The following is a 246,997-nucleotide window of genomic DNA, read 5'->3' on the forward strand; positions in this document are numbered from 1 at the left end:
CAGTGCTTTGGATTCGGGGCTCAGGGTTGATCCAAGTTCTCCCAGGACACCTGGTGGGGCCACGGATCTCGTTTAGCTCTAGGATGGGCTTTAAGTCTATCCAAAAGGGCTTACCCATCTGACCTGCGGGTGGAAAAATACAGGATTCCCAGTTACTTCCTGTAGAGTTTTATAAACACAAAGGCGCAGGTGGGGAGTGTTTTTACTTCTCAGGGTGCCAGGGAGGTGGATGCAGTGATCATCATATTTAGTTCATGGGAAGTGAGCACTGACTCATAGATGTGACCATGATTCCAGAACACTGAACTTCACAGTTAAGTCATACTGATATAATCGGGCCAGTTTGCTGGGACACATTTAGCTATGTATGTCACATGATATAAGGAGCACTTTCAAATACCCAAAACATGGCACTGGCTTGGGATGTCAGGTAAATAAATGGTTCTGCTTCATATCTTCTGAACTTTTGAATACACTTTTCAAACACATATATGATAGAATTATGGTACAATACTGTCTTTTTTCTGTTATCCAAATTTAGATATTTTATTGCATCTATGTAAGATTCAGAATGTTGCATTGCAACAGCATGCAGTATAGCAAAGATAAACCTTATGTTAATGTATTGATTAATGGACCCATAACAAGGTAAATGTCAGAAATTACATTTTTTAAAGTTACAAAGAGAATTACATTCTTATACAAATAATTTATTTTTATAAAAGAAATACCATATTGTGTTGATTCTAAGGTCAATGTGCAATAACTCCTGTGCAATCAGACCACAGATACTGAATGCATGAACAAGGACATGCCCACAACCCAAATTCAGGCCAACGTTACAGGATTTTCTCACTGTGTACTAGCTAGAAATCTGAATAAATAACTGGAGTGAGGTCATGTGTAATTAAGTAAATAGTTGCTCTCAAAGGCCTGAAACACAAATACTTTTTACCCCTTTGCATCTGCTCAATGCTGATTCCTGTCATAATTTTGGTTTTCCCCTAAATCATGCCAAAATGATCTTCTCTTCGAAGGAGACTCCTATCTGAGAGCCCCCAAAAGCAATTCTCGTGTCACACCTCTGAACATCTGTCAACCTTAGCTGTTGCCATGACAAAACTCCTGGGAGCAAGCTGTCCTTTTTGGCACAGTTTTAGCATGGTGAAAACCTGTTAGAGTGACAGCTCTGCATAGACATTCTCTGTGCATATTGTCCCCCCCATCCTACCCAACCCCAAACATATGCACCCCAGATGTTATTTTGAGATCTGATATGATTTGACTTGTGCGCTTGTGAAACCCTCACCATGGCAGTCCAAGGACTCCAAAACAGCAAGAGGTCGCCATGCATGATACAGTGTTGACCCAAAGCCAATGAAGAATGTTTACTGGCTCAGTTTGTGAAATTATGCCAAAATCGCTATAGTGTATCATCAGAACAGACTGGGCCAGCACAAATGAACATAATTGCTAAGGGGTGCCATGTTCTTATGAACTCTTTACTTTAAAAAAATGTAATTTTGATAATGAGTCTTAATTATAAATCATGCAGACATGCTAGTAGTAACTGGCCAGGCAGGTGGTCCCCTTATAAGTGTTCATCATAAAATTAAGCTGTCAATGTTCTACTTAAGATTATTTCAAAGGCTGGAGAATTCCACAGCATCATTTGAAAGTGCAGCAGCCCGCATTGAAGATTGCTGAGGAAGTTGCCACACCCCTTGGGTGATATTATATATCAGCACAGAATTATTCTAAATGTGCAGTGAGGTGAAAAAGAGCCCATGCGTGCTGTCCTGAAGCCATACGTCCTATGCCAAGATCATCCACTGCTTTGCCAAAATCACATGTTTCTTCCTCAGCCACACAAGCAGACAGGAAGCAAGGGAAGACACTGTTGTTCAGAGGAGCCATAGAGTCTGTAAGGAGCTGTAGTGCCTGCGGTCACTACAGCCATCAGAGTTAATGGATCTGAAGGGTTCGTGGTGGTGAGGAGTGGCAGCTGTGTATCAGCACTACCAGTCCAGCTGAGGGCTTGAGAACACATGTCCCAGAATAGGATAAATACGGGTTGCTACATGGGCCTTTACATAGGCCAGCCTGAGGGAGGGCTGTTCGTTCCTCTGCATCAGATTTGTGTTGGCAGCTAGTGTGCTAGTATGCATAGCTGTCTAGGCTATGATTCTTGGAGAAAGACAATTGCTCTTCCACCTGCTGGTGTTTAGATAACACCCAATTTAATTTTCCCACAATTCCAAATTCACAATACCATTGATGATAATAGTTCACAAACAGTGGCACTGGCCTCACTAATTAGCATTCCCCAATATTATTTACTAGAATTGTCTGCTGCAAAACTTAACCAATGCTCTGTTGCTTTACAGACTTCCTGGACAGAGCCTGCAGTTTCTGTCACTGAAAATCTCTCCAGGAGGTATGTTGCTTAATCTGTGATTATAGTGTGTTGTATATCATGTTTATTTTGCACATGAAAAATAAAAAATATGAATTGCAAAAAATGTGAACAAACTGAACACCACAGCCTAGGGTGTGAAGCATGTTCTAACAAGGCCCCTCTGGTCTTTATACAGAGAGAAGCAGGAATGCTGTGGAAGTCTGTCTAATATTTATCTACTGGAACAGCAATTTAGTAAGGGTACATATTTGTGTATGCCAGCATGCACATCATGTGTGCCTGTGTGCAAGGGTTGGTGTGCCATAAAACTACCCAGCATCCGAAGATTGAATATTAATTTTCTCCTCCCATTGGTGCCAACTGAATCCCTGTGCTCTACCTGTTTGAGACTCTATATAAACTGGGTGGACAGTTTATAACATGGAGTGTGGCGTGCCATGCCCTTGAGATTCAAGGGTGATTCCTTCCATTGTCAAAGAGTTAAATCATTTTCTGCTCTGTTGAGTCTGGAAAGGGGGAGCTGAATGTGAATAGGATCAACTGAGTTTCACAGGGTTCCGCTGGCTCACAGCCTTCCCAAGCCAGGCCTGGCTTCTCAATTCAGTGTCTGAATGAGCTCTAGCCCCTAGTCAGCCATTGTCATTGGTGAATCAAGAGACTGTACAGTCCCAGCGTGAGGTATGAAGCTCTTCGGTACTTTACCAGTCCCTTCACTTCATAAACTGCAGAATAATTCAACTCATAACTGGCTTCCCCTCTCTTGGGGGAGATATGATTCTCGGTTTCATCAGTCTGTAAATGCAGCTGACAGTAATGGGAAAGTTAATGTATGCTTGAGAGGGGGGATACCAGCCTGGTGCTTCATTAAAAGCTCAATATGCCTCCATGCTTTCTGCAGGTTTGGTGGTGTTGCTATCTGCCCACAGACAGGTAGCATTTTTCTTCCAAGTCAACTTCACATCCAACTTTGCCATTTGAGTACATGATGGCACAATAGTAATGTAACAGTTAGATTCCATGAACTCCATAATGGATTTAGCTACAATGAGCAATCACTTGTTTAAGTAATAAAATGTATTTTGTCTCATGAGTTCATCACTGTCTCTTATAAAGCTGACCCAGTATCCATTCAAATAAATATAATTATAATTACAGGGACTATTTGTGACTTTTGCAGTTTGAGAAAAGTAGGGTTTGTAACTATAAGCTGTCACTGAACACATTAGCACACCTGCATCAAGAATCTGGCTGCTCTACTCATCCCTACTCTCTGCAGTGGAGAACAGCTCTTGTCAAACAGGCACAGATCATGGATAAAGGTCTCCCAGTCTGTTGTGCATTACAGCACAGGGGGTGGAATCACTGGAACTTTTAAGGAATGCCAGGCAACTATGAGACACAGCTGATGGGTGTCTTTGATCTTCGAGTTACAGTGGACACTCTCCTCTCCCTCCACTCTCACTCTCTATATTTTCTATTTCTCTCATTCTTGGGCCAACCAGAAGAGAGACAAAGAAAGCAAACAATGAATTCTTGTTCAAAGATTGCTTATACTAGAGTCTGATTTTAGAATCTATCTTGATCATTTTAAGGACAGGTGAATGACAGTTTTAGGACAGATTAATGATTCTCTTTAGAGTATACTGTACACGTATTAGTGTGTGTTGCATTAAAATGCAATCAAGTACGCGTAAAACAGAACATTACTTGAGTCCGCGATCTAACAGAAGAAGGAACCAAGTCAAACAGCTAAAGTTTGACAAAGCCCTCGCTGGCCTGCAGTCCCTCCCCGGGCGGTAATCGCGCAGCAGGTCACATCTGGGACTCATCTGGACCCTGTCAGGGCACCCGCCTGCTGGGAGGAGGAGGCGTGAAAGAGCCGTGACATGGGAAAAGGGCGCGCGGAGGAGGAAATTAAGGAGGCGAAGGTGTGATGACATCAAGGTGGGTCAGGCCTCCTGAACCTCCTTCCTACGCCCCTTTTAACTTTAACCAGACAAGCCCTCCGTCTGCAGACGTGGTAGATATATTTAACCCTGGCACACTCTTCTGAAATAGGTGCCATGGCCCAGGACTGGTGCACATTGACAATTTCTTCTGAGTCTAAACAAATAATCATTTAACTAGTTGAGGAAATGGATGCCAGTAATAGAACCTTCCATTAGTAAAGGAGAGGACTGTCTGTCATCCATCAAATTAAACTTGTTTCAACATTTAATTTGATACGTGGGACTGTAAAGCCCCTTGATTCAAACCAGGCACCACTACTATGAAAAACATGCACTTCAGCACGGACAAATTACAACTTTTTTCACTTAATAATGGACATCCCATACTCAAGGTCAAAGATTGAACAGTATTCAATTATCTGGAAGACCAGATAATTAGAATTAATAACATATTCACACTCGCATAAACTTTTTTCACTTAACTGGACACCCAAATTGCAGGCTTTTATACTTCAGAATTTTGCACTTTAAACACTGTGTTGCTAATCTGCAACAGCCAAGTCTGGCAGTGTGATATACCTCTTGTCGACATTTGAGTTCCACATTGTTATGCCTACAAATACAGCACTGACAGCATTAGGTGATTCACAGAATGATCAATAGTCCTGAAACTAAATTGCTCCCTCTCTCAATGTAAACATTCCCTCAGAAGGCAACCATCCTGGACCCCACGTTTACATGAGTTACAAGCCCAGTACTACCTAGTTGGAGCTTTAATAACTGTCCCTTTCCATTTTATTTAATTACATTTATCTTTCATCCAGGCTCTAGATAAGATGAATGCTTTGCGGGTCAAATCCAATTAAGTATGTTAAAATGTCACGGTAAAGTATGTCAGTATATAGATGGCCCATGGATGTGCATTGTAATGCCATATCACTTGTAAAAAAAACCTTGGCTTGATCTCTTTATTAAGCATCACTTTACAGAAGGTGTATAGTTTGATTTGGCAAGCTCACAGAGGTTACCAATACCCCCAATGGCCATTAGTAATCATGTTGATAGGTTACAAGCCATTCATTCAATACACTGTTTAAAACCAATTCTGCCGCAGTTCTTGGCTCAGCACCAAGTTTACTAATTGAACTAAGACTATGTGAACTCAGTAGCTGTAGTTATGAATGTTACCTGAGTGTTTTTGTTCAGATTTCCACTCCCTCCCATGGGCTCATTGGCTCAGTCTGAGTGTTTGGGATTGGCTACTGCCAGTAGGTACAATGCCCTTTATAACGATGAACAGTGACGTGCCATCAAGTTGTTGTCACAAATGTAGACTTTTCGTTTGTGTCTTTTTTTGTTGTGTCTGTCAATTATTTTAAAATTTCAGATGACAGAAGCTGTGCATTCTGACCTTTCAGAATTTTTTTTAATTCAGCTTTCTATTGTGATGACATAGATTTTTTTTTTATCTCTATGGACTTTGAACAAAGAGTCAGAATATGATTGCAAAAAATGTTTTCAAAAGTTCACCCTCCCATATGAATATTACCAGTCAAGCTGCTATCTGATTCTCTGGAAGCTGTTCCTGGTTAGTGCTCTCTGGACAAGTCTGACACGAGACAAGTTCTAAAGGCCCTTCAGCCATAATAGACCCCAGACGGATTAAACATGCTAATGAAGCCGGCCAGGTGCAAAAGATTTCCTGAACCCAGGAAACCAGGGCCTTGCACACGTAGCTATGCTGGAAGCCTTACAGCCAGCCAGCGAGAGGAGCTCAGGGCCCCTGGCGTGTGAGCTTGTTACCGAACCCCTGCAGGCAGTGCCCGGGACGGCCCTGGAGCAGGACCCCTTTTAATGAGGTCCTCTCCAGCTTCCTCAGCTCCAGCCTCGGGGCCAGCGCTAGACCCGCGGAGCCTCCGCACAGCAGGAGAAACGGCCCGCGTGAGTTCAGAGGCCACAGGCCTTTTCATTTAATTGAACTGGTCAAAACAAATCGCGCCCTGCATGCTTATAGATTTGTCACAGGAGGTAAAGGGAAGACCGTTTGAACAGGATGAGGATGTTTATTCTAGGCTGCACAAGCCTGTGAAATCATTCCCTCTTTCCCTCATTGTTTTGTAAATCTCAGGTATTTGCCAAATACAGACAAAATTGTGAACGGTATCAAATCTTGAGAGGGAAATAGCTTGTTCTCTTCATATAAGTGCTTAGTTCTGTTCAGAATAAATCCTTGTGGAACGTAACTGTGGCAAATGTTCCAATTTAAATTCTGCAATTTGCTTGGAGTTCACAGGAGCCAAAGTCCTACATCTTCAAATATGTCTCTCTCATCTCACTGTCCACGAGGACTCAAGTGTGCGTGGTCAGATTGTATGTCCTTTTCTATTAGGTAGCATCTGTATATTTACATTTTGAAAGCATAGTTGGAGGATTTTTTTTAAAATAATGTAGCAGCTAGCATATAGAAGTGTGGCTATGAAATCTTATTCAGAACCAACCATTTCCATATATATTTGCAGCCATGTTGTTCTCCATTTGCATCAACAAATCAAGCCTTCGTGGTTAATTACCTTTGTGGCAAGAATGAAGTTACACACATGAAAGTAAAATAAACATTTCAGGAGTTACAGTTGCTTGTTTGGTAACCATGGAAACAAATGGAACCTAATGAGGAGAGTAACACATAGCTCGTTCAACCAGGGAAGCATTTTCTTTTTATTTTGATAAGATGAAAGATTTCGATAAGATGAAATAAATATGAATGTTTACAGAGTGAAGCACACTTGAATGCTTCAGTTGCTTTTTTGTCACTGTAGGATTATTGGTTTTTACTGCAGTAATTACTGTGTCAGGAACTGCTAATTGATTCCACAGATAATGTGGTGTACACTCTTTCCAGCCCCATAAAATCTGGGGCCACCTTCAGCTGCCCTTCCACCTTTGACAGGAGACAAAGAGAATGCAATTGAGTTTAATTAAAATGAAATTATTGAAACATCTCACAGCTGGTTGAAATTGTGGACACAATGATAACAAAACACTTGAAATTACTTGTCTATGATGCAGTTCTGTGTTCCCATTTTTGTTTTCTAACAACACAATTTTAGTAAAACATATTAATAGTTTCTCAACAGCTGTGCCCACATATTGTGCTGAGAAGCACTTGAAAGCTAACCATATGGGTATCAAAATAGTTCAACAGTTTCATAAAAGCTGTCAGGGTGTAAATCCTCTTTAACCTTCTTTTCCTCTTTAATAATTTGTTCTGTTTTTTTCTGCCTTGACAATTCTTAGAGAATCTAAGATTTAGATTTAGAATCTAAAACTGAGTAAATTCTTCAATTTCTCTCTTCTTTTTTTTTGTTTTCAATCCTATTCTTAACCTTAATGCCATCAAATGGCTCTGAATGAAGGCTTTCATTCAAGTAATACATTTTATTGTATTTAAATTATTTTTGAAAAAAAAAATGAATGAATGAAAACACAGCTATATTCCCACCACCCTTTCATTCAAGTCTGATTTTTGCGATTGAAGTGCTTGTGCAGTCCAGCGGCCATACAGTTTATATTCGTCTGGCCATTCGTCAGTTTAACTGCACGGTAACTTAACACTTTACTGCCAGCCCATAAAGGAGAAGTGTTCCTACCCTTACCTGGCCCATAACACTGAGACAGACAGGGGAGGGAGGGAGGGAGGGAGAGAGAGAGAGAGAGACAGAATGGTCATTACGGAACACAATGTCACAGCACAACTCATAAACCTGGCCCCCGCAGCAGCTGCGGGGGGCACGGTGCTAATTCTCAGTCAGATTATTTATGCTCGGGGGTACAGCGAGGTGCCCCGTCCCGCTGGCGCTGGGGTCCCGCGCAAGCCTGTTTTTTATACGCTTGCGGGGCAGGGGCCAGGTTCTCCTCCGTGGGAAAGAAACGCGGCCGTCAGGTTGCGGCCAGGTTTTATGGCGCGCTGTCCGGAAACGTCGGCAGGAGAACTGCGAAACGAGAGGGAACCTCCGCAGTTTGTAACCTTATATAAATGAATCACTGGGCTGGTCATGCCGTGGGCAGCCGGGTATGCCTGTTGCTCATCCCGTTCTCCTACGTTACGCTAACTGGCAGGATATTGCACCGAGAGGCCTGCACATCAGTCACCTCGATGAATCCTGGACTGAGGGAAAAGTACACATGCCCGCTTGACCGCAGGATACTAATTCTCTCTGAATTCTTTGTATTGTTGAAGCTGTAGCATGACAAAGCAGAAAGTTGTCTGTGCTGTGTGCTGTAATGTCTCAGATTTGACCTGTACGATATTTATGCGTCATGCTTACAGTATAACAGTTATTTGCACATTGCTATGACTCACTGAGGTAACTATTTAAGTCCTTCTGATGGTGCATGGTTTCCGTTTCGGAGAGTGTAAATCAATGGACAGGTCTGCATTGTCAAATAAATGTATAAATTCACAACTTGATTTTCAGAGACTTTAGGAAATATAAAAGAAATTACAGAAAAATTAAGACAATATTGGCACAAAATACACCAGTCCAATTTTTGTTTGTTTGCAATCAATTCAATTTAAATTATCTCAGCTTTTCCTGAAAACATTAGTGGTACTCAAGAAAGCTTGAGTCCATGAGGGAATATTAGAGCGGCACTCCCATTTTACCAATAAATCCATATTTCAAAGTCATCATAATTTTTTTAAAGTTCTTTAGAATTTAAAAGTTCTTTTTCATTTTGCAAAAAAAGAAAAAAAAACTTTTCATGGGAGAAGAATCTGGGTTTATTTTCATTATTCTTCTCTCGAGAGCTCATTCCATCACGCATTCTGTGGTATCTCACAGGTAGGTCTCCTCTTCACCTCCTGCCCTTCAGATACACGCCTGACTCCAGGAAGAGAAGGCCTGGCCCTCTGTTGGCATTATCTCTGAGGGGTTTGGGGGCTTGTGAAATATTTGCATGACCTCGCGTCCCTACGGCAAGCCTGCCAGACTCCAGTGGGGCCTCCCCGATTGTGTCAACTACTGACAGCGTTTCTGCTGTGGCAAAAGATCCACTTCATCGTAATGCACATTTTCATTGGACATGTGCGCAGCACTTGGTGAGGGGAATGCATTAGAACTGGGTCATGCTTGGTGAAATTCTTGCGGTGGTGATAGATTAATATTTCAACGAGGGATCTTGCCTTAGCATGCTGTGTTGCCTGTTCCTCTGACTCCTGAAACATCTGTCAAGTGCTATTAGCTTGTTAAAACTGATGTATTCATACAAAATATCAATCCCCCCTCCTCCCAACCCCCATGAATGGGAGTTCCTGATGTGCTGTAGAGGCATGACCGCCTCTCCTTGCTACTCTTAAGGTTTGCTGCCAAGGGTACACCAGTTTGTACTGGTAACATATTCTTCTACAGCACCTTACATACTAGGTTTTCACCAGGTAAATATGTGATAAGTAGCACATAATTGGGAAATCATAAACATTATTTAGCACTGATACAGGCATTATGAAAACTCACAAATAAAGTGAGTTTTAATATTTTGTCTTTCCTACAATGTAGTGATGATGTAATTGCTCTCACAAAGTATATTTGTATATAGTGGAATTCACAGGACCTTGGTTAAATTGGTGATAGCCCATAGGCATTCCTACCATGTTGCATAAAAAGGATCCTTAACCCGACTTCCCATGGACTTAGCCAAAATAAGGAGAGCTGGAGCACTCAAAGCTCGGAAACATAACGCGTTTAATAAAACAGAGTGACTGACATTTTGACATCTGGGACGTCTTCCTCAGAGTCCACAGAAAAGTATTTCTGGTTTCATACCATGTGTTTGCTATCAGACCACCACTCGGAAACATGTGTATGTCGAATAAAGTTCCACACCGTTTGCTGCACACCTGGACGTGTCTCCAGACACTCTGTTTGAGAAACACTGGTCCATTCAGCCAGATCTGCACAGACTTGGAAACACTCCTGAGATTCCAACACACTGCCAGTCAGCTCCCCGCTGGGCTGTTCTCTCTCTGAACATGGAGGCTGGAGCTGGGCAGGAAGGGTGACAGGCTGAGGACAGACACTGGTGTTTTGGATTGGGGCGGGACGTGGTGTGGTGGATGTCAGCTCTATTTTAAAAGATATGTTCATAAATATTGGGGAATTAAAAGAAACAAAAAAGTTTACAAATAAAAATAAGACAAATGAATGCTTTCTAATTTGTGCTGGTTGAATATTTCTAAAGCACAACATTTTCTGCATAGCACATCAGTGTTTCTGTTAATTAGGGGATCCATGTAAGCAGAAAGATTTTTTCCCCCTATTCTATCTGTTCTAAGAAAAAAATAACATATCATTAATGGGTTTTTATAACAGTAATGCTTCAAAATGCTGAGTGTCTCTCCGTCTCTCTCAGTCTCTCGTCGCTTCTCTCCTTCTCTACTTTGAACAGAAATGCAAAATATGAAAAAAATCACCAGTGATCAGTAACCTGAAGAGACCTGTCATAATTAATCATAGCATAGCAATTCAACTAAATCCACAAAATATATAAAATAGGGAATTGTGGGTAAGGGTTAATGGGATATGGTTGTGAGTTAGATAAGTGTTGTGTTTGCTGTTGTTTAAAATAATAATAATTCCAACAATCAAACTAAAGTGATTGCACTTACATGGTGAAGTTCATCAAAAGACTTACAATGTGCCAAATAAAAGCATGTCAGATGAAGTCAGATGTGCGGATTTCTGTATCCAACATGAGGACCCTTATTTTCCGGCATGCATGTCAGACTTGTGGAACTGAATCAGAGACCTGTAACGAGGTGTCAGAATTATTCAGCAGTGAAGCCCAACTCCTCAGATCTCACAGCTCTCTTCACCCCTCTCTAGATACCACCTGGCCAAGGTGACAGAGTGCTCTGCGACAAGTCTGCACTCCTCAGACTGCAGCTCAGCCAGCCTGTCAGCCAATCACCAATGGCGATGTTATGGGGACAGGCTGCTTTGGAAACGATGAGGTACGTACAGTAGCTGGACTGCAGTCTGTGGCTGGGGCACATCTAAGCCGAACTCTTTATAAGCAAAGGAGGGTAGCTCAGTAAACACAGCTACGCATTTTCTTCCACAGTACCATATGATTTGGGGAGTGGGAGGTCATTGGCATGTGTCCCAAAAGTTGTGAAGGGTATCTTGGCTCAATGTACAGAGTCAGCCAGGAAATGAGGCGTATTTACTTCCTGAAGATGCTGATGCTCAGAGACATGTGGTGGCAGACATTAATTTTGCATCACCTGCCAAAACTCGGCATATCTTCCGCAGCACGCCTCATATCAGCAAAGCACCATTAATGAGAGTTTCACTAGAGCTATATGCATTATTAATGCCACATTAATGCAAATGCAATATTTAGAATAAAAGTCCAGGACTGTATATATGCAGGTTCACTTTGTTCAGAATCTAGCTGTAGATTCAAAATATGACATTTTAAAGCTGAATTGTTGAAGATCACTGATGATTTCTGCAGTGTGACTGAAAACCCCCGGTACACTTTCGTGCAGGACGGATGTTTTTCAGGGTATTGTGCATGTGACTTAGTTTCCTATCCCTGGAGACTTAAACAAATTGTTTAGAATGCTTTAGAAACTAAAGAGGCAGTTTCAGCAGAATTGTGTTTTTTCATAATAGTATGAAACATTGTACAAACACACAGGTCCACAAAACCCAGAATCTTCATAGCAGAGTGAGTTCTCTCCAGGAATATTATGTAGCAAGTAACCTATATTTGGCAATTGTTTGGTAATAAAGATTAATGAATTAAGAACTGCCATACGTTCATGCATTCCTAATGTGCCTGAAAAGAAGAAGCAACACAATTTGAAGCAATTTTCAGCCTTATAGCTGAGGATCAATTCAGACTGCAAAGAGTACACTCTCTCTTCCCTATGTGTTTTTGTTCATTACGTGGTGAGAATGTGATACTGCCTCCCTCTTCCCATTCCTTCTGAAAAGAAAAAAAGATCCATGTCTGCAGACAACAAAGCCAGCCTGAATTCCAGTTAGAAGTAACCTTGTTGTGTGACTTCTGAAAGTTGTAAGGTCCGAAAAGCAGCTAGCAGTCACCCTAGAAGTGCTGTGCAACTCAACAAGCGATCATTATTTAAGTACAAAATGGCATTTTTTCCCTTCTCTGTTTTTTTTTGACCCGCTTTTTATTCTCAGCCCAGTCACTTCAAAGAAGGTGCTTGGAAATGACTTTGCCAGGATCCTTTCTTCTTTCCTGCTAAATATTTATGCATGTGCGACAAAAGGAGATGGATGAGGGACGCAGAAAGAGGGGAAGACAGCGAAAGAATCAATCAGAAACAACAGGAGACAGGCCACTTTCAAGTGCAGTAGGCAGCTTTATGATATTTTATTTTTTTTAAGTCGTGCTTTCGTTTAAGGATGGAGAATCATACATATTCTTTTTTTGGATGAATATCATTTTGCATTTTCAAGATTAAACAAAAAATAAATGAAAGAAAGTAAGTAAGAAAGAAAAAAAAACTATGTAGACCATACTGGAAGATTTGTTTTATTCAGTTTCATTTTTGCATTTAATACTTACATGACATGCTTTCAGGATTTTAGCTATTTGTTTAAAAATACTTTGGATATTTCCTGCTTTTCATCCACTAATCTCAACAAATATCCTTATTGTCCAGGCTCTATGTAAACGTGTTGCACTCCTGGCGGTCCATGCTGTGATGTCATCATCAAGTCCACTTATAAGCCTTTAAGCTGAAAAATAATTCCTCTGTAAGTCTGAGAAATGGCGGGTGACTTACAAGGAACATGTATATATGCCTAATACATACATGTTCCTTCTAATGACAAAGTATGCCTAATTATGAAATTCTTTATTATGGAGAATTGCTTTTGGTGTTTGTCTTCTCCTAAGTTGTTGATGATGATGATGATGATGATGATGATGGTGGTGGTGATGCATTATCATTTTTTCAAAAGGTATAGATTTCTGATATGTTTTTGTTACGTAGTTATGCATGCATTTTAAACCTTTAAACCCAAACAGATGTTGTAAGGAGCACACTCATTAATATTTTCCTTCCAAAGCTGATGAAATCCAGGATCCCACAGTAAGGTAAGGTGTAAGGAGAGAGGATACTGTGTAACAGCTGCTGCTGGGTCTGCATCAGGTCAACAGTGGCAGCTGCTGGGAAAGCATTTTGCAGTTGGAGAACACCTGCCGATTGCCATGGTATATTTGTCCTGGTTGAGGGATCCCCCATGTTAAGAAAATGATGGGAAGTGATAAACGTGTCCTGGAGGTACGCTGCAATGTTCTCTGTCCATTTCATTGCACTTCAGGAACTATGTGTCTTGGGCGTTGGTGTGCTGTGTGGTCAAAGGTCACCCTCTCTGAGCTTAAATACACCCTCTTCCTCCTCACCCCCATCTTCCAATCAGACACAAGCTTTTCCCAGAACTCTTCATGTGCTTCTGGAAAATAAACGCAGTTGCTGACAGTGATGCATGGTGGGTAAGGCTGTTGAAAAAGAGCCTGGGAGCATATGCAACATAGCTCAGGAGGTAAGACCGATTGTCTGGCAGTCGGAGGGTTGCCGGTTCAAACCCCGCCCTGGGCATGTCGAAGTGTCCTTGAGCAAGACACCTAACCCCTAACCCCTAACTGCTCTGGCGAATGAGAGGCATCAATTGTAAAGCGCTTTGGATAAAAGCACTATATAAATGCAGTCCATTTACCATTTACCATATGCACTTCTTAGGGACAGTAAGCTAATGGAGCAGATGAAGAGACATCCCTCCACTATGGGTTGAATGAGGCAAGTTTGCAGAATCATTGCACTCATGATGTTCCATTCAGTGTCTTCCTGTAAACTGCCTTATACTGGTTTCACACACATTTTATTAATGTGGATGAGGGCAGGTAGGTCTGAGCTATAGGCAAAGGGTCATTGTGGAAACTGCAGCCAAAGATAAGCACTCCTGCTTAACTGAGTGCCACTCAATGATGTGTCAGACTGTCAAACCGTCAAACTGAAGTCAGGAGGGGTGTAGAGGGGAAGGAGGGGCACGGGTGTAAAGACAGGTCATCCATCTCCCACCTGGGTCTTCTCCAGCTCTGCTCCTCCCTGCTGAGCCATGGACGAGGTGGTCTGAAAGCTTGTGTGCGAGCGCACTGATATTTTGGGCGAGTGACTGCATTAGTCTCGCTTTGTTCCCGCCCACCTCCTCTGCCAGGATAGAAGAGAACTCACACAGAGTCCCTTCCTCTGGTTCTGAAAATAAGCACTTCGTCAACAATACTGCTAAATGCCTGTTCCCATGGCGCGGTACCAATCAACACGAAAATGTCCTTGTTGACTGTCCTCGGTGTGAGTGAGGGGACTGTGCAGGATGGTCCCTTTCCTGGCCAAGCACAGCGGGAGCTCTGGAGGGCAGAAATTGATTCCAGGCTAGAGAGACACGCATTCACACAGCTGGGTCCCCAGAGAAGACTCTGCACTCCCTCATTTCTCCCCTTGAGAAATGACTGGTAAACACTAGTCACGTTTCCATCCAAGTGATTTTGTATAAAAAAAGTTATTTATAAGAGGCAATAGAAATGGCAAATATTGATTATTCCATTAATAAAGTCAGTTTCACCCAACTTTCCATGTCTCTGATCCTTAATACTGTATGTTTTTCAACGATGAGACTATACAGTTCCATTGTTATGTGTCTTTAGCTATGATCATCTCTCTCTTTCTCTCTCTCTCTCTCTCTCTCCCTTGCTTGCTCTCTGGAAGAAACGGAACAGTAATCATGTGACATGATTCCTAATTCTACAATGTAGAAGTAACTGTCTGTGAATTATCAGGTCTGTTACCTTTACAACATTTATTCAGGATTATGTCCTACCAATGGCTTATTATGCTTTATAATATCTGTAGATACCCTTTCCTGAAAATGTAATTCATAAACCATATTGAGACATTTAAAAGTAGATAAATGATCCCTAATTTTAAATACAACATCAATCGGCTCTTTATCTCAAAACATCTATAGGCGATTATAACATGTTTGCAGCATTTGATTCTAGATTATTTATTGAGCCTACATCTGCCATAGATTGGAAAAATTTTCATGTCAGAGTTTTGTTTGATAACACTTACTGTAAATTAATAGAAACCTTGTATTTTTATTAAATTACTAAAATATGTAACAAGCTAAGGTGGCTATAAATACTCATAATTATTGTGTCCTGCAGTGTTGTTGGTTTAATAGCGATTAAAGAATTACCAGGCTTAAAGCCAAAATGCAGGAGGGATGGACAAATGATCACTGCACCATTTCTTGAGTATGGTCTTCTGCTGACCAATGTCTCAAGGAGAGGTCAAAGTGCACAGAGGGAGTTGCCCAGTGTTTCTTAATTGGAAGAGATTGACTTGCCACTGACACAGACGGCATGAATAAGGGTAATTACTGAAGCTAATCAGTCTGTGTGGATTGCCAGTGGCAAAGAAGAAATCCAGAGGGAACTATTTAAGGGGACGCCCCTCTGTAATCCCTCGGCGCTGTGCTCTGTGTAAAAAAAATAAAAAGAAAGAAAGAAAAAGAAAAAAAATGACTGTGATTATATCAGATTTAAAACTCAATTACCTCATGGTAGCTGAGATGAAAATGTGAAGGGTCGGAGGGGGTCCACCCACAAACTGTTTTACCAAATGATGAAAAGAACGTTTTTAATCAGGTTTTGTATTTAATGTGGGTTTCGTTGTTTGCTCACTAATTTGCATTCATAATACTATTGCTGTTTGCCGTTCACATATTTGTAAAGCAATTAGATTTCCCACCGAGTGCTCTTGCTTGAATTTTTGCATGCCTTTGGTTTCCATTTTAAATGAGAACTCAGAAGGTACTAAATGAACCATTGGGATAGCACTTTTTGAAGACCCATGCAGGATGATTACAATACGAATAATTTGACTGTCAGCAGGTTAAACTGGTTTTAATGGTGTCATCAAATTCATATGTTAGTCATTTCCTAGTGAGGTTAACCACAGAAACCACTGGCTTCCAGTGATTGTGGTGTGCGTTTAAATTGAGTGTAAGATATCACAATTGCATTGAACTGCATATGTGCTGTTGTTCAAGAAATCATTCTTTGTATCTGAGAATCGCATCTGAATTACCAGCCCCATGCAATTCTACATGGATGTTCTCTGTGTGAGGTGGTGGCACCTCTCTCTGATTTCTGCGGGTTAATTGACCCTGACGAGGGGCAGGTGTGTGAGTACTATGGTGAGATGATAGCACCTCACAGGTATTTGTCTGAGCTAATTGTCCCTGATGAGGGTCAGGTGTAGGAGGCCTATATGTAGCCCCTGATTTCTGGGGTTCAGCGCAGACTCATTGTTTGTCAGACTCTTAGTGTGTAGGGGTGTGAGAATCGGCAGAAGTTACCGTGTTGATCCTATCTGCCTGATTTGATCACCGTTTAGTTTCTTCTCGAGTTGGTTATCTCTCTGCGCTGTGGAGGACATTTTGCCCTCGTCTCTTTAGTTTTCTTTTTGTTTTCTACCCGCCAGGCTGCGAATATCCTTTTTCTTTTGTAAGTGACCCCACTCTGTTTTTCTAGTGGGGGTTTTCTTTTTGGGCAGCTACGCTGCGGCGGTGTTTTATTTTAGTTTTCTGAGCCCGCTGACAGAAGTTTCAGTGAGTGGAGAGAGCGATTACTTCGCTCTTTATTTGGTTTTTCCCCTTCCCTTTCTATCGCTCAGCGATTTGGTGGTTATCCCTCAGGGTTAACTTTTAGATCCCCTCGGTCCGCAATTGCGTCCCACCCTCCTCAACCGTGACACTCTGGGATTCAAAAATACATAAAATGTCAATAAGTCTGTGACAATAAATATGAGCATGCTTGAGATGAGCTTGAAATCCCACTTTAGTCATAGCATCATAGAAATATAGATGCTATAAGGCTTTTGTCATGCTCACATACTGATTGTTTTTGTGGCATATTGTAAGCCAAGGAAGAGACCTTTGCCAAAATCGGTAGGTACTTCCTGCCAGTCAGATATTACATTGCTCTACATTGTCTTTTCATACGGAGAAGTCTTGATGACTGGTCAGTCAGGTTATTTAGACCAGACCAGAAAGGCCCCCGTTTCATGTTTGTTTTGACTGTGGGGAGGGTTTGCTACAAGCCCTTCCCATCAGCAATTTGCCCTGGTCAAATTCTCACAGGTGGTCCTGTCCCTGAGTAAGATTGATCAATAACTTGCCCTGCTGACCTTTTCTATTTTTTTTGGTGATAAAAACATTTATTCAGTTGCAAATCTAATTCAGAATATTTGATGTGACCAATACATTTCTTTTTTTTCCCCGGCAGACTCCAAATAATTGTTCTAACTGCTTTGCATTCAAATCAATCTCACCTTATCCAGCAATTAAATATTACGTTTCATGGGAGTTGAAAATGGAACATTTATTTCCTCCTAAATAGTATTTAGGGGGAAAAAAATAGGTTACTATTTTAGTAGGGGATTATCTATGATCAAAACTAGGAGTCAGACACACGTTTCGTATCTTATAAACTAAAGTTGTTGTCCTGCTCAAATGCTATCTATAAAGCTATCTTCGCATATTAAATAATTTACATGAAGAGGTTAAACAGAGTTACTGTCCAAAGTGGGGAGCGTATAAACACTTTCTGAGGACACAGAATAAATCATCTGGGTGATTAGCTCAAGTTCCATCAGAGGGGTCTCCCATGTTGCAGTCATAGGGCCCAGGGCCAAGAGACACAGCCGGGAACTACATTCATGTCTCAGTACCTGGCTCAGTGTGACTGTACACAGTGCATTAAAATGAGCTCAGCCTTTCTCCAAAGTGGCTCACTTTGTAAAATCGCTCACCACAAGTGCAGGCTAAACTCCATAGTTGTAAGATTGACCCACGATTGTATGTTGACTGTGGCTGGGAATAACGGAGGGCACAAAATTCTGATTTTTGGAGGAGGTCAGAAGAGTAATGAAAAATAGAAGCTAAATGGGTACAAATATTACATTTTCTAGAAAAGCTTGTTCTCACCCTTGGTATTTCATCTGATGTATTATCCTGTGCATGGAGATCATGGCCTCCATGTGCACCTATATTCTCTTTATTTAATTGCTTACCAATGTATACCCTTTTTGTAGCGATGTTTGTATCGGAAGCTATGTGGGGGATTGTTCCTTCTTTGTAAATACTGTCACTTTGTATTATATGCTTCTCTATGAGTTATTCGGTTTAAGAAAGACAAACCCAGACTGGTTGACATGCATATCTTCAGCTACATTTGAGCACTATCTACTGAATTAGAGCAAAGTAGAATCTTTTGAACCATCTGATCATTCAGCACAAAATGGTTGCTTTTTGCAATCGAGAGACTGCTGTATTTGTAATAAGAATTTGCTTGCGTTAACAGTATTTTTTTTCCCATGATTGTTGTGATTTGGACTGTTGGGTAGAAAATAGTCGCTGGCTCACACTTGAGTGCATTGAAAGGATCAGTCTCCCTAACGTGCACCCAAACAAGGTATTTCATTTTGAAAGGAAGTCATTTCGAAAGCACTGCACAATTGGGACTATTCAGTTTTATCACCTGTTAGTCATCTTTTTGTGTGTGCATAGATTTGGCAGGCAAGTCATTTTGTTGGACTTCCTGCCATGATTTCTTTTTTTATTGCACATACTGCATTAGTATGTTCAGAAAAGAAACTGCTGATGCTATAATTTATTTGAATATGCTGTCTCGTCCAAAGACACATTTGACATTTTCTTGGAAGGACATTTTTCCCGCTGCCTGAAGGGTGAATTATTGCCATGATCTCATGGAGCACTGAACTCAGTCCATCCTAGTGACACCCAGTTATCTATACTGCGTTTACATTGGCGGTAATACTTTACTACTACATGACTACAAATAAACATTAACATGTTGGTCACCTTGTCGGTTCTCTCCATTAGGAACAAGCCTGCAACTTCTTTGTGGTACTGACATCTTAAATCTTTTGGAGTTATATATTAAATATTAAACCAAGCAACCTATTTTTCACTGCCTCCGTGGTCCAGCTGCATGTTCAAGCTTGGATATTATCCTATTTAGACTATAATGGCTCCCATCAGAATGCCCTCTTAACCAGTCCCATTCAATCTCATTAAGTCTCTAGAACGGCCTTCCTGGTCTTGCTCCTCCACCATCTACTTATAATCTTAAAGATGTTAAGGATATAAAATAAAGTGTTTGCTAATCAGTATCCTGAATGTTGATTATGGTACCGGCACAATATAAATCTAAATTGCATTTTGTGCTGTGAAATCACAGCATTCCCACTTCGTCTAATGCCCAGAAACGTGACCTAGCTAAAAGCATCTGCCAAAAGAAAATGAATAGCATAAATAAATAAAATAACTTACCTTTTTGCGGACCCATACAGTTTATCGTTAAAGCCATTCACATCATTATTGCTGTTATATTGCTGTGTCTGGATGTGAGCCAGTGTGATTATTGATTTTCACCCACTGGCATGGCGCTTGCCCTCTTTGTGTCTGTCCATCCGTCTTCGCTAACGGACCTAAACCAGAGCGGTACATTAGCTTGATTTTCATAGAGGGATTTGCTATTGATTGTTCCAAGACTCTGTGATGATAAATTTATAGAGCGCTGCAGGGAGTCTCTGAAGTTTTCTGCACAGCGTCTGCCTTCTTGTAGCATCGGCTTTGTTAAGAGCAGAATGAATGCATGCCGCTCGATAAACTTTGAATGATTAATGTAAGGGCATATAGCAGAACCCTGAAGATGCTTCTGAGGTAAAGCGTGGTGTTATAGCTTTCTTCTGAAGCTAATTCTTCTCAGCAGAAAGGGTGGGTGCCTATCTGACAAGGCTGAGCTTAATGTCTGATGGACTGGACCAAGTAATAGAGAGTGAGAGAGCTTTGTTTATCCATGCAGTAACACAATGACTTATTTTGGAAGCCTGTTAATTGCACCAATTATTTTCACTTAAACAGTGTTTGAATAAGCAGAGGCAAAGTGACAGATTTAAGGGAATGGGACCATCCAGCAACAGGGAGTGGAAATGAGGCAGAAACATGGAGGGGAAATCTCGGTTTCCCATCATCCCCAGGGAGGGCAGGAGACCCACGTGCACCCTCATTAGAACAGCGGTGACGAGTCCCCTCTGTCCTCCTCCCGCACATAGGGCAGCATGGGGGGTTGGGGAGGTGGAAGAGGCCAGCGAAGACTGAGGGAAGTGGGTGCCGGGAACAACCCCAGGGTGAGCGACCCTTTCAACCCGCGGATTGGGTATCGCCAACGCATGCCAGAATTTATTTAGCATCAGACAACGAGCTGCGGGGGAAACCCGATGCTGTTACAGACGGCAGGCCGCCCTGTATCTCACACCGCCTGAGAGCCGCGGCCTACCGCTACCCTGGCGAGGGGCAAGGAGGCAGAGCCCTGAGACGGGACCGCTCTCTCAGCCAAAGGCCGGCCGTCTCCAGTTTCCCCGGTCTGCCAGGGCCCGCCCAGCCGCGGCCCGACGGCAGATGTGGGAGCCGTCTGCGAATCTGTGGGGGGGGGGGGGGGGGGTCGTCGGTCGCTCCCTCTGATTGGAGTGCCAAAAATGCTCCGGGAGAAGAAAGGGGGTACCGACACGTTCCTCAGCAGTGTTTCCTGTCATCCGCCCGGGTCATCGGAGCATAGTGGGGGGCTTGTGTTGGATACTGCCGGGGTATGCCTCTTTCCCAGTCCCATGGCTACGTGCTCCCCAGTATTCCAGGTCATTAATTAGGGTTGAAAAGAAGGTTTTGCCCAGGCTGCTACCTCTGTCTGTGATTGGATAAGCGCAGAGTGAATGGTTTTACTTTCAATTTTTCAGGCGATTGCATATGATTTTGAACTGAAATGGTTCTGCGCGCTGCTCTAACCTGCAGAAAGGAAGGCAGCATTGCATCATTTGGCGAGCGAGCGAATGAGAGGGCGTATCTGAACAGGAGCTATTTTTCCTGGGCTCTCCAAAGAGAGCGGTCTGGTACTCGTTCGGTGTTTACACAGCAGTAAAAAATGAGAAATGGATGAGAAATTAAGTGCTTCTGGCGGCAGAGCTCTGCCCAGCTCTTATTAATCTCTGTCTTCATTGGGTACCAGGGGAATACAGACACTAAGTGGTGGAAACGCTGGGAACGCAGTGCTAAACTAAGAAAAAAGAGCACACACACACCTGGGACTTACCGGTTATATTAATATTGCTTTGTAAACAGCAATGTGTTCTTCACAAAGGTCATAGTTTATAGCTTTAGCAGAGAAATGTATGGTGCGCACCACGCATATGGTTTGCTTAGGGCTGTCTGTTTCTGTTTAGCCACGCTTGAACAGTTCACGGTGTCTGCATTCAGGTTTATGTCCCCTTGCCTGTCAGGGTTTTCAGACAGTGATTTGGGGTGCACTGAAGACTTACGTTCTCTCCGCGCAAGGTATTTTAAGATAAAGTGCTGTGACCCCAGCAAAGGCACTCCGAGAGGTATACTTTACACGCAGCTCATCGGCGTGTCTAGATATGGAATGATAGATGAGAACGTCCTCCAATGTGGAATACGTTTCCCCTCTGTTAAACATCACAGCGCGGACAAATGTGTCAAGATTCATTCCTTTTGAATCTCCCTACAAAGCTCTGAATACACATAGTGGGGGATATTTCACAGACCTATAGCTTAGATTAAGGCCCAAATCACACAATTAACCAAACACCCTGCCCAAAAGCAAGATAAAATCCTCAGCTTATCGGAATATGTGGAAAAGTAAAAACAAAATGGCCCGAGGATGGCTTCAACATACTGCAACTTCTATTTGTGCTTCATACACACATGTAGGAGATTTCTCATATAGCAATGAGAGGGACATTATGAACAAACATGCTTTCTTAGTACATAGCACTAACAATGACAAATAACAGCTAGGTCAGCACACTGAGCGTTTAGGTTGTTTATCCAGAATTTATGGTCAAAATTATTCAACATTATGGGAACTGAAAGTAATGGGCAGAATGCCTGTAAATATTGTTCTAATTGAGTTTATGTGAGAGGTGCAGCTGTACATGTGTATATTTTGTGAATAGTGTTTCTGGGAAATGGCCCAAGGCACGTGGGAGGTTAGTCTCCGTTGCCTTATAACACAGAACTGCTGGCCTTGTTAGGGAGCCATAAATGTGATTTCAGGGCTGTCATATTGTTCTATATACAGAGGTACTAATGACGTTCTTGATCTTCATTAAACTTTCTTGCATATTTGCCTATAAAGTATTTATTACAAACAATCAGTGAACTTCAAGTCCAGTTTTTAATAGTGATTATGAACCATTTTTAAAAGCTAGACTTTATGGACCAAAGGTCACTGAGACAGAAAAAAACAGAAAAAAAAACAACTTACATTGTTAGACAAAAAACCACACACACGCATGCACACACACACACACCATTCTATCTATATATATATATATATCTATAATAATGCAATAATGTCTAAAAATAAGCTTTTTTTTAGGAACAAATACTGCATGTCAAACATAACCAGAGACAGACATACCATCATACAACTAGTCCTTCTCCACCAAAACTGCTGTATGTGTTAATGTGAAGTTTACCTTAGACTTCCTGTCCCATATCGACCCCTCATACCCCGTCTCATACTAAAGCGGTCCCATGCAGAGTCCTCTCAACCATGTCTGATCCAGACACGCGTGCCATGCCCGGTTCCAGTTGACTGAGAAGAGCAGATAGCCCGTGCGTGCCTTCCCCAGACCCCGGCGAGGGCTCCGCCCAGCTCACACGCAAAAATAATCAAAACAAAGGGCAGATCAGATCTCAGCCGCTGCCTGTCAGCTCTTCAGAGCACTGATGAGTCTAGCCATCAGAGTCTGTCTCTGTCTACTGGACTGAAATTCTCTGGTGCTTAACCCAACACTCGGACAACGCTATTAAAACTCTTTCGGGTAATCATCCAGTAAGCAGACAGTCATCCATTTTAAAAGTAACACGTGCATTCAAATCATACCAAAGTGATTCTTGGTGCAGAGTTTTGCGGTGGTGACATCCGGATTCCAGTTTCCAGTGTGTAAAATGCAGTGACAGAATTCCCGTCATCCTTGCATAAACACCTTTTGGATGAAAGACCCCAGGTTGGAATGGCATGAGATATGCATGTGCACTCCAAAAGCAATCGACTTGATCTAACTCAAATACCCCCATTCCCTCAGAGGGACAACAAAGGGTTCCAGGGCAGATAATCTGCATGCCGTGCAGAGAGAGTGCAAGGCGGGGCTGACAGCCGAACCATGGCCATAGGCAGCTCCTTCACTTAACGTTGCTCTAGACGAGCATCTGCCTTTTGTCTCCAGATAAAAATGGAGGGATGTGGACGAGGCTCTAAAGGAGGGGACGTCGAGAAATTAGCTTCAGACTGAGATAAGCTTGTTTTTGCTATCGCTCCCTGGACACGCTTCATTATGAGCTATAAGACCTCTGGGAGGCAAATTTGGACCAGACAGTAATTAGAAGAAGTCCCAGAGGTGAGGCTGGGTTCACTGGTCAACAGTTTGCTCTATCTGCAGAGTATCTGGAAAGGGAATTTTCAGTGAAATTTTCTTTTTTGAACCTGATTGGTTCTTCCAGTTTTAGCCTTTAGCCAGCATTGTCATAGGTCAATGGTTGAGACAACTTGATTAGATGTTTCCAGTTGGAGTACATCCTACAGAATCTGAAGCTGTCAGCTCTGTTGGTGGCAATTCTTCAGCAAATCAGATGTAACCGTACATGATTCATGCTGCAGCTCTCAGATATGCCATCACGACATGACAGGAGAGATGGAGCTGTAGACAGAAAAACTACAGGAGATCATTACGAAACCTTCAAGACCACAGAGCTAGATTCCATTTTAAGATTCAAATTTAATTTTATTTCTGTTCTTTGGATATAATAAATGCAAAGGTTTTAACAGGATGAAATAATAAGAAGACTCAAAAGTTCTATATAGTTCCATTAATATTCGTTTTTGCAAGGGTTCTTTTGAATAACAGCAACGTACATATGTGAATTTGTTTGACTGAAACCATCTGAGACATCTGCAAAGGCTTTATAATTTTATTTTTTTTAGTGGGGGAAGAAGTGTAGTCAATATGATATATGGAAAGCATCTTCTCAAAGTAATCATTGTACAGCTATTTGCTGTAGCTGCAAAGTTTAAGCTACTACTCGATGGCTCAAATTAAACTTGACATTATTATAAAGTGAACCTAGGTCTCTCGTCATTCCCACAATGTTGCCTGGTTCACATGTAACCTAAACCCCATATCCTGAAGGGTCTCAGTGTTGAAGGTTTGTCATAAATATAAACCTCAGGACGTTGCAGCCATGGGTCCAATTAGACTCTGGCCTTGATTGAGGGAATGCCATCTTTGAGGTGTACGATGGTGACAGGATTTGGCCAGTGGTGACAATTACAATTGACCGTTGTAGTGTGAAACATTTTAATTTATATACATTTTCCAAAAATATTACGTTTTCAGACTAAACACAAGGTTGTGTAAATACAGAAAGGTTAAGTCTGATTCTCTGGGTGACCATGGCTGTAGACCGCCAGCTCCAGTCAGATCTTGAATAGAGAATCGCTAAAACTCACACAGGAGTTGAGTGGAAAGCAAGCCGGGTTGACGTTAGGGCTGACTGCAATCAAGTCATTTTATTCATTGGCATACGATGAATTATGTTACCCTATTCTTCTGTGTCTTGCTTAACACTGGTACTGTAGATAACATTTCCCTAGTGTATGGTGAAAGGATTAAATACAAATGAGACTTGGTTGTAGTATTTCTTCTGAAAAAAAAAAGTATCCATTTGTGTTCTTTTTGATGACAAAAAAGATGTTTCTAAGATTGGCTTATAGAAAAAAGCTTATAAAAAAACTTTAGATTTATAGCCATCTGTTGTTTTTCGACATTAAAACATTTATGAAGGTCAACATTCAGGATAGTTAAATGCATCTGCTTTCCCAAAGTGTTTTCCAGAAGTGAATTACCATCTATGGTAAATGTATGCTGGTCATCAGTACAGGAAAATAGAGTTTGCATATCTGGAATGGTTCCACACCCAAATTGCCACCATTTATTGGTCACTATTGGTCATTAGACCCTGAGGGCAGGTGACTTTGTCCAGACATAGTGGAAGTGGACATGACTGACAGACTTTGCCTTATCAATCCCTTTGATTCTAAATTATCCATGTTCCTGCACAGCTACATTGTCAATGACATGCCAAGGAGATGTCAGACTCTCCATAATTTTGAAGTTCACAGAGTCAACCCCTAAACTAAAATAGATGAGCCTTCGAGATGACTGAGTGTTTTGTTCAATCTCATGCTCTGTGTGGCTTCATGAGCGGTCTCCTACCCCCATAAAAGCCAAGACATGAGGCCAGAGACAGGCCCAGCATGATACACTGTTAAAATATTAAGAAATCACAGAGAGCCATTGGAAGTCAGAATTTTGTGCTATGACGCGTACATTACGTTGAACAGATATAAGTTTTATTTTGAACAGAGCCCCAAGGGCTGTCACATGGATGCAGCAATGCAACTCCTTGATATGAATATTAAAGTCATGGAATTTCTCAGTTGATTGACCTGTTGTTTGATTGGTTGACTGATCAACAAGCAAACACTGGTAAGCTGTTGACAGTGTGTGCTAACAAACAAAAAACACATTTGATTTCATAAGTATTGAAAAAACAAGTTTATTGCTGTCAACAATAAGTTAAAGGCACATTGCAAAAGTGTGGCGAGACACTGCAAAGGCATCATCAAGAAACCTAACCGGAATTTCTCCAGGAATCGTCCAGTAAACATCCAGGATTGAAAAATCCTATAACCAACAATCAATGCACTGGCTGTAATAACAAAAACTCTGATAGCAACAACTGTGTGAGAAAAGATGAAGACAGAGATAGAGTTGGTCTCATTTACTTAGCCCTTTTTATTTGACCTATCTGTCCATGCATTGACCATTTTATTGATTGATTGATTTGCTCGCTTACCTCAGAGTCTGGGGGCGCAGAGTGTCCTGTGGGTGAAAGAGTCAGTACAGAGAAACATGCGAGTGCGGTCCCGATCGCGCGGCGCGCTCTCCGTCTCCTGCTCTGTGTGCCAGAGAGCTGTGGTCCTGGGTGATTTATTGCCCACTCATTGTCGGGTTATTATTGGATGTGAAATTAAATTAAAGCCAGGCCGCTCGCTCCTGAGTAATTATCACAGTATTTCCCACGTGGCGGCCGAGCGGCATCAACGCTGATTTTTGAGTAATGGTGGCACTACGTGAGTGGAGAAAGTAAATAGAAGACACAGCGAGACCGAGGGCCACATTGCTATAAAGACAATGGAGACAATGATCTTATCTGACAATGCTGATAACAAAATACGTGAAACAAGAATGTAGACCGGTTGAAAACCCATTCATAATAATGAATATAATTGGCACCAATGCAATAATGCTTTATAATGCATTAATTCTTTATAATGCACAAGCATCCTGGTTCTTCCTCATTCCATAGTACTTGTTTAGCTCCTGCTTCATAAATTTTAATGGCATGCTGGCAGGCTAACTTTATTTATTTATTTTTACCAGAATATACTGTTGTTTAATATTTGAAATATATGGGCAAAAATCATTACAACAAAATGTCTTTTTTTTTTGTTTTTTTTTATTGGCACACTCTGTTGCAATTGGCATGTTAGTGCTTTTGCATAACTTATTTGACTATAATACATGTGTCAGACAATGAAATATGTACCTTCCGATTTTTCGGTCACTCAGAATATTTAAATATTTTAGAATAATTAACAATATAGTTCCCTTATAACACTTGATTAATATGCAGTATGCAAGAAGAAGAAGAATACATTCTTAGCACATTAATTAACTTTATGTTCTCTGGGGGAAAAAATCATAATAAAATTAAATTTTTGTTTTGGTTTTGGTAATGCACATTACCAATTGCGCATTATGTGTTCTGTGATTACTCTGTGATTAGGTGTTCCGTCTGCCTGTGGAATTTTATTACCAATAATGCAATATGGCGTGCTGATTTCTTTGCTCATTTCGGATGCTCTGGGGTTACTGGCTTGTATGCCAGAGCAATCAGCGCAATTTCAACTCATTTCTGCGCCATGAAGAGATTTAGACCAAATGTGACTCGTTCAGCTTTCCTGGCTTCAGTATGTGGCCACACAGGCTGACATAATTCCAAACATTCAATCATAAAAGATCCCTACCAATAAAAGTGTTCTGAATCAAATTGAAAAATATCGGCCAACTAATTTTAATGCACATAAAAATAACTGGGAACATCGCTAGAAATTCAGGCTAGCCAGTGTTGTTTATGTGATTGTAAAATGAATTAATTATTTTGAAATTTTGCAGTTTATTTTTGTGTGAGGTTACAACCCCCCACTCCCCACCCCCCTCACCCACTCCAATCCCTCACATTACACAAAGGTTGGTGGTTTCTATTGGTGGTTAAGTTATTTAATGCATAACATTAATCTTATTTGTCAGCTAGAGCACAAAGGACCCCAATGAAATGTGGGGTTGAAATAGAGCCAGGTCAATGGGGAGATGTCTACTTCACTTACCCATCACTCGCACACCATTTCAAGGGTATATGGGTCTGTAACTGGAGCTGCATCCCAGGCAGATTCTAGCGATTTATTCCAGGGTTCTGTGTGTTGCACGCATGGCGCTCAAAATATTTTTGCCTGCCTTGGCGACAGCTGTTGCTGTTGTTTTGCCTCAGGCACAGGCCTGGGAGATAAGGACACAGAGCTCAGAGCCGATAACATGCGACGGCGAGTCCCCCACCTTTTGAAGCTGGGTAATGATAGCGCCCTTCCTAACCCAAATCTGGAGTGTCCTAGTCCCAGACCAAGCTGATCTCATTTATTCATCATTTACCAATTACTGCAAACATGGACTGAGCTCTTGAGAGTGCCAGTGGGCATGAGGAGGCATTGGGTCTGGCCTAAGGTACCCATGTCCCCATAGAATAAAGGGCCAGTTCTGTACAGACAGGTGATACAAAGTTTGAATAGGTGACAATTATAAAATGGGCAGACTCATTTTCATTTATAGTTAAGTTCCTAACAAAGGAAACAATATATTTTACACTAACATTTCATTTTAGCAACAATAATATCTTTATAGTACTACACATCACATCATTTTTATTGGAGAAGGTTATATCTATTTATTGTTTTGTTTTTCAGAATATAATAAAATAGACCAAAATAGTGTTTTTTGACTAACTTTGACTGAAGTTGATGAGATTGGCAGGAGATCGAGTGGGAATATTTTTCCTGTTTATACGCCATCATTGCATAAATACATAGTTTATAGTTTAACTTCTCTGATTCAAAGCACATTCTTCTGCTTTTATGCGTTTCCCATATGTCTGTATTACAGTGGCACAGTAGCACTGTTTTAAGGATCACATTTTTGTATACTCTTTTTTTTTTTTTCCCACAGGGCCATTTTGCATTATCAGTCACATAAGCTTTTGTTTCCTTTTCTTCCCTCATGAATACATATTATTTAAGACCCTCAGCTGGACCATAGCAAATTGTATGTAAATGTTTTCATATCTTATAGAAATAAATGAGGATTTGTCTGGCCAGGGCATAATTCCAGCTAAGTTCGGTTCTGGAGAGGAACAGAGGCCTTCAGGGACAGAGGACTGTTGGGCCATTTTACAGTACAGAATTTGCATGTTGGGAACTGGGAGGTTCAAAGGTCAGATTTTTCTTCTGGCTCACAGCAGGCTAATAAGCTGTTAAATATGGCAGATGTGAACCCTTTTTCACAGTGTTGTCTCCGGTAGTCACTTTGAAAAGGGTGTCTCGTTTGTTTGGGCTGCTCCCAGAACGGCACAGCAGGTCGCTTGCGGGTGAGTTCACAAGATCTCAACACTGAGCCCAGGGTGCCTTACACTCTCTGTTTGCCTGGGAACCATATGTCAAGTCAGCAACACAACATGGCTTTGTTTCCCTCCTTCAAGACCTCATCCTGACCTGGAAGTTTTTCAGGACAACGAGAGGGTCCACTGAGTTCCTGTTTGCATTGAGGGATTAAGGACTGACCACATGCTTTTCTGTCTTATATACACTTCTCCTGACAAACGAGCAATGTTATTTCCCATTTGCAATGCAAGCATCCACAGTCTTCAAGCATTACAAATGTCAGTGCCCTAAACCAATTTATGTGTGTCATTTGTAAGAGAGCATTCATGAGGATCATTTCAGACATATGTTTTTGCCTCTTTAGTAAGGCTCTGGACATAAATGTATCACTAGCAGGTTGTTTGGAGTAACTTTCATACTGTTTTGTTTAAAAATAGCATAAAATGACCCCAGTAAAACAATATGTTATAACACTTGTAAAGCAATACTTCCCATAATGCAATGGTGTCTACAACCTGCCTGTGCAATGCTAACAATCCACAAACGAAAAAAGATGGGTTTGTTGTGGGAGTCTCTACCATTCATCACTCGGTTTATTGGTTATTAATTTCCCAAATCTGTGTGTTTCAGTTAATCTCACACCATTATCTTGTCTGCTGATCATTCTTTGAAACATAATTCAATTACCACGTCCTCCTCATCAAGAACTCATGGATTCCAAGATTCGCTGTTAGAGAATGGATATTTAGAAGATAAACAGCAAAGTTAGCATGAGCTAGTACAATCAGGCCATAAAAATTAATTGTTGACATTACTTAGTTGATCGAAAGTTATTTTAGCTATGAGCATTGTGTGCATTTGTTGTACCACAAAAAGTGTGGTGCTTCAATCCCAAGATCCTTTCTGTTCTTAAAAAATCAGTTTTTACATTCAGCGTACTCTGAATGGGCAGCCAGCGCACACATTGCACAGATCTCATCCTGCGAGAGCTATTCATAATTGGGACAGTCTGTACTGAAGTTTGATAGTTTCTAGAAAATTGGATCACCCTGACATGATTGTAATGATGGCAGTAGGGTAACAGAAGAACAGTTCTTACACACAATAAAAATATTTTAAAAATATGACATTGGTACTCTACATAATATTAAAGAACAAAACAACACTAGGAATCCAAACCGATAGATTTCTTCTTCTATTCTAAGTTCTGAGGGGAAAATTTTTTTTCTCTAAACTCTGGACTGTGAGTTCCCCAGAGGGGAGAACTATACATTAATGACATAGACAGAAAATCTTTGGGAAAACAAGCCATGTTTTTCAGTGTATTACTGTTCTCAGTCATGTACATACTGTACTTCTGAATGCTGCAACCACTCATTGTGAGTGAGTTTTGAGGTCATTTTTATGTATGGTTTTCCCTTTTCCTGCTGCCAATGTTCACAGAAATTGAACTTAAAAAAATAGATTAAAATATTTGGAATGACTTTTCTTTCTCTTCCCATTTGTGCCAAAAGGTTGATCTAATTTCCCAACTCTCCCCTCTCTAAATTTACAAGTGTAATTAAAGGAACTCTCAGGCTCCAACTTGTCTCTTACATAACAAAGCCACGGTGGCTGTCAGCTGTTTCAAAAAGCAACATCCTGCTCTTGCGTATGCTTTAAAGCAGACAAGCACTTACTGTAGTTTATAGTTTATGGGGTTCTTTCCTGAGCCCAAGGAGCGCACCCCTGCTTGTATTCATGTTTGCAGTGCAGGGCAGGGATTGCCCAATGGCCACATTTTCTCTTTAGAAAAATTTGAAAATCATTTTTTTTTTTCTGAAATTTTTCAACATGAGAGGTAACCAGGGGCATAACCATTATCGCCCCTTCACTGCTATATGGCTATCCTGTGCTTTGCAGCAACCAAGACACTTCATTGATACAGACAGTGATGACAGGAAAACAAATACTGACTTGTCAGCTAAAGTAATTGGTAAGGGTCTCCATATATTGACGGGTGAGAGAGGCAAATTACAGAGGCTACACTTCCAGATGTAAACCTCTCATCAGCACCAAGAACAGAAAGGCTAGATTATAAAATGCAAAAATTTTTTACAAAGTACAAAGAAGAGCCTGATGGGTTTTGGAAACAAGTCCTTTTGAAAGATGAGACAAAGATAAACCTTTACCAGATTGACAGAAATGTGAAAGTGCAGAGAAAGAGAGGGACTGCTCTGGACCCTTGGCATACTACATTTTGATTTGAAAATACAAATTTGATTAGTACAGAGATTAAACAAAATGTCCCAATACTTTTGCATTTAACTATATATAACTTCTGTCTGGGACACTGGGAGTAAAGCTCTGCTGGGAGTGCACACCGCTGTTAAAGACAATAGTTATGCAAGTTCAATAAATGGGGATTTATGGGCACCACATAAACCATCATTTAAAGGGAACTCTGGGGCCTGATGCATCATGTTTTCGTACAGTCTAGATGGAGCGATGTGCCATCGCTTAGCAGAGAACATCTGTCTTCGGTTAAGGCCGTTCCATTCAGGCAGCACTTGGGGTTCACAGCACCTCACGCCCAACAGTCTCTGGGATTTTGGGCTTGAGGTTTGGAGCTTGGGGCATGACCCCAGTCCCCCTTTGCGTAACTCACAGTTACTCCTAAGGGATTTATGCGGTTTGCGCAAATGCCGGCAGACTACAAAACATAACGAAAGAAAGAACAGGCCTCTGAGCACTGAAGCTGTTGTCACACATGAAACCATGATTGTGGATTTAACAATTTTATAATTTAATACACATTTCAATCTGTCCCTTCTTGAGAGAAACAAGCAGTGCAGCCCGGAAGAAGTAGAGAATGGGTAAAGAGTACAATCCGGTAGGCCACACAACTCACAGAACGGGACCGCCATGGGCAATCCCAAGCGTGGGTTAGAGTGCTGTAAAGCACACCACCATTGGACTCTGGAGCAGTGGAAACGCGATCTCTGGACTGATGAATCATGCTTCACTATCTGGCAGTCTGATAAACAAATCTGGGTTCGGCGGAATGCATAGTGCCAACTGTCTTGGCCCGAATAGTGCCTACTGTAAAGTTTTGTGAAGGAGGAATAACGATCTGGGGCTGTTTTTTAGGGTTTGGAAAATCTCCGCAGCCACATTCCAAAACCTACTGGAAAGCCTTCCGAGAAGAGTGTAGGCTGTGACAGCAGCAACGGTCCAGCTCCATATTCAAGCCCATGGTTTTGGAATGAGATGTTCAACAAGTACATATGGGTGTGATGTTCAGGTGTCCACATACTTTAGGAAATGCAGTGTATTTGAAATTAGTTAACAAGCACAACTTTCGTTAGGAATGCGGAGAAGAGGTAATAAGGGCGCTGGAAAAATCGAACACAACAGGTCTGATAATATCTGTTGCACTGTAACCATGGTCCAGATCATTCTTTTTGTAGTTGCTTATAAAATGAGAACTGCATGATATTCAAAAATGTCAGCTGCATTGTTCAAAAAGCAATGCAAGAGCATAGGCTGATAGCATTAAATTCTCTGTTAGATGTCATTTTATTCTTTGTCAAAAGTAATACATTCAACTGCATGAAATAAACATGATTTATAGATAAATTTCCTCCTATGATTATACTGATGCGTACACTTCAGATGACATCGCGACAGCTGTAGTCTTTTTTTTACCCTCTGATATTGTGTGAATGAAGATTCTCCTTTGAAGTCTGTGGAGCAAGAATTATCAGTATTTGAGGGTCTCTGTAATGAGAGACTCATGATGTGAGAGAAACCGGGAAACGCTGGGGGTAGGGTGGGGTGGGGGGTGGCACAGGGAAAGGAGGAGAAGTCCAAAGACTTCCGAGGGAAATGACTCCTGAGTCGCATTCCAGGGTGCAAGGAGCGCAGCAACCAATGAGGTTGACCTTCCTGTGAGGAATGCTTGTGTCAGTCTGTTGCTGGAAGGGGTTTCATTTCCAAAACCGGAAAACCCTGACCCAAACTCAGGGTCATGCATCAGGAATGTGCCTGAAATACTCTGAAATACGGTTGTGCATTACTCACCTCATCGCTGTATTGTTTACTACTTGGCAGATTTTGAAATTTTTTGAAATAACTGGATTTACAAGCAACCTATGTCTTGAGAGAGAAACTAACTTCAGAGAGTGTATGATGTCCTCATCCAGGTGTGTGTGTGAGAGAGGTATCATGTGCGTGTGTGTGTGTGTGTGTGAGTGTGTGTTCGCGTGCCTACGTGTATGCGTACGTGAGTGTGTGTGTGCGTGCGTGTGTGCATGCATGCTGTGGGTTGATGGGTCCTAAGAATGGATGCCAGGTTCTTTCCGAAGTGATGAATTTTGCCTTGCATGGGCAAAGAACTGAAAATCGCTTAAGCATGAGATCACCTTCCTCCTCTGATAGTCAACTAAAGTTTAGCACGTGTGGGGGCATTCTGTTCCTCCTAATTACCTTCCATGTCAGCCATTCTCAAATGGAATTTAGCTCATTCCTGCTTTCATTACTCTGTTTGATTTAAAGTTAAAGTCCATTGGGTTCATTTCCTCCTTGTCACATTTGATCTTAAACAAATTTATTTATTAATTGCATCATTTTTGTAAAATTCCAGTTGTCACGGCTGTTTGGTCAAAAATAACCTCCCAGGACCACGGGAAAGTGAAAACATACAGCAGTCATATCGATTGACAGCTCAATGCGTTTGTTAAGACTGGTTCATTAATTAAAAGTATTCGACACACAAGCAAAGGTTAAAGGTCACATCCTCTCTGGTAATTTGATGCCACTGACAAGTCTTCGCCCACTAAACCTACTCTGCTAATATTTGCTGCCCAGTTTGTTTGGTCTGAAAGGCCTTTAGATTGGAAACAGACCAGAAGATATGAGCCAACAATAACCTCTCAAAAGACAACAAAAAAAGAATACAAAAATGTGAAGTGGCTTGCTTCCAAAATGCAGAAATGTTATCACATATACAGTCATTATCTGACTGCTCATGATCATCATTAGTAGTGTATATTTTAATTACGCACCCTCTTGTTTTCATTCACCAATACAGCATATGAATTGTTTTTTGAAGCACTAACAAATGGCATATGTGTAAACAGTTCACTGTGAATAAACTCATTAATTTGGTCTACCTGAATTTCAGAAATGGATTCAGGGTTAATTGACAGGCAGAGATACATTTCATTTCTGGTGGCCCCTTTTCTTAAAATGATACGATTAGAAAATCAGTCTAAAGGTGCCAATTTGTCACGTTTTAGGAGTCATTAATCCTGTCTCATGGCTTTAGTGGCTGTAACAAGCACCGTGTGGCACCCTCCTCATGCATGGGGGGGCGGGGCTTGAGCATGTGAGCATGGTGACTGCACCACTGCACCATACAAAAGCATTCCACATATCCTTGAGAATTTGATGTTAATTGTCCCTGAACCTCTGCCCCCTTCCCACCGCAGTAATCAGTGATCCAGTGGTCTAGAGATTGGTCAACAGACTGACTGACTTGGTTAAACCAGGACATGTGTCCATTTTGAAATTAGACACACAAGCAGAACATATGACTGTCATTTATCAACCCAGGAATTGTACTGGCAGCCACTGATTTATATTTCCAGGTCTGCACTGGAGACTCTGGAAGTCACGGATTGCTCTGGTGGTGGATGCATGTTTCTGAAGTGACCAGAAAAATAGGTAGCCTCCAATCTCAGCTATCCTAAGCACTCTGAACCCCAGGAGAACAGAGAGATAGTGGGAAAGAGAAGGTGGGAGAGAGACCAAAGTTTGAGAGATCCAGTGTAGCAACATCGTACAACTATCAGACAGGTCCCCTGTATGGTTATTGTGGATTTTTTAAAGTCCAACCTGCCTTCACCAACAGGATAAACTGCTTCTCCAATCTCAACCCCTTCCAGTAAAGAGAATAAGATAATCATTAATATACATAGTAGTAGATTTACTATGAGCAGGTTACATATTAAGGTGATTTAATGAGAAGCAGCTAGCCACTAAGGCACATCACTTAATTTAAAGACAAAATGTTGGATTACCATTATATATATATTTTTTTTTTTTGGGGGGGGGGGGGTGGGGAGCACTGGTTGCCGTAGTGCAGAAATGTTTTATGAACTGGGATGACTGGGGGTGAGTGGGCGGCACCATGAAAGAGAAACCAGGGGGCTGGACACAGATGAAAGTCACTGACCATCCCTCCCAGCCCCGGACCTGTTGTGCACCTGCTTCTTCAATTGTAGCTGTCAGAGAAAACTGGAGAAGACAGGAACTGCTTAGTGATGCAGACACGCCACTTCTTATCAAGGATGTCCTGCAGGGCCTGTCACCGATATATCTCATAGGGAAGTGCTGGCGGAACATCAATGCCAGACATTGGATCGTTCAGCCGTCTCGTGTTTCCACTGGCAAATGCCACAGTAGAGTAGCTAAGAGTGTCCATCTTAACCAATCATATATTTTGACATTTGAGGGGAGTGTGAAGGACAAGAGATATTTGTAATAACCTTCAACACCCATTCTGGCAGACTATAGCTTATTTATTTGAAACCGTTTTGTATATATGTGTTTGGTATTACAATATTTGCTTTTCCCTTTTCAGGCAATCCTCAAGCTCTCAAAGCAGACAGAGCATATGCAGAAATTTGAAAAGTAAACAAAATGGCCCATTAAACATTAAGATCAAGTGTGATTGCAGAACCTATTTTCTGAGCCGCTGATTTTTTTCAAGAAGAAAATGCCTAAATTGTTTTGGAAGGGTTGTGTGACATGGGGAAAAGATTACCTTGTTTTCGTATTAAAGCGCACCTGGTTTTCAAGCGTAAAAAGGGACAGACTGGAAAAAAGAAGTTCAGACAGGTGTAAATGGGGTTATTCATTTGTCACTTTTTATTTTTTTTTTTTTTAGTTTCAGATTTTATGGCATTCACCTGTAGCCCTCTGCTGAAAAACACTGCAATTACTGAACGGTTATTATTAAGTCCAAGCGGGCAGGTGTGAGGGGATAAACGCTTTTGCTCATGTGCAGGAGAAACGTCTAGAATGGAGCTGGCAGAAACCCGGGGCTGGCTAATGGGACTGAGGCATTGCCCGTGTCTGGCGCCCGAGCAGATGTGCTTCCTGTTCGGCTCCAAGGGCGACAGGGGCCTCAGTCCTGCCACTGAACCCTCTGCTCAAGTCTGCAAGAAACATCTCTGCCTTTATGATGCCTTTATGCCATCTCTGTGATACTACTTATTTTTTAAAATGGTTTCTTCATTTGCAAACGCTGGAATGAATTTGAACTATGAATTTCTCAGCAAATAAGCTGCAAAGGCAGCTGGCGATGAACACTTCCAAACCTTCTTACCATTGTGAGATGACTGGCAGCAGGACTCAGATGAGTTGGCCAGATATTTCTATAAAAAGGATTTTTGTAGGATTTTTAAAAATGCAATTTGCATTAGTTAATATCAGCTACATGTTCTGCCTATATTTTACCATTATCGTAAGCCTTTGTGATTAAATAAATAAATACCTGTTTTTTTCTGGGATGCAGTCAGCAGTATGTGAGGGACACAATTCTGCTGTCGAGGGGGTGTGTTCTTTCTTGGTGTGGGAGGGGCATTCAATGCAACAGCTCCTCAGTGTGACACCAGCATGAATGATGATCATTTTTGGCAGAAGCATCACCTCTTTAACCAGACAGGCTGTAAATTATGACCCGTTAAGCTGCCTTTGATGTGAAGGGATCAGTCAGCGTTAAAACTGCCCCAGACCTAAACATGCTGCCACTACGCAGTCCAGCAGATAGAGCTCTGTGCGGCTGCTTGTGTTGTTTGGCTGCTTTCAAAGCAAATCTGAGTTGGGCTGGAAGCCACCAGCCAGAAATAAAGGAATGTTTTCTTCCCCAAGAAAAAATTATCATCGTACAAGCAATGACCTTCTATTTGGCTGGATACAGAAACCTTGTTCAATCTACCATTTATGGATTGATGAATTCAAATATTTACTTTTATGAATGTCACATGACTTAACCTCTCTTTTAGAATATTCATGATATCCACGCAACGTTTGTGCCCTTAGTCTATGTATCCTACATGTATTATTGTAAAAGCATGATCAAATTACCTAAATATACTTTTAATTCAGTTATTACCAAATGCTGTTTTCTATATTATACACATTCTAATGTATAATCTTTTAACCCATTATACATAAATACATAAAAGTATTACTGTTGCAGTTGGGGACTACCATAAGGAAAGGTTTGATAAAAAAAATTAATTAGTAGTAATAGTAGTAGAAGCAGTAGTAGTACTACTAGTAGTAGTATAATTTATTAATAAGATCAAATAAATACACTTTATTCCTATATAGGGATACAATATAAATGTATCCCTATGTGTATTCATTCCTATAGATAGCGAAATGGCTTCAGGAGAATACATCTTACAGGCTTCTCTTAAGATTTATGTGTAACCCTTTCTCCTTCACACCATTCAGTTAGCCAGGCTTGTGTGTATATTCCCAGTTCGCAGTCCCAGGGCTTGACAGTTCTAAAGCCCTTAAACCAGACTGGCATTCCTCCATTAGGCATGACAAGGACAATTAATGTGAGGAGCAGTTTGGTGTGAGGTCATGACTGTGTGTCTGAACGCAGGAATCAGTGCTCAGGGCGGGCCTTTAGAACAGCACAGATCCTATTTTAGGGGCCAAGAGCAATTCAAACCGCCTGCTATATGTCAAACCTCAGTTGGCTGCATTGCTCTGAATGTCTATCGCATTTGTTCTATCTAATAGCAATGAATAAAGCACCTTATCGCCAAAGTTCATCTTTGGATGCATAAGTAATAAATTTCCCTATGTTACCTGCTGTTATGAGTAGTCTCAGTGTATTATGCCTGATTCAGAGTTATACCAACCAGCACTAAGCTTGTGAGCATTAATGCTCTTAAAAGAAATGTCATCAGGGCTGTACTCCAGCATGCAAGACAGAGAGGCTTTGGTAATGTTTATCTTCATGTCCCAGGAAGAGCTTTTTACTGAATACCTAACTAGAGGTGATGGCAATGTTGGAGTTGATGAGGTGATGTTGCTTCCACAGTGCACCCTGGTAGTAGGGATGATGGTGGTTCTGGGGTTGATGTTAGCGTTGGAGGTGATGGTGGTGCTTAAGGTGATGCGGGTATTAGGGATGATGTAGGTGCTGCACCTGAAGTTTCCTGGCCTTTCTCTATGCTGTATTCTTCCCTATCCCTGACCCTCTGTTTTACCTGAGAACTCAACCACCTCCTGACACCTGCCCTTCACTACTGGCAGCCAGAGTGGCCAGCAACCCCTCATTAAAGCTCTCACCAGCCTGTCTCCATGGAAACATCCATCCTCCAGGGCCCAATAAACATCACCTCTCGGATCGGATTTGGGGGAGCTGTCAAGTAGTCTTCATTTTCCCCCCAATTGTTTTAATAGAACTTTGCTTTTCCCCTTTCTTCTGCTTTAGCTTCCTAAAAGAATTTCTTGACAGGTGGAGAGCTAGTGCAGTAAAGGAGCGTTCCATTCGCCTCATGGTATGTCGGTGCACGGCGGCTGTTTTCTTCTCTATGGGAGCTCTCCCTCATGTACCTGAGGTACAGCAGGGGGCTGGAGGTGGGTGCTCAAGACTCACAACACAAGGCTCATATCAAGGCTTTCTGTGAATAATTCACATCCTGGTGCACAGCACAGACAAAGACTGCTACTTTTTTTTATTCTTATCAACTATTCCTTTTTTCCCTCCTTCTCCAGAGATGTGGGAAGAGAGAGCAAGAGAAAGAGAGCTGAGAATCTCATTCAGTTTTATTTATTCTGCCCAAAGCCCCTGATGGTTTGGATCAGACGATGACTTTCTTCTTACCATGTGCTCTCAGGACCTGAAAATGTCTAGAATTTTTCTAAAATGAAGGACTGACAAGGGAGAAGATTGACAAGGGAAAGGATTTTGGCCTACTTGATACACACACACACACACACACACGCATATATGCGCATATGGGGACACATATGGGGATTATGATATAAAAAGGGCTGTACATTCTACACAGATCACCCGATATGGACGTAAGTACCTTAAAATTAAAGCTGACAGGCTGCAGTTTAAACTTATTTGTTCATTATCCATTACTTATTCATTGTTTTATTTCAACATCCAATGTGCTGGAGAACGGAGCCAAAACAACAAAATTGTCTCACTGTCCCAATACTCTTGCATACAACTGTATATATGATTTTTTTTTAAAGAAGGGTCCTACATAAGAATTTCTTTATCACTACATAATTAAATATTAAGGAATGATAAAGCAATGATAACCAGGTATGCCATTAAACAGTGTTCTATATCACCATAAATGTAATCAGTGGCACAACTATGACAATGAAATTCCATTTCACACTTTTTTTCACTGTTTAAAACATTTCAAATATACCTGTTGTTTTTAGCCAACAATTATTGTTATTCATTTTTTTATAGCCAATGCATCACAGATCAAATTAAAATTTGCTTTCCAGTCAAATCATATTAGACATGATATTACAGACAATAATAATGGATTAACTTAGTATTATTATTATTATTATTATTATTACTATTACTGGATAGTTAGATAGATAGAGTGTGTGAGCGCGTGTATTAAGACATTAAAATAGTGTGTCTTGGGAAGAGAGTGCAGAGACAAATGTGTTTTCGCAATACTGTGCCACAATCGGTGTTTGGAATGTGTGCTTTCTGTTAAAAGAGGGTCTGGGATCAATCCGCCGTCAGATCTGCACCAGGATCATTCATCTGGAAGTTCACCTTGGAGCTCCCAAAGGGAGGAGGTTCCACATCTATCACTGCTGTATACTTGGGGCTGTAACCATGGCAACGGATCTCAGTTGGGACCCAGCAGGTGGAGGATTGTGTAGCGCAAGAGATGAAGCCGCAGATCCTCACAGGTGAATTTGGATCAGCCCACTCGTTTTCTATGTGCCCCAACACATGGCTACTAATAGCACCTGCAGACACTGTCATCTCAATGGGAGCTCACCAGGAGCCTGTCTGTAGCCCCGGTGGATGTACGCTATCTGACTGTAGTCATCCTGCTTGCTCATGCTCATACATGCTATCTGCAAAATCAGGATTGAGCAGTTATATATTTTTGTTATTCTATTTTAAAGGGAGTACCTGTTTTACAAGTACAGGAATGGTCACAGGAGCGAGGGTAACTGTATGCATTTTGTGTATGGTGAGAGGGGGAAGGCAGGTGCAGCATTATTGAGAACAGTGTTGTTTTAATAATGAAATGTGTGTGTATGTATGTATGTATGTATGAATGCATTATATGACTGTACAAACTGTATATAGCGTATAATGAATGTATACGTACAGTATGTAATACGTAGTTACTGTTATTGTTGTTGTTATTATTGTGATTTACATCACATGCAAATGATTGCTTTGGCAATATTATACCTATGTGTGACCATGCCAATAATACAATAGCTGGGGGATCACCACAGACCTAAAGTGTGAGGTGTGTTCCTCATCCATGCAGACTACTACACCTGACAGAGGCAGTAATAGGAACCGACAGTGAGAATCAGTCTGATTTCCTCTGTGGCAATAGCAGTCAGCTTGCATTAGCTAGAATGACAGCAGATGAAACGTGCTCCACATTTGTGCAATGCTCTCTGTGACAGAGAAGCATGAACAGGGCGGCAACTCCTAAAAACATGGTGTTTAACTGCTTAGTCTGTTGTGCATATGACTAGCAAAGCAGTTGCACAGTGACATAATGACACATTTTTTTTAATGACTGAATGATGAGCAAGTGTCTGCTGTTAAAGTAAATTCTACTTTCTTTGGATCCACAGAAAGGAATGTTTAATATTTTTGCCAATACCCATGATTTCCTAAGATAACAAGACCAGGTTAAAACGTAGTATATGGCTGGACCTAACACACGTGATCCGGCCGACCAATGGTGTGACTTCATAACTCGGCCAACCAATGGTGTAACTTCATCACTCAGTCACAGACATTCGCGTTTGTAGGGCTGGCCCGCTGTTGCGGTCCAGCCAAAAAAGGATCATATTATCTGTTAGGCAAAATAAATAACCAGTTTCAAAGTGAAAGGATTGAATTCTCATTCCAAAATATTAATCTGAATAATCACTGCCCTCAAACAAATGCTAACTATGAATAGACACCAAAAAGGTTTGAATGATTCAAATATGTGCTAAATGCTTCCCTGTTATATATTTCAAATACAGAGAAATAAACAACAGGCTTACAATTTAAAGAGATGTGGTCTCCATCGTTAGGATAAAGCCAGCTAGGAGATATAGTAACATAAAATGTGTTAAGCTTATTCAAACTAGAAATCTAGTTTGCAACCATTAACAATGTCACAAAGAATCTGTATCATTACTGTACTTCATCCCTTCCTCTCAGATTTCCTAGATTGTGTTGGGCCAGTTATAATTACCTAACACTGAAATTTGCATTCTACCTTTCCATACAACTGCATATAACCCCACCCCACATTTTAAAATAATTTAGCTAACAGTAATATCATTATATTAACATCACCTCTGATGACATCGCTGCTCAACAGACATCACACAGACAATGAGGGCTCCAAAATAAATGCTGCGACAATTGTCTAAAGTCATAGTTTCTATCCAGTTATTATAATTGACAAAGATTGTATTCAATCTCTCTATGAATAGTATTGCCTGCAATGTGTCCCCAATGCACACAGCAAATTTGAAAATCCTGTTTAACAAATACTCGTGTGAGCTATATTTGCAGCTCTCATTACTTTGTCTCTTCCCCAGCCGCCGACAGTGCTTCTAACCTTCTCATTATATTATTTTTCGAAAATGCTTTGACAGCACTGGGTATCTCATGTCACGCTAATGACGCCTGTTTGAATATGCTGAATCCGGAACCGTCGAATCCACCCAATCTCTAGACGGACTGATGAAATCCGGTGGGACAGAACTCATAGCTGTTGAGCAGGCAGGGCAATGGGTTTCTCCAGAGATGCTAAACAAAGAACAGTAATGTACACAGGAGGGACGGCTAAACCTTATTTTCACACGGGGGGAATACCCTGGAACAGGCTCTCCAGGCCCAGGGGGTCTTAGTCCCACATCTTTCTGCCTAACGATGCATTTCTTGCTCTCACTCGTACAAAGATCAGTAAGAGAAAGAACACTTGTGAGCCTTTCTCTTCAGTCCATCCTGTACAAAGCACACTCCGCCTGTTCTCTGTCATGAGGATTCTGAGCAACGTTTTGTACCAATCCAGCCATCTTCTCTCTGGTGTCTGCTCTCTTACTCTGCCCTCAATCAGCCTCATGCCTTAGCAGCCTTTGAGCAGACACCTGGCTGGGCCTCAGTGTTTGAGACGCAGATCAGGATTGTGGGATTGAAAAAGCTGCAGACTCCTTGACAATTATCAGATACTGTGTAAGAAGTCTAAATCTGGGTCACAAGGACTGGACTCCACTTCTTTCAGTGGTTTCTCCCCCCCCCCCCCCCCCCCTCTCTCTCCCCCTCCCCCTCTCTCTCTCAATTTCAATTTGCTTTATTGGCAGGACTACAGTCATATTGCCAAAGCAATAAACATGTAACTGTAATAATAGTAATAATAATAATAATAATAATAATAATAATAATAATAATAATAATAATAATATTCACATAGTGTAAAAAAAGAAACAAATAACATTAAGGTGTGAATGACATTTTTCTCTCTCTCAAGCCGCGTTTCCACCAAAAGTACTTTTAGTCCCAGGAACTACTTTTCAAGGAACTAAAAGGTTCCTTCAGCCCATGGTTGTCTGCGTTTCCACCGCGGTCTAAAGTCCCGCGAAGATTAGGCAAATTAGCCCACTGACGTATGAAAAAGCGACGTTGTCGTCGGTCCATCTGTTCTATGATTTCTTCTGTAACCCCATACTACCACCGAAGTAGCCTACATTATTTTCTAATAACCGGGACAGCCCGGAGGGGTTTATTCCACTTATATACAACGGGCTACCAACAATGACTGTATATGGTTACTTTTGTATTTATTGATTTTTATCGATTTAATCACCTGGAATTGAAATATTCTTCTGCAGCCGTTTGGGCATATTTTACCGTTGTCAAGCAAAACTGTCGTTGGTAGTTGAACTTGGACCGTTGTTATGCAACAAATAGGATATAACAGGCCAATAGTCAGATTGTAACTGTTTTATATATCCTCTCAAACACATTCATTGTGTTTTTATGCGAACATTCACTTTCATGTCTTGACATCCGAGGCGACAGAATGCATTCACATTTCCAATATAACTGGCAACAACAGCAGAAAACATGCACACGTTGTAAACAATTTGCTGCTTGATTACTTTCTCATCGTCAATTCCATATAGGCTAATCGCAAAATGACAAGAATAGAACGAAAACTCGGACTGGCATGAAATTTTAAATTAGCAGTGGTACAGCCACCGTTTGCTTTCCTTCGAAGTTACTGCTAGCCGAGCAGCGAAGTGTGCCCTCCAGATGCGAACCATGCACCATAAATTAGTCTATCACCAATGTGAATTACGCAGAACTACCGCATACCTCACATAACTGTATCAAACGTTTTGAGTCATTTACAACGGGCTAACAAAGAAAATCCGGAAGAAAATATTCAGCAACCGAATTAATCCGTTTGAATGTTTTGGTACGTAATATGCTGTCCCAGCACGAATGCTTAGCATTTTATAAAACGAATACTAAAGCAAGAAAAGAACAGAAGAGCACACGTTATAATTCCAAGACGTTGGCAGGCTATAACCAAAACTAGGCTACTGCGCCGCATAACATACAAGTTTGATTTGAAGTTATTATGAAAATAAATTGGTTTGCGGCTGCATAATTTTAAACATGGCGGCTGAAAATTAATACAAAAAAATGCTGCGAGTACTCGACCAATCAGAAATGTTCAGCGCTGCAAGCTCCACCCAAAAGGTTCCTGTACTTTCTGAAATTACTACCCCCCGAGCAGGAACTTTCTGGGGGGTAAAATAAAGCCCCAGGAACTAAATTTAGACCCTAGTTCCTGCGGTGGAAACGCACTGAGTTCCTCAAAAGGTTCCTAGTTCCGGGGTAAAGTTCCTGCGGTGGAAACACGGCTTCAGTCAGCCTCTCAGTATTTGCACATTTCTCACTGTTTTTCTGAAGCAAGCTCAGGATGGAGTTCAGTTGCCTGCACATCTAAAGCTATTGTCAGGGAAATTAAGGAATTAAGGCCTGGATCCCCTTCCATGACCTGATGGAGAGATAATGGCTGCTGGGGGGGCTTTGTGACTGGGGAGCCAGAGGTGGAGCAGCAGAGGGGTGGTGGTGACCCCTGCTGTTTTGAGAAGGATGGCCACTGCTAGAGTGATTACAGCTGCTTTGTCGGCCCACCACATAAATTAGCAGGTTCCACTTTTATCCTTTCAAAGTACAGGAGGAAACAACCCTCCTCCAAAATATTTACCAGTCTATAGCCATGGTGGGGCATTTACATTTGTATTGCCTTGACAAAAAACACAGGTGAATCTTGTCAATAGGTTTTAAGAGGTCAATTGATGTGCCATGACGTGGGTGTTGGGTATTGTTGCAGGTCACCCAATGATTTGTGTTCCCTGACTTTCACCGCTGAGTTCAACCATACCTTCGGTTAAGCTATGATAGGCTCCTTTCTCGAGAATTGTTTTTATTCCTTTCAAAAACCTGAGAAAACATGATGCAAGCGCAGAAACAGTCAGTATTGCTTGTAGTTGTCATTGTTGCTTTCTCAAAGCTGAGAACAAAGTCTGTTTGTCTGTGATTGAATCTGGGCCTGTTCGCCAGAAATATGGAAAGCACTGTTACAATTCGGGATTTGCTAAAAATATACACTTTTCAGAAACTGTTTCATGATTTCACAAAGCTACAAAATGGGACTATTTGAGCTCCTCCATCTCAAAAACATCAAATGCTGGTTTAATCTAGATCCTGTTCTTCTGGCAAATATTATGGCTACATGCAGAGAGGGAATCAAGCCAACCCTTCATTGGTACCAGGACTCTGAGTGAGAAACAGCACGGACCATACGCGTCTCATTCACAACACGTGTTGGAAGACAAGCTAAGTCCCTCACAAAAAAGGTGCCTGCCCTCCACAACACCTCATGCAGGCAGCGCGTCATAGATAATGATTCATGAGCGGACAGGGATTACCAAACCCCCCAGCCACCATAGTGCGAGGCCAGCTGACCCCATTCCAGAACATTTCCGCCATAAACACACAATGTACCGCCACTGGAAGAGAGTGGATTCAAGTCCTAAAAGTGTCACAGGTCCTCAGAAGGGGAACACTAGCATTCACTCACGGCTGTGTCCTTTGACCCCAAAGCCCATTTTTCAGGAGGCTACAAGTCAAAGATTCTGTTTTTTTTAAGTTGCAAATCCCTCCTGTTCTTTATCTGTCTGCTCTTGCAAGACTGTTTCAAAGTGCCACAGAAGTGCATTAAAATCTCTTCTCTCTCTTATACTCTGCCCTCCGCTCTGGGTCCTGTTTTAATGCCCGAGACCATGGCAAAGCACCCACAGTGGCTTGGTGTGAATGAGAAACACTCTCCTCTGGTATAATGTGCACAGATTTGGTGCATACTAGGTGTGAAGGGGGGGGGAAAGCAATCCTCAAAACAGGACAGGACATTTGCATCCCAGGTATCCCATAGCAAAGCTGCGGAAATACGCCCGGTTGGAGGAATATGTAAATCAAGTTACTGGGACAAGGTTAGGAGAGGCCGGAGTTGTGCAACACAGCGTGACGAGTGGCCTGTTTGCCAGTGGGACCCCTGGGGAGGCCCTCCTGATCTATTGCAGGCAATAAGTTCCGGGGGCCATTTGGGCTTTTTCGTAATGACAAGATTTCATGTCCTTGTCCTCGGATAGAGGCCAGTACAAATGTACACCACTTCAACAAGTTTGTTACCATTCGCTCTTACTTCCGGCCCACACAGGAACTCACTACAGTGAGGGTAGGTGGCTGTCAAAATAGTTTTTTCTTCTTCCTATCTCATGGAAGCCATAACACTCTGAAATAAGAAAACATTTGCAAACTAGTTTATTGGAACAGAAAGCAGAAGTCTGAGATATCATTCCAAATTTAAAACAAAATCATATACATTCATGTTGGTGTTTTTGATTTGAGTGCAATAGGACTTGGCAAATCCTTTCATTCTTATGAGAATGACATGGCTTTGTCAATTATTGGCTTTTGTTGTTGTTTGTTTGTTAGACCCACAGAGTTCATTTTTGAACACTCATACACGGGTTATAACCCCACATAGAATGCTAACACCAGTAATGCACGTGGAAGCAGACCTGTGGGTTCAGAGAGACTGCAGAAACTCAGCCATGCTATGTCTCAGTCTCAGTTGTCACCCCACCTTCACCCCACACAGCATGAGGTACGTCAAGAAGTATGCAGTGGAGGATGATTGACAGGAGACACATTGAAGGACTTGGCTGCCCAGCTTATGCTGTGTATCTGCTGAGGGGAGTAAGTCTTTGCACAGAGCTGTCTCTACAGCTGCACCACTCAGAGGATGACTGACACTTCTCTGTCCATCAAAGTGTGACCCAGGGGCCTGTTTTAATGAGATCCATTCCACACAACGGCTGCTGCTTCTCACACCTCAGTCTGATCACTCTATATTAATCAGATTCTGTGTGTGTGTGTGTGTTTTGGCTGTGATCGGTCAATGGGTCTAGGTGGGTATGTGTACGTATATGTGTATGGAGGAAAGAGTATGCGTGTGTGCTTCTGAATGTTTGTGTGTGTGTGTGTGTGGGGGGGGGGGGGGGTATACGTGTGGAATAATGGGAAATATAGTATAGAGGGGCTTCAGGCATTACTGAGTAAAGTGTCAATCACTAGAATCACAGGATGCCAGAAGTAACATTTAGGCATTACTTTTCATTAGGTATTCACTTCAATGATTAAAAATAAAAATGTGTGTCACCTGAAGCCATGGATTTAATGTTTTAATTTTCATACACACACTAAATTACAGGGAAGGAGATCTTGTTTCAGATTGTGGCATGAATTGGTTTCACAAACAGAGTCAGAGAATTAAGGGAATACCCACCAGATGCTAGGTGGTTATGTAATGAGTTATCCTTTCCTCTGGCATCACAACAGGACTCTAATATCTTAAGGGAAGTGAAACAGGCACAGCTGAGCTTTGTGTCATCGAGGCCTGATTTCTATATTTGCAAGGACAGAGTGTCCAAATCATGGCACTGATCAGTCACTGCCATACTACAAACACTCTCTCAGCATTAACTGAATTAAAATCACTTCTGTTCCCTCAGCATCTTGATTTGCTGTTGCATTGTGCCTTGTCTTGACTGTCCAGAGGGGATCTGCTTAACACAATCTACAGCTATTGCCTTTCCTCTGCAGTGGGAAATACCTCGTTCTCCCCTGCAGTTTCATCAACTGCCCTTAATTGTATTTCTAACGGAGCCATGCATTTTTAATTTCCTGGCAATCACAGTATTTTAATTTACTCTGAATGGAGATGCTTGTGAAAGAATAACCACCTCTCTCTTTTTATCATCTCTCTCTCTCTCTTTCCCCTTCTTATGTTGTGACTTCACCCACATTCTTCACGTTCCTTGGACTAACTGAAAGAATCCCGCCATTTTTTACGAATGCTGCAGCTCTTTTAATGCCTGAAGCTACACTCAGGATGTGGTGCGCCCCGGTCACCTGGTGGTCTAGTAATCCCCAGCTGGAATTCAGAACATGGTAAATTGAAATGAGCCAAGCACTGCGACTACATCCAGAAGAAAATCCTTTGAGAGAGAGAGAAAAAAAATGGAGCAGAACTGATCTCCGTGTTTTGTTTTTTTTGTTTGTTTGTTTTTTGGGCTTTGCCATGTTGTGCAGACTTCAAGATCTCGGAACCATGAAGCACAAAAAAAAATTGGGGTGAAGGTACAGTTTATGGGAACGGTTGTTTTCAGACAATCCTACAAGGCATCTGAAAGCTCTTCTGATGATCACACACAGCTACAAACACACAACAGATTCAACTTCACTGGACCAAAGACATTGAGTCCATTGACTGTAATATTTTGTGAACTGCAAGAATCAGCTCTCATTTTTGACACCATTATATTCTTATTATGACCCAATGGCACCCATTAGTTGCAGTACTTTAACAAGTGCAAAAAGAAGTGAAAGGTGTTTTTCTGAAACCACGATTAAGGACTTACCCAGCTAACTTCTATAAATATTTTGAAGTAACTTGGGCTTTCAGACCATCAGATTTCATCCAATTGAAAATATTTCCAAAGGTTAGCCAGCTCTGCCTTCTGAAAGAGATGCATTCTGGAGGCTTACTCCAACAGCTGATCACCTTTTCCTTCCACTGCATTGGAATGAGGCTGAGTGATGGAGGTAGAGGGACACACCAGAAGATCAGTCATCTGCAATTGAATATTTAATTGCATTGCATTGCAGTTGAAAGGGTCAAGTTTTTATTATACTTCCTGTGTAGTGAGGTTTGGAACAATGTGTTTTACTTCCAGGATGGTTTAGCACAATGGTCTTACCTCCTTTGTAATGTGATTCAGAAGACTATTGGATATCAGGAGGAAACGGAATTACGGAATTACTGAGAAACTACACATGGGACAAACAGACATTGAGCCAAATGTTATTCTGCTACTGTCACCGTTACTTATCTTTTTTTTTTTTAAACTAATTAAAATCTTACAAATAAAGATACTAATATCACTAATAAATGCTATTTTGATGGAGGTTATGATGATATGGCATATTTTGTTGTAGAAGTCCTATTTTTCTACCTGGTCTCTGAAATATTTGGGGTTTATGGGAGTCATTTTGGATTTCTCTCAAACAAATACTCCTAGCTCCCTGTCTATAAATCCACATATTCCTTCCAAACATTGCATATTCACCAGCCAGATTCTCAGCACACTTCATTTGGAGCGAGAATGATGTCAGCTGATATTTTTTTACCGTGGTGTGGAAGGACATGGAGCAGGGTTTAGCACCACACACACATTCCTCCAGCTAAGAGACTGCTTACAGGAAGGCCTCTAAGGGTCAGTTTATGTTGGCTGACAAAAATACTGGCAGAGGTACTTGGGACTAAAGCATTGTGATCTAATAGTAATTACAAATGTCATTAATTAACTGCATATTAGCTTATCCATTTTTATACAGAAATACAAAACGTACTATTCTAAAATTCTATTAAATAGCTAAACCGATTTCTTGCTTCACTGTTTGTTGAAATACATCATGACATGAGGAGATGGTAAATGGCAGTTCTAGTTCTAGCAATTGACTTCTCTTTGGCAGTTCATTTAGTGAGATTAAAAAAGAAACTACATTCAATATCCAATGTAACCACCCCTGACAACTTGTGACTACTTTCAGCACCACAGGTCACACGGTACTACTGGAGAGCTAGCAGAAATCAGAGAACAGGCAAGTGCCTTACTGAGAACTGCTGGTGTCCCATGAGTAATTGTGATGTGCCATTAGCAGAACTAATGCAATTTAGGGTCCCTGGCCAGCTTAAACCCTCTCTAATCATGGTGGGACAAAGGCAATTACATCACAGCAGTGCAGGCCCCTGGTAAGGGTTAACACAGCATAGACTCTCATAAGCTAACGATGCTGTCAAACAGCTTCACTGATTGAACAACATGGAAGCCTTCTCTTATAGATATTTATGAACATGTTTAAGATGTTACAGCATATTAACTGTTGCATATGAAATTCCAGTAAAACATGTCTGCACACAATTACAATGCCTGTCAGCCATTAATCTGTTACAGATATAAAAAATGGAAGAACACAAAGGCTATAATTGTGTATGCTTATCAACATTCATCTTAGCTATGTACGCTCCATTATGAGATTTCAATAAGCATGTTGTTTTCCAGAACTATCAAAGGCACTGATTTTTGTTCAGAAGAACAAAAACTGCTTTGTATTGTGTACAAGACTGGCATGAATGTTTTTAATTCAAGTGTTAAAGTTATCATGCAAAGTTATGCTGAAGCCATCTGTTTTTCTTTAAAAAATGTAGTCTGTTTTTCTATGGTAGGACCTACCCAGTCCTGATATGATCTGCTTTTCACCACAGCAATTACCAACAACTTCATTCATAAATGAGACTTTGGGGATGCAGGATGCCATGCAGCCTTTGTAGTTTAGTACTGCTTTTAACTTACTGGCACTATGTGTCAGTAAATCACCTTCACATTTAAAGTACAAGAAATACTCTCAACAGGCCGTCTCACAAAGAGATTTAAAAACCTAGATAAGTGAAAATAAGTGGTGTCAGGAATACTTGGAGGGGACTGTCAGTCTTCCAGAGCACACTTGTATTGATTAATTCAACTCTGGACAAAATTGACTCTTCAAGGTTTCAAGGTTATTAGCCTTGGCAGTACATACAGAAATGTGACTCATGCCAGGAAAGCAATTTGAAGTGAAGTCAACTGTGTCAATTGTAATGGAGTTCACAGAAGACGGCTTCACTTGACAGAAGTTGGAATGAAGCAAACTGCCAAACTGCCTTATAGGTAAGGTACAGCAAGTGTGATGGGATGGGGGATGTTGGGCAGGACATGACTTGAGAGTGGTGTGAGTAAGGCAGCATGGGAGCAAGTGATGTGGGAAAAGTGTTTTTGTGTTTTCTGTGTGTTTAAAATAGAGTATGTATTTTGACTGTTGCAGGAGAAGTCATCTATTTGGTTTTGGCTGAGCTTAACAGAGGAGTACATGTTTATCTGCTGCAGTATTCCTGGTATCCATGTGCTGGTGGTATAGAAGTCACAATTCAAGAGGCACAAAATACAATTTGAATTTTGGGAGAAAAATTAAACCTGCATTTTAAAACGCAGATTAAAAATGGTAATTAAAAAATGCTAATTAAAAGAAATTACATGAAAAAATTTGAATGTTAGGGCCTATCGAAGACAGATGTGTTTGTAAGGCCCTGAGCTAATTAGTGTACTCCAGGCTCTTCCTTTCTTTGATATAACAGGAGCCCTTTGAGGAGGCCCCCCTCAGCACCTGTTTGCACCTCCTCTGAGGAGCAGGTGGAGGCGGCAAGATGACGGCCCGCTGCCCTCCCACTCTCCCCGGCCCTCTCTCTCTCCAGCTCTCCCTCCTGGGCATGCCAAGTGCCCCGTGGCACAGAAAATAGCCCTGGCACTTCTCCCACGGAGAGACGCCGGGCTCATGCACAGACAGGCTGGCATGGCAGTGGCACGGCAGGGCGGGGCGGGGCGGGGGGAGGGGGGTTCTGGGGGCGGTTCAGGTGAGGCCGAGAGCCAGGCAGCTGTTTTTAAATCGGAATGATTCTCACTGCCCTTTTACTGCCTCACTGTCTGTCAGCCCAGTGGACCACACAGTAACACAGCCAAGAAAAGGGCGAATATCAACCGGCATGTTTACCCAAACACAGTAAGATTTTCAATGTTAAACTGAACTCTGTACTCTGATAGAGCACATTTGATCCCTCTTGGATTCATATAAACTCATGCAGACTTCAATGAACATTGAATATTTTACTGGGTATGTTCATTCTCAATACACAACAATTACTTGTCATGAATATTTTGAAAGGCAACTCACTGTTCACAAAAAGCAGCAAATATTTAGCCAATGTTAAAATTCATTAAAAATATGTACAAACCAGTACAAATGTTCATCTATACTGATACACCGCTCTTAAAGTATTGTACATTGAAAAAATGATGGTCCCATTTTCAAAGCTTTACCTTCAATAATTTAATCAATATTTAAAAGTTTAGCCACTCTGCTGATAAAGAAACTTTGAAATAGTGTAAACTTTTAGAGAGAGAGAGAAAAGAATGGAAAATGCAAAGTACAGAGGCAAACACACATTGGATCAGACAGGACTCAGTGCGATCACAAGGCCTTTTCAATCTCACGGCCGTTTGTCACACTGATAATATTACATCCATGAAAATGAAACAAGCACTCTCGGGTGAGCCAGAGGTCATTTTTGTGTTTATACTGAGCTTTTTTTTAAATATGGAGGGTAACAAACTCTTTATTGTCATTATAATGCAACAGCAACTAGCCTGACTTGTCAAAGGGTAATACTGGCTTAGACTTATAACATTATTGAAGTCTGAAACCTTTGGCTATCCCAAATGCAATGTCTACGGTTTGTTAACTGGGTACTAACATACTTCTCATTCTGGCCTACACCCCTGTGATTTCACCATTACAACTTTCTTAGAGGATGTAAAAGATCACACAATATCAAAGCCTACAAAATGCAAAGAAATTGTAGCATGATTCTTAAAAAATATATATTTTAAAACAAAATCCCCCTCAATTTTCCAGTGTTCTCCACAATACACAATCTGAAATAGAGATTGTGGTTATAAAGGCTATAGTAAAATTGGCATGTAATTCATTTTCGTGTTTTTTTTTTTTTTTTTTTTTTTAAGAAAATCATATGACCATGCATATATCATGTACTACTGGGACCCGGACTGTTTATGCAGCTTGGAGGAGAGTGGCTTGCTCGCCTCTTTTAACTTGATGTGTGAAACATGGAAGAAAATCCAAGTTGTTTCCTCAATGTTCTCACATTGTGGTCTGGGTCAGCTGTGGGTTTGTGAGGGAAGACGGGGAGAGGGGAAAGAGCCACTGTGGGCTGGAAAGTTCAGGAGGTACATCAGGCTGCCAGCAACAACAGGACGACTGTTGCACAATCTTGAGAACCACAGGTAATGGGAACAAGCCTCAATCCATTTTCAAAGAAAACATTTGTTATTGCCGACAGTGCACTTTACAACTTTGTTATTATACTGTGTCGGATTGTAAAAATGGATGGATGTGCAATACTAGGAAAAAAATGTATAATATCGTTTCCCGGAAAAAGACAGGATTCATTTGTAACTTACCAGTTTCATCATATAGCAAGATTAAATTCAATTTAAATACCAATTAAATACAGCTTTAACATTAATTGCACACTAATTAATTGACCGCTCAGCCTAAAGCCATGTTACTTCAGAACTGTCAGCTTCAACCAAACATTGGCGGCTAATAGAGAATAACAGGTGATGTGAAGAGTTCTTTTTACATACAAAAACTGATCTCCAGAACCATCGGTATCCACAAACACACACGTAAATGTGTAAATACACACGCGCAAGTGCACGCATACGCGCGCACACATACAGTACATAAAGTCATATGCCCATAGACACACACACGCGTACGCACGCGCACATGCACATGCACACACACAGATCCATGTCCACATGCCTTGTAATACTCTAGATCTCAACATGTGGCAGTGTTTATAGCCAGGGCCGTTGTGGGTCAGCTGACTGTTCATCTCCCAGCGTAGTACATTAACACCCTTGTGACACATCACTCTCTCCACATGGGACTTTCTCACTCCCTCCAGTCCCCTTCTTCCCTCCATTTCTGCAGTCGACCTCTCACAGACCTCCCCATTCATGAAGTCAATGCATATCTTTCTCAATTCAATACATTTTTCCTCACCAAAACAAGCTTTATCAGCATGACCATAGATTAATCTTTGCCAGTATTTGTCCAAGCATTTCACAGTGCATAGAAAAAATACTTGAATACATTAGTATTTATGAAGTATTAAATATAACACAATTTTATATAAATGTTATAATTATACCTTTTTACAGGCCTGCCATATTCAGATTCTCTTTCTCAAATAGTCACACATACATTGATCATTTTGTCCCACAGTTTTTCATCATTCCCATCAACTACCTTCAGAATGAAAAAAGGAATGTGAAAAAGACGGGATCCTAGGCACTTTCATAGATCATTTAAGCCTGAGTCAAGCAGAAGCAGCTGTACATTATTCCAGCTGTAGAGTTCTGCTGTCTTAAACCACTTTAAACTTTTAAAATCCACCTTCAAGTTTCCCTTTAAGATCTTGTATTTTTAATGAAGCTGAGAATCACCTCTGTGTTCAAAGTACAATTCTGCCAGCTACTGTGTTATCTTTCCCCATTTAAATGCTAATGAATCTGCTGGCAGAGCAGTCAAAACCCAGCAGTGAAGTGAATTTTTAATGTCTTATCACACCGTAAGGTAACAGCTTTCTTGTTGAGGCTGAGGGACGACTTCATGTTCTTCCATTAAATTCAACAGGGTAATTCGGCCAAAGGGACAGGAGAGAGGTATTGTGTGTGTGCTAGCGTCTGGACCTTATCAATAATGAACATTCTTAATTACATCTCATGTGAATCTCAAGCTTGTGGTAATAGTCACTGGCTTTAGCTTGAAGGCAGAAGGCCAGAAAAAAAGTAATCAAATTTAAAAATGGAGCGTTAATAACATCAAATATGAGGCCAAACTTTAAACAACCTTTCCTAATGTTGCTTCTACCCTTTTTTATGCTGTTGTAAAACAGTCATTTTTACATGTAAAGGCATGGTATTTTAAATCTTGCACTTTACATGACTGCCTTACTAGTGGTAAACCCCAACAATGGAAATCTTATTACATGCTTGACAGCAGCAATCCATGCATTTGGTTTTTAAATAAATAAACAAATAGGTCACACTAGTCTTACTGAATCAGTAGTAATGTAGTTATGAACTGTTATGAGGCTATGAGAGTAGTTGTGAGGCTATGAGAAAATGTATCTGATACTAATTAAAGGTAAAACCCTCTCTTAATAATATATATTTTTGAATTAAATAAAAAAATGTTACTTTCACAGAGGGTATTTTGTATAAACAATTTTTACAATACAATAATAAAGCCGCGTCAATACTGATAAAAGCTGGTGTTTTACATGCTACTAGATTATTAGTGCTTTACATTATTGGTGAGTCCTGTTTCTCCTGACGACCACAATGCAGAGCCAAGGGCACTGGACAGGGTTTCAATACACTTCCAGGGCCAAGACTGGTGGAACTGCTGTTTGTTATCACATAGTTAAGGCCCCAGTGTGAACACACAAATTTTGTTCATTAGCAGTGTGTGTATTTACCAGTGACATCTCCTGGGTAATGAGCTCTTCCTCCAGACCAAGATATCTTCAGTATCAGTTTTCAGCAGGGGATCTAGTTAGACTGGCATCTGGTCTTCATGCAGGTCCTCTCTGGAACGGTACAGCACAGAAACAAAGTTTTCATTATGACATCTGTGCACGCAGGCGAAACCTCCATGGTACATTACGAGCGTGGGGGGCTTCTCTGAACCATGCGAAGGGAGAAATCTTTTGGAGAACCCAGATTCCCATTGGGAAGGGCTGCATGCTGCTCTACAGTGCTAGCTCCAGTCAAGCTCAACTCCTCCCATGGAGAGGGTACCCAGGAGACTTTCACTCCGAGCTGCCGGAGAAAGACTTCTGAAGGCATCTGAAACTAATGATGCCTTCCCCTTATGGAAATCGAGTATACTGCAATCTATTGCCTATATGTGAAAAGGGCGTTCATAATCAGTCCATAGCACGGCCAGCTCTCAACCCATAGACAAATTGACCCCTGCCCCTAGCCCTGTGTGGGCATGGCACTTTCTGTACTGTGATCCCGTTGCCATCTGTAGCCCTCTCAGCTTTCCCCATCCGATTAAGGGGAAAATTTTCTAAAGAAAGGCAGAATGTGCCCTCCCCGTTAAAAATAAATAACAGAACAAAATGTAAAAAAACAACATATTGAAATATTTTATCATGAAAGTAACTTGCTTACTTGCTTATATATTATGAGACATAATTCCTCGATAATGCATTTTAATATATTATCAGTGTATTCCATTTCTGTAAGAGAACAGCCATATACTGCACACACATCCCTTGTGTTCCTGTCTCACTGCAGGACTGATTAACCAGCTTACTCTGCCACAAAGTCTCTCTGTTGTGTATGGAATGTCATGCTTTTCGCATAACATTAAAAACACTTCATAAGGTGTTAACAACACCATCAAATGAAGTGCTATTGATGATGCCTTTTCCCTAAAAATTCATTGTTAAAAATTGCCCTAGGTAACAGTGACTGATAAACAAAATATCAAGAAAAAAAAGAATCTGTGACATAAGACATTGACTGCAAGTATGCATAGAACATCATCTAATAAGAAATAGTTTGAGTGTAATAAAAATAAAGAAGTGCAGATTTTATTCCAGGCTGAACAGACTGGAAGGAGAAGGTAAAGCAGATAGCTTTGCAGAAGAGTTGAGCATTTGTTCCTATTCTGCAGAGAGCGATTTCATTCTCCCCACACTGAAAAGATAACTTTTCAGACCCAGCCTGCAAAGGAAGCTGCCAGCTTACTTTCATTAAAAACATCTCTCCAATTTGACCTTTGCCAAGTGTCTCCAAGAGAGAAATTCTATAGAGGGATGGAATTGATTGAGGCTGCAAGACAAGGCATTTTTAAGAGACTCAACCTTAAAGGAAAAGGTTACTTTTGTCATGTTGATATGAGTATTTCATTCAGTGGCAGATGACATTGTCACGACCAGAAGATTTAATTTTACATTTAGAAGTTAAATAAAACCAGACTATATGCGGGGTATAGTAATTAAAATGAGACCGTGCCGGTCAGAGACATTTGACATTCATTTTGCCTATTTTAAATAAGGGTCATTGTTGTATATATATATATGTGAGTGCTTGCATTTTAAAACAAACTAGTTGCAATGCTTAAAAGTTAAAACATATCACAAAAACTGGCTCTCAATTTTGTTTCAGTTTTCAATCTACAGTAAGCTGTTGCTGTTCTATTCACTTGCAAGATGCTGTATTGACCAATATCTTTCTTTGGTCTAGTTTCTGTATAGAACGCTTTGAGGTCTAGAGGTAACTTTAGAAAGGTTTAAAAGCTTACATGTTTGTATAGTGTATTTCACAGCGAATGCTACTGGAACTCTGAAATCAGTCATATCAGCCATGGCTGATTCCTTCATTCCTGCAGCTGTTATCCCACCCAGTACACTTCTGTTTGTTGTGCATTTGCACTTTTCATATCACAAAAAAATTCAGAGTAAAGAAAACAACTTGTAATAGTTGTATGAAGCTTCTTCTATTAAAGCTTAAAGGATGCATTGCCGGCATTATCAAAATGAGTATGTTTTTAACTGATTTGAATTCTTATCATCTCCCTACCTCCTGGCCCAATTGTTGTTTTGTATATGAGAATATATATTTGTATTAACTATGCCTTTTGGCCAGGTCATTGTTTTAAGAGATTACTGACTAATAGCCCCAGTGCTGTTGAACCAAACATCCCATGGCCATGGACCCTTAAGTGAAACATCAAGTAATAGGTATGTTTTCATAAGTGATAAGAAATCTTTCATGACAAGTTATAGCACAAGGATTTGAATAAGTTGGGGGAACAAAGGCTGTTCATGAGTTTTGGAGAATGGGAGAGAAGTCATAAATAATAGAAAGGGAGGGAGAGAAATTGAGAGTTTAAACTGCAATCACAACTGTTCTTGAGCTACAAGGATTCAGCCAACAAGGACTGCGGAATTCTGTCAGGCTGTATCCACTATCCGAAACTCAACACCCCATCCTCCAGCGTCGTTCCACAATGGCTGTTGGTGCCTTGGTTACGACTAGGCTCGATCCCAGCCTCCCGAAGGGCTTGTCCCCCTGTGACCTCTAACCTCCATGCCCCCCCCCCCCCCTTACCCCCGACCCTAGCAGGCTCTTGGGTCAGCCTGGTTTGGTTTGTCTACATATCCCTTGATAGTTTGTTCAGTCTGAGCCCTTAGGGAGGCACAGAGAGACACTCAGGTAGTGCTTAGACAGCATGCACCAGCAGGAGGTAGGCATGCTCTCATCTCAACGATTATTTCTCCTCCTTCTTCTTATGCAAGTGGCAGATGGCTGTGCGCTGTGGGACAGATGATGGAAATGATAAAGCCAGTTGATTAAAAGCAAGCAAACAAAGAATAAGAGTCTAGTGATGCAGCTATTGAAGGGGGGGGGGGGTCCACAGTCTAACCCTGTTCTCCCCTGCAGCCACCATGGGGCAAATGTGAGGTGAGGGCCAACGTCCAGGAAGTCGTGGTTTTCAGATCATTCATATGAATCGGACCCTGCGCAATGCACAAGTCCAGATGTCTGGAGTTCCTGGCCTCGCTGTCCACCGTCCGCTGTCCAGATGGATTGTATCGAATTGAGATTCAATACAATTTAGAGATGTTATATATAATAACTCCAACTACTGTGGTTTTGGACTATAATTTCCAGCCCTCTGGCACGTAGATTAATATCTGAGGTCATTCCGAAAAGCTCATTTTTCACAGAATCATGTGACAAGTATTTTCCTGGACAGCACAGAATTTCAACTCCCAGAGACTTGTCCACTCACTGTTTTCTCCTTTAGTCTGACTGGTCAGATAAGAACTACATGTGTAGGTGTCCGTAAATGGACAGGAAGTGGCTTTGAATCCTTGCCCAGGAAATTTGTAAAAGCTGCAGGTCTTATTTCAGAATGCCGCAACAAAAGATGATACCATCCATTGGCAAAAGGCCAGGTAATAGTTTTGATTTCCATTTATATTGGCAGGGGTGAGGACAACTTATGCGCAGTTATGTTACCCACAGAAAACCTAAGCAGGAAGAGGCCTCCTAGATCACTGCTATTCAATCTGAATCCATTTATAAACATGTAGTTGTGGTGCAGATAGCATAATCTGAAGAAAAGCTGAGCACTTTATGCTCCATGCAATGCGGACATTTAATTTAACTTTTATTTACCCAGGTACAAACCCACTGAGAATGAAATTTATTTTTTCAAGAGATAGTCATTGAAGTTGAAAGAGCTTCCACGGTGCTGATGTTAGTTGTGAGCTCTTCAGAATTTCCTAGCCATCTTCAATCTATATTATACTCTAGTTTCAGAACACCAGTTTCCATGGCTTGATTGACACCAAATGTGTAGGAGTTCCAATACCGCAGCCAATTTTATACACTGCAAACACTTTGCAAGGTGGTTCTGCTTTATCAGGTGTGTTGGGGGCCTGACAAGAGCAGGTGAAATTTGGACTATTTAGCCCATTGAGAATGTTGATGGCTATATGGTTTTCAAATGATCAAAAGGCAGGTCCTGTGCTGTCAGAAAGGTTTTGGAAGATATTCCTCTTATCTTTACTATCCCTTTTCTTCAACAGTTATCTCTGAATCCATGTACCTGTATTCCTGCTTCAAAGAGAATACAGCAGCTGTCAAAGACAAATAAATATTCACTGCAAATTCAAATCATTGCCTGGTTAGACTCTTACTTTTTTGTTTTCTTTTTTGTGTTCGTGGCATATCCCATTAATTGATTTATTCCTGAATGATATGAAATGTGTTCATCCAACCTGGAATGATTAGACATGTCCATATAATTACAGGTTCCAGCCAGCCAGGTTCTTAGTGATGGATTATCTCCATCTGGTATGCTGAATTTCAACATCCTCATAGGTCTTCACAAGGGCAGTGAATCTAATTTATAAAGTGAACTACACAATACAAGCTAAAATATTCCCTGTACTGAAGAAATTCATATTACATGCAGTTTCTTTCGCAGAGATACTCAATTGGTTTACAGGATCAAACATTGCTTCAAAAATGTCTGTCTGCAAAGGGGTCTCTGAAGCTCTCTGCTATGACTGTGACCCGTCCTATATTGATTCTCTCCAAAGAAAGTCCCAGACAGAATAGACAGACAGGTCTGGATGACAAGAACAATAAACAGCACAATCAAACCCTTAATCTTCAAGTGTATTGACAAACCTCAGTCAGTGACATACCTCTTAGTATGGGAATGATATTCACCTGAATCAAAATCAGCAGTGCAAGAAGTGTGGTGCAGTCTGTAAGGCAATGTAATTTCAACCTACATACCAGTCCCCCTGAGAGGCTGGGCTTCAGTTCCCCACCACCGCACTTTTTGTGCTGTGATTCCCATCTCTCAGTTTCCCATCTGAATAAAGTTTTTAAAAAGGCAGTCTCTCTGCTGCTTTAAAAACAGAATTAGACTGATATATTATGTCATGTCATCTAAACAGTGGCATATTACCTTCACCTGGTTCTCTCAGGTTGCACAGATATCCAAGGGGTTTATATCAATGTGACTGAACCCTTGAATCAGAACATTCCCCCCAGTTTCTTAAACATCAGGGTTGTAGATAGACTTCTGCTCTGTTAATGCATGGGGGAGAGAAAGCTTAAATACCTTACAATTAATTTTAAAACTGTGTAAGTCATTGTTTCGGTTAGGCTTTTGGTAGGTTTTTGCATAAATCCCCTGCAAAGCGCTGATAATCCCTGCGTGCAGAGTATTAACTGCTAACCTCTCCTCCGTAATGCAAAATGTGGAGCTGCTGCATGAGAAAAATAATGCTGGTGTCATATTTTTTATTTTATTTTTTCGTAGTAATGTTTTTTTCCACAGTAGCAACTGACATCAGTGAGTTTTTAAAATGCTATCTTGTCGTAGTTTGTCACAATACTTAGCTTTTTACTGACACATAAACCCTATGAGTGGTAGCATTTTTTAAACAATAGGTTATTTAACATTTTGCTTCTCATGGACACTTGAAAAGTGACGATGAAAGCAGATTGCAACTTCAAGCGAAGTTAAGCAATTGTTAACGTGGGCTAGATAAAGATTAAGGTTAGTCATAAATTTAGCTGACTATGGAATGCTGCTGTCGAAATGACTGAATAAAAATTATATTCAATTATAATAAATGTATATATATTTTTTAACCCAACTATAGTTCAATTGGCAGAAGTGTTTTATTCTCTCGATTACCGTGCCAGCATGTACACAGCTAATGTTAGCTAGTAAACATTAGCAAATTTGGTGAAGGTACAGTTATAACGTAGGAAACTTTGTCGTTAAATCCCTTAATAACTGCACAATTTACATAAAGAAAAACTACCTTTGTAATAAATGCCTTTCGATTGCATGAGGTATAACCTTAAGTGCTGCTATGGTTCTACCTTCAGACTAAAACGGCTTCATATTATTGATTTAAAACGATGCAGCCTGTGCTCCACAATTACCTACATGTCAGTAGAATCGACTTCTCCAGAGCTAGTTAGCCAATTTCAGTTGTTTTCAACGTGACGGCAGCAGGGAATCCCATGCATGGAACAGCTGGAGAGCGGCTTTGAAAAAGGATCCAGGCTACGCACAACTTCCAGAAAGTGCCGAAGTCCTAAAGAGGCGCACAATCTAATGTTTAAATCTAATGTTTAAAAACAAACAAATGCATTCCTAAAACAAACAGCAGGAAACCAAGCAGGCAAAGTTGTGCTAATTCCACATGGCCTGAGGCAGGAACAGGTATGCGGTCATTCCGACTTGGATACGGTAGATTGAATAGTATTGGATGGGACAGCTTTGTGCTTTTTGGGAATATGAAGTAATATTTTTGCACAGCTTAGATACAAACACTTACGGGCGGTAAATTATGTATTTAGACATTTTCAACTCTCGTTCGCCACAATTGCAGCAGGCACACTTGTGCATTATTTGGTGGGCGGGACTGGGGGCGGTGGCACTAAAGGTAAATCTCCGCCCCATGGGTGTGTCTTACACGAAAGCGAGCATTGCATCCACCTGCCAGCGCGTTTCTCCAGCAGTCAGGAGCTCCTTAGTCAAAGAACAGCGCCTGATATCGTCAAAACCGGACAAACCGATCAGATCGCAAGGAATAATACTTCATGTGAACAAGTGGGATTGTTTGTGTCAACTGAAAGAACAACAACAACAGCGCAACTGATAATTGGAGCAGAAATTCCACGAGCTTGGCTGAATACCAAGCTTGAGCATTATAACAGAGGAATTATACTTGCAACTTTGGAAAGAAATCAAGACGATTGAATTGGATTGTTTGTTGCTTTCTAAATGACTTTTATGAGTGGAACTGAAGTACTTTGTGGTGGAAAGTAACAAACAGGTAACTACTTCGATTTCAGTGCGCCGTGTCAATTTTCATGAAAATGCAATATTTCGGAAAACTGTTTGAGACATCTATTTGTCTTCTATTAGACAGGTACCCAGACATTTGCCTTCATATTTTAGCGCTTTTAATTCAGTAGAAAACTTTTTAAAAATTATATACAAATAATATTGTTTGGCATCATGTTAATAGTAATACATTGGGGTGTAAATATGCATTGATGAAGTTTACCTGTTTTAAAGCGGTTTAAAATGTTTGGTGTTGTGTATATTTGATGCCCATTCTAAATAGATTGGCTACTTTTAAATAAGTTGATATGTTTGTTTTGAACATTTGCTTACAGTTAATATCCAGGGGAAGTGTTATTCTGAAATGTAATTTGACTGTACATTGTATATTTATGGAACGTGCAATGTACATGTTCTTTTCCTGCTTCACATAAGCCAGTATTGATTTTGAGCGTTATCGTTACGCTTTTATTTTTTTGGCATATAAAGTCCATGTGTGGACTGCACACGCGTTCATCACAATCGCTGGGGGCCATACATAAGTGGTTCTGCGGGCGTTTCGATAAGCTCACACGCGTAGGGCTCTCTTGGAAAGCAAACCAATTCGGTCGCCCGGCGTGATCAAATCCGAGCCGTGCACACCCGGTGGAGAAGCCTATATGGCAAACTAGTGAATTGTGATAAGCCGCTAAGACTGATCTTATTTTTGAAAATAATTTCGGTGTTTTGTTTCTATTTTGTCCAGTAGTAACATTTTCAAAGTTTCTTTCCATGAACGTGTCCATGACAAAATGACAACATTTTTACACTATTTCAGTCATAATTTGGCATGAACTTGCTTGAGCATATTCATTTACCTTAAATTACATTTGCTTGTTTTTATATGAGTACAAAGGAATGTGCTGTGTAAGGCTGAGCTATTCCCTTGCCCATCCCTGCAATCATGCTACAGTAGAGCACTTAACAATTGCTGGATAGGCCTATAGAATTGACTCCGTAGCCGAGATTGGTTGCTCTTATGGCCCGTTCCTGTGAATAGCATGTAGGCCTAGAGAATAGTGCCACAAAGGTGAAACGTTACTGCATTAATAACTAGCCTATGTAACACGTCTTGCTATTGTTCATTAGTGTGAAAACGTTTAAGGGTATTTTTGTTTTACAATATAAAGTTAACCACGTATACTTTTACGCATCGAAATATTATGGTAGTTCACGTTCATAGCGTTACCTGGAGGTTCGGGACTCTTAAATTTGGAAACCGATCTTCTGCCCTCTGTGGTAGTTTGACCTGACAGCCCGTTGACCTGCGTTTACAAGCGGAACAGGACCGTGCCAGGAGGATTCAGTAGCCAAAAACATGTCTTAAAGCAGATTTTATAGCCATTCATCGCTCAAATCATGTGTAATGACATTCACAGCAATGCTGTGTGAAAAGTTGGTTAAGTTAGTAAAGCGTGAGATTGAAAAGTCATGTGCCAAGAACATAAAATTGATTCCCCGATTAGTTTGTGAAGGTATTTGAATTTGTCATCGATTATGCACATTCTCTTCAAAAACGTTTGTTATCATTATTAGCCTATTATTTTGACATAGAATGTCTGTTGTGCCTGACACCTGTAAGATTTGTAATGTAAGTTTTTATCTGCTTATATCAGATAATATGCTTTAAATGTATTGTCCCTCTGTATAGTATGTACTACATTCTGTACATTTTCATTGCATGTATTTGTGTAACGAGAACAATGCTTTTGCGTCATGCGTAAAATCAGTTTGACCAATTGTAGGCTAAAGGCGGTCATATTTTTATCTTAGTTTCATGATTAGCTACATATGTTGGCTTTTTAATTATCGCCATTATGCAGCTGTCAATATTGGCGTTGATTTACTAGTGATCTGTTTTGTATTTTCTTCTTTATTTTTAACAGAAGACACACCGAAAAGTAAAAATGAATATATTGTGTTGTTCGACAGATGCGTACATTGCTTTTGGGTTCTTTGTCTGTTGGCAGAATTTTTAATCGCATACTAGTATGTTTGTGTTTGCTATTAAGATTGTTTTCACACATTAGTTTTGAATCCATTGCGTACAATCCGTCGGATACATCAATTTCTTTTATTTGCCTATGTCTCTTTCGGTTTTAATGATTGAATATTTACCGACGCGAACAGTAGTCTGAAGAGCAGTTCTGTTAGTGTTTAAATGGAAAGGGACCATTTAATCCTGATTGTTTTACGAAGCAGTGTAATAAACGCTGCGCAGAATAGTAAGGCACGTTCGACGGTTTTTTTTTTTGGCTATGTAGATTTTTATAGGTGGGATGGAATTGGTGTTATTATTATTATTATGAATATCACATCATCATCATCATCATTATTATTATTTTAACGAGGCCAGCTTTTTTAAGTTGCCTGCTGTTGTATTTTGTTATTTCGAGTGTGGAAATGCATACTTTTAGTGTATTTATTTTAGATTGAGGGTCAAAGAAGGATATATGTAATTATAAAGTTTAATTTTCTCAATTGCTCGTTTTGTTGTCTATTGTACACTTTAACTGTGGTATGTGGGGAAATCAAGCTCTGACATTGAATAAACAGTTGGATAGTTAACAAATGGCTTGCAAATAGTCATGGTTTGAACAGCTGGTTTCAATTTCATAGCTTCTTTCTGAGCAAGGAACACGATCCTTTCTCTTTCACTGTGAAGTTGTGTAATTCTTCCTCATTCACCTCATCCTCTTCCTCTGTATTATGATGACCAGTCGGGGGCCCAGCTCTTACTCTGTTCATGTTCCTGCCCTTAAGAAGTTTTACAGCATTATCAGATTCTGACTGAAAAATCTTGTGCTGTCATCACAGGATGATTGTCACCTGTCACATGATGTAAAAATAAAGGCATCAATAAAGAAAACAGAGATGCGGGCTAAATAATAATGTCACATGGTGTGGTTCCGGTTGGGTGTGATAGTGTTTTGTTATAGAAGTGTGGAGTAATTTCCTGCAGAGGGGTGGCAGTAAGAGAGCTCTATTGTTTACATGGTGCATTTTTGTGGCTGTGATGCTTGTACTGACCACGGGTGGTTGCTGGATCCACTGCTGGGGTCTGGGAGTGAGAACTCAGCAGTGCTGGCCGTATCCAGCTCTGTGAGAGAGGAGAGGGGAGGAGGGACCAGAAGGTCCTTGGAAGTCCCCAGAACTGCCTGTTTTTGGGCCCAAAGACCAATTTCCCCTCTTCTGAGCCTGACTGACTCAGGTTTACCCTCCAACTACTCTTAGTCTTGGGGAATTCACTTGACCGTTGCTCTCACCACTACTGAGAGAGTGCAAGCGGTAGGGGAAATTTAATACAACTTGACATTAGAGACCTGGGAGATATTTGGGGGGAAAGGGGGCTGGGATGTAATGAAGGGTAGGGATAGGAAAGACCCAGTCTGCCGTTGGAGCAGAGTGGGCTGAAGTTGCAGGTTCAATTCCCATATGGGATACTGCCCTTGGACCCTAGTGCAAAAGACTCAGTTTGAACTGATCTAGTATGTATTATATACATTTCTATTGCTGAATAATATTTCAAAGGTAAGATGTTTAAATTCTTGTTAAGAACATGTGCATACATAAAATAATAAATAAATATTATTTAATATGGTAATCAATTAAAGAATGGGCTGTATGAAGCCAATTCTTAGAAGTCGCTGCACTGAGCCACATTTTTGAAGAATCCCAGCTTTATTGCAGAGCTTGTTGCTCTGAGTTGTCAGTCTTTACCTGGACAGCTTAATGACATGACGGTAATGACCATAGACGGCTCTTCGCTGCCCATTGTCTTTGAAGTCGCATGCTCTGTTTCCCCTCAGATGAAGGGTCAAAGGGAAATAACAGACCTTAAGGGGGAAGACATGGGCTCTGCTATCATAAATCTGCTCTGAAAGAGGTGCTGAAATCATGTATTTAGGTGAGGAGGAAGCCGTAAAGTGCAGGAATGGACCTGGGGTTAAAAGGGAGGCATAATGTCAGACAGAAATACAGGGGGAGAGACGGGGAAAGATGTGGAGGCCATGTTTCACTTTCGGTCTGATGCTTATGAAACTTGTACCTTGGTATAATCAAATCCTTATCAGCTTGTATTTATTCATACCACACTGCAGATTTGGAAAATGTCGAAAATGTTATTTGGTCATAGATGGAACTTTTTCCATGCCTGAAAAATAACATCATTTCTTTTTTCGGAGAGATATCATTTCAGTATCAGTATGCCTATCTGTTGCTATTGTAATACAGAAAGGTATCATTTTGGTTATGATGTAACAGTCCATTGAAATGCTTTAAAGTCACATCTCAGGTAACAGTGCTGCAGTTGATCTGGGTTTGTTGGTGGATGTGACTGCAGTGAATGTAATGTAAACTTGAATATGGACTTGACTAAATCTTCCTCCTGTCCTCCAGAGACTTACGAACCTCCTCTCTGTGTCTGGACGCAGACGGACAATGCTGGCAGACGGACTGTCATGGGTGTGGACCCTCCTTCTCCTGGAGTTCTGGGCCCTGGGGTCACAGGGGGAACCCCTTTCCGCACCACGGGTCTTCCTATCCTTCAAAGGTAGGGGCCGTGCCTCCAAAAATGTCTCGGTCTTACCTCGCCAGGGGTGTTTTAGTAGAAGTGGCTGCTTTCTAGTACATACAAATATTTCTGTGGTTGTGGAGGATCTTTAATTGGATTACTTGAATTCTCTGTTACAAGGCGTTCTGCTATTGGGCGATTAATGAAGCAGCATGATGGTTTAAGATATTCGATCTGCTTTTTCAGTTAATGGGGAATGGAGGGGAGAGTCTCTGCAGCCATCTCCTGAAGCAGAAAGAAATCATGTACTTCTAATTTCCCCCCTTTAAATTCCTTGGCAAATATATGTCCAACAGCCTGTCTTCTCCAGGATGTGGCATGTTAGTGTGGTTAGAAGAAAAAAACAATGATAATCTTGGCTCAGCTGACTGTCCACAGCTTCACATGGCAAATCTCATTGTGTGCAGAGAACACAGTCTATAGTAAACAGAATCCTTTCCTTGGTCTAATGCTCTCTTTTGTAAACTTGAACGATTATTTTCTTTCTTTTACATTCGAGGTCAAAGTTCCCTACAACTGGGAATAACCATCACAGATGCATTGATTATACTTACTATTTTGTGAGGGAATTAAGATATTGTTGGCTTGGTGATGCATAATAAATAGGGATTGCTGTTATCGAAGTGCATGGAATGAGATACCAGAGGGAGAGTCATGCCTGCAGCTAGGACTGTATGACCAGCCCTCCATTGGGGGGTTTGGATTAACAGGGTTGTAGGGCAAGGTTTTTTTGGGGGGATTACACGGAGTGATTACCTGGATCAGCAGTGTGATGCCCCCCCCATCTCGCTCTGTCCTAGTCTCATATCAGAGCTCGATTACCATAGCACACATAGCCAAAAGGAGAGAATAAAGTGAATATGGGGGTGGGGGCAAACCTGATTTCATTAAGGCACTGTAGCTCTCTATTAAAGGCTTTCTCCTCTCTTTTTTTCTGCCATCAAGTTGGATTTAACACTTCACTGGGCACACAACCAGAGCTCTAAATATCTTTTTTCAGTCAGAATGATATTCTGATTTGAGAGAGAAAGAGAGAGAGATACAAAGATACACTTAGATATTTATCAGTAATATAAAATGCATATATTGATGTATGTATAGAGACTCAGTACATACCACAAATTGGTCCTAGCACATGTTAAAACATACATACTAAGATAGGACAAAACCTTAGGTACACTGCATAAAGAAGTGGTCTATCACGTTTCAGCTAGATTTTTTTTTTGGGTCTAACCCTGTTTTATAAGCTAATCATAGAGAAAATCCATGTACATAGAGCCTGTGCAAAACCTTAATCCAGGTTGACTTCCTGTTTCTTGTGAGATGAATGAACCGGAATGAGATCATATTTACCCCTGGGGGGTTTTTTCTATCCACAATATCGGGTGAATTCTCATGAAATAAAAACTAGAATTATGCATCTACTTGAATTGTGCTTAACTTGCATCGTATTTGGGTGGGCCTAATTCTCTGCTATGAAGTCATGTTTTATTTACCAAAGCTGTATAAGGAGGCATGGAATTAGTTTAGGGTGGAATTGCTCCTGTGAAATGTTAGTTCTCCTCCCTACCTTTTTTCCCCAGTCTTAATCAAGTAGGATTTCACAGTCTGCTGCTTCTAAATTGGCAAAGCTCCAGAGTTGTCATTTTCTTTTTAATTTCTTTTAATTGAGAGTTTTTGTTTTTTAATTGGTTTTTGAGGGAATCTTCGCTTGACAGAGCAGCTGGCCTTTTCGGCAACTGAAAAGCTAAGATTTGCCACTTATTTGTTAATGTTCTCATTTTCTGGGTGAGGGTGAAGTAATAGCTTTTTTTAGTTCCCGTATTGAATTTTTATTGACCGGTGTATCTAGGTTGTAGTAATTCATTTTAAGCAGAAAGCTCTCGTTCACGGTTTGAGGATTTGGTATACCTGGAGTTTGGACACAGGGTTAACAAACTATGTCAAACAGACTGAAATCATCTATCATTGCTCTCTCATTGGGTTCCACTTCTCTGTTAATACAGCAAAACTATGATACATACACACTTCTGTATGTATTGCTTGCTATGCATTCTTTGGTTCCAAATGCACGTCCACATAATTATGGGTTCATAAGTTCATTATGAAATGTGCAGCATTATCCACCTCCTGATTTTGTGGTCTGACAGCACAGTTCCCTGGTAAATCTAGTTAGAATGTCGCTCAACACAAAGGTTAAAACCTTGACCCTTTAAACCAGAAGCACTTTTGCCTGCCATTAAACATTCTTGGCCTTCATAATAAGCCAGCACTTCCCTGCATAGACTAAATGGAGACCATCTTAATTGTTCTTTGTGGTCTTCAACTTCCTTCTCTGAGCTTTAGGAAGACCAGGACCCTGGAGATGATGATTTGAAAGACTATTTATTTATTTAAGTTTACTTATTTGAAATGTTCTGTGGATGTTGGAGCACCTGAAAGCATCTGATGGTACCCCCTTTCTGCCCTGAGTGATACTAAAGGATATAAATCAGAAGACCCATGTTTCTCTTTACCGGGTTAATCCATTTCAGTTGAGTATATTTCTCCTCCTGAAATGCAATGACATTAATTTCTTGTACTTCTCAGGTAATGCGACTTTGAGTTTGCGTTTTGACAGAGCCTTGCATTTTCATTGTTTTCTCTGAATGCATTATTTATAGCAAAAGTGTATGGTTCAGTACTGATAAAAGAGTTGACCTTTAGGGACCTGCTTTTGTGTTTGAGATGAAGCAGTGTGTGAGGAACAGACTGTTCCGACTTTTTCTCAGAGACTACCCTGAAGAGTAGAGAAGCTTGTGGCTTTGGTAGGGAGGAGACAGTCCTTTGAGCGATTCCATGTAGTCAATAGTTTTCTGCCTCATATGAGCAAGCAGGCCCCAGCCATGACGGAGTGAAATGAAAGCTATCGCAGAGAATCGCTCTGACGTCTGAGGTAGGGTCCAGCTGACCTGAGAGAGGATGGTCTGGATACACCACAATCAGTCATGGAAATGGCGCTTCAGATTGGTGGAGCAGTGGAATTAGAGGGAGGAGCTGTATGAAAGTAGCGAGGATCAAAGATCAAAGCGTAGCAGGTCTATTTTATATTCCGCTTTTATTAAATTCACCTTTCACCCCTGGATTTGTGCATGCGTGTGCATGTGTGCGTGCGTGTGTGCATGTATGGTGTGAAGACAGGCTGAACTGAGATCATTCATTCTCCTGGACGCATATTAAAATTCCATTTTTATAATATTTCAGAATTGTCCTGGCATGTAAATTGACAACACAACTGCTCCATTTGAAAAGCCATCTTCTACATCAGTAAAGGCTTAAAGAATTACATGCCTGCAAGATTGCCACATGGAAGGTGAACTGGTTCATGCATGTGACCAGCTAAGTAAATTTCTACATGCAGGCTTTCATATAAACCCATTTACAGATGACAAGGGATTTACGGGTGCAAGGCGACAGATTACAGCTGTAGTACAATGGGGTTTTTTTTTTAAACTGCTTTCGACAAATTAATGTATTCTGGAAGACTAGTACCTGGAATAATGCACACAGTGATAAGATATTTTTGCAAGGAAATTGCAATGCATTGTTTTATTTTTTTTTTACATTGCTAATATCTGAAAGTTGTGGCTAAAGGCTCACTGGAGCCTGTTCAATATTTTTGTGAGAGTATTATTTATAATCAATATGAATGCTCATATCTCCAAAGTTTTGTAACCATAGAAATATTATTTTCTTTATATATAACATCCTAGAAGGCTATTCTATTTCTTTAATTTATTTCTCTGGTCTAACTTGATCCCATTTCCTATTTTATTATGTGCAAGAAAGTGTACATTTCAGCTCACAATGAAAACGAGAAACATTACTCAGGGATGTTTGTGGAAGCCCATAAGAAGTTGGAAACAGTTGGTGTTCAGAGCTGAATGTTATCACCTCTGAGCAGAGGCAGAGTAAATATCAGGGAAAAGTAAAGGAATGCTCGCTCAGGCATGAGCTTTGTAGGCTGTGATCAGATCCCAGAGGTCCAAGTGAAGGAAGAGGGTTGGACAGCCTGTTGAAGTCACAGAAACAAGGAGGTTATCTAGGCTTGTGCAGAGGCCAGTGCTGTACCTAATCCCTCCTTTCCCTCCCTTTCTCTCTCCCTTTTGCTTTTTCTCTTTATCTCTTATTCTCATGCCAATATGAAAGCCTCCCTCGTCTGCAAAAATATATTTTTAATACTTATGCTAGTGCCTGAACTCATACACCAGTTAATAGGTTAGCGTGCATGTATGGAGGTTATGAAAACAGAGAGGCCTTGCAGACTGTGCAGAATCCATTCTCCTCCATCAGAATCATCAAAGCTATTTGCTGCACTGTTCCACAAGGTTTCTTTATTGATTCATGGATTTTTGTACCAGGTGCAGCTTCTGCTGTCTCGATGGGATTGCAAGTATACTGGACAGGCAGGGGCATTGAAAGAAGGGGGAAAATACTGAATAATTCTGGAAGCGATGCTTTATATATGCTTGTGATATAAGGAGGAGAGACTGACACAGTTGTTTCGTCACATCTATTTATTCCATTTGAAATTCATAACTGGGCCTGTTGTTTTTTAAATGTTTGTGAGCTTGAAGGATCTTTTTAGTTCACCCATGGAGCTTGACCCAATGTGCGATATGTTCAGATGGCCCAAATTTAATACTGCACATGAAGGGGATTATGCGTAATTTGTTGATATGGGAGCCATACATTTTGTGGCAATAGAAGCCATGCAGACTTTTGGATACTAACTTGATATGATTTCAGCCTCTTTGTGAAGTCAATCTAAGTGTCAGCCAAATGTCATTTATATTGAAAGTATGTTGGCTCTAAGTCTATTTAGCTTTGGCAAATTAAATGTAAAATTATCCCTCCCAACCCAGAAGGTTGGATTAAAAACCTGGATTTGTTAAAAAGCTCAAGGATACCATTTTAAAGTGTTGTGGAATCACAATGGATTATCTCTCTCTCTCGTACGAGAAATAGAAAGGCCTGATCCATGGTGAGGGAACTGAGAATGTGGGTCATCATCACGGCAATGTGCTGCAGTGGCGTGTAGTGTTGCATCCCAGCACCGAGGCTCCGCCTCCACACTCTGCCAGGGCAGACCAAGCCCCTCCCCCAAGCACGGTGGAGCTCACATCTGTCCTTCCCACGCTGCGGGGGGACCTGGTGCACCTATTTTTATCCACAGGCCGTAATCGCAGCCTATTTCAAGTTTCGAGGTCATGACCCTCCAAACAGGAGCGAGTCATAGAAGGGTTAACTTCGCGCACACCAGAGCATGGGAGCCCATTATGTGGTAATGGCTTTCGGCGTTTCTCTCGGTCACATTCGAAAGTGTTTAGCTTTGTTTTTTCTTTAGCTGTGGTTCAGCACACACCTGGGGTGCCACAGGGAGCTGGTTTTGTAAAGACAAAAAGATACAACATCGCGTGTCCAGTTGCTCGCTGTTGGGCCGACTCTTATGTAAGGCTGAGTGCATCTCTTCTTTTTCTCCCCGTGCCGTTCTCTCGCAGTTTCAACTCAATGTTTAAGTGATTATCTTGAGCACACAAAGCGCCCAGTGTTCGCTTCCATCTCCTGTCAGTAGTCATGAAGCAGAATACATTAGCGGAGAAATCAGCTCACCCACAGAGCACTTTATTTCTGGTTACCTATTATCCACGTTAGGGTATTGCTCAAAGTGAGCGTCTGTCTGACCTGTTCCTATCTGTCAGAGCTTCCCGCTGCTCCAGTTACAACAGCCTACATTTTCTGAGATCAAAACCCCCAGGGGGAAGGTGCAGATACTTTTGTGTGCTTGTTTTTTTTCCATCAATAACTAAATGTGCTCATGGCTAAATGACTGGCTTGCGGTGTGGTCTTTGGGGTTTAAATTCAGACCTATTTGTTCCACATGGGGTTCTTTAAAGAGCCAGTTTTGGGAGAGACTTCCATTAGTGCTCTGAACTGCATCCTGTCTGAGCTTGATGTGAAGGTGAAGCAGCCAAGTTGGGAGGGAAAGTGGGGGGAGAGTGAAAGAGGGAGTTGGTGTCATTGTAATGGATCGCAGAGGTGAATTCCTCCCTGGGTAGACGTGAGAGGAGTGCTTTGTTTGGGGGGCTGCCTTCAGCCCCAAAACGGATCCTAATAATAAAGGCAGATTTGAGACAGGGTGGTAAAGTTTATCGCTATCTCATCTCCCAGAAGGTTCCTAATTGGGTTGGTTTATCAGCAGTTCTGACACCGGAGCCTGAGGTAAGTGCATTGGTCTGACCCAGCTAGAGCACAGCGCCACTCCACAATCAATGCAAGCCTGAAATGTAATACAGGGGAACCTGGCAAGCAACGCCGTCCCTCCAAAAAGGATTTTGGTTACCCCCGCCAGCCTTCCCAAATGGGACAAACCCGCGAAGATCCATTGAGTCCTAAACAGTGTTTGGTAGTGTAATGTGTCATAAAAACAAGAAACGACAACAGGTAAACTATAAAGTCTGCCACTGCTCAGCAATCAGTTACTGATCTGTTAACTTTTTTTCCCCTGTCCTCTTCAGTACACCAAATTAATTTTTCCAAAATACCAAGGCTCTGCATTTATTCAAGCTTCGGTGACCCTTTGTTCTTTTACTGTACTGAGCTTTCACACTCTTCTCTGTTCTGTGAAAAAAACTATTATTCCATGTCTAGGATGAGTCCTTCTACATTCTTAATTATCTTAGACTGAATGTGTGCAGACATAATGGCTGCATACATACTTGGCGTGAGAATTGTGTATTTGTCTGTCTCACTGCCTTTGTCACGCATCCAGATTCACTACAAGGCCTCATACCCAATCACATCGGGTGTTCATTTAAACTCCACCCCCAGCTCCTGGCTTCTGTGATCAGCGCTAGAATTCTCATCCCAGCCAACTTTCCCACCTGGTACAGAGGAACTGGCTTTACTGTAACCACTCATTGGAGCTCATTGGAGCCCTATTTCATGTAAGAATGAAAAGGAAGGAAATGATAATTGCCTATTCGTAAAGTAATAGTACTGTTTTGACCAAGATATGTGAATTATGCACATGTAAGAGCTTCTGCTAATAGGAGAAATTCTCACTAGCTTTTACGTATGGTGTTTCACTGAAGAACAGAAACATGCGTGACAGAAGTTTGGACGGCCTGACAGCTGGGCCTTCATTTGTTCCCAGGAAGAAGCCGGGAACAGGAGGCAGATAACGCTACAGATAAGAATAGAGTGTACCCGTCCCTAACACACACACAGAGCAGAGAACAGCCTGACAGAGATAGGCAGGTTTCTGGGCATGGCGACTGGGGTTTGTAGCTCCAGACTCAGCTGTGTGGTTGAGCTGTGGCTCCTGTTCTTCACAAACCCTGCAAATCCTTCACCGTTAGCTGTTTGGTCTGGAGGACCATGGGAAGGGGCTCGGTGAGAACAGCCAAAAGTTAGGAATTGCTGGTTGGCAGATAGAGGCAATATGTCAGAAAAGAGAATCTCCCATATCAGGACACGGTTGCAGATTTAGAAATGGGTCAACCCACACATTAACGTAACCTTATGTCCATACTTCATGCTTCACCTGCCCCCCCCCCCCCCCCATCCTCACCCCAAACCATAAATGGCCACCACAAAGTCGTTTAGTATTCGACTCCCGCTTCCCGCCTCTCCTCTCCCAGGCCTTGCTCCAAGCGTGCTTTGCTTTTGAACCCACGCTGCTGTGGGCACACTGGTTTTTATGCACACCTATGAATCGCTATCATTGTGCAGAGACAACCCTCCAGCCCCACACACCACCCGTCATTAATGCGGTCTCTAATGCAGCTAGCTTTGAACCGCAGAGAAAAAAACCCTTCGTGGTTCTGGACTCACTTGGGTGGTCCAACGCTTTATTTTGCCCACGCAGCACCGTGGGGTTGGGTCTCGTATGGTAAGTCCTAACAGAGCGCACTTTCTTCACATCCGCCAGGACCTTCTGTGTGCAGCTGGCTAAGAGGCACAGAGACACCGTAAAGGAAAAAAGAGTCATTTTAGAATGAATGCAGATTGATGCCAATAACAGACATCTTGCTTGTCCACAGCTTATACATTAAGACTTACCTGGGACAGTGTTCCTGGTTTGTTGTCTCCCTGTCTCTCTCTCTCTCTCTCTTTCACTCACTCAATCTCACTCTTTCCTTAACTCACTCTCACTCTCTCATTCTTTCCTCTTTTCCTGTTGGGTAAAATGCTGCTCAAATGCACACTAGCCTGCAAGCGAAGATCTCTTCCCAGCTGCCCCAGAGGCCTGGAGCATCCAGCACCCCATGCTCTGCAGGAGTGGTTCTGTCAGGCCAGGATTATTCAGGGAGGAGAAACTGAAGGTGACAACGCAGAGGCTAAATATAGCAGCCTCATTGTCTCAGATGTTCAGGTTCCTGGTGCAGTACTGCACAGAGCAGTTCCCTCTCTTTCTCTCTTGCTCTCAGAAGTGTATATTCACATATGCTTTATAGGAATTGCCTCCAAATTACAGTGGTGTCGGAATAAGACTGCAAATGGAAATTCCGTTCCACTATAATAAATAAATAAATAAATAAATAATGCATTGTTAGTGATAATAGACACACAAATTCAGCTTTGGCTTTTTTTGACTTAACAAATGCACAGTATCTCTCATCTTTAGACTCACGGAGAACATTATGTTTTCCAGATCTGCTGATGCACTGTTTAAGCACAGAATAAGGGGATGTGTGGTCCTCTACTGCCAACATTCACTTGTAGATCCACACTTGGGGCTCAGTTCTAAACTGTGATAAGTCATCAGATTTATGCAGAGATCAGACCCACAGAGAACAGAATGCAGGGACTCCATGCAGTCATTTGGTCTTTTGCTACAAGATTCAAGGCAGATATTGTGGATCACTTTTTCCCTCATTTAGGCTGTCATCCATCTTTTCTTACTTGATATATTTACACACTTCTTTGAATTCCACATGAATAACTGGAAACAGACTAAGGGCCACACACTAATCTGTGCCTTGAAAGTTATAAGTTGATTATGTCAAAAAGCATATCATGGTGTAATTAATCAAGCTAAATCCCTCCCCACAGGCGCACGTTCAAAATGAAATCATGAGATTTTTTATGTAATTGTCAGCCTTTTCTAGTTGTGACTTGGGAACAGACAGGGGACCAGGACTTTTGAGTGTGACGCATTGCTTTCAATTTGGCTATGTCAGCAGACATTTTAATCAAACTCAGAGCCCTTTCCTGTGATGGAAATATTCTCCCCATCTTGGATAATGTTCTTCCTTTCCCAGTCTGCTTTATGAGAAGCATACCTTCCTAGCCTCTCCGTAGAGATCCTGTCCCCCCGTCTCCCTAGAGATGGAGAGGTGTGACTAATGCATGCCTGAATGGGGTTTTCAATTTTTGTGATTGTGGTAGTGTGAGGAGTAGCAGCTGTGTCCATATGGTAGACGAGATGTTTAAAAACTTACCTGGCAACTTACCTGGAAATGGAAGTTGGGGTCTGTCACCACGTTTTCAGGCTTCGGCGCACAATTGGATGACAGATTTGACTCCCCATTCCCACTCGTCATCACACACACTCTATCGAGGCTTTCATTGCAGATGCTGATTGTGAACAATTGTCCAAACCAACATCTGACTTCTGTTTGCCATAAACAGGCACAAAGAACTGTGGAAATATCCAGTGCTTTCATGAATCTCCTTTGTCCTTATTCCAGAGGTCTAGTTGGGGCCCTTCCCCTTCTAAATGTGCATATCTCACCCCTATACCCTGCAAAATCTCTTTTTTGAACTGTTTCTTCAGTACTGAAGGTTGATCCATCTGAACTGGCTCCAGTCACACGCTGTTGTTAAGGTGCTATTATGTTTCATTACAGACCAATAATGGTAGGGGCTGTAATTGATTACATCCATCTGTTGAATTATATTATTTTAAGGAGAATTCTGGTGAACTGTAAACCATGCAGTATTATAAGAGAGCAGGTTTCCACACCAAAACAGAAAACGTGCACATTTTTGTGGACTCATTCTGGATCATGAAAATGTATGTACGTCAAAGACGTTACACTTCTTCCTTAGAAAACACTGCCATCTTCTTTATAGTCACATTTCACTGTCTCTGTTATGAAGTGGCACAGCGGGTTTGAGGAAGAAGCAGTAATTTATTGCTGGTGGAATTTGTTGAGTGAAGTGGCAATTCAATAAATGGTTCATTTCCCCAGTCATGCTCTTACATAGTTCTCAAGGGGATAACAGCACTGTGTGTGTCTGCTTGTGTACATGCACACACGTGTCTTTGTGTTTGTATTTGTGTAGGATTGCAGTTAGCCCTAGCGATAGGCCACTGCAGTCCTGTTGCTTGCAGTCTCATCTATGCTTTCGGGCCAGCGCAGGCACATCTGTGACAAGCAAGATAAGAAAAGAATGCAAGTTCCGGGGACTCAGGGTGACTTCATCTATTCTTTCCAAACTGGGCGGTCATTCTCAGTGTATTCGCCATGATGTAGGCTACAACTTCAGTGGAAGTTGATGCACATATTTGTTGCATGTTAAATTCACGTTGAAGCATGTCCTTTGATTATAAACATTCGATTTTTACATATATTCAGAATGCATGCATTTTGGTATTTCAGCTCATATTGTTCTATCATAAGAGTAGAGGAGTACCTCTCTAATGCATGGCAGGTGAGTCGTGCTGTGTTTCAAGGAGCCTCTTTCATAAGGACTGAGGGAGGGGCAAGAGAATAAGGCTCAGCTGAAGACAAGATGTTTCAGGTGGCTGTCTGGATTTGATTAGACACTGCATCCCACACAGTGCTACTGGGGCCCAGATTCAATTTAACTGCCGTGTGCCTTGCTCTGCACAGCTATATATATTCTGTATTTGCTGAAATTATAGAAAAACTTTCTGTGAGTAATGCCAAACATTAGCATATTAGCACTGAAGTCTGTGAGTTTTGGTCAATGACGCATTGAGTGAGTCTCTGTTCTCTTTTGTAATGGTGTTAGGATTTCAGATTGTAGAAAGCAGCAGAAATGCAGAGAACACTGGGAGTCATATCATTTGCTTGTTTCTCCGGTCTAAGGGGCTCCGAGGAGCAGAGAAAGCCTGGTTTAGCTGTCAGAATCTGGAGCCTCTCTTTGTTTTGACATCTGAGCATATCTCACTGTTCATTATGCATGTGCCATGTGACTGCAGCGGGGAGTGGCATTGGGGGGGAGATGTGGGGCGGGGGGTTCACAGTTGCATCTGAAAGACGGTGAGACGATAATGGATTTTCAGAGAGTGTTTCCATCGAAATGAGGAATGACGGCTAGGCATTTAAGCATGCTGCTCTTTAGACACGTATGTCTTGGCCCACAGTATTTTCCCCCCTGCACATTAGTACAATTGAAAATAATGTATTTCAGAACAATGGAAACAGATTTATTTATTCATTTTTTTTTGGGGGGGGGGGTCTTGTGTATTGTTATTAGACATGGTTTCCATGACAGCACTTCCATGCCATTACATGTGAATCATGTTGTATGTCCAAAACTGGGTTTGGTTCAAATGATTTTTCTCTTTAAAGTAGATTAAATCAAGCTCTCCAGAGGCTCGTGCTTGTTATTTGTTTCCAGGGAGATGCAATGATTTCTTTTGTCTTTTGTCAAAGCTGCTCAGTGCCACAGCTCACCGATGGAGAACTGCTAACAATAACGCTTTTAACTTATGCCTTTTGGTCTTATGTGTATGTGCCCTACACGCACACACACACACACACACACACACAAACGCCTCCCCTTTCAGACACCCTCCAGATGTGACGGCAGTGTGGGGGTTCCCTGAAAAGATCACCAGGCGGGTCGTGCCCTCCGGACTAAAATCAGATGAACTGGGGTCAAGGGCACCCCTCCTCCTGTTTATCCAGGCTGCCACTATTTATTACCATGCGTCCGTCAGCCCCGGATTCTGTTACCACGGCGACTCTGTGCTGGGGGCGGCGGAGACACGACAAATGACCCGCGGTGCAAGACGAAAAACATTTGGACAGGAGACAGATAGAGGCCGGCCTTGTTCTCCTTCTAGGGGATGAGATGAGGCTCGGGTTAGCCTGCTGTTCTGGCGGGGCTGGACGTGTGGGCCGGGGCAGGAGGCCAACAGCGGGGGTGGGGGTGTCAATCGGAGGGGCTGTCTGCATCTGTTGGTGGAAGCCGAAGAAGACCGTCGGGGGTGGAGGGGGGATTCCCTTTCCAACCCAGCACCATTAGAGTCCATTGCGCTACTGCTTGTATCGGTGATGACTGATAAAGCACCATCAGGCTGGCAAAGTGCCCAATGAGGAGGGCTAGCTCCTGCTGGGTAGAGTAAGATCAGGATCTCAATGAGCTGGGATGTAAATAGGATGGGGGGCTGTTGTGTTGGGAGGGTAGGCACACCAAACCCTGCCTGCGTTTCATTATCTGTACTGAGTGCTCGCTGAATCAGCAAGGCTCAGCTGGAGTAAACCATGTCCTACAGGTCTGTTTGTTATGCTACGATGATAACGCTTCTCAGAATGGGGTCTCTGTAACAGCCAAGAAAAACTAGGGGCAAACAAACCCTACATTTCACATACACTCTCCGCTTATCATACAAATAGTCTTTATGTGAATTCCTTAGATCGTTGTTGGCTCATGAAAAATTTGGACAGGAGTTTAGAATGCAACTGAACCATACATTAGTTAGTGTCTGCAGTTCAAAACCATAGTGGAAATGTCTCCAAATATTTCCATTGCTGTACAAAATGGAAGTGACATTGTTCTTTGTGCAGTGACCCCTGACAAATTTCACCAAAGAGCTTTAAAATTGAGGCATTGTATGATAACCTTGACAGAAAAACAGTGAAAGAAACATTTGTGCCTCTAGACTCCTACACTGTATACTTTGTGAGTCTGTGTACTAGTGTGCTTGCACGTATGCATGCACATGTGTGTTTGCTTATGTGTGCATGCAGGTGTGCATATGTTCTGAGCCAGGTGCATTTTTCCAGACAGAATGCTGTATGCAGCTGCAGTTCACAGGGTTCCTAAGAGGGGAATTATTGAATGCAGTAGTAGAGTAGAGTGAAATGATCCCACTGCATGTAGAACATAAACCAAGCAGCTGTCTGAAAAAGAGAAAAGGGAATTGCAGGAATCTGACACACAAGACACTTGTGCGCTGAACCCAGTACTATCAGGCCTGCCTTGGTTGTAAATCATGTGTATGTTCTCCAAATTGTCACCAGTGTGCTACTGAATAAGGTGTTCCTTCTCAGAGGATAGCAGATCCAATCAAATCAACTGTTCAACTTGATGCCTCTGATAGGCTTGGAATACTGGAGCCCAGTTTATAGCTTCTGAAGTTTTAAGCATGTCCGAATCTAGATATCTCAAAATCCTAATAAAAACGCTTTAAACTCAAGTCATTCTATCAGTGGTGCCAGAGCTCTTCGATAGTGCCCCAGATTGACAAGGGAATACCTTTCTTTGCTGGACATTCTTCAGACCTAGCTGTGAAGATGGAGCATTCTCAGCACTTATTGTAATGGAGAAAGAGGGCCTTTGCAGATCTTTTCACAGTATGCAGGCATGCACATGCGCGCCCGGGGTGCCAAAGAGATGCGTCTCTCCCGCTGTGATCAGAGTCACTGTCGCCGCGGGGGTCCTCCTCTCTCCCACAGGGTGCACTGCGGGTTTGAGTCCATTAACAAGGGCCATCTTCTCAGAGCCTTTACACGACTTTTGTTTTGTAAAAACGAAAGCAAGGAAGGGTGTAGGCGTTGTCAAAGGGCAAATTTATATTTCATCATAATTTACAGCTACCTCATTTTCTCTGTTAGGCGGATGAATGTTTCAGTGCGGCACCGCGCAGGCTCCCCAGGGGAGCATCCTACCCCAGCTCCCAGTGTGAGTGCAGCCTCCCTGCATTTGTTTTTCCTCCTTCCACTCACCTGCATGGAGAGAGGGAGGAAGGGTGTTTTCACTCACACTCCTCTGTCCTCCACCCAGAGGTCATCTGCAGATCCACAGCAGGGGGGAGCAGCACTGATCCCATTTCAGCCAGAGATGGATTCAGACACAACGCTGGGTGGGAGAGGGAGAGGGAGAGGGAGAGGATGGCAGAGAGTCTGGAAGAAAGGAGAGAGGAAGGGAGCAAGAAAGAGAAAGGGCAATGGGAAGAATGAGGGTGTTAGAGAGAGAGAGAGAAGAGAGGCCTCACTTGAGCACAAGCCCTGCCTGTGCCAGTGGGTGAAAGTGGAAGCTTTTCCAGTGCTCGGCTTTAGAATGGCATAATAATTATGTCACTTGTGAAGTGAATTTGTACAGCATGGCTGTGTTTACAATTTGATATTTTGAGCTGGCAAGGGTGGATGAAATAATCTTTCGTCACTGGAAATGAGGTGATGCATCTTTGGTAAGATGTATCTATATCTTCAGATTGTTGGAGAATCTTGAGAAGAGAAATGGTTTTCTAATGGTGCATAGAAACATCTACGGCAAGAAAAACAAACCACTGGTTATGTTTTTATGCTTTGTTATATTAGTATCTGTGTGTATGTGTGTATCATTTCTTTTTTGAGGGGGCCAGGCACACAAAAATGTTCTTTGAAAATTATAAATAATCTCTCTCCCTGTTGTGAATTTGAAGCCAGCTTAGAATAAATGGCCTTGATCTAAACTATTTTGCCATAAAGAGCTAATTGATAGTGTGTGGATTTTTGTTTGGTTAATGGCACACATGGGAATAATATGCCTAACAGATTTAAATGCATTCACAGCCATTGGCGTACTTTTACAATTTTAGTGATGACGACAAAATATCTAATTCACTTTAGTAATTTACTGTATATCTAGAGATTAGAAATTTAACTGATATTTATCTCACATCTGGCATGTCAGCCATGGTAAAGAGAGTAAATTCAGTACCGCAACTAGCCTACTTCTTTATTGTGCGTTATAACTTGAAAATGAAACCTCCAGTTGATCATTCCTGGTTCGAATCAAGTCTGTGAATATTGTTGGTTACTGTGGTAGAATCAGATTTGAATTTCATCTGTTACATCTGTTAAAATAAAAGCGTGATCAATTCTGTTCACAGTATCCCTGGGCCACAAGCCTTACTGTTGCTCTTTTCAGTGGTATTTCTTTTCTTTTCAAGTAGTGAGCACAAAGGTATGCGCACACACACACACACACACACGCACACATGCACGCACGCACGCACACACACACATGCATGCACGCATGCGCCCACACACACACACACACACACACACGCACACATGCACGCACGCACGCACGCACGCACACACACACATGCATGCACGCATGCGCCCACACACACACACACACACATACACACACGCACACATGCACGCACGCACGCACGCACACACACACATGCATGCACGCACGCACGCACACACACACATGCATGCACGCATGCGCCCACACACACACACACACACACACACACACACACATACACACACGCACATGCAGTTTAAAGCTTGCTTGATCAGCTCCTGGTGTCTGGATTAATCGGTTCCACACTTGGGCTGTGTTGTCACGGGGAGGAGGCAGTGGGGGTTGGGGGTGGGAGTGAGGTTGTGCGAGGGGTGCGGTGCACAGTTAGCGTTACTCTTATGCTGTTCCCTCTTTTAGTAGCAACACCCTCCCCACACTTGGTGTTAACTGGCACCACCGATGAAGAAGCCATATGTTTTTTGGGGGTTTTTACAAAAAAATATATTATTTTTTTTTTTTACATATTGTTTTTAATTTATTAAAATGGGTATTCTATTTAAAAAATGCCCACAATGGCTTGTTCTGATATGATCTGATATTTTCCATTAAGGGAACAGTATGTGGTACAGTCCTGATTTATTTAGAAAGGTGCTGGGTGGTTTACATTGAGTAGCTTCATGCCATAATTTACATAGCATAACATTGGAATTATTGTACGTTATAATTATTTTTTTATAGCAAATTATAACTGATAGTGAACTGCATATCTCTTGCACTTCACAGGGTTACAGACAACATACTTTAGCATGTGCTATATCTTCCGCTTTAGAATTCTCCAAAGGACTTTATGAGCCCACAGTGTCTGAGATCTGACCATGAGAGTCTGGTTTAGATTATTACCACAAAATCACTGCAATTAAATTAGACCAAACACAGCCACCATTAATGTGCTTCCCCATGACCATTCAGAACTCCCCGCTCATTCAATTTCATACCGATTTACTCTGCATGTTTAATGAATAAAACTGCAAATGATCAGTGAAGCTGGTCTTTTTCAGTACCTTCAAAGCAAACCTGCTAAAAGGTGGCATCCCATAGACACATAAGCCGCGTTTCCACCGCAGGAACTATACCCCGGAACTAGGAACCTTTTGAGGAACTCCGTGCGTTTCCACCGCAGGAACTAGGGTCTAAATTTAGTTCTGGGGGCTTTGTTTTACCCCCCAAAACGTTCCTGCTCGGGGGGTAGTACTTTCCGAAAGTACAGGAACCTTTTGGGTGGAGCTTGCAGCGCTGAACATTTCTGATTGGTCGAGTACTCGTAGCGTTTGTGTTGTATTTATTTTCCGCCATTACCCGCCATGTTTGAAAATATGCAGCGGAAAACCAATTTATTTTCATAATAACTTCAAATCAAACTTGTATGTTATGCGGCGCAGTAGCCTACTTTTGGTTATAGCCTATCAACGTCTTGGAATTATAACGTGTGCTCTTCTGTTCTTTTCTTGCATTAGTATTCGTTTTATAAAATGCTAAGCATTCGTGCTGGGACAGCATATTACGTAGGCTACCAAAACATTCAAACGGATTAATTCGGTTGCTGAATATTTTCTTCCGGATTTTCTTAGTTAGCCCGTTGTAATTGACTCGAAACGTTTGATACAGTTATGTGAGGTATGCGGTAGTTCTGCATAATTAACATTGGTGATACAATACAAGCAAACTGGAAATCACCTTCCGCACTTTTTATCCGGGTAAAATAACAGGTTAATTCTAGTAATCTTCCCTTTAGCTTTTTCAGACTGCCGTAATTTTACTGCCATTTTTCAATTCCACGAAAAGACCAGGAAGACTATGGACTCATTTATGGTGCATGGTTCGCATCTGGAGGGCACACTTCGCTGCTCGGCTAGCAGTAACTTCGAAGGAAAGCAAACGGTGGCTGTACCACTACTAATTTACATTTTCACGCAAGTCCGAGTTTTCGTTCTATTCTTGTCATTTTGCGATTAGCCTATATGGAATTGACGACGAGAAAGTAATAAAACAGCTAATTGTTTACAACGTGTGCATGTTTTCTGCTGTTAATAAATGTGTTTGAGACGATATATGAAAATCAATAAATACAAAAGTAACCATATATAGTCATTGTTGGTAACCCGTTGTATATAAGTGGAATAAACCCCTCCGGGCTGTCCCGGTTATTAGAAAATAATGTAGGCTACTTCGGTGGTAGTATGGGGTTACAGAAGAAATCATATGACAGATGGACCGACGACAACGTCAGTGGGCTAATTTCCCTAATCTTCGCGGTACTTTAGACCCCGGTGGAAACGCAGACAACCATTGGCTGAAGGAACCTTTTAGTTCCTGGTAAAGTAGTTCCTGGGACTGAAAGTTCCGGGTAATTTTGGTGGAAACGCGGCTTTATTCTCCAAATGCTAATGAGAGGATAGTATTAGGAAAATAAATAGAATTTATTCTGTGAAAAATGTAAATTTTACAATACCATTTTCCTTCTTTAATTAGTGTCACTTCTGTGGTGCTTTTGTAAGGTTAATTACTCAGACTGCTCAGTGTGTGCAGATGAATGGCAGACCTGAACCTCCATTTGCACGGTGAGCCGTGGGGCCAGTCATATGGGATTGATGGCTCTGCATTCCTGCCACCTTTGAAAACATAACCAAGGTAATTTTTTTTTTTAATTTGCAGTACGGTTGATAGGAATCAGTGAAAGCTGTACATGTCTAAAATCCCAGGGCCTGCCCTATAGTTTCACAGCCCTGTCTTTTGGGTATTACTTGGTGCTGAGTACTAGGAGAAAAAAAATCAATGATCTGCTGCCAACAGATGTTGTTACAGCAGGTAGTCCCTGCATATCAAGATGAGACAAGACTGCTGACTGTCGTAATGTACAGTCTGCCATTAGAGACAAGCTGTAATTGAGATCAGGTGACCTTAAAAAAATAAAATTAATTGGGGAACCTCACCACTGTTGAGTAGAAGGACTGCAAATCTCATTTGCAGAGGTGCTTTGGTCTAAGTTCTAGCTTCTTTGAAAGACCTCCACAGAGACGAAGAGTAAAATCAGCCCGAGGAAGAAAACTCTTCCCCGAAAAAAGTCCTGGCACAAGCTTGGTTGTGACATGTCTGATTTAATTAGCCCTGCAATTAAAATATTTCCTGAGATAGAATAGTGAAAGAATCCTAAATGGCCGGATTTGGAGGAGCAGAATCTGCTTGCTTGCACATCCTGTTTGGAGTGATGTCAGGCAAACCACCAGGGATTGCTACAGGAGGAAATCTGGCATGCACAAACAAACAAGGCATAAATGAGTGTGTGTGTGTGTGTGCGTGCGTGCATTTGCGCGTTTGTGAGTGTGCGTGTGTGCATGTGCCCGTGTGTGTGTGTGAATCAGATTGACAGAAATTGATTGCACAGATTGTTGCGAGTGGCTGAGTAGCCTCTCTTTAATCTAGATATGAAGGTGTAAGTGGCCTAGTCTGTTTTGCTTTATTTGATGTGAGATCTCTGAATGGTTGGAGGCATTTTGCAATAAGATTTTTGGCACGTGCCTGTCCATGCCTTCTGCCTTTCTATACTGCTTTGGTGAGGAGAGCAGTGAGGGTTCCTCTCTCACGCACGGTGCAGAAAAGCTTGCTGTCTGTCTTTCCCTCTCTCTCTCACTCAAACAATCTCTTCATTACTCTCTCTTTCATTCAATCTCTCTTTTTCTCTCTCTTGATCAATCTCTCTCTTTCTCTCTCTCTCTTGATCAATTTTTCTGTAGAACTCCTTTGAAAGAGGCAGCAGAATTGCATAGCTTTTTCACTATTTTTTCTTCTTAAAACTTGTCTTAACGTATCCTGTATGGGTGTGTTGATATCCTAAAGCCAAGGCTGTAATATCATGGAATTTTATTAATACAAAAGAGAATGACAGACTTTTTGGTGAGGCACAGGCAAGTGGGGGTTTGAGGGGTGGGGGTTGGGTGGTAGAGCAGCTTGGTCTTCCAAGCACCATGCACATCCTATATATATCGCATATTCATCTGTAACTTAAAAACAACAAACTAGATTTGCCTTCTGATTTGATCTTCTCAAACCTGCCAAGTATTTAAAATGTAATTTCTCTGAACATTCATCAAGTGGGAAGGTCAACTGAAAACAATTTTTCCATTTACCATTGTGACATGAAAGGGATTTTGAAGTATAGCCAATGAATTGTTGGTTTTAATAAGATAGATGGTAGATACAAGAGTTTTTTCACTGCAAAAGATAAAGTACACTGGAGAAAAGGTGGAAGGAAGAGTCTGCATGGTCTGTTTATAAGTGGAGGTGATGAAGACTTAAAGAAGTTGAGAAGAGGAATAGGCTGTGGGCCAGCTCTGGAAAGTGAAAGAGAGCAGGGCAGCCATAGATTTGCTTTAACAAGAGGAGCATACTGTGGAAGTCACACAGACTGTCTACCTGCATAATAGGGTATGATTCGTTGACATCTGTTACTGGTATTTTGAGCTATGACTTGACGACAGTGGCTATATTTGTCTTTCATTGATGTGCATTTAGTGTGTGCGTGTATGCAGGAAGACATATAGTTATTGTGCACCTATACTTTATACGGGATAATGCATGGTAGGCGTGTACGCGCTTATTGGAGTCTGCATGTATTTAATATGTCAGTGTTTACAGAGAAGTGTATTTACTGAGTCTCTGCATGTTTACAGTATTAATGCATGTATGATTACCCCACCTGCCAGTCATCACTGCCAAACCTTTCAGCACCTATTCCACATGAGACGGAAATCTGAGAGGAAAAGAGTCCTGGAAAATGAGATTAGCATTATGGGGTAAAATTGACGATGATGGTTTTTCCATGTTCCCCTTTGCCATTCCTGACTGAGAACCCATTGAGTTAAGGAACCCCCAGTCTATCATGGGGATAAGGGCAACATCTGCATTCCCAGACTAAGAGGAGAACGTGTGCATGTGCGTGTTTGTGCTTTACCTATGTGTGTTTCACTTTTTATATATGCCTGTGCGCATGTGTGTGTGTGTGTGCGTGTCTGATTTTTGACATTGACCGTAAGCTCTGTGGCGTCAGCAATAAAAGATTCTCTGGGTGGTTCTGAAGACAGGATGAGAGTTACTCACCTTCCTCATTCTGTTTCTCTCCCTTTCTTTAACAGTAGCAGTGTGCTCCCTAACCGAATACCGATGGCTAAATCTCCCTGTCTTTTGGCTCTAATTTCTGTCAGATGATGTCTAATGTGCCACTTCAGATTTCTTAAAATTAGATTCATATCTTTGAGTACCCATAATCACGACACACTTATCTACATCAGTCAGTTTCTGGCCAGTTATAAACACACTTCCAAGTTAGTTCTTTTATAATTTCTCATTTATAGAGGCCATTCACACTACAGGTTCTATAACTTGGATCAACTACAACCCAGAAATTTTCAGAATTGTACCCTAAGTGTGAATTTTATTTGTAGCATATTTGCTTAAGTCTCAAGTGGTTTTAAAAATACATTGAAAATAAAAATACATTCATCGGAATATGCAGTTTCGTACATTTGCATGGTTCCATTGTAGAAGCAACCATCAACACTCTTGTTCTGGGTTATTTAATGTCAAAGTTATGTTGAGAAAGTGCATTACGTTCTGGATCAATGGCAGTTAGCCACCGCCCTGAGCTGTAAAAGCTCAGAAGAAAGCATGAAATCAGTTTTCTTCTGATCGGTTTCGGTAGGGTTGCGTGCAACCGGTTTCATCCAGTTTCAAGTGCCTCATCAGGCCCACAGTTGCGTGCACTTTCATGCAATTCCACTGTACAAACATAAGGGCTCTGGACAGTAAGCTAGGAGGTTGTTGGGTTCTTTTGTGCTTCCTGGTAAAGCTGTGTTCCACAGTAAGATCTGGCCAAAACTAACATGGCATATTAATCGCTGGCACTTGTGATTTGTTTATTCAGTTAAGCATCACAGAGTTTTGTTCTGTTTGGCATAAAGCCACAAAATATCCATTGGTTTTCTCATATGAACAAGAGTGTTTTATTAGCTTTCATGCCTAGTTTATGCCTAATTGCTGAATTTTGGAGGACTGTAAGATTGCAAAAATAGTGAAGTTTTTCCTGTATATATGATTGAGTCTGGCCATATTGGCGCTGCAGTATAGGTTGTGATCTGAGCTCCAGGGGGTAGACCACAGAGAGCACACCCCAAAGGAAGAAAAGGATCTATTTTGCCTGGCAAGTGTGTCTACCAGAAGCAAATGAAATTGTACTCCCAGCCTCCGATCCACAACCCCCCGCCTCCCCAAAACACGGCCTGCTGACCCAAGTCGTCACAGGGAAGAGGGGTGCCAGGAGGTCACAGGGTAGGATGTCCCACCTGTCCATCAAACATGAAAGAGATCAGCCGAAAGGAGCTTTAGCTGATGCGGGAGATAATGTCTTTCATGGGGCAGGGCCAGTCTGTCAGTCAGAGCAGGGAGAGAAAGGGACCGGGTTTCACTGACAGACAGTAATCTACGGGGCCGTCAGCACGTCTGTCAGGCTGTCCGTCAGCGCAGTGTGAACCTCCCCTGGGGAACCGCTCATTAATCGTTGGGGAGGAGGTGAGACCAGAGCCCGCCCACATACCCAGAGACCAGTCGCTTCACTTACACAGTGGCAGGCACTACTGGATCATTTATATCAAGTGTCTAAGCATATCCAGTGCATTTGGATGCTGTCTGGCAGCATCATGCTAAAGCTGTCATTCTCAGTGCAGTGATGAGCCCTGTGATCTGGAACTGATCTGCTGCTCAGGGAGGGAGGGCTTCAGGTCTTCTGTGTGCTTCTGATTAGGAGGGGTCCTGCTATCTGTATCAGCCAACAGTGTAAGTAATGCAGTCCTACAATACACTTACTGTGCCACTTAGCTAGACTGTAGAGAGATAACAGTGCACGCACTATAGGCTGCAATCTCCCAAGCTAATTGAGGTTAGTCCTATTGATTAGTGCTCCTTCCCAAATTAGGGAGATGAAATTTATTTTATATGATAAGGTTTTTCTGGTTGCACCCTAAATGAAATTCAAACGAGTCTCTTTCATGTGATATATATATATATTGCCTGCTTGGTCTAGCCTACTGTGGGTAATAATGTTACAGAACTTCGGAGTGCTAAGCTCAGTGCTATAAGGGAGCAGTTTTGCACACCAAGTGACTGATGCATGCCTGCTGATTCTGTGAAACATGTCTGGAGCACCAATCTGGTTTCCTGAATAGCACCCTCTGCTTTTTGTCAGCTTTACCGAGGCACTCTGGCTCCTTTGCTCCTTTAAGACTTTCCTCACATCACACGTCTGTCACGTTTAACAAGGCTTGGCGCTGCTTTGCTGCAATTTCTTCACCTGTAAGGCTCATTGTACCACACGCTGTGCCTGTGAGGGGCCGTTCCACTAGCCCGTGAGCGGGTGTGGGTACGGATGTATCCTGTCGAGAGGATGCTGAGGAGGGAAAAGGGGCTTGGAGCGGAAAGTGGGAGAGGTTTTGGGTGTGCGGCAACAGTTATGGGTTTACATTACATTACATTACAGGCATTTAGCAGACTCTCTTATCCAGAGCAACTTACACAAGTAATTTACACAGTATCCAACCATACAGCTGGATATATACTGAAGCAATGCAGGTTAAGTATCTTGCTCAAGGGTACAACGGCAGTGTCCTAGCGGGGAATCGAACCTGCTTCAAGACTAACTCCTTACCCATTATACTACACTGGCCTGGCTTTTAGCCAGAAAACTGGTCTCTCTCTGGGTTTGCTTATAAAGTGGACTGACAGTCAAGATGTGAGCAAGGGAGGCTATGGCTCTCTGTGAAAGTAGAGATAATAGGGATGGCGGTGGGTTAGGGCTATTAGCGGAGGCGCTCCCTCCATGCCGGCCCAGTGATGATCCCTGTGGCTGAGTCGGTATTATGCCGGGGTCACCGGGGCGACCCCGAGTCTGCCGGCATCGTTATAGTGTCCAGAGTGAGTGACCAGTGGAATTGGCCAGGTCAGCTCAGAACTGACAGGCCAGCCTGAGGAGAAACAGATGACTGCACACTTGAAATATGCTTCTGTTTCGAGCGCTGACTCCCTCTGCCCCCAATTTCAGCTTCTCTCATGTCAGTTCCAGCATGAAACAGGCCTCTGCGGCTTACCTGGAAACCTTATTAATGCATGGACATGCAGGAGAAAGGAGCTGCTGCAGGAAGTGAAGATGGAATGACACGTACTCTTCTGGGCTCCGAATTCCGAATACTCGGTTTTGACACGGTAATATTGGCTTCGTAGGCACCCCACAGTGTATTCCCCATTGCCTCCAAACCCCTTTGTAGATTAATAAATAATGCACAAGCAGGAGTATGGAAATGGAATAGAGGAATAGGCATTCATCTTTTTCACACCTCAGATGGAAGATTTTCTCACTTTGTCAAATGTCCCTCCGTACGGGCCTGTTGACATCAAGCAGGCGGTCCCGTGTGTGCCATCGTTGGTGACATCACTGTCTGCATGCGGTGGTGCAAGCATGGGTGGGACTATGACATGTGAGTCCCTCCCACACCTACATCCAGAATTACGGCAGTGACGGTTCAATGAAGAACCCTAAAAGATGACTGACAGTTCACCTGCCCTCTCTCTATTTGTAACTGACAGAGCAAGCCGGAAGCTTCATCACACCTTCTGTGAATGTCTATCATTCCAAATTTCCTCTCCCATCTCCTGCTAATGTCCAACTCAAAGTTGTAAATTAGGGTCAGGTGGGTGTGAATGTCTAAATCCTGAGTCTGGGGTGTCAAAGTGAGGTTGCTGCTCTCATGGGCGTTAGTGACTGAGCATCAGAGTAGGCTGTTGCAGGTTTGCGATAGCCACAGTCAAAGTGGAGAGCCTGAGACATCGCCGACTGGACCAGGAAAGCAAGCACAGGGTGCCCCTAGGGCCACAGTGGTAGTGAGGAGATGGATGGCGTTCTTCCACGTCTCCCCTTAGAGCCCCCCATGGCAGCAGAGCTGAACCTAAAGTGCACTTTATCAGGAGGAAACTGTGGCTGCTGAGGTATTTCAGGGCGCTCCCATTAGTGCAGATAAGCCGTGAAGGATCGGGCCTCTTAGATCCACGGCTCGTTAATGAGAGCTTTCCACTGAGGCCCTGAGAGACTGCACTGGTGTAGTTCAGCTGGATGACACCATAGCTTCAGCATTTTACCAAACCCCTGCCCAGCCATCAGAAAGCCAGCTGCTGTCAGAGATTTAAAACCAAGGCAAATTTTTCTGGTTTGGATAACACATTTCTGACTTCTGACCATTCCCAAGAAACAACTGGAGAAAACTAGGGAACTTGGCTCTTATGAAGCAATATTGCACGCATCTTTTGAGCGGTCCTGTAATGTGCTTGTGTGATCGGCAAAAAGAAAAATTTAACTATTAACTGGGAGCTATAAAAGAATTTAATGCTTCAGAATTTAAGCCGTCATCAGTACCATCATGCTGAAAATGAAAGAATGCACCCTCAGTCCGGACCAACTGTTACACACAGCTCATTGTGGAATACCTGTTAGTCCAAGCATCACCCTTGTTTCTAGTGAGGAGGTTACTATGAACATTTTATTCTGTCCTTAGCCTCTGTGCCAGAGAAAGTCATCTTCAGTGAAGGCTTTTACCCTTTTTTAAAAAGTAAATACCCATAAGAGGAAGTTTGTCTATGTATGGTAAAACACTATTTGTTGTCTTCCCGGTGTATATTCTGCTTGTCAGATGATATAAATGATGGAAATCTGGCCATGATGTCTCTGTGTTGACATACCTAGCCTGGGGGGAGGTGGCCTCCCTTTTATCTGCTGGAGACAGAGGGGTCAAGTGGGAGTGAGTAGTGAAGGGGCTGGATGGCCGACTGGTCTCTGACCCCGACCTGCTTCCCTTGGGCCTTTGGATAATCACTGTGTGTAATGACTTGTAGTGTGATAACCTCAAGACCACCTGTGACCCTGCCGCTGCTGACTACTTGTGAGGGAGTGGGCGGAGGTGGCGGAGTACAAGGGGGAGGATGGCGGAAGGGGTCTTTGGGTCCAGCCAGACATAAACTAAACTTACAGAGTCTATCAATCCTTCTCTTTTCTCACATTTCCTTCACTCCAAAAGAAACAAGACCCGAAAGCCATAAAATCAGTTGTATAAGTTTTTGAAGTTTTGACAGAAGTCATACAGTTCTTTATCCATGTGAAGGCACAGGAGTGTTGGGAGAACATATGCCCTGTAATCAAAGAGACTGCGTTTTGCCCACATCACTCAGCTCTCCCACATGAGGACAGTGAGTAAGAGCACAAAGTGCAGCCTCGTACCCGTGCCTGCTCGATGCGATGGCGTACCAGCTGGGGCCCCATCTCAGTGCTGGGAAGCTGGTGGGAACGACGAGGCAGAAAGGGGAAGTCAGGATAGGGTGCTCACCACATTGAGAGAAGATGGTGAGGCTGTCCCAATATGCACCCTTAATCACACTTGCGTGTTTGGGCACTTGGGGTCCATTTTTCGAATACAGTGCTTTTGATATGCACTTTATCCAGAATTACACTAAGCTGTATTTGGCCTGTTACACAGACCCACAATGCACTAAGTTGGTGACATTTATTTTTCACGATGTTTCTAGCTTCTGTGTATAATGGAGGACAATGTCACCAAAGAAATATTCATGTAAGAAAGATATTTGCAAGTTGTAAATGTTGTAACCTTATATTTTGTTCATATGGTAGCATCATGATGGTATTATTAATGTGAAAGAAACTTCAGCAAGCACGGTTAATTTGTCTGAATTAGCGAGCCCACGTCACCCTTTGCACAGCTATTACTAGCTATTAAGTGGTGTGACTACAATAAATAATTTGAAATTGGAACCAAGGAACAAAAAAGTGTGTCCCAATTGTTTTAAAAATCTTAGCACACTTGGACACTTAATACATAGTTGCACACTATGTGCACATTTACATTCCACATCCTCAGCGCACTTAGCTAAGTGTGGAGAAGTGAGCCAGCCCATGTGATCATGCTGCATGTGTCGTGACCCGACCTTCAAAGTGCTGTCCCTGGCCCGTGAAAGGAGGAGGGAGACGAAGGAAAATGTCTGGAAGAGGAAGTTGACTTGTTTGCCAAAAACAACACAGAGAACACAAAAAAACATGACGTATATTGTTGTGATGACACGCTGTACGTGTTTGACTGAAAGATGTCCCTGATTAGGTGAAAGAGGAAGCCGGGTGTCTGTTATCTCTTAAATCAGACATAGATGATTGATTAAAATCATCATGGTGAAAACGCCTTTTGCAGAAACATGGGTGAGTTTAATGCAGGGCAGTTTTAACACTGTGGCTATGTACCAGACAGGACTGGGCATGTTCTCAGCCTTGTGGAAAGAGCAGTGAAAAAGAAGATGGTTTGAGTGCATGAGCTTGTGAAAAACGGCACACTGCTCAATGGGATGGTCTGTCCCCACTTGTGCTGACCATAGGTGGGTGGAGCCAGGGGTCGTGATTGGGCAGGAATTGCCTCTGTCCAAGTCAGACCTCACGGAGCCAAGAGATTATCTCTGCTGTCTGTGTGAAATTTGGGAATGCAGGCAACTAATGTACCCTATCTATCTCTCACACTCTCTTTTTCTTCCTCTCTATCTCCTTCCTTCTCCGTGTCTCTTTCAACCACTGCATACTCCTGCTGAATCCTTTCATCAGTGGGTTGGAGGTGTCAGGACTTGATGGACAGCATGTATAGCATTTCACTCAGCTTGGATGAAACCCTTGTAGCCAACACTTTGGAACAGGGTAACACACAATCAGCAAAGCACAAATGGAAATAGGAACCCACAAGCAAACTGTGTTAAACACATTAACTATGTTTTCTTGTTTTAGTTGCTGTATAATTTACTTTTTTCACTAGGCAGCATTTTGATCCTTTGTGGTGAAGATGTTTTTATCCCATGTTCTTATATCACATTACTTCTTTAGCATGTATTCTTCTTTTGCATATTGTTGTAATGTTTATAATGCCCCAGATAAAGGGTGGGGGAGTGTTCATTATCAGTCTGAACCCTTCCGCTTACTACATCCCATCCCATGACCTGGTTTTACTGGTTCTGTTAAAGCACTTTTAAGATCTTTAAGACTGACAGCTGTCTCGCACCTAGATGTGTAGGTCAAAACTGACAGTTGCTGCAGATCTATAATTATTAGAGACAGTTGTCTGTTCCATCCATTTTCTATGTGCAGTGGAGGACAAAACCCTCCAATGACAGACCAGCCCTGCTGAATGGGAGTCATGTGGCTAGCAGCAAGGTCATGGGGAGGTCATAGCCCAGAGTACTTACTCCAACTATGACCCTGAAGAGGGCTATGTGAGGGGGGGAGGGTAAGTTTAACTGGGTTCAACAGTGTATACCTACTGAATCTACCAGTAGCTACAAACACTGTAAGTCTGTACATATACACATGAACCCGCACCCAAGATATTTCAAGGCGCTCCCATTAGTGCAGATAAGCCATGAAGGATCAGACCTCTTAGAGCCACAGCTCATTAATGAGAGCTCTCTACTGAGGCCCTGAGAGTCTGTACTGAATTAGTCTAAATGCACTGCAAACCTACACACATACAAGGAAACCCACGCTAGGCAAAACAACTTATATTAAACATTAACTCGAAAAACATGACTTGGACGGCCTTTTGCTATTGTAAGCCGTTTTGCTCAATTTCATGCAGTATTATAGCCAGGACTGCGGCAGGAAAAATGGATGGGAAATTATTCAGCGAGCTGTCCACTTTTTAAATTAATTGGAGTTGATGTAGATAAAAGCAGAGAATGATCAGTCCCATTCCTCTGAGCTGGTGCTGGCTGCTCATTGCAGTAACTTGCTGTCCTCCAGATTTTTAGGGTGGCAGATAGAAAAACAGCAGCTTTATTGTGGTAATGTCCTTTTAACCAAGTATCATGGGTTTCTGCATGTCAAAACTGCTTTCTGTAAATCTTGACTTAATTATACTCAGTACACAACTGATTGTATGCTTGGCTCATTCACACCCATACCGTAAATCATGCTCGCCTAGCTATTAGCTGCATTTGGCAATAGGAGCTATTCTGCAATTTTGCTGTCTTTCTCCACATGTTGAGCAATGTTGAGTGAACATCACTATAATTGTGCTGTCAGAAATGTAAGGAATAGAGCTGCTCGTTTTTCTGTCGTATATTTGACTTTGCTTTATCACTCAAGCATATTTTAATTGCCACGATGATCACCTTTTATGTGCAGAATGAGAGTGAAATGAGGCTGCTGTTCAGACGTGTCTGGTTTGGTGGACAGAACGCAGGCAGCTGTGGCTCAGTTAGGTGATCTGTAAGATGGACTCACACTCCTCTGGGGCCAGCTCCACTTATCTGGGTTCACGGTTGCCATCAGAGATTGCTAACAATGAAACGAGCACAACAAATCGTTTTGCTCGTGCCTCAAGATTTGGTATCCTCTATCGAGAGACTCAGAGTTGTCGAGTCAAAAGACCTGGACCTTGAGAGAAAGAAAGGATAAACAAAGAAAGGAGAATAAGCTAATAAGAATAATTGAGCTAAAACATTTGATTGATGGGGGAGAAAGGGAAAAGAGAGAGAGAAGGAGAGAAGCAGAGTTGACATATTGGTGGTGAATGTAAAGAAGATTGCCCAGGGCTTTCAGGTTGAGAGGCTAGCTGCTGTTCAAACAGAAGTTGCACAAATGCATTTATATCTGAACCTTAGCTTAGGAGAAGACTCTTATCTCCTGTTTTTTGTTGGTTTACATGCTCCTATTTAAGCTTATTCTTGCGGGCGAGTTGGCTGTAACATCCATGTAAGACCTGAAGAGATGGATTCCAGAATAATTCACACAGCAGTAAGGGTGCATCTCCTTTCAGTGATTTCCCTTGTTAGAATCCAAATTCATTCCCCTGATGCTGGGATGTTACACCAGCAGTTTCTGCTTGCGCTGCCCTTTTTGCACAAAAATGACATTGTGCCTGGGAAACATGAGTAAGGCTGTGACTTTGACACAATGATGAATGACGTTAGTTATTCTTATTATGATGCTCTGAAGTTCACCTCACATTAGACAAAGTCCTACCTGTACCACTGTCACCTGAAACCATTGCTTCTGACCCCTCCCACCTCCATCATTCTTTCAAATTTGTTTTCTCTTTCCAAAATGACACTTCTTAAAACACACTGTTATCTTGTACAATGGAAAACCAGCGCTGTAAGCATTAACCCAGGCGCACTGTCATTGTTGAACTTGGCTTTGTTAGCTCAGCAAGGACTACTCTTGAACTACTGCTTGATTGAGCAGTCCGGACAACCTATCAGCTGCCAAAAAAAATCCATGCTCTTCATCAGCAGCTGAACGCTTCCATTTCAGATGTCAAAAGAGGGGAAAATGATGAGGCGGAAATGTATGACCCTGTTTACATATGGGTGTAGAAATGGGATTTACCTCTTAATCCCATTTCCTGCTCGGCCAGTGAGGGAATGGGGGCACTAAGAGTCCACCGTGGGCCTCAGCCCATCTGCACACAGAAGCACTGCATTCTATTTTCACTTCCTGTTGAAAATCTCACCCTTTTTGTTTTGTGGTTCCCCCACAAGTAGATAAAGAGATGTATTGACCTCATCAGCGGTAAAGGAGAATACTGAAGTCAGTGAAGTGAGGATGATAGACTTTTTTTCCCAGCATATGCACACAATAAAAACATACTGACACAAAGAATCTATCCTGTGTGCTCTCATCCGGTCTCCCGCCTGGTCTAGGTGGAAAACTGAAACAGCGCTGAAGAAGCGCTATGTGAAGCCAGTAGAGAAGAATGGGGGCAGGAATAGCACATTGATAATGACTGCTGTCACATTCAGCCTTCCCTTTCTGTCACTTTCAGGAAGGAATGACTGTCAGTCTAACCAGCAAGATTCAGTAAAAGGCAATGTAGATGAACACACTGCATTGTGGAGCGCACACATATACACACTCCGTCTATCATTTCTCTCTCTCTCTCTCTAACACACTGTAAGTGAATGTATTCTCTGCTGAACGAATCTAAGCTTTTTAAGGCTCCCGAATAGAGCCATCTGAGCCAATATTTCTAAAGTCAGGACATGGACAGGGGAAACCTGATCAGAATTCCTGCTCCGAGTCCAAATGAATAGAGACCCTGAGGTGGTTTAGCCCAGCACTGTTTCCACAGATGGTTTCATCCAACACAACAACTCACAATCCTGGTAAAGTGACAACAGTGAATATACATTAAAACCAGGTCTGGAAAATAGCGCATGAAGGGAAAACCAAAAGATCCTGCTGTTGCCTTGGGTAGAGTGGTCCCAGCTTGCATTGCTGTTAATTTATTTTTTACCTCAGCTAACCTTATGTTGACTTGGTGAATCTAACTGCTGAATTAAAGCATGCTATCAGTAGGCAGTGTGTGTTTGTGTGTGGTACACTTTGGTGTTAGGGATTAAGCATTGTTTGGGTTCCCATAAATGATACATCCCATATATTATTCTCCAGAAAAAAACCTGCATGACAAAGACTGAGGATGGATGCATTACTCAGATACTCTTTGCTAAAACGCAAACTCTAACCATCTGGCAACTGCCCCTCTATCCACTCTCTGCACCAGTAATCTGAGATGCAACTGCAGCTCAGTGTCCTTCTTGTGCAGTCAAATCATCTTCAAGAGTCAAGTTTGGATGGAATTTATATTTTGAAAGACAGTTTTGATTGATATTTACCCTTCTGTACATAATATTATAAATAATAATTTTTATAAAATCATTAGGCAAATAGATTCAGATTTAAACAGTAGGTCCCATCTCCCTAAATCTGTCCAGGCTCGTACTTCCGTAGTGAACTGAATGTTCTTCCCCATATAAATTGCATTAGGGCTATGACACCATTACCCACTCCAATTTGGTATTGGAAAAAAATTTGACCCTTTCCAAACTTTAAATTCTATGCTTTCTCCTTCACTCTGCAGCTATTACTCTGTTTGGTTCAACTGTAATATATTGGTATCCTGGCATAACTAAGGATTCTTGAAAAATCCTAGTTATGCCATATAGGTTACAAGACTTAATGTATTCTTGTATCTAAATTAAACAATGTAGACTTTGTTTTGGCCCAGTAATTGCAATGTGGCGTGGGGTGTAAAAACTTACTAAATCGCAAGTGAAGTGGCATTCTCACTCTCCCCTGTCCTATAACCATAACCTTTTATCTTGAAATGTACCCTTTTATTTCCCTCAATGGCGAAATAACGGTATGTGTACCTTTCAAGACCTTGTACAATCAGTAACAGTACAAAACAGTACAATCTTTTTCCTTTGCTTTTTTCTGGATTTGCACCTCCGATCAACATTGCTCGCCTGTGGCATCCCTTGGGGCACGCCACTGCCAAAACACCCTCACCGTGACCTGCTGGAACCAGGGGGTACATTTAAATCCTCAGTTTAACCATCTACAGCCTCCTTATGAGAGCCTCTTATGAACCTATAGGTATTCCATCAGTCTGGACTAGATAATTGAATTTGAACAGTCTTATTTTGTATACGTACAAATAAAAACATTAGATAATAAAAAAGAAAAAAAGTTTTGAAATACTGAAAAAATGCATCTTTGCACTTTGATTAGGTTATTTTTATTTTTCTATTTTGTATGGCCAACATTGTCAGTTTCCACAATTTCAATTGACTGAAAATATGTGTTGAAAACTTGCTATTGAAATAGAGAATACTGTTGGCAGCAAAATGTGAAATTTCAGTTCTGGTTTCTGTAGTCTGAATATTGGCTCTGAATTCTAAGAAGGAGTTTTTGCCTCATTCGTTTTGCTTGTACTAAATTGAGTTGTGTGCTGTAGTCTACCTTGTCTTTCCGTCTCTCCATCTGGCACTGCTCTGCAGAACTGTGGATCTGGCCGAGGAGGCTTCAGGGAAGCTTTACGCATTTGTGTTCCAGACGGGCCATTTTATGTTGGCTGGCCATGTGAATTGTTCTTTTTAACATGATTACAGAATGGCATACACTAAAAAAAAGCAGTTATATTTGAATTTGGTTTACCCAGTTCTCTTCCTGCATGCTTCTATGCTAGTCACCCTGCTGCACCACGAAGGTTTAAGGCAAGCCACATGTGTGGCTATTTTTCTGAGAGTCGTACTGTGCAACTCCAGCTAACCAACTGCAAGACTCCCCCCGAAATATGTTTAATGTATGGGTTTCAACTATACTAAATTATGTCCAGCATAAACAGTTTTGCAATTGTATCTCTGGAATATATTGCAATTCTAGTCATATATTTCATGTTCGTATACTCTATATACAATTGTGAAAATATAAAAGTACTTATTTAGAAATTTAGATGAGGATGTGATGAGGATGATTTGATGTGTGGCAATGACAAATCAGGGAAAAATTCTAAAGCTTGATGTCTCAAAGCTATACAATCTACAACTCTCTTGACTGAGCATGGAGAATACTTTCCAGAAGTGATGCGATGTGTTCAGTATGTAGCGGGCATGTACAGTTGCTGGATTCTACATTATTCATGGTGGTGTTCCATTATTCACATTTACTTGATCTCTTTGACCTCAATTGTCGGTGTCAGCCAAGTTTGCCACAATAGCTACAAGGTCTACGACACATAATAAACTGAGCTTTATCATCATAAAGCTCAGTGGGGCCTGACCAGAGCCCTGGCACTTCCCCTTTCCCCCCTGCTCTTAGCCAGAGTACAGACAGGTCCGGGCAGATGTAAACAGTGGGAGAGCGTTTCTCCTCCACCAGAATGGAGGGATTAGCAATATGACATGAGGCAGAAACAAGCCCAGCTGAGATCTTAAAAAAGCTGTGTCCTTTCTAAATTACTTCATTTTTCCCCTTGTTCCCCATATTTGTTTATTATACATTCTTGGTCTTGTGTAAGTTATACTGTCTCTCAGTTTGTTCTTGCTCAGATGTCTCTTCATCATGAGCAGCTGTTCTTTGGCTCGCTCAGGGTGATGGGTAACTGAGGCTGGATACGTCCTGTGAAGTGATTCACTTGGTCTGTGAAATGGATTTCCCATACGGTGCTGTCCCATAGCTGCTTCTGAATGGGCACAATGACCGAAGGGTTCCGGGATGCTGCTACATGGGGTTCTGCTGCTCACTCAAGTGTGAGTCTACCATTTAAGCCTGAAGGCATAGGACTGTTTCTCTCTCTATGTTCACCCTCTGCTCTTTGTTCCACAGAAACAATGTTAGACGTTCTTTCTGTCTCTCCCTTCCATCAAGCTCCTGTCTTTCCATCTCTGCGATTCTGCTCCCTCACAATGATTTACATTCTTGTGACTTTGATCAAGACAGCAGCAATGCCACACACTCGGTCCGAAACCCCTCCCAGGCGTGTGAGGTAACCCTGTTTTAGGGCTTATACAAAGCTAAACCGGTGGATAGGGTTTTCCAGGAGAGTCTTCTGAGCTGCCTTATGACCTTTCACCTTTGTCCTTGCTGCAGCTAATGCTCCCATCGTGTCAATAGCATCTGCCCATAGGCAGATTCCACAGAGCTCCGCACATCTGGGTTGGGAGGCACGCAGATCTGTTTGCTTTATATGAGTGAGTCCCCTCCCTTTGAGGAGTGTAATTGAAGTCAGACCTCCTCCTTCCACCTCCACTCCATATTATTGCATTTATTAGACACAGTTTTAGATCTATTTCATACTGCAAATCAATTACTTTGCTTTGTTTTTCCCCAATGGCAGTAAAACTCCCATAATTCATTTGTTGTTTAAAGCAATTTCCCTCTGATTCAGTTCTGCAAATTGTTTCATTATTATCAAATGGCGCACACATCATTTTTTTCTGGCCATCTTGCAAGTTTTGATTCACGGCGCCGGTCCTACCCTCACTGAATCAGTCTCAGAATATGAGCTTGGAATGGAGCTACAGACTCGCCCTGGAACTGTTTTCAAAAATTAAATGAGAAAAAAGACAAAAATATACAATTGTAAATGTCTGAGACATGAACTATGTTATTCTCCCACTTGCGTACTGTGGTTGGGTATTGAATATGTACGTTTAGGCCAGGGGGTCAATGTGGTCAGCGGTTGTCATGTCATTGTAGTCGATTCATGCAGGAGGCAGAAAAAAAATAAACAAGTTCCTGGACCCAGATCAGGAACCACAAGGAGGGTTTCTCATTAATGGCTGTAAAGCAATACACTCTAGTTTAGAGCGATAATAATGGTAGAGGATAGGATAGGCAGTTAAGCAGTGCAATCTCTGCAGGATGGACAGTGAAGCAATGCACTCTCTACATGACAGAGAGTGAAGAAAAATCTCTATAAGATTGAGAGTGACGCTTTGCATAGCATTGTGCTCTTTGCAGGACTGAAAGTGGAGCTTTGTGCATGCTGCAGTGTAGAGAATGAAGCAAAATATACTGGGCTGAGTGAAAAATTTTATATTTCACAAAACAAAGAAGCTATTATATTTTTACTCCATAAAGAGTGAAACAACATAGTCTTAACATGCTTCTTGCCGCCCAATGGAGGGCGTATTGCTTGCACAGTGAAACAGATGTGACACATTGCTAATTGAAATATACTGAATCTCACATGATCATTACACGCAGCATAGTTTACAGAAAGTGCATTGCAAATCTGAGTTGATGAGACTCCTACTTTACCTGATAACTGTTAAAAAAAAAACAGCACTGCCAGAGATGTGGCTACGAAGTGCTTCCCATGGCTCCTGCGCTAGGTCTCCTTAGATCCAGCCCTCTGGTGCAGTTCCAGGCCCCATCATCTCCACCACAAGCCCAGTCCTGATTTACAGCTAGGGCCCAGGCCAGATGGCCTGAGGATGTGCTGATGTGCTCGGTAAGCTTCAGGCAGAGATTTGTCACTGTTATGATAGTGATTGTAAATAAGTCATCTCTCTCACTCACTCTCTCACTCACTCTTGTTGTCTGTCTGTCTGTCTATTTGCATATACTGTACTTTCAGTGACTATGAATAAGTTTTTCTAGGTTTTCTGATGGAAAAGGAAGGTATTCTGCATTGACCAGAGGATGAAACAGATTTATTCTCTTGTCAGTTTACAAGAGAATAAATCAACACATTGCCCCTTCCATTTTAATGAAGAAACCCTGCCATGTGAAAACCAGTAAATTGAAAGGGGAAGTGATAGTGGTCTTTCTTATCCTTTGAGGAGCTTGCAGTCCAAATCAATCTGCCTGTTTCCTCCAGCTAGCTCATCCAAGCTCATCCAGGAGATCCAAAGTCCACATTTTCCCACAGGATCTAATGTACAATGTGGTAAAGCTTTTGTCAGTTTAAATCACTGTACTCTTGAGGGTCTATCGCATAGCACAGACTACAGTAGTCCCAAATGCTGAGGTTCTTGAAATTTGACCATTTAGCATAATATGTTAATAAAGGTCATCTTGAAAGGTTCTACAAGTAACATCCTAATTGTTTGAAATCCCAGGACCAACGAGAGAAGCGAGGGTCACATGACATACCAATGACGTGTATATTGGGGGAAGGGTGAACTATTCACACTGGAGAGCAAATGGAAGCAAAATACATTGCAGCACTGTAGTGTATGTGCTTCTCTGAGTGGTTTCCAGTCCTGAGATCAGCTGTGGGGGAAAAGGACCAATATTTAGACAGCTGATATGACAGATGACGAATGGGCTGGAGGATGTGATGAGTTACGCAGCGTAAAACGAAAACTAATTTTAACTGAATTTAAAAGTTTAGCAATAGCAAGATGGAAGAAATCGGAAGAATTGTTGCTATTTGTATATTTCAAAAATCAAAGAAAGAATATTAAAACTGCCTCCTACAGAACTGATATTTCAGATTTTTGTTCCCAGCCAGAAAAAGTGGGAAGGCCTGTTGTGACTGTATGTATGGATGTAGTCTGTTCTTCCTCATTTTTCCCCATTAGCATTGTAATGTCATTCAGCTTTCTGGTAGCCTATTCGAAGTGGCAAAACCCTTCGGGACACTTACTCCTCATATCCTGTCCTTCAAAACTACAGAATAGCCAGAAAGCATTACAAAGTATCACAATAGACAAAGCCTGGAGATCTTGATTGTGATTACTGATTACTGTGTCCGCCCTGAGAGATGACAGTAAATTCAAATTGGTGTAAGAGGGCAGCAGTCAATGGAGGCTAATGATAGTGAATGTGTGTGCAGTCAATAGCCCTCGTCTGGATGCGATGGGGGGGATAATGGGGTGCTGATGGGGGTAAACGAAGCATCACAGCCAGGAGCGATAAAGCCTTTCCTACGGAACCCTCACTGTTTCCTGGATACTCTCGTCCTCTCTGGCCTCTGTGTCACTTTGTGTGCGAGGCTGCACAGAATGTTGCTTCTCGAACCCGTGGCTCTGTAGTACTAGAGACATGAGCTAAGCTGAATGATGGAAGACAGAAGGGACTGGTCATTATTAAGAAGATACTGGACCCTTTTAACAAAGTACTCAAGTCTCTCCTGGGTGAAGGCTCATAATTTTATAGCTTATTATTATTTTCCTTCATGTACCCCAGCCCGCCCTGGAAGAGGGTCTTTGAAATTGAACTGGAGAGATGGGTCATTATTCCACAGATACTTGATCCTGCTTTGGAAGAAAAGACAGCGATGAACAGTTGACACAGGGCTTTATTAAGCAATTACTGGAGTCTGTTCTGGGAGACAGAGGCTTTGTTCGGTATGAGGAATGTGGCCTTGCTGTGCAGGTACAGGCGGGGCCCGGTCTGGAGTCACACCTCTTTGCTTATTGAGGTGAGCGCAGAGATGGGAATTTCAATCGAGGTGCAGGGGGAATGTCCAGGCAGGTATGTGATGAGGCAGGCAGATAGCGGCCGCCTCATACAGGTACCTGGTGACAGGGCCTCAGCTGCTCCACTCCAGTGATCGGCTCTGCACCTTTCATTACCCCGGAGCTCATCAAAGAGAGGGGTCACAATGGGGGGGCTTTCTGCCCTGACACAGATACCCCTGATCAGCTGCACATACCGGCTCTAGTAGATGAGTGAGCAGTGCACAGATGAATAGCTCTGCCGGATTGCCACCAGGTAGGATGGGCCAGACAGGAGAGCTACTTAACTACTTGTTTTTGATTTGTATACTATGCTGCTGCCAATTACAGTCACAAGTTTACAGTTAATTTGGGTCAGGTAAACAAAGAGATGTGGAGGTGTTGCTTTCACTTGTTGAAGCATTGAGACTTCTGTCTTCTGGGTATGCTTGATATTCCTAAGAATTTTGCCTGATTGAGGCTCAGTGTATGTTAAGCCAGTCTGGCTGCAAGCCTATTGCTTTTTATTTTGTTTTTATTCTTTCTTTTTTTCCTGTTTTTCTATTCTTAAAAATACCGCTAGACAGCGGTGGCTGATCTTTCTCCATTTTAAGCTAATTTATTGATCACAGTTCATACATATGTGTGAAATCCTTTCTGTTGCTATAAGTCACAAGGCATTCCCATTTTGTCCACAAAATGCAGTCACACAAACCAGTGACTTTTGGGGACATTCTTTCATTCATCTCCCATTTAGCGCACTAACCAGGGTTTGTCTCTGGATTCCTTCACTCTTGGCAGAGCCCTTGGTCCCATGGTTTGTGTCTTAGCCACACCAAGCTAAGCCAAACCCCTTGTATAATCACAAAACATTTTTTTTCCCCTTGGATCAACCACAAAACATTTACTGCTCATGTGGACTACATGACCCTGTTTGCAAAATTCTTTCATTGCATTAGGCCACAAGCCCCACAACCTTTGTTTCTGTTGGTTAAACATGTTTTTTATTCAAGTTAATGCATATTGACAGCAATCCCGCATTGACCATGGCTTGGGTTGTAGATGTGCACTAACTGCTGGACAGGATAAATTGCTCACCACACCCAGCCAGGCATAATATGATAAGTAGTACTCTAGTCTCTAAATGTGTTATATAATTTCCTACAAGAATTCTCACCATGGTTTAACAGTAGCATTTACTCCTGCAGCTATTGTTTGCCACACTTACTCATGCACTGTCCATAGACCTGTGCTTGACAAAACATGGAGGCTAAAGTCACTTGCCCACCGCTGGGTTGAAAGCCTTGTGTTAGCCTACAGCTCTTGGTTCTCTGTTTGTTCTCTTGGGGTCTGAGGCCCTGAACTCTGACAGGAGCATATACAGAGGGAAGAGACCTGCAACCCTAATGGGGATTACAAAAATGTATGTTTTTCCCTTGATCCCAAGGATTTCATTAAACTGTGGTCTGATTAAAGTGGAAACATCGCCATTGTTTCAGTGTTATTCAACAGGTTTTGATCACTTAGCGGTTTCTTTTCCAGATATAAATCTACTGCCGGAGCTGTAGCTGGCCTAATTGTTAGCAGTCTGTTTTTGTCAGGACAGCCTCGAGTTCTAAGACTTCATCTGCAGTAAAAATGGCACATCAAGGGACTGCTGTTTTCATGGGGTAATCTGTCCTTCTCAGCCACTAATGCCGCTTACATGGCGGCAGAGACCCCAAGCAATTGGAGACGCATTCCTTGCTTTTTCAGCTTTTGCTGTGGTCTGGATATGTTGAGCCGGCACAGACCAGAACAATCCCAACTAACGCATAACATCATTTCATTGCTCTTTTAATACAAAGGAACCCAAGCGACGTTTCGGGGTTTGCCACTGATTAGAAGATGTCCCCTTGTTTTGCAGTCATGCTTGTTTCTGAGGAGATCCTGTGATCACAGTCTTTGTGAGTGTGTGTACCCGTGTGTGTGTCTGCCTCTTTGTGAAGTAAAACTGTAGTCCTAATTCCAGAGCACTCCAGGCATCCTGGTTTGCCGGTCTTCGCAGTACAGCGCTGACAAGCCTGACTATTGAGTCTTATGTGGTCTTTCTCATGGTAAAATTCAAGTAAGTTTATTAGAAATGGGACTCTGGCCTCTGAAGTGCAGCTGATACAGCATACCTGCCAGTATGGTGAGGTATTCAAAAAGGCTGAAAAAAGTTACTCCATGAACAGAGCTTTTAACCAGATGCCATAGCTGATTAAATAAATCTTGCATTGTTCCACCTCATAAAAAGTGCCAAACATACCAACATCACTGCTAATTCTGTTTCTATTAGTGTTATTATCCTTCTATGCCCTCCGAGCTAAAACAGTGTAATTTTTCTAGATCAGAATGTGCTCTAATGGATGGGTGTGCAGTGTTCAAATTTTTCTGAACACCCTTTTTGCCAAAAGGCATGGAGTGTAAAATGCAAGGCCTGGATTTTTGGCATGTTTGTTTTCAAGTCCGAGATTGCACTTTCTTGTTTCTCTTAAACACCGCAATTATCTGTCCTGTCAGATTGCCTGTGCATGACTGAAACTGTTTCTCCTGTCAGCTAGGATCTAGGGTAGCACTATCCTCTGTGCTCTGAATCCACTGTGCTGTCAAACACAAGTAAGACCCACTGCAGAGTTAAGCGACTGAAGGGCACAGGAGTCCCAAAGGCAATTTCGCACCATGATGCCAGCAAACTCATCTTGCAGCAAGTCAGGCATGACACAGCTGCCCTTAACCTTGTACCTGCCCGGCATGCTGAAGTGTTTAGTAATCTTATTAATCTTATCTGGCTGCAAGAAGGGAGCACTGTCTGGTAGCGCTCAAAGAACAGGTCTTTGTAGTTTCAGTATGGTGTCGGCAATTTGATTTAATTATCAGAAACCTCACGACTCTTAACTGTGCCAATCCTGAAGAACACTCCGCAGAGTGGCCTGAGCAGGACTGAAGGAAGTCCTTACCTTCTTCTTCTCGTGAAGAACTCACCTCTCATACCCCACTCCCCCCCATTTCCTACGGGGCTACAGTCACATTTCATGCTGAAACATGCTCTGCTGTATGGGGCTGCTTCTCATTTAGCAAATTTGTAACCAGAGAAAAATGCAAAAGTGAACAGTGGGAGTTTGTGCCAAGTGGGGTTTTTTTTCTTGTGTGCTTTTTTCTTGTTTTATGTTAAACATAGCTGGAGAAAGTTTTCCATGAGCCAATAATGCTCTTGACTTACTATGGGAATTTGACTTACTATGGGAAAATGTGGGGTAGTGTGTGTATTCAGGATGATTGTTTGATGCGGTAATCTCTGCAAAACACGATAACTAGGACCGTCCATTTTGCTGAGCAAACCACAGAGCATAAATATGCTCTTAAGCACTTAATGTAGCCTTACATAGTACGTGTATATATTTTTTATACTTATAATTTATATTTTTTACAATCATATATTACAAGCATATATAAAGTATACCTAATATACTGCATGTCATCTCAGATTAATTCTATTCCGTAAAATGAATAAAGTATATGTTTTATGTCTCAGTTTAGCCTTTTGTGTTTATTTTGTTTACTTATGAAGGCGCTTCATGCAGCTATAGGCAAGAATTCTCTGCATCTTTTCTCCGAAAGAGACCTCTGACCCTTTCTGCAAAACTTGGCTTAGCACGGTGGCTATCATTCTTTTATTCCTGTTCCTCTTGCATTATGACACACTGCACACGGCCTGCTCTAGGCCAATACATTTTAGTTAAAGCTGTCTCGGCTTTCACAAAAGAGACTGTCTATTATAGTTGAACATTTTAGTAAGCCTGCTCAGTGCATTATATGTAACCCCTGAGCTTTTTAGAGAGTATGTATGTCTTTACTATGGGCTAAAGTGCTGAAGGCTGGATTGGACAAGATTGCCCAGCACAGTGAAACCAGCTGCAGCGTGCTCTCATTTGACTGCATGTCTACATAAAAGGGGTTGGTTGGGGGGCGGGTCGGTTTTGAAAATGCTACACAACTTCTGATTCTCACAGCAAAGGCATGATGTCGGAGCCAGCGGGCAAATCAATCATTGTTCAATTTCCTGTCCCAGCAGGCCTTGCGGTCTCAGCGCGAGAGGAACGTCGGGGTTAGCAGCTCGATCTGAAGAGGCGCATGCAGGGGGGACGTGTAGGGACGAGCAAGGCAGGGAAACTGTGCGGTATGGCACGGCTAGACCCAGAGCCGCTATGCAGGATGAAATGAGCGTTGGTGCCAGGAGAGAGGATGTTTAAAAACAGTTTGTGGGTTGACAGGAGACTGTTGGGGCTGCCAACAGGAGAAGTGAGCAGGAAACAACTTGCAAAACACTCAGGGCTCAGAACGTCACACAATTTCAATATCAAATAAACAACAGAATGGCTTTAAGTTGCTGTGTTCCACTTTTTCAATAGATTGTGGCCATACTTATATTACTGTCTAATTTCTGAGAGGTCTGCGCACCTGTTTCTTGGGCTTATGGCTAAGCAAAAAGGGTTGTTTGTGAATTCAGAAATCATCTTTGGACAGCTTAAGAAATTCCGGCTGTTAGCCAATTCAGCCGGTTGCCTTGGACGTCCCTTGCATGGTAATTCTGGAGCAGATTCTGTGTATGAGACACCTACCTCTCCCCCCACGCACCCGACTCCATATCCAGGCAGGAGAACAGATCCTCGGTGTACGGGCCATATGCGATACATCAGTACTCCCTGATACATGTGGATGAGGGCGTGTACACGCTCCATGGATAAGGACTTGGCTGCGTTCCCTTTCATGAAAATGCTGACTTATAAGGCAGCGTTTTAAGGCAGGAAGTAGAACACGCGATTACAAGCGCTGCCCGATTTGTGGGCATCACCGAATGCTGCCTACTAAGACAATTATTTCAGCCAATTTTGAGCCGCCATTGGATGCATCCTTATTTTTGAAAGCAATGCCACAAATCCTTGAGATAATAAAAAATATCAAATTTCCATTAAAATGAACAAAGACTCCAAAATGGAACTCAGCCCGAGTCTGCACCTCTGTTGACACGGCCTGCACCTGCATCCTCAGGCAGATCTGCATGGTGCCGAGGGAAAGTTGATACAAAATCTGGTCATATGATATGATGAATATGATATGCCAAGTCAGCCTGCACTGAGGAGGCAGGTACGGGTTGATAAAGAAAGAATTCTCTGCCATTCTCTGGAGGTATTGCACACACCCCAATCTCTCACTGCTTGGCAGAACCACTCCTACTCTTGGTGTTAGCTGGGTGTAACCCTTAACCTGCTGTACCCCCTGCACCATGACACCTGTTTGCCTTCTGTGCACCTCCTTATGAGTTTAAAACATTGTGATAAAAAGAGAGACAAACCATACTTTTGTGCATGAATGTACCTGATGAAAACAGGAAGAGCATTTGCCAATCTCTTCCTTATGGACTTATTGTGTTGTCGTTGCTAAATTCAGGACAGTGAAATATGGATTACGGTGATTCATTATCAAAAAGCACAGAGCCTGGTCATCTAGCAGTGGTGACAGACGCCGGATGGCTTTGTCGCGGTGACATGGCTGATTGAGAAAAGGTTTCCAGCTTGCAGTGGGCAGAGTGTGAGCCGGACCCACACAGCGGGCTTGATTGTCCAGGTCCATTAGACAGGAAAAACGAACTGGACCGCCATCGGAGTGCCTCTTGGGAATTCCCAAATTCATCCAGAATTACCTTTCCCATCCTGCTGCCCACCATCAGAGCCAGTCTGGATCAGGTTCCCCGTGCCCAGACCAGTAACATTTGAGTTTCACTTTCCACATTAATAGGGCTATTTCCACACCATGGGGTTTAGGGAACAAAGCATCACTCTGTCTGCATACTGCCTCGGTCTGAGACGGGCTCTATCCAAACTCACAGTAACAGTAGAAGCCCTAAATAGGGGATACTTGTATGTTTGTTTTTAGCCTATATTTGAAATCCCCCAGGGTGAGTCGATGGGTATAAAACAGTGCCGTATTTGAATATGATATGGGTGGGAGGAGGGAGGCAGTACTGTGACATGGTCCATGACCAGTCTATAAAGATCCCTCTTTCACCTAGCTTTACCTTAGAAATGCTCAAATGGAGTCCTGAATTAATTTTTGTCTGGGTGATGGGAGTGTGCTAACTCCTTCTTTTGCAGGAGTTATAATGGTAATACAGCCATATGGCAGTATGTAATTTTGCTATTATCAGTTGGATACAAATAATATTCATTGTTTTCAACATATGTACTGTGTATGTGGCCTCTGCCTGCTCCACCACCATCACTCAAGTTCACACCCCCTAAGGTTTTTGAAACAAACTGATTTTAAGAGCGCTTGAGAATAGAGGACATTACAAGAGATTTTGGTTAAGGTGTAAAGTTGGTGTGAGAGGTCAAATGGTAAACAAGACAGATGGATACCGAGATGTCTTAGATGGTAACTGTATAAAGCACTGATTGGTGAACTCATGGATACCCTTTCTGACACGGCCCATATGGCGTGGGCACTGGAGCAGGAATAATAGAGACCTCTGGGGAATAAGAGCTATGCCATCCCACTTGAAACTGAAGCGAGAGAGAATAAGACACCGCCATGCTGTCCAATCCAGGTGCCTCTGGGGCTGTAAAAACAGAAGCTGCGACATGAGCTGGAAAACCCGCCGCTGCCATCATTGTATGGTCTGTGCGTCCCTCTCTGCCTGTGCGTATCCCGGCTAAATGGGTTATGGAATACGTACGCTTCAGTTCCAGTCCCGTTGAGAGGCTGGGGTTGTTTCTACAGGTGGAATAACACGGAGACAGGATGTCATATTGAGACGCTTCCATTGCGAGCGTTGAATATGAACTGGAGCTGGTGCCACATCTGAGATAATATATAGTAGCTGCCGAGGGTTAAGCCCACTCTCTTTGTCTGGAAATTCTATTAGTCTGATACAAGCCCTTCTGCCGCTTTGTGTGAATCACACTGCCGGCCTCTATAACACCAGAGGGTTCTTCACAAAAGCTGGTAAAGAAATGTTAATTTCCCTTATTTTACCTTGCAGCTGTAGCAATGGTTATTTTTCCTCTCTGGTTTCCGCTTAGATATTTAGCCCTAGAACAGAAACCGAGCTCCAAAATTCACTAAGGTGACAGTGATCTTTAACCAGCTGAATGAACTGCCAAAGGATTGTTTATGACTGATTATGGAGTCTTGCACATTTTTGTCCTGCTCAAGCTGTTGCCCAGGACAGTGATAAGGCTTTCTGTAAGTTGGAAAAGAAAAAATTTAATGAGGTCAATGTTTAGGGGTAAAAAAATATATAAATAAATGCATTTTTATTTAGCATTCATTGCACTGCATTCATCAATGGGGTGATATTGAAGTGCTGTTGGGGGAAGGGCAAAAGTAATCCCAGGTTGTAGAACATTTGATATGTTGGCCCTGTGTTCCAATCCGCTGGCCCAGGTCAGACATCAACCCTGTTCAGCAGATGGCCACCATGACTGCTGAAGAAGGCCAGGCAGTGACTTCTGAGGGCCCACTGCCCTCTCTTTTTTGTGCCAGGCAGCTAGAATTGTGTGTGCGTGCATGTGTCCGTGTGCCCATGCATCCGTGCGTGATAGAGAGATTGAGGTTGTGACCTCTCAAAGGAAAGCCACACTGACGGGAGCCCATCTTCCGTCTGTCCTATTGGACGCAGCGGGGGGGGGGGCCTGGAGGAGTGGTGCATGCGAGTCTGCGTCCCTCGTGCAGTCCATCACGGAAAGACAAACAGTCCCAGGTCACAGGCACATACAGTGAAGTGGCTCGGAGGGATAGAGCCGGGACAAATGTCAATCAAAAATGTGACCTGTAAATAGAACCCAAGCAGATGCTCTTATTAAATCAGACTGCATAAACATAGAAGCACTAATTCCATTAATCTCTCAATATTGACATAACCCAGAATTTATATTTAGCTTGACTAATAAGATCTATAACATATGGTTTGAGAAGTCGCTGAAAGGCAGTTCTCTCTCATGTTTCTGAAAAATTAGTATCTTAATCATAATTGTTCAGTTTGTAGTTCATAGGTGGCACCTATATATAATTAAAGTTGGTTATAAGCCACTACATAAAGAAATATGGGGTATATTGCAAAATATTTTGATTGTTGTTTCCTACTTCTTGTTATTGTTTGCCTTGAATGCTATGCTCACTCAATGTGGTTTTCAATATTCTGTAATAATCAGCAAGATATGTGTGTTTCTGTTTAGCAACCATTCCAGGGATACTATAGGTCTGCTGAAGTTAATGGGGAGTGGTGGTCCTTTTAAAAACACACCCCCACCTGTGCCTCACCATAGTCAGGATTCATTTGCTAACAACATCCCAAGAAGCTTGGGAGTTTGACTTACCTCACATCAAAGTATCAGTCTCATCAGGTTCATATTACCTTAGAGTTAAGGACATGATTAGTGAGATCTACCACTGAAATGATGGGAAGATCTCAACAAAATTGTACTTTGGAACATCTGTCTGACAGTGACTCTTGAAAGAGAGGAAAGGAAAAGCCAATCCCACAGATGCTAGTCCTAAATACAGTGGGTTTCTATGTCTCTACTGTTCAATTTTTGTCAAGATGAGATTCATGGTGTGTGCCTCACACAGATATTGGTACTGTATAATGTGTACACGGCATGTGATATTATAAAATGGATGTGGAGCACAGTTTGTTATTCGAAAGCGTAACTAACCACGCTATAGCCTAAATGATCTTAACTGCTTCGCAGGAGGAAAACCAAAAGCATCCAGATATATCCTTTAATAGCAGGGTGCACGGATACAGATGCCACTAAAAATAAGGGATCTGCCAGTAGCTTGGAACAGATTTTATTATTTATATTGTCAGCCAGCCAAATATGAGGACATTTCACACTGAATCAGAGAACAATATCTAAAGATCTAAAGAACTTGCAAGCTGGAGAGCATGGAATTGATTTTTTAAATTATTATTATTATTTTTTTGCATATGCTCCAAATTATTTAATGATCTACGTTGGCTTACATTAAAAGAAATTACAGCTTTAAAGGCATTAGAAATGCGGGAATTTTGGTTATCAGCTGGAATATCCTGAAATTACTCTAGAGGATGAAAGGATGTGAGCATGTGTGTGTATGCGTTCAAATTCTTGCTGCTAAAAAATTCTCATAGATATGTGGGTAGATGCTTCTTGAAAAAAAATTCAGAAATCTGCTGGTATTTTACTGGTTATAGGGGTTAAAGTATTTTGAATAAAGTGTGTGTGTGTGTGTGTGCACGTGCATGTGTATGCATTTATAAGTGGGTACATGCATATGTGTGTATTTATACATGGTACCTGCATGCCTAAGCATGCTTTGCTAAAGTTGTGCTTCCTGTTTGTTCTCCAGAAATGAGGTCCACGGGCACTGCTCACCATTTCTCCTTCCTGCTCAACTCCACGGATTACCGTATTCTGCGCATGGATGAGGACCACGACCGCATGTACGTCGGCAGCAAGGACTACATCCTCTCTCTGGACCTCCACGACATCAACAAGGAACCTCTTATTGTAAGAAACACTCTCTATCTCTACCAACCCCCCTCCCCCATCCCCCATTTCTAATCCCTTCTACCAACAGTATGTTTAAGCTACTGCATCCCTGTGCTACACCTACTATCTTATTTGAAAGAGCTTCCCATTTGTTTTGGAGATTGTGCGCAGTGTTCGTTCCAGGTAGCAAAACACTGTAAAAGCTGCTTGGAAGCAACAGGCCAGGGGATTTTGGGTGGGCATTGCTGTTGGTCAGTCCAAGGCATATAAAATAACTCAATGGAGTAAATGTTTTGTTACAGAATGCTTTTCTTTTCCTCAGATCCACTGGCCCGTTTCCCCGCAGAGGAAAACTGAATGCGTTTTATCTGGGAAGGACACCAACGTAAGTATTCTATCTCATGGAGTGCATACATTCATTTGTCGGGCTTGAAAGCACAGTGCTAGTTTGTGTTAGCTCTTTGATATTCTGCCCTGCTGTGAATTTGCTGAATAATGAGAGGGTTTTTTTAAACCCTCTTTTTATTGATTTGGATGTGATGCAAACTCAAGTGGACTGAAGAGCCATGGAGCCGCATGGGCTCTCGCCTTTGGCCGAAAAAAGGCAGAGACCTTTGGGGTCTCCCGCGTGTGGCAAGCAGAGACGATGCGTCCAACATGGTGTAATCTATTCATCGCCACGGGGAAGAGCGAGGCACATCGTACGTTTGAAAAATAAACACAGAAGGAGGGCCGAGGGGGAGAACCCATATCAGTCGCGGACTTCTTACAGGAACAGTGGGATGGGAGCCTCCTGGTGCTCCCTCTGCCTGGCGCTCTGCTAGGACCCCTGTCCCTCCCCTGATAGGACACTCCCTGCCTGCCCGCTGCTCTCTTTGTTCTGAGCACGGCCAGATAGATTCCTAAGGGTTACCCAGGGTTGAAAGTAGCTTTAAGTGCAGCTCAGTGATGTTCCCAGCATTGATGGATCTCTGGGGTTTGATTGGCAGATTGAATTTGAGGCTGTATCATCAAGGTCAGCTGTGGTTCAGAAGTTGAAAACACAGGACTGTTCTGTACTAAAGGAGCCCCCTGGGGTTGTTGATGTTCTGTAACACAACCCCTTGTGGGCACCCCGTGCCTTCCCTGTGCCTCAGTGCTCGAACATAATAAGGAGAATGATGATGGTGCTTTTGGGGGAAAAAGGAAAACAAATATGTGACCTTAAGGCCTCTGAAGATCAACAAGGGAAATAAACAAGCATTGGGAGTATCAAACTTTACCCACCATAGGGGTAGAAAAGCAGCAAAATCAAACCGCAGCTCATTGTGGAACATTTTTAAAATGCTAATAACAGTGCTGCAACATTGGCTCCTGTATTGATTTCCTCTGATTCCACTCACTGATCTGCTTGCGGGCGAGCTTAAAAGAGGTTGCAATACACTGTGTTTTTGAATTAACTCTACAGGAGCAAGAGGGAGGCCCATGTGGATAATAACCATGCTCCCCTGCTGATACAGGGAGAGTGGGGCTAGTGTTTACCCAACTGGAATGTTCATTTACATGCGTGTGGCACCCTCCCACATCTCGCTTTCCATTAATGTGGACTGCCCTGCTTGTACTTTCATTCAGAGAAAGCTGGCATATTGGCCACCAAGAACAGCTGTTTTTATTTAAAACAATGATGTCAACACAGAAATATATATAAGGTATAAAATTGTATAACAAGCAAAATATAGTTTTTTGCATTAAAAAAAAATGCACTTGATTTTTTTAGATTTACAAACCTAAATGTAAATTTGGCTATTCCCAGAATGCTTGATGTGTAAATTGGGTCAATCCCACCATTCCCAATTTACATGCCAGGCACACCAGGAGTGGTGTATTTTGGGAAATACATAGTGACTGGTTGGTGATTGTGGTAATCTGTGTGTATGACAGGAGAGACTCAAAGAGCTTCAATCACTCGGGCGGTCTGGAACACCTGGGGGGTTAAGCCGACAGGAGTTGCGGTAACCATGGGAAACATGGAGCTCTTCAGGGAGTGACATATAATGATACAGAAATTAGCAATTCTTAGAGGGTAGAATCCCCCTGCAAGGATCAGGCATGGGTGAAGGGTTGCACGTACTCATGCGCATGCAAGCAGTTGCTTCTCCACAGGGGGGAATCAAATTAACTGCACAGATTCTGAGACGTGCATCTGTGCAATCTGTAGCTTTCACGCACTGCTTTCTTTCTTCCTGTTGAAGGACTTAAGCATTTAAATAACAAAATGGCATTCAAATCACGTGTTCACCTTCAGCAAGAGCATGGGTGAGCACACCCTTTTTTTTGCTCAAATGAATTGTATCCATTTTTCTCCCAAGCCAGTGGTTGGTATGGGAACTAATTTTGTAATAAGCCTATCAATAGCAATCTGATAGCCAGGTGTCCCTTTGAAATCCAGTAACATCCTGCCTGCCAATGACACAGATATCTTCAGCCTTCAATTCTTTCTGACCTCAGAATGGGTGGCATCTAATGAGACCTCATTTGTGAAGAAGGAATTCTGAGACAGATGACAGTCTCGTTTGCACAGAGGGCAAGTGGGAGAGGGTCAAAATGGGTTATAGGGCCTAGTAGGAGATCTTTTTACCTTTTCACCTTCAGCAACTGAGGAACTGCTAGACTATTCAAAACCAACTGCAGGTACCAGCAAGGCTTCCAGTCAAAAGAAAATTCTGAGAACTCAATTACTGGAATTTCCTTTTTTGCCTTCTGACTACAGATTGAACAATTCTCACGATTCAAATTGGTTCAAAAATGTTTGTAGTTAATGGGTATTGATGACTTTGTGATGTTTGGAGATTCTATTAAAGTTTCAAACAGTGAGCAGTGCTTTGTAGATTCAGTCCACAGTGAGTCTGCCAATGGTACTCCTTTTGTTCATTTAGTGAAAAGATATTTTAAGTGAGTTTTTCTTTTTCTTACTTTTAATATACCTCTCTTGTGTTCTATATCGCCTTTTCCAGGGAGAATGTGGAAACTTTATTCGTCTGATCGAGCCGTGGAACCGAACACACCTGTACATCTGTGGAACAGGGGCATACAATCCCGTCTGCACCTATGTGAACCGAGGACACAGGGCCCAGGTAACCATAACCACGTGTGGTGGATGTGGAGCAATAGCAGAGCAGCAGTTTCCATTGAGAACACAGAAGCTTTTGGGTTTTCTTTTTTTTCTCTTGTTGTTTTTTGCTGACTCTTCTTGCACTTCACCACTCCGGACATTCACCCTCCACTGGAGTACCTATTGCCCTGAACACCCTCATAATGTTGCACAGAGACGGACTGACGAGGAGTCCTACTGTAACCAAACTCAGGTTCTGAAACTGTGGCAGTTGTCACTTTGACTGGGAGTGAAGCAGATTTGCCTGCCAGTGTCAGGACACTGACACTTTCTAAACTAAGGAAAACACTGAATAGACTCTCTTTTCCTCCTTTTAGTATTTTCTACCCTGGCTGCCTCACCTGGATACAGGACTTTGGTGCCAGTCTATGAAGGACGTCATTAATGAATGAGTCTCTCCTCCATCAAGCATGAACCTTAAGCCCAAATCTGTCATAGCTGGAGTCCCAAGAGCACATTTACTGCACAGTGGTACCATTTAACTGGAGGGCTTGAATTAACCTGTCCAAGCCAACCATATTCCAATTTGAGTGAATTTCCTTATTTAGAATTTTTTGCTCCTACCCTCAAACCTTGGGTCTCTATCCAAGTTATTTACTTGTTCTAAAATGACAGTCAGGGGACCTTTAAAAAGAGGAATAATTTTCATTGATTTGCCAGGGGCCCGATGTAAGGATTCTCAAGATTCTTAGTTTGCTCCTGCCCAACTGCTCCATATAGTGTCATTACCAACATGACATCCTGGCAACTGCATGGACAACAGGCCGCCCTAGCCAATATAGCACCACTGCACCATACCAGGGCATTACCAGCTCCAGCCACCTCTCGACCAAAGCCTTTTTAGAATAGTGTCTACAGCATTCCCTATACCTCCCACCTCCATTAGTCTGGACTGTTGGTAATTCACTATGGCCGTTATAGTGGCCATGGAATGTCCTTGTTATGCATTAACAAGCTGTTATTTTTTTGTCTTCACATTAAATTAACTGAGCAGACAGTCTCGTAGTTCGTCTCCCCTTTCAGGGAGAAGACTGCGACAGTGACGTGAAACCATACACCGTCAAATGCTCTCTGACTCTAGACAGGAAGCTGGGTCAGTCATCGCAGGAGTTAGCTTCTATCGCTTCTCCTTGCCAAAAGTTTCCGAAGCTCACTGTCATACACTCTTTCAGAGATGTATTTTATCGGGACTGTATTTTTCCACACAGAAGCCTTTAATGTGTGTGTTTTCTTTGTTCTGCCATTTTAAACCCCATATAAGCAGCCGTGTGTGCAGTTTGTAATGGTTTTATGCATGTAAGAAATTATAGCTTACATTATACTATGGGCCATTTCACACCACTAATTGACTCATTTTTGGCAATGGCTGATACTCTGATACTGTGTGGTGGTTACATTTGTATGTCAAATGTACTAATAATATGCCTGCAGTTTACGCCATCTGGCTTGACAGACAGAGACCTACATTATGGGTCATCTTTATTCTCACTGCTGTTTTTCTTTTTCTTTCTTTCTTTCTTTCTTTTTCTTTCTTTCTCTCTCTCTCTCTCTCTCTTTATTTATTTCCTTCCTTCCTTCCTTCCTTCCTTCCTTCCTTCCTTCTCCTCCTTCTTCAGATAGGAATCACACATCACACATTCCAGTGCCTCTCTCTTCCTGTATTATGGTCGTCATATCTGGTGAAAGCTTTCTATAATATTCCCCATTGCCAACTGGATGTTAACATTATTGCGCTTCTGTTAGTTGGTCTTGCAGAACCAACCTGTGCCAGAACCAGGGGTTTTATGTGGTCTTTGGTGAGGCCACACCTGCCCAGCTCCAGTGTTGTCAGTAGAAGGTGGTAACGCCCACCCTCCGCACATGTCATATCTTCTGTTTTAGGCTGCCCTACACCTGCAGATGCCCCAGTCCGGAGGGAGGGCCAGTCGAGCTGCAGATTACAGCACCACCCCTGAGCCAATGGGACATCAGGTGGGGCATAGTTTTGGGGTCAGGTGCCCTGGGTGGGCATACCTGGTTCCTGAGCTCCACACCAAATCAGGGCAGGGATTTCAGTGCCAACTCGTTGCAGGCCTGAGTCAACAAACTCTGTCTTTCCAGGGGAAAGGGGGTTGCATGTCTCACTACCTAACCTCTTGCTTTTGCTTACCCTTTCTGATTTTTACACTTCTATTGTCCATCTGTGGATAAGACTCCTCTGAAGTCATTAATTTCTTCTCTACTAAGCATGTCTATTCTTTTTAATTCCTTACTTTTATTTTGTCTTTTTTTTTTCCTTTATATATGTCCTTTTGACCTGGTTCAGCATTAATTTTCTCTCTTTCTCCTTCCAAGTTTAGTTATTTTAAAATGAGCTTTACTGGCTGTCACTGTCTAAACATCTGATATGTTTGTGCTAGAAGAGGGGCCTGGAGTTTTGGTCTAAAGGGTCAAAGTATAGTGCATTGTGGTCAGTGTCACAGTTGTCTACAACAAGGTCTGGGTCAGTGAGATTTACCTAGTATGGGCATGGAGAGTATGGTCTCTGTGACCATTGCTATCACCTCCCTATCTGCTGTCAAAGATCATTGCCTTAGGCTCTCAACATCAATCATAGAAATTAATACATTAGTTTGGTAGAGAATATATTGTTCCAGTTGCATAGCAACAGAAATTGCATGAATGCTGAGAGCTTATTGAGGCTAAATCCACCTTCTGAGTAACATGCTACATTTATCCAAATGAGCACTGTGCATGAAACTGTCACATAGATTGGCTTAAATCCGTATCGAATGTGCACTGGACCCTCCCTCACTCAGTCAAATCCAGAATTCTTTAATTTCTTTCACCATTACTGAGGTCCAGTACATTACATTTAGGCACCTTGCAGATGGTACTCTTATCCTGTCAAGTATCTCGCACGCTTCCAATTTCTTTTTACTTACAATCCATTTATTCAGCTGATTGTTTCACTGAAGCAATTCAAGATGACATACCTTGTCATGGGAATAATGACAGTGCCCAATCAATGTTTCAAACCTGCAGCCTCTGGACCAAATTCTTATTCATGCCCATAATTTTGGATGTGATATTGGATATGTGCCCTCATACTTTTGGTCATGTAGTGTATTTGAGTTAGTTGTGTGTCTGGTGTATTTAGCGAAATACCTTCCTGGAAGCAATGAACTAAATTACAAATGTTTTAGAAGAGAACAGTCTTAAATTCATATTAATGTTACAACTGGAGCATTACCGCAGATTTGTACAAACCAGTGCTGTTTAAAGTGTTTAATTACTGTTTACTTCTGAAACACGACATTGATCCAAACTGGGTGTACACACCTCAAAAATAATAACAGGGCAAGTTAAAGACAAAACTGACCTCATTTGTCCTTGCAAACTCACAAATTGCCGTTAATCTGGATTAAGGATTTTACATGCAAGATACCAGCTGCAAATCAACTGTCTGCAGAAAAGTTGCACAGTGAGACAAGTCACACAGAATTATGAAAGAAAAACGTAATACTGAGTTTCAGTGGAGGAGTCGTGTCTTATCCCTGGCTTTAATTAAGCCTCAAGTTGAAGTGAAATGACGCCCATAATAAAGATGTGTGAAAGGTCTTTATGTCCACGACCGACCCTCCCTGTTAGAAGTGTGGGTGGACAGTGATGTCTCTCTTGTTTGCCCCACCCTCCGTTTAAGTAATCCCAACTCTCTCCTCCATGGTGCAAGTCATCACATGTTGGAGTCCACCCACCGTGTCTAAATTTCTGCCAATCACCCGAGTGCGAAGCTCTAGACACCAAGAATGGCAAGCAACCCTCAGTCATCTGACTTGTGTCTGGGAGTTGTGATTTGTTTCCTCTTTCCTCTTTCTGGTGGATCACAAATGGCCACAGCACAAAGGAAGGGCTGTGAGAGGTAGCCAAGGAGACAAAATAATCATTTTTGTCCCTCGCAGATGTGTTGCTAAGTCCTGAGTTTTGTATTGCTTTTATTGTAAGGAGTTAGTGTCCTTGTCTTTGCTTGTTGTTTAAATATGTCCTATACTGCCTGACAGACCCACAGGCCATTTTTCAGTCATAATGAACCAGGGTTCCCACAGGAAAGCCTGGAAAACCTGGTTCCCCCTCTATGTATTACAGGTATTCCCATAAAATGTCCTGGAACATAATGTCTTTAAAACAGTGGGAACCCTCATAAGATGATAATGCATGCACAGTTAGCACTGTGTTGTTTACTTTATTTGGACTATTGAATTATTAATGGGACCATTTTGTGTGCTGTCTTCCTCAGGAATACATTTTCCGCCTGGAACCGGGAAGAGTTGATTCTGGAAAAGGGAAGTGTCCCTACGACCCCAAACTCAACAGTGTCTCGGCTTTGATCAGTGAGTACTTTCTGGCTGGTATGGCAAGCATCAGTTGGAATTAGCTGTGTTCAAAAGAGGGCTGTTTTAGTCAGGTTCTCCAGTTCTCAGGCCCCCTGGGAATGTTTAAAGAATCCTCTGGCTAGAACAGTCCCATCCCCATACTCTCATTTGTTCATGAAACTGTCAGCTCTTCTGAAAAGAAGCAGCCCTTCCCAGGACCTTTCTGATAGCCAAATTGTTTTAGCATACTCTCAAAGCGTGTATTACATTTCAGTCAGTTCAGCCAATTGATTCGTGCCCTTCCCAGAGGGAAATTTTTAACGCATGGCATTCGTAATTCTCTTCTCATGAAACAGTGGAATCTAAGGCATGTTGTCGGGTGTAGGTCATTTTTAGGTCTCAAAAGAATCTGTACCCTGGCACAGAAAATGCTTGATAAAAGCATTTTGTTTGTTAACTGTATCAGCCAGAGAAATAGGTTAAATAAAAATATTTCAAGTATCTGGAAGCATGTTGAATTTCCCAGTTGTTCTGGGCCTTTCTTCCAAATGGTTAACTTTGTAATGAGGATTGTGAATAGGTCTGTCCTGTCCATGTGTTCCCTTCCAAAGGAGTTTCAGACTGTTTGTAGTCAGACCTTGAATGACTCTTTATCCCAGAATTTCAAGCGCATTCGGACTTTATTTTAGCCCAGCTGGCTTTAGTGGAACAAACAAGTGCGAAACAAACACATTATATTCCCCTCTGCTTTTACTCGTATCTATGGCTCACATCTGGGAATCCTATTCAGCTGAAGACTAATTTGCTTATATCTTGTCCTATATCCACACACTGTACCCACACCTAGAATGGCTCCTTTAAACCCACATTCCACCTCTTGTAGGAAAGATTGCGGAACAAAATAGTGCTTAATTTTTTTAGTTCTGTTTTCTTACTCTGGTGCTTTGCCTCAGCTCCAGGTCCGTTGAGCACCTGCCCATGTGCCAATGGTGTGGCATGGCACCTGTTCTGACCTCTGGTCTCAGGCAGGTTGTCGTGTAACCCTCTCAGGATCCCACTGCTTAGCAAGGTCCTGCATCACATCCTGCCACTGTCACATGTGTGCGTCACATTTCCCCCTCTCAGCCTCTCTCTGACCTCCCAGTGTTATCCTCCTCAGCACCTGCCATGTGCTGTCAGTCTAGGCTCTTCCCTCGCTTTCGTCTGGCTTAGTCTATCCTGCGTCTATTTCTCTATACTCCGCCTCGTGTGACTGTTCTTGCATTCCGTCTGTTCCGCCTCCTTGTTCCTGAGTGTCCTGAATAATGACCGAATTAAATTAAATTAAAAGACAGACACGATGAGGGCAATGTGAAACTATGCAGGACGAATGGGACACCTGTGCTTCTCTACTGTGTCTGGGGGGTAAGGAGATCTCCTGCTGTTTGCGCCAAGGGTTCTGTGGGTGGCTGAATATCAAGGATTCAGCATTCCAGATCATGAAAACATCTCTCTCTTTCTCGCTCTCACTCTCTTTCTCACTCTCTCTCTCACTCTCTCTGTCTCTCTCTTGCTCTCGCTCTCTCTGTCTCTGTCTCTCTCTCTCTCTCTCTCTCTCTCTGTCTCTCGCTCTCTCTCTCATACAGATGGTGAGCTCTACGCTGGGGTCTACATTGACTTCATGGGAACAGACTCCGCCATTTTCCGTACTCTGGGGAAACAGACTGCCATGCGGACAGACCAGTATAATTCCAGATGGTTAAATGGTAACAGTTAATTTTTTTTTTAAATGTTCCATTTTATTATAATTTCTGTCAGCTGTGAGTTTATCAGGATGGATTATCCTGTTATGTTATTTCTTCGTATCTCAGAATCATTGTGTATTATTTATGTAAATTATACTTTGTCTTTAGGTTTTTCTTTTTGGCAAGTCTTTACTGTTTCGCAGAAGCTTGATAAATCAGTACAGTCACTATTGCATGATCGGGTGTGAACATTTTCTCCCATTGTGTTTGGCCCCATGAGGCTCCCAGCCCTAGTCAGCGCTGGCACAGTAAGGGCTCAGTGCAGTCTTTGGGGTATATCATTACAAGCTCATGCTTTAGCTGGGTTCACCAACCAAGAGCCCTGTGCATTATCTTCTTCTCATTGAATGTATTTTATTTTAAAATGAATCATCATGAATGCATGCTCTGAAGGGGCACTCATTTCCATACCAGGCAGGCATGAGTGTGATTGTCAGTGAGACTTTAGTACCTGCAAGCATCAGACCAGAAAATGAACATAGCATTTCTTACACCTTCGATCTGTGACTGTTTTTCTTTTATAGACCTGCAGTGGTGTCAAGAGTGCCATCACACTGTCGTCACACATTTCCAGCCTGTACCAGCTCGTAAATGGGCAGATAAACCTGAGCTATAGATAGACAGGACGGAGAGAGCCGCAGTCTCCCTTGAAGCCAACCCACTTACATAATGCTATTGAATCGTTTTTGCGGACAGGTGGCGAGGCATAAGAAATTGTCTCCGTGTCAGAGAAACCCCCCCCCCCCCCCCCCCCCCCCCCGGCCTTGAATTGTTTCCTAGCAAGACCAGACATCCCCCTCCGCAATTCACACTGCACACTCACATATGAGACTCCCTTTCATCCACCCATTATTCAGTCATTGGTCTGGACCCCCTTCAGAGGTCACTCAAGGACTTTCTGTTCTGTTTCTGTCCCTCCTCTATTTCCAGAGAGACCGGCAGCTCACACTGATGGTGTGAAAGTCCCTTTCCGTGCCCATTCTATAGTTAATGTGTGAGCTTGCTGCAAAGAAATATAGGTCATATGCTTTGTGCAGCAGCTATGGGGAAAATGGCAGAATTGCAGTCACAAGTTGCAGAAACAAGTGCTTACCCCAGGAGGGGTACACAAGTGCTTCCAGACTGGACTCATCCAGTGTAATTAAGCAGCAGCACCCAACATAAAGAGAATATTGTAAAGCTACCAATGAGTTATGATGTTGTTTTGATATTAATGATGTCTTCCTCACTCTGAGGAAGACACCATTCACATATAAAAGTCTGTTGTACCTGTAACTGGTGCCTGATGTGAACACCACTCTGTTTGTAGCTTGCTGGAGACATTATTAATTCCTTTTATTCGGAGTGCTCATGCTTGCTCACACTGGATCCTCTCCTTTAGTCTTCTGCTGTCAGTGACACATTTTTGATTCCTGAGTTTGTTGAAGCACTGAGGCATACCCTTAATGTTAAACGAGAGATTCCTGCTGCTTTTAAGTGCATTGCTTACTTTTCTTATCATGTTAATGGTATGTGTCCACCCAACATGGTCTCCATAGGAATAGCACTCTTGCTCATCTTCTTGGCCTGTCCTCCCCTCATGCTCTCCCTCCTATCTCCTTCTCTCCCCAGACCCCACATTCATCCATGCACACCTAATTCCTGACAGCGCTGAGAGGAACGATGACAAGCTGTACTTTTTCTTCCGGGAGAAAGCCTCAGAGATGGGCCAGAATCCCGTGGCTCAGTCTCGGATCGGCAGGATCTGCCTGGTGAGTTTCGGAGCGGACGCACGGCTGGCCAGACGCCAATCACGCATTCAGCGCAGGCGGTGTGACACGAACGTCCTCTCATTTAAACACATTAAACTGAATAACCTCCGCCCACCCTCAGCAGTGGACCCCTTGTTTGTGTTAGGAGGACGCTCTGGAATGCACAAGGACGGAACCTTCCGGTAAACAACGTGTACTTTCTGTTTGAAAGGGGGGCGCCCCTTACCCAGCCCCATATGGCATGTTCTCCTGGCTGACAGTGTGATCACCCAGGGCCCCAAAGCAGGGAGATTCTCTTTAAAAGGCACACAGTCCTTCAAATATGGCTGGCTGACCTGCAGAAGGATTTCGTGATTGGCCACTGAAAACACTGGCCTGCCCTCAATGAGAAATGAGCAGCCCAAGAGAAAAAGAAAACAAACAAAGGGGAAGTGTGTTTGTGAGCTCCGCTGGGCCCTAGTTCACACACACGCAGAGCAGAGTTTACACAGGCAAGTATATCCCAGTTCTCCAGCCCCTCATGTGGGTCAGCCTATGACCCTGTGTGAACACTCATCCTCTCCATCTCAGTAGAGATGACTCATGTCTCTCACGTATGAGAATCTACTGATCTTTACTTATATTGTCTCCATGCACATCCACTCTACATGCAAGAATGTACTGTATACAGTACTAAATTAATATTCAAAATCTACATCATACTCAATTTTTCTGAATATTTGTGACCTATTACAAAATATGACAAATATTTGAAAATATTAATAATATGTCATAAGGTTAAGAGTCTTTGAATAATATTAGAAATATGGTTAGTTTCAGGAGAAATATTAGCATGATTAACATCAACACTTGCTTCAAAGAAACTGAATTCCTGCTATATTTTATAAATATATCTCTGCTGTGTTATTTTATTTCATCCCAGTCCTTGAAATAGCAGTTTCCAAGTTCAATATGTTAAAATGGGAATGTGATAAGTGTGAGTCACACAGTAAATCACACTCATTGGGTTCTGGAATTTTGGCTGGTGTCTGCAACAGATGGGACTCAGAAAAAGGAGAGACACTGTTCACTATCTTATCTTGTTCAAAGACAATGTTCCCTGCGTGCTTTGCTATTGTTTGAAACTGCAGTGTATTTGGATACATGTGGATTGGGTGGGTGCTTCCACCTTTGCCTGCGGAGGTGATAAAGGCATGTCTCTTTTAACCCCCTGCAGAACGATGATGGTGGTCACTGCTGCCTTGTAAACAAGTGGAGCACCTTCCTGAAGGCCCGACTCATCTGCTCTGTGCCGGGGGTCGACGGGATCGAGACACACTTTGACGAACTTCGTGAGTCCTCCTCTCTCTGTTCCTCCATGCTATTTTATCCCAGCCTCTGTGGCTTTCTGTAATTTTTCCTGACCTCCAAGTTTCTCTGAAGGCATTCCATCCTCTGAGTTGTTTCATCAACCATTTCATTCTCAGACAGGCAAGCTCTGAAACACCTTGTTGCAACTAAATGCCTAGCCTATGCTTCAGGTGTACAGTAACTGCCTTCCAGTGCCTCTGTTTCATCATAGCTTAGAAACTATCATCAATCTATGTTGTGGTCCATTTGTCTAGCATTTTTTAAAAGGCTGTAATATGCACCTTTCAGCTGTTTTGTTGTAAAAGTACATTACGGTCATAGGCCCCAACAAGAAGGGAAAAAACAACAATGATAAGTGTCTTGCTTTACTATTAGCAGAAATAAAATGTCTCTTCCATATTTCCTAACACTTATCAGCTGCCTCCCTCTCTCTCTGTCTCAGGAGAGGCTTACAAGTAAATTGATATGGCAGAGGGCCTCGAAATTCCTGCCGCCGTGTCTAAAACATGATGGTTTATCTGGGCGTGCAGCCAAATGAAGATCAGCTGAGGGATGAGGAGACACGGCTGATCCCAGATCAGCTTGTGGGTCAGGTTTCCTCTCTGCCTGTCCCAAAACCTGACCTGCAAGTACTGTACCTTCTCTCCACCTGTCCAGACACCTCTCTTAAAAGATTTATTACTCACATACATAGTTTCTTTCAAACCAATGTATGTGCGTATGTGTGGAAAGCAGGAAGCGCATCAGAAATATGTCTGTTTAACACACTGAAAATGAAATGGACCCAGATTGATGGGGATGAAGATTTTTGTTCCTTTTATTTTCTCTCACTACATTATTTTCATCATTATCCACTTGAAAAAATAATTCATCGTAATTCATCTAAAGTATTAATCTCAAAGTTAGAATTCTCTATATGCAGTCTGACCTCAATATATTTCAAATGTAAGTACATATTCTGGGTGAAACACTCAAGTTCATTTATCTTCTCTGTGCGCCTGTTTCTTTTCTCTTGGGGTCTGTTCCACCCATTTTCACAAAGCCTAACAACGGGTTGTCAGTTATCAGCACTGACTCAGCACAGTTATTCATAGAAGGCCCCAAAAGCCCTGCCCTGCTGTCATGCTAAACGAGTTTCACGCATCATCCTTCATGCCACAATCAATTAACACCTTCACATTTCCAGTAAACAAGATGCAGATATAAACAGTGAACAGATTAGTTCAGAATAAATGTTGAAAGTTAATATATATAGGAAAATGGGCTGCCAGTAGTATGTTTGCCAGCTAGTTAGGTGACCAGATCCAAAATCAAAAAACCCATGTATTCCTATTAATTTCATGTGGAAATGATGTGCACAGTTACCTAGCTTGTGACATGACGTTCACATTTAATCTAGTTTCAATGTATGTAGGGCTAACTGAATGCAAAAAAATCAGCTATTCACCATTGGCTTCACCATTTGATGAGTGGTGGTTTGATATGTGGTGTGAGATATCTAAAATGCTCACAAAGCCCATGTTTTTTTTTGTCTGACCTATTGATGACTACACATGGATGGCTTGAATAGTTCTCTCTTGTTCATAGTCTATATTTCAGCATCGGTTTCTTTCTGAGTGTCACTGGGCTCCCACTGGTCTGAGTGTTAACCTATTGACAGTGCCAGTGCCAGTCTTGGCCACTCACTGTGGGCCTGCAGACAGACCTTGCCCTTGATCTTGTTGTCCACGTAGCAAGCAGCAGCTGATTGGATATTGCATGAGAGCTCTGTCATTAGAAAAGAGTCCAAGGCCAGGACAGACTGAGTTCATAGATGGAAGGGGAGGAGATTTTATCAGAAGGCTAGGCTTCCCGGACAGATGCAGATTGAACAGTATGGAGCTCATTGCGGATCCGTTCTGAACCAGCCATCAGGGATGTCTGAAGTCTGAAGGGAGAGGGTATGGGCTTTGTTCCAGTAGAGGAAACTTGAAATTTTTAAAATGTGGAAGCAAAGTTTTATTATCTGTAAAGCTAGAGGGGAATGCCAGTTCAGATTATGGTTCTTTTCATAGCTCTTATTATCATGCAAACATGAAATCCCAGAAGTCAACTCCGACAGAAAGAGTTATAACTGTTAGCAGAGATTTAACAGTGATTATCCTTATTGTCAGCACTCCTGAGTAATGGAGTATATTATTACAGGTGTTTAGCGAAAGCTTCCATAATTTTACATACAATCCATTTGTACAGATGGAGATTAATTTTCCTTCTTAGGGGTTCAACAGCAGTGCCCTACCTGGGATTCAAACCTGCTACCTTTGGGCTAGAAGTTCAATTTCCATTTGGCTTGGATTATCATCTGAATGTGATTCTTTCTCTCTGTATCACCTAGGGACTCCTATGTCTTTTTTTTTTTTTGCAATGCTGGTGCAGACAAATTGCCCTTCAAAACAGCCCACAACCCTGGCGTACCCCCAATCTCTGCTTATTGTAACTGTGAATATTTCTGATATGATCGTCTCAAAGCTGTCTCTCTGAATCTTGCTCGGCCTCCATATCACTCTCAAAACCCAGGAGGCTCCTGCCAGCTGCATGGGTTGCTGAGGGTGGCTGAGGGCGAGTGAGATGGATTTTGCAAAGCATGAGAATCACGTGTATCGGGCCTCTTTGCTTCCCGATAATCTGCGGTCCACGAGTGAGATCATGACCAGGGATGGTTCACCAGACAAGTGCTTAAATGGCCTCTGGCTCTTCCAGGCATGCAGCCTAAAAGGATTGACTTCCATCACAAATCAATTCTCTAAACAACACACAAGGGACAAGCTATTTTCCACTGTGGAGAACAAGCTTTGTAATAGGGTAGTTCTTAAAAAGTCAGTCTTATTGCAATTATTCCCCATCATCCCTTGCCCAGGTTTCCTAAACTGCATCGCTTAATACTTACAATAGCCCTACACATGCCTGCTGTGGATGTAAGAATCCAATAATGCTGTCCTAACATTACTTTAGCATTGTAGCAGTGGTACAAACGTGGCTACAGCATTAATGCTGCTTTCTGATAATGTTCTGTGTTAACTGGTAAGACGCATAAGGTGTCTGTCTTTTTGGATACACCATAAAAGGTCTTAAAAGGAATAAATGTGGCTGCATGTTCCAAGTTTAGATTTACTTATTATTTTTTCTCCCTAACTTTCGCTGTCCATAGCCAAGAGGACTGTCAGGCAGGAGTCAAATGTGTTACGGATTTTTCACTTGTTTGCCAAATTTTAATTCCGGTTCTTGTGTGCACTCAGCGCCTGTCATTGCTGGGCCACAAATGTAGAATAGAGGATTTTTTTTTTTTTTTACACTTTTATGAATGTCAAATAAAATCCACCAGCTCCCCACTGGAGAGAGAAGAGATTTTACTTCACAAGATCAAAGAAAACAACAAACATGAAAGTTGTCAAAATGTCTTAATGTTAATGGTTAGTGCACAAGCTAGGAGTTAATATTCTTCTGTAGCACCATTTAAGTGGTGTTATGTTTGTTATTTATGTCTGCTAAGTTCTGGTATTCTGTGTCCAAGTTACACCTTGATTTACATTTTTGGACAAGGAACAATTGCTGAAAGTTTTTTACAAGGATGTTTATTTTCCAAAAATTACGAAGTTGTGACTAAAAGTTGGAAGACTAAAAAGCTTGATTTGACACTTAGCTATAATGTATGCTACTTCAAATATTTTTGTGGTTTGCACTTGTAAAGACTTGCGGTTGTCAGGTTTTTTTTTTTCCCTGCATCTCTTCCCTCGTATTTGGTGCTTAGTTTCTTGGGTACACTCCCTTCTCTCTCTGCAGTGTATTCGTTTCCCTCTGGAGAGCATATCGCTCCAGGTGAAGCCAAGACGGAAGAATTCCATCAGCTGTCCACAGATGTGGCCTTTTCTCGCTGATTTATCGCTGACTTTTGTGTTTGTGGCCGGGGGATAATCCGCACGCAATTTTTGTGTCTGCGGGAATCGAGAAGCATGTGGCTCCCATTATCTTCTCATCATGCTGGGCTATCCTCATCCCAATTCCCTCTCTTACACTCCCGTAATTTTGTCTGTTTTAGACAGTATGATTAAAGGCTCTTCTGAGGCTGCAACTTTCCTCTGCCTGGCTCCTGTGAAAATCCATGAGGAGTAAACCTTTTTGCCAATCATACATTAAATCAGGGGTAACTGCATAAAACTCCTAGGTGGAACAAGAATAATGTTATCGCAGCCATTGAAGTGCTTCACCGCAATGTTGGCACTTACTGATACTGTTCAGCCAGCATCATCTTACTGTGTTTTTCTCTCTGGGTTTTTGGTTGCCTAATACCTTTTTCAGTTTATGTTTCTCCTGTTTTTGTAAGTTGTATCTGGGGTGGAAAACACTTGCAGTGTTTCAATGGAAATGGTGTAATGTTGTCCTGGTGTTGGAGCTTTATATCTTGTCTGCATGACTTTGGTCTCATCATCATAAACTGGCATTTGCAGTCCATCACAGATTTGTCCTTGGATGGGACTATGGTTGTGGTTGATCTGAATCTGCTCCTGTCCTGGAGTGGTGTTACTTTCCCCTGGTTTGTTCTTTTCCACACTTTGGATATCTTTCTCTCTGTCACTGTTTCTCAAACCGTGCTGCAACCTCCCTCATAGTGTGTTCTGGAGATTAGCCAGATGTAAATAACAGGTTGAATGCTCCCACCCTGTACACGGAGCACACTATGAAGTATTAACTACCTGCCAAAGACTTGAGATCTACAGTATCAGTGTGTGTGTGAGTGTTTGAGGGACATTCCTGACTAATGTTAATTTTTGTGTTTCAGGGGATGTGTACATCCAGCAGACACAGGACACTAAGAATCCAGTCATCTATGGCGTCTTCTCTGTCTCTGGGTGAGTACCTGACCCAGGTTGGCTATCTGCCTCAATCAGAGGTGAAAACAATGTCATATGGGATTGTCCCGAAAAATACAGGGAACAAAAATAAACTTTTTATTCCCTGTTTTTCTCCACAATTTCCAAAGCATAATTGAAGAGATGTCGCTTCACTGGTTCATCAGAATGGGAGGGTTCACACAAGCATATGTGTCCACCAAAACTCTTCTGTTCACTTTGCTCTTTGCAGTCTGCCAGCTGAGCTGTGCGATTACTGGTGGCATAGCTACAGTCAAGCACAGGCACTTGACTTAACCAGAGACAAGGGGCTATAACCAGGCAGTAGAGTACCTCCTGACTGAAACCCTCAACCCCTGAGCCACTATTCATGGCCCGGCTGGGCTAATGGCTGCAGTCAATACTGGTGCAGTCCAGGTGTGAGTCTGGACCATGAGGTACCATACTTAGAAAGATGCCTCCGCTGGATATGGCACCTAACATCCCTTGCAGACTTAATGTTAATCTAAATGTTAATGAAACATTAAAAGAGAAGAATGTTACCATGTCAGGGCTTTAGAGTACTGACACGGTCTGCACAGCAGAAAGCATAAATGCACTTCCTGTCAATCTGTGGAAAACCTTTTCCCTCCTCGAACCCTTCGTAGCACTGAGTCCATCAGCCGCATTAATAACCCTCCAAACCAATTATAATTCACGGAAAACTCACAGCTGCCACCACAGCATGGACAGTAATGAAACCTGAAAAGAATGCACATGGAAAGCCAGTCCTGCAGCTGTGATACATGGCAGACCATGTCCCCAGATGTAGTCCCGCCAACAGTGACCCCTCCCCCTAAATCCAAATAACAAGACCAATGGAGTGCTGGTCCATTCCTGTGTGTGAAGGGATAGCTGCCAGACAGTTGTAATACCCTCCTCCATCGTATGAGCCTGTCTGGGATTGGTATTAACTTGGATGTGGAAATGGTGGGTGGTTTTTAACATTGTAAATTGGAAAACAGATGTCTGGTTTTTCTATTCCCTTTATATTTTAGTTTTTTTTTTGGAGAATTCAACAAAGAGGTTGCATAAGGCCAGCTGTGCCACTTAGAAGAGTTGGCTAGGCGCTGCACAATTTGTTTCTGACTTTAATACTAAACTGTAATAAACTTTGTAGTCCATGTTAACACTGTTTCTTGTACTCCTTCACTAATGAGTGTAACTTTATGGGAAATACTCAAACATGAATCCACTATGAAAACATTAGCAGAGATACCACTCAATAAATTTGTTCACAACATGGATTTATTTGACACCCCCTCTCCCTGTAGACTCCCTCTGTAATTAGTGTCTGTTCTCCATTGCATTACATCACACTGATGCAGTCCATGCCTTGCTGACAGCACTTTCTTCCTCTCCAGGTCGGTGTTCAAAGGCTCTGCAGTGTGCGTCTATTCCATGGCAGACATCCGCATGGTGTTCAATGGGCCCTTCGCTCACAAGGAGGGGCCCAACTACCAGTGGGTGGCCTACACTGGGAAGATCCCATACCCCCGGCCTGGGACAGTAAGTCCCTGCACACCCCTGTTTCCACTCCACATATAGAAAGTTTAGAACTGCATGGTTTTATCAGTCATTTCTTGTACTAAATTAGTGGAAATGCTCTTTGTTGTGTCTAGTTTCTAGAGAGCAGATTAAATATATTAAATTACTTTAAAACACATTAAAATTTATATAGTTGCAATGAAAAAATGTTATGATATGGAACGTCAAAATCCTAAAGTTTGATATTTCCAGACTTATCATACTATCCTGCAGCAAAACTAGTCGGCTGTATGTCACTTTGACATTTAAAAGAAAAAATAACGAATACAAAAGTATAGTGGTTTGCTTATAGAAATAAGCAACTAAATACTGAAAAATCTTTTGGGGGGGGGGGAAATATATTTGGGTGGGCTGTCCAAACAAACTAATTGTATGGGAAACACTGCTATCCTAGTTTCCTCAGCTGCACATGACAGCACCACCTCCATCAATATCTCCTGAGTGAGGTGATTCACATCTCGACTCAAGAAATGCTTTCACCTGCAGTAGATTGAATTATGGCACTTAACACTATTTATATCTGGTCTGATTAAAGATTAGGTATGAGTAAACATTGCTAAGTTATTAACTGAACATTCTCAGAATTTCTCAGTGTGATTCAGTGAGGCTTTTTTAGATGTGGGCAGTCACCTCTTGGGGATTGCTGTGTATTGTACTTTAGTTTGATCAAATTACATCATGTTGTCTCATCTTTGTAGCTGATTATTTCAGAAATAATCACAGAGTGTAAACAAATGTTGTGATGAGACACTATTGCAACAGAAATACTAGTTTTGGGGTCAGAAAAATGGTGTCCATATTGCAATGAGATCTGGTTGTTCTGGTGATGGTAAATGACCACTTTGCTTGTGTACTCTTTCTTGCAGTGCCCAGGAGGGACATTCACACCAAACATGAAGTCCACCAAGGATTACCCTGACGAAGTCATCAACTTCATGCGGAACCACCCGACCATGTACAATGCTGTGTACCCGGTGCACAAGCGCCCCCTGGTGGTGAGGACAAACGTAGACTATGAGTTCACCACCATCACGGTGGACCAGGTGACAGCTGCAGATGGGAGCTATGAGGTGCTTTTCCTGGGGACAGGTCAGTTATCACTCTCTCCAGCTGCAATTTGTAGTGTTTGCTACACTTTTTTATTTCTGCTCTCTTTAAGACATAAAAACTAGAAATTGCTGTTTTCTCTGGAAAGGATTCATTCAATCTTCTTTGCCTTTATTTGTTTTACATGAATCACACTTTTTATTATATTGAAGGCTTCAGGTAAAGTAATATTTACTTACACCATTAGAGCCAAACTAAATGATAATGGGCAGATTACCTCATCTAGTCATATTGGACCACCTCTCTCAACGTTGTATTATTCTGATTGGCAGCTTTTCATCAACTGAGACAATAACCAGATTAAACTAAAAAATAGCTCAAATGTGATTGAACCACTCCAGAAGCAACATACAGTATTGAAGTGACAGCTGTCAGTCACAGCAGCCCTCCAGCACAAACACACACACACACACTTAAACTTTAAATCTCTTCTTGATCTTTTAAGTAAATTAAATTAGTAAATGAAAACTGAAATTTTATTGTGCAAATTAAAATGTGTCCTGTATTAGTATCATGCTAACAGGGATAAGGAACATGAAAATGTCACAGTGAACTATGGGGATTGAAGAGAGTTGCTAAAGCAGGCAGGAAAGTGTGAAAGTTCCCTTTGTTTAACGCACCACTTTAAGAAATGCCATGCTTTTGGGGTTAATTTGGAGATCAGAAAAAAATATTATTGCAAGGTTCTGCGTTTAGATCACAGCATGAAAATATTGTGAAAGTAACTGGTTATTTTTGAGACTGGTTCTTTCCTTGTACCTCAAGGAACAACATATACATTTTACCATCAAACTTACCCTCAAAGTGAATAACAGTTTGCTTATTATTCCTGTTTTTTTTACATACTGGAAAAAAGATACGAAACCACAAACCCAAAGATGCAGTGTAGCCAATTTCCAAGGGCCTGATCGCTTTCTTGCAGTGGCAAAACATCCTGAATATAAACAAATAGGTTTCTGCCAACTGTAGTTCTTTGTGAAAAGTCAATCACAGGAAGCTTGAATTCTGAGGGACAAAAAAAACTTGAATATCTGTCAAAGCAGCCAGATGCAGTAGCCCATTATGGAGTTATCTTAACAAATCTGAAAATTCAGCCTTAGTTATTAAATGTGATTTCACAATGGAACCCGGTATCTCTTTGCAGCTTGATTCCGTCAGATAATCGGTCTCCTTTGAAACATGAATGTAGAGCCCAATCTCAGGACGTAGCGTGACTGTGGAAAAGTAACTGGGAGGTTTAAGGTGGCCCCCATTGCCGTCACGGCCTGAGAATTTTGATTCCACAAAGTCAAAACAAGAGGCTTTTTCAGTGGGAAGAACATGTTTCCCCTTAAAAAGTGTATGGTTGGCTTACAAATTTTTAAAAGCCCTTTCACTCACGTCATTTGTTAAGAAAGAAAGCAGTAAGATGTTATGAGCAAATCTGAGTGTCTTTCGTCTTCCTATTTCTGCTGCTAAATAATTCCTTTTGTTCCTTCTGTTTGAACCTGTTACGGGCGATATGACATCACTTCTACTGAACACATGTCCTTCTGAATTGTCTCTTTTTTTGTGTCTTGTCTATCATGTTGAACCAGGACTATGTTTAATCAAAGACTAATGGATTCTGTGTGATGGGCCGGAATGTATCTTAAAGTAATGGAATGTTTTGTTCTATCATGGGCTGTCATTAAAGGACAGGCCAACTTTAGTTTGATGTCTTCTTAAGGCCACCCTGCATCACAGATATTGTATGTTCAAGTGCATGCCAAAGGAAACGTGTCAGACTTTAAGGGCTAAAATGGCTCACTGTGCTCTGCTGGTGTACACTGCACAGATCGAGGAACGGTTCAGAAGGTGATCGTTCTGCCCAGAGATGACTTGCAGACTGAGGAGCTGGTCCTGGAGGAGGTAGAGGTGTTCAAGGTGAGTCTTGCTCGCTCCCTCTCAGTTTAATTCAGTTCAGTTCTACTTGCATTCCTCTATTTCTGTTGTTACAAAATGTATAAATAACAACAATTACAATGTGGTTCTTCCATTATTCCAAGTCATGAAAAGCAGATCACTTATCTTAAATTTTTTTCCTTTTTCTTTCTGTGACTCTCTCTTTTTTCTTTGCCTCAGTCTTTACAGTAGAAGTGATTTACAATTATCCTACTTTAGCTTTACTTTTCTCATAGATCTCATTATAGATTTTTGGCTCTGGAAGGTTAATAACCCAGGATACAGTAATGATAGAATATGTTGATAAAGCTGTCAAAACATCAGTGTTGATTGATTGTCTTCTATTCCATACTAGGTTCCAACTCCAATTACGACAATGAAAATTTCATCCAAAAGGGTATGTTGATGCTTGAATCACTGAGCAGTTAATGAATGAATGACAGATCTAATAAATCATCAGAACCATCTCTAATAACCCAGTTAATAACCCAAAAAGTAAATGGCAGAAATGTTAGGGGCAAAGGACAACTTTCTTTCACTGAAATTTACGTTAGTTCTACGCTGGATCAATACTCCTAGAACTGACCTTACGCCTCCATTCAGAGGGACAATGAACAAAGAATGGAAAAGTCATAAAAACATTATTCCAGTATTGTCTGTGTAGGTGATTAAGCTGTTGTCTTGTGATTTATGCATGACATTCAAGACAAACAGAGTTGCACAGGAGTTCTGTACAATCCCAAAGGTATAGATTTACAACGACCAGTCGTAAAACTGCCAAAGGTGTCCACCTGTGCATACACCTGGGGAGATTCCTTTATCTCAGATCCTGAGAGTGCTCAGGTAGACTGTGACTGAAGCATGCTGGGATATTAACACAGCTGTTTATGGAATCCTATTTGAGTTTACTCATTTGTTTCCCAAGTACACTGTCCATCAATTAGCTTGCATTGTAACTCTAGTTAAAAAGGAGTTAGCAAGCCTTTCTTTTCTTGTGGGAATCCACAAAGCTGTATCTATTAATGTGAACGTGATAAACATTATAATTATAAATATATTATCTATACACTATAATATCAACATTATAATATTGTTTTTTACTGGTAAACAGAAATTCTATATTCAGCTCCATACAGCATGACCCTGTGTAATGAAAACAAAAAAATTCTTTATTTTTGCCCTCATCCAGAATAATATGAACTTCGCACCCATAGGCAAAGCTCTGATATCCCACTGCTCGGTTCTCTCGCTCCACAGCAACAGCTGTATGTGGGGTCGGCGGTGGGCGTGTCTCACCTGGCCCTGCATCGCTGTGACGTGTACGGCGAGGCCTGCGCCGACTGCTGCCTGGCCCGCGACCCCTACTGCGCCTGGGACGGCAAGTCCTGCTCACGCTACTCTGCTTCTCAGAAGAGGTGAGGATCATACACGTGACCGTGCGTGCATGCATGCGCATGTGTGTGTACGTGCATGTCTGCATGCATTCATCACTGTGTTCATACAGTGTCTAGTCATTCTCTATTAAGGTAACTCTCACTGATAGAAGCAATATGTTTTTTGAAGGGGTCTGTAACAGGGGACTGATGACGTACTACAATAGATTGTCATATGAAACTGTGTAGAATTCCTGTGGTTAATTGTATGGGTCACTGTAGCATCTATGTTTAACAATGTATGTGGAGAGTTTGGATATCCAAAGATCATATTTGTAGTTAATATTTCTATTTGGAAATACTGATCTGACCCCTTTAGGCGCAGCCGTCGGCAGGATGTAAAGTATGGGAATCCCATTCGGCAGTGCAGAGGATACAACTCCAATGGTAAGTCTGGTCCGCTTACTGTGATTCCAGTCAGCTATGGCAGAGGTAGTTCATTTAATCCATTTATTATGAAGTGTATGTGTATATATAGAGATGGGTCTCCTGGTGCATGAGAGCAATTTCCTGACAGTTGCCATGGTGTTGTGTTTGCCTCAGCCAATAAGAACACCCTGGAGATGGTGCAGTATGGGGTTGAGGGCAGCAGCACCTTCCTGGAGTGTCAGGCCAGGTCTCCACACGTGTCAATCAAGTGGCACCTGCAGAAAGATAACAGCGACAGGAAGAAAGAGGTGGGGACCTCTCCGTCCATCACATGGTCCTCCTCCCATGAGGGCAGCCCTGCCCTTCAGGCACCTCCCACAGGGCACCACCCATTCATTCAGTTCCCGCCCAAAAGGGGCAATAACACTAGCCGTTCCAGGCTAACTACCCCAATTTACAGCAGAGACAGTTACTTACCACTATCCTTTGTGCACTTCAGTATGCTGAAGATAGAGTAAGACCACACATATAAGCTACAGTATAACATTCTCAAACAAATAATAACTCTTTGAATGAGGTGACTTTTCCCATTACCTGCAGTTTAGCTTTACACACAAATAGCATAAATACAGTGTATTGACTATGTTGAATACATGTTTAACTGTACGTGTGATGATTCTAAGGTGAAGTGTGGGGAAACGTTACCATGCCCATCCTGTTTCACAGGATGTAAACTTAGTGCCAGTCCTGTTTTCACTGTAGAAACACAACTCCAGTCAGGACACAGAAGACTGTTACTGGCTGTTAGAACACATGCTATGGTAAATGGGTATGAGAAAGCATTAGAGTAATACTCCTCGCTGCTTTATACTTACACTGTAGAAAATCTGCATTACCATATTCAGTGACAGTTAAGATTTTTATGTTTACGGAATTTGGTGGATGCTGTTGTCCAGAGCAATTTACAGTGCTTTGAATGTAATAGACCACTTAAAAGGTCAGACACCATAAATGGCATTAAAGCCCACACCTTAGCTAGACATAGTGGTTAGAGAGCCATATTTGTATTGAATAGGCCAGGGGCTTGATTAGTCATAAGTGTTTCACTGCTCTACACACCCCAAGTGTTGTGTATTGGAAACATGGTGGGCCTGTGCGTGAAATTTAGGAACAGAACCATGGAAAAGGCGTGAGTGAGAGGGCGGGGTGGGAGGCAGGCCGGTTCTGCTGAGACCTGGGTGAGGCGGGCTTCTTCTGCCCGTGAGAGCAGGAAACTGGCCTCTGCGATAATTGGCCACTGGCAGCAGCGGAAGATGGGAAGGTCTGGTTTAGTCATTGCTCGCACGAGCAAACATTATTTTCCTCCAGTTGAACAAAGGGCGCCCTAGCCACACCCCTGGCAATAATCTGAGAAAAGAACATGGACAGTAGGAGCAGGGGCCAGGGGTGTGGACTCGTTCTAAACCGATGGTCCAGCCTGGCTTCCTGGACTGTGTCCCTGGGACCGGCTCCGTCATCCTCTCTCATTCCTCCGGCTCCATCTCATTCCTCTACCCAGGCAGCAGGGGGCATTGTGGGGCAGGGATCACAAAGGCTTGGGTTGCGGCTCTGGCATGGCTCTTCCAGGGAATAAAGCAGGACTGTAAAACTGCACCTCTGGAAGAGGGTCTCCTTCACAATCCCACCATAAACACAGTGGAAGCTTTGTGGAGACCAGAGCAGGGACTCACGGAAAGGGCTTAAGCCCCCCTGTCTATTCTCAGATGCTCACAGTGCAGGCTTCCATGCTGACTCATGCGCTGTATTGTCCAGGGAGAGATCTGGGAGGAAAGTGGGAAGCGTTAGCTTAAGCAACCACAAAAACAATGGCTTAAATCTTTGATGAAGGGCCAGAAGAGAGTGCTGCCCTGCCCTGCCCTGTATCCATGGATGACTGTGTGTCAAAACACATTAAACACAGGAAGGAAGGTTGGCTCGCAGTGTAAAGCAGAGTTAAGGGTACAGTCAATAGATCCACATCCAGGCTTGGCACTGTGGTCCTTCATGTCCTTCTGGCAGATGAGAGTTGAGAGATGAAATCAGAATAGTTATCTTTCACACACATGCCCTATTGCTCCAGTTACATTAGGCATGATGTTGATTTACTAGTAATAAATCCAATGAACAAATAGAGATATTGTGCGTGAAACCTCTTTTCTTGTTCACAGTTTTCTTGTTTTCTTGTTATGCACAGTTAGTCTACACCTCATTAAGTTTAAGATGTGTGGGTGTACATTTCAGTAAGGACTCATTAAAATTTGTGGTAGTGCTGGTGCATGAATCTCTCTCCTCTCTCTCTCTCTCTCTCTCTCTCACTCCCTCTCTTCCTCCCTCAGATGCGGTCTGACGGGCGGGTTCTGAAGACGGAGCAGGGTCTCCTCCTGCGTTCGCTGCAGCTGTCAGATGGCGGGGTGTACTACTGCACCTCCACGGAGAAGAACTTCAAGCACACGCTGGTCCGGGTGCAGCTGCTGGTGCTGTCCGCCCGCGCCATCAACAACGTGCTGGCGGAGACCGGTGGCCCGGCTGCCTCCACGGCCTCGCTCCAGTCCAGCGCCTGGACGCCCAGCGCCGGGCAGTACAAGGACCTCCTCACCATCCTCAGCCAGCCCGAGATGAGCCTCATCAACCAGTACTGCCAGGACTACTGGCACCTGGGCAGTGCCAGTCCCAAGGACCCCATGCTGGGCTCCATCCGGGGGAAAGACCTGAAGGAGCTGAAGGAGCAGAAGAAACCGCGCAACCGTCGGAATCACGACGATCAGATCGAGGGGCAGGAGACATGAGGAGTTTGTCTCCCCGCCCTCCCCCTTCCACGCTCCGCACACACATATGCACCCACGCATGCAAGCGCATACACACAGATACATGCATACATGCATACACCCATCCCCAAAAATGGGAGAGACTCATTCAGCAAAAAAGAGTTCAATACTACACTCAAGAGACACCAAGCTAAATAAGCAACAGGAAACAAGCAGGCAGAAGGTTCCTCTTAACAGTTTAACTAAAGATAAGATACACAGTATTTATTGTAGGTTGTACATAGTATGATTCTGTGGATTTCTTTGTTCTTAAATAGAAAAAAAGGCTCTTTGTGTATAGATAACTTCTGGGCAAATATTGTTATTATTGTTATTGTGATAATTAATTTTAATATTGTTGTTATTATTACAGAAATCTTAATTTCTCATCAGCGACAATTCTATATTGAAAGTGTATACTGCAGTAACTGAGGGGAAAAAGGGGTTTTATAACTGGGGAACAGGACTGACAGATGGGTTATAGGTAGAACTTTCCAGTTTTGACTGGGAGGTGTATCACTGGTGACATGGTACTTTTACTCAAAATTTGAAAGATGTGATGGAGACTTGGTTCCTGCAGCCACCCAATAATACACATGCACACATGCACGCACACACACACAAACATACAAACACACACAATCTCTTGTGGAAAGCACTGCTGTATAATTTCATTGCCTCCATAAGTGTCCATGTTTCTAAAAGAAACAATCTTAATAGATACCTTTCAACTGAACCAAAAATCCTCCCACGCTTTCAGTAGCTTCTTCCATAAATGGGCGAGGTACGTCCATTTGATGTTCTCTCCTCAGAACACGTTTTATCTACCTTTGTCGTGTCAACAGTTTTTTTCACTGTATTTGTTACTCTTTTGTGAGTCTGGTCTCTTCCAAAACAATCTTCAACACGTGTTGTTTTTTTCCATGTGTATATATTACTACTAAATACTGTACCTGTGATATTATACAAGTTGAAAAAAATTGGTTTTCTTTGGGGTAAAATCATTTGCCTGTGAAGGGAATAATAGGGTTGCATTGCATGACATTTCTAAAGCACCATAGAATTAAAAAGTAGACCTTTAAAATGTAAACCGTTACATATTTATAGATCAGCATAATGTCATCAGTCATGGTAATGTACAAGAAGAGGAAAAAGTCCCTTCTGATCAGCTGGGTATGTAGAAGCCTAGTACCTTGATGGGTGATTTAGAATCTGGATAGAACAGAGAAGACATTTTGGGGCATGTTTCTGACATGGAATCTGAAAGAAAGTCACACCATTTCGGCCTTTGGCCAAACTTGAACAGGGTAAACGCTATGCTCCATTGCTTCTTCCAGTCAGTTCTCACTTAAGCAACACTGGTGTTTGAGCTGCCAAGCTCAGGCTATCATACCGCTCCAGACCTAGGAGAATGGTGTTTACAGCAACCTGGCCTATACTAAGGACACTGCAGCCCTACTATGCATCAGCTCTTCTGTTTCTGACTCATACACGTAACAGATTTCAGAGACATGAGTTGGCATGTGAACATCCGTTACGGAATGTGATGTCACCTCTTGAGAAGCAATAAGAGTATGATTAGTTCCCTTGGCTGGTGACCTTGGTCTTTAGCTCAGTGGTCTAACCATATCTTTTGTGGTGTAGAGAAGTGGCAAGGGTGTTGGTTTGAAACCCAGACTAAATCTACTCTCATGACACGTGCTTAGAGTAGGGCCAGGGCTGACATGCATTTTATGGATATCCGGGTTGAGTTTGGCTAAAGGGAGACACTAGCACATAACATAATGTGGCAGAGATTGTCAATTTCTTGCTGCTTACCCAATTGCACAGAAAAGTAAACCAAGCACAGGTTAAACAATAAAGGAAGCCTCCACCTCTTTGACCAAGCAATACCACTTTGGCTCCAAGTACAGAGATATATACACTGTATGTATATACACCGGGAACTTTTAAACAGAGCGTGACTCATACCAAAATCTTGGGAAGCTGGCTTTTCATTGTGTGCATGAAATTTATGTGTACTGTATATAAATATGGAACAAAAAGCTATGTTGCTGTCTTTATTAAATAACAAGAAACAAGTGAATGTGTATCTTTGTGAATTAATGTCCGTAAAATGCCTGAGGAACTGACTCAAGGTAGTAAAAAAATTAAGTCTAAACGATGGAGAAATGTAAAGCATCTTGAGATTGAGCCACTTTCTCCATTTTACTTTCTCTACATTTGTTCAGAGCAGGAGTGTCCAGCCTTAGCTGAAAAGGGCTGGTGTGGGTGCAGGTTTTTGTTTTAGCCCAGTACTAAAACACCTGATTCTACTTAAACGTCTTTATGGAAGATCATGATTAGTTGATTAGTTGAATCGGGTCTCCTAGTGCTGAGCTAAAAGGAAAAGCAGCATTAACACTGGCCTTTTTCGGCTAAGGACACCCTGGTTTAGAACATGCTGTTTCACCAGACTGCTCCTGTTTGACCACCTGTGATTTCACAGGGTTACAGCAGAAGGTTGTACAATTTGTTAGTATTTTTTAAATGCGTGTCTTTAGTTTCTTTTTTTGTGTTTTTAAAGAAAGAATATTCAGTTGTTGAATAAAACTAAATGCACAGGTGATGTTATTGTAATGACTCGTGTTAAATTACTCTTCCCCTTCCATTGTTGATGTTGCTGACTAATAAATTAAAGCTCTATATTTTATAATTATGGAATGCACTGCTCTCATTTTTACAACAATCAAATTCCTACATTCTATTCGCCTACATGTCATTTCAGTTGCATTTAATAATGGAACCATACTCATGAAAGCCATACTGATTCTTCTGTTTTACTCACCTGCTCCTTCTTCTCTCAGCATTTCCCCTTTTACTGTAGTCACATCTGAGGATTTCTGGAAATTAGTTGAAAATTCCCATAATATTCATTATGCAATTTACAGTATATTAACTGAATTTCAATCAATTTAATGAATGTACTAAATTGACCTCCTCCCTTTTACCCCCACCCACAATTTGTATTCACAAATGCATCAGCAACTCAAAGTTTCAAGTTGCAGTCTCCGGTGATGAGCAGCAGGGAGCTCTGGGAACAGAACAATGTGAGCACCACTGAGTAATGAGAGTGAATTGAAATCATCTCATTAATCCCGTGACTGCACTGAAGCAGTGTGGCTTGTGGGATATTCATCAGAGCGGCACTGGTGGATAGATGACTCCAATGTGGTTCTCTGAATAGGTTATTCCTCCACAGACATGAATGCAGAGGTAGCTTTCTTTCCAATCCACTGACACTCAAGGCCACCAGGTATCAGTAATTATCAGCTATTGTGTTTGTAATCCACTACATGTACTTTCTGATTCAGAATTAGCTTAGCCAGTTTTCATCCGGACCCCAAAATATGTGAAATTGGTACTCTGTCAACTGGGAAGCCATTATTATGAACAAATTCGTAATTTAATGGGGTATCTCTCACAGACTTTCTCTTGAAAGAAGATACTTTCTTTAAATAATTTCCTTAGTTGAAAAGGGCCTGAAATGTATGTCCTTCATGATCTCTCCCTTTTTAATATACAGTGAGCTCCATAATGTTTAAAAAAAAAAAAAAAAAGAAAGAAAACTTTTCTTACTCTAGCTCTGTACACCACAATTTTAGATTTGTAATCAAAGAATTCACATATGGTTAGAGTGCACATTCTCAATGTTTATTTACAGGTATTTTATATACTTTGGTTTCATGTAGAAATTACAGAACTTTTTATACACAGCACCCCCCCCCCCCTCCATTTAAAGGCACTATAATGTTTGGGATATATTAATATTGTATAATTGAAAGTAGTTGTGTTTAGTACTTTGTCACATATCCTTCACATGCAATGGCTGCTTGAAGTCTGTGGCTCATAGACATCACCAGGTGCTGAGTATTTCCTCTTGTGATGCTCTGCCAGGCCTGTACTGCAGCCACCTCCAGCTCCTGCTTATTTTTGGGAGCCTTACATTTTTTCTTCAGTATAAGAAATGCTTCTTCAGTGGGATTGAGATCAGGTGAATGACTTGGCCAGTCAAGAATTTTCTTGTTCTTGGCTCTGAAAAACTTGTTTGTTGCTCTAGCAGTATGTTTGGGACCGTTGCCTTGCTGTAGGATGAATTGCTATCCAATAAGTTTGGAGGCATTTGCATGAAGTTGAGCAGATAAGATGCTTCTGTACACTTCAGAATTTGTTTTGCTGCTGCTAGCAGCAGTTACATTATTAATGAAGACAAGTGAGCCAGTACCTGTGGCATGTTGGGCAGTTCCTTTTGGCCTCCACACTTTGCTATTGCCGTCACCCTGATTCCAAATAATCTTGGTCCTATTTGTCCAGAATACCTTTTTCCAAAAATTTGCTTGGTCTTCTAGATGTGTAACCTGGCCATCCTGTTTTTGGGGCTAACTAGTGTTTTGCATCTTGCACTGTAGCCTCTGTAGTTCTGTTTGTAAAGTCTTCTGTGAACAGCAGCCACTGAAACATCTACCCCTAGTTCCTGAAGAATTTTTCTGATCTGTCAGACAGGTGTTAGGGTTTTTTTTTTTGTTTGTTTGGTTTTTATTTTATTTTTTTTATTTTTTTGGGGGGGGGGGGGGTCGTTTCTACATGGTGAAACCAAAGGGTATATAAAAAATACCCTTTAATGATAATAGCTGAGAATCTGCACTTCAAACACATGTGATTTGCATGATTACAGATCTATAATTGTGTAGTACAGAGCCACATCAGGAAAAAAAGTCTTTTTCCCAAACATTAAGGAGCTCACTGATTCTGGTGTGTAGAATTATCTTGCCTCCACCACAACAAAAATCATATATTTTAGAATTGCCCATCAATATGTTTGTCTTATGACTATGCCTCTTTCAGAGGACACCTGCTGAATTAAGATCCCTTTCCATCTTCAGATTGAGGTCAATAGGATCTGAGAGGTGAAACCATAAAGCTGTTTATGTGTCTCGGATACTTTGGTTGTAAGCTGTATCACAAGGAAAAAGATTCTTCAATGTGCAAAGGTGAGGCAAGGAGAGACAGTGAGGCAACAATACTGAGAGAAACACCAAGAAAAGAAAACTCAAAAAGAAGGAAACTCTCCAAATGTAGAAAGTGAAGGCACAGCAGTGATGTTATGATATAAACTGTAAGCTCTGAGTATATTCTCACAGGGATGTTTGCTCAGGAAATAAAAGATTGCAGTCCTTGTTCTGTTTATGCAGTGCAACTAAAGACTGCACTTCGCAGTTTTGTCTTTAAACAAAAGACTCTGTATGGAGAAATGATCAAAGATCCCCCTCAATATGTTTACCAGTCTTATAAACTGCTATAGAAGATGATTAAGTAGTGTTATCCTTGCCAAGGAAGAGTGCACAAAGTACTGAAAACATAGATGTGATATTTATTTATTCATTGGAAACAATTTAATAATTTATCTTGGTTGATTTCATTGAAACTAAGTAGAATCTTTTCCATGTTTGTAAATCATTTATTTTATAATCTTTGTTGTTCATCTTTATCAAGGGTGTGAATGACTTCGGAGCTTATAATCATTTTATAATAATTAAAGGATATAAAAACATTCTTTGTATGAGCATTTTTATTATTTGCTTTGCTACGTCTAAATAGTATGCAATGCTGTAAAATTTTATTTTATAGATGGCTGCTACACAGAAAAAGATGCAGTGTTATGGTGCTGGGTGATCAGTGTTCTAGTGGTGCATGTGAACAAGGGGAGGGCTAAGCACTTGAGCTGAATTATCATCTCACTGTCAGGCATCTTCCGCTGAGCACAGCAAAGTCTCACTAAATCTAGGGTTAAATCACCTCTGCCATTCCCCATCCTCTACCTCACACTCTCTCTCCTGCCTCCCTCTGTCCTCTGTCCTTGTACCCCATTGGTTGCCTGCAGTCAAGTGACCACGGGGGTGCCCAAAATCCTGTGGAGGGGTGTATGACCCAGTCATTTGCCAGCGTGAAGCGGTTGATGTCCGTACTGCGTCACTGACGCCACAAGGGCCTCTTTGGACACATCGAGTAGCCACTAAGGATCCAAGGTTGCCATTTGCAAGTTAGAGGCCAATCTTGGGGAGCCAGGATGGGAGCAGGAGCCAGTGCAGAGGAGAAACACTCCAGGGAACTTGAGAAGAAGCTGAAGGAGGATGCCGACAAGGACGCCAGGACCGTCAAGTTGCTGCTACTGGGTAAAATCCAACTTTTACAGTAGGGAGTAAGTGGAGAGGAGGGGACAGCTGAGGGGTAGAGGTTCAAAGGGCTCCATCTCTCCTCCTGCCACCCCCAGTACTGTTGGCTTTTGTGTTTATCACCACAATATCAAAGCTTGGATTCTGTACTCTGCTAAATGTCTCTGAGACACTCAAAGCCCCTGTGCTCCATCTTAGGTGTGCAGTGTTGTCATCCTCTATCTGTACTCTAGCTATATGGCTCAAGCAATGATCCAGCAATACTCTGAACCTAAGAGAGTTCATAAGAGTGTTAGCTCAATGAGAGGTTTTGTATGAGAGTATCTTCAATTTTATTTCCTATAGTGCACAATTTCTCACCTTTCCTAAGGATGAGGCAGGTCCAGCCATTTAGAACTTATGTGTTTTTCCTATTGGTGTGGAGTATCAGCCAGTGTCCAGGATTATGTGTGTCTTGTCTGTGTTGCCCATAGATGGGGGTCTTTAGTCCAGGCCTTTTCTCTTCTGACAGTTGCGGTGGTTTTCCCTGCTGACAGTTGCAGTGGTTAGGTACCAACTGGTCACGGCGGTTAAATCCCTATACCACTTATACACATAGCTTACAAGCAGATGAGCTTAGGAACTTTGTTGCAAGTTTCTTCATTTCAGGAAGGAAAGACTGTTTTGGCTCAGGTCATTTTATTAAGGAGAATTGCTGATACGTTAAAGGGTAACATATCGCAAAAGCAGTGTTTTACTGTACCTTTCATCATGGTATGCTTCCTCAAGAGCTGTGCAAAACCAGCACTACAGATGGAGCCTCTATTAACTCTATTAAGTGTCTCTATTAACTGCGCGGAGTGTTGTTAGCACTGAGAGGCAGGTGCGGCTTACACACCTCAGTGGTAGCGAGCAATTCCAAACATGTTGCCCAACCCCCCTGCTAATCCTCCAAATACAAATGTAGCAGAACAGAGGTCTATAGCACCCGCAGCCACAACCTCGTCCAGGCCAACCCTATTATAGTGCTGTTGCTCCCCCCTAATACCTCACAGACATTCACTTAATTAAAGCAGGTGAGTGCAAACATGGGGCTTAGTCTTTAAAAGACCTGGGGACTAAGTGGAGCCGACGCAAGTGGCTTAAGGCTCAGACACCCCAGTTTGGTTTCAGCCCTCTCCTCCCAAACGCACAAAAGACAAGCCAAGAATCCACCGTTTTTTTAAGCATGGCAAGACGAACATGGAAAGAGTAGGAGACTACTACAAATCAGACAGAAATGGCTGACAGAGATTCAGGCCTCATAAACGGTGGTCCTGGACCAGTACCCAGCCTTCCCACAGACTGGTTGGGGATCAGTTCCCAGGCTCTTGAAATTGCCTTCGTTAGAGGAATCACCCATGGCTAAATTGTTTGTCTTGCCTTTTACTGAAATAAAAGAACAGTGAAGTAATGTGTGCCCTCCTTCTGATGAGAAGCAATCAGATGAGCTTAGCTTTATCATTCTCCTGCAGGCAACCCTGACCCACAAATTGAGTGTGCGAAATGACTTAATCCTATAATCAATCCTAATTTAGATTTAAGAGGCCTGTCATATGATGAGAGATGATGAAAAGAGACAGGACCCTCTCCCTAATGCGTTCTCTGTTGATTTCTAACTATGATAATTGTGTAGGTATTTTGTATGCATTTTGCACCCACAACATGTGAAATTTGGTATTTAACATCTCTAACATTTAACATTTAAGAAGAACATGAAATCCAGAGGAAATACCTAATTGGATATCTCAAGGCCTGTATTAAATTATAATTTTTGCTTAACCTTGATTAAAATCCAAATGTCATTTTGGTGATCACTGAACATGTCAATGTGTGATTGCAAAGAAAAACAAAACATTTGCATTATTATGGACAAATGTTGGTTGAACCCTGATCCAAGCATAAATTAATCTTCTATTTAAGTTTGTTTGGTGTGTTCTTTGTAAAAACTCTATGCCAGCATTTAATTTCCCAACAATTCTTTTCTTGAAAACTAAAAAAAAAAAAAAGTTTATAAAGAAATTCCAAATAACATCGAAATGCAGCATACCAAAGGCTTTTCCCTCCAAGAGAATAATCTTAAATATTAACTCAAGTACATAGTACTAATTTACTAATAAATAAAATGATATAAAAGTTATATAATTTATATCATCATATAAAAGTTACATTACAGTATTTGAATGAGCCAGGCACTAGAAAAATGTTGGCCTTTGTGTACCAAGCTGAGAACAGTAACCCAAAGGATTAACTATGCTCAGACCAGGTAAATATGTTGTTAACAGCCCTGGAGGTTATCCCCACCCTTATGGCAGCTCTAAAATAGAGTGGGAGATGTCTGTCACTGAGCGGCATGCGAATGAGTCATTCTCTCCCGTGCTGATCTGCTTCAGGGACACAGTGCTTTACAGTCCTCCCCCCCCCCCCCCAATATCAGCTTCTCCATGTCCACATATGAAGGGCTTAAGACAGAAATAATTAGATCTGTACTTATCACAATCTCTGCAGGGTGTGGATGCTTACTGATCCAAAAGATGGCAGAGCAAGAGAGGGAGATATATATATATATATATATATATAGAGAGAGAGAGAGAGAGAGAGAGAGAGAGATTCACTCACCAGCACTTCTCAAAAATTTAATAGGAAATGTACACCCAGACATCTTAATCTTAATGAGTTAAATGAGGTGCGGACTAACCATGCATAACTGAACAATAGGTTGCCAGCACAATATCTATATTTATTGATTGGATTTATTACTAGTACAGTAAATCAACATTATGCTTAATGTTACTAGAGAAATATTGCATGTGCGTTTCTTGTTTTCTTGTTCCCTGTATTCCCTATGAGATCGAGAACTCCAGTCAAATAGGGACATTATTCTCTGATCTGAAAGAAAGGCTTGGCAGTCATGTTGCTGGGAACCAGGCCACAGTTGAAGTTGATGTGTAACACAATAAAATGTTCCTAATACTTTCCTTACGCATCCAAAAAGTACGCAGCAATAAAAATAATGGATATTTTCACAGTGGTTTAGTAAAGCTTAATCAAATGCTAAGTCATGGGAGGGGCTGTTTTCACAGCTTTCCTTTTGGTAAGAGTCAAGCTTAAATATGTATGCACCTAGCCTCTATATATAATCCTCTCAGGTTCAGAAAGGTATCACCAAACAGGTTTTCCTTATGGTAGTGCAGATAAAAAAGACCACACTGCCATCTGTTGACCGCTAAATGTACTTGCCATTGAATGTTCATTCCTATAATATAAAGTTGTGGTTTATTACATTATGTGTAATGTGAAGGGACACCAGTTTGTAGGCTATAGGGCACGTGATCCAAAATGATTTCAACTTGCATTACCATCTGAATCCCTGTGGTGTCAGCGTATTCATTGGATTATCGCCTAATTATGTATCTGAATAATTATACAATTATGGATTATGAAACCTTTAAAAAAAGCAATTAATATCTGCTGGTATGCACTGAAAACATCACATGACGGTGTGGAAAGATTGCTGTTAATCATCGTCTGCACTGAATTAGTGCGAATCGATGTAGATCGCTGAGGAGGTAATAGTGTGGTAATTGTCTAACAAGAACACTCTATCTGCCTCTTTCTGATGGAAGACTGAATTGTAGGCGAGTCTAGATAAACTGGTGTCCCAGGTTATGTGTTTTACATTACACCATTACACATCAACTGCTCACAGAATATTGAAGTGTACAGTTACTGACTATATACGGGTACTTCAAAAGAGGAAAACAAATTGTGGAAACCAGTGGCTTAATTTTGTCCTATGAACATAGGGGTTCTTATAAACCTCAGTGTTCAGTGCTACCATGTACTGTAATATCGCTTATTAAGCCTGCTGTTCTTTAACATCAAGTCAGTCATCTAATTTATATTACAGAACAATGACATGTCCTCATCTGGCCTTTTATGTTAGCTAGCCATTATTCTCCCAGTGCAGCAGATAAAATTCATATTACTGGCTGAGGCCTTTCCTTCATCCTTTTTTGACAGCTGGTTTTGTGTCCTTGATTCAATGTACACATTCACAGATACTTCATTGAAATGCTAATTCTGAATTTGGATTGTTGCTGTGATCATTATGCCAGTGATATCCCATTGTTCAACCATTTATAACTTACTTTTAGTTTGGAGTTATTCATTTCCTCCTTGCAAATGTTCTCATTGAATTCTGCTTTGCTATGAAACACACTATGACAATGTGGCTGATTTTCCTTTCCTCTTAATTACTTACAGGTGCGGGTGAATCAGGCAAAAGCACAATTGTCAAACAGATGAAGTGAGTACAATAAAAGCTGAAGTTATTAACATTTTAGCATCGGTCTGAAATGTTATATCTCAGCCGAATCACATGGACATTTTGCTTGACCTCTCCCCAACAGAATTATCCACCAAGATGGTTACTCTCTTGAAGAATCCTTGGAGTTCATCGTAATCATTTACAGCAACACCCTACAGTCTATCATGGCTATTGTGCGAGCTATGACTACACTAAACATCGGCTATGGAGACCCGGCCCAGCAGGTACAATGGAGAAACTAGGAAAAAGCCATTATACAACAAATTTTAAAAATTACATCTGACAAAGGGTGTATACCAACATGAATGAGATGTACAACATGAATACTGCGATACAATATTAAAACTCTGGGTCATTTCATTTTAAATCAGGCTAAAAATGGTTGAGGACCTGTCACTTACTGTACTACAGCTATATACATCCCTGTGTGACAACCCTATATGTCCTCTGTTAATATGGAACTTTTTATGTTCCGATTGTGCTGGTGTCCTGAGTGTGTGTATTCCAGCCCTCTACCTGTGTCCAAATTGGTGTCCTATACACATGTTTAGCAGTTCTCTGCCTGTCTCTGTGGTGGTAGGATGATGCCAGAAAGCTGATGCACCTGGCAGACACCATTGAGGAGGGAAGCATGCCAAAGGAGATGGCTGAGATCATTCTGCGTCTCTGGAAGGATTCGGGCATCCAGGCCTGTTTCGACAGGGCCTCCGAATACCAGCTCAATGACTCTGCTGGATAGTGGGTTCACATCCTCCATAATCACCATTCATTTGCTGCCTTTAAACCCAACACTAGTTACCTATATTAGCATTAGCAATGTCATCTATGGTCAGTTCTGGGAGATATATTAATAGGATGGATAGATTAACAGGATATTTTCCCAAATGGGGAAATTTGTCGTACAACAGTGATGGTAAATATAACTTAAAAAGTTGTTTGACTTGCTTCAGCCTCCCTCTTTACCAATAATCCATCTATACTGTAGGCTTATCTCACTCCCTCATCTCTGTCTCTCAGTAACACATGGCAGCTTGGCCTTACCCCCTCTCCTCTCTTTCTCTGTGAGCTATCTGAATGACTTGGAGAGGCTGATCCAGCCAGGCTACGTCCCCACTGAGCAGGACGTGCTGCGATCAAGAGTCAAGACCACTGGTATCATTGAGACCCAGTTCTCCTTCAAGGATCTCAACTTCAGGTGAGTCCAAACTCCAAAAGCCAGCCTAGGTCCTCATCCACACAGGCCAGGCCCAAACACCCAAACGGGTCTCTCCAGCCCTGTCTCGTCCTCTTCACAGGATGTTCGACGTGGGTGGCCAGCGCTCAGAGAGGAAGAAGTGGATCCACTGCTTTGAAGGCGTGACCTGTATCATATTCATCGCTGCTCTGAGTGCATACGACATGGTGCTGGTGGAGGATGATGAAGTGGTGAGAGACCCTGGCTGTCACTGGGGAGCATTAGCTGTGGCAGTATTGCAGAGTGGCTGGTCATAGCAACACTATGGAGTACAGAGGTCAGATCAGGGCAGAAATGCCAGTTCCTGTCCTCATGGGCTACAGTGCCTGTTGCTTTTGGTTTTGCTTAGTGCTTAATTATTTGACGTCTGTAATTGATGTCACCTCACCTGGAACCCCAGGTCTAAATTAACTGATCACTGAAAGATACCTTTAATGATAGTAATCTATGACTTGTTATGGATATTTAATGTGTTCCTCTATACACTTACACATCCAGTATGTAACCTCCTTTCACACATAAGAACACACACACATTCCATCTCCTTCTAACCCTGTCTTCACACTTTTCTCCTAAAGAACCGAATGCACGAGAGTCTCCACCTCTTCAACAGCATCTGCAACCACCGCTACTTTGCCGCCACCTCAATCGTACTCTTCCTCAACAAGAAAGATGTCTTCATCGAGAAGATCAAGAAGGCTCACCTCAGCATGTGCTTTCCTGACTATGATGGTGAGATTTGGGCATGGAAGAAATTCATGATGGAACATGTGTGTGCAGGGGGGTTCCGGCGTCCATGCCAGCCAATCAGGGCCTGATCAGGAGGCACAAAGAGGAAGGAGATGGTAGATGATGAACACTGGGAACCCAGTTAACATGTTTAGCATGTGTTATTAAGCTGTGGTGGCCTCACAACAATGTCCATACGATGTTCTGTTTGGCCACTTTGAAGACACAATGAACTCAGTCAAGATTGGGACCGTTTGTGTTATAATTATACTACTCAGAGGCCTTGCTGAGGTATGGTAATACCTCATATATATGAGGTAAAATAAAATCCTTTATAATTGTATTTTAAAAAATGCAAGATGTATATGCTGTTCTGCATAAGACCATCTGCAAAATGCCTAAACTGTACTGAAATGTAATATCCATTGTATTTTAAGAAGTAGAAGCAATACAAGAGAACATCTGAACTTTGATCATGTTCCAATTTCAAAAACATACAATAGTTCCGCAGACAGCTGGCCTAAATCGAAAGAAAACAAATACTTGCAGAGCATTTTAAGGTAAGGTAGTATTCAGGTGGCTGTGGCAGCAATTCAATTTTACTACATACTAAAATATGAAAGTATGGCTTTCATTTGTAAATGAAAAAAATATAGTGTCATATTTCATTTGTTCCATATATCAAAATTACAGAAAACATGCATCAAATGAATGTAAAAACATGATGTTTTCGATGCAGTAAAAATTCATTTGTTTGTTGGGGATGTGATTTCCCCCACCCCCAGGCCCCAACACCTATGAGGATGCCGGTAATTACATCAAGCTGCAGTTCTTGGACCTCAACTTGCGACGAGACATCAAAGAAATCTACTCCCATATGACGTGTGCCACAGATACAGAGAACGTCAAGTTTGTGTTTGACGCCGTCACCGACATCATCATCAAGGAAAACCTCAAGGACTGCGGTCTCTTCTAAGAAGGTGAGGTGAACCCCTTTGGCCTTGCTTGTGTTGGTATTCTGTTGTGACAACTTCCTGTTTGCACTTACAAGTGACCCCTTTACACAAATCAACTAGAAGAGGAAACACTTGCACAGGCTTTTGGCAGTGCATGAGCTGAAACACAACAGGGCTAATTAAGCTGCCACTGCTAATTACCCTCTCAATTATAAGGGTATGCTAACTCGGTAAAATGAACAAACTCACTCCACTAAATCGGAGCATGTGTTCGGTGTGTTTGGCAAAGCTTTTTGGCAGCTGAGTATACAAATAAGTGTGGGAAAAAAGGTGTGGAAATAATCATACTGCTACCACCCAGGAACGCAACCCTCCCAAGCATTTGTATTCTTCAGTTTGGTTGAAATGAAATATGTACAATAATATAATGATTTAAAAAATCTGCTATAAAATGATATGCACCACAAGTTGTCTGCACAAGGGGTGGTAACATAGTGGCATTTAAAACAGATATCAAGCTACGCGTAGCACAGTTTTGGCTCTTAGGCAACAGTGTAGTATAATGGCTAAGGAACTGGTCTTGTAACTTAGCTATTTTTACTATTACAAACCTTGTCTCCACTTGTAATTTTAAAGGTCAACATTCTTATCGACCACTTCTGTCTCTTCTCCAGGTTTGACCTCCCAAACCTTTAACCCCTTTCCACCTCTCCTCTTTTCCCACTCTGAGGGGACATTCAGCTCTTATTGAAGAATGAAGAACACATCCCTGTCCAAAGCACTGCTTCAGCAGAAGAAACAACATGGACATTATTGTTAATCAGGGAACCCAACCCTAAAGAATTTCTTCACTCTGATTCCAAGCACAATTAATCTATAGATACTTTGACATCAAATAGTAAATTGCAGGAAATTATATCCAAGATTTGAGCAAATTTAGCTCAACATGAATGAACTGGGGGGAAAATTAAACCATGAAAAATGTCCCTATAGTCTTATCACAGCTGACATTAAATATAGGCTGTTGCAGATTCTTAAGAGATTCTTAAAGAGAATAGGTTTTCCTTAGCAGTATCATGCAAACTGTAGTTGTAACATCTGAGCTGCTGTAAGCTGGAGAAGAATATCTGATGTACCCAAAATTCAGATATATGCAAGGCTGTTTAATGAGAGAATTATGTTGGCCTCAACTTTCCACTATGTATCCAGTGATAATGGGACCTGAAAATAGTTTAACCTGACAGCTGTATTTGTTTTGTACCACCTGCATATGCACTTCAATTTCATAAGATATTGCAAACAGACTAAAAGGCAGAAAAATTCATCAGTAAAGCATGCTTTAAAAAAATCTTAGTGTTGAAATATGATGCAAATTGGCTTCAAGCCAGACTTCACATATAACAATGTAGTATGAGTACAGATGGGCTAAATCTGTAATTTAACAGGTACAAAAATATGTTGGAAGGGAGCCCATAATTTTGCCATGGTATACAGTTCTGGTGTTTATATACTTATAACACAGATCGCTGAATGGAAAAGTTAAAAGACTAATTAGAGAGAACAAAAAAAAAAAAAAAATCCAGTTAGTCTAGCCTAGCGTGCATGTCGAACACAACGGTTGAACGATTGAAGTAGTTATGATTAATCCCATGCATGCTTACTAACCAACAAGTTGTCTACATTGGAAGCACTTTAGACAATGCATTGTACAGACATGTTGGCAAAACACAGAATGAAACTTGGTTAATTAAAGCTTACAGTAGCAAAGCTATCTTCTTTGCGGTTCTCTCCTTACATTTCTGTTCCAATAAGCATTTGTTTTTCCCATCAACAGAAACACCACAAATGGACTAAACTGAGGAAGTGTTCATATTTTACTTCAGAGAACATTTCCGACTCATTTTCACACCACCGTTTAGGAAATGTGACTTATCTGAAGCATTACAACTTATGCTGTGAAGATGTTGGTTATGTGCAGTGTAATTTAGAATGGTGTTTTAATTGTGTAGCAGTCCAGCCAAACATTAATGTTTCAATACATTTATATTTAACCATTCTGAAGGCTACACAAGACACAATGTTAAAAATAGATTCATAGTATTTAAATCCATTTAAAAAACAGAAGTTGCCAGTACATGAAAAAAACTGACCTACCCTGTTATAATTTTGACAAAACATTCTATGATGGGTCTTCATAAAAGCTGTATAACTCCATAACCACTAAATATAAGCATTTATTAATTTAAGTCGTTAGCTGCATACAGGCATATGGTGTGCATCACTTGGAACATCGTGAGCAGTGACGCAACATACTATATTCCTATTGATTTATTGACATAAGCATCTATTCATGTTTATGTAGTGCCATTAGTAAAAAGTGTAACCAAATCCTCAGTGTCCTTTCTACTTGCAACATGCATGCATGCACACACAAATTCCAAAGTCAATTCAAGATCGTTTCCAACGGTTTATTAAAGAACAATGTGGAAGTCACATTCTTTCCAATCTTGCAGGCTTCAAAAAAAAAAGGCTTCTTTCACAATAATAAACACCACATACACTCATTCTGTAAAGACTCTCTTATCAGGGAATGGCACATTTGGTGAAGTGATACCACCTGCATTTCAGGTCTGAGAAAAAAGCACCGGCTCTTCGTGCATTGTGAAGATATTCTATGGCATTTCACATACATATGTAGACAACCAAAAAAGAACAGAGTTTTCATGGGTTCAGAGCAGGCGATGCTGATGATATTCTTTAAAAAGTGCAACTCTTTTTAAACCCGAAGGACACCACAAAAAGTGATAAAATTAATGGAAATCTATGTGAACCCCACGTCCACCCACCAAATCACTAAAGCTGAACAATTAGCTAACTGATTGGCAATGACGAAACGGTTTTCCTTGCGGTTGGGTTTTTTTTTTTTTTTTAAGAAAGTGGAAACATATAAAAAAATAAGGGAACTTCCCAAAAAGTATATGTTCCCATTCAACTCTGGTGCTTCTGGACCAGACAGAGGGGTACACGTAATCTCCTTTTACAAGGTGTCTACCTTGCCTTGATGCCAAAAAAATACAGTGGCTGCTGAAGATTTACATCAGCGCTCAGTTCCACTATGATTCATTCCTACAATGCAGCTATACACTGGAAATGAACTGTGCATCCCAAAGCTAAATGGCTCACCAGCTGCGGAAAGATTAAATGGTTCATTTGCCATAGACACCAGGGAGAATCCTAGCGCCGAGACCACAACAAAAGCAGAGGCGCGGTTTGGGTTGGAAATTGACGGTCTTTTCACTGTTTTGAGCAAAAAATACACCTGACATGATTAAACCTACAGTAGAGGTAGTACCAGAACCTTAAACATATGCATACACCAATATTACAATGCATTAGAAGAATAGTACTATAGTATATGCCTAATATGTACATAACCCATTCTGCTATACCATGATATAATATGAGCCAGGCATACAGAGAAACAAAACCTGTGGAATCCCCCTAAGCATGTGGATTTGATTCTGAACATCAAACAGATCTAAAAGATCAACGCAAGAGACAGACCCAAGACAACAGAGGCAACCATATGTCAAGCAAGTCAATCTGCTCGGGTACAACAGAAAAAGAGGAACTTGATGACAATTTGTCAATCCCTGAGTTTCCTTTCCCTAGTCTAAGAATATTAGCCTGTTAGCACCTTTAACAAGCTGGAAGTGTTATCTATACATGTATGCATGATGTTTCAGAGTGTCAAGGTCAGACAAATATTGCAATACACAGACTACTCAAATAACAAAGTGGTCATTGTTTCAAACAAAATATACGAATTTACCCTTAGGTATACGACTCTGTTTGTGGCATTTTGCAAAAAAAGGTCACTTGTTCTGGGGAACGTCCTTAAAACTTCAGGAAAAGAATTATTATTTCATGGATATGCAACCACGAAAAACAAATATATCATAATAAAATTACTTTCTCATAAAGGCCTGTGGCTATGGTTATGACAAAACATTATCTGTGTCCATGGAAACAGAATGTCTTTTCTGCTCAACTCATGGAGGATATGAAACAGTTTTAGGGGAAGATGTCATATTCAGTGCAGAAGTTGAAATACACATCACAGCATTTGGAGGGTTCTCCTTTGAACATAATTGGATGTTGCTAAATGAAATCATGAGTCAAAGTCATTGCAAGAAGCTAAAGGCACAGAAAAGGTTTGTTTCTGCGCATGGAATTGCATTTCAGATATTCAATAGCAAAATGCTTCTGTCTTTTGCTTGTCCAACAGTCTTGCTGCATGACCACCAAGGCATAGATTTTTTTTTACATTCAAAATATTAAGCAACAAACACATGAATGCACTTTAATGAGAGAATGGAAGTTATCAAATTGCAAAATACAGACAGCCTGGAAGACAATAGGATGACTTTACAGCCAATGCACACTGCATTGCTGACCACAAAACGGAACCTCTCTTCTCCCTATTTGGCATTTAGCATCATGCAGAGTCACCAGGACCACAGGTCCCTCAAAGAACAGGCTCCTGATAAAACAACAAAAACTACACACTTCAATAAGCTTTCGAAAATAAATTAAAATGGTGTTGGTCTGGCAAGGAGACTATTTGTTTAGAATGTGCAATAAAACTCACTTTAATTTCCCAGTTGCCGTGGCTTATGAATGACCACTTCATCATGTTAAAGAACAGCCCAGGCTATTTTATAAACTGAGTATATACATGGACTGTGTTCAACACTGCCCACGATCAGACTGATCAGTGGTAAGGACTGCACTACAAAAGACACTGCATAGGACTTAAATTAAGTGTCTTTTATCCCCTCATAGAGCAGCTGACAAGTATAACTTCACCAAAGCACACTACATTGCATTTACTAATTTTACATGAATTCAGTTTTCATTTATTTCAATAGATTCCACTCCAAAACATACCTGTGATTGACTGGGCTGTTGCAATACCTTCAGGTTGAGGGCAATTAAGAAGCAAAGCTCCAGGAACAGTTTAGGAAATACCAGATTTCAAGAAAAAAAACAAAAAACAATTATAGCAATCATAGCAATTTATGGGACAAACATACATTTTAAAGTAAGGGTGCTTCTTCTACTGTCAATTTGTTATAACTGAATCAATTCTTAAAAAAGACTACCGCATAACATGAGCATGTTCATCCTGTAAAGCATGACAATCTTTCTCTCTTGTTGAAATATTGTCAGCTGTGCTAGTGACAGCCACCTCTCTGATGTAGGATGAGTCCAAGCTCTCCCATGTCTTCATTCTCTCACCCACAATAAAACACCGCATCCCAAAAGTGAAACCTGAACACAGACAGCCCTATCCAGCCCTGAGCACAGTTTAACAAAGCCTTAACACTGAAGGTCACACTCTGAGAGTATGGTGGAGAGAAGATTCCAGCAAAGCAGACAGACTTCCCAGTGAAAAAAAACACCTTTCTGCTTTGGAAAAAAAAAAAAAAAACCCAATATGTGACTAAAATAGTGCAGACAGACAATTATACAAAGTAACCTGGAAGTATCTGGTATAATCGGCATAAAATACCTCAAAACTCAACAATTGAAAAAAGTACTTGTTCTCAGAAGCGAAAACCCGTGTTGTTGAATACCTCCAAATCAGCCTTGGTTCCAGGAGGGCGTGGAAGGGGGGTGGAGCTCCGGACTCTTACCCAACAGCAGCGGCGATTGGATGTGGCATGTGTGGGAGGAGAAAGGCCCGCCTCCCAACCTTAAGACCCCACCCCCCTCACCCCCCGGCTCGGTCAATAGTTTCCATTTGGCCGAGGTCGTCAGAGCAGTCCCACCATTTGATCGATCTGTCTCATGTAAACACTTTTCAGGGGCAGGGCGTAACGTCTCTCGTCAGGGATCCTTTCACACTGGAAACAGAGAGGGAAAAAAAGACCATGCTTACAGCTTCCAGCAAGCAGAGAACCTGTTACACTCTGGATTACCTTCACATTATCTTTTCCACTGTGCTACACATTCTGCAAAGCAGAATGAGAAACAGAACAAGAGGGTGCACGCTGGCAGATTTTTCCACCCCTCCAAATGAATTCACATTTATCATAACCAACATATAAGCTCCGTGCACCTACCCCTATTCCCTGACAGGTCTCTGATGGTTACGTAAACATCACATTGACATTACACCTCATTACAACTCCCCCCTCTGGGAATCAATGGTTTTGAGAGTAGTAACCATAATATCCTTCAACACAGGAAAATTGGAGGAAAAGATCTCACTGCTGAGCCAGCGTACACTGCTGTCTGGTTTATAAAGGCAGTTACCTTGGAGCTGTGTGCGGCACCCATTGAAAATCATTACAATTAGCCACTTACTAGTGCTAATGTGAACATAACTACACCATTTTCTCCTGGTCTCGCTAATTTGCACCAGCTGCGGAGAGTCGCAGAAAAGCAGTTCTGCTATTCTGGTTTATTTAGCTGATGAGCTGCCGAATTATGGAAGCAGAAGTGAATATGCGAAAATGACCGGGGGGAAAAATGGCTTTGAGTGTAGAATGTGGCGTGATATTGAAGATGCATGATAAATGATTATAGCCATTTACAATGAATGGGAGTAGGACTGGCAAAAATTTTGCAAGCAATTAAAATACATTATCATAGCTGATCAGTTCATACTAGTTAGGACACAATGAGACAAATCACATTGTTGAAAGCAAAGTGGGGAATAGTGATGCTCTACAAAGCAAAAAAACATGATTGGCCCAAAACTGTTAAACTGACAGCTTTCATGTTCCAGTCATCATTGGGTTCAAGAAACCTCACACTCTAATCATTGCTGAAAAGTGTTCCAATCGCACAACACTGCCCCCAGTGGCGGGATGGTCTTACGTTGCTGGTGTTGGCAGGAGGCTGGGCTCTGTCCTGGTCTGAAAGCACGGCCTCCTCGCAGGGCAGCATGTCCTTCCACTGCTTCTCGCGGAAACGCTTGTCTATTGGCACTACATGGCCCTCCGTAGTGAAGATGTATTTGTTCTCAGACTTGTGCAAGGGGTTGTCCTCATCAAACAGCTGGGTGCAGGGAGGTTACAAAAAGTTAGCCGGTCATCTTAGTCACAACATTCCCCGACTTATTCCCTCAACAAACGTCAACAGTGTTCTTTGCTTTCTAAACATAAAACCGAGACAAATCTCAGCTTGCTAGTACTGGCACTGGCACTAGCATTGCTACTATTAAGAACTACCTTCAATGTACAAATAACCTTTATGTGCACATAAAACTACCTTTTATGTTTTCCAGAAACAAGTCTACTGTTGACTACTGAAAGAAGAAGAAACAATTTGGTTCTGTAACAAAATGATACTGACAAAAAAGATGAATCTTATAACAACTCGATTTATGAGAAATATGGGGGATGAAAAAGGGTTAAAGATGCACTGCTGTGGGCACTGAGGGAAGAGGATGGCGATGAGCACGTACCAGATACAAGTATTTACAGGTCTCGCTGAGGAAGAAGCTCTCCATGCGGTCCTCTTTGGACTTGTCTACCACATGATGGAGGGTGGCATACCCACACCTGTAATAAGGGGGCAGACTTGAGCCTGAGATCTGCATTGTCACACCACAGGTCTAGAACAATGCATGGGCAGTATACCTTTGCAATGAAACTTTTGGAGTATGAAGTATATTCCTAAACCACCACTCAAAAGTATATAGTATGTAATACTGGAAGATGATTTGTCCAACATAACTTGTTGGAGCACATTTCATTTTTTTTATACTTCACACCAAACTGTGTCGTAGCTAGTTACTCTCACATTACTAAATGTGCCACTGTGTAGTGTGGATGGAGTGGATTCCGTTGGCACCGCAGTTTCCTGAACTGCACCTGTCTGACCTAGATTGTCTATTTTACTTTTCTTCAGTTTTGCACACAGTTTTGTATTGACTGTTTTGTACTGAGTGGGGTAAAACTGTTGTTTCCCTGGATTCCATTAAGCTCAACTTACCTGACTTTGGTATACTTCTCAATACTTTCAAGAATATCCATTCCTACATGCAGATAAAAGGGGTTCTTGGTTGCCTAAGAGACAATATAAACAAGATTCAAGCTCACAAACAGACCCATACAGACATAAATTCATGAAAGGAAAACCTGTATTTAAATAAAAAAAATCCAACACCAATAACACCATTGATTATTATGGTCCACAAACAACAATGTGCAGACTGTTCATTACCTTATCCAGGACTGCTTACTCATAGACATACAGCAAGGTGATGATTACACACAAGATAATTCAGGCCAAGTGCAGTGCTCACAACATTCTGCAGTTGTTGGGATCCAAAATGAGCAGACTCCATTACAGAAGGCAGCACCCTACAAGAATCATCACCATTATCATTCTAAACTGTAGAATCTGCTGATGATACTCAAATCAACTTAAACTCTGCCCCTAATATCTCTGTGTCTATTGCATGTTTGAATATCCATCATGAGGAGGCTGCATGGATGAAGCTTCATCTGCTACGAGTTAACAGTGGAAAAACAGTTAACTGTTGGTTCAAATCCTGCAGTCTGGTATACCTCAAGTAACTATTGGTGGTAAGATCATTCCTCTCTCCCTCTTCTTTCATTTCTAACCTTGGTTAAAATTTGACCCAACTCTGAAGGAGACTTTGCATTTGTTTTTAATATGACTGTCAAACTTCAAACATCTAAGGAGCACTGCAATGCTTTGCCCCACTCTCAATCTCTCAGATGCTGAAAAGCTCATCCTTGTCTTTTTCTCCTCAGGACTGCATTAACCACAATGCCTTTTGCACAAAAGCCTTCTGTAAACTATCCAAAATTCTGCAGCCTTGACACGACACAAACACAAAAAGTTCTCCCTTATTCTGAAAACCCTTCACTGGATCCCTGTACAGTAGAGAATCAACTTCAAAGTACTGCTCTCATTTAAATCCATACATCATAATGCCCCTGTCTACCTGCAATACCTGCTCCAGGTTCATTTTCTGTTTTACAGCAAGGATACAATATTCAGTACAAAGGTACAATAGGCATCACACCCAGAATCCCGGCCTGTAACCTGGCTACAATTACAGTTCCTCAAACACACCTCTACTGGGATACCCCACATTCTGAATAAATCTCGTTTGTGGGGTACACTCTACCTGGTAGAGCAGATAGGTAGACTCCACCAGCTCGGGTCTCAGGGGGTAGAACAGGACATCTGGCGCCTGGAGCTGCCAGTTGTACCTCTCGGGGAGAGCCCCGAAGCGCTTCCAGATGGCATAGTAGAAGGCGTGCAGGCAAATGGCGTTCTCCACATCTCCCATCAGTACCTGAGGTTCCAGAGGCGGCAATTGTATGATTCAGGCACTTAAAATATTACAATATCCAATATGACTTGTGCTTATTGAATTCTCTATCAGAAAAGGGTGGTCACATGACAAGGGGAGCAGTGCAGCATTGTACCTGAAGCCCTGGAAAGAAGGCCTGCAGAGAGTCGATCCAGGTGTTCATGATCTGCCCGTTGAACATGTTTACGTTGACATAGAGCGGAGGATCCCCTTCCCCTTCATTACACTCCTCCCGCCTGCATTTTCACACAGAAACAGCACAACATATCCCAGAATTACTTAACTCACACCTGTACTGAACAGCATTCAGAGCACCTAACATGCTCCTCAAACCCCAAAATGCACAAACTAACTAAAAGACAGCCAGCACTGATCACATGTCTGGTGAAGTGCCATTTCCACAACTGATATTCTCTGCATGGATTTACTAAAGTCACTGGTTTCAGCATACCCTCTTCTCAGATGGTTCTGAATGCTCTCATAGGCAGCATTGAACATTGTGTAGTCTTCCTTCTCTCCAAACAGGATGTAGGACTTGAGCAGGTACTCATAAAAGGAGTCCATTCCCGCCCCTAGTCCACTCTGCTTGCCCACCCACTGGCCGGTCTGGATGTTGACTACATTTCCTGGGAACCAAAAAAGAAAGCCTGATAAGTAAGACTGAAAAGCAACCAATCACCATGGCAGTAATCATTCCGGTCATAAGAATCATAAAATGTGGAATGAATCTTTAACAATGCAAGAAGAAATTCTTGGAACAAACAAGGTTACTGACATTAGTGCAGTTTCAATAAAAACAACAATTATTAGTATTATTATTCATTTATTTATTATGGAACACTTTTCATAAAAAGAAGCAAGCACCTCAAAGTGTTTGACAGTGGGGAAAAATTAACCATAAAGAAAGAAGGGTAAAATATATGCAAAATTGAATAAACAGATAATATTTTATCAGCTGTACCCAAATTAACCATGGCTGGACCCACCTAGCAGGCCCGTCTCATTGCTCCTCAAGCTCCACAGGGCCCTGACAGCCCGTCGGGCCACCCATTCGAATGTGGAGTCTCCAATGAGACGGCTAAGAATACCAAACTCCACCAGCAAGGAGCCAGCCCCGGCCGTGCAGGTCTCGTTAATGCTGTCCGGGGGAACACCACTCTTCAGGTTAACCTGGGGAAACAAGCAAGCCAGCAGCCTCTGAGTAACAACCACTTATTATACAGTGGTGACATCACACAGCAGCATAATTGTGGAACTCTATCTTTTGCAACAGGGGCCATTCTATACTCCCTTTACCCTGGGGGATGGGATGTGTTCATCTTATCCTGGTGTAGGGAATGTGTTCATTTTACCCTGGTGTAGGGAATGTGTTCATTTTACCCTGGTGTAGGGGATGTATTGACCTTACCATGGGGTAGGGGTGAGTTGATCTTACCTTGGGGTAGGGGATGTGTCAGTCTTACCCTGGTGTAGGGGCATGTTGATCTTACCCTGGTGTAGGGGATGTGTTGACTTTACCCTGGTGTAAGGGATGTGTTAGTCTTACCCTGGTGTAGGGGTGTATAGATCTTACCCTGGGGTAGGGGATGCCTGTGCTGGTGTTCTCAAAGGCGGGCAGCAGTCGGACGGCTAAGTCATGTGCCAGATGCAAGAGCTCATTGTCGTAATCCTCCAGGCCCACATTTCCAAATGGCTGCTTGGAGTCGGTAAGGAGGATGTGAGCAGAGATGAGGCCGCCCAGGATCCTGGAGAGAAAGTGAGAGGGTAATGAGGCGCAGAGAAATTGCTACTAGTCCACGGTTAGGCCTCAAAGACAAAGAAGCACTCACTGAGCACTCTTCAACACAGCCGTCTCAAGCAATCATCCTAAATACCATGTTACACCACGTCTGGTTCCACTTGGCTGTAAACGTTCTTTCCATGTTATCAACTATAACTACAAACGCTCATTTTGCCATAATTTGTGTGGTTGCTTCTGCAACACACTAATTCTTGCATACTTATTCTTCTTCTTTGTTTTATTTTCTTTCTGCCTAACATCCTTCATGCTTCTCCTCCTGAAGCTAGACATGCCATTCCAATTTTATAATATTCACCTTGCTTGTTAATATTATTACTATGTGACGACGTAATAATAATAATAGTTTCATGAGATTTTTTTCCCCTTTAATCCCTGGGAGCTGTAGCTAGAAATGTTGAGGTGCGACAAGCAGGGGTGGGAGTATGTCTCTCTGTGGGCAGGGCCAAAGGGTGTTATGATTTTCAAGATGTTTTCATAACATCGCTACTGTTGAGAAAGTTGCCTACAGCAAACTTCTTAATATTATTATTAAGATTGTATTATACAATTTTCTTTTTGCCTAAATTTCTGAACAGTGGAACCTCTACAGCTTTTAAGTTAGACATGCCATTCCAACTTCAAACATTTTATTTTGAGTGATCTGCCATTTCTGTACACCAATAAATGGCTTATTCAACATTTAATCCGGGTGCTTTTTTCTGAATGTCTAGAAGTGAAAAAAGGCACAATTTGATGACAATATGCCAGTCTACAAAATCTCATTAGTTGGTAATGGTAATACAATTACACTGGCGAAGTTTTAAGATGCTACAGATCAAAATTTTTCATCTGGTTACAGCTAAACAACTACTGAAGCAACCCACACAAGTTTAGTCATAAACTTTACATTCTAATTCTGTGATTGGCCTATAATCACATGTACCTCAGTCTTTAGTGTTGCATATGATTTTGTACAGATCATTGAATGATCATTATTCTGCTTTGTTTTCCTCCCTGTAAAGCACTGCTATACACTTTTTTGTATAATTGCTGGGCAAAATCCCAAACTGGGTCTAAAACTGGATACACTTACACCTGCAAACGGCTAGTTTGCAATTGCTTTGGGACTTAACTAAGATGTTAACTAAGATGATAGTTCTTATTGAGGCTGCATTTCTGCATAACCTGTACTGCCAGTGGCACAGCCTTTCGGAAGTCAATACAGCTGAGAAACTACTACTTGTAGCCTAACTCCTGGTTCATGAAAACTACCTGACCTCAAAGCTACTCTCAAACAAAACCAGAAAGAAGGATGTGCTTAAACAGAGCCATACCTTATGTTTGCCTCAAACACTTGGACGGTGGAGTCTTTGTCAAAGGACACAGTGTCGATCACCAACTTCACAGCTCTGTGAAATTCGGACACGTTCCCCAGGACCTAAAGACCGACACAATACAGTGGGCAAGTCAGGCTGTTAATACAAAAGAAAGAAATACTCACAAGTGAAAATGAACAAGTGAATAAGAAAAATTAAGCACTTTTGCAATGCAAGTTTAAGAAGAGCTGTTATCAGACCTTACTGCATAAATTTGACTACAGTTATTACAATTCTTGACAACAGTGTAATCTTTTGTGGATGTTTGCAGAAAATTAAATAGTGTCTCATAAATCATACAAAAATTAAACATTACATATGTCTACACTCCAATATGGAGGACAGCAATGTGAGAGAGAACCTGTCAACCAGTTTAATGACCTAAAGCTACGAACAGTGTGACAATGGATAAGGCAGTGTGATGAGGCCACATCAAAGAGACAGGATGGAGGAACACCTGCCTCGTTGTACTGGATGTGTCAGAAAGGAAAATACCCGTTACCTACTCTACGCTTTCACCGCAAGCACCTCGGGCATGTAGTAAGTGCAGTTATTTGAATCGTCTGATGATATTCTTATTACAGTCAATTAGCAGATTCTCACCATCTCGAACACCTTCTGGGTTGTTAATCACGCATGTTAAAACAGAAACACCTTTGGCAATGTAGTCCAATTTCAGACGTCATAACAGTGGATGACGAAAAACAGAAATCTCAGAGACCTTACCAACAGAGTGTCAAGAGTGTCAATGAGGGTCAGAGAATAGTTTCCCAAGACATCATTGATGTTGATGTTTGACCTGTAACAAGAAGACCGACTCAATTAAATGACTTAACTTGTTTTTTCCCTAATCGCGAGTTCATAGCGCACAGGAAACAGATTTACAAGTTCAAGAAAGTACATAAGATTTTTTTTCAGACATCCAAAAGCTATCAAGATATAACTAAACCACAATAATACTCAGCAGGCCTAACTGATCGTTCATATACAGCACACGCATACAAAGAAATCAGAAAATAGGCAATCACATAACGGCATCCAATAGTACAATATTTAATAATTACGATTATGTTTTTTTAAATGAAATTTAGCCACCCATCCGATTAGCATGGAAGCCTATATCCAGCCACAGTTCTAACGTCAATATGGGCCGAGACAGACGGTAAGACAGAAAGTTACCGTACCGACATAGCTTTTCAATAAAACGGTGAATTAACCATTAAATAGGCCACGTGCGAATATTCATCGTAGAGCCATACTGCTCTTTGACTTGTAAAGATAAATGGTAGAGAGTAACCCGTGGACTAAGTTAGGTTAGCTAGGTAGGTAACCAATTGGCGGGATCGCAATTTTACATAAATATTTACGATTAAATCATTCCTTAAGTCACTAATTGACGTTACTAGATGCTTATAGTAGCCTAATTTTATGCCAAGCGAAATAAATAAATTAACCATTCATTACAAGTTCAACGAATGCAGATATCGGAATAGTTAGTTTTACATTTACCCCGAACATGGCAAACTTATAACATTAATCAGCAAGCTATATACTGCGGTTTTCTATAAAAAATAAAGACTGACAACATTGTCAATGAAAAACTTACGGGTTGAGGACATCCGGTCCTCTTCCTTGGCAGTCAATGGGGTTGAGCTCGTCCTCTGGAAACGCGTATTTCATGTAGTTTTCATATCCGAAATAAAACATCTCCTTGGCCATACCCCTCATCTTTGACTTCAAATTATCTGGAAAAGAACCGTACTTCCTCGCATACTCGTCCCTGCCATCCTCCAGAAGGCTGAGATAGGACTTAGGTGAGTTTCCAGTGTTTTTGGAGCAGGTGCTGTGGTCTAAGTTTCCATTCCTATGCAATTGGTTTAACCACGTATTAGTCTTAGCGTCTGTCCCGTCGTTCTCTCTGAAGAGCTCTAGTTTGTGCAAATTGAAATTAAATTTTATTGGGAAGTTGAACCCCCAACTAGGTCCCAAACCAAACGTAAGCCATAGAATACAACTGACAACCAGTCTTAACAAGAGAAGACCAACTACTAATGACCTCCATTGCATTTTTGCCCAGACCGGGCCTTAAAAATCATAATTCACGACAAGAACCATGGAAAAGAAAGTTGAATTCCGTCTCTTACAGCTAGCTTGCTACTTCCTTTTACACCACTCAGCCTTCTCAAACTGTTCCTGTCAACAAACCAACCCCTCTCCTATTCTGCGGTCTGATTGGAGTTCATCTTTTACCGTCATTGATCACGAACATACACGCACCAGTCAGCGATTGGCCTTTATCAGTGTCCGTCACAACCCTTTGTGTGGCTTGAGTGTCGTGGCAAGCTCCTCGTTGACTCAGACTCGAACTTTACACCAATAAGACAACCGCAAGTAATGATGCTGTTAACTAATTCATCCTCCTACATCGCTGGCCTCTAAATGAACGCAAAATGCTTTCTTCACATTTTCAACAGAGGATGTTACGTTCCAGCTGTCACCATTTTGTAGATTCTTGTTCAGAGCGCGCCGTCTGTTGGTAGCAATATATCGATCTATTGCAGTGGTTCCCAAACTATTTACTATTTACCCTCTTAAGCCACATTGTGTCACAAATAGCTCTGCATGCCATCCAGAATAAAATTCCTGTGTTTATATTGTGCTATATTGCAAACCATTACATAAAAAGAGGCACATTTTTGATTAAATGAGAGACTGAGGTTAATCAGTAGGCTCATAATTAGGTTGTTGAACACCTGTTTAATTTCTTTTCCAATTGTCTCCTTAAACTTACACACACATTGCAGATTTGGCTTATTATCATTAACTATGTCTTCCAGATGGTTGGTTTTAGTGGCCATGTGTCCACGTTTTCACCTATTAGGAGCCTAATGATTCACCCCAGTCTTTACTTTGATCAGTTAAAAATGATTTACCTTTTTCTAAGTAATTATTTGCAATATTGTAGAATAAGTGTAATGAACATGGGAATGTTAATCTTCATTGCATGCATAGCTATGTCTGACCTAATGTGGTTTAAGAGGGTAAATAATCCCTCTAAACATGAGAACCACCTAATTAAGGAAAATTAATAACTTGTCAAATTCTGAGATAGCAATTGTTGTTGAAATGAAAACCAGCATACACTGGAGGGTAGGGGTCAGGGGGCTGGAGTTTAGGAACTTATTCTATTTAGGATCTATTAGGATCTATTTTAACTATATCGCTATTGGTTTATCTATTTATATTTTTATTATTAGTGATCAGAACCATAACTACACATAATATTATGCACATTATGATATATGGTTTGCTTAATGGTCCATTTTCATCAATAGACAAACATGTTCTGTTTATGCTTATAAAACTTTTATATTTTATATAAAATTTGTGTTTATGGAAAAACTACCATAGACTGATGTATTATTGAAAAACTGCAGCCCTTCTGGGCAGCGTGCCAAAATGTGTGGGAAAATTGAGTATTCAAAGACAGAAAATATTTTTAATAATGATGGAAAAATCCCAACTGTAGTCATTTCATTGCACAAAAAGGATGATAAAATAAATTTAAATTTATATTTTCAACTGGGTATGTAATAATTAGTATTTTGATTTCCATAAATACATAATCATTTGAACAGTACCTTCTATAGCACATTTCTTACAATCAGCTTGTTTAAAGTAAATCCTTGCTGCAACTAATTCTTAAATGACACTTTTACTGTAGACTTAGATTTCACCAATATTAAGTGCATATACAATCTTTAAAAGACTAGAATAAGCTTAAATAACACATTTTCAGCAACCAACCAGAAGGCAAGAATTGACAAAAGCAGGCATCCGAATAAAAACATTCACTTATGACTTATGTACAAAGTCTAATTTAATGTCTTGGTTTACACATGCAGTAATGGATTCACAGGGGTAAAACACACCTCTTTGCTCTTTTTCTAACATCAGAATTCAGTATAATGCTGAAGGCAGTAAGGAGACCAACACATACTATAACAGTTGCTGTATTCTTCACCCCTCCCCCAGCCCCAGCCCCAGCCCCACCCCACCGAGCATCCTGGTCCCTCCTCTGAAAATAACATTTTATGAGCATGTGCCTTAAATCCAGTTAGGCACAGAATACAAAGCAAAGAGCAGTCAGACAAAAGTGCTGAATAAAAGAGCATACATTCTACGTGGTGCATAGTCACAACATGCTCACACAAGAACAAACGAGAGTGGCAAATGTGTCATGGTCGACAAGGCAGTGACATCTGTGCATTTTTTCCTTTGACCTGCTAAATGTTAATATCATCATCATGATTACATTAGTCTCCATCCATATGGTCAATAAATAAAACAATAGCATCTGGCTGATACGGAAATGGCTTCATTAAACAGTGGGTCAGTTTAGACGGCCTTAATGAACTTTTCACACTCATTGTAAAACAGAACAAGTCTGGAGTCATCTGATTTAATATGCTGATGACCCAATCTAGATTAGCACTACTGGGGATCAAAATAATAAACTGGCATGTTTGGGACTGCATCAGGTACTTTCTGAGTCACTGATGAAAACTAGCATCAGACCTGTGTCATTTAAGTAAAAATAAATTCACTTGAGCTTCAGGCATTGGAAAGGGAACAACAAATCTGCAGCTGTGAACATAAAAATTAAATGATCGTAAATTCATGAGATCAGACACTTTACAATTTTAGCTGTTGGACACTGTCAGCAAAGTTTTATGTCTTTGAGGAATTATTTGGTCAGACGATGGTCTCCCACGCTGTCTTAAAGAAGCATATATAGAAATTATATTCTTTCATTATTTGGAGTAAAGACAAAATGTTAACACTGTACTTTAACAGATTTTATTTAAAGATGTACAAAAAATAGATGGAAATCTGCCCACCACCCATGATTTCACATGCTTGACATGACTTAACCCTGGGAAAATATAAATTGACTGGCAGGGGGTCTTTTTAATGAAAAGGACTTCAGAAATTTACAGTGGAAAACATAGAAGATACTGATGTGACTTGTATAACTTGTGTTGCCAATTCATTCAGGGAGAAGTTGATTTCTCATTTTTGAATAAAAAAATTAAAGGCATACATGATTAATACATTAAATTTAGTAGGGCCCACTGTTTTAATATCATCATGGATAATCACTGGATAAAAGTGTTTGCAATATGTAATTAAGCTTAGTCTCAAATCACAGTCAGACAAGTGTGGATTAGTCTACGTTGGGATTTATTGATTTCCGTAAATCAGATTATGCATGAAACAAGCTAGACAGGGAAAGACAGGCCTGGCTGAAATATGGCAAAAGGTCTGAGGTAGTTTAAAGAGAAATGGTGGAATAATATTTCTATTGAGGGGTCATTTAATATAATGAAGGGTTAAAACTTCAGGCCTAGGAAAATCAGAAATGAGATCCATTTCTATCATACATTTAAGTGGTCTTGGAAAGGGAAAAATGTTACCAACACCATGTAAATATAACAGGCAGAACAACCAGTGAGGCTGAGCAGATGCCTCTTCCTTCTGAAAAAAATCTAAATATGCCAACCAACCAAATGTATCCTAGTGAACAGCTGGCAAAGACATGTAATGTTCAGGTCTCCATCAATTTGTAGACCAAGGCTGCATTTTTTTCCCATGCCCACCCAGTGGAAATCTCTGAGAAATATGATATTGTAACTTGACAAGAAAAAGGGTTTGCTGTTCATCTGTCACTATGGTGGCAGCTTGGATGGGCTGCATTCTTCCTTGTTTAGTAAGGCATCATGGGAGGCATTCGACTCATGATTAGACATTTACGTGGGTACGTCACTGAGATCTAAAATAAAGGCATCTGTGTAGCACACAACACAATCTCTGAGAGTTTCCGCGGAGGAGAAAAACAATCATTGGCAACCAGAACCAAAAAAGTGTGGGCATTACCATCATTTTGCAGTTATGTGATGTTGATAATGCCTAGAGATAAGGCTGTGAACATGCTACACACTAGCGGGAAACGACATTGTAAAGCAGTCTCTTAAAACGGAGTAGTGCCTTCAATCCGATTGCTGGTTTTGTTCTTAAATTCATTTAAAAAATGAAAGCTATACGAGAACTATACAGAAACAATTCTTTTTTTCAACAGTTCAAGAAGCAAAGCAATTATTCTCATTTCATTCACTCCAACTTGTGCTTTACATCACCAACTTCAACATTTCTATCATACATACTTTTCGGCTACCATATTTACAAAAGTGCATTAAATAAAGCTGGGGTGGCCTAATATACGTGCACCGCTTCACAGAGAAAAGAGACCAACAACCTTGAAAGTATCCTGATATCAACAAAGGTACAATAGTCTAAATTAAAAAGCATGCCTTTTTATTTTTTGAGAGTATATACGACTGGATCTTTTATATTATATACTGTATAGCCCAGGGAGGCACACCTGGAATGCTGATTTGCTTCCGAATGAGAGATTTTGCAGAAGGCACTTGAATTCTGCAGCCCTCTCTGGTTCACAAACAGCACTGGAGACATCATCCCACATAAGCAAATTACCAACACAACTAATGCTCCCAGACCTCTTCACTCAGTACAGCTGCACCTTATGTCCGTTACATTCAGACTCGAATATATACACTCACTTCAGTAAAAATGAGCAGCTTGATATTTCTAAATACAGTGACCTTTTTTTCTAGTTTTAAGCTTGAGAGATATTCTCACAAAAAAAGAAGACCAAAAAAAAAAAAAAAAAAAAAAACATTCGCCAAAAAATATAAAACCAAAAAGGTTTATAAAACGAAAGTACAATTTCAAAATAACAAGAAAACACAAACGCATGTGCACACACACACACACACACACACACACACACACAAAATATTGGCAGAATCCCACTACATTACCCCAAGTCCAACTGTATCGACTGGCAACCCTCTCCTACCATCCCACCAAACCGCACGCCCCCCCTCCCCCCCTGCAATGTTTAGGATACAGCTGTAGGAGGCGAGACGGCCTGGGGTCACATTATCTGACACCTGCTCCTTGACTCACAGACACAAGAGGGATATTAAAAACAAACAAACAGAAAAAAAAAAAGCACCAGACATTTGGCGTTTTTTTTGTGAAAGGCATTGGTGCTGGGGTCAGATGTCGGGTCTCTCAGCTCAGAATGTTTCTCCACAAGAAGCATTCATGACAACTCTCAGACTCTAAACTGTAGGCTGAAGGCTAACACATTTTTAGCAGTGTGCAGAGTGGACCAGGGGATGTGCGCGTGGGGTTGGTGGGTAGAATTTACAGGGACATGACAGTGCGGTGAAGAGGAAGGGCTACTGTACACCATCACAGAGTGAGCGGGATAGGGGCTGAAACAGACGTGACTGGGATGGAGGGTTCTGTCCTTCAGCTTCTCCGGGATTTGGAGTGATGTATAAGCCACTGGAGAGTGATATCTGTGGAGTGAAAGAGAGGCACAGTGTTCATAGCATAGCATGCTCATATGGACATTCTTTTAAATCCAAATCTAAAATATCCTTAATCACAAAAAAGGAGATGTAAAATGCGTACACTTTGTATTGCCAAATGCTGTAATTGGTAACTGTTGAAAGCTTTAAGAAAAGAAACAAAATAAATGCACACTGATTTTATATAAGGTGCTGCTGATCGCAGTGATTACACAGCACACTTAAGCTCCACAATTTTATTACCAACATTTTGAGTTGAAGTCTTCATCAGGCCATACTGCAGAAAGCTTCACTAGGACAATGACATGTCACACGACATTTGTGTATCTACTGCACAACTGGTGCTCTTCATCACCCTCACTTACCTATATTGTCCTTTTCTTTGCAGGAAATAGAGTAGCAGCAGATCTCCCTGTCCTGAATGGCTGCTAAGTTCCTACAGGGAGAAAAAAGAATATCAAAAAGAAAAAAGAATATCAAGCAGTGGCTGTGTTGAGTCTTCTATTTCTTTCCTTTCTCTTGATTAAAATCTGATCAATTCTCAGTCTGCCCGCTGCTTTTACAACCAATTTAAAAAGTCCATACATACTTTAGTACTGAAAGCACCTTGTTCCAGGGGCGATACATATAAGCAGAATAATTTTATAGCATTTATTCATAACTATAAACATAAAAATCAGTTTTATATCATGCTGGTACTTCTTTCCTTATCTGTTTTCAAGCACCACAAGCTCTTTACTGCCAAGGTCTGAGGTTGTAACGTTGATATTAAGAGTTGTACTGCATTTTTCTTGGGTGCAGGTTACACAACCATAGGAAACAGGTCAAACCAAAAATAAGACTAAACAATCTTTTAATGAACAATCAGGTGATATGCACAGAGCATCTGCAGGCATAGCAAATCACTTGAAGAGCATTGTCTTGCTTTAGAGTATACCATGAACGCACAAATGCATGAATGACACCTGCTGTTGTGAAGGTGACAGTTCTTCAGAAACTTCTAGATATCCAAAATATCATTCATCACAAAAAGGCTAAGAACTAACATCAAAAGGTGATACAGTTTACAGCAATAGGAGCACAGAGAATAATAACCTCATGTAAACCAGGCCTTACTCACATTTTTTCAATAAGCTGCTTCTCATCCAATGCACTGGGGAGATCCCTCTTGTTGCCAAGCACCAGCACCTGAAAATCACAACAAACATTAAGCCAGGAGCACACCAGTGCAGCACTCAAGTGTTGCATTTACACTATCATCAGTAGTATCAGTCATTTTATTGGCATTTATTTTAAATTATTATTATTATTATTATTATTACTGATTTTATGTCTTTCTTTTTTTTGGGGGGGGGGGGTCCTCTCTGATTTACCTTCACAGCTTCACAGCAAGAAACAATGTAACCAAAGCATTTAATTTTTGAGATGCCAATATTCTGTGCCAGCATGAAAATATATCCATTCTGCTTTGCGTATTAGCCTATCACACTGCGAGAGATGATGCTCAATATTTTCAGCTAACACAGAAAACCTGATACTGCTCAAAGAAAAGCACTGGCATGACGTAAAAACAAACGCTATAAATGTAATATTAGCTTTTTGGAAACATCACTGTAAGCTGCTTTGGAGTTCCTTGGAGTGTATTTTCTTGTTTTAGACAAACACGTAGCATATTTAGACAAATATACTTTACATACCACTGTAAAACCGATGTCTAATTATCCAATAATGTGTACTGGTTTTCCTTGTTGCTCTGCACTTAATCAATTAAAGCAATAAAACCCTAACCTCCCCTGGTTTCTTTGGTCTGCACTGGTTGATGATATAATAGAGTGAACTAAAAACCAGCAGCCCATAATGCCCACCAGATCCAGCGGTGGGTACCCCTGCCTTAAAAATGTATTAATAGACTGTCAGTGCTTGAGCCGTCCATAAATGCAGCACACTTTTGAAATATTAATAAGTGTTTCAGTTCCTAATCTTTTCAAGGAGGCCCCTTACTTTAACACTGACAGTCTGCCATCTGTTATAATCGTTGCGATAATAGAAACAATCTTCTTTAAAGGGTGTTCTCTGGCCTGTTCAACAGTCTTCAGATTAGCAGATTTGTTTCTTCTTTATCTTTTCCACGCAGGTCATATTTAGAGCCTGAATCTAGACAAATTGTCCCAATATTTAAATCCTTATATGCATACATGTGTGTCACAACTATTCTGTTCAACAGCTGATTTTAACAAACTACCAAGTTCCTTTTAGTGCAGCAAAGTTAATTATTTGTGACTTGTTTGCATTCTGATAAAGCACTGTTGGTTATTCAAGATTGCACATCAACCCCTGTAAGCATGGCGAACTGGGACCACTGTCATGAACTCAGCTAATGGGTCATAAAAAAGGTAGATTTCAATTTATATTAGTGTATTTAACGTTTTCTCAGACTTCTACCTATATACAGTGAGCTCCATAATTTTCGATTTGTAAATTAATAATTCACGTGTGGCTAAAGTGCAAATTCTCAGCTTTTATTCGAGGGTTTTTTAATACACGTTGTTTCTAAAATAGTGGAGTACAGATCCAAATCAAGAAAAAAAAATGTCTTTGTTCCAAACATTATGGAGCTCACCGTACATGTTAAAAATTGCTAGATATTGGACAATCAGCATGCCAGCCCACTTAAACACTGGCCTTGAAGAATCCACACACGTGAAACCCTACTGTGGTGCTTTGGTTGGCTTTCCTTATTGGGAAGTACAGGCATTGGTGTTAAACCTCAAACACATACTCACAGGAATTCCTTGTAACTGTGGCTTGTCTAAGAGATTATGCAGCTCATTTCTGGAGGCCTCCACTTTGTCACGGTCTGCTGCATCCACCATGTAACTGAGAATAAAAATCAGACAGCATCACTGCAATGAACAACAGGATTCATTTTAGAAAGTTTTTTTAAATGAGAGTAACAGGCCAAGACTGATTGATATGACTGAGCTTGAGTGTAATTTTATCAGGACTTATACGTGTAAAGTACGTGACCCACATTACCGATTTCAGAATTTGAGTTTGGACACAACTACTGTACGAAAGGTATAACGAAGGCAGTTAGCACAGCTAAACTTCCTATGCAGCTAGCCACCTCTGCCCCTTCAGATCCACAGTACTAATGGTTTTAAAGATGCCTTTCATTCAGCGCAGCAGTGGATTGAACATCAATTGAAAATTGCATCCAAGCAATGACTAAATAAGCTATTTCAATCTGAGGTGGAATGAAGAAAAATGCCCTGAGGGGTCTCTAGTGGCCTTTCCTCTTATCACATTGCTGTCATTTACACATTTGCACATATTCTGGAAAGAAAGTGTATACAAAAACCTGCATTTCCTGTGATTTAAAGCAACGCGGAAAATGAGAGCCATAGGACCATATTCACAAAGCAACAAAAAGGAGGTGCGCTGATCCAGAGTCAGCTTTCCCCCTTCAGTATCCTAACTTCGTCAGTTATGAGCCTAAAGGCAGGTTAAGTCCTAGATCAGCACTCCTGCTCTGAGATTCTTGCAGATACTCACACGATGGCATTGACACCTCGGCAGTAGCGCTCCCACATGCTCCTGAACCTCGGCTGCCCTCCTATGTCCCAGATCTGAAAAACACGGAGCAAGCCTGATGAAGGAACACCAAGCACGCTTCCTTGTCTTTCTGAATTCCTCGTCTGATGCCAAGGTTTGTTCACAAAGAGATGATAAACAACTGGACTTTTTGTAAGTTTAGAAGTGGTTAGTTACCTTTTTGAGAGTTGTTGCATTTGCGTAAAAGTGAAGAAATATGTTTGGTCTGCTCGTTTATTAAGATCTTTTTTTTTTTTTTTTTTTTTTTTTTTTTTTTTTTTGCAGAAGACTGCATGGATAACTATCTGCATTAGCAATGCTATGCGGTGACCAGAAGGATCTCAGAATAACCATTGCTCCAAAACATACAGGTCAGTACAGACAAGAGTACCTTAATTGTGACATTGCCTTTGGTGACTTTTCTCATGTTGAAGCCGACTGTTGGGATCATGTCCTCACTGAACTGGCCAGACTGAAAGAAGAGGCAAAGGGTAAATAAATTCAATCAATTTTACAGCCAGCACTACCTAGAGCCGACTACACAACGATCAATTCAGAACGCCCATGTTGAAGGCTTATTTGTCTTATCAGCTCACAATACATTTCTGGAAAGACTGGTTTATATATGAAAATAAGGATGTCTGCATGCAGTGATTGTAATATACTGACTTTATTTGGATGGCCTGCCAAAATACTTTTGGCCAAAAAAGAAAGAAAAAAAAAACACACACACACAGTGTAAAATAACAACAAATGTACAGCCTAATTCAACAAAGGTAAAACAGTCAAGTGTACAACTTCCTATTTTAACAGGAGAGCCTTGTTGCTCCTCCTGCTCTGGCTGAAAGAAAGTCTGACTGATTTTATCCACCACAGAGGCTTTGTCTGGGACTGGTACTATATGCACCAGAGCACATGACTGCCAGGTCAGCTGACCAGGGCTAAGTGGAAGTGAGTGCGTCAGTCTCGTGATCTGTGCCAGAGGCTGCTTCTTCCCCTCAAAATTTGAGGTCATTCATAAGCCAGTGTGTGTTACACATTCAAAGCTACAGTTCAGACAAACTGCACTACTGCAAAAAAGCAACTCACCAGGCAACACAAGAAAGATGAAGAGGATCTTATGAGATAGCCTAATACTCATCTGACCTCTCTCTCATATCTGATTAAAAAAAAATTTTTTAAACCCTTGGAAGCCACCAGAACATATCAGAATTCATGCTACACTTTCTTCTAAAATCGTTGGTATGGTGCATATAGGTAGGGAACAAAAAACAAAAACAGTGAGTCTTTGGATAAGGGTTCTTCAGGTGGTACTGGGTGGACACATATCATTACAATGCAAAGATGATATCAACTGTTACTTCATGGTACTAAATGATCATCTTCACCCCATGTTAAAGCAAAATGTGGTACCCAGAGTTCCATTATAGCCATTGGTCCACACCTCCTTGTCAAATAAATTATTGCATTTTACTTGTTTTAATAGTTAGCTGGTTGCTCAGAGTAGGCTAGTATTTATAAACAAAGCATGCAAGATGTGGAAGAGTCACGGTTTCTAGGGCCTCAGAAACAAAGGTCAGTTCCATTTCCCTCTCATTTTTGTTTTAGTGACAGCTTGAAAATGTTTTGCATCGCTATGACGGGCACGGGCAGAGGCCATCTCCTGTCATTTGCATGGATCTTCATTTAAAATACAGGACAGGTGACCACTGCAACTACAGCAAATATACAACAGCTGCGATCCTTTTTGGCTACAGGACAGGCAGACTCTCTGACACTTCAGTTTTGCAAGATGCACTATATTTGGTAGGACTGGCTTATGATTGCAGTTCCCCCTCTTTATGCATACTCATTTGATCTTCGCCCTAGTTGAGCAATCAGGTGTAGATTCGGAGAGAGCATCAAAAGTATGCCATAAACTTGTTCTTCTGGCTCCATGCTGAGTAAAAATAGTTATGGTTATTAAGGGCTGGCCAACTTTACAGCATTTTTACACTCAAATTAAAAAGAGCTGATGGAATAATTTAGTCTCGAGCAGTTATAAGTAACAGCAGTAGCAGATATTTAGAGTAAACTGCTTAATTGGAAATTGGAGCTTAAAAGTGAATTTTATGCATGGGGTCATCACAAACTGAGGATACCTTATATTTACCTTTTAATCTTGACAATAAGATAATACAGAGCTGTGAGCCTTAGATTGTATCTTCTATTGGACTGATGACTGGAGAAAAAAAATGAGCAAGATACCACAAAGGGAATTCATATTTTGCAGGATAGATAATCATATTTATCACTGGAGATTCTGGTTTCTCTCAACGATCCTACAATTTTCACTTTTGAATATGAAGATATTTCAGCCCAGTAGCAAGAATACATACACAACAAAAGCTGTAGATTGAATGGACTGCTTTTAAAAGAGGTATCTGACCTGCAATTCAATTCTGATTTATTCCTATGTAAATAAGTTAATTTGGTTGCAGAAATACTCAGTCTAAAAAGTAACTTTGTTATGTAGTACGGACATAATCAATGCATCTGCAGTGGTGATGAGAGGAACAGTTTGGAGAACATGGTCACGTCTTCTTTACTTCTGACCACCATTGCATAAAACAGCCAAACAAAAATGCCTTGCTGTAATTGGTCACTGAAACCACACTTTTGCTCAGGATGCAGAAGTAGGCTAAAACCTTACCACCCCCGACCCTCCCCACAATACTTTAAAAGATTTCCTAGGCCTAATTAAACTAAAAGGTATGTAAATGAAGAACTAAAAAATAGCCTACTATGTGGCTTCCAAAATGAGAAACATGACCTAGTTTTTTAATATTATTTTTTATGTTTTGGAATGAAGGCAAATAGCCTTCATACTAAAACAAACAAATAATAAAAAATGCCATTTCTCATGCTACTATGGACATATTCTACTTGGACCACAAGAGTTAGGTTGTCTATGCCTGATTACCCATTCCATAGAATCCTTTATTGTCCAAATAGAAACAATGCTTCAGAAACCATGAATGCACATTATTGATCAAGTTATTTTTGGCTGAATTTATACATTGCTGTGACTCCATAAAGCATCAAATCCCAGCCTAAAACAATGCAATAATATCAGGCAAGTTGCCAGGAAACTAAGCCGCCTTCACAACTCCCACCATTAAATGGCTCTTAAAATGTCTAATGACAGTAGAGGACATGAATCAGCCTGGCTGGCTGCCTGGAACAGACAAGGTACTAAGCGACAACCGGATTTTGACGTCATACTGGCCACTAAAGGATGAAGACAAATGATAAAGCAAATCATAACAAATTAGCCTATATATTTTAGCCAGCCTTAGATCAGACTCAACAGATCAAATTACACTCTCAAGAGTCATTTTCCCAAAAGCCATTAGAAAAATATTCATCAGGGAATTCAACATATTAATAAACATTTACTGCAAATGCTTTAAAACATATAGGGCTGCTGCTACAAACACCATTACTTTATTAGGGATATGAAATGCAGAACAATAATCCACCGGTAAAAAATAAAGGCAATGCCCTGGAACTTAAATCTGTTCTGTTTCACTGTTTATTTGTTTTTATGATAGCCATAAAAGGAATAGCTTTTGCTTGGTCTCCCATTTCAACATAATACAGTGTTTCTCTCCTAAATGCTATTAAGACCTTTGCAGCTATTTACCTTCCTTCTGGCACACTTTTACAAGAAGCTCTCAGTTTTTCTCAACCAATAGTGTTTTCACCTACTAAAGGGACCACTGTATCTCAAAGACATTGTTTTGCGGGAACACTGCAACACTAAAAGCGGGGAAGGCTTTAGAAGATTGCATCAGTTCTTCCAGATGACATGAACTGTTTAAAATGCCATCGAGTATTTCACCAAGAATGTGGCCCAGGCATATTTGAAAATATATTTTAACATTTTCTTCTTTCCATATGAATGTGCCTTACATTAATACGTTTCGGTAACACAAACCCTTATCCAGACCCACTAACTAAATTCTACTCAAACTACTATTACTCAAAGATGCTCCATAGGGTAGTGTGAGCACTACTACAAGGCTTGCATGTTCCTAGTATGCTGAAACTCAATTCTGTTCCATAAAATAACAGGTGGTGTCAAACTGTAAACCATTGCTACCCTTCTAAACGTAAATATATGCAAATGTATGTCAATGTACAGTAGCAAATAAACATAATAGCTGAGGTAAACTGCCATTTAAAAAAACCCAATTTATATTCTTGCTTCTAAGTATTCGGAACGACTATTTACCATAGACAGTTCACTGTAATGGAACAGCCCATAGTGATGGCACCTAAGACGAGGTGGATACAGGTTTGCTAGCATGTAGAGGGCCCGCACCATTTTCATAAGGTCTATGGCCCACACACACACCACCATGTGCAGCCAACGATGAGGTACACCACTGGCACCGAGCCTGATGACGTGGGAATGTGTGACCCAGACTCGGGACATTGTCTCACAGCCCAAAATGAATACGTTAGCTGGCGTTACCTGTCCCTATCTCTAATCAGACAATCGCTACAGAACTAGCGTCATAGATACAGGTAGACACATTAACACATAGTGACAATTAAGCCATAGCTCGCTACCCAGTGGATAACTCCCTACTGTTGCACCATGATGTGTTGCTAACATTAGCTAGCTAGCGTTAGCAGGTAACTAAGTAGGCTATAAAAGTAGCTCGCGGTTGCAAGCCATCGTAACAAGATACAGACATCTACGAATCTAAAATGTCTAATAAACTGAAAAGTTATATGTAAACCTAACCAAGCTAGCTAGCTCGCTATGAAGTCAATCTAGCGAATGACCGCATCCTTTCTTCATGATTCAGCACCGTAGTGCTACCCGGCTAAGACAAGTAGCGTTAAAACCAGTAGCGAGATCACTAGACGGCTATCACATCCCCTTGCCTCAAACGTTATGGAACGTGAGTCCTCGATACAAGACAACACCTACTTTATTCCACAAATACTCACTACTCGGCACAATTTCCCCTAACTTTCTCAGACCGAACTGAGACAGGCTGAAAAACCGTCGCGTGCAACCACATCGGTTAGGTAACGATTGGTGTGCTACATTTGTCAGCTCGCTGTTAGACATAAACTAGTGCTACTACTAGCCAAGTTAATGAACTAATTGTAGGCAGGATCACCAAAAACCGTATTTCCACAAATCAATTAAATATTGTGATTAAAACAGTAGCTATGTTAGGCAGTTCAGTGACACGCCGCCTTGATCATCCCCGCACTCACATCATTTTACACTGATAATAATACAGTGAACTGGATGGCTAATTATTTAATGTAGTTCGCTATTGCAAACTGAATTCCCATGTACTCTGGGTATCACCAGCCAGGTAGCTAAATAACCCATTTGATAGTTTACTGGTTAACAACTTAGACCGAAGCAAACAGCTCTATCACTTTGTTTACACAGCTAGCTATCGATAACGTTATCGAGCATGCATCCTAGTCTAATGGCAATGCAGCACGTTAATGAACTGGCCAATATAAATGAGCATAGCTGCTGGTTTCACTTCTGCATCGTAACCAACAGGGCGGATACCTGACGTTAGCCGTGTATTTTTATTAAACCAAGTTAACTTACAGTTCTAGCGACGTGCTCCCAGTATTAACCGAAAAATAACAGCCTTAACTCACAGCAATCACGTTAACGAAGGTGGTTTTCCCAGAATATTGGAGTCCCACCAGGGTTAGCTCCATCTCCTCCTTCCAAAATAGGGACCTGAACCAGTCCAAAAGCCGGTTTATCAGCGCAAGCATTGTGAGTCCAGACAACTACTTCGACTGACTGTTGTTTCTGTCTCCCTCAAAGCTCCAGCCGGGAATGCTATGTGTGAATTTTCTACAGGAAGTGCGTGCTGTCATATGACTACTGCAAAGAGAGAACTCAGTCGAAAGCGGTTAACTCATACGGTGGCTCTGAAAAACTAAAAAGATGCCAAGTCGCCCGACCCTGGCTGCTGCCATTGTAGTACCTTCTCTATTTAGTTTATCCTTTTCGGGAAAAAGTAGATGTTACTCTATTTATAACAATAAACAAACAAACGTTCTTATCCTGAGCGACGTACTTAATTAGGTAACATCAGTGACAGACAGACATATGCACAAAATGTTTCAATTTGGACATTTTCCATTGGGGTATTAGGTAGGTAAATTCTATGGCGATTGCAACCGACTTAGCAGGCATTTGAAACTCAGGTTTAAACCCCAAGATCACCGAATTGCATTACCACAGATCAGGAGTAACCGTTTCAGTGCATGCAGTTCTGCGGTCTAGTGGTTTTAATCTGTGACTTGGTAACTTGGTAAAGAGTACAAAAAAATAATCACATCTGGACGAACACACATTTTAGATCAGGGGAAATTAACACTTTATTGTGAATTGAAATTATGTTTATTAGATACAGACAGGCTTCGATGGGTATTTCAAAGATGACAGTTTCTATAAAAAGTTCACAAAATCAATATGGTCATTTTAAATGGATACACAATAACGCTCTACTTGTGCTTCCTTGGTTTCTTCTGATTCTCGGGTGCTTTTTCTCGTGTGTCACCAGAAGAGTCCGGAAGCGCAGGAAGCCATGTCAATGGGTTTTTCCGATACATTGGCCAGGGAGGAAGGGTAAGCTGCAATTTATTGATGTGAAATGTTAGTACATCACGAACCCGCTTATCTGCAGGAAATGCAGTATTTATATGGTAGGCCTACCAAACCAATAGCTCATTTAAAACGTTAAACTCACCAAACAAGAGCCAATGAACCCAGCCAATACTATATAAACAGTCCATCCAAACTGTTGGATGATCATCCCATAAATAAATCCGATTACCTGCAAAAAAAAAAAGAAAATGCAAAACAGAAATCTGTTGAGCAGCCCAATATTACAACTCATTGCACATTATGTCTTTGTGCATTATTAAACCACTTACCGCAGAGACGAGCATGATTCCTTGGAAAATCTGTTCAGCAAGTTTTTGTCCCTTGTAGTCCTAAAACGCAGCATATAATTAAACGATTGCTCAATGTGTTCCAGTGCAAAGGTGTCTGACATTTTCTGAAATTATATATTTTTTAAAAAACGTTCGGAATTCACTTCTGGGAACATGAAATGCACACATTTCGGCAACGATGCTATCGAATTAGGATTGTTCTGTTATCGCAACATCCAGTTCGATTAGGCTACTCTATCTCCGTTAAATATTTTTGTCAGAGGACGAAAGGCTAAATTTATGTAGGAAGCTACATAAATGCACAAGCTGGAAAAAACTTACCATGTATGTAGGAACTGACTCAAATATCGAAAGCATTTTGATATTCAAACACAAATAAGTTTCCAGCCGGTAAAAATAAGATATTACGCTTCCTAACTGTGCAAGGTATACGTAGAATAGGAAGGACCCTGGTTGAGTTGTCTATGAAAGTCCTGTATAAAATATACAAGACCATATTCAGCCGCTTGACTTCAGCCTATTCCATTTTTCCATCCCGCGGTACAACTGAATGCGATTTAAGTTTTGTTTTCTTTTATACTTTCCCATTTGTTATTATTTTTCTGCAAAATCGGACGTATAAGGATTTAGGTTTTTCTTTTTAATTAAAATGTGAACATGCAAACGTCCGAACTGAAATGTTGATGTAATCTGAACAACCTTGCTTGCAGCCTACTTACACTGACTCAAATTAAGCATATGGGATATGGTAGTTGGTTCTTAAACACACGAGTTAATTTTAATGTAGCCTATGTTTTCGATTGGCCCAGACGGTTTTGTGTGCGTGTGTGTATGGGATACATTATTTACATTATTTCAGTGGCTTTCGGTGATAGGAGTCGATTCAGTTCACAAATAGCCTATTCATCTATCGAGTCGTTGTACTTGACGAACGTCTAGAACGACTCGATATGCAGCCAGCAAGTAGGCTGAAATGTTCGGTGATCCGTCAGGTTGCATGCATCATAGGGCACGCGTACAGATTATAGTAAATGTAAATTTTGTAGAATAATCAGGAAATATACACACCAACAACCTCTGGAGACGCAATTGCACTGTATAGGCAGCTTTGGGGTTAATTTAAGTGCATTTTCTTGCTTGGGACTACAAACCCACACATCTCTATTTCACGGTCACTGAATGCTCGCTTTCGACCACCATTTCCAAACCTTTGTTGATGGCTTTCCCATAGTTCTAAATGCAGGTGTCACTGTTTTTATTGAAACACTAGCCAGTTGAACAGTCTTTGTGATTGAAGCTCCTGCCATCCATACCCCAATAATGAATCCTTTCAGTCGCTTAGATCTTTTCCTTTTGCCATCTTGATCCAAAATAGTTTAGCTGGGTCTGCTCAGCATTATTATACATGCCACTGAGCATGATAGGATGTTAATTGCTTAACTGTATCAGGCAGGTCCATCTGTATAGAAGCATCTGCATTTATGTTTCTCACCTCATTTATTCAGGATTTTCCCTTTTGTCACCCATTTGTATGTATAATGCAAAGTTCACTGCAGCAAAAATGCAAAACATTACAGGAAGACACCAAAAAAGGGACAAATAGAAAAGGAGCCACATCTATGGAGTTTGACTTGATTGTTCAAAATTCACAATTTGGAATTTTTTTTGTTTGGCTGAAACAAACCAAAAATCCACTCTCATTGTACAATCACACCATTAGCCACAGATTTATGGCTATGACAATCTATCAAAATGGAAATTATTTAAACCTGTAGCCATGTGGTGTATTGCACCTTGCTGATTATACTTGGCTATACACATTTTCAAGTTAATTGAATGGATGATTAAAAGAAAGCCATTACACCATCTTGTTCAGTCATTCCTGAAAATGTTTTTCACCCCTCAATCAAAAATACATTGTTTTCATTAAAAAGATGCACCTACTGACAACATTACACTTCCCAGCTGAATGAAGAATGTACACAAATACAAACCATGCGCTGCATGTCTTCACGCCTTCAGATTTTTTCTGCTAACAAAGGTGATCATTCTCACGAAGAAATATGCAAAGCATGCGGCAAAATAATTAATAGAAAACTTTATACAAAATAGTTTACAAATATAATTTTAATACAATAATCCATCTTTGAAGGTCCAACTTTAACTAGTGAAATCTAGCACCCGATAAATCACAGCAACCTGTGATATTGAGAAACTTAAACAAGTCCCATTTAAACCACTACAGGTCTCCAAGCATCCTCATTTGAAATCTGTGTTGAAATCATATGCATCATCATCCTTCTGTGCCGAAGACAGGTCTATGGTGATAGGCTTGGGCTGGAACTTGACTTTTGTAGGGTGCTCTGTCACACAAACAAGAAAAGAATTTAAAACGTTACAGCATGTCATGAGACCATGATAAATATGTACGACGTGGCAATAAATGAGAAGTTTATCGGGCTGCTCTCTAATATACCTGCAAAACCTGGTGTTGTCTCTTGTGGCTCTTTTCCATTTTGAGATTGTTCCAACTGTCGTCCTTCAGCATGCACCAAGTCAGGCTGCAACAAGATATGACCCATGTTGCAGTGTAAGTCTTTGATTACAATGAGACCAATATATTGTTCTTACCATTTACGGTTTCAAACTGTAGGTCTCAAAAGCAGAGGGGGTAGGCCAAAAGGGGAGAGAAAAGTGAACGTTTTGTTCTTAGGTTTCTTAAAGATGGTTTGTGTTTTTTTCTCAAAAGTACCCATGGCCATTGCTCCAAGGTTACATTATGGGTGTCAAATATCAGAAAGATCTGAGGTCAAGATTGAAAAGGGGCCATTTCCCCCCAGAATAACCATAAAAATCAGACACATCACCCGTCCACAACCACTTAAGAATTCTTGAAAATAGGCTTCTGCTGCAGTTTTTGCAGTCTAAAAATCAGTTTATGGGCCAACAATGTATGACTGCACTTTAACACTCCTCATACAACTGCTCTCACCTCATTATCAATAGCCTCTTCCTGGCATTCTTCCTCGTCCCCTAACTCCTTGGTCTCAAGGCCTTCGCTTACACTGAGGAGTCCAGACGTGGGACCCATGGAGCTCAGGATAATGGCAGTTGAATATCTGTGTAACTTCACACCTGGACAACAACAAGACCAGAACTTTCACAGCAACAAATCTCCCATACTGAGCCACCTTACCTTAATGGGTGGTTTTAAATTAGCTCTCTGTATGCCATCATTCTCTGAATGTACTTACTTTTAATGGTGTCTGAATTGCCTTTCTGCAATTTGTTCAGATCCCACCCCTTCTTCATTTCTGTTACCGTTTCATCCGAGAGATAGGAAGGAACGTTGGGATTGTCGGGGGGTTTGGAATGATAGCTTAGTTTAGTCCTAGTAGGAAAAGCCGAAACAATATCATTCAGTTGATTACATAGAATGAGCAAAAAACACACCTTTGAATGAAACCATTTACAATAATTTCAAGGATACATCCTTGAGAACGCTTAAATTAGGCACAGAATCCTTAGGAAACCTCTCACCTTTCCATGCAGTAATCCAATTCATCAATATGTTTACTGATCAGTGCTGGATGCATAAAATCATCCCTCTGAATAGACTGAAAGTGCTCAGAGATCAGGGTTGGATTAAAGTCTTCATTGTAACTCAAGACTTGTATTATTTTCCTCATTTCTCTGAGAGCCGCACGGAAGGCAGGATTTGACCTGGCTTGATAGCGAGTGATAATTCTTACCCGGTCCAATCGCTTAGAAATGTCTCAGCGGCTTGCGCAGTGTTCGGAACACCGCCTTTCTGCATGAGTCCCCGTTTCTTGGCTAAACATGTCAAGAATTCCAAGGAGTTCCTGAAATCAGGAACAGTGTACTGAAGCATTATCTAAAAGAAAAGAATTCAGTTATCAATTATAACTCAGTAACAGTCAGAGAAATGTATGTGCATGTAACAAAATATATTTTAAATGTAGTATAATTGCATTGTATAAAGAACAAAATGTTCTTTAACAGACATCCTGCGGTGGAAGTAAATTATATTTCCTGACCACATAATCAAACTTTATTACCCCTAGGGTACTGAAATATTTGTACTAAATTCATAAAGTGTCCCTCGAGTGTTACCTGCTGTTTGTCACAGTGCTTAAGTAAGGCTCTGACTGCATCCAGTGCGTTCCCCCCTTCCCCTGGTGTCGGCAGACTCCTCAGAGCCATGGCAAAAGCAGGGTTTGATGGCGCTGCCATTATGCTAGGGCTGTCGATCATCTTGACATTCTTCGCAACGAGCACTTCTTGAGTGCATCTGAAAGGAAGGTATACAAACTGTTTACTTAATCACATCTGCTGCAATGCAGCAAAACGGTTGTAAATGCAAAACACACAAGAACTTCTATCTACTTCCTGAAGCATTTCAAATGCAAAATAAAAGGGATTTTCAAGGATCCTCAGACAAGAATCGCATTTTTTAACGGACACATTCACAATGGTCAAGTAAATGCTTAATTTATACACCCTTGCACCACATCCAGTTCATTCACAGGTGAATGACACACCCCAAACATGCATCCTACACCTCACTTAAACTGCTAGACTCTTACAAGAGAAATTCATGCTAAACGCCTCCCCGCAGAGTTAAACAGTGGTGTCTCTCATATGACAGGGACCACACTACTGCTATTCACTGTGGTCCAATTGAACACAGAAATGAGAAATCGAGCAGCAACCTCTCTTTGCTATGCACTCACTTTGTTAATCCTCCCTGTGCTCCAGCGTTGCAGGCCCTGACGCCCTTCAGACTGTTGATTAGGCTGCTCTTCCCCACATTGGGAAAACCTGAGGGGGAATCATAAATGTGAGAGGCAGCATGGTCACGCACACCTCAACAGCCAGCAGGCGTGAGTTTTACTGACAAAACGATGAGATCAGAGTTGGATTATTGAAGTCTTCACTGATTTCAGAATCACAGAGTCATCCTTTCTCATCAGACCTGTATTAAACGTCACTGTATTGATGTACTGCTGGAAAGGCTTAATTACACTGTTAGGCTTGTCATGCTGTCTTTTATCCTTCATTTTAATACTGAAAAGTAAGAAATCTGCATATTATCACAATGTTACCAGGTAAAATTATTCAATAGGAAACAAATTGATCTTACCAACAATGCCAACTTTGAGTGTCTTTTCACCCTCCTGGGCTTCTGCATAATCCTGCAGAAACTGCAGAAGACAACTGCTCCCAAAGGATTCCGTTCCTTTACTCTGGTCAACTGCTCCTTGCCCAGCTCTTTTCTTCTTCTCTTGCTGTAAATCCATAACTATGGTAACTACATCAAATATTCCTTGATTTCACATAATGAATGAACAACACATGCAATTCACACAATACCTTGAACATAGAATGGTAGCAATCACTACATGTAGTTTTTACAAAATTCACAATGTTGCCCAATACCATGGTATACGTGATACCGTTTATGGTAAACACAGCAAGAGGATTTTGTTGTTAAGTGACACACTGCACACACATACCACTGTTTTGTCTTGCAGATATACTGATGCTTTGAAGGCGACTGTAGGAAACTCATGCTGCAGGTAGCGTAACCACTTCTCCGCATTGCTTTTTGGTACAAGATCTGGGGGGGGGGGGGGGGGGGTGATTTCAGAGCAGTGAATAAAAAAGCCTTCCAATAAACGTTTCACTATAATTTGTACAAACAACATCTAACCAAAAGTGAATTGTGCAAAAATATTTCCTGGCAAAGTTTCTTTTTAAAACTGGAAACAATATTAAACATCTACAAAGATATAAAACAAGCCAAAGATGTTGACACAAATGAATGGTTTACCAATCTTATTCAAGACCAAGAGAAGCTTCTTGTTTCCTTCACTTTTCAAAACGGCTTCTTCCAGCTCTGGACAGCGGCAACCCAGGGGATCCCTGGCGTCCAGAACCTCAACAATGACACTGGAATCACTGATGACCTGTTGGACACAATATATATATATATATATATGTTCACTGCAGTGTTGGTAATTAATGTAGGCATAGGAGAAAATACTCCTTTGGAGTTTTTATTTTGTGAATGTCCTTCACAATAAATAAATAAAATAAAAAATCGAAATATTAATTATTTTTAGATGAGCTTTTGTAAGCACATTTACTTTCAGTAAGTGGATAGATATAATAGTCCTTCAATATTCCTGACAAAATTTAAACAAATTAATCATTGCTTCAGGGATTGCTTCTGTGAGGGAGTTCATTATGGAACACTGAGCTCCATTCATTGTGTAGACATACATTCTCAGGCATAGCAAAATAGAAAACAGAGCAAAATGAGGGAGACCATCTCTGTTGAACCTGAAGGCATTACTGTAAGAGTAAGCTTTTAAGTCAATGGTCATCCTTCAGTGCTGCAGCTACCGACTGGTCTGGCTCAGTCACTCACCTTGTTCAGCTCATCACAGAGGAACTTTCTGGAATATTTATCTTTGCCAGATGACTTCTGTGGACGATTCAAATTCCCCTCCTGCCAAAATTGAATGGCGTTTTTAAACAAACTTTAGCAGACATGAAAACACTCATGGCCTGTAAAACATACAAGAGAGTTTACTTCTCTTCATCGGTTCTCACCTTTTTTACTTTTTTGGCCTGGGTATTGGAGTCACTGCTTGTGGCCTCTCTCTTTCGCTTCTGTGCTCGTTCTCGCTCCTGTTGTTTCTCAAGTCTCTTTTTCTGTTTAAGTTCTTCTAGCTGGGAGGTGAAAGAAAAGTCAAATATGCATACAGTCCCAAAATGCTCTGATGCAGCAACTAACTAGGATAACAATGATAATACTCATGCTAAGGCTACAATACCACAACAAAAGAATACCACAAAGCATTATCAAATATTAAAGTCAAATTTAAAATTTGTGCATTTTTACATTTACATTGATGACATTCTGTAACTGAGTTACTTGGATGAAAATGCCTTTGGCAACATTATTTTCAAAATAAAAGCTTGTGAATCCGCTCGGCAGTTACTGCTAATCACTTTTGACGAAAACATTATTGAAATATTTGACCAGGATACACAAAATTAAGACTTAATAGGATAGGGTTGTAAAAAAATAAAAATAAATAATGATTCTCACCTTCAATTTTCTCTGTTCTGCCTCCCGCAAAACTTCTTCTTTGAAAGGTGCGATACTAGGAACCCCAGGATCCTTCTTTACCCGCTTTGTTATACCTTTCTTTTTTGCTTCCTTCCGTAATTTTCGGTTGTGCTCCCGAACCTGATTTACAAAATAAAATAAAGAATGCATGTGCCAATAGTAACACAGTGGTATTAGATAATCAGTTAAGAAAAAAAGAACCAATTCTTCATTTAATTACCAGCGCTACAGTTGAAACGGCTGGTGGCTACTGACGTATCCTTTTATTCTAATTTACAAGAGCAGACCGATAGTTAACCAAAATATTGCTACATTCTACATTCCCCTGTTACATTCGCTTTCATGGGCCTGACATGAATTAATTAATACAACGATGTATCCAACTAAAATAACCCACACATAACACTGCACATTCAGGCCTACCCCACATGCTAAATAGCTTCACACACTTAACATTACGTCGCACGTAACTGATACCTAACAATAAGGTTAATTGCTGTGAAAATGCACTTACCTTTTTCTGTATTTTGTACCGTTTTGAACATGACATGCGTTTACTAGCTTTCTTCAGCTCTGGGGAAAAATAACATTGCTGTCATCGGCACGGTAGAATAAAAAAACATTTTATCACCAAAACACTTGATACATATTTAGAAAAAAAGTTACATTACTAAGACGCTCCTGATATTTCGACTGAGAGCACATTTGCAGAGTTAAATTAAAAGTAGCTGAACTGCTAGATCAGCTACTTACATTTGATAGAACCGCAGGTAGGCTAACTAGCTAGCGCATTGCTCATTTTTCGCTGGTAAAAAACAAGATACCCACACTGCAATCGTAAATTTAAAAAAGTCAATTCCTCAACAAACCATTAATCCGACGTGAAAAAATATTAGTTACCGACACTTGAACTTACTTGGGCGCTTCATGTTTTCATACAGGACACCTTTCTCCACGTGGTGCTACTAATCGGTGCCACAAGCAGAAAGGATGCAATGCGGGATAACATGTCGGACTTCCGTTTCCGCCACAGCTAGAGAGGGGGAGGAGCTAACCAGCAAGCTCTCTTAGCCTAGCAATCTAAAGCTAACACTATTGTCGAGAGTCCAGGTAAACCTTTACTAATTTGTGATCTAATTACATTTTTAGACGAATCATTCTGTTCTGTGTTCAGCTGCGGGTCAATTAAATATTTAGCTTGTTAAATTCATTCTGAATTATTGGTACATTAATTGCGATTTCCTGATTGCTTGCCAATACATTTGGGCTGGATCTGGATGCAGTTAGCTTCTTCAGCTGCCTTCCCATTTGTCTTTGTTTTTGTCACTAACCCGTCTGGTGGAGTTGTGCTTTTAAGAGCCGGTAGATAGCTAACGCTAGCTGAGTTAGCTGGAGACCAGGCACTCGCGATAAGAATGAACTAGCTAATGCTACACTAACGTTTCATTGCTATGCGCAAAGGTATTCGGAACTAATGTTATGGTTGGCTAGCTTTCCACGTCGTTGGAGTCATTAACTTAGGATGTTTTAGCGCGTTAGTTAGCTATCCATTTATTTGGAGTATTGAGTATAGCTCCCTAGCTAGTGTTCGTTTAAACCACATTGTATAATGTAGCTAACCGATTAAATGGAAGAAAAGTTCTTATCAGTATATCTATATGTGTTCTGGCCAATCGTGTGCGTGAAGCAACTCACACGAATAACCGCCTGTCAAACATACTTACAAACTTACTTTGTACTTAGGCTAATACAGTAGCCTGTTAGCTGGACAATTTAGCCACTTTGTTGGTCAGCTAAAATTATCTGAGTTAGCTAACCTGCGCTAGCTGTGTATGAATGTGAAGTCCAGTGTCAGACCTCTTGACTGTTAGGGTTATTAGGTAGACTACACCTGTCATAGTGTAGCGAGCTTATTTCATGGAATGCATTTCGTTGTTTTGTTTTAATTAACTACGCGTCTTTACGAAAATTGTATTAAACGACGCTGCTTTCTTTATCCACAACCATTTGTTGGACAGTATTATTTTTATGTGGTGGTAATCGCGAGTAATCTTGCTATATAGACGGACCATTGGGGACATTAGCTATCTGGCTTGCACCCGTAACGGTGAAACAAATGCACGTTACGTTTCATATCAGGGCGCAAAATGGTAATCGAAATGCGTTAAACAGTCAAGCTCATCTGCCAGCACGGCCAAGTACCCATCCCGGTTTCTAAGTAAACTTTATGACTGCCCCTTGTTAAATCTTTTTAAGGCACTGCTCCGATGGGTTCCAAAAGACGGAGGGCCACTTCTCCTTCCAGTAGCGTTAGTGGCGGGGACTTTGAGGATGGCCTGTCGTCCTCCTCCACTCCCGTTAACAGCCGAAAAAGAAGAAGAGCTTCCAGCGTACCCACTGTAGATCCAGTAAGTGGATTTCCTAATATTTTCCACTTTTCCCACTGTTAGTCATAACAGCATGATAAATATTAGAATATATTAAGCTATGTGACCTAGCCCTCTAATAGGCTCATGCGAGTGGTACAAATGTGTGCTCCAAATGTTCGCCCAGTACCGTGAATGGTTTCCAAATATGTAGTTTGCCGCAATTACACTCTTATTTGTATTAAACTTGAAAAGAAAAAAACATTGGGCTTATCCATATGACGTAGAAATTACCTGTATGTCTGACACGTCTTAGTTGCATACCAACCAGATAGCTGCAATCCAGAAAAAAGTTAATTTTGGTGGGCAATGACAAGTGACAAGTTAACTGGTGATCACCGGATGTTCTGTCGCTTAACATTTATACTGTTGTTATTGCTAATAATATCTCTAATAGTAATGGTTACTACCAGATGAGCCAGACACACTGCTGGTATGCCTGGGGCAACATGTTGCACATCTCAGGTCTTTGTTGGAGTATGTTTTTCTGTACATAGTTATGTATGCATGCATATGTTACTGAGATTGTGTCCTTATCGGCCTAGATTGCAGTGTGTCATGAGCTGTATAATACCATAAAAGATTACAAGGATGACCATGGCAGACAAATCTGTGAGCTGTTCATTAGAGCACCAAAGAGAAGGTACAGAACATTTCATTACAATCATATTGTCCGTGTTCAAATTAATTGACTTATCACACCAATTATGACACACAAGAAAGAGATCCCCTGTATTTATTTGTTTGTTTTCCTTTTGAAGAAACCAACCAGATTACTATGAAGTGGTCACCCAGCCCATAGATCTGATGAAGATCCAACAGAAACTGAAGCTGGAGGAGTACCAGGATGTGGAGCAGCTCACTGCTGATTTTCAGCTCATGTTCAACAATGCCAAGACGTACTATAAGGTACCACCTTTTAGAAGCTAGGCCTAAGTTTGCATCATACAAACACTAATTAGTAAAGTGTTACGGTGAAGGTTTATTCAAATTTTCAGTATAAGTAGCTTTGGTAGTCCAATGTTTATTTGTGTTTTGTTCATCTTCATTCTGTGCAAAAAATAATTCAAACATGTTTCCTGTTTACAGGTTGAGAGCCCAGAGTACAAAGCTGCCTGCAGACTGTGGGAGCTTTATCAGCGCACAAAGAATGAGTTTGTACAGCGAGGGGAATATGAGGAAGAGGATGAAGATGGAGAGGACACACTGGAAAACCCTGGAACCTCCACAGAAGAAGAGGTGGAGTTATTATTTTTCTCTCCATTGAAGCAATAATCTTACAGCTGGCAATTCACAAATAGCTTGTAATTGAATACTTTCTTGACCATACTGTATACATACCTGGTTAGAAAAGAGGAAAACTCTGACATGGAGAGTTAATATTTCTCACAATCAGTCCTGGGTTAATAGTCAACAGTTTCAAAAGTAGGTGACAGGTGGTCTTTACTGGGAACATTTGTAAACTTAAATGTGTTGTCCCTACATGTCAAAATTGCCAGGGGATTACCACTGACTATATAAAGCAATGTTTACACTTGGCTCATTGGATATCTTCTTCTGTTGAGTGCTCAGGACATTTGATTAATATCTGGGTATTTCCCCCCATAATTGTGTCCATTTAGTCATATCTGTCAGACCATTAGTGTGATGCATGTGTTATGCCAGATTTACAGAGCCTATATTTGGCACTCGTCTAAGTGAAAACAAGTAGGCTTCCACTGTCTACTTGGAACCAGACCTACCGTGTTTAGTTTCAGTGTCTGGTGGTTTTCTGTTCTGTGCTGTTTCTACCATTGCTGCCAAAAATACAAAGTAGGGAATTAAACATGGAAGGATCATGCTGCTATTGCTCATCAAAGCGAACTAAATTGCACAATTTCTTGCAAAAGTACATTTGAAATTGAGCTTTAGAAGTAAAATTATATTTGATTTGTTGATGGGACTTAATATACTATGGCTGTGGCAGTTGGTAATGCAATTGAGCTGTACAGCTAGCTTCACTTAGAGCTCTGGCCAGCCTCACTCTAGTGCTACAGTGGATAACTTTCATGAGGATAACAGCATTACTTTTTGTAGTCTCTTGTGGTCAGTTCCTATGTGTTCATGGTTTGATTGGCAGACTCCACCCAGTTGCCTGAAGGAGGTCCTGGAGCAGCTCTTAGAGGCCATTGTGACATTCACTGAACCCTCAGGGCGTGTGATCAGTGAGCTCTTCCAGAAGCTGCCCTCCAAAGTGGTGAGAACTGCAGCTGTATATATTACGTGATGTTGACTTTGAGCAGTCATCTCATTATGCCTTTTTTTGTACATTATCTGATGTGCACCAGTCTTTAGTTTTTGAAATATATAGATTTCTTTGTTTCAAATGTTTTTTAAGTGTATGTGATTAGACCATTATTATTGTTATTATATATTTGTTGTTATCTTGTCCTCTACAGCACTACCCGGACTATTACGCCATAATAAAAGAACCAATAGATTTGCGGGCAATTGCTCAGAGGATACAGGTATGCAGCAAGATGTAATGTGCTTTGATTGCTCACTTAAGCATGCACACACACACAAATTCAGATGCCATCGCTCTCTTTCTTCCCCTGCTACCCTCCTTCCCTGTCTCTTTCTCATAACACAAAAGCAAATGATCTATTGCATTTGTGTCCATTCTGTTTGAATCGTTTTATAGATTGGATACTACAAAAGTGTCAGTGCCATGGCCAAGGACGTAGACCTTTTAACAAAAAATGCCAAAACCTACAATGAACCTGGATCACAAGTTTTTAAGGTATTTCAATGCTTATGTTTTTTTTAGACATTGTGTTTTAATTTTTGCTTTTTGTTATTTCTGAAACTATTTTCATATTTTGCGTACTGGATTGAATGATTTTTAGTTTGAGGATATTAAAGTCTACCATTCTTTTCATTATTGTAAATTAGGATGCTAATACCATCAAGAAGATCTTCCTTCAGAGAAAGACTGAAATTGAGCATGCTGAGCCCACTAAATCCAGCCTTCGCATAAGGTACTGTTTACTATTTCTGAAATCTGTTTTTCGGTTTATTTTTCTGTTAAAGAATTGTTGTATATGGAAAATATAACAGATTTTTCTGTTGAAACCACATGTTGTGTTTGTGTGTGTGTGTCAGGAACCGGAGGTCTGCCCAGGGAGACCGCCTGTCTGCCATCACCACAGCCCTGCAGTACGGATCTGAGAGCGATGAGGATGCCCTGCATGGTAAGCCTCACTATTCAGTCATTCGTGCATTTATTATGAAGCATTTCTCCACATGAACGCAATTTGATGTTAGCAGTTAAAGGCATACTATGCAGAATTTCTTTAGCCTTGCTGTGGTCCGGTGTTTATAATCAAACAAGTCTCCTCCATCTTCACCTTCGCCCACTCAGCTCCGAGTACTGAACAGAATCGCTGATGCGCAAGTTCATTCAACTACTGTTAAATTTATCTCATCAATTACTCAGACATTACATTGTAATTTGTTATAATTAAACTGAAGCACTTTGCATTAAATCTCGTACAGTTATGACAAATTCCAAATCCTAAGCATAAAGGATTAGTGAATGATAACAGTAGGTATTGTTTCTATATCATATGCTTTTCATTGATTCAAAATATTTGTTCAAATCTGAAAATTGAGGTCAGATTCTAAGGCAGATGAAATCACACAGTGTTATGAAATAAAGCCCCTCTGTCATATGAACGGTGTTCAAAAAAAAATGTTCCCAGTCTTCTTTTGAAGCTTTTTGGTTCTTATTCTTTCTTGCCATCGACAAATATGTGTCTGCGTGCGTGCGTACGTGCGTGTATTTGCGCATATATTCACGTGCGTGTGACCTTCGCAGGCACTGTCCGATACGATGAGGGCGAGTCCGAGGCGGAGTGCTTGCAGTCCTGCATGGACATGAGCAGTCCCATCTTCCAGCTGTACGAGGCGGTACGAGGCGGCCGCAACAGCCAGGGCCAGCTCATCGCCGAGCCCTTCCTCCAGCTGCCCTCCCGCAAGGAGTATCCCGACTACTACCAGCAGATCAAACAGCCCATCTCCCTTCAGCAGATCCGGTATGAATGTGTGTGAATGGCAGAACCATTCTTGGACACACACTTGCATTATTATGTATTCAGAAAAAAAAAAAAAAAGCAGGGCTACTTAATGATGTGCAGACATTTAGTTTTTGGTTGCACGGGGAGAATTTCTATATTAACAGTGGCTATTGACAGTGCTTTTTTGTTTTGTGTATATACCTTGAGTTTGGCAAACAAAACAGCTATTTCTTTCCGCAGGGAGAAGATGAGGAACAACGAGTATGAGAACGTGGAGCAGATGGACGCCGATCTCACTCTCATGTTCGAGAATGCCAAGCGCTACAATGTCCCCAACTCGGGCATTTACAAACGTGTGCTGAAGCTGCAGCAGGTCCTGCAGGTTAGTGGATTGCAGGAAGCAAACCACTTGGCCATGGTTAAATTCAGTGTTTAAATCTTTCATTTTAATTTTATTTCAGTCCATTTGTTTTAATCCATTTCTGCCCCCGCTTTAAACCATTTCTCTATTACAAATAGGCTTCTATATATATTGTTTGTGCTGGTTATGTAAATGCGCTTTCTATGTGTGTGGGCTGTTTCCCACGTATGGAAAAAAAACAACAATGTAGTACAACACTACAAAAATATGCTACTGCCAGATGTCTATGTTTCACACTGAATGCCGCACGTGGCAGTGTGGGAACATTGCTGTCATCATTATGAGGTAATTATCAACGGGGATCACTGAGGAGATGTGATAACTGCCTAAATGTGGGATCAAATAAGGCTCTATTGACCTCATGCTGAGGAATGACTAAAATGCAGGAACTGTTTTGGAAAAAAATTGTGAGCCTACTCATTTCCCATCTACCAAAGGTATACCTGGGTAACTCATGCATTAGTTTGTTTATGTCTATGTATTGCAGCTGAAAAAGAGGGAGCTGTTGAGAGAAGAGGAGGATGGTGACAGCATGCTCTCCTCCACCATGTCTGATGCCAACAGCGCAAAGAGGAAGAGGTACGCTCCCTCCCTCATCCCTTTATTCTCAGTGTACAGACTCTCATTGTGCTGGCCTGGACTCTTGACTTCCTGCCAAAATGTGCAGCTGGTGGTTTGAAAGCAATTAATCATTTTGAGCTACATTAGAAAACAGAATCAAATGCATGCGCCTACAAACTTCCCTGAAAGCTGATCTACCTGTTGTGTGCATATCATTCATGGTTATTGGACGGAAGCTCATTACTGAATTTGTCCTTCTTTACACTAAACAAATTTGTGAATGCTTTTGAATGAATGAATGTTAATTGAATGTTAATGCCTGGCTTTGTGATGCAACGATTGCAACAGCTAAGACAAAATTGGTGAAAATTTTAAAGCGTATTACAGCACCCTTGGCGAGATGCTAATGGTTTGGTCTCGTCCCTGGCAGCCACAAAAAGAACACGAAGAAGAACCGGATGAAGATCCTGTACGCCGCGGTGACGGAGGCCAGGGACGTGGCCACCGGCCGCCGGCTCTGCGACCTCTTCATGGTCAAGCCCTCCAAGAAGGACTACCCCGACTACTACAAGATCATCCTGGAGCCCGTGGACCTGCGGACCATCGAGCACAACATCCGCTCCGACAAGTACCTCAACGAGGAGGCGCTGATGGACGACCTGAAGCTCATGTTCCGCAACGCACGTCATTACAACGAGGAGGGGTCCCAGGTGGGTGGCCAACCGGAGAGCAGACTTTCACAAGTATCTCTTGTGGAAAAAGGATGCAGTGTGGTTTCAGCTAGGTACCCGGGTTTTAGTAATAAGCCACTTCTTGCATCAAGTGTAGAAATATGTATTTTATAGAAGTAGTGCTGTTATGGGTGTTCTCCAACAATATTTTCTAATGAATGCATTTTCTTAAATGCATTTTGCTCAATTTGTATAGGCTCTGCTGTGATCACTGTTAGGGATTCCTGTATTAAAAGATTTTTGTGAAAACATGTTATGTTTATATTTGGAAATGGTTAGGTCTATAATGATGCGAACATCCTGGAGAAGATTGTGAAAGACAAGAGGAAGGAGCTGGGGCCCCTTCCTGATGAAGATGATGTGGCTTCACCCAAGCTCAAATTAAGTATGTGCATATATAAATTAGCTGGTGCTGTAACTAATCATTATTCAAAAAGTAGTTGAAATACAACATTCCATCTTTTCAAGAAAGATCTTCAGGATTAACTGTATTTCTCAGGTCTGTATGATTCTAAAGCTGCTTCCAGAGTCAAGGTTTCTCCTTGCAGAACTTCTGCAGACTCTACAAAAATTCTAGTTGTGTTTTGTTTACAATAAAATTGGAAGACAAATATATTAATATGGCACACAGATGAGATCCTGTCCACGTACAACCATTTGTTCATCAGGATGTTACCACACACAGTTGTGCAAGTGATAATTTGCTTTTTTTTGTACTGAACTGATTCCCCAGGGAAGAGTGGCATCTCCCCTAAAAAGTCCAAGTACCTGACCCCCTTGCAGCAGAAGCTGAACGAGCTGTACGAGGCAGTGAAAAACTACGCCGACAGCCGCGGCCGCCGCCTCAGCACCATCTTCCTCCGCCTGCCCTCCCGCGCCGAGCTGCCCGACTACTACATCACCATCAAGAAGCCCGTCGACATGGAGAAGGTCAAGAGCCACATGATGGCCAACAAGTACCAGGACGTGGACTCCCTGGTGGAGGACTTCGTCCTGATGTTCAACAACGCCTGCACCTACAATGAGCCCGAGTCCCTGATCTACAAGGACGCCCTGGTGCTGCACAAGGTGCTGCTGGAGACGCGGCGGGACCTGGAGGGCGGGGAAGACAGCCATGTGCCCAACGTCCCGCTGCTCATCCAGGAGCTGGTCCACAACCTCTTCGTCTCGGTGCTGAGCCACCAGGACGACGAGGGCCGCTGCTACAGCGACTCGCTGGCCGAGATCCCCGCCCGTGACCCCGCCGCCCCAGCCAAGCCGCCGCTGAACTTCGAGATCATCAGGGCCAACGTGGACCATGGCCGCTACAAGAGGCTGGACGTCTTTCAGGAGCACATGTTCGAGGTGCTGGAGAAAGCCAGGCGGCTGCACAGGTGGGAGAGTGAAGCTAAAATAAATCAACAGCTCTATCTCCTGCACTCTCAGACCACTGAAAGCAGAACTATGTTACTATGTCAATATTACTGTTACTAATAGTAATTACTAAGATTAATAATATTGGTAATATTATTGTAATACAGTATTTCAGTTATATCACTATGTTTCAATATAATTGTTTTTTCATAATTTTAGTGATATATGTTCATGGAAGGGGCAAGAAACACTGTCTTCTTCTTGGTAGTGAACATTGTCATTTGAAAGATATTTTTAAATCCTAAAGCCAATTGTAAGACCTGTTCCATTAGGAAATAATTTAAAGCTAACACTGGTACTGTTTGGCAGCAGTGCTCAGATTCAGTCTAACTGCAATGCAACTTCCCATTTCTTATGACTGAGAAGAGTAACCCTGTGGTGAATTCATTATGTCGGCTTGAGATGATCGGTTGTATGGAAGCTGTGCTAACTGCGCCCGTATCTCCTGCCTGCAGGACGGACTCCGAGATCTTCGAGGATGCTGTTGAGCTGCAGCAGTTCTTCATCAAGATCCGAGACGAACTGTGCAAGAACGGAGAAATCCTTCTCACGCCCGCGCTCAGCTACACCACCAAACACCTGCACAATGATGTGGAGAAAGAGAAGAAGGAGAAACTGCCCAAGGAGATAGAGGAGGACAAGCTGAAGAGAGAGGAGGAGAAGAAAGGTGAGTTCTCATCCACCAGCATTTTATCACCCCCACCCTTAAACATATGGTTGAGCTTTCAGGGCTGGTCTGGGTCAATATTTAAAATACTTTGAAATCAAAAAGCATTCCAGCAGATCCCTGAGAAATTTCAACAAAATGTGTTACAAAACAAAATATACAACAGTACAAATGCAGGATTCTGTTCTGATGATTGGTCAAATATATCTTCCAGGACCTCTACTGGTATCTAAAGGGTTACAGTATTTTGAATATTTTGTCCATGTCTGTTTCCCTGCAGCAAGGACGATTATAAATAAATGAGCACAAGTTATGTTTGACTCAGCAGGGCTCTGAGGAGCACACTTGGTTATGAAGATGTATGCTTTCATTAAGTGCAGGCATAATTTTACACGGTCAACACTGCTAGTGAGGAAACAGTAGAATTTAGTTGGTTCATTACTGCAGTAGATTCATGCAGTCCGATTAATACCTGACCAAGTACAACTGCAGTCATTTGTAATAGTATAATTATTGGTTGATCCATCAAATTTGTTGCATCATTTAATGAATTTTTTCATGGGCTAGAATTCAGCTTGACTGCTGTTTTGCTGACTGATGAGCTGATGTTACCTGTGACTTGCAGAGGCAGAGAAGAGCGAGGACCCGGTGGGCGGGGCTTGGTCGTCAGGGCTACAGCGCACATACAGCCAGGACTGCAGCTTTGAGAACAGCATGTACCACGTGGGAGACTACGTTTACGTGGAGCCTGCCGAGCAGAACCTGCAGCCGCACATCGTCTGCATTGAGCGCCTGTGGCAGGATGATGCAGGTAACCGAACCAGCACCGTTTCGCATCCTCCGACACCACGCAGGCCTCAATGTATGAAAAGGGAAGTTAAAGTGTTGAGTAGTTTTTGAAGTTATGGGATACTCATAAGTGCATAATGTAGGGGCCACTGTGATTGTATACACTGCCATATGCACGTAATGTGCAAAATATGGGACCATAACAAGCTATGCTCCATTAAATGGATATTATGTATGTATCCAAGGATACTCCTGCAAAAACATATTTTATAAAATATAACAATCCCAGTGTGACAATAATGGCAGATATAAATTTATTTTGTGTTTATTTTTACTTGATATGCTCTTTCCTAAAAGAATATGATTGTAATTAAATCCAGCCTAATTATATCTCCCCATTTAGGTGAAAAATGGCTGTATGGCTGCTGGTTCTACAGGCCCAATGAGACCTTTCATTTAGCCACACGCAAGTTTCTGGAGAAGGAGGTGTTCAAGAGTGACTACTATAACAAAGTCCCCGTCAGCAAAATACTGGGGAAATGTGTGGTTATGTTCGTGAAGGTACAGTCTTCATTTCATTGAGCCTACACAGTTTGTGTAATGTCACTGTTGTTTTTATGAGGGTGAACTGCATTTTTGGGAAAACACTGGGCTGAATTTTTTTTAACCTTAACCAAATAACATAACCTATAATAACACTGCCTAAATCTTGCTAGAAATGCTCATATTGCTGAAAGCCTGTCTTACAAACCATAACATCTCTTTCAAAATGCTGTAGAGAGCCCGTCTGGGGTTGACACTAGAAAATATTTGCATAGGTCAAATAACAAACTTAAAACTTTCAATGGAAAGAGAATCTTTAATGATGTCTCAGAAGAGCCACTTACATCGTCATGTGATTCTCTAGGAGTACTTTAAGCTCCACCCAGAAGGCTTCAGGCCAGACGATGTCTTCGTCTGCGAGTCACGCTACTCTGCCAAGACCAAGTCCTTCAAGAAGATCAAAATGTGGACAATGCCGGTGAGCTCTACCAGGTTCGTCCCTCGCGACGTGCCACTGCCGGTGGTCAGAGTGGCGTCCATGTTTGCCAATGCCACCAAGCATGACAACGAGAAGCCCTTGGATTTGGAGGACGACAAGTCGTTCGACATCAATCGCGTCGTTGACAAGGTGAGCACTGGGGCAAGAGCAGAGACAATGGAATCATACTGCTTCCGAGCCAATTTTGTTGCTCGTTGGTTCATTTTTTTTTTAAGATATGAATAGCCGGCAGTGCTATGCACCTTTCCACAAGATTTGTTTTATCTTGATCCACAAATAACACTTGGACAAGGCGATTGACCAGTTATGATGGAGTTTAAGTATGTGAAATTTAAGATTTCACATTATCAAAGGTTCCAATCAAAGATTCCAGCTGAACACCACCATACATTGAGCTCTATGTTTGTAAAGGCCTCTGTGCAGGTTCAGCGCACTGTTGGCGGGTTCAGGTAAAACAGATGATTCTACTGATTGTTTTGGTGTGTAGAAGAGAGAAGATGTGTACAGTATAATGTAGGATGTATATTGTAGCAGGCCTCTTTCCTGAGATTATCTGCTGATTATCTGTCCTGTGCAGGAGAAGGAGGACGTGCCTGTGGAATTGAGCAACGGTGAGCCGGGCTGTCAGTACTACGAGCAGCTCCGCTACAACGAAACATGGATGAAAGTTGGCGACTGCGTTTACATAAGGTCACACGGCCTAGTGCGGCCCAGAGTGGGCAGGTAGGTAGTTTCTTTCGTCAAACTTTTGTTTTGTTTGTATTCATTCATTCATTCATTATTTCATTAATGAAGAGTCTTTTAAGCTGGAACTCTTACTGGGCGTGTAGTTTGACAACCCCCACATTGACCAATCCATGTATACAGATGAATCGTTAGTGCAGCCAGTGGGATAAAGTGCTTTGCCCAAGGGGTTATTAGCTGGATATCTCTTGATTTCAACAGTCCTATATTCAGTCCCAGTGAAACTAATTAAGGTATTCTACAGATACCCATAGGAATTTTTGTAGTTTTGCAAGAGCTTTGACCACCCACTCAATTTGTCTAAGAATATTTTTGTTAAAATGGACATTATGATATTGTTCTTGTTTTTCCAGTTTGTCATATAAACTCTTCATGACGTTCATTTATAAATGGAGGTAGACTGGGTACCTGGTAGCTTTTTTTGTGTGATGGTGATTTTGTGTTTAATGGTCACGTGACTAAGCATGTCTGGTACTTGCTAGGATCGAGAAGATGTGGGTAAGAGACGGCGCGGCCTACTTCTTTGGACCCATCTTCATCCACCCAGAGGAAACGGAGCACGAGCCCACCAAGATGTTCTACAAGAAGGAGGTGTTTCTCAGCAACCTGGAGGAGTCCTGCCCCATGACTTGTGTCATAGGTACATGCCTGCGTGTGAAACATCCCAACACCTCTCTCAAGGGGCTAGAAGTTATTCAGTCACCAGATTACCCCTGTCACAGGCATTTTGTGTTGCTATTATTTGTCGTAGTTAGACTCAGTACTTCATCTTGAGTGAACCTTAGCCTGACACCGTTGCTTGTTTAATATGTATATTATGTACATATGTGTTTGTGAGCTGTATCCTATACCAGTAAGTTTTGAAAACATTCCTCTTGATCCCTGAAACTTTTCAACAAAAAATAATCAAAGCTTATTGGTCAAAATTTTGGTTTCCTAAAATTAAACATGTAAGTAAGCGGAAAGAATTTTACTAGTGTCTAAACAGTTATTTATGTTATATTTGTCCCAGGTCTGTTGCATATACATATTTTGATTGAAAATATCTGCTGAAAAGTTTGTCCTAGCATGTTTTTTTGTAGTCCAGCCTAAAGCTCATTTTCTCTCCTTTCTGTCCTATTTGTTGTGGCGTTAGGGAAATGTGCAGTGTCCTCTTTCAAGGACTACCTCTCATGCCGACCCACTGAGGTCCCCGAAGAGGACGTGCTACTGTGCGAGAGCCGCTACATCGAGAGTGAGAAGGTGATGAAGAAATTTAAGGGCCTGAAGCGCTTCTCCCTGTCCGCCAAGGTGGTCGATGACGAGATCTACTACTTCAGGTTAGCTGCTCCCATGGGCTGCCATTCAAGGAGACTAATTTCACACCCTGGTCCTAGAGGAGTCTCCATCAGCTTATATGTGACATGAATGATTATTGTCCTATTGTGCAATTAAAATGGGGGATTTACTGACCGCCTTGATGGAGTAGATTATGGATATCTTGTACAGAGGTCATAAGAGATGTACTTGGCTCAAGAGCACTTTTAGACCAAATTTAGTGCCTGTCCTCAAATTCTGCTCTTTTCATCCGCCACTTTCCTTTGAGACGGACAAATGGGACGGTTACACAACCAAATTGTTATGAACTGAATTTCTCTTCAGCTGAGGTGCAGTGAAAATCCACTTTCACTCGTTTCTCCCGTTCAGGAAGCTGATTGTACCGCAGAAGGAGCCATCTCCCCTGCTGGACAGGAAAATCCAGGAGCTGGAGGCCAAGTTTGCGGATATGGATGGGACGGAGGAAGACCTGGACGACCAAGGGGACGAGGATGGGGACGGGGGCGATACTCCTTCCATGCCCCAGATGCAGACGGCTATGTCGGGAGACATGGACATCATGCCCTATACCCCACCACAGGTTACAACCCGTACCTTTCCACACTAAAATCTGACCTCGCCGATCCAACTTTGATCTCCAAGTCTAACCTACAAGAATCAACTATTCATCTTTAAATCTCGCCTAGAATTTATCTCTAGTCTTGACTAGTGGAGTTTGCTGCTCTTTCCCAGATCTCATATCTCTGCTGTAACAGACCTACTTTACTTTGGATCTCCTGCACATCTATACAGACCTATATAGTGTACCTGCATCCAAAATTAAAGACAGCTGGTGGCTTTAAATAATCCACAGTTGTTCATTGCACCAAGTCCCACATTATTTGGTTAAATCAATAAAATGGAAACGTGAATGTGCAACCAAGATTGAGTGTCTGTATTGAGAGGAGGATTCCCAATGACTTTGCTTCACTTTGACCAACAGTTGACTCCAAAGTCAATAAAGGGGCTATCCAAGAAGGAGGGAGCAAAACGGAAGATCAACATGAGCGGCTACATCCTGTTCAGCAGTGAGATGCGGGCTGTCATCAAAGCCCAGCACCCCGACTTCTCCTTTGGAGAGCTGAGTCGCCTGGTGGGGACGGAGTGGAGGAACCTGGAGACCACGAAGAAGGCAGAATATGAAGGTGAGACATGGATTTCCCAGAACATCTCCCATTTCAGCTGGAGAAATGTGTGATGACCAGGACCATGGGTTAGAGGAAGGCCAGTAGCTGGGTTAGAGCATGATGTTAATTATGATAAAATGACTTGTACATTATTTTATGGTTTGATAGGACTATTGATTCCAATTCAGAAATAGACTACAAATACCATTTTCACTGTATAGGTAGAGACACTTTAAGTCTGTAAGCTGTAAGCTGTAAATGACATCATGACTAAAAAAAAAAAAAAAATTTCACTGTGAAAGTGATGGTCATGGATTCTGAAATTGTGCCAATATTGCAACGTTAATAAATCGCATTTGTGGGCAATGGGAGTTCGGATGTGGACATGTGACTGCCAGTAAATTTAGAAGCCATGAACTCACTGGTCACTTTGTGTAAGTTATGTGTTTATGTGTTTTGCAGAGCGGGCAGCCAAAGTGGTGGAGCAGCAGGAGCGGGAGAGGGCAGCCCAGCAGCAGGGCAGTTCCCCAAGAGCAGGTACCCCAGTAGGGGCGCTCATGGGGGTGGTGCCTCCCCCAACCCCTATGGGGATGCTTAACCAGAACATGACGCCTGTGTCAGGTAACCCCTCACGGAAAAAGTAGAACCCTTTGGTGACTTTGGAGCGGTAATAAGAAGCTGAGCTGCTCAAAACTCCCCAAACTCCCCTTATACCCCTGCCCACTCCCCTCCATCCACTCCCAGTTCATGACTCTGGAACCTCAGCCGTTACACCCCTTCCTCTCTTAATCGCATCCTCTGAAGCTGAAGACCAGCTTAGCATTATTAATCATCTTTATTTGGAATGTGTCAAATTTCTTTGAATGCATATGATCAAGCCTGTATAATCAAATCATCAACTGCATGAACATAAAATAACCACGTTTACTTTTGTTAACTTTAAGCACTCCTTGTGTGCGCATATTTTGATTTTTTTGTCAGCATGTCTTTGCACATAACCTCCGTCTACTTTATTACTAACTTTACTTGGATTTGATGTACTCTCTCTTCACTCATGGATAGTGCATGACTTGCAATAGCCAGCTGCATGATACTGATGCATGGATCTGTTGTGTTGTCCCCCCCCCCCCCCCCTCCAAGGCATGATGGGTGGCTATGGCCCTCCCATGATGCCCATGCAGGGCCCTCATGAAGGCATGGTCGGTATGGGCAGCATGCCATCGCATCACATGGGGGTGCCTGTATTGCCCCACCATCTCCAGCCAGGTATGCCCGGGTTCCCTGGCATGCCATACCCGGGTAAGGACACCCCTACCATCCCCCCTCCTAGCCAGGCCCACGCAGTCGCTTCCTGTCTGCCACTCACCCGCTGGAGGGGCTACCTGTACCACAGGCTTAGGTACTAACCAGGCCGTGCCGTGGCCCGGGCAGGGTCAGGTCAGAGGTCAATGGCGTTGGCCAGTCGGGCCATCTCTGTACCTGGGGCTTTGACCTTGCTTAGCATCGGAGTTCAATTTGCACAGTTCCCCCCTTAATTTTCTTCCTCTGAGATCTTAGAAGGCATTCATTTGAACAATCGCATTAACTAATTAATGGCCTAATCCATTTGAGAGTGATAAATGTCCACCACTAACTTCATCACAGTTATTAACTTGGTTCACCCTTGAGTAGAAATTACATTTTATTCCACCAATTCCACTCGATGCTTTATCATATTTGCACCACACATGTTTGCACATGTGTACAGGTAGGTATGGAATAATTTTATTCTATGATTGCATAGCTATAAATGCTAAAGCTAGTTATTTGCCATACAGTTTTTTTCTTTGTCTGTTGGTCAGTTTTTAATCATTCTACTACTGATTCTGGTCATTTAAATTAGCGTACGAAGATATATTTAAATGGTCTCAGTTAGGAAAAGTTAAATGATTAATTTTATGCATGGGTTCATCATTTAGCAGCTGACTTTAGAAGATGCTGTATGTGGTTTGAATAGCCTTAAATAGGCAGTATACTCCAAACGACGTATGAACTTTTTAAAAAAAAGAAAAAAACACCAGCAAACCGTGCCAGGAATTTGAGGACATTTTGTTGTCTTTAAAATCTCTGTGTAATCGATCATAAAAATGAAGATATCCTTGCAGACGATTGAGGAGTTCAGCAACTCTTCGTTCAACAGTATTAATCTCAAAAGTATCCACAACAATGATGCTACCACAGTCATGTCCAGGTGGGACGCAAGAGATTTCAGCAACTGGTGTCCTATCCGATAGGTTTGCCACAATAGAAGTTAAATTGAGGACATTTTTACCTTATTTTGTCAAACTGAGGATAAATCTTCTGGACAGAAAGGTAGCCAAATAAAAGATGTCTTTCTGTTTGTCTCTTGTTCAAAGCAACCAGTTATTTTCCATTTTGAGTATACTGGCGCCTTTGCTTTGTGTGTGAGTGCTCTGATGAAATGAAAGCCCTGTTACCTTTTGATCTGCAAAAGTGGCAATTAGGGCTCTTGTGAGGTGTTCCTTTGTCTATTAACTATGGTTACTGTTGCTGTAGGTGTAATGGGGCCTGGTGTGAACGCAATGGCGGGAAGTCCTGGGGCTGGAAACCCCTACGGGCAGCAGGTAAACTCTTTCATGGTTAATGAGGCAATAAGATTTGTGATTTGATTGTTTTTTAAGGCCTCATATCAGGGTTTCCCCCTCATTGAAATGTCTTAGGCAGGCCACCTAAATGTTTTTTCAACTGTCTATAGGAGAAAAAACCTGCAATACAATTTTTTAAAAACCTGTAAAACCATTACGAATGGTCCTCAAATTCACTGGTACAATTTTCTCATGAATGATCGTGCATTTGAGGTTTTTTCAGTTTTGACTGTTTTTAAGTTTACTTTGTGATCAACATAGTTAGCCTGGGATTTTTCCTTTAAAAATTCAGCGTGTACCTGAATACTTGAATATGTGAGCAGAATAAAGGTTTCCTTAAAGAATGATGTTAATTTAAGCACACAATGGATATTTTATTGAATGTGTGACATATAATAGTTTTTTTGTGTGAATACCACTGATAATGCCCATTTCCTTCAGATGGGTATGATTGGTCAAGGTCAGCAGGCCCCACCACCTTACCCAGGACAGGTCTCACTTGGCCAGCCTGCGCTCCAACAGCCTTCCACACCCATGTTTGTGACCCCACCCCCAAAGACCCAGCGCTTACTCCACTCAGAGGCTTACCTGAAGTACATTGAGGGCCTCCAGGCTGAGTCTTCCACCGTCAGCAAATGGGACCAGACTCTCACGGGTGTGTGTATTCGTATCAATCCATTCATTCAAAGATACATTTTATTTTAAGACTGTGAGGAAATGGGAAAATATTGTGTCAGTTTAGCCAACACAAATACCACTGTATTTATTTTAGCTAGCTCATGTGCATGAGCTGAAGTTCAGCTTTATTTGAACTAAATTGGATTAGTAAAGCATTTGCAAGTTGGTAGCTACTTACAGAATGGTTTGAATGTGACACTAATGATATGGAATGCTTTCAACAATGGCTTTTATAATTATTTGTACATTGAATATTCCCTCAGCTCAAAGGAGAGACGTTCACCTGTCCAAAGAGCAGGAAGGCCGTCTGCCTTCCCATTGGCTGAAAAGCAAAGGAGCCCACACGACCATGGCAGACGCACTGTGGCGACTGCGTGACCTGATGCTGCGAGACACACTGAACATCCGCCAGGCATACAACCTGTAACAGGCCTCGGCGCACATCCCCTCACGCTCCCATAATAAATTGCTAATTTGTGAAGAACACAAAAGGTCATGAGAAGCAGTAATATTTTGGTGTACATTAGATTTTCCAGGGTTTTTTTCTCCCAACATAGCAAAATAAGCTTAGTTTTGATGTTTTATTTTACTTTTTTTAATGGTTGTAAAAGATTTTGGTGGAAATTGGTCTAAGGCCAGTGTAAACACTTTCTTATTAAATTTGATTAGAAAAGTAATGTGGTTTCTTTACTTTTTTTTCTGTTCCATGCTAATGTTTTGCAAGGGATGCTATGTCACTTTTCATGAAGCCAACTGAATATTTGTGGTCAGACATATAAACCTTTAAAAAAATCATTGTTATATTTTTTTAATCGTGGAATTAAGTACCTTTCTATATTATTTTTCAGCATAGATTGACCTGAGGGTTGAACTGGAGGACAGGTTACATTAACAACTCCAAAACTCCAAACAATACAAACATCTTATTTAGAAATTAATCGACACTGCTCGGATTATGTATGAGGATCGATTCCTCTGATTGTTATCATCAGTGAAGTATAAACCCATGCAGTTAAAGTGAAGCTCGAGCTAAAATAAGCGCTATTATTATTTCTTAATTTGCTAATTGTAAAGATGTATTGATAGAAAGACTGCATGTGTGCAGAACATAGAAATGAGGTGCAGTAACACTGCGACACTGCGCATAACAACGGATATGACATCAAAGCAGAGACTCCCAATCCAGTTTGCGGCTGCGTAGTGATGTAACCGCGCTGTTAACTGGTATTTTTGAAAGCGGGTGAACTAACGTTGGCTAGCCGCTATATTGTGGACGGTCTCTCCCCACGTCGGTGGCATTTCGCATAACCATTCAGTGCAAAAGGTAGGAAACTCAAGACAATTAATTTTCCACAACAACAGTAAAGGTTGTTATTCTTCTATAGATTTACATTTTTAGGCTGGTATGATTGCTAGTTAGCCAGACAGCAGTCTTGCAGCATAAGGATTCGACATAACCCAAGCGAACAGCTCTGTAATTTACTGGCTAATGTGTGAGGCTATCAAACAGTGTAGAATGCATCCCTGGCCTGAGGTACAAGCACACAAGCTAGTAGTGTGATGCACATAGAAAGCAGCAACGTTGTTAGGCGGGTAACTAACATTTTCACTAAGCAGAAGGATCTGCCCAAACTTGCCGGCAAAAGTTAGCCTCGTGCTGCTTTAGACTAGCTAGCTGAGCTTATCGAGCTGGCTAGACGTTCATACATCGGTATACCCCGGTCGGTTAGCTAGCGTATGCACCCGGGCCATTCATAAACAGTGGACATGTTTATACCCTTACCTTTCTATCCTTACACACAGTATTTGTGCATTTATTTACAAAGTGGTTGATTTTGAGGAAAGCTAGCGGTAGCTATTTGGTCAGTGGTTTGCTTTGGCGTTTGAAGTATCGCAAATCGCATTGTTGGGCCTCTTTTGGGGCCTGTGCAACTTGGCCAGATAGCTGGCTAACGTTACCGTTAGTAATGTACTTGGTTCGCTAGCTAGGCATTTGTCAAAAAACCCGCCGTATAACTTCAGCCTTGTTTGAGCTCTTCCAAACAAGGCAAGTACATGTTTGTTAATTTAGTGATTAGTGTTTTGTCAATGGGTGTTCTCCATTCCATGACAATTGCTAATCTAGCTGTGACTCGCAGATTCAAATAGTTAGACATGAGCGGCGTATAAGTGAAATGTTTCGTCAAACATAATCGGAATGTGGTGTAAGTTACGAATCGTAGGTAAATGGGAATGGCTAGTCAAATTATCTACATTTCCATGGTAGAGCTAGTTGAAAACGCAGTCCAAAAATGACTGCCCACGCTTTACGTTAGTGTTCTTACAACATTCTGAGGGTGGGGTAACTCATAGTATAAACGGATTTCGTTAAATGAATCGTAGCCACGCTGATAAAACTTGCCAGCTTTGTTGAAGCGTCCTGCAATTATTTTAGCCAGCTATTAGTATCTGCTAGAATTTTTTTTTTAATACGCTAATTTTGCATGTTGCTAAATCTCAAATTTCGCCATTCATCTCTGAATATCATTAGCTACAGCAGGTATGTAACTGTAGCTAGCGTGTTGACAGTTATGGAGCAAGTTAAAACTACCTGTTCTTAATGTTATAGCAGACCTCGCCGTGCAGTTTGTATTGTTTTGGCCCGGGCGTGTTAAATTAGGTAACTGATAATTAAAGCGCAAACAAAATCGTCACCATAACTCTGGTACATCTAAATCGTATGGCACGTGATGTAGACTAAAGAGAATGTAGCTTGTAGAACCTATGGGTATGACCCAAAAAGTGACTAATCAATAGTGCCGTTTCTGGCTCCGTATATTATTATGCAGTGCATAAATTCTCTGTTATTGTCACTGATACAAAATGTGATTATTATGCGGGAATAAGTCGCACTTTCCTTTGCCAAACTATTGGGTCATTCTAACATAAGCAACTGGGTGAAAGTTTTCCAGGTTTCGGCATACTGAAACTAACAGAAAATAACGGTGCATTATGGTGTAACGTTACAGTAAACACGTTTTCGGGTTTTCTTTTTTTTTTTAGTCACTGAAAGATTCGTTTATTTATGAACAGTTATAGAAACAGTGGGCTATCGAAATGCCAAGTTCCGAACGAGCACCCAATTCCCTAATGGATCTTATATCTCCAGGATCTACTGTACATTAATAAGGCTGAATGCCCGTAGTTGGCAACCTAGGAATTGAGGGTGGCAGGGATCTACAAGATGAGAAGTACATTTGCATCATAATTTTGTGACTGCATTATGTATTTATATTTATAGTTATATTATAGTGTAAATACATTTTTCATCAGGGGGCCATGGAGCTGACTGATGCCAACCTTCAAACTCTGACAGAGTTTCTGCGGAAAACATTAGACCCCGATCCAGCCGTCAGACGTCCAGGTAATAAAGGGAGGCTCTATGGGATGCCTTTTGAAACAAATTCATAGGACCTTACATTTGACATTTGTGAAGTGTGCTTCATTACCAAGCCTCTGAAATATGAAAGAAATGTGGGATTTGCTGTTTTTTTTCTCCAGCTGAGAAATTTTTGGAGTCTGTGGAGGGGAGCCAGAACTACCCAATCCTGCTGCTAACGCTCCTGGAGAAGTCCCAGGACACTGTGATCCGCGTGTGCGCCGCCGTAACATTCAAGAACTACATCAAGAGGAACTGGCGCATTGTGAGTTTATCTGGGGGCAGGTTTTTGGCGCAAGCTCTGCATCTCATTCAGTATTAACTCAAGAGAATGACTTGTATGCCTCAATACGTGTAACCTTTTCTGTTGCAGGTAGAGGATGAACCAAACAAAATCTCAGAGGCGGACCGAACTGCCATCAAAGCCAACATTGTCAATTTGATGCTGAGCAGTCCGGAGCAAATTCAGAAACAGGTTTGACAAGATGAAAATTTGTCTTTATTCTCGTTGTGGTTGCAATTTAATGACTTGTCAAATACTGGTGAAATTTAGGAATAGGCCGCAAGAAGACTGATGCAGTGTTATTGGAAGACAATACCATGACCTGCAGACACCAGAGCCTTCCAGTATTTATTGGGTCATACAGCTTTATTCTGTGTAACAGTCCCCTCACCCCCATCCGTTTACTTTTGCAGCTGAGTGATGCCATCAGTATTATTGGCAGAGAGGATTTCCCGCAGAAGTGGCCAGACCTGCTGACTGAGATGGTGAACCGCTTCCAGAGCGGTGACTTCCACATCATTAATGGGATCCTGCGCACAGCTCACTCCCTCTTCAAAAGGTCAGGGGTGCCCTGGGCAGAACCGCAGTGTTCACTACTGTCGGCCGCAGTTTAATTGGGGCTCGTGCCAGGCCATGGCTTCACAATCAGCGGCAAAGTCCCTGTGGTGTTTGAATACATCTGTTCATGCATGTTTTTGTTGGGTAATTCAATTAAATTGCAGTTGACATGCATATGAGTAATTTCACAGGCCCCAGGGTATGGAAACCCACATGCTGTTGAATCCTCTCAAAGAAATGTTATGATGCAGATACCTTTAACTCGCAAAGGTCTTTGTTGGGTATAGCTGTTTAGTGTTGAGCTCTTAGTTGGATACTGTCAGCCTAGTCGTTTTTCAGTGCTCAAGTTATCTTTTTTGTCTTTGAATCCTTCATTATCTACCAAGTGTTTGTTTTCGTTGTCATGTGTCCATACTTTTGCTAATTATGAACCAACTGATTCACTTCCATCTTTAATTTGATAGCGTGGTACTGTCCAAGTGATTTGGCTTCTTACTGAGCCTGTGTTGCTCTCTCAGGTATCGCCACGAGTTCAAGTCTAACGAGCTGTGGCTGGAGATTAAACTGGTACTGGATACATTTGCTCAACCGCTGACAGAGCTGTTCAAAGTGAGTAATGCAGACCCTGCATAGGTTAGAAACAACTAAGCATCAGTATCATTTGACCACACATTTGTGATATTGCATTGTTTTAATGGCTGAAATCAGTAGCCTAATTAAGGTGCTTTCGCACTGCAGTTCAGGTCCCTTCACAGTTCATCATTTATTGAAACCATTGATCACTTATCTTTCAATAGCTTAAAATTTTTCTGTGTGTAACTGTTGGTTGCCCAGTTTCCCAAAAATAAAATTTAAAAAAAGTATATATTGCCAGTTTCACATGGAGATTGGAGAATGGAGATTCTCCATACAAAACTCAGTTTAGTCTGGGACTAAGCTTGATCGGTGTCTGTGAAACCAGCCCATTGTTTCAGTTTTTTTCACCCTGAGTTCATACCCTAACTAACCCATTTTGCCCATCTCGCCTGGCTCCAACAAGCACACACAGATGAGTCTAGCCTTCTATAGCATTACTGTTAAAATCAATGGGCCCACAGTCTTTAGTATATACTACATAGGATGTGAGAATGTCCTGTCCAGCATTCATCAAATCGCACAAGTACATTCAGCCCACAATCATTGGTGTGCCTTCATAGAACATAATGGCAAACATTCTAATGTTAGTGCCTCTGCAGTATGGGTTTGGTTTTACATTGGCCAGATGGCCCTTGCTTTGGAATGGCAGTTGGAAAGGGTTTGGTTATGTGAAGTCAGCTTGGTTTGGTCGTATTTATTTTGCCTTTTGGCCGGTCATGTGGTTGTTCAACTTTCTCAGGCAACCATCGAGCTGTGTCATACCCACTCCGCGGACGTCAACGCCCTGAAGGTCCTCTTCTCCTCCCTCACGCTCATCTCTAAACTCTTCTACAGTCTCAACTTCCAAGTGAGTTTCTCCCTGCAGTACATTAGTGTCTGTCTGTCTGTCTCCTGGAATTTGCTGGGAGTCTCCTGCTTGCTAACTGGCACAGTGCTGTGGAACTTGGCAACATCCTGTGGCTGTAACTGAAATATCCCGTAATGCTGATAGGGATTTTTATTATAATAAATGATGTCATTTCTTTAAATTAATTTGTTTGTAATTGGTTCCTTGCATTATGTCATGTTTTCTTGTATTTATTATTATTATTTTAAAATGTCATTTTCAGGATCTTCCAGAATTTTTTGAAGACAACATGGAAACATGGATGACAAATTTCCACAATTTATTGACTTTAGATAACAAGCTTCTCCAAACAGATGTAAGTGTACTTAAATTTTTTAGGATTGTCTTAATCTGATGGTATATATTTGAATATTTCTCATGGATTATACCCCTTGCCTATGCCGTGTTGCAGGTCAAGAACCTTTATTCAACACGTTGTTCTTGCAGTTTTTTAAAAGACGGTTTTTGTGTTGCAGAGTTGAAATGGCTTGGGCTGCGTTTCATTCAGTCCGTTCATTTGTTTCAATTGCCCCCTCCCAATTAGGATGAAGAGGAGGCTGGCCTGCTGGAGCTGTTGAAGTCTCAGATCTGTGATAATGCAGCCCTATATGCTCAGAAGTATGATGAGGAGTTCCAGCCCTACCTGCCCAGATTCGTCACTGCCATCTGGAACCTTCTGGTCACCACTGGGCAGGAGGTCAAATACGACTTGGTGAGGTCTCACTCCTTCCCTCTCTCTTTGTTCATGTCGCCGTGCTTTCCTACATTTCATTCAGTGTGCAACAAGGACTGACGAAAGTTGTTAAGCATTCATGTCTGTTTGGGGTGGTTCTCTGAGGCTGTGTTAGAGATACAGCTGGAACGCTGCCTTATTCAAGCCTTTTCTTTTCATGTTTAGCTTGTGAGCAATGCCATCCAGTTCCTGGCATCGGTGTGCGAGAGGCCACATTACAAGCACCTGTTTGAGGACCAGAACACGCTGACCAGCATCTGTGAGAAGGTCATCGTTCCCAACATGGAGTTCAGGAGTGAGTGTCGATGGTATCACTCAGCACAAGACTCGGGGAAATGGCACGCTGTATGTCTGCTCTGAAAGCAGGCCACTGGGAGATGCACACATGTTTAAATCCACTGTGCCAGCTTTTTTTGTTTACTTTTCATATTTTTCACCTGATTATCATGAAACTGACAGTAAGATGATGTCATTTAAGGGGCATCCTCCTAAAATAAATTTTATTGGCATGCTGTTTTTCTCCCACAAATTTTAACAGTTCATTTCTTGTCTGTCTCCTCCACAGGTGCTGATGAGGAGGCTTTTGAGGACAACTCTGAAGAGTACATCAGGAGGGACCTGGAGGGCTCAGGTAACACAGTGCGTCGCTATGGCAATGCAGCTCACACCTGTGGCTTTCATTTTTAATTAATTTATTCTGGCTGAGGATTATTATAACATTTGATGAGCTTAACACTGCAATAAAGGAAACAGGATAGCAAATTCCAAATAGTCAGGGGCTTAGTGGTGAACCGAATATGCTTCATGACAGAGAGGACTGGATTGTGTGCCATCTGCACATTGATTCTAAAAATAATTACTATGCAAGTGCGGTCCCTAAGAAATGCCCTGTAGATCTAGTGTCAAATGGACCACATGGTATACCCTAAGTGTGTGTGCATTCATTAGAATTTCTTCCTATTTTTATTTTCCCCCTGACTGACTTCCAACACAAGAGTGATTATATTCTCTGGATTTTGAAGTTTTTTTATTTTTTTTTATTGGGGGGTTGTTGTTTGTTGGCTCCTTTTTGAAAATGTTGAACGTTGTTGTGTTAAACTGAAGCAAGCCTTGTCAAGTACATACACATTCATCATAAGCCGCCCAGATGTTTTGAGGAAATGGCAGTGATTGATGGGTTCGGTACGGTTTCTCAGTTGTCCTGGTGCTGTGTCCCCTCTGTAGACATTGACACGCGGCGCAGGGCAGCCTGTGACTTGGTGCGCGGCCTGTGCAAGTTTTTCGAGGGCCCGGTCACTGGAATATTCTCCGGTTATGTCAACTCCATGCTGGTGGAGTATGCCAAGAACCCCGGGGTGAACTGGAAACACAAGGATGCTGCCATCTACCTGGTGACATCACTAGCCTCCAAAGCCCAGACACAGAAGGTACAGACAAGCTTTGGGGGAGAAAAAATTTTGAATGCCCACGATCTTCTGTTTACCCAACATAAGGTTTGGTCACATGGGTTATAAATAGACTATAATAGTTTTTCAGTTTGCAGAAGAAAATGACCATGAAAAGTCAAAACACCAGTTCAGGGGTTTTATATGATGTGGACAATATTTGGTATTCATTTAATCTTTATATGCCTTTGTCTTCCAGCATGGGATAACACAAGCCAATGAGCTGGTGAATCTGACAGAATTCTTCGTTAACCACATCCTCACAGATTTGAAGTCATCCAATAGTAAGGATGCTTTTTGCCCCCGGGACAATAAAATAAGAAGAGCCAGGTCTCTATTGTTTATGGGTGGTTTTCTTAAGTGCCCCATTTTAAATTAATTTTTTTTATTTTTAAAAAGGTGCAAAGTTGCAAGCATTAAGTGACAAAGAAATGAATGGAAAGTTTTTACAGAAATTGATTGAAATACATAATTGTGGGCTAAAGGTTCTATTATGTATTATAAATAGATCTTAAAGGTGTGTTTTTGTCCTTTCAGTTAATGAATTTCCAGTATTAAAGGCAGATGCCATCAAATACGTCATGATCTTTAGGAGTCAGGTAAGTGGGTTTGTCTTGGGTCCCTCTTTGTGGGGGGGGGGGAGGCTGGCTAGCCACATCTTTTAAATGCCATGGTACATTTTAAATTGTATTTGACTGTAGAACATTTTTCTTAAAACTTAAAAAGCTGTTGACTTGTTTGAATGTTAAGTTTCCTCCTTTTCCTCTTTCTCACTCAGTTGTGCCTTTCCCCCCCTTGCTGTTCTCCCTCCCTCTCCTCCCCTCTCAGCTCCCGAAAGAGCAGCTCCTCCAGGCTATCCCACTGCTGATAGTTCACCTGCAGGCGGAGAGTACAGTGGAGCACACTTACGCTGCCCATGCCCTCGAGAGGCTCTTCACCATGAGGGGCGCCAACACACCTACACTGTGAGTACTGCGCACTGTTACATAGTGCACTGCTGCACACTGTCGCATAATGCACTGCTGCACTCTGTCATATAATGCACTACTGCACCCTTTACACATCCACACTGAGTACTGCACCTTGTCACATAGTACAGTGACTACTGAACCCCCAGCACGTCTGCATTGTGTCAGATATGTGGATTCCAGCTGGCCTTTGACCTCCTGTCTCTGGTGTCCTGCAGTATCACAGCAGCAGAGATGGCCCCCTTCACAGAGCAGCTCCTCACCAACCTGTTCAAGGCCCTCGCCCTGCCTGGCTCCTCCGAGAATGAGTACATCATGAAAGGTGCCCCGCACTTTCTCCGTTCTTTATACCCAAATCAGTTTTTCATTTTTTTTTCCTAATCTTCTCTCCACCTGTTTTAAATTCACATTTCAAGCTGGTTCTCTTTCTCCCTGCAGCGATCATGAGGAGCTTCTCCCTTCTACAGGAGGCCATTGTGCCTTACATCCCTACTCTGATAACCCAGCTCACTCACAAGCTCCTGCTGGTTAGCAAGGTAGGCCACGCCCATTTGCTCTCGATGTCCAGCATAGCGTTTTAACCATTCACTTATCAAACAAGTTTAGGTGTGCTGTGTATAAATAAATAAAGAAATAGGTTTTTCTCGTCACTTGGCTGAAATTTAGATCACTTAATTAAAACCCCAACAGTGTATTTAGAATATTGGCTTTTCTTGATCGCATCAAGTAGCTAGATGATGTGAGTTCAGACTCTTAATTAACCGCTTTAATTGATTACGTTCTGAATACCATTGTAAACCAGCATATTCTATACCTCTCCAAAAGTAGGGTTGGTCACCCTTAGCCTTGAGCAGGGGTGTCAAATTGAATCCCGAGGAGGCCGCAGTGTTTGCAGGTTTTTGTGTTTTCCTCTCACTCAGCTGCCGATTAAGGCCTTGCGAACACGGATTCCTTAGCCAATCAATGACTGAAAGGAAACGCTTGTGCCAAGAACACCCCAAAAACCAGCCAACACTGCGGCCCTCTAGGACTGGAGTTTGACACCTGTGGCCTAGATGTAATTTAGGCTGGGTTGTCGAGAAGGTAGCTGCTAAAGCTAACTGGTTTATTGTGAACCTGCATGCATCTCTTTCAGAACCCCAGCAAGCCGCACTTTAACCATTACCTGTTTGAGTCGCTGTGCCTGTCAGTCAGGATCACCTGCAAGGCCAACCCCGCCACCGTGGGCAGCTTCGAGGAGGCGCTCTTCCCCGTCTTCACTGAGATCCTGCAGAACGACGTGCAGGGTAGGGAACCGCAGCGCGTTCTGCACCAGCGCATGCCCGCATATCGCAGCCCAAACATACAGACGAGGCTAGTAGGAGCAAACGACTTTCATATATGCATTCCCTGAATTAACCTTAGAAACCATTTGTATGCACATTTTTGCTTTTCATCTGTCACCCATGAAGATTTACTGGAGAAAGTGAGAACCAATATGATCTGTACTTGTGTCCAGTAATGTTGTATTCATCAAATGAATGTCTTTGTATGAAATTATGAACAGAGGATAAAATGTATTGAATGCTTGTGTTTCAATGTTTAGGGCACAGTGGGAATGGTAGGTGTCATGATATGGAGAATGATTTATTAATGTCATTTATATTGGGGACTGTAAGCTCCAGTTTGTATACCGCTTTAGTGTGGTAGGAGGTGGTGCATTGAGACCAGCTGGAGGACTCATTTGCTTGGCCTGTCGTCCTTCTGCAGAGTTCGTGCCGTACGTGTTCCAGGTGATGTCACTGCTGCTGGAGATCCACTCGGACTCCATCCCCGCCTCCTACATGGCCCTGTTCCCCCACCTCCTGCTGCCCGTCCTGTGGGAACGCACCGGAAACATCCCACCGCTGGTCCGCCTGCTGCAGGCCTACCTGGAGAAAGGGGGTGCCACCATCGCCGCCAATGCAGGCGACAAGATTGTGAGCGTCTCCCCTACCTTGTGAAGGGGTGGGAGGGACAAGTCGCATATCTGCCATTGTTGTTCAGTCCTGCTCGTTTTCTTTGGTTTAGTCTGGAATAAATCCTGAGACAGACCGGATTTTATCCTCCGCCCCTCAAAAAAATGTTATGTCTTGATTACACATTGCTCACGTAAACAAGTATTCAGTAAGGTTTCAAATTAATCTCTACTTAAAAATGCAGACCAGAGTTGATCGGCTAAGTGGTAGCTCAGTATCTTGTGCAGAATAGCATGTTTCAGTTCTCGCGTTCTCTCCACCCCTCCCACAGCCTGGACTTCTTGGCGTATTCCAGAAGCTCATCGCCTCTAAAACCAATGACCACCAGGGTTTCTACCTGCTTAACAGCATAATTGAGCACATGCCCCCGTGAGTGATGAGATCATTCAAAGTACAAACTGTAAACGCCTTCAGCACACTTTCACTGGTGAACTTCACCTTTCACGCTCACACCAATGCGCTTTACCTGCCACTTTTATCCTGACAAACCTGGGATCCTTTTTCAAATTAATTATGAGAATAAATTTACCGTACTTCAGTTTTCATACTGCATAAATAATGCTGTGAAATAGATTTCATGGAAAGTGAACATCTTGAAGGATGTGAAGGATGTCCTTATGGAGTAGCATTTTATATTTAACAGAAATTTGCAGCCAGATATTTAGCATTTTGTAATCACTGATGTTGAATCAGCCATACTGTGGATACACAGTGGTCTTAAAGCCTTGTCCTGTGTCCGCAGGGAATCCATCACTCAGTACAGGAAACAGATCTTCATTCTGCTGTTCCAGAGACTGCAAAGCTCCAAGACCACAAAGTTCATTAAGAGTGAGTTCATTCTTAATGAGGAAAAGTGCACTTGTCTAGCCTGGGCTTGACACAGCATAACGACTGACAAAGTGCAGATGTAGTGACTGGGCATTTTTAAAAATGTATTTGGGGTTGAAAGGAAAGTACGTCATTAAGTTTACACCATTGACTTGAAACCATTCCAAGTCCAGTTGGCCTGGCAGTTTGCCACAACATTGAGCTCTATGTCATACTTGATATATGTGTTTTTGAATGTCAGTCTTCTGTTTGCACTGCAGGTTTCCTGGTGTTTATCAACCTGTACTGTGTGAAGTATGGAGCAATCGCACTGCAGGAGATATTTGACAGCATACAGCCGAAGTAGGTCCTTAATGTCCTGTGTTCCATTGCACAAATCTGGCCTTTCAGATGGTGCCTTGTGCTCTTATTGAGGATAATTCAGAATGCAGCACAGTACTCTTGCTTGTCCTGTTTGGTTTTTGTTTTTTTTGTTGGTCTTTTGGTGCTGAGCAGTGTGTGAGTGTTGTGACGCGAGCTTCCTTTCTGTCTGCCCCGTCTCAGGATGTTTAGCATGGTGCTGGAGAAGATTGTCATTCCGGAAGTGCAGAAGGTCTCTGGCCAGGTGGAGAAAAAGATCTGCGCTGTGGGCATCACCAAAGTGCTGACGGAGTGTCCAGCCATGATGGACACGGAGTACACCAAGCTCTGGTGAGGGAATGGGTTAGCACTTAGCGGGCAGTAGCAAAAAGGCGCATCCCCATACTAACAAGTAAAAAGCGAGTGGTCACAGCAGATTGAATTGCGTGATTTTTCTCATGCTTCCATGCCTTCCTTATGTGTTTTTTCTCTGGTGACCCTCCTGGTAAGGGACTGCATGTGAGCACATGCATTGTGGGTTGGACGCAGAAATTTGAATGCAGTCTGTATCGTTGACAGTCTGGGTTGATGATCATCACTGTTTTACAGGACTCCCCTACTGCAGGCTCTGATTGGTCTCTTTGAGCTGCCACAGGATGACAGCATCCCTGACGATGAGCACTTCATCGACATTGAGGATACGCCTGGATACCAGACTGCCTTCTCTCAGCTTGCATTTGCTGGAAAGAAGGAGCACGACCCCATTGGAGATGCTGTCATCAACCCCAAAATTCTGCTTGCCCAGTCCCTGCACAAGCTGTCCACTGCATGCCCAGGACGGGTGAGTGAATTGACCCAATCCCACTCAAGTAAAAACAGTCTGCCAGCACAAGCTGCACATGAAGTGTACTCCTCCAACACAATGACTGTGCTGCTAACTGCAACATGAGAAAATAGCCTAACAGACAGTACAACTCAGTAATTTCTTAGCAAACAATTTGAAATAATTTGACTATTCATGTAGCAAAACAAGTATAGTTAAATACCAAAAGTTGGCTAACTAGTAGATGGCTGACAAAACGCTGGCGGTACCTTTTCTATGTGGGAACAGGTGGATGTGGCTACTGAGCCTGTGGTTTGTGATCAGATATCAGCGGAGTGTCTACTAGCTCGCTAGTTGCTGTAATAACTGAGACCACAGCAATAGTTTTAAAAATCCTGCATAGTATTCCTTTAGGTTTCAGAATATGCATGCAGACCCCACTGGGAAAAAAAACTGGGAATGCAACTAGGCTACTTAAACTGTCCTCCCCAATTAAATTTGCATAGCAGTGCACTAATTGTAGGTTATAAACAGGTTGAGCTCTCTCCATGGCGATTGTGTATTCAGGGAGTGATACCACAAAACTAGCTCATGAGCACACACAAACCTCGTCCCCTCCCATTTGAAGTTCGTTAACAAAAGCTAGTTACATCCACGAGAAAGTGCTTCACTTGCAAATTCATTTGCGCATTAGGCTATAGAAACTGCAGGGGGCTTATTTATAAAATGAACTTGCGTGCGTACGTCAAGTGAAGTCCTGACGTAGAGTCACATCCGTTTCCACGGTCAAATTGAGTCATGTTGAAATTTTATAAATCACTACTTAGACGTGATTTTCTACGTACGCGCCACACAGTTGATCTAAAATACGTTTTATAAATGAGGCCCCAGATGTAGTAACCTAGTTTGAAAGTTCACCGATATCCTCTATTCTACTGCCCGCTTGTGGAAAATAACACGCAGGCCAGTTTAGAGGGAGCGTCACGTGCATATTGCGCCCGACTGTAAGCAGCTTATTTTTGTTAATTATAGGAAAATGATATTCGAATATATTTGAACGCTAACTAATTACAATAGCTAATATTCAGTAATATATAATAATTCAATAATAGCTAATAACTCAATTTCATGGCACTTTTGACAGCCTTAGTGGACTGTAGAGAGAGGCTGTGAATGGCAGAACGTTCTTGAGGAGTGTGCTGATTTGGTCTGCACACTTAAATTAACAGAGGGCAATTAGAAAGTAAATACAATGTGACATTCCAAAGCTAAGGAGGAAAGAATGTGTTTTATTTCACATTTTAAGTAAATGTGGATTGCCTGAATTTTAATGAATCATTTTTTCTGCATTGTATTCATACATAATGCGTAGGTTTAATGCGGTGTGCTTTGGTGCAGTTTAAGAGTTGTAACAGTCTGTGGTGGGTTTTCTGTTGCAGGTCCCTTCCATGTTGAGCACCAGCCTGAATTCCGAGGCCCTGCAGTACCTTCAGGGTTACCTGCAGGCCGCCAGTGTGCAGCTGGTGTAGCGAGGAGCGAGCGCAAGGCCCCACTCCACGGGGACCTCGTCACGGAGAGAGGCAAAGTGCTGTGCCACTTGGGAGGCCAGGGCTACACGGGACGCGCAAACGATCGACTGACTGACCAAACTCAGAAACCGCAATCATGGTTCACTCGGTTTCATTGGAACTGTGTATTTTTAAGGTTTTTAAATTAAGTTGTTTAACTAAATAAATACACAAGAAGGAAGCGGTAACTTTCTTACAAAAATGCTTAAATCTTTATCAGTTTCTCAAAGTACAGCTGTCTTTGTGCTCTCCTGATTTGGCTGGAAAATTTGATTAATTTGGAAGGGTGCAAATATGACAGAGCAGCAATCAGTGCACGCTCAGTGTGAGCTCCTATGCTGCAAGTGGATTGATGTCATCACCTATACATCTTAGCGTTGAAGCAGCACTTGGAAAAAACTAAGCACATCAACCCATTTTCCCAGCACTTTGGGAAAGGGTCCAGTATTGACGGTGACGGTGACGGCGACAGTGAATTTTGGACTTGTTGGTCCCCTGGCCTAGAACTGTCCTGCACAGCTGTCTGCAGAACGAATGGGAAGCTGTTTTTTGTATGTTTCTCTGGTTATTGTGAACATCCGTTTTACGCCATTTGGAGGGCTTTAGTTGTGGAAAGCTTCTTAGCTGGGGAAGCATTTCCCCTCCCTCATCTGTGTTCAGCCAGCTTAGATATACTGTCATTGCTTTGTTTCGTCTTATTTTCTGCATATGTGAATAAATAAAAAAGCACTTGTATGAAGTATGTGGTTACATGTGAAATTGTGCAATTCTACAGACCATTTTCACAACAATCACAATGGCACAGTAAGGGTTTATCCGCTTTAACTGACAACTCAGAGCAGTACTTCAGTTAAGGAAATATATATTTCATACGCGTCTTGCAAACTGCCTTTGTAGTATTATCTGAACACCCCCTCCCCAGCTAGGAGCTTCCTTTCGATGTGATGTCACTTCCTGGAAGGGCGGCTGTGAGGCTGGGCCATTCTCTTTAGTGTTTGCCCTGTCTGCCTTTTACTCACCAACACTCACAAACATTTTAATTCCAATAATACGGGAAACGCTGCAGTCGGGGAGAAATCAAATGCAAGTACCCCAAGACCTGTAGCCCATGGAGTAATTAACAACTGGACTGAAAGATTAAAAGGTGAGGTTCAATATGATGTTTTCTAGGTCGTAAGCAAGCTACAGTTCATTGGTAGCAAACTGATACAGCGTTCTAACATTTTGTGCAATGCTTGTGATTAATGATAGCCAGCTAACGCTAATTGTATCACCAACAGGTAAAATACGACAGTTGTTAAGCACCTTCTCAGTACACGGACATTTTGTCAGGAGTTAAAATTCATAAACGTGGCTAACCATTGATTGCTGCTAGCCGGGTAGTTAAGGCTGCAGATTTTAGCTACGTGACAGCTAACGTGAGCGTTTATAAGGTATTCAGTTATTTTTACGAGCTAAATAGCTATGAACAAAAAGCTGTAAATCGGCTTCGATGTTAGGCAATTGCTTATGTCTATCTTGCAAGTTCCTCCATAGCCATAGTCATTTCTGGAAAATAAAGTGATTTGCAAAATGAAGTGCAAAAACCCTCCCCAAATTATTTATCTAGCATGCTCACTGTTGCCATTGCTAACCAGCAAAGATTACAGTAAGGTTTGCTTGCCATTCTAGGTGTTAGTGTTATTGGTTTATGAGACTGATTTGTATGCATTTATGTCTTAATATTTTCATTGCATTAGCAAGCTAGTTAAAACAAAGTATCGAGTTAGCTTGTATAATGGACTGTTTGTGATCTTGTCTCAATTTTCAGTTCTTTCTAGCGAGCAATTATATTGCGTGATTTATTTAATTGTTACTTGGCTAGCCGGCTAGATGGATTTTAACTGGCAAGAATTTTGCAAAGGTAGCCAGTGCTAAGTAGGTAGCTGGTTAATTAGCTAAAGATCCTCTTAGCAACATGGGATCATATTGCAACTGCCAGAAATGTTTTTTTCTCATTTGTATCTATGATAATGATCATATCTAACGTTAGCGACTTCGTTATTTATCGGTTAAATCGTTTTGTGTAATGTATTTCTCCTTGTGGAGCTGATGTCTGACTGGAACAGGCTACGACAACAAATCTTAGCGTTCAGCGTTCATATTTGTGTTGTCTACGGCGATCAAGATCACTTGCCAAGCTCGGTGGATTTGTTAGGCCCCTTCCCCCAATCAGTCCTTGTCTTTGGGGTCGACCTAGCTGGTATATGAACGGGGGTCACTAAGTTGAGTAAAGAAGATGGTGTGCTAATACAGGCATACGTCGTTCTTATTTGGACACTGTATGTAACACGATTGCAGTCTGTAACGGGAATTCAGCATATTTAAATTCCAAGGAATCAAACTTTATATTGATTTGAAGATAGAGTTTTCAAGTTAGCATTCAGATGGCAACATCTCTCGATTGGCACCACCCCTGTTGCAGGGACGTTTACTGTGAGATTTATCGGCCTGCTTGAAAACGATGCAATTTACAAATTAATTTGCAGACAACCAGTGATGACCAATAATTTCCTCTGTCTTTGTCTTCCAATGAAGGCCTTTTCAGTCTCACCCCACACACGACTGCGCTGCTGCTCTGCACTCAATAGTCCCTCCCAGAACTCAGCCACCAGCCCATAAGGATGTCCCAGGTCCAGTTCCAACTGTCCCCAGGCGGCCCACTGTCTAGCACTGCACCCCTGCAGCTCCCCCACCCCGGCTACAGCATCCCTTGTGCCTCTGGGACCCTGCCCTCCGAGAGTGCCAGCCACCCCCTCCGGAGCTCCGCCCTTCCCTCTGCTTCGGCAACACCCTTCAGCGCACCCGCAGGTACAAGCTCATTGTTTTCTGAATGCTGGTCTGGTGGGATCTGGGGAGGAGCAGAGGGATTGGATACTAGTGAAATGCAAGTGAGGTTTCATGAGCCCACAATGGGTAGAGCTGCAATGAGCTGCCAATCACTGACTTGCTGCAACAAGCAAACTTTTTTCTGTTCACAGTATCCCATAATGATTGGTTCCCTTCAGTGAGTCACTGATTTCACCACCCACTGATAGCCCCACGCATTTTCTCATTCTACCATCATCAGTTGCGTTCTATCATCAGTTGTTGATGCTCTGTTCTGAGTTTACAGGTGCTGTGAAAAGAATCAGATTTTTATTGGCTACGTAAGTCTGCACATATAAGGAATTTGTCTTGATTTGTCTCATCAAAGATCACATTGAAGAATGCGCAACAACAACCACAGTAAAAACTTTTGGAGTAAGGGTAGTTTAATAAAGGAAAATAAAGTATGTAAAAATAAGTAAAAGTAGCTAGTCAGTCAAAAAAAAGCTCATCAGTAATCATGAGAATTGTGTTGTCACTTTCAGTACCTAACATGGCAAACCCTAAAGAGAAGACCCCAATGTGTCTGGTGAATGAGTTAGCCCGTTTCAACAAGATCCAACCTGAATATAAGCTGCTTAGTGAGCAGGGACCAGCTCACTCCAAGGTTTGTTATCTCTGTACAGATCTGTAAAACAAACATGTAAACAAGGAAGAACTAATGTTTTGATGTATTTATCTTAATTTTTATTTTATTATTTTTTGAGATCCTCCGTGGATTCAGTGTCTGCAGTACGTAAACTGGCATTATGTAACATGGTTGGCATTATTAGACTTAATGAACTGATGTTTGTGCTGAGTGTGCTGTGTTTCACTTTGAATATTCAGGTTCTTAGTCATCAAAATCAGTGGCACTCCAGTAGTTGCTAATGTTACCTGCTGTTCTATTGCAGTGCATATTCATTCATGTGAAACAGATTAATAAACATGTCAGCTGAGGTTTACTGTTGTATATTCTTCCCTGAATCTCATTTTAATGATCGTCTGTGACCCATAAAATGCGTATGGGACGTGTGAATGGGTAAGGTGAGAACTGGTGGTTGTATGCAGCAGTTGGTAGTGTGGTGTTCCTCCATGCTCTCTCTCTTCCCCGTGTACAGATTTTCTCAGTACGCTTAACGCTGGGCGATCAAAACTGGGACTCTGAGGGTACGAGCATCAAGAAGGCCCAACACTCTGCGGCTACCTCAGCCCTGGCCCAGACCACGCTTCCCAAACCCAGTATACGCAGCCCCCGCAACACAGGCAAGAACCCAGGTGGGCTGTTCCAAGGGGGTCTGTGTGTGCGTGCGCCTCTGTCTGTCTGTCTGTCTGTCTGTGGGTGTGTGCCCGTGCTGACTGTAAGGGGGATGTCTCTCTGTTGGCTGCTGGTATATTGGATTCAATGCGATGTTTGTCTTAAATTTTTATCTATCACTTTAATGCAAGTGTTATTTATGTAACTTGCGTTTACTTAATTATTTATCATGAGCAAATGATGATTTTCGGCCTTGCACTAGGAATGATAATTCTTTTAAAATAAGCCGTTCAGCCTCTGTTGTTTCTGCCTGAGCTCTGAAATGGCCAGTTTCAGTATGAAAGACTGATACGTCATTTTCTGCGGGCGTGCGGAGCAGGCATCATGGGAGCACTGGCAATTGTATGTGTGAATCAGCAATCGAGTGTGTAGCTTTCCCTGTCTCTTTGATTGACTACTGTCCTCAGTTTCTGTTCTGTTCAGTATGAGTGTATCTGGTCTAGCCTATGTTTTGAACCAGTCATTTGCTGCAATAGTTTAACCAGATTAGGTTTTTATCATAATTGTATAACTTGCATAGCCATGTATGTTCATGATTAAGATTGGGTGTTTATTTTATTCAGTTGTGTAATGTTCTACAGCCAGACAGGAATTAAATGTTTGTGGTACGCTGTAACAGAACCAGTGGTCTATTTGTGTTTCTTAGGCCTAATCCTTTTGTGGCCATGTTGCCCCCATGTTCAAGCTGAGCAGCATTATAGCTATATTTTTGTAATGCTGATGTACTTTTTTGATTCATGGTCATTGGTTTCTGCCGTGGTTCTTTCTCGTGTGTTTAGACAGCATAACTCACACCGTAGAGCTAAACGCACTTTGTATGAAGCTGGGAAAGAAACCAATCTACAAGCCCATTGATCCATATCCTGGGATGAGGCCGAGCTTCAACTACAGCGTCCGTGCCCCCGGCCCTTACCCGCGGTACGTTCAGCCCAGCAGGCGCCGCCCGCTCCTTTAAAGATGCTCAAAGCTGAACAATGTTCACAGCTTGATTTTGATTTCATTTTCCCAACACACACATCACACACGCACCCACACACATACACACACACACAAACACAGCGACACACACACGCGCGCACCCACACACGCACACACACACAAGAGTGTAGTTATTTATTACCAGCAATTGTACTGTACAGTAAATCAGGGGGAGATAGTGCTCATTTATGAGAAGACTTTTTTGAGGCGCTAACCCTTGGGCAGCCGGGCAGTAAATTCACCGGAACATTCTCTCCCCGGGGGCAGGTACTACTACCCGTTTCCACCGGTTGGGCCGGTCCTGTACCACATGGAGCTGTCAATCGGCGGGCAGCAGTTCCATGGGAAGGGGCGCACGCGGCAGGCAGCCAAACACGACGCCGCCTCCAAAGCCCTAAAGACCCTTCAGAAAGAGCCGCTACTGGAGCAGCTTCCACAGGCAAGAGCCTCCCACAGCCACCGCCTGCTGCCACACCCTTCACCTACCCTGCTGTCACTCCCATACATCTCCCCTATGTACACACCTATACACCTACTGCCACACCCCTGTACCTAATACTGCCCCTACTGCCACACCCCTGTATCATACAGCCAGACTGATGCACTCTCTACTGCCTCATCACTGCAGCTCACCGTGTTAAAAGCCTAAAGACCTTCCATCTATATTCTGCTTTTTCTTCATTCAGTGGGTCTGATTGTAGAGTAACTCCTTTTCCCCTCTCAGTATTCAAAGCTGGAAATAGCTTGTTCATTTGAAATTAATTATTACCATTTGAGCTTGTGTACTGCCATTTTTAATTCATTAGGGATATGAGATATACAGTATATGTAAATACATATGTAACTATGTTTTTCTGGATAAATCTTAGCAAACTTGTAATAAGAATCTAATGTATTACAGATGAATGGAGAGCCATCAGAAGAAAACCTTAACAAATCAGAAATCAGTCAAGTTTTTGAAATTGCACTGAAGAGGAACATGCCTGTGAACTTTGAGGTACAGAATGTTCTGCCTGTGGGTCTGAGTCTTTGAGAGTATGACTGAATACAGTGAATAACCAGTGAATAGGTCTAATCAGAACGCTTGCATCTAATTAGTAGAATAATTTCAATCAATGTGAAGTTATTTTTGTCTGCAGTTTCCTCGTTTTCATTCCTGCTTTTCGTCTCTTTTCCTTCTCTCTACTCACTCTTTCTGTTCCCCTCCTCGTTCCTTCTCTCCCTCCCTTCAGGTGCTGAAGGAGGCGGGGCCTCCGCACATGAAGAGCTTTGTGGTGCGGGTGACGGTGGGCGAGTTCTCAGGGGAGGCTGAAGGGAAGAGCAAAAAGATCGCCAAGAAGTGCGCGGCGGCAGCGGTGCTGGAGCAGCTGCGCCAGCTGCCCCAGCTCCCCCTGGTGGAGAAGCTGCAGCCGCGCATCAAGAAGAAAACCAAGTCCATCGTCAAGGTCAGGAGGGGGGAAGGGAGGATGGAGCGGGTGGAGGATAAGGCATTATGTAGGGGAGATGGGAGGATGGAGGGAGGTGGAGGATAAGTCATTATGTAAGGGAGACAGCAGGATGGAGGGAGGTGGAGGATAAGTCATTATGTAGGGGAGACAGCAGGATGGAGGGAGGTGGAGGATAAGCCATTATGTAGAGGAGGTGTGGTGGGCTGGAGCATGGGAATGATAAATAATTGGTCAGATAGAAACGTAGCTGTAAACAAGGTGTCTAGACTGCAGGGCGGTGTTCTCGGTTACTGGCAGCAGTGAAAAGGAAGGAGGAGTTGGAAAACTATTGGCATGGGGACAGGTCAGGCGCTGTGAATATCACCGTGGTTAGATGCAAGATGCAAGAGGAAACAGGATATCCGGTCCGCATGCCAGGAGGGAAAAGGTTACTCTGCTGAAGGATGACCGCCATCAGCTTCCCTGTAGCGGTGCACTTTGGTTTCACCGCGACTGTGGCTGTGCTCCAGATCCCTGGTCGTGACACGCCCCCCTCCCCCTCCCCCTCCCCCTCCAGCTGCAGACCAGCCCAGAGTACGGCCAGGGCATGAACCCCATCAGCCGCCTGGCGCAGATCCAGCAGGCCAAGAAGGAGAAGGAGCCCGAGTACAGCCTGGTGACGGAGCGCGGGCTGCCGCGGCGCAGGGAGTTCATCATGCAGGTGGGCAAAGACGCTCAGCAACAGCCAGGGGCCCAGCTCCTGCTTCCTTGCTTTTTCCATGAAAAGTGGGTCCCTGAGGACAGAACATCTGTGCCACAGGGTGTTTCTTGGTCATACCTTTTCGTGAACATTCATAAACCACCCACTCGGCCCTGACTCAGCTGTGACTCGGCTCTGACTCAGTTCAGTCTCGGCTTTGACTCGGCTCTGACTCAGTTCAGTCTCGGCTCTGATGCAGCTCTGACTCAGCTCTCTCTGCTCCAGGTGAAGGTGTGCGGTCAGTGTGCGGAGGGCATGGGCCCCAGCAAGAAGGTGGCCAAACGCAACGCTGCTGAGAAGATGCTGGAGCTGATGGGATTCAAAGTGCCTCAGCCTCAACCCCCCAAACCGGCACTCAAAACCGACGAAAAGGTAAAAGTGGCAGTACTCTCCACTCTGGAGGCCTGTCAGTCACAACAGGGGCAAATGCACTTCCATTTCTTAAGAATTAAAGCTCCTTTCCTTCTGCTTACTATTGGAGTACAATGCACTGTATCAGGGCTGCCAAACCCTGTTCCTGGAAATCTGCCGTCCTGTAGGTTTTCATTTCTGCCTTGATTTGTTGCACCTGATTCTACTAATTAGCAGTTCAATGAGATCTATAACTGTTGAATGAGGTGTGCTTTGTTAGAGTTAGAGTGAACCTTACCGGATGGTGGATCTCCAGGAACTGCACTGTATCCTAGTGCAATGCTGTATCACAGAGACATTATTGTACAATAATGTGTGAAGAATCTCTCAGTACATATTTGTTTTTTGTACATCTAATCAATTTGGGTGAAGTACCCAGCTCTTAGTGCACTTTTCATATTCAGTCTTTTGAAGGTTGCATATTTACTTTTGCTTCATGCTTGTAGCAACCATCATGATGCGTGTGTGCCCCCGTGTGTTTTTTATATTTAAAGCCGCCAATGAAGAAGCCAGGGGATGGGCGGAAAGTGACCTTCTTTGAACCTGGCTCAGTGGAGGACAGTGCAGTGGGTGAGCGATTGAGGCCTGACACAGGAAATTGATTTAAGATCAGGGATCTATTACATCGGTCTAGACTGGAAGCACTGCGGCAATTAAACTGAAGTTCAAAACTGATACCAATTTGAGAAGTGCATTTTTATATGCTATTTTTACTATGAAATTGTCATGAAAAAACTGGGCTGTAATTGCCTTAATTACTTAACAGTACTGCACCATGTTTTGTTGCATACTGTGAAATGTGTTATCATTTCCCACAATTCCACAGGTGCCAAGGAAGACGAGTTCCGTCTGCCCTTCCTGAGTCATCAGCAGCTACCTGCGGGCATCCTGCCCATGGTGCCAGAGGTGGCACAGGCAGTTGGGGCCAACCAGGGTCCCCACGCCAAGGACTACAGCCGTGCCCCACCAAACCCGGCCAAGGCCACCCTCACTGCCATGATTGCCAACGAGCTGCTGTATGCCGGCACCTCCCTGACCGCAGAGACCATCCTGAAGAGCAACAACAGCCTGGCGCACCTGCCCCTGGGTCCCCTCACACGCCCATCTGAGCAGCTCAGCTACCTGGCTAATGTACAGAGCCTGCAGGTACACACACACACACACACACGCACGCACACACGCACACATGCACATACACACACACACATACACACACACGCACGTCTGAGCAGCTCAGCTACCTGGCTACTTTACAGGGCCTGCTGGTACGCACACACGCATACACACACTCTATAGGGCCTGCAAGACACGTACATACCCATAGATACACAAACACGTACACACACTCATCCATCTATTTTGGCCGCCTACCACCTACCAACTAATATAGCTTCTGTGTGTTTTTTGCTTTTTCAGGTGGAATACAAAGACTTTCCCAAAAACAACAAGAATGAGTTTGTGTCTCTGATCAACTGCTCTTCCCAGCCGCCCCTCATCAGCCACGGGATTGGGAAGGACGTGGAGTCCTGTCACGACATGGTGAGTACAACTCCCTGTCCTGTCACGACATGGTGAGTACCATTCCATGTCCTGTCACAACATGGTCAGTACCATTCCATGTCCTGTCACAACATGGTCAGTACTATTAACTGTCCCATCACCAGCTCTCCAACTGCAAGCTCTGTTTCACTTCACTTTTATGAATCAATATGCATATACGGAGAAATAAAATATGTTTATAATTCCCTATCAGTCCAGTCAGTGTATTTGTTTTGGAGTATTTTTACAGTCTAACTATTGTATGTCAAACTGCAGACTGCTGAGCTGGGAGTGTTTGTGGTGTGCTATCATAAAAATGTGAGCTATTTACATGTGTTATATGTGATTGTGCAGACTGTAGCATGCAGGCAGGATGTGTGGTAGCTTTTAGTGTGCTAAACTACCTGGATAGCTGTAGGCCATTGCTGTTATGTCTTATGCTGTGTCTGTAATCTGTAATGGCTTTTTGCACTGTACCATGGACAGTATCTTAAGTTGCTCCATACAGCGATGTCCGTAAAATAAATAAAGAATTGAGTCCAATATTATTGTTTTATTTCTGTTGAGGCAGTTATTTTTTTCAGAATAAGTGATGAGTGATGGAGTGGTTGAAACCTCTCTTCGCAGGCTGCGCTGAACATACTGAAGTTACTGTCAGAGCTGGACCAACAGACCAATGAGAGGACGGGCAATGGACCAATCTCTGGGTGAGTTTAGACATCAGGGGGGTGGCCACATCGGAACTCAGGGATGTTCAGGATCTGGTCCATAATCTGACCTTTTGGATCACGTTGATATTGATGAGCATGTTGTAATTCATTTATGAATTTCCCTTTAGGGAAGCTCATATCAGATACACAGGAAAAGAGGATTGTCCTATTGAGTGAGTCCAAGAGAGGATTGTCCTAGAGAGTTGGGGTGGGGGTGGGGGTGGAAAAACCTGGTCCTTGTCACAGTTTTTAATGTTTTTCTGCATGCTTTAAGATAGAAAAAACGAAAAGGGTCATTACTTTAATGTTTTCAGCACAGTTGGACCATCATCAGAGTATTATACTAATGTTCACCTAACTAAACTTCATTTAACTTTCCTCCTGCTTTTGAAATTGCCAGACAGGCTTGTACCATCACTGCAATGCTGTGATTTGAGAGAGTACAGACTGGCATGCATGTACTCTTGGTACGCTGTTGACCAGAGGGGCACTGTTAAGGAATGAATGGGGCATAACCTGCTGACTGAGATGGGATTTAGTCATGTCTATCAAAACATTTGACCTTCGTCCAGATGTGCAACCCCACGAGACCAGTGAAGTGGAGTTTTAAGTGTAGGTAATTACATGAGAAGTCATGTTTGGGTTTGCCAGGGACTTTTGAGGCACCTGAAGCCCTGTGTCCATTTTGGGAACATGTGATAAACAGGTCGAGCAATACTCGATCGGTACTGTCATGTGATAATGTTAATGGGTGATCGTCAACTAATACGAATGTATTCTTTTTTTCCCATAGATGTGGCAAGCAGGAAATTGAAGGTGAATCTCTCCTGAAACAGGCTAACTCAAGCACGCTGGGACAGACTCTGGATGGCACTGTGTAGACACCGTTTGGGGAGGGGGGGGGCGGGGGGGGGGGGATTTGGGAAGCACCAGAGAAAATCACACTGTGTTTCTGTGTAACTCCGCTGTTTTAGAGGGCTACAGTTAGTTTGAAGCCACTGTAGTGTCTAAATCATCACAGTTGCTGTATGTTACAAAATGTTCACAGTTAAACAAGATTGATTGAAAAATATCCTTAATGTTGTTTAATTGTATACATTTTTTTTTCTAGAAAATAGTTTTAAGAAATTCTCATTCTCATTTCCTTTTCATGTTTCTTTAAGAGAGAAAGAACACTAAAAAGAAATTGTGTAGGTTTTGAGTAGATGGGTTTGTTTCATTAAGAATCAAACTGAAGTTTATCTCTTTTTTTTTTGTTTGTTTTGGGTTTTTTTTTTTTTTTTTTTAAACCCCAGTGTTAAGTTCCAGGAGGGGCAGATTGTGTTAGCATGTGTGCAGTGCAGTAAGACCCAATGGAAGGATATGACAATGATTGCAAACCACTGTTGATTTTCCTTGAGTGCTTTAACAAGAAAAGCAGTGTTTATCTACATTTCCATGTAGGGCTGAAAAGGTCTTGTGACTTCAGTGTACTGTGTGTAATGTCCTGTGATGTTGCCCCCTTCCTTGATGTTGGGGGGGGCAATAAAAGTTTGTTTGCGTACGGTCCAAGCACGATTCCCTTCGCTTCAGTCCCCCACCCCCGCACCCCGCCCACAGATGCTTCTGCTCATCATTGTAAACAATCAATTTTCTGCTCCCCATGGAATGTAAGTAAAACTTGTGTGCTGCTATGCACTGTATCAAACCCTCTGTGTTGTGTGTCTCTCCACTCATCCACACCGGAGTAAGGCTTTCTGCATGTAACAGGTTTCAAGTGCAAGATATGAATGGGAGCTTTACTTTCAAAACACGCAAAGAGTAGGTCTGGGGGTTGGAAGGTGTGACCCAAGGTGAAGCATCTGGGCAGGAACTTTAGTCATTTTCAATTACATTTATTTGTTTGGTTTAGAGTACATCAAGAATGATGAAATCTTGTGATCTGTTCACTGTTATTTTCATTAACTAGACACATATTTCAGTTGTACATCATAGTCTGCTGGCATGAGGGCCAATTAGCCAGCATGACCAAATGGTGCTCCAATCACGGTCTCCCTGTACAAATCCTTGATCATGTCAGAAAGGCCCATTTGGCAAGATTTTCAAGTTTCTTAAGTTATATTTTAAATCGAAGCAGGCTGGCACAGCGATTTAGGCTGCATTAGCTTGGCCAATGGCCACACGCTTTTCCATGGTTTTGATGAAGGAATACATGCACCTATCAGCTCCCATGAAACGGTAGGCCGCCACGTTGGCATCCCATGGCAACAGCCTGCATAGTGAAAAGGCACGGTTATTTCATGGTGAGAGGTCGAAGGTCAGAATGACCAGGGGGCTCTGTCAAACTGGGCAGAATGAGGAAGGTGTTATAGTGGACGGTAAACTTTTACTGTGTGTGCTCTTTGGTGCTTGCATTGGGTAAGAAAGCAATGTTGCGTGTCTATCATGAACTAATTGGGCCATTTACCGACAGAAAATGGTGCGTTTGGAGACTGAACACTAGTACTTACGCTCGTGACAAGAAGGGCAGGTACATCATGCGTGGAATGCACACCAGGGGCTGGTCTGTCAAGATGGCGTTCATGGCCTGCTGGATACAGTAATTGGGCTCTAGAGCTGGGAGGAAGTTCTCCAACTCGTTCCTGAGACGGTACCAGGGGGTAGAAATGAAAGGTCAGTACTTAGCTGAAAAAGGCCCTGTACTTTACACCCCCGAGCAACTGATCCAGAATCAACCACACATTAGCCCTAACTTAAAACTATTGTGTGGAAAAAGGCTGAAGCCAATCTATGACTAGGGACATAATTCATAATCTATACATGTCAAAAACATGACACATTTCTAATGGACACAGGCAATGGGGATGAAAGTAAAAATGGGTCAACGTAAAAAAATATTTTTAAAAACTCTGGGCTCCCATTTTTGCTGTGGCTTTTTTGTGAGATTATGCCTTCTGATAGCAGACTGGGCTATTCATGGCACAACAAGCAGCTACATCCCATCTGACTTCATTGTTATTACATTCATTCCACAGCTACTTTTAAAAGCACGTTTGCGATCAATGGCAGGACGTGGGACAGGCGGGTGGACTCACCGAATCTTACACCCGGCAAACATGCCAGTGTCCACCAGGTAAGGGCAGACCAGCGTTGTCTTCACTCCTTCAAGCTCATCTTCTGTCCGCAACTCGTGACTCAGCGACTCATGGAAACCCACTGCTGCGAACTTGCTGGCACAGTAGTCCTATTGGAAAGTAGGTTAAAAGGACTGCAGACGCCCAGCAGGCACTGCCTAAGGTAGTGGCTCCCAATCTCCAGTCCTGGGGACTGCCTGTGTGTGCTGATTTTCCCATTTTAACACGTTGCTATTAGTTATAAGTCTTAATTTGGTGCTTTTTGTGTTTTTCGAGAGATTATTTACTCTCTTAAGCCACGTGAATTAATAGGCTCCTAATTAAGTTGTTGAACGCATGTTTAAGTTTGTTCATAATTGTTTCTTTACAGTTAACACAATTATTATCATTTGCTAGGTCTTTGAATTCTTCATTATCTACCAAATGGTTAATTTTAGTGGCCATGTGTCCACACTTCCACCAATTTAGGGGTATATTGCTTTACCTCAGTCTTTAATTTGATCAGTTAATTTGTTACCTCTATTTATGTAATTGTTTGGAATATAACACAATAAGCACAATGTGAGCATAGGATTTTTGTTCTTAATGGCATGCATAGCTGTTTCTGACATAATGTGGCTTAAGAGGGTGAATAATCCCTCCAAACATAAAAAGTACCTAATTAGGAAAAATTAACAGCTTGTTGAAATTCTTGGATTGTAACTGGTTGGAATGAAAACCAGCATACACCGGCGGTCCCCAGGACCGGAGGTCCACTGGTGTAAGGAACCCAGAATGCAATATATAAGTCTGCTGGTTATCAGAGTGATCTTGGACCCTTGTATGAGTACATTTGTAGCCGGGTTATGTTTCACAGCTGAAGACCATTTACTGAAGAGTGTTAGAAAATTTAATAAATTGTGCTTGTGTCCACCAGTGATTGCCTTCTGTGAATGCAATTGAGCAGCTATGGCATTCTGGGAATTCTTCACCTCGCCCCCCCCCCCCCCCCCTCCCCTCCATTCCCCACGGCCTCTCACCTCCACACAGGCAGTACTGAAGAGGCCCAGGGTGCTGGCAACGGTCACAAAGTGTCCGTGATTCTTAGCCTTCATCTGGGGCAGGAAGGCCTTCGTCATCTACTCCGAGACACAAAGAAGGGAGGGTGGGGGAGGGGAGGGGTGAGCTTGGATAAAGGGACTGCAGGCAAAGCAAGCAAGGTGACCTATAACTGCTATCCCAGCTGTTAAAAATAAGCCTGGAGACCACTGTTCCCAATAGGGTTTATTGAAGACATCATTAAAATGAAAAGAATGTAACTTTTCTGCAAGAGAATCACTGTTTAACATTATCTAGCTGTCAGGAATATCAATAATAATTTATGAAATATTGAACTATCACAGAGTTTGGGTTAGTTCTCGGTTGTGCTACTATGTAAGCTAATTTCAGTCTAATATTTTGAAGAACTATTGCTACGGGGTGTTGTTTACTGAGACAAGAAACACATTATAATGGGATGAAATCCCGGTCTCCCATCCTGGCTAAGCCAGTCTACACACATGGGGACTCTTACTACAGTAAGAGGATCAGGGGCAAATCACGTTCCCTTGTAATTGGTGGGCTTAACTGTTCTTTGAGATGGAGCGAGCCAAGTGGATCAAAACTGCACGTGCCTTTATGACTATTAAACTGCCAACAAAGACCCGAGCTTGCTGATTAGGGCTTGTGAATTATTAGAATTTTGGAATTTCTTAGTGTTTGAGAAATTGCTTTTAAATAAATCTGAGTAGACACTGCATTCTCATTTCTCTGTCAAGTTCCCACATTTAGCTGAGATGTCATTCATTTCTAGTGCGTCCCACAAAATCACCTCATCTTTAATTTGCATCATCTAATTTATTGTGCACATCATGCAGCACACCTATTGCTACAGCTGTTTCATGCACGCACACTTACATTACATTACAGGCATTTAGCAGACACTCTTTATCCAGAGCAACTTACATTGTATCCAATTACACAGTTGCATATATACTGGAGCAATGCAGGCTAAGTACCTTGCTCAAGGGTACAACGGAAGTGTCCTACCGGGGAATCGAACCTGGGACCTTTAGGTTACAAGACCAACTCCTTAGCCATTATACACTGCCACCCACTTACTGTTGTTGTATTCACTTTAAAGTCAACATCTGCATGACACAATAGCATCACGTTTTGCCAGCCTTTACAAACTGCTGCAAACCTTCAGTCTGTCATACCAAATCTGCCATGCAAAAACACAGTGGTCTCACCCAGAAAAGGGCGTGGCAGTTGATGAGCAGGGTCCTCTCCAGCAGGGTGTCGGGGCACTCCAGCAGCCGGCGCCCCGCCACCACGCCGGCGTTGTTGACCAGCACGGTGACGTCGCGGCCCACCTCGCTCCGCACGCGGTCGGCCGTCTGGTAGATGGCGTCGCGGTTGGTTAGGTCGACGGTGTACGCGTGGGCCTTGACCCCCATCTCCCTCACCAGCTTGGCTGTCTGCTCGTTGGTGGCCGAATTGCAGTCCCACAGCACCAGCTCTGCGCCGCACTTAGCGAACTCCAGGGCAAAGAGGCGCCCCAATACCCCACCGGAGCCGGTGATGAGCACCAGCTCCCCCTCGATGTACTTGAGCCGGGGGGGCATCACGGCGTGCAGCGTGGAGCGCAGGATGTGGTACGTCACATCCAGCAGCATCACCAGGAGGTCAACCAACACGATCATTGTGCTCAGATTGCAGAAGCTTGCATTTTGGTACTTATCCGTCTACTTGCACACGATTTGAGTACGTGTGTCTATGGGAAAGCACTACTTGGAATCCTGACAGCCAAGCTGGTTTTCCTCATCTATCCGAGCCTGGTGCAAAGTCTTTCTGAATTTATGCATTCTTAGCTGACTGGGATTAGTGGAAATTACTCAGAATCACCAATAGGAACCCTTCTGTCAGATTAATGTGGGAGCAGTTAACAAGGGCTTACTCATTTGAGAATGGATCACAAAGTACAAAAGTAGTGTTTTTACTTTTGTGAAGTAATGTTTCAATAGGGTCGATATGTCCCTACTATTTTAATGCTGTTATATTTCCCCTCTTGTATGGTTATGTTTCACAAAATGCTGTGCTGGTAGGTCGTTGAATATTTCTATGCATGTGGAGGATTTTGGTAAAATTAGCCCCTCTGACAATTTAATAGTGAATTGCTTCACATCCTTGCTCAAATCATGAAACAGATTACTCAGTTCTTCAGTGAGAAATTAATTTATACTTAAACCACCAGAATCTCAAACAAATGAACAAACAAATAAATAACTTCTCATATGCCTCTAATGAATTAATCACGAGCCCAGTTTTTAAAGTTCCATTTTAACAGTGGAAGATGAACTTGTGGAGGTACTATTGCGGTTGACATTAATATATTACTAGTGTAAAAGAAGAAACGTTTGAATTTGGACATTACTTGTCATAGTATTAGCACATCAATTTTTGAGCAACATACTTCAGTACCAAAATACAGTATACCTAATTTAATATGTAATGATGATACTACCTAAACAGGAGGTGACATCTGAGTTCTGAACAGTGGTAGTGTTGTGATGTGATGTGCATATTGGCACAGTTTTGACACATGTTGTGAAATGTTTCCATATTTAGCACTAGTAAGACTGCAATAGTTTCAGTCAATAACACATAATCTACATCTAATTAAGTCTGTTTTGGTTTTGCTAATAATGGGTCATAGGGATCACATGGACTATATGTTTTTAATCCGGCTTTGCCATTAAAAGAGGTTTTCGCGCAGATTTACATAATCACACCAATGAGACTAAATACTGGGATTCAGCTGAGATCAGTGGGTGAAGCATTACACAAATGAGAAGCGTACTCCACTACTTTAAACTATGTTAATTATTCACTCATTTATTTGAAATATTGCTCAACTTTTACTTGATTTTCACATTCCAGGTGACCACTGGATTCAGTCTGATAGCGGAATTGTGGCCCTCCAGGAAAAATGTTAAATATTGCCTAAGGACAAATAAAGTTATATTGCATTGTGTGACAGTAATTACAGTTATACTGCAAGCTAAATTGTGATGAATCTATTCTCACAGAAGCAATTTCCCTGTGCTGTCTAAAGCTACCGCCTAGAAATGTGTCTATGCATTGATTTATCTTTATCTTTCTATTTGCCTTTATAACTATATGTTTTTGTACTCTATTACCATTTAAATGCTTTTTATTATCCAATTATATGAAATCGAAATATTAAAATAATCCAACATTCTTGAAATTTCTTTATTGACTCTGCATTTGCATTACATGGACAATGAGACATAGTCACTGATAAAGCCAGTAACTGCTTAGCTTGCTCAAACATAGCTTTTTAACTCTGAAAAGTATGACCCATCTGTTATTGTAGATCAATAACTGTTTATTATCAGTCTAAAAAAGCCAAACAGCTAGGAAGATCATTTCTTTAACTTGGCTACAAGCTCACTGTTTTTGCTAATGTTAAAATCCAATGATCGCAAATGAGTTTCCGCTCTTTATTTCACAGTTCACGTAGATGAAATTTATTAACTATATGTGTATGAATGTATGAATACAAACTAGCTGTTTTTATTAACAATGCCATGCTGCATTTCTAAACAGTATTATTCTGATGATTTTAAAAAAGCTTTGATCAGACTAAGATGGAACAATTTTCTCCATAATTACACTGTGTACTGAAAAAACTTTGTTTTTTTCATGAAATTCCAGTTTTCAGTTAAGGGTTAATACACTCTATACTGAGGACAGAAAATAATTTTTAAAATATGCTGTGGTTCCCAATGACTAGGGCTGATGCTACTGAGAGACAGGACCTGGAGACGGTTGCTAATTAACTTCCCACTGAGCGAGAGGCCTCCTCTTAATCTTCTTTCATAAGAATAGTGAGAAATCCAAGAACATGAGACGTGAATTCTCAAAAACATGACGGATAAGTAATAAGATTACTCCGGAGCTGGGACAGGACGGCTAAGAAGCAGGATTTGTGCGTCTGTAAATTCACTTGCTTCTAAATTCACTGAATACTTGAATAAACACTGCCTGCCTTGTTGTTCCTCTCCCCTTGCAAAGAGAGCAAAATTTGACATAACCTCTGCCAACACAGGTATACGAGAAATGATTCTGTTTTATTGTTAAATACATTGTTTTCTTATAATAAGACTTGAAAATATGTGAACTAAGTGAATTCTATAGCTTGTATCTCCTGTTTAATTGATTTTTTCTTATTTAGCACTGAGAGAGTAAAACACTGAATTCGAACACTTATCAAATAATTTTGTGCTATAAAGGAACAAACATTCCCCTCTGCATGAAATGGTAATCTCACATTGCCCTGTTCTGTGTCCTATATAGTATATCAGAACTGACATCTCTTCTAATAAGCCAAGTCTTATCTGATGACATTCTTAAAACTGTAAAACTTGACTCATATTGAGATGAAAAAGTCTATGCTCTATAAACTGGTCCAGATATTGCAACAATGCTCTGTGTATAAGTTTTTCTGGACCGGTTCTATTACAGATCATTGTCGCATTACAGATGCTGGTATATCTTGGCCTAATGTCTGACTGTGCATTCTCCTACTACCAATGAGCACTAACATCGGTTTCTTTGAATGATAATGACATCAGGCATTTTGCTTTATCTGAAATTTATTCAAGTGGAGTATAAATCAGCCATTGGGCTATATGATATCTTTGTGCCATTTTGGCATTTAATATTTAATGATATTTAAATATCTTCATAAGTCAAATCTAATTTCAGCCCTTGGCTTGGGATTCAGCTGGTTTATTTTAAATGTTAGTCTCCCAGAGGCCTGACCATTGCCAAATTCTTTGATCCACACTAGAGAGCTTCCTGTACAGCTCAGGTTGAAATGCTTTAACATTTGATGAACCATAATAAAGAGTAACACATGAAATATCCTTAAATATATCAAGACATTCATGTGATGGCTGGACAATAATTTGGTTGTGAATTTTCAGATCTGTCTCACTATATTAATTTGCTCAATGGAATATGAACGCTAAGTGAAATTAAAATGTGGACAAGGTAGGACATTTCAGAATTATACCAGAATGGAGCAAATATTCCTGGCAGCTTGTGTTGATCAATCGGTTTTGGCTGCAACAGGCCAGGTTCAATATACTATGGCTTGAAAATGCAGTTTGGAAAGTTATTTTGGGTGATTGCTAAGCTTACTAAAAAACAAATGCTTCAGTTCAGAGCTCCCAAATTTTTCAAATTCTAGAGGAATCTAGGCCTTCCTTTTAAATTATTATTTATAGGGTAATCAATGGCAAATCCTGACAGCTATGAGGACAGTTAGGTGTAGGACAGTTTGTGACTACAGTGCAGTTACAGCAGAGAACAGTAGAAGGTGCTGCTAACACACTCCATGCATTTGAATAAAGCTGTTGAGATTGGCGTGTGAGTGCAGACTAACAGGTATGACTTTGTGCTTCTTCAAAGTTTGTTTATCTGATGATACTTTCCACTGAATTAAGTCTTTCTAGGTCTTTCTTAAGTCTTTTCTAAGTCTTTCTTTGTCTGACGGCAAAAGTTACTTTTGTTTAATCATTCTATTTTCCATATAATGTTTAAAATGATTTTATATCACAAATTACTGTCATTTGCTTTTGAAAAATTGACCAAACTGCAACATATAAAAAGATATTGTTTTTACTTACGGTAAATTAATGATTAATAATTACCCTTTAGTATGATTCATAAATTTGAGTACAGGCAATGACTGTGTCTCTGTAATTGCCAGAATCAGATTTATTATAATTAAAGTCATAATTCAGACCCCTGATCCATAAGTCATTGCCATTGCAACTTGAATTGTACCTGTGCACAATGAACAGGAATGAAAGTAACTGGATATAACAACAGAGTGAAAACTAAACTAATTCAAGGAGGTTCTTCCTACACTAAAATACATAAGCAGTGTTAAGAAATATAATACACTCTTTAGCACAGAGGAATTATCTTTCTGTCTGAGAATAGAGGTGTTATCTTTCCCAGAGTAGATTTCCCATGATCCTTTCAATGCCTGCCAGGATATGAGGGCAGACTCTGAAATGGAAGACACTGGGATAACCTTCACTTTCAGGCCCAGCTCATTCAGTCCAAACCAGAAAACCCTACATGAGAACACTTTTTTTATTCTGGCACTCAGATCTTAGTATCAACCGTGCCATTTGTAGCTAGGCAATCTGAATGAAATCTCCAGTAGCATACTGCATCTGCCTGCCGCAGCTTGAATTAAGAGCAACCCATCGCATCATTCCCACCCCATCACACACGGACAGTAAGGGCAGGGGGTGTGGAAAACATGGGCAATCATATTCAGCTGGGAAAGAAGTGCTATGGTAATACTGAACCATGCATGTTTTGCATAATTAGACCCTTGCAGTACAAATCACAGCACAGAAGAATTCCTAATTTGCCTTCTTCTCATTTGATCTGTGTGACCCCAGCAAAGTGGTTTGCGTGTGTGTGCGTGTGCATGTGACGAAGGGCTATTTTTACATCTTACGTACTTAAGTATGTAAGATTTAACAATAGCCTTGTGTCAGCATTAACGTGATTCCATTTGGTCCTTATATGGTCATGCTCAACAATAGGGGGTAGCGCAGTGGCCAATCACAAAGTTTGGTCCCTAGCCATTGACAAACGAGCTGGTTTCCATGGCAACATATGCTGTTGACTGAGCAAATTGGTCAAATTGTTTCAGCTCCTTACAGAATGTGTGCGGCCATTGAGTGTGTGCCTCTGTGCACTCAAGTCTATTTATAATCCTCTGTTCACATCCAGCTGTGCCGTCGCCATATAATCTCGCGACAAATTAATTTAGCAATACATGAAGCAGGAATAGATATTGTTCTGCAAGGCAATTTACTGCTTGTCTTGTCTTTCATAGTTAAAGTTAAAGTGAATGAGTGGGGGTATCATAAGGGGAGGCAGCAGCCTAGTTATGTAGTTAAATGTTCACCGGAACAACTCCAAGTAATTCAGCAGTATATGCAATTGCTGTAGATTAGTTAGTAGTATACACCAGATGTAGAATTCATGACCCTTCTGTCATGATTCTAGCACCCAACCATAATCCAAAACATTGTTTCCCAAATCAATTTAAAAGCATTGATACTTATGTAGTGTCACCTGTTATTTTGTGCAGTTAAGCAGTATTTCTTTGCTTAGACCTACAGACATTTATCTCAGTTTCAACCTCTCAGTATTTTGTTGTATTGTTACCGTAAGTGCTCCACTATTAGTAGAAGCAATTTCATGAGGGAAAAATTATAATTATCCAGTTTGCAATTTCTTTGAGTATAAATTACAATTATGTTTGCAATATATTTTTGCACAATGGATTGGGTGACTTTCTGCTTATTTGTGTGTAATTAATCAGCTGTATACAAGTAGGTACCACAGCAGCGCTTGAAAAACATTGTTAACTGTCAGTATTGCTGAAATGCAAAAGCAACTTCACTGCGAATTTCATGACCACATAATTTAATGTAACCTAATTATAACCTTACTGTGAGTTCATCAGAGGAGTATTAGGAGCATAGTGTTCTTAGTCCCCATTTCATGGTAGGCTCTGATTTCAAGACTGTCAAACATCTTCCAAGCTTTCCAAAATCAATGTTAATGCAGTGCAAACAATCACGACATTGACATGTATTGATTTGGTTAGGTGATCTTGGAACCTAGTGAGCAAGCTGAGGAAGAAGACGAAGACCCCCGGGCCAAACACCCCCCGCCCCCCCTCCCTCAGTTATTGATGAGCAGCAGAGAGAGTGGCAGCGTGTCAGCACGTGTAGCCCTGGGGAAATGTGGGGATGTGGTATCCCCTTACAATAGTTATACTTTCACATGTTTACAGGTAGGAATGGCTGGAGTTAATGACAACTCCCAGCGCTATCGCTGTGCTGAATACTGACCGTGTTGTCAAAGGGTCACGATGCATCGGAGCCTTGCCAGTGGACAGTACAGTGTGTCTGTGTTGTGGAGGTTGGGTAGTCGTGTCAGGTCCTGGGAATCTGTTGAATGGCCATTCCTGCAGCTATGCTGCCCTTTATTGTTGTTTCTGCATGAATAGCTGTGAGCGGGAATTAAATTAATCCACTCTTTTCACGTGTTTGG

At 41.8% G+C, this 246,997-nt stretch overlaps 10 protein-coding genes, 1 long non-coding RNA gene and 1 other non-coding gene across 21 annotated transcripts; 6 read left to right on the top strand and 6 right to left on the bottom strand.

Moving 5' to 3' along the window:
• The first annotated feature begins 61,995 nt into the window (after positions 1–61,995).
• On the top strand, positions 61,996–142,989 carry LOC118208611 (semaphorin-3F-like). 5 transcript variants are annotated; one of them, XM_035383454.1, is made up of 19 exons: positions 61,996–62,444; positions 66,893–67,046; positions 113,616–113,776; positions 114,081–114,143; positions 116,752–116,871; positions 118,791–118,880; positions 121,186–121,279; positions 122,887–123,006; positions 124,657–124,796; positions 126,013–126,127; positions 130,963–131,032; positions 132,436–132,580; positions 133,486–133,708; positions 135,543–135,631; positions 136,005–136,046; positions 136,907–137,064; positions 137,387–137,469; positions 137,626–137,759; positions 139,827–142,989. In XM_035383454.1, the coding sequence occupies exons 2-19, from the start codon at positions 66,935–66,937 to the stop codon at positions 140,274–140,276; spliced, it is 2,409 nt and encodes an 802-aa protein (XP_035239345.1). In that variant the 5' UTR covers positions 61,996–62,444; positions 66,893–66,934; the 3' UTR covers positions 140,277–142,989. The 5 variants fall into 5 exon arrangements, with proteins under 5 accessions (XP_035239345.1, XP_035239347.1, XP_035239346.1 ...); XM_035383456.1 differs by having other exon boundaries at positions 137,402–137,469; XM_035383455.1 differs by having other exon boundaries at positions 66,928–67,046.
• A 3,411-nt stretch (positions 142,990–146,400) lies between these two features.
• Positions 146,401–153,793, top strand: gnat1 (guanine nucleotide binding protein (G protein), alpha transducing activity polypeptide 1). Its single transcript, XM_035382673.1, has 8 exons — positions 146,401–146,506; positions 150,791–150,833; positions 150,937–151,078; positions 151,435–151,592; positions 151,921–152,049; positions 152,150–152,279; positions 152,667–152,820; positions 153,603–153,793. The coding sequence occupies exons 1-8, from the start codon at positions 146,401–146,403 to the stop codon at positions 153,791–153,793; spliced, it is 1,053 nt and encodes a 350-aa protein (XP_035238564.1).
• A 2,434-nt stretch (positions 153,794–156,227) lies between these two features.
• On the bottom strand, positions 156,228–168,889 carry edem1 (ER degradation enhancer, mannosidase alpha-like 1). Its single transcript, XM_035382311.1, has 12 exons — positions 167,900–168,889; positions 167,020–167,092; positions 166,252–166,355; positions 164,711–164,882; positions 164,124–164,307; positions 163,589–163,763; positions 163,253–163,373; positions 162,949–163,119; positions 161,781–161,854; positions 161,251–161,347; positions 160,662–160,841; positions 156,228–159,682 (listed from the first exon to the last, which is right to left on the bottom strand). Exons 1-12 carry the CDS (start codon positions 168,358–168,360, stop codon positions 159,593–159,595), a joined length of 1,902 nt encoding a protein of 633 aa, XP_035238202.1. The 5' UTR covers positions 168,361–168,889; the 3' UTR covers positions 156,228–159,592.
• A 4,183-nt stretch (positions 168,890–173,072) lies between these two features.
• arl8ba (ADP-ribosylation factor-like 8Ba) lies at positions 173,073–183,261 on the bottom strand. Its single transcript, XM_035381447.1, has 7 exons — positions 183,039–183,261; positions 177,742–177,822; positions 177,312–177,385; positions 176,540–176,633; positions 174,877–174,944; positions 174,122–174,192; positions 173,073–173,744 (listed from the first exon to the last, which is right to left on the bottom strand). The coding sequence occupies exons 1-7, from the start codon at positions 183,159–183,161 to the stop codon at positions 173,695–173,697; spliced, it is 561 nt and encodes a 186-aa protein (XP_035237338.1). The 5' UTR covers positions 183,162–183,261; the 3' UTR covers positions 173,073–173,694.
• LOC118207657 lies at positions 176,072–177,730 on the top strand. The gene is made up of 3 exons (XR_004761433.1): positions 176,072–176,149; positions 177,384–177,503; positions 177,636–177,730. It is a non-coding gene; the product is annotated as an uncharacterized LOC118207657 (long non-coding RNA).
• Positions 183,262–183,748: 487 nt separating the features above from the next.
• LOC118207656 (signal peptidase complex subunit 1-like) lies at positions 183,749–184,834 on the bottom strand. The gene is made up of 4 exons (XM_035381448.1): positions 184,674–184,834; positions 184,332–184,391; positions 184,145–184,231; positions 183,749–184,028 (listed from the first exon to the last, which is right to left on the bottom strand). The coding sequence occupies exons 1-4, from the start codon at positions 184,707–184,709 to the stop codon at positions 183,900–183,902; spliced, it is 312 nt and encodes a 103-aa protein (XP_035237339.1). The 5' UTR covers positions 184,710–184,834; the 3' UTR covers positions 183,749–183,899.
• A 1,601-nt stretch (positions 184,835–186,435) lies between these two features.
• Positions 186,436–192,566, bottom strand: gnl3 (guanine nucleotide binding protein-like 3 (nucleolar)). The gene is made up of 15 exons (XM_035381444.1): positions 192,431–192,566; positions 192,029–192,087; positions 191,494–191,634; positions 190,992–191,111; positions 190,807–190,887; positions 190,207–190,342; positions 189,890–189,993; positions 189,517–189,661; positions 189,107–189,194; positions 188,487–188,664; positions 188,105–188,247; positions 187,607–187,743; positions 187,345–187,487; positions 186,829–186,913; positions 186,436–186,715 (listed from the first exon to the last, which is right to left on the bottom strand). The coding sequence occupies exons 1-15, from the start codon at positions 192,441–192,443 to the stop codon at positions 186,612–186,614; spliced, it is 1,677 nt and encodes a 558-aa protein (XP_035237335.1). The 5' UTR covers positions 192,444–192,566; the 3' UTR covers positions 186,436–186,611.
• Positions 187,974–188,046, bottom strand: LOC118208741. Its single transcript, XR_004761638.1, has one exon. It is a non-coding gene; the product is annotated as a small nucleolar RNA SNORD19 (small nucleolar RNA).
• Positions 192,541–210,849, top strand: LOC118207648 (protein polybromo-1-like). Of its 5 annotated transcripts, none has more exons than XM_035381436.1 (30): positions 192,541–192,624; positions 193,771–193,922; positions 194,486–194,583; positions 194,702–194,849; positions 195,030–195,179; positions 196,060–196,176; positions 196,379–196,447; positions 196,624–196,722; positions 196,875–196,960; positions 197,085–197,173; positions 197,800–198,016; positions 198,239–198,380; positions 198,907–198,998; positions 199,411–199,690; positions 199,991–200,096; positions 200,445–201,084; positions 201,580–201,791; positions 202,417–202,602; positions 202,984–203,141; positions 203,488–203,751; positions 204,200–204,345; positions 204,849–205,006; positions 205,502–205,685; positions 206,053–206,263; positions 206,666–206,867; positions 207,312–207,470; positions 207,990–208,148; positions 209,406–209,473; positions 209,936–210,149; positions 210,436–210,849. In XM_035381436.1, the coding sequence occupies exons 2-30, from the start codon at positions 193,782–193,784 to the stop codon at positions 210,597–210,599; spliced, it is 4,959 nt and encodes a 1,652-aa protein (XP_035237327.1). In that variant the 5' UTR covers positions 192,541–192,624; positions 193,771–193,781; the 3' UTR covers positions 210,600–210,849. The 5 variants fall into 5 exon arrangements, with proteins under 5 accessions (XP_035237327.1, XP_035237326.1, XP_035237328.1 ...); XM_035381435.1 differs by lacking the exon at positions 192,541–192,624 and adding an exon at positions 192,810–192,975; XM_035381437.1 differs by lacking the exon at positions 192,541–192,624 and adding an exon at positions 192,810–192,975 and having other exon boundaries at positions 207,312–207,386.
• Positions 210,850–211,351: 502 nt separating this feature from the next.
• On the top strand, positions 211,352–225,394 carry LOC118207650 (exportin-2). The gene is made up of 25 exons (XM_035381440.1): positions 211,352–211,496; positions 213,485–213,575; positions 213,713–213,855; positions 213,964–214,065; positions 214,287–214,432; positions 214,950–215,040; positions 215,807–215,914; positions 216,177–216,269; positions 216,498–216,665; positions 216,852–216,981; positions 217,252–217,317; positions 217,911–218,113; positions 218,331–218,415; positions 218,669–218,730; positions 218,960–219,096; positions 219,318–219,421; positions 219,538–219,635; positions 220,235–220,385; positions 220,849–221,057; positions 221,368–221,465; positions 221,839–221,924; positions 222,185–222,266; positions 222,468–222,614; positions 222,873–223,104; positions 224,526–225,394. The coding sequence occupies exons 2-25, from the start codon at positions 213,491–213,493 to the stop codon at positions 224,613–224,615; spliced, it is 2,916 nt and encodes a 971-aa protein (XP_035237331.1). The 5' UTR covers positions 211,352–211,496; positions 213,485–213,490; the 3' UTR covers positions 224,616–225,394.
• Positions 225,395–225,590: 196 nt separating this feature from the next.
• stau1 (staufen double-stranded RNA binding protein 1) lies at positions 225,591–236,370 on the top strand. 2 transcript variants are annotated; one of them, XM_035381441.1, is made up of 15 exons: positions 225,591–225,798; positions 227,232–227,504; positions 228,047–228,168; positions 228,662–228,818; positions 229,638–229,776; positions 230,104–230,275; positions 230,738–230,833; positions 231,069–231,281; positions 231,841–231,984; positions 232,249–232,395; positions 232,929–233,004; positions 233,261–233,580; positions 233,851–233,973; positions 234,601–234,680; positions 235,477–236,370. In XM_035381441.1, exons 2-15 carry the CDS (start codon positions 227,318–227,320, stop codon positions 235,562–235,564), a joined length of 2,064 nt encoding a protein of 687 aa, XP_035237332.1. In that variant the 5' UTR covers positions 225,591–225,798; positions 227,232–227,317; the 3' UTR covers positions 235,565–236,370. The 2 variants fall into 2 exon arrangements, with proteins under 2 accessions (XP_035237332.1, XP_035237333.1); XM_035381442.1 differs by having other exon boundaries at positions 228,662–228,806.
• Positions 236,371–236,541: 171 nt separating this feature from the next.
• LOC118207653 (retinol dehydrogenase 10-A) lies at positions 236,542–240,619 on the bottom strand. The gene is made up of 5 exons (XM_035381445.1): positions 240,067–240,619; positions 238,816–238,914; positions 237,758–237,906; positions 237,173–237,304; positions 236,542–236,934 (listed from the first exon to the last, which is right to left on the bottom strand). The coding sequence occupies exons 1-5, from the start codon at positions 240,517–240,519 to the stop codon at positions 236,814–236,816; spliced, it is 954 nt and encodes a 317-aa protein (XP_035237336.1). The 5' UTR covers positions 240,520–240,619; the 3' UTR covers positions 236,542–236,813.
• Between the last annotated feature and the right edge of the window lie 6,378 nt (positions 240,620–246,997).

Source organism: Anguilla anguilla, chromosome 11 (genome assembly GCF_013347855.1).
Source record: "Anguilla anguilla isolate fAngAng1 chromosome 11, fAngAng1.pri, whole genome shotgun sequence".
NCBI lineage: Eukaryota > Metazoa > Chordata > Actinopteri > Anguilliformes > Anguillidae > Anguilla > Anguilla anguilla.

Excerpts from the sequence above, each read along its gene's own strand:
- LOC118208611 (XM_035383454.1), top strand. The coding sequence starts at position 66,935 with ATGCTGGCAGACGGACTGTCATGGGTGTGGACCCTCCTTCTCCTGGAG. Across the intron at positions 132,581-133,485 it reads CATACCCCCGGCCTGGGACA|TGCCCAGGAGGGACATTCAC; the intron begins GTAAGTCCCTGC and ends TCTTTCTTGCAG. Across the intron at positions 136,047-136,906 it reads TGAAAATTTCATCCAAAAGG|CAACAGCTGTATGTGGGGTC; the intron begins GTATGTTGATGC and ends CTCGCTCCACAG.
- gnat1 (XM_035382673.1), top strand. The coding sequence starts at position 146,401 with ATGGGAGCAGGAGCCAGTGCAGAGGAGAAACACTCCAGGGAACTTGAG. Across the intron at positions 146,507-150,790 it reads CGTCAAGTTGCTGCTACTGG|GTGCGGGTGAATCAGGCAAA; the intron begins GTAAAATCCAAC and ends AATTACTTACAG. Across the intron at positions 152,280-152,666 it reads TGGTGGAGGATGATGAAGTG|AACCGAATGCACGAGAGTCT; the intron begins GTGAGAGACCCT and ends TTTCTCCTAAAG.
- edem1 (XM_035382311.1), bottom strand. The coding sequence starts at position 168,360 with ATGCAATGGAGGTCATTAGTAGTTGGTCTTCTCTTGTTAAGACTGGTT. Across the intron at positions 163,120-163,252 it reads CCTTCTTTCCAGGGCTTCAG|GTACTGATGGGAGATGTGGA; the intron begins GTACAATGCTGC and ends CTGGAACCTCAG. Across the intron at positions 161,348-161,780 it reads GAGAAGTATACCAAAGTCAG|GTGTGGGTATGCCACCCTCC; the intron begins GTAAGTTGAGCT and ends CCCTTATTACAG.
- arl8ba (XM_035381447.1), bottom strand. The coding sequence starts at position 183,161 with ATGCTTGCGCTGATAAACCGGCTTTTGGACTGGTTCAGGTCCCTATTT. Across the intron at positions 177,386-177,741 it reads AAGGCAATGTCACAATTAAG|ATCTGGGACATAGGAGGGCA; the intron begins GTACTCTTGTCT and ends CGTGTTTTTCAG. Across the intron at positions 174,945-176,539 it reads CACAGTTACAAGGAATTCCT|GTGCTGGTGCTTGGCAACAA; the intron begins GTGAGTATGTGT and ends TGTGATTTTCAG.
- LOC118207656 (XM_035381448.1), bottom strand. The coding sequence starts at position 184,709 with ATGCTTTCGATATTTGAGTCAGTTCCTACATACATG. Across the intron at positions 184,232-184,331 it reads GAATCATGCTCGTCTCTGCG|GTAATCGGATTTATTTATGG; the intron begins GTAAGTGGTTTA and ends TTTTTTTTGCAG. Across the intron at positions 184,029-184,144 it reads GGTTCATTGGCTCTTGTTTG|CTTACCCTTCCTCCCTGGCC; the intron begins GTGAGTTTAACG and ends AATAAATTGCAG.
- gnl3 (XM_035381444.1), bottom strand. Across the intron at positions 190,343-190,806 it reads TCTGTGATGAGCTGAACAAG|GTCATCAGTGATTCCAGTGT; the intron begins GTGAGTGACTGA and ends TGTGTCCAACAG. Across the intron at positions 189,662-189,889 it reads ATCTGCAAGACAAAACAGTG|CAAGAGAAGAAGAAAAGAGC; the intron begins GTATGTGTGTGC and ends ATGGATTTACAG.
- LOC118207648 (XM_035381435.1), top strand. Across the intron at positions 195,180-196,059 it reads GAACCTCCACAGAAGAAGAG|ACTCCACCCAGTTGCCTGAA; the intron begins GTGGAGTTATTA and ends TTTGATTGGCAG. Across the intron at positions 202,603-202,983 it reads CCTGTGGCAGGATGATGCAG|GTGAAAAATGGCTGTATGGC; the intron begins GTAACCGAACCA and ends CTCCCCATTTAG.
- LOC118207650 (XM_035381440.1), top strand. The coding sequence starts at position 213,491 with ATGGAGCTGACTGATGCCAACCTTCAAACTCTGACAGAGTTTCTGCGG. Across the intron at positions 218,114-218,330 it reads CCAAAGCCCAGACACAGAAG|CATGGGATAACACAAGCCAA; the intron begins GTACAGACAAGC and ends TTTGTCTTCCAG. Across the intron at positions 223,105-224,525 it reads CCACTGCATGCCCAGGACGG|GTCCCTTCCATGTTGAGCAC; the intron begins GTGAGTGAATTG and ends TTTCTGTTGCAG.
- stau1 (XM_035381441.1), top strand. The coding sequence starts at position 227,318 with ATGTCCCAGGTCCAGTTCCAACTGTCCCCAGGCGGCCCACTGTCTAGC. Across the intron at positions 230,834-231,068 it reads ACATGCCTGTGAACTTTGAG|GTGCTGAAGGAGGCGGGGCC; the intron begins GTACAGAATGTT and ends CCCTCCCTTCAG. Across the intron at positions 231,282-231,840 it reads AAACCAAGTCCATCGTCAAG|CTGCAGACCAGCCCAGAGTA; the intron begins GTCAGGAGGGGG and ends CTCCCCCTCCAG.
- LOC118207653 (XM_035381445.1), bottom strand. The coding sequence starts at position 240,519 with ATGATCGTGTTGGTTGACCTCCTGGTGATGCTGCTGGATGTGACGTAC. Across the intron at positions 237,305-237,757 it reads TTTGCCGGGTGTAAGATTCG|GAACGAGTTGGAGAACTTCC; the intron begins GTGAGTCCACCC and ends GTACCGTCTCAG. Across the intron at positions 236,935-237,172 it reads CTGCCCTTCTTGTCACGAGC|GCTGTTGCCATGGGATGCCA; the intron begins GTAAGTACTAGT and ends TTCACTATGCAG.